General features: G+C 52.7%; 5 protein-coding genes across 6 annotated transcripts; 3 read left to right on the forward strand and 2 right to left on the reverse strand.

The window, feature by feature from the left end:
- Nucleotides 1-40249: 40249 nt before the first annotated feature.
- HES4 (hes family bHLH transcription factor 4) lies at nt 40250-41943 on the reverse strand. 2 transcript variants are annotated; one of them, XM_068414712.1, is made up of 4 exons: nt 41770-41943; nt 41511-41606; nt 41329-41416; nt 40250-41210 (listed from the first exon to the last, which is right to left on the reverse strand). In XM_068414712.1, exons 1-4 carry the CDS (start codon nt 41878-41880, stop codon nt 40615-40617), a joined length of 891 nt encoding a protein of 296 aa, XP_068270813.1. In that variant the 5' UTR covers nt 41881-41943; the 3' UTR covers nt 40250-40614. The 2 variants fall into 2 exon arrangements, with proteins under 2 accessions (XP_068270813.1, XP_068270812.1); XM_068414711.1 differs by having other exon boundaries at nt 41689-41943.
- Nucleotides 41944-89323: 47380 nt separating this feature from the next.
- Nucleotides 89324-194854, forward strand: AGRN (agrin). Its single transcript, XM_068414456.1, is given in 40 exon segments — nt 89324-89347; nt 89349-89506; nt 89508-89600; nt 89602-89794; nt 97183-97444; nt 132976-132996; nt 142784-142831; nt 157050-157265; nt 158233-158457; nt 159655-159879; nt 160783-160989; nt 165842-166063; nt 166970-167164; nt 168352-168552; nt 169572-169717; nt 169880-169985; nt 170290-170403; nt 172049-172213; nt 173147-173290; nt 173414-173538; nt 173629-173734; nt 174248-174631; nt 174782-174916; nt 175753-175880; nt 177204-177318; nt 177617-177736; nt 178900-179256; nt 180673-180865; nt 181103-181318; nt 181732-181961; nt 182160-182294; nt 182460-182556; nt 182765-182929; nt 183237-183348; nt 185623-185739; nt 185997-186186; nt 187062-187149; nt 190936-191160; nt 192257-192360; nt 192531-194854. Coding segments are annotated over 40 exon segments (6465 nt in total). The 3' UTR covers nt 192689-194854.
- A 4366-nt stretch (nt 194855-199220) lies between these two features.
- LOC137671381 (tyrosine-protein phosphatase non-receptor type 11-like) lies at nt 199221-236795 on the forward strand. Its single transcript, XM_068414889.1, has 16 exons — nt 199221-199312; nt 220886-221008; nt 225841-226035; nt 228604-228796; nt 228905-229024; nt 229106-229219; nt 229648-229744; nt 230334-230413; nt 231086-231241; nt 232164-232295; nt 232504-232658; nt 233006-233073; nt 233661-233812; nt 234012-234112; nt 234897-235016; nt 235411-236795. The coding sequence occupies exons 1-15, from the start codon at nt 199299-199301 to the stop codon at nt 234979-234981; spliced, it is 1785 nt and encodes a 594-aa protein (XP_068270990.1). The 5' UTR covers nt 199221-199298; the 3' UTR covers nt 234982-235016; nt 235411-236795.
- A 2178-nt stretch (nt 236796-238973) lies between these two features.
- Nucleotides 238974-240218, reverse strand: RNF223 (ring finger protein 223). The gene is made up of 2 exons (XM_068415096.1): nt 240167-240218; nt 238974-239824 (listed from the first exon to the last, which is right to left on the reverse strand). Exons 1-2 carry the CDS (start codon nt 240216-240218, stop codon nt 238974-238976), a joined length of 903 nt encoding a protein of 300 aa, XP_068271197.1.
- A 24132-nt stretch (nt 240219-264350) lies between these two features.
- Nucleotides 264351-275858, forward strand: C17H1orf159 (chromosome 17 C1orf159 homolog). The gene is made up of 9 exons (XM_068415097.1): nt 264351-264420; nt 266169-266259; nt 267538-267613; nt 269568-269672; nt 270537-270602; nt 271607-271741; nt 273871-273932; nt 274233-274263; nt 275737-275858. The coding sequence occupies exons 2-9, from the start codon at nt 266188-266190 to the stop codon at nt 275832-275834; spliced, it is 645 nt and encodes a 214-aa protein (XP_068271198.1). The 5' UTR covers nt 264351-264420; nt 266169-266187; the 3' UTR covers nt 275835-275858.
- The last annotated feature ends 4147 nt before the right edge of the window (nt 275859-280005 follow it).

The raw sequence follows: 280005 nt of genomic DNA on the forward strand, positions 1-280005 counted from the left end.
CAGGCAACAGTTTTGCTGAGGGATATTTCTTTCCAGTGGATGTACAAACCGGTGTAACCTTGCCACCTTGGCACTAAGGTGAGGACAAGAAGTCCCAAGCCAGGGGTAAACAGTGTGTCTGGCTTACAGGACACTGAATACAAATGTTTTCTGGATGGCAGGGTGAGGTTAGAGCCTCTACGGTTAGTTTAGTGTGGGGGTTTTAAATAAACTTCACCCTCCAGATTACAGCCTATCGGTAACTGCCAAGTGTGGGTTCACTTTGGGTAATGCAGTTTTCCTGTCCGTCCTGAAGTCCCCTGCTTGCCAGATGCACCTCATGGCAAGTGGGGTGAGGGATTGTCCGAGCGGTAGCATGGTGGCCCTGAAAGCTTTGCCTGTCTTGCCAGCCTTGGGAGAGAGCCTGTTTGAGGTATCGATTCCATAATATAGGTCAGCTTTAGTCATTATGCAGAGGGATCAATCACATCAACCAGGCTCTGTGCAACCTTAATCAGCGTGACAAAATCAGAGGTGAGGGGGAGTTGGAGATTGGTTTTGCCCTAGATTTTTTTTCCCCTTCATCTCCAGCTCTGCTCCCGTCAGTTGGCAAAACAGGATATAAGCTGAAGAAGCAAAATGCTTTGGGTTTCTTAATGCTACAGCACTGGATGGGCAGGAACGGTCCGATGATTCCTCCACAGCCTCTGAAACAAATCCCAGTTACTGCATGAGGAGACTTAGATTCTTTAAAGAGATTGTTCAGATTCTCTTCTTTGTGCTGCTTGAGGATGGGAATGCCACCTCTTTGTCCTCCGAAGGATCAGGGGGTTGGGAGGGCACTGTAAAAACTGGGCTTGGGTCCTCAAGATGGGTGTTTCCTCATGCATCCTTCTTTGGCAGACACAGAGGGATTTTTTTCAAGCTGCTGTTCCTGGAAGCAGCTTGCGCTGTAGGGTCTTTCCCTCTTTCTCTGTTGCACCACCAGCAGCACATATCCTGTAGGGCCCCTGTGAGTGAGCTCGGAGCCAGGCAGACACGAGCTAGCTCCAAACCACAAGCTCTGTGGCCTCAGGGAGCACCGCGCCAAGCAAAAGACCATGCAGATGTGCTCTCGGAGGGACATGTGCTGCTCTCATGTAGTTCACACTCTGCCCAGAGTGCTCCTGGAGCAAACAATAGCTCTTAAAGTCACACAAGGAGCAACTGAATCCCCCTTTCCAGCTCCCCTTCACGCTTTTCTGTAATCTGCTCCAGCTCTGCCAGGCTGACGGGTGAAAAGCAGAAAAAACATCTGCTTCTGCACATAGACCAGGATGGATACACGTAATTTCCAGGCTTCTTGAGGAGAAAGGTCCCGTTTCCACGTAGCCCCTGTGCAGCAGAGACCTGGTGGGAGACAGCACGTTTCCTTTGCATGGGGCTTATCATTCCCATTGCCTTTCTGCCCCTCCCTGTCTGGCTGGCAGGCTACCTGGACTGCAAGCAGAGATGGTATCACACCAGGGACTGATAAGGGCAGTGGGGATGTGGCAATCAATGCTCAGAGCCTCCCCTTTAATCGGAGCTGGTAGGACTGCCCGTTGGCAAACAGATTGACGCGTTTCGCAGGCTTCCCCCGCGCCCTGTCTGCGTTGCTTTCTGTGCTGAAATACCCTGTTTGAGCCCTTCATCTCCTTCAAAAAGCTCCGAGCAGGTGACTCACGCCATGTACCTTGACTTCTCTTTCTGCACTGCCAACACCAATGCTCTCCTTTTTTTTTTTTTTTATGACTGGAATTTGTCCCCTTTGCTTTGACCCTGACACAGACAAACACCACCCCCGTGACCCTGGCTTGCCAGTGGTTTTATGGGAGGTCCTCTTCTCTGCGTGCTTGGTACGTGGATAAGGAGCACAGTGGCGGGGGAGTCCACCCGTGTGATTTCAAGGAGCTGGCTGTCTCCGAGGAGCAGTCATGCAACAGAGCAGCTCACCCCATTCTCGCCCTCCTGGGCCGGGGCTTGGCCAAAGGCTCTTGCTGATGCCTGGTTGGTTGCACGTAGGAGATGGGCAGAGAGATGAGGTCGATTTCCCAGCAGACACGTGTCTTTCTGCTGGAGAAGAGAGATTTGAGGGGCTGTTCATGGGCTCTGTGATGGACAGTCCCAGCAGAGGAGCCAAAGGCAGAGAGGGACAGAGAGCCTGAGACCCCACTCTCATCCCTGGAGGTGGCCTCTGTCACAGCAGGGCTTCAGCTGGAAAAGCTTCTCCTCTGCCTTGGTTACTTGTTCTGCATACGAAGGGACAGCTTGGGTATGTAGCACTGTCAACCCAACACAACTCCCCATTTTATGCAGGTCTTTTTCTTTTTCTTACAGTCTTCACAGTACTACTGGAAATAAATACCTCCTCCTAGTTTAGACCTGCAGCCTGGCAAACAGCAGGTAGCCTGTAGGAAGCTCTGCTAATGCCATTACTGTAAGGCTTGTTTCACTGTATTTATTTAATGTGACTTAACTGAGGGGTACCAGAAGACAGAAGGGCAAAACGTGGCTGGGACGGGCAAATAACTATTTTTGAGGCATCTCACCTTCAGCATCAACTTGGTGATGGCCATGGTCGTCATGGGGCACATTTACTAACTCTGAGAAATCAGTTTGATATTAATTGAAAGACCACATGGACAGCTAAACACCGCTGCAGTGGAAGCCTGTCTCAGATTTATGGTCCCTCTTACATTAGCTAGTTAAAAAAGTAGTACAAACATTTAAACACCAGTGGCAGTAAAGATAAAAATGTAAGCTCGATTAGATAAAGAATAAAGATACGTGTTTTATATTTACACCTGGACCATAACCTTTGTTTGCTTCAACTTAAGGCTACTCAAGTGCACGAGTATTAAGCAGAGATTTCCTGGAGGCCCAAACACCTCCTAGTGCAAACGAACTTTTGGGGTGTGGGTACACAATCACTTTGAGAACAATCTGAGAGCTTGGGACAGGAGGAGACGGGCAGAAAGGTGGGTGGGAGAGCCAGAGGCGTTAGAGCAAGCGAGGAATTCAACCAAGCTGTGGGGACAGTGACCTCCAGCAGAGAGGCAGCTTGGGGACGGGGACACTTTTAGCAGGTGCAGCTCGCACCAGCGCAGGGACAGCAGCGATCTGGTGTCACCGCTCCCCATGGGCCCGGGAGGGTGATAAGACACCCAGGACCTCCCACGGGGAAGGTGTGGGGTGTCACGCGCCGGGAGCCGTGGCAAGGCGGGTGCAAAGAGCACTTCCCCTCAGCTCCACATCACAGCCCGCCGGGTGCGAAGCCGAGGTCGTGCCAGGCTCCTCGCCCACGTAGCAATCGCCTCCTGCGTGCGCTGACGTGCCATGAACAGTGTCCTCCCCGCTGTCATCACCACAGCTACCGGAGCAACCGGCCAAGCCCAGCTCGGCCCCACGGGGTGGCAGGGCTGGGGACCCTCCTGGCTGCCCAGACCAGGCATGGTAGGAGGGACAGGCCCTTGCACCCGCTTTCACAACGGGTGCTGTTGCCGCTTGCGCTGCACAAGTCCTATGTTTTTTGGCTCTGTCCTCTGTTGACATCGAGGTTAAATTAGTGCAGCTCCAGGGACTCGGTGGCACTGCCTGCCTCTAAGACACGTGTCAAGGGCACAGAGAAGCAGGCCTTGGGGACATGGTGGCACATGCCTCCCTTCTTTTTTTTCCTCGCGCACGTCAGCCGAGCAGATTCCATTTTAATGTCACGCCTGTGCGGTGGTGGTGCATTCCTTCGAGCGTTGCCATGTGAGGCCAGGATGGCGTTTGGCTGCGGTTAAAGTGCTTTATCAGTTTCTGAAGTCACTTGGTAAATAGCTGCAGCCAAGAAGCCGGAGACGGGGAGAGGGGGGGAGAAGGGAGAAAAATAAAAGCAGGAAGAAAAAAGGGCTTTTGTTAATTTTAATAGGGTGTGTTATGTTCCTCCTTCATCTCCCAGATATGCCACACTCGGCGATGACAACCCTGCTTTATGGAGACCTCAGTCTCCCCTAGTCCCCCCCCTCCAGCCTAGTTAAAAATCCCACACCGCATAGCAGAGAATAACTTGCATTGCGCTTCTGGCAGGCGAGGGTGAAGCGCCGCTCTGTTTTCATCACGGAAAAGCCTCCGGGCGCATATTTTTGTAATTAGGCTTTTCTGCTCAGCAGTTTTTGCAGCTGTGATGACACTTGGGTGTCGCCCCCCGGTTTCTCACGCTCTCCCTGCCAAGGCGCGCAGGGGCTGGGCCGCGGCCAGCGCCGAGGTCGGGCGGCCAGCCGGCCCCCGCAGCCGCCTGCACGCGCTGGGGAGAAGGCGCTTTTTTGCTCTGCAACTGGTGGAAACGGGCCACGGTTCCTCCTCAAGGTCACTGCTAACGCCTTCGCTCGGGCTGGCGGCAGGGAACAGCAGCGGGGCGGCAAGCTGGGGGCTTCGGGGCTGGGGGCTTCGCTCCCCCTTCTGCCTGGGGGTATGCTACCATGTCTCACTTTCCTTCCAGCAAAGAAGAGGTTTCCTCTTCCCCTTCCACTGACTTCCCCCCAAGCGCCTGGCTTTTAAGCAGGCTTTTCTTAGCCCGGGGAGCCCCTGGGGAAGCCTTCCCTCCCTGCCTGCCTGAGGATGAGGAAGGAGGAGGAGACGGGAGGGCCTGGAGCGGTTCCTGCACTTGGGGGGATGTGAGGCTCCTTCCTCCCCGCCAGCCCCGGCTCCGTGAGCTGGACGCTGCAGGCTCCACACTGTCCGTCTGTCTGTCCGTCCACCCGCACTCCCTCTCCCCTTCAGCTGCCGGCCCGGAAACCTCGCTCCAGCTGTAGCTTATTAAAGCCAGAATGTCTCTGCGGGACCGGGAAGGATCATTAATAACAACTAACTACACTGCCTTGCGTGCCAGCCCAGGCCTGAAGCAGCAGCTCCCACACAAGAGGCAAGACACGCGTCCCCCCCAGCAGCATCGCTTTATGGCTGTGCACCCCCCTCCCCAGCCCGCTGCTCGCTGCCGTGCCCCCTTCCCATCACGGGCAAGGCGGGTGGACGTGCTCCTTCCCCCCAGAGCCCCGAGCATGACGGGGATTCCTTCGCTGGGATCTCACGCTCGTTAAGTGCGTGCGGCTTTAGTGAGAGATGAAATCTGGTAGGAGCCTGACCCCTCACCGCTCGCCCTCCCCCAGGGTAAGGGCTGACCCGAGCGATGCTCTGCAATGGGTCTGGAGCAGCAAAGCCTCTGACCACGTGCATTTTCTGTCCTAAGAATTGCTTCAGCCCCAAAGCTTGGGCTCTGCACTCAGATAGAATCACAGAATCATTTTGGTTGGAAAGGACCTTATCGAGTCCAACCATTAACCTGACACTACCAAGTCCACCACTAAACCACGTCCCTCAGCACCACATCTATTCGTGTTGACCTACGAAGTGATCACAAGCAAACAAATTTGTTTCTGGCCTCAGTTTCTCCTCTGCCTTGCTTATTTAATAGTGTCTTCTTTGGAGGAGGGATCGTTTCTCTCTACTTGCAGAAGCTCTGATGTTTCTCGTGTTCCTAGCCTCTACCATAAAGCATTCAGTGAATTTGTGCTTTTTTCCTCTTCTTGAGTACATCAGAACTAGATCCTCAGTTGTGTGACTGCAGCTGCTGGCCCAGAGCCAGTTCTCACGTGCCTGGGTGGATGTCATCGCGCTGAGGCCCCTTAGCTCTGCGTTTCAGCATCCATCGCCACAATTGCCTGTGCTTCGGTGAGCTGCTGGGCTTCCCCCTTTCAAAGAACCTGTATTATAAAGAGCAACGTGGCAAGTCTACCCTGTATGAATACCATATGCTTCTAAGGCATACTAGTCCCAGGCAACCAGCGATAGGACAAGAGGACACAGCCTCAAGCTTTGCCAGGGGAGGTTCAGGTTGGACATTAGGAAGCATTTCTTCTCAGAAAGGGTCATTAGACATACAGATTTTCATTTTACATGGGACTTTCCTCCTCGTGCTGCTTGCAGAATGGTAGATTGAGCAGCCAGACAGACCAAACAAAACCCCTTAAAAGCATAGCATTTAAAAAGCAGATCATCTTTTGACACTAGGCTATTTGTTGTAACAATGAAGGCTCTAGACGTGCTCTTTTTTTTATTTCTGCTGAGATCACTTGAGTCCAGGAGCTGCAACCTGGAGTAAAACCACTTCATGCTGGAAAATGCTCTGCTGAAAAAAGACAGCAGCATGCTTTCCCTGAAAACTCAGTCTCCTGATAATCAGGAAGAGGAAAGAAGCCAGAAGCTTTGAAAGAGCTTACTAAAGTGCTCTCGTTTATTCTTACTACTAAGTCTTGCATGCCAGCTTTCTTGTAAAACTCTTCTGTAAAAAATATCTAGAAGAAAATTAGATTTATTAAAGAAAAAATCAAAACCCCCTCTTTCATACCAATGCACGAATCAGCTTGTTCAGAACCAAAGCAATAAGATATGTTTCTGGCCTTGGTTTTATTAAGTGACAGGGTGGCTTTATTCAGAGCAGAACAAACCAGCAGTTTCTGCTCAGGAGCCACATAACCTACCCCCTGGGTTGAATTCACACGTGAGACGTTGCTGGGTCTAGAGCTTGCGCTGTCCTTTGGCATGAGGGATTTCCCCCTCGGAGCTGCATCTCCACGTGTTTTGGCATATTGCTCAACTGCATATTCTCCTCCTTCTCACATTATACCAGCAGCTGAGGCCAGCTCCATCGTTGTTCCACCAGCCCCAGAGAACTCACAGCTGAAGTTAATTTGCCCCCTCTACTATATTAGTCAACTGGCTCCAGCTGTAGCTGTTTGCTGCTCTGTCCCTGCGAGCAGAGGCTCTGTAGGCTGTGGTGGCCAGCCATGGGAACCAGCCCCACGTGAAGCACCACCAGCCATGGTTCCTGTACAATCCGTTTGGCATCTGGCTCAAGAAGTTCACCCCTGATGCACTTAGAGGTAAGCTTAAACCCAGGGGCTGGAGAGGGAGGAGCTGAGGGTTTCGTTTGGGTTGAAGGATGGTTGGTTAGGTCTGTGGTGAGTCTCTGTGCTGTTGTTCCTACACTGTACCCCCAGGAGGTCTGGGTACATTGCCGGGGAGTTGTTGCAGTGTGGTCGGTGGCTGAGTACCGTGAGCAGCTGTTCCAGCTGTGGCACTGCACAAGTTCACCTCTGGTGCACATGCTGTGTGTGTCAGTATGGCTCTTGCAATATTGTAAGTGGAGAAACTGAGGCAGGGAGTGGTGCTGGCACTTGCTGAGCCTGGAGCAGGCTGGGAGGACAGCACGGTGTGAGGAGGTCACCTGGGGCAAGGCAGAGCCCTGTTCCTGCAGCCCTTCCACCAGTCTGCTCATGTGGACCACAGTCAAACGCTGCTGTTCATGTTGCAGATTGTGGCTCCCAGACATGTTTTGGTGTCATCCTCCAAAACACCTTCTCTCTTCTGCACCCTTGTCCCTCAGGGTCCCAGCTGGGCACCACAGGGACAGGTTATGACTGTGCAGAGCCCCCCTGACTCTGCCACACTCTGCTGCTTGGGTTTTGGGCAGTTATGCTATGTCTGGGTGCCTCAGCTCCTCGTCTGTCCTATGGCCCTGCTGTGAGGGGAATATAGTGCCTGAAAACCTTGCGTACACTGAAATATCAGGATTGGGCAAAATAAGTGGTTTGCTTAGAGAAGGGAAGAGATGGGGATGGGGACAGTGCCCAGGTGGCAGAAGCAGACTCGTTTTGACCATGGTGCTCAAGGTGACCAGTGGTTTTGGCACAGCTTGTGCACATCAGGCTTTTGCAAGATCCCTGTATCGCTTCTGCAGGTCTCAGGCAGGGAAGGTCCCCTCTGACCACTTTGATATCTGCCGTTGGGGATCTGCTTCCAAACCCCTGGCGCAGCGAGGGGGCGTCAGGGACAGGGGATGAGGACGGGTGCTGTGGCTCAGTCCGCATCTTGTGGTTCATCTTAGGCTGAACGCTGCTTACGTCGGTTTGTGCAAATTCATGAACACCAACAGCCCCAAAGCTCTACAAAATGAACCTACTGCTCGAACTGGCGGCTCCCAACCCTGGCACAGTTGTGTAAAATTAAGTTCCAAATAAATTACGGAGGGAGAGGATGGGGGATCAAGGAAGAGAAGATTTTGGGAAAGCCTGTGTAATTGGCCTAGGCCTTTTGACCCTGTCTATTATAGAGGATCTAAGGCTCCTTCATTACCCGGCTCCACGTGCATTGTAAGTGTCAGCTCTCTCCATGAGCAAGGTTTTAGAGGCATTTAGAATCAGACAAGTGTAGAAAATCCTCCGAGCTGTCCCAGATAAAGTCCCAGGAGGATTCAGGTCTCCAGGCCACTCTTCATTTTGGCGCACAAACCTGCCTTTAGCCACTGACCCTTCAATAAAGCTTAGTCAGAGTTCATCGGAGGCGAAGGAAAATCACACAGCCTGCTTGCTGCTGCGGGAGGTGGGGGCAAGGGGTGCCAGCTCCAGGAGACACTGGGAATTGTCCTCTTACAAAAGGAATATTTAGCTGATGCCGTTTCTGTGAAATTCCTTTCTATTTTTTTTTTTGGTCAGAGCGCAGCTTTTTGGGGGAGGGTGGTGCAGACAGCAGAGGTTCTTACGCATCCCGCAGGCAAGAAGCTGCAGGAGGGGTGAGGAGAGCGTGGAGCAGGGTCTGGATCCTTCCTGGATAAATTGGCTGTGGAGTTTACAGCATGTGGTGGAGTCCAGGCCTTCCTCCACCAGCGGGGAACCATTTTATTACAGAACTCAGACCCCAGACAGAAATCCTTGCTGCTAAGCCCCTCCAAATCGTTTGCTTTGAATGGTGGTGGACCCCTGTGAGGAAGGGGAGGTGGTGTCCCTCCCGAGGCCCTCTGAGGCTCTTCGGGATGTCTTGAAAAACACTCACATGTTTTGCTCATGGGTCTGTCGATGGGAAAAAATCTGTGGAAGGAACCTGTACAAGGCGTGTACCTTCTCCTATTTTGAACCACGCCACGCTCATGTATTAATGGGAACGATGGGTGTTTGGAGATAACGTGATTAGAAAAGAGCAGTGTCACAGGATTCGCTATGGAACCAGAAAGAGCATGAATTTTTTTTTTTTTCTGAGCCCAGATCTTAAAATATTCGCAGGGTACGTTAATTTTCTCTGTGCAGTGCAGCTGAGTCCTTGGGACAGTTTGTTGTGATAAGCAGGTATGACAGGTGATAACACAGGTTGCACTCAGAGTTGTTAGCTGATGGTTTAACAATGGTGCGTCATTTCTGCCTAAATGGCAGACGGGGACATACTTGTGTTTTCCAGAGTGATCCACAGCCGTGAGCAGGTGAGAGCTGGTGTTTGTGAGCCATGTTCAGTTTCCTTCAGACTTCTCTTGCGCTTGCTGAATATTTCCAAGTGATTTTTACAACTGGCTGATGCCGTTTTTAAAAATAGCCTTTTCATGCCTTTAATATTGCCTACTTTTGAGGCAGCGTGTGACACAGACCTGTCTGTTCCCAGCTCAGAGTGTTTCTCCAAATTTCTAATAAATCAGCAATCCTGCTGTAGCTGACACAGTTTTAGCTCATTGCCAAACGGGGATGAATTATGATATATCCACATTTAGAAAGAACTTTGAGATCTTCCAGTTACAAATAGCTCCCAGAGAAGGAAAAAGATTCAGTGAGCCTGACAGGCACTATTTATGAAGGTTACAGAAAAGTACTATAGGCTGGTCTGGACCATTTTTATGATGACATATGTTTCTGGGGTATCTCTGCTTCGTTCTTGCCAGCAATGGTTTGGGTGGTTCCTTCCTTTGGTTTCTTTTTATTTTCTTCTGCCTTTGCACTTTGTCTTCACTAACTATTGCATTTTATTACTCATGGTTAAATTCTCTGCTTTGAACTGTGAACAAGATGACCAGAAAGTATCTTTGGATATTGTGTATTGGAAAGCGTCTGTTGCAAATACGGTTGTGGGAAATCCCGTGCTCGATTCATTTAAAACTAGTGTGAAAACAGCACAGGAGCAACTTCAGTCAAGGCTGAGCCCCTGTGCTTTGCAGCGATCTCACAGGGATTCCTCTGCCGTTCTGTGTGATGGCCCTCGAGGCACTTGAAGAATGACACTGGTGTCCCCAGACATTCGGAAAATCACGAGTCAGCCATATGTACATGACGAGTGGGCAATGAAATTTAAAGTCGTGAGACTTAGAAGAAAGAAATGTGGGGTTCGATTGTCCTTGCAGTTTCTTAGCCTCTGGTGTTTCCTCAAATTGCATTTTCAAGCTTTCCTCTGTCACCAAATGGGATGTATTTTGATCACTTATTAAATGAAAACTGAGATTCTCACACAGTTGTAGGACTGCAGAAGCTGTGTCTTTACACAAAATAGAGTATGAACTGCAGTAAAATGTGAATTTCTCTACTGTGAGAGCTCAGGATTTTCAACAAATGAGCAGTAATGACTGATGTAGATGTGTTGGAGGTATAGTAGCAAACAGGCTGAATATGTCCTAGGAAATTTCAAACCGATTCTCAGCAAGGGTCATTAGCCATTGGAAGGGGCTGCCAGGGAGGTGGTGGAGTCACCATCTCTGGAGGTGTTTAAGAAAAGCCTGGACATGGCACTTAGTGCCCTGGTCTAGTTGCCATGGTGGTGTCAGGGCAATGGTTGGACTCGATGATCCCAGAGGGCTCTTCCAACCTGATTGATTCTGTGATTTCTTTAAAAACTCAGTGTATGCTTGAAGCTGTACCTGCTGCAAAGTCAAGGCAGTCTTTGCCAGAGCCTGCTAGAAGCCATGGAGTGATCTTTTCATGCAGGATTTGAGACTCAATGTCTGTGCGGTTGTCAGAAAGAAGGAAAGGAGATGGTCAGGGCACCTGCAAGTAGAGAGACTGGTCTTGGGCTGTGTTCAGATGAAGGTTTTTCTGAGGTGTATGGCCACCAAGTAAATACAGGTGCTCAGGAATTCTCTTCGTGCTCCCAAAGTCAATTCTGAACAGAGAGCTTTGGCACGATACAGCGAAAGGAGTCTCCATGGCTGATGCTGTGCGGGGAGCGGGGTGCCCTCCTCGCCCCATCTGCTCCCACGAGGGATTCTCAGGGTCCCTGCCTGCATTGCTGCTGCACACAGGGGAGAGCAGAGGGAGAAGGGAGGGGAAGCAGCCGCATGTGTTTCTTCTGCAGCTCAGTTTCAAGGAAAATTTGCCCTTTCACAGTTGCTTAAGCGAAATGTCAGCGAATGCCAAATGCCCGGAGCCACATATGCTCTACACAAGAGAGGGTCCATAAATCAGGGAGCAGTTAGTGGGAAAAAATCAGGTTCCAAGGAGGAAAGCAGTGGGATACGATTTTTTTTTCCCTTAAAGCTAGGGCAGCAGCGTTTCAGTTTATTATGCGGCCCAGCAGTGAAGGAATTCATCACATTGTCACTCCCCTTGTCTTTTTTTTATCCGAGAAGAGAGTGAGAGTATGTGTGTGTGTATACGTGTGCGAGGTGGGGGAGGAACAAAGCGGCCGTGCAATCAACTTTGTATAAAATTGGCGCCGTGTCCCGCTCACAATGCGGGACAAAGGCTGGGGGGCTGGTGGCTCAGCTGGGAGTCAAGGCAGCACAGCTGTGACCAATGCCAACACAGTTCCCGTCAATATGGAGTGACCCTGGCTCTTTTTGCAACCTGCTTCCAGGCTCATCTCCAATAATTCTCACAAAAGACGGGAACAAACAAAACCTTTGTCAGCACTTCCAAGACTTTCCCTCGAAAAATCTTAAATATTTCATTAGTCTATTCTTGTCACTTTTTCTCTTTTTACCTGATCTGGGCTTAAAGAAAAAGCAAATGTGGACACTAAAACTCTGGGTCAACAAATGATTAAAGGAAAAGCTTAAAGGGTGGGTTTAGTAGTGGGGGAAGCTACTCGTGCTGCTGTCCAGTGTGGAACACTACAAAGGCAAGAAAGAAAGAAAAAAACTCTCAAGCTTTTAGTTAGCAATTGAGGCGGGAACAGTATTTTTTTAAACCTGTTTACTTAGGCCTGGCCTGAAAACTCTGCCTGTCTTTGACAGACCCCAAAGGAGCTATGGCAATACATGTGCCAGTCCCTGCTTTCCCTCGGAGGAAAGCACCGTGCTGCTCCTTTGTGACCCGAGTAAGCTTGAGCCCAGTTGGGTCACGGGGAAAAAAAATAAAAAAAATTAAACAAAAAAAAAAATCAAAGCGTTATCCCTCATCTGGGAAGGAAACTTTGGGAAACTGGCGTTTGGCTTGTCACCATCACTGTGTCCACTTCAACCTTACTGGGTTGCTCACTCACACCAGCCTGGAGCCAGGGAAACTCTGCATCCGAAAACAACCCTGCATGGAGACACTTAGGCCAACGGGCCCTAACTCCTTCTGAGCGAGACTTGGCCAAAGGATGTAAACGCTTCAGAAAGAAGAGGTGGAGAAGGGAAAGAAAGAAGTGAGATCCTGCCTCTCCGAACCTTGCCCACGTCTGTGAAACGACCCTGCTCCTGGGTTGTGCGTGCTCTGATTTGCTCCGCAGGCTCTCCCAGGCATCCCTGGGCTAACAAAAGGATCTGGTTACAAATATTAAACACTTCTTAATAACTCTGCCATGCCATGAAACAGAGTCCATTCTGGTTTGCTAAATGACTCTGAAAGGACTTTTTTCCTCCCCTGCTTCCCCTCTCTTGCCTGGTTTTAAATAGGCCCCGAGTGGTAGGAGCCGGCACAATGGCATCACTCTGGCTTTGTTTCAGCCTTGATTTAGCCACCCTTTTAAGGACCCTACTGAATAATTCAGTGTTATCATTCAGGATGATGCTGGATTATTACAAGGGTTCCTTCCCTCCCTTCCCCCCTCCTCCTTTTTCCCCCCCATAACCTTTAAATTCTTTTCACACGTGAATGGGTTCAAAGGAAGTCGTGTAAGGAAAACACACAACGAGGAGGTTGCTGCTCTCCCCCTCTGCTGTCAGTTTGATAAATATAATGTGTCACCAATTAAAAACTCATTGCCATTCTCCTGCTGCAGCCAGTGCCTCGTTAAGGTCCTCCTCCCGGGGTGGCTCCCAGGATCCGCTGCTATCATTGTTGATAACAGAGGGCCTGTTTTTTTCCCATCCTGGGCCATTTCAGTGCTACACATTGGCATGTAAATAAGTTATTCACTCGACATCACTTTCTGATAGAAAAATGACCATGAAACTCTTTGATTTTGGGTTTGCTCTTGTCACAAGCGCACAAAGAAATCAAGAGTTTCAGTTTTGTGTCTGTGGCTTGTGGAGGGCTTTTTTTTTTCTTCCTTTTTTTTTTGGCTTTTCTCTTTTGCAACTGCCTCTTTTCAGCATTTGTATGGAAATTGTCCCATCACACAATTTAATGCGGGCATAGTTTGACCTGGTAGGTGTCCCGACTTCAATATAGCAGATTGTTGTTTATTTTTGCCCTCCCCAGGAACATTAAAAAACAATCTGGGTCATCCATAAAAAGTTGTTTTCTTTTTTCTTTTCTTCTTTGTGCTATTAATGCCTTTGAAGAAGAGAGGTGTGGCTGGCACCAGAGACCCCCTGACTCCTTCCCATCAGGGATACATGGAAGGGACCTGACTGGGACAGTCCCACAGCTCTGCTTTGCTGCAGGGTGCAGCAAGGGGGAGTAAATTCCAGGGCAGGCCAGTGGTTATGGAGGGCAACCTCTCCACAACCTCCTCTCTCTGCATTTCTGTTGACTGAAATCTTTGCTCTTTTCCCACTGGAAAAGCTCTAGTCTGTGTGGTTCTCACCACAGTGCCACCAACTGCCTTTTTATTTGCATATTTTTTGGCAAAAAGCTATTTTTGTCATCATTGTAAAACTGTCCAGGACACTGGTAAAAGGAGGAAGGTCTGGGTCCTTGGCTGCTCTGTGCCTAGGTTTCAGGATGAACACTGGGACCGGCTTTGGGGAATCCAGTTGGACTGAAATGTGGGCATCCACTCAGCTCTGCCGTGGTCAGAGTTCCTCATTTCATCACCTTGAGAGCTTCAGTACTTTGCTCTCGGGTCACAGTAACCTGGCATGGAACATTTCCAGGCAGGGAACACCATGACTAAGCTTTGGGGCTTCCTTTTTTGCGTCTTTTTTTTTTTTTTGAACTTCAACAGAGCCTTTGGAGAGAGATTGGAGAAGTTTTCGTTTTGGGGAGCTGGGACACCCGTTTTAGTAATAAGGACGATTCTGTGTAGCGTTTGAAGTGGAAATGCATGCAGATTTGAAGCGTGTATGCTCCCAGCAACGTTCTGGAAAGCCTTGATTGTTAGAACAATTTAATAAAGCGATGAGTTTCTCCACCCACCCCACCCCCTGCATGCCTGTCCTCTCTCCAGGGCTCAGCCTCCCTGAAATCTCTGCTGTGAATTTCCCCTCTCATCTGCCATGCACTACCTTCAAGATGGGGAGTTCCCTGGAGCTGAAAGACAAAAGGATTTGCAATCAAAGCCTTGGAATAGGAAAAAGAAAAGAAGAAAAAAAAGCCTTCAAAAAGTTTTTCCATGTATATCCGTGCTGTCTGGGCAGCTTGGAAGTAGAGAGGGGAGAACTGTGCATTCTTCTGCCCCATTTACAGTGAGGTTATGTGGACACAGCCATGGGGGCACGGTTGTCTCCCATGACCCTGGATCCCCCAGCCAGTGGATCTACTAAGGCACGTGAGTGCTGGCTGCCAAAGTCTCTCATCTCCTTTTGTGTCCCCGTGATGGAAAGAGGATGATAGAGTTTAATCGTGTGGGACACGGACTTGCCTTTATATCCACTGTTGTGCCTGCTTGGCTTTCAAGCGAACATGCTCTGTGCTTTGGTGTAAACAAAGTAAGGATCAAGCTCTGTGGGTGAAGTAGAAGGGAGGTGAACAAGGTGTGCGTTAGAGGTGGAACTCTTACTCTATATGCCCACTCTCATTCTCCTTCTTAAACCTAAATGCATTTTGAGAGAGTTGAGAAGCAAAAAAATATCCCACAGCAAAAGTCTGCAACTAAAGTCAACTATTGAAAAGTCCTAAAAGCGAGAGGGGTAATAACCATAGCCTTGTTGGGGAAATGAGAGAGAAGATGTGGTGTAAGAAAAGCGATGTAGAAATGAGTGGAAGAGAGCAGGACAATCTTGTTTCGATCTCACAGCTCTGCAGTGCTGTGGTAAATCTGTCCCCAGCAGCTGGCTGGAACAGCAAAGCTTGGGGCATTCACGAAAATGACTGCAGAGTGTCTTAAAAAAGTGCAGCCCTCATGGCATCTGTGAAAGGCCTTTATGAGGTTTGTCTCCTTGCGAGAAAGGAAGCGTTGATTGCTGACACAGCTGAACAGCCACCTCTGTAAGCAGCGTGATGACTTCTGCCTTTCTCCTTTCTGATATTATTTACCTCATTCCCAGTTTGAAGTCCCCAAAGCCAGGATGAAACCCCCGCGTTTCTCCCCACCCCACCTCCACCCTCGTTATTCTTTAACTTTCTAAGGCGACTGTCCTCTCTGTTTACCCGGCTGCAGTGCCAAAGGCGAGGGCACCCGGAGACTGTTTATCTGCTGTCAGTCTATAACGCAGCATCCCTCGCCCCCGGGGTCACCCGAGGGGTTGACACCTTAACCCAGGGGCCTGGATTCCGCACTGCCCTCCTTAGAGATGCACCAGGCTGTCAGTAACGAGGCCACAGGTTTATTCAACTGAGATCTCCCAATCTCAAAAGATAATCTGGGAATAATTGGGACTTAAGGAACTTGTGGGAATCTGATTTTTTTTTTTTTTTTTTTTGCGGCGCTGCCATTCATGAAACAGATGGACATCTTATTTCTCTCTAATTTGATGGGCTTTCTGGACAAAATGGCAGAGGTTGCACTTTGCTACAATAATAACCTGCCACTCAGACTTTGTAAGGGGTTTGTGTAGATTTCTTCTTAATTAGACCGTGTCTTGCTATCAGCGAGGAGATGGGTGTGTGTGTGTGCGGAGCGAGGATATTCTGAGCAGCTTCTCTGCATGGTGGAGCCTAGAAAAGAGTGGAGAAAAATCCGGGGGCTTTCATGTTTGTGTTAAGTTTTGGTTTTTTTTTTTTTTTTTAGTCTCATTTGAAAAATAAAGATTGGGATGTGAGCTCATTGTCTAGATGATAATGTATTCATGGATTTGCTCCTTCTCGCCCTTCGACTAAACAACAGTGCAGGGCAGCTTTCCATGGGCTGGGAGGCAAGTTGGAACGCTTTGCAGACCATTGGGATTACTCTCCGGTTTGCAAAACCCACTTTTCACTTGCAAAAAACTTCCCAATCCTGCCGTTTAACCCCTGACCTTCTCTTCTGCTTCCCTTTCCCTCCTCTCCCCCACCAAAGTGGATCCTCTGGTCAAAGCACAGGATCCGAGTCTCCTCTCAAGTCAGCAGTATGATTTTCTTGCTATCTGCTATGCAAGTAAAAAGTAACTGGGTACTTTTTAATTACTCAGATTATACAACTACCAAAAATAGGTATATTTGATGTTATTTTTGTTTACCTCATTTCTGGGCCTTTAGAGACTGTGTTTTTAGCTTTTCCCTGTGGCCAGAGGAACTAGAAATTTCCTTGCTGAAATCTGAGTTAATGGTGCAATTGCTTGACTTGAGACTAGGATGTGGAAGGATGCCCAGTGCCGTGAGATGGTACCACTGCAAACTGTAGCCTATTCTGCATCCAAGGAAATGAAGCAACTCCATGCTCTGAGGTGGGGTGAGCGTAACATTAGCTTGACAACTCCATTAGCGTTTCCCTCCCCTTGTGTTCACCACTCAGAAACAGAACATAACGTTGGCAGGATGCACAAGTCCCCAAGGCAGGAGGAGCCAGGAGAGGTGACAGGGAAGTCTAATCATGCGCTCTGTCAATAACACCGTGGCATCTTCATCCATTTTACCCTTTATTCAGCTTTCTGCGTGCTTTGTCAGCTGTCATAACCAGGCTGCCCGCAACAGGTCCTGCTCCTGGCAAGGCTCACTCTGTACTTCCTTCATCCATAGCAAGGACGAAGAGCTTTCTGAAGACCTGAAAAGTGCATGTCCCCTGTGTTTTGTGCTGCTTTTTCAGACAACTGGTTGGCTAAAGCTGCCTTCACTAGACATCGTCATCCCCTGCTCCGAGGGAGCTGTTCCAGCAGGATCTATAGAATAGCAGGCACCAGACTTTTACCCAGGGCTCATCTTTCACCTTATTAATCGACAATTTTTCCAATCAAGAACCGTGTGGATGCAAGCTGTCCACCCCCAACAGGAATTTTAACTCGATGACAGTAACCAGTATTGGGTTAATGTCCCTTTCCCCTCCTTTGTGCATCTGTGCAGCAGACGAGAGTTCTGGCCAGCATTTGTGTCCTGCTTTCGTGACTGGATGGCCCATGTGCTTTTTGCCACATGAGTTCCTTTCCTTAGCAGAGGATGACAGAGTAAATCTAGTAATGATCAGTTGAGTCACCATGTCTCCACAGGACTTAGCTTTATCTTCTACTGTCTGCCTCAAGAGTCCAATTAATTCTTCCCAGAGCTGCTTCTGGCTGGGAGCTTTGCCTGGGATGGTATTCCTGGGAGGTTTTTTGGAGGATGTTTTAAGAGGTTTGGGCTATGTTTTGTAGAGTAAAGGGTCTGCCACTCCTCCATCCTATCTAGCAACTCTTGGTTATCCTGGGCTGTCACTGAGACTCTGTAGTTCTTGGTGTTGGGGCAGTGTGTAAGAAAGCACTGAGCACTTCGTGCCTCCCTTGTCTGCTGCCTGCTAGCAGCCTGGTGCACCAAGGGGCCTTTAGCAGCCCCTCTGTGCCTGTTGGCTGCAGGGCCACACCAGCAGGCTCTGAGCCTCTACACCACTTAGAATCATAGGATCATAGAACAGTCCGGGTTGGAAGGGACCTCAAAGATCATCCACTTCCAACCCCCCTGCCAAGAGCAGGGACACCTTCCACCAGACCAGGGTGCTCCAAGCCCCATCCAACCTGGCCTTGAACACTGCCAGGGAGGAGGCAGTCACAGCTTCTCTGGGCAACCTGGGAAAGGGTCTCACCACCCTCACAGAAAAGAATTTTTTCCTGATATCTCATCTAAATCTCCCCTCTTTCAGGTTAAAACTGTTCCCCCTCATCCTGTCACTCCATGCCCTTGTAAAAAGCCCCTCTCCAGCTTTCCTGTAGCCCCTTCAGGTACTGGAAGGTGCTAGAAGGTCTCCCCGGAGCCTTCTCTTCTCCAGGCTGAACAGCCCCAACTTCATAGCAGAGGTGCTCCAGCCAGTTGATTCACCCCCTTCGGTGCTCGCTTCCCCTAAAACCTACCTAAAGAAACGAACCCTCCTCCTCCTCCATCGCGATCATTAAGTTTTCTCTACGCTTCCCATCAGCTTGGGCTCGAGATGTTTTCTCTCTGACTCTTAGCCCTTTGCAAAACCTCCGGGGCAACTGTGTTTGAACAAACGGCAGCACTCCCTCCGTGCGCAAGTTTAAAGCGAGGTCAGAGCCGTCGTACCACCTTCTGCAAACACAGCCCTGACAGGCCTAAATGGTGCCTAAGCGGGGCAGAAAGGTTGCCAGCAGGCTCCTCCAGCGTTACAGGCCTTTCCACAAGCGGGTACCAACGCGGAAGATCTCGGCGTGATTTATTCCTTCCCAGAGATGAGGTGGCACGAAGGATTTCAAGAAAGCCTATCTAATAGAGTGCTTGGAAATTATAAATCAGTGGGGCTTTGTGAAGGTTATTACTTTAAACAAAGGAGGGGTTGAATGGACCCAATTAAATGGCACCTGAATTGATAAACAAACTGGTTATTGTCGGGGGCTATTCTGCGGCTCTGGGGGTCCCCCCTCGCTCGGAGGCTGGGGATGAATGTGGAGCAAGGCCTGGGGAGAAATTTACATGTGATTGGAGTTTAATGGGCCGCGACAGGCCTCCCATCCGATCGCCATGGAAACCGGCCCTTTCTCAAGATTTTAAACAGTCTGAAATGTCCTTTTATTGTCTGCTTCGAATGTGTCATGTGAGCCCGACGGGGTGGGCGCTTGTATGTATCAATTTGTTTCTGTCCCTGGGCACGGCATTGCGAAGGCCATGAATATATGTGGGGGGGACGGCGGGGACAAAGGGCCCGGCCGAGGGGGCTCCATGGAGACCCCGCCGCCCCGCGCGTTGGAATGGTGACATATGGTTGGGCCTGACCCCGGGCAGCCCCGCAACAGGCGACCGCGCTGCCCCGCTCTGCCGTGCCGGCCGTCCCCCCTCCAGCGCTGGCTATTCATCCCTTGGCCAAGTCAACTCGCCCAGCCCGCTCCCCAGCTTGTTTGGGGTTGTTTTTTTTTTAAATCTTGGTCGTTGATCACTAGAGTCTGGCAAAAGGAAGAATGAGAGAGAGAAGAGGGATAAAGGCAGGAAGAAAAGGCCTCTCCATGTCCCAGAGATGTTTGCTTTCCACTTGATTGGAAGCTGAATGAAGGTGAACGTTGGAGCGGGGCGAGAAGTGTTCTCTGGTATTTGAACGGTTAAGCTGGATCAGGCTGAGGCCTGGCCCTGGATCGTATCTGTTACAGCAGTCAGCATTAAACGTGTCTGCAAAAAACAGGGATATTCACCCCCACGCCCAAATTCGAATTTTTCCATGTGACTTGCGTGTCAAACCGGATAGTTTTGCATTGTTTTACCTCCCTGACAAAAACGTCAACTGTGTAACTCTGAAACCTGTTTTCTTGTAAACACCCCACCCGTGGGCTCCGCTCAGCCCTTGGCTGCGACGGGCTGTGAATTGGTATTTGCGTGTGGACACGTAATCCAGTCTCCTGTTGCGTTCTTCCTCCAGGAGCATTCGTCTGAGGGAGAGCCACGGGTATGGATAATTTATAAATGAATCCAAAAGTCATCAGAAATAGGCTGCCACGCTAATGTCATGCAGGCACTAAGCAGAGAACTGGAAGGGAACCGGGTGAGCAGGCATGCCGCTGTCAAAAACACACGGGGACTGGGCCATGAAGAAACAGGAGCTGGCAAAGCTGGGGAGGAAATACTTCTTTCAAAAGAACGAATCTACTGAAGAAAACCTTCCACAAGCAGGGAAAAACGAAAAATCTCTTCAACTGTTCACTGCAATTTATTTGCCAATCTCTACGTAATGCTCACGGTATAACGTGGTTACCGGTTGTTTCTTAAGAAGGGATTTTTTTCCAAACATGACTATGAGACAGGATGCTGCCTGTGATATTAAAAGATCAGTCAGTTCTTCATTGCTTTCCACCCCTAGTCATCTTCTGCTTTCAAAGCCATCCTGTGTTCTGCTGTGGACATGAAACTGGTGTTAAAGGGGGACTGGAGATAAGCTGCATTCCCCTCTTTCATCTCTGGGCTGTGAGTTTGTCTACAGCTGCATGACGAGAGGAAGTTATTTCCTGGCAGTCCGGTAGTCTGCGTGCATCAAGTCCATCAGATCTGAGCGAGTAAGAAATCTAGTGTCCCCTGTACCTCTTGTCTCAGAAGGTTACAGCAGTCAGAGCATAAACTGAGAGGGAATTCCTGAAAGTCAGGACTGACACTTTGGGCAGGGCGCTGTGATATATCTATACCAGAGGCTGCTCCTCAGGAGACCAGGAGATTGGCTCTAATGTCTGCTTGAGCAGGAGCTGGGCTATAGGACACCTCCTACCTTCTAGACCCCAGAGCAGGTCTTTCCTGCTGCATTTCAGGCACTTGCAAATCAGTTTATTTTACACGTTCTTGGTGTTATCCCCTCCCACCATTTTGCTTTCCCTACCAGAGGGTATGAGCAGAGCAAACCAGCTAAGAGCTGCTGAACCGAGCCAGTTAACAACTCGTAGCAATGCATTTAGCTGATGAACAGAGCTTAGCTCATCCACAGTGACTCCGTAAATTGCTCTACCCTATTCCTTGCAGGTGTCTCTGCATGTCTAAGTTGCAGGTAAATGGCTTTGCATCAGGGTAACCATATGGTTTTAAAACTTGATTGTGCCAGTTTAATTTCAATCTCCTTAGTTCTGGGGGATGGGGAAGAGGGCTTCTTTGGTCTCACTTTTCATTAATGTATTCCAGAGTTGAGCTTAGCTTGAGATTTAATGCCTTAATTTGAAAGCTACCAGCTTCTCTTGGGGAAAACTAGTGCTTATCCTTGGAAGACCTTACTGAAAAGTCTTTATTCATGATATCTATGAGCCCATTTTGATTTGGCTTGATTTTTTTAAATCCCTTTTTAAAGGAGTCTGATCCTGCTCTTAAGCTTGGATCCATGGAGGTTAGGCAAGCAGCAATACATCCACCCATGACAGCAAAGCACCCTCTCTTTTGCATGTAACAGGCTTACCATTTGCTTAGGAGTGATTTCTCCTGCCAGGTTTATTGTCATTCCTTGCATTTGAAAGAAAATTGCTCTTATTTAGCTGGTGGCATCTGCGCAGGAGAGTAACATAAAGCAAAAGGGAAGGTTAAAATCTTGCAACAGGCATTCACCTGCAAGATGAAACTGTAGCATGATGGATTTATTTTCAGATCATAACCCATAAGTCCAGTGAGTTTCATTTTTAAACAGGATCTGGGTAATCTACCATGTCACCAGCCCTCTGCAGAATGATTTAATTGTTGGCTAAAGAGAAAAGGAAGGTTGTAAGGTGAGACTGAAAGAGAGGAAGTGACGCCAATACAACATCACATCCTGACATTTAGCACGCTCTGCCGCTTCAAAGTTCAGGAATGAATCCTTCTCTCTTGATAGCTAATTGCCCAAGCTCCTTCCAACATCCCTCCTGCTAATCAAGAATAGTGCGTGCTGTAAATGTAGAGGGAGGTAACGGCTGGCATGCAGCACGTGGGAACTGCATGGTTTAGTCTTTCTTTAGTCTCTGGAACTGCTGCCTGAAAGTGCAGATGCAACAGCACTCTTTAAGGGATGGATGAGGGGAGGTTTCCTGATGAAAAAGGGGATGGAAATTTGTACAGTGAGGACACTGTCATAAGAAACTTCTTCCTCAGTGCAGTCTGATTTACAAAGCCTGTGCAGAAGGTTTATTTTTTCCCTTTGCAGGCTGGGTAAATGCTCAGTAGTGTGGAGCTAGTAACCAAAGCAATAGGAATAAAACAAAAATTGCTGGTTTATGGCATCCATTTGGTTTTTAATGGATTAATGTTCTCTGTGTTTCTCACAGGCTTTAACATTTGTGCCCGTTGTAAACTGCATTTTTCTCTCTTCTGCTCTTGTTTGCTCTCCAAATGGCTGCCCTCACCCTCCCACACTGGGTCGCGGTTCCTTCAGAAAGTCATTTAACAAAGCTGCTGCCTTGTGGACTCTGTGTCTTGACAATGTCAGTAAAGTTCAGACACTGCGAACAGGCCTGGGACAGAGCGGGATGGGAGGGTGTGTTCACCCAGGCCTGGACAGACAGAGGTTGACACTGATGCTGCTGAGGGTTATAGCTGAGGGATCAAGACTTATTTATTTTAAAGTCTGTAAGCAGCACAACAGCCCCGGTGGGCCCCAGGCTGCTGAACACATCTCCCCTTGTAGTGAAGAAAGTCATTTTGCAAAGAGATGACAATGCGGCCACACAGATGCTTGTTCCCTCTGTGAGGTCCACATGGGCTGGGCTCAGTTTAACACTGAAAATGCACATAGGGCTGCTAGCTCTTAAAGACAGCATTGGCTGCCTTTCTCTTAGTTAGCCACTGTATTCCTCACCTGGGACAGAAATGAGTCCAGATGCAGCTCGGTACTCGTGGTGGTCGGTTGCTGACGAGTCAGCTTTCTTCCCAGTGGGTGAGGATGCAAAGTCCCTTGTCCCTAATGTGTGCTGTACCCACACTGGTCAGGATGGCACTCTGGTGGGCACGCTGCCAATGCACTTGATGTCTAGCAAAAGGGCTTTGGCCCAGATACCACTACAGAAGCTGTGAAAATTGCTCAGGATGTGCACCCATACAGCAATTTGGGGCTGGGGGCAAGCCCAGAGCATTGAAGAAGCATGTCCATGCTGCCTGTCTGTGTTACTGCACCTGGAAGGCTATTTGTTCGGGCAGAGTTCAGCCCTAACACAGCTCTGTGCTGAGATAGCCCCAATCTCTTAGCATGGCTCTGCATTTCATTGCTGCTTCCTTTCTGAAGTGCCCTTGAGAATGCCAGACCAGCCCCAATCTTCCTGCCATGTAAGGTCAAAAGCTTTGTTAAAAGCGAATTAGCCAAGCTGTTAAACCCTAATAGCTCCAGGATTGCTCCTCACAGCAAAGAGTAACTCCAATTACCTGCTGGGGGAGGAGAGTCTGTTGTTGGTGCTTCTTTGTGGGGTTTGTGGCTGGGATGTTGCTGGGGACTCTCCAGCAAGCCTTGGTGCGCTTTTACTGACCATCGCCTTCTCGTAGAGCTGCGGGGGGCAGCTCTTGCAGGGGCCACTCGCAGAAGTGACGTGGGATGTCGATGGCTCTCCTCTTGCACTGCTGTGATGAGCAGCTCTCCTCTGATGATCAGGGTACCTCTTATGTTGCTGGCTCTTCCAAAAAGGAGGTCCCAGCAGGACTTGGGGACCTGCCTGAAATGCAGGCTGGGTCTATCCCACCTGCCCTGGAAGGCTGATCCTGTCGTGTTGGCCAGCCCAGTGTGGCAGCCCTCTGGACAAGGCAGGGTGTTGCTTGGCAGCATGGTCCCAGTTGCAGTGTAGTATTGCAATTTCTCTCCCCTTCTGGAGCCTCAGGCAGCACATGCAGCAGCCTGGGGGAGCACAGATCAGGCCAGCTTGCTGCGGCTGATACCTGGGACCCCGCTCTGGGCAAGAAGCCATGTGCAAATACGTGAGATGGAGGCAGATGCACCGACCCCTGCTAGCTAGAACATATGTCAGATGGTGGAGAGTGTTTCCAGATCTCAGCTGGGTGACTGGGTTCATTGCGAAGGAGTGGGCTAATAAAAGTTGGATTCAAACTTTTACAGCCAACAGTGATGGTAACTGTGCTGGCAAAGAGCTTAAAGTGCAAGCCAGGAAGTGGCCTCAGCCCCAAAGGATGGACATACCGAAAGAGAAGAAAGGGCTATTCAGAGAGCGTCAGGATTCCTCTAAAGCAAACAGGGTGCACCTTCCCTCTCCAGCCCTGTTTTATAGCTTGGTACTTCTGGTGGAAAGTGTTGCAAGTGAGAAAACATCTGGGGAAAAAAGCTAGGTATGCAGCCCTCCGTTCACGTGCAGCACCGTGCTGAAGCCTGGGGCAGGTCCGTGGGTGGTTGGCAGACTTTATTTCTCAGGTTCACTTCATTGCTCTCCCGGTACCAATGAGCACCCCAAAGAGAAGTGTCCAAGGGGCTTAGCCAGGATCCACAACAGCCTGGCCAGGTCTCTCAAATCAGACGATGTGGTTCTCATCACATACCAGTTTCACATTGGAGGAATTACACTGACCTCAGCAAACCTGCACCTGATTTACACTGGACTGCTGATTTTCACTGCTGTGTCACGTCAAGCCATTTCTTCCTGTCACCCAGTAAAGGGGCCTATGTGCCTAAATGCTTTGGAGAGCTGCAGCTAACCGGTGCTTGCGCCAACAAGGAGTGGCAGGAAAAACTCTTTTGCTGAGTCTAAGTCCTGAGCTTTATCCACAGGAGCATCCTCCTTGAAGCCTCAGCACAAAACACCAGTTCTATTTAGCAAATGTTTGGCAAATTCCCGTCGCTAGCACACCCTTCTAGTTTGAATGAGCATGAACAGGCCTTCAGGAATCAAATACAGTGCTGCCCAGTGAGTTTTTGCTAAGTTTAAAGCCATCAGCGAGACACAAAAGTTCTTTTGTTTCCTCAAAGGATGGAAAAGCGAAGGGTTATTTTTACCCCTCTAGGAAAGGACCCTAGCGGCATGTATATTGGAGGTCCCAGCTATTCTCATTTGTCATGAGATGGGAGATGAAGCAGGAAAATGGGGCAGACACACACCCCATGTGCTGACATGTTGCCTTTAGGAAGAGCTGGGCTGCCCTGGGAATCAAAGCTAAACCAGAAATCCCAGGCGTTTCCCAGCTCCCCACTGCATGGCTGCTCCCATTCAGAGAAGAATCCCTTCTCTTTAAAGAGAGGGCTTCAAGTGTGTCTAATTTAGTCTCCAAGGTGGGCACAGGAAATTGTGGATGAAGCAAGGCAAGCTGTTGTCTGTGAAATTCATTTGCAGTCCTCCATAGAGTCTGCTAGACACGCTGCTCTAGTCTTTGTCCAAACCACCAATTTGAGGGATTAAATACCTATTGATTCTATGGAAAAGACTTTAATATTTGTCTTTGGTTCTAAGAGCAGTACAAATGATTTCTTTCCTCATGAAAATCAGCTCAGTGCTGTTACCAATAATGGGTTTTGTCTCTGAATCTGGGCTCTCTCTGTGAGCTCGTTTAATTTAGGAATATCTACGTTGCAAGCACTTGAAATGATTCTTCCTCGTGCTTTCTTTCTCAGATGCAGACTTCTATTTCCATATCCATGTAAAAGCTTTATAGTCCAAATATTTTTTAATGTATCCTGCAGGACAGCTCCTAGAGCAAGTGCTCTCTCCAGTAAAAATGTTTTCAGGATTAGGCTATGAGACTGCTATGTGGATGTACGCTACAGGAAAAAACAAACCCATGCTTGTAAACCGACAGACTTCCTACCCTCTTCTGAGCAAACAGCAGTTGTGACCCAAATTTGCCCTCTTTCCTAGAAAAATCCTTGTTAGCTTTATATATTTTAAACAGTGTAAATATTCGCTTGCTTTCTCTGGGGCTTGAGTGTTCCAAGAGACTTTCCCAGCAAGGTCCCAGAGCATCCTGCTTTTGAATTTCCATTGCTCTGAAGCAGCAGAATAAACTCTTTTATACACCTGAGCTGAATCTTTTAGGTCTCATGTGTTTGACATCACGATGAGTTGGCAGAAGAGCTCTGCCTCTCTCTGCAGCCACTAGAATGTCACAAGGTGTTACTGTGCCACAGAGAAATAAAAGTGAGAAGGAATCACTGCTTAGAAAGGGCGAAATATCTGTTTTTCAAAGGAAAATCTTTCTGCAGAATGCCTGCAAATCAATCTCTGCGAGTTCTGTGACTTGTCTTTCTCCAGCGCCTGCCTGAAATACAATAAAAATGACATCAAAGGCAGAGAGAAGGGCCGTGTCTCCTTCTACCATATAATCTTGGTGTTTGGCTGCTGCGCGGGTGCTTGGCAGCATGTGAACAGGGTAATCACCTCTGTCACTCCTGTTGTTGGGTCCTTGCATGCGTCACACTCAGACACACTTCACCTGTCCCTCTGGTCACTCGCTCGGCACTGGGAGCCATTAGCAGTGGGGGTGTTTTGGGGCAGCTTTGGGGTTTCTCTGCTGTTATGAAGCAGAAGAAGGTGACTCTGTGGCAGAGCTTGGTGGCTGGGCTGGTGGAGGTAAATAAAAGCCGGTACCAATCTTTAGGACATTTCTTCTCAGCAAGGGTCATTAGCCATTGGCATGGGCTGCCCAGGGAGGTGGTGGAGTCACCATCTCTGGAGGTGTTGAAGAAAAGCCTGGACATGGCACTTAGTGCCATGGTCTAGTTGCCATGGTGGTGTCAGGGCAATGGTTGGACTCGATGAGCCCAGAGGGCTCTTCCAACCTCATTGATTCTGTGATTCTGTGTAGGGTGCATGTGGACAGCAAGAGCCTGCTGTCTGAGGAGTGAGGTCAGCATGCCAATGCCAAAGCGTGGCACTGTGGGCTTCAGTGAGCTGGGGGTCAGCTCCCAGCTCAGAGTCAGGGTATTGCACTTGTACAGCACCAAGAACAAATGCAGTAAGAGCTCTGAGCTGGAAAACACAGATGTGCTCTAATGGCTGTCGCTTTCATTTTGAGGCTTAGCCTGTGTTTATACGGAATACATAGGTTTGAAAAATGTAAATTTCTAATAAAACAGGGGAGATGGAGCTAGCTTTGAGTTAATACCTTCAGTATTCTACAAGTCCCATCCTTCCTGCTCTGTTTTCTCTTCCCAACACCACCCTATCAGCTGCCCTGTTCACGAATTGAAGCTCAAGGTACAAACCTGGAGCGTGCAGGCATCAGAGCTGCCCTCTGAGCAGGGGCTCAGCCCCCAGGCTGCTCCTTGCTTGGCCACAACACAACCCTACAGAGCAGGAGCTCCTTGGAGACATCCCTGATGGGGAGAAACCAGTGTGGAGGTGGAGGAGCCTGCTCCAGCATCAGGGAGCTTGCTACCAGGAGTGCAGAGGGGAGCCACACACATGGCGAGGTGGAAGGAGTTGCTTTTAATGATGGTTTTATTTCAGTAATCATTGAGCAAATAATGCAGCCACGCCTGAGTAGGGACTGGATGGGCGAGATGAGCAGGTCCCTTGTGCTGGAGTGCTAGCACCAATGAGTCAGCAGGTCAGGGAGATCAGGATTTGGGCACCTCACCTCCGCGATCAGTTCAAGGGAGCTGCTCAGGCAGGGGCTGTTTGGAGTGACTCGGAAGCATGACGGACCTGGTACCCCACTGGGACACCTCTGAGTTCCCCCTTGCCCCCATATTTCTGTGCAGTGCCACTGTGTCTTTTGGATACTAGCTGCACTCTGCATCAGTGGTGGCTGCATTTTACCGGTGGTCCCTCTGTGTACTTTGTGAAGCTCTCTGGGTCATTCCTCTCCAATCTTCAGTGTAATGCAGGGTGAATGGAATGGGCCTTGACTGTTGTAAACCAGCAAATCTACAGTGAGATCCATGAAACTGGTTGATACCAGCCAAGTCTGTGACCCTTGTGGTATGTTGCTTTGTCTGGGGACAGCTGAGGGCTACTGGAGACACTTTTGTGCAGCTCATAAGCAAAAAAGCCCTTTCTCTCTTCAGCTTTGCTCTTCACCGTGGTTCCTTTCCACTGCTCCGGAGGGGACCTTCATGTAGAGAGCTAAATCATTCCTTTCTCCCTGGGAAACAAATCCCTCAGCAGATCAAATTCCCTCTTTTCATCTCTGTGGGCCAGACAACCAAGCGAGGCTTGTGCACCCAAGCTGCTGCAGGGATAACTGTGGGATGTAGTGCTTTTCTGGCACTTACTTTGGTACTTAGATGTGAGCAGAGGTCTCCAGAAAATCTGGCCTCATGTATATATTTAGGTTTTCCGTGCTTTCCTCATTAATCATGAAGTCCATTCCAGCTACGCCAGGATCACAGCCTGGCCCTGTGAAATCTCGTGAGGCTGGGCAGTGATATCCCAGGGAGGAGAGGGGATGGGGAGCTGGGAGGCTGAGCACATGGCAGCTCAGTGCCTTGCTCCGCTCTCTGCTTGACTGTGTGGGCATGTAGCTGTCACTGCACTCCCTTGCAAGTCTTTGGCACCAGTGAAGTCCACAGCATTCACTGGGCATGTCCTCTTTGATATAAAGAGAATGACTTCTCTAAAGCAGCATCTCTCACCAATTGAAAAAAACATCCTTTCAGTTCTGTCACCCTTCGAACGAGCCCTGTAGCTGCTTTGGATGGCTAAGACCAAGCAGGGAGGAAAATAAACAAGCAAACAGAGTGACAAGGGAAAAATAAAGCCCTGGAAGGAAAGAAAAAAAGCAGCATGTCTAGAAGACAACTCAAGGGCAGCCAGTGATGGGCAGGAGAAATCCTGCCACTTCTAGTCATATCAGGGGAGAGGAAAGTCATGCAGACACTGTGTTACCATCCTTAAAGTACTCAGGTTAGGGAGAATTAGGACAGCTGTGTTTGTAATGCGTGTGAGCACGGGCTAAGAGCTGCTGAGGGCTCTGGCTTCTCCTGGCTTTGGGCAGCAGGCGAGGCGAAGGGCGGTGTGGCGGCTGCGTGGTTCACCTCTGTGCCACAGCAATGCAGCTCTGGGGTGGAGGGTTTGTGTTACCAGCCTGAAGGATGAGTGGGAAGCACGTTTGTGAGGCCGCTGCCTGGATCCAGAGTGGTCTGGTCACCCTTTGTTGGGAGTGTGGCAGGTGCATGGCTTGGAAGGGTCATTAGACACTGGAAGGGGCTGCCCAGGGAGGTGGTGGAGTCACCATCTCTGGAGGGGTTTAAGAAAAGACTGGACATGGCACTTAGTGCCCTGGTCTAGTTGCCATGGTGGTGTCAGGGCAATGGTTGGACTCGATGATCCCAGAGGGCTCTTCCAACCTCATTGATTCTGTGATCCTGTGGTTCTGTGAAAGCTTTCCCTATCACTGTACTCTGTCAGTGCTTGAACACCCCTCCTCGAGGTGAGATCCCCGCCTGAGTGAAGACCCCTGTGATTGCAACAGTGTGCTTAGGAAAATCACTCATTTCTGTGCGAATTAGGGGTCAATTCCTTCTTTTAGGAGCGTCAAAAAGAATAAAACCCATCGTGATTCACTCCTGGGGTGGTGAAAGTGAGCTGGGAAAGACAGGAGCAACAACTTAATCCCCTTAGCTAATACGTGCTCAGGCAAAGAGCCCTGTCCCCAGGCTGGGACGGTGAGCAGAGGTGCTGGGCTCTGTCACACAGCCTGGCAGTGGTGGCTGGTACACGTGCAAGGCATGGCTGGAGGAGAAGGAGACCGTGTGAGCAGGGAGAGTTGCAGGAGATGTGGGGATGTCAGCGATTTACCTGGTCGCTCAAACCATGGCTGCTCCGTACGCAGAGCAGCTCGCAGCCCAGCAGCACTTGGTCCCACATGGACACCGGGGCAGGAGCAGCCCTTTCCCTGAAGGGCTTCTGGATGAAGAGAAAGGATTAGCAGGATGTCACCTGGCAGGGCACAGGAGGGCACTTCAGGGGTGGGCAAGGAAGGAAGAAACGGGGATGCAGAGAGGGAGAGATTCACAGGACTCTGTATGGGAAGCTGAAGCATCCAGCCAGTAACTGCTGTGTGAGCCCCAGATCTGACCTGGGGGGAAAAGCCTCTGCTATCACATGCAAACAATTTTAGCTTGAGAAACATGGTTTTATTGCCTGCCGAGTGCTTTTCCAAATGGGACCTGGAGCTTTCACACACTTCTCTGCCTCTTCTGCATTCTCTTATTCCTCAGAGGCAGAAGGATTTTTGTCTTCATCCAGCGTTAAAAAAAAACAACCATAAAACCAGCTGCCTTAAGAAATAAAGCCCCTTTCCTAGTCTATGCTAATAATTTACTATTATTCCAGGTTTTATTACAAGCTCTTTCAAGGGCTGCCCAGAGCCCCATCCGTAAATAGCACATAACTCAGGCCATGAGGATTTCCTCCCCGGTGGGACTTTTAATGTCGAAACCAGAGGTGTCAAACAAGCAGCTCAAAGACCCGTAGTGGCCCTGGAGAGTTCTACATCTGGACTATATCTCAGTGCTTAACACATTAGCTTTTGCCCCAAGCGGCTCCGGATTTCCCTCGTCAGTTTGCACTGAACCTGAGTTAGATTTGATTTAAGAGGCTAGAAGCATTCAAAGGAAAAGAAAAGGTACCTGCTTAAACGTTCAAAGTGCTGCCCTGAAGGCTGAGAGCGGGCAGACCAGGGGGAGAAGCTGCAGCCCCTGTGTCCTGGCACGGGAAAGGGAGCACGAGTGGTTCCGTGTCCTTTTTCTGCACGGGAGATGGAGTGTGGCCTCAGAGGGGGAATTTAGGAGACTTGAATTCTCTTCCTGCCTCTTCCATTACCTTCGTGGGTGGCACTAAGTTGTTTCCTTTTCTGCTTTCTCTCTTGCTCGGTCTCTGCCTGTTCTGATGGCTGGGACTGTCCCCTTCGTCTGTTCATGTGCTGCCTGGCACGGTGAGGCTCTGATCTCAGCTGGGCCATTAGGGTACAACAGCATAAACAAGTGAAACACTTGCTTAGAGAGATGGAGCCTGTGCTGCATCCCTCCTCCTCCTGCTGCAGAGATGCCTGTTGCCAATAATAACAGCTATGTTAACGTTTAGGGACTAATTCCTTTCTGTGGCTTGGTTAGAACACTCTTGAGCTTGCTGATTCCAGTCCCAAACTGGGCAACTGGTCTGGAGCGTCAATGAAAAGGGTGTTGGGGGTAGATGATGTGGGTCTGACAGCCCCACACAGCTCAGGACCCAGCTCAACTTGGATACTCAGCCCTGGGATTTGTCCCATGCTGAGTCGTTTGGAAGGCAAAGATAGGGCTTAGGGGAGAAAAAAGACACTCCATTTCTGTGTGTTTTTTCCTGTCCTAACTCTTCTTGATGCATCAATCCTGATCCCATCTGTACAGAATCTCATGAGACCATGACAGTGGGACTGTACGGCGTCGGTTCAGAGATGGGGATTTGGTTGTAGCAGCCCGAATTCCTGCAGCCCTTGCAGAAAGAGGCTCAGGTGCTCAGCACCAGCCAGGATCTGGCTCACCCTTGGGGAGAGCATTCCCTGGTTGCCCCGCAGCACGGCCCCGACAGGATTTACCCACCACAGAGGGGCTGGGGAGGGCGCCCAGCCATCCCATACACCCCGAGGACGCCCCGTGCCTTTTCCTCTCCTCCATTTGAGGTTTGTTTTAGCAGAGAAGCAGATGTGCTGGGGAAGCCAGCCCAGCCAGCCCGCCCCGTGCTCCTTCCCCCAGCACCCGCTGCGTTGCCACAGCGCTTCTGCCCTGGCTGCCTCCACGTGGGGGCCGGTGGGTCCTGCTGAACCCCCCGTCGAGAGGCAGAAAGAGCACATGGCTGCTAGCTCCAGCTCTTCAGGCTCTCAGCAACTCCCTGCTGCCTTTCCTCTCTGGACGCCCACTCCTTTCCCCCTCGCCCCCCTTCCCCGTTTCTCCCCGTCCGCCTGCAGCAGGTTGATAGGCGAAACCTGCTGCTCCCGTGTAAGTGTTGTAATGACATTAACAATCTGCCACCGGCAAGTTTCCAGCGCGAGGCGAGCAGCCTCCGCTCCGAGCGCGCAGCCTTGGCAGGCTGACACTTTCCCATGCCTTCTGCCCTCTGTCAGCGGGGAGGTGGGCCACTCCCAGCCTGACAGCTCCGACAGGATACCTTCACAATGACTGAAATAATAGACCTAGCGATGGGAAAATGAGGCCAAGAGAACCCAAGGGTGAATTACAAGATGAATAACTTCCCTGAAGCCACGTCCCAGAGCATGCCTTGGCCTGCTGTTGATTCACCAGCTGACTTCCCCTCCTTCGCCTTGCTCCACCGCCCTCCGCTCCTCTCCCGAGAGACAGACCTGTCTGGATTCCGTCACTCGCCTAAAATAACCGAGAGGGTTCAGAGAGGAGAGGAAAGGCAGCGGAGAGGACAGGCGTAGGAAAGCGTAGAGCAAGCCCTGCAAAGCGTCAGCCCTGCGTGCGCTCTCTGAGTGGGAACCAGGTGAGGACGAGCGGTTGGGCTCCTGCCAGCAAAAACTGCAGCCGTTGCTTTAGGTGGCTGTCCCTGCCCATCCTCACTGGCCTTATGCTCCCTGCTTTAACCCAAAGCTTCAGATGGAGTTCCTGAGCTTCAGATGGAGTTCCCAAGCTGCCTTTGCTCAGGTACCAGCTCTGGTGCTAGAAGGAAGCAGTAGCACCTCTTGCTCTAGAGAATTATGTGCTCTCCAAATTGGGAACCATACAGCTGGCCCCAGACAGTGAAGTCAGACCCACTGGCAGAGATACAGGTGCAAAGCAGCAGGGCAAAGAGGGAAGTAGTACACCACATGCAAAAGTAAGCATGACAGCAGGCAGCAGAAGGGTCCCCTGCCCTCCGCGGTGGAGAGAGATGGCTAATTCAGTTTTCGAGGAAGCAGCCAGTCCTGGGGCTAAGCAGGGAGATCAGGAGACAGCTCATTATCGGGTGAGTGACACGAGGAGCCCTGCGTATTGCAGCAGTGTGCAGTGTCAGCACAGGGCTGTCTGACGATGACACTGGGCTGGTGCTAGACTGCCTACCACCTGCAGCACTTGGCCTTTCCATCAGGAGCCTATTAGCAACTGCGATGAAACAGCCCTAAGAGGAAGCAATGAGCTTAGTGTTCCCCAACAGGTAATCAAAGCGCTATGGCAAGGTGCTCTGCCCACGATACCTTAAAACTTGCTTGCTTTTTGCCCTGGGTTTTAAAATGCACAGGGGCTACGTCCAGTTGGAGATGAGTCCCCGTTCCTATTCACATTCCATATTCTGCAATTCATATACACGTCAATCAAAACTGTTGTTAGCCATGGCTGTCACGTCAAGTCCACGTCTGACAACGCGAGTGATTGACAGCCAAGTTTGTTATCTGTGAATGTGTCATCCCATCCAGCACCCGGTGCTGGAGTGCTGCCTGACAGGTCATCAGTGGGAGACTTCCATCATCCATATATTATGAGATGGTTCGAACAAATCGTTTTTCAGCTAGTCTCAGGCGCACGCGTTCTTCTGCATCCCTGCTAGGCTGAGATATAGGGTTTGACAGCGGAAGGGAGCGGAGGCTGATGGACGTTGGTCAGACAGATCCTGGAGGGTCAGCAAATAAAAACAGGCTATATCCATTCCTGTCCTAACTCTTCTGAAGGAATTTGAGGCAGCAGGTTCACGAAGAAACAGAGTATGGGAAGGAAATCACTGCAGAGGAGCAGATGTCTGAAGGCCTTTCATTAGAAAGCCCCAAGATACGGTGGCTTAGCAAATTTTTACATAGACTGGGAGAGCTCGAAAAGACCACTCTCATTTGGCTTCTTGCTTTCTTATTTTCCATAAGAACCAGCCCAAATCCTCTTTTGCAAAGAACTGTGGAAAAAGGAAATGATAAATAAAGAGTGACCAATGCTTGTCAGCCAAAAGAAAATCAGGATGAGTTCGAAATGAAAGTTTGGGTTACCACTTAATTGATTTCATGTACTAGTTCACTGGCCATAGAAATCAGTGGAATGGAAAGACTCCAGCCAATCTTGATAAACTTTGAGCCAGGCCTTCAGTGTAATAGGATCCCAAAGACGTGCACGTTGCAGGACCCGATAAACACTGAGATGTATTATTATGACAGATCTTAGACAAAAAGATTGTTTCCAAAACAATACTTTTCATAACTTTTTTCTTCCCAAGGACCTTTGAAAGTCTCTCTCTTCAGATTTGGACTTGCCAGCAAGTGACATTACCTTGCCTCACATTAACAGATGTTGCCAGCTATTTTAACAGCAGCAAGCGAATGGCAATGGGGAAGAAGAAAAAGCTTCTAAAGGGTGTTACTGTGTCTCTCGTTAGTGGGGTGACCTTGTGCTTCCAGAATCACATGTGTGCAAGAGGCACAGCCAGCTCCAGTTCTCCTCTAGCCAGGGGCCAGGGCACTTCAAGACTTGTAAACGCACTGAAGGACAGTCCGCTTTGGCAGGAGGGGAAAGGCATGGAGGTCTGTAGCGCAGGTCACATTGGGAGGTGAAACAATCACCAGCCAGGACCGTTTCTAGCAGCTTGCTCTTCCCAATCAAGTTGAGTTGCTCCAAGGCAGTTGAATTTACCCTCCGCGCAGCCAGGTCACTGCTCTTTGATCCCAACTAAAAATAACCAGGCAGTAGATGTGTCTTAGTCTATTTGAATCTTCAGTAGCAGTTTCGTGTCATCTCGTAGCTTTGTGTACAGTTCTGTGCCGTTGTCTTTCCAAAGTTGTTACGCAAAGAAAGCAATGAAGCTTTTGATGGTCAGCAGCGATGGAAAGATAATTCCCATTTGGACTTTGAGTACAAAAAGCTATTCCCAAAGCAAAATATGCTAAAAAATTACTTGCTGGCTATGGCTATTCTTCACATCCTCTCTAATTTCTTTGGGTGTCGGTGTGTTGCAGAGCAGGGTCCCATTCCTTGACTGGAGGGTTAAGTTGATGTTAACACAGCACATGCAGGTAACAGCAGCAATAAGATGTCACTGTCTTTGCTATTAGCATCTGGATTTGTTCCACCTTCTCACTCCTTCATCTCTTGCCCCAGGACCGAGGATGCAGAAGGACTGGAAGATACAAGTGAGGACCCTACAGAACTCAAGCAGCTCAGCGCTCAGAGCAGCCTTCCTCGCATCATTGGTGAGGTAACAAATAACAGCACACAGCATGCGGGGGAAGAAGGTTGCAGGGGAAATGGAAGGGGAATAGCAGGGATGCAAAATGCCTCTATTCTGATGAGATCTGGGTGGGTCACTCTGGCTTACGCTGTTGCTCTTGAGAAAAATACTGTGATACATATAGAACGTCCCAGTGGGTCAGGACTTTATGGAGAAGGTGGAACTTTGGTATACTTTTTGTCCTCCTCTTATAGAAGGGGAGATGTTCTAAAGTCAATATATCAACCACAAGATCAGCATCTGACCCACTCTCTTCCAAACTGATGCTGCTTTGTCTTCCCAGAGAAAATCTGTGCTCTAGCGATTGCCCCTTTGGGAGCAGAGCACTTCGTACCTGTTCTATCTTCTCCAGATTTGGGGGGAGAACAAAATCTCTAGACATGTAAACAGCCTTAATGAGAAAACTACAAACCACGACCTGCTTGCTTTCAGAAACAGAGTTAAACACAGCTTCTAAATGCTGCTAATTGATTTGGGATGTCTGGGGAGAGCTTTTGCCTTCGCACCATCCCACCCGTGCTGCCCAGCAGTTCCTCACCCGCTCCTGTCCCTCCGTACGGCGTGGGGAATGGGGAGCAGGGCCTCTGCACTCAGGATTTGTCAGCTGCTTTAGCACCCAAACGCTGACAAAAAAACACAGGCTGCTTGGAGACCCTGATTTAGGCCTTTGTTGAGCCTACATGGATTCTCAGCAAGGGTCATTAGCCATTGGAAGGGGCTGCCCAGGGAGGTGGTGGAGTCACCATCTCTGGAGGGGTTTAAGAAAAGACTGGACATGGCACTTAGTGCCATGGTCTAGTTGCCATGGTGGTGTCAGGGCAATGGTTGGACTCGATGATCCCAGAGGGCTCTTCCAACCTCATTGATTCTGTGGTTCTGTGATTCTGTGTGATTCAGTGCCTAGATGCACTTATATTGCACTTCTAATCCTGCCACGGGAATTATAAACATCTTGCTCTACAGCAAAATGAAGATACTGGCCCCACGTTGTCTGATAGAATAAAGAAATAAGAACAATTACATTATTTGCAATCAATGCATTCAGATGTAAGAAACATCCTTCTGCTTACAGGGACTGAAGTAGGAAGGGAAGAGGGTGCAGAAGCGTACAAGCTAATTGGATATGCTAACTTTGGGCTGATCGGTTATACAATGGACAAGGTTTCAGTGCTTTTAGTGCGTGTGGGATCCAGCTTGTGAGCTGTTCCGTAGCCACGCAGGAGTGATTTATCTCTGCGTAATATGATGGGCTCTTGAATTGCAATGAAAAACCCTTTCTTTAACAATAGTTCGGGGTAACCTTATAATAACCTCCTCCACGTTCCCCAGAGAAATGCTTCAGTCAGATAAAGGAATTTGTTATCCTCACAGAAACATCTGCCCCCTTCCTCCGACAGGACAGGCTTAGAGTGACAGTTACCCTTTCCGCACCGTCCTGTGTCGCTTTTTAAAACAACAGCAATATCAAGCTCGGATGGGGTTGTTTTTTTTTTTTTCTACCAGCTTTGGTTGCGGAAAGATCACCTGAGCTGGATTTGTAGCGTTGGGTTTTATTTCATAATGATGGATGTGCTGGTTAAATGTAATGGAAGAGGCGAGATAGCAGAGCAGAAACTGGGCGCCAAGTGCCTTGCTTTGAAAGAGCCTGCATTCCAGCCTGCCTGAGAGGGGCTGCACGGAGAGATCTGATTAAGCGTCTCAGTGTTGTGACCCTGACCTCAAAGAACACGCCGATTCTCTGGAGGAACTTCATTTCAATTAATCAACTTAACAGCCTGAGTAAATCTGGCTGCATCCATTGAGCTGGAGGAACGGCTCCCTCTCCTCGGAGGGTCCCGGGGATGCACGGTGCAGAAGGACGACTTGGTGTGTACCGGCCTGCCTGCCTTGGCTGCCCGGGGTCGAGGGGCTCGGGGACGCCCTTGTCTCCCTCTCCCTGGCCGGCAGCAGCCCGGCTGTGGAATAACGGGGAGACAACCCCGGAGCCCCCCCGCCCCTTCGTCATGCAGCCCTTGGTCACCTTCCAGCAGGGCTGTTGCCGGCTGCATCCCTCCCTGCATCCCACCCTGCATCCCTCCCTGCATCCCACCCTGCATCCCACCCTGCATCCCACCCTGCATCCCTCCCTGTACCCCTCCCTGCATCCCTCCCTGCATCCCTCCCTGTACCCCTCCTTGCATCCCTCCCTGCATCACTCCCTCCCTCCGGGCAGGGAAGGGGGAAGAGCTGAGCAGCAGCAGCAGCAGAGATGTTGCCGTGGTCGGAGGAGGCGGAGGGTGAGGAAGCAGCTGTTTGAGGCAGGCAGCGGCGCGCAGGCAGGAGGACAACCCCGGAAAAATTCCTCTCTGGGAAACTCAGAGAAGAATGCAAAGGCACCAGGGCAGGAGGTGGGAAGGAAAAAATACTTCAGCTAAAGCCTCAGGTGCTTTTCCCAGGTGGTTCTTTGCCAGCTGGTGAGCTGGGCCAGCCCAGGAGGTGAAAGGGACTTTGCTTCTTGCCTGGGGCCTTGCAGGAGACTCTCTTTCCTCGCACGGAACAGTGCTTCCCAGGGGATGCCTGTTGGGGCCACAGTGCTCTGGAGACAGAGCTGAACTGCTGCTCAACATTTCAGGGAGTTTTGCAGCTGGAACTAACCCCCCTACTCCAGTTAGCCTTCTGCCGGCGCTGGGAACGGCGAGTTAGCAGCTATCCCTGTACCTTTTCCCTCGGAACAAGGCAGAGCTGGTGCAGATAAGTTCAGATGAAGGCAGCTCACGGGCTGGCTGGGTTTCACTGCTGTCCTCCTCCCACCTCGCCTTGCCCCACCACACCCCGGTCACGCCATCGCACCCGTGGCCGCCCGGCTGCCTGCGCTCTGCCGAACCATTATCGCTTTGGCGCTGCGTCCATCCCTTTGGACTTTGACCTTTCAGCAGCCGCATACTTGGCTCTTTTACCGCACCTTTAAAGGGATAAGGCCAAATTTAAGCACTATCTGGAAAAGCAGCTGCGTAGAAAGGCTTGAAGGAGCACGGAAGCCGCCCAGTTGTAGAGGAACAGCCTGGCAGAGCCAGAGGAGCGGTTGCAGAAGGGCAGGGTCTGGGTACAACCCAAGGGCAGACACCTTTGTGATTGAACCTAAGAGACTGAACCCAAGTTGTACGTCTTGTGAAGTGGTCTGGAGTTACCGGCAACAACATCGCTTGGAAGGATTTTGAGCTTCTGGTATGCAAGGTAGTTGGTGCCATGCACCTCATGGCCAGCTTCTGTACCACCGGCCATAGGCACGGAGACATCTATGACTTGCCCGAGGCCAAAAGGAGAACAGGTGGCAAAAAAGTAGGGTGTAAAAGTAGGGTGCTGACCTGGGGCTCTTCAGGGTTTACACGGAGGTTGAAATGACAGCGGTACCCTCACGTGCCTGCATTCAGGGTCTCACTGAAGAGGCAGAGCCGTGAATGACTGCTGCTCTCACGCTGGGAGATGAGTGTCGCAGAGGAACATCGCGGCGTGTGTCACGTTTGTGCTGCTGCGATTGTTCAAACCCACTGAAAAAAGTTTTATCTGTGCCTGAACTCAGCGGTGTTGAGGCAGTCTCGCTTTTGGCCTGGGTACCTCACCAGTAAAAGAAATTTGCTGAATCTAGGGGCGATCTGGAGGGGACTGGGCAGTGAGGGACAGGTCCAGAGACACGATGCTGCCCCAGGGAGGTATACAGTTACACGCAGGCGACAGGCAGGCTTTCATCTGCTCTTCCAAGCCTTCTTCAGACAGAAGAGGAGGGGTAGTAACTGGCTGTGGGGGATGGCAGAGCATTGCTGTAACATGATTTTATGTCTGTGATTGCATAACGAAACCTCCTGGGAACCTCCTGATTCAAATGGATACCTAGTTCTGGTCGTGCGATGGAGGGCTTTCAGCACTGATCGATTGCCCACGCTTTGGTGCAGAGGAATCGCTGGCGTGGATCAGTACCAGGCTCCAGGCAGCCTGCACTCCTGTGTCTAACCTTGGCCGAAATCTCACAGAGGTGTGAGAAAGCCTTTAGAAGTGGATAATCTTCTTTATATGCCCCCCCAACACACCCCATACACAATGCCATGTTCTCACAGAAGCTGCAACCTGATTGCTAACAGGACTAGACCTTGGAAGATGAAATTGAATTTCCATTCTAAAAATAAAAAAATCCCTGCGCCTGTTGTATTAATTGGATGCTCTGCAAACGTCAAGTCATTCCCTGAACTGTGAAATGCTGCTGGTCCCACTACAACCCCACCTAGCCCCACTGCCTCTCAGGGAGGGGGTGGTCAGGAGAATCAGCTTTGCTGACCCGGGATCCCACGGACTTGAGGATGGAGGAAGCCCAGCCAAGACGGACTGTGCCTCTGGACGTGGCTTTGGCACGCACACATGTCATCTGTTGGCTTTTCTCAAAGATTACACGCTAGCCCCACCTCATAAATTTGGAGCAAAGCACACAGAGCTTTCCCTTCCATACTCTGCATTCACTCTTAATGGTCTTTCTCCACCACGGCCTTATTAATTGGTGACAATTGGAAGTGGTTAATTCTGTGTGTGTGAGGCTGCAATTGCTTCCACTTGGCCAGGATTCAAGTACTGGGGGTGAGTCAGAATGGGTGGCAAAACTGTCTTTTCCTCAGTTCCCTTGCTTACTGGAGGGAAAAAGGAAAAAAAAAGCCACAACCCCGAGTTATTCTCTTTCATGAGGTAGGCATTGTGAGGGCAGGCAATTGAATTTACAACAGCATTGAGTATCAGAGTCTATCTGGCCCTGTCAATGAGAGTGGCAAGAAAAAAAAAAAGACACACATTAACCCTCCGCTCCCAGTTCCCAGGCGTTTCAATAGGGCTCCCAACTTCCCAAAGAGCCCGCTGCATACTCGATGAGACCCTTTATACCTTCTAATTACCCTCCTCACAATAGGGACAGACTCTCTTGCCTCTTTTGTAGGCGAGATAGTAACTTTTGCGCCCACCACCACCCCCCCTACACAATCCCTCAGGCAAGGTGGGAAGGAGTTATTTCAGGGGTTCTCTGAGCAGGTAGGAAGCAGCATGGATTTCCTCAGGTTCCAGGAGCAGATTTTTAGGAATCTTTCTTCTGGGTAGGAATATGAGGCTTGCAAAGCACTCGGGAGACATTTAACACTGCTGGCTCCCCCTCAATTCCATCACCTTCCCCCCTCCCCAAATACTTTTCACAGGAATCCCTCCCAACAGCCTTATTTAAGGCCATAAACTTCATTCCTACTTTTTTGAGGGGGTTGCATACACAGGATGAGCTTGTCCCTGCCCACTCTCACCAAAGAAAATGAAAGGAAGGGGATAAAAAAAAAAAAATCTATTTCAAAGAATTTATTTATTTAAACACCTGCATTTTTTTTTTCTTTTTCAGAAGTCTTCAACACAGGCACGCACGCACACACAAAACAACTTTGGCATTATACTTTTGAATATTTGTTACAAAACTATTTCTCATTTATTTTTTTAAAAAAAGTATCTCAAATAAAGGCATTTTAAAGGAGTAAAAATACAAGTCGAGATCCCAACCTCTGAAAGTAATAAATAGCACGTTCATGGTGAGGTCCTTTTTTCCTTTCTGTTTAAATCTGCTTAAAAAAAAACCCCAAACATAACAGGGCTCCATATAACGGAGCCAACAGAAGAGTTTTTTTTTTTGGGGTGGAGGAATCGTTTTAGGCAAGTCACCAAGGCCTCCACACCGATTCACTGCGCTCTGCGATGGGGCTTCCCGCCTGGGACGCTGGAACAATGCTGCCCCCAAATGATGTCAACCCCTGCACCGGGGATGCTGACGGGGTGGCGGCCGCGTTCCCCGAGCCGCTGCCCGCGGACACCGGGACGTTGGCGTTAGCATAGAGGGGAATAACTGGTCCAGAGCTGGGAGGGAAGGCTGGGTTGGGGATGAGAAAAGCAAACTGGCCGTCGGTAGCAGGGACGAGCTGGAAGCCCCCGTAGACCTTGGGGGACAGGGCTTCAGCGGGGTTCAGTTTGCAGGGCACAGGCACGGCTCCGGCTGCTGCGGGGGGCAGCTGGACGTGCAGAGGCTGCTGCGCCAGATGTGCGGGCTGGCTGGACGGCGGCGGTGGTGGTGGCGGCGGCGGTGGGTAGTTCATGGCCACGATCTGGCCCAGGCAAGCCGAGAGGTGACTGAGCAGCCGGGTACGCACGTCGGTGTTCACCCCTTCGCAGGTGGACAGGAACCGCGTCACCTCGTTCATGCACTCGTTGAATCCAGCCCGGTACTTGCCGAGGACGGTGGGGTCGGCGCTGAGGGCAGCTGGAAGGGCAGAGGGGTGGCAGGTGAGCGTCAGGTCAGGAGCCCGGTCCCCTGTCCCTTGTCCCCAAGCCCCGATGTGGAGCACACATCCCCCCCGGCGCAGGCAGGTTGCTCTTACCCGTCATCTGTGCCCGCTGCAGGTTTCGCAGGTGCTTGACGGTCATCTCCAGGATGTCCGCCTTCTCCAGCTTGGAGTGCCGGGAGCTCTGTGGGACGAGAGCGGCGCCGTCAGGGTTGCCCGCGGCCCCTGCACCCCGCAGCCCCGGCCGGGCCCCCCCTGCACCCCGCAGCCCCACTTACGTCCTTCTTCAGCGCATCCAGGATGAGGGTCTTCAGCTGCCCCAGGCTCTCATTGATCCGCGCCCGGCGCCGCTTCTCCATGATGGGCTTGGACGACTGCGGGGAGACCGGAACCGGTGAGCCCCTACCCGGCGCTGTCCCTCCCCTCCCGGTCCCCACCCCAGCCCCCGACACCGACCTCAGCACGGCCGCGGGCTCGCCGCCATCCAGCTCCGCCGCCACCACCGTTGTTGCTCCCCGATCGACACCCTCCATTTACCTTCCGGTGCTCGCTGGCGCTCCGCGGTTTGTCCGGCGTGTGGCTGGCGCTGGCCGGTGCCCCCGCGATGGGCGAGGCGGTGGGTTTCTCCATGCCCGTGTCGGCGGGCATGGCGGTGACGGCGGCGGTAGTGGCGGGCGGGCGGACCGGCGCGTGCGGCGGCGGGCGCGGGGCGCGTGCGGCGGCGGCGGCGCGCGGGGCCGGCAGTGCGTGCGGCCGGCGCCCCCCCCGCCTTTATACCCGCCGGCGCCTCCTCATTCGTGTGAAACCGCCGCCGCGGACGTTCCCACACTCCCCGGAGCCAATCAGCGCCCGACCCGCACCCGGCCGCCGCGCCGCCCGCGCTCCTATTGGCCGCCGCCCCGCCGCCTGTCAGTCACGCGCGCGCCGGACCGCGGCCGCCGGCTGCGCGGCCACGTGGGGGCGGCGGTGGGAGCGGGCGGGGCTGCTGCGGGCACCGGCGCTCCCCACGGCGCCGCGCCCCGACCGAGGCCCCGGGGCGGCGGCGCGCACAGCGAGCGCAGCCCGGTGCTCCCGGGCGAGGCCGCCCGGCCTTCCCCCCCTCCCTCTCTCCCTCCTGCTTGTGACACCGGCGCCCCGCGGCGGCGGCGGCGGGGGGCCGAGCCCCCGGGGGCTGCGGGTGCGCCCGGGGAGGCGGAGGCGGTGGCGGCGGCTGGCGCGGCACGCGAGGCCGCGGCCGGCGGGCGGCCAATGGGCGGGGGGGGGCTGCCGGCGGCGCTCGCCGCCCATTGGCTGGCGGCCGCCCCCGCTTGTCAATCAGGCGGCGGGCGGCGGCCGGTGGCGGCGCTCGTGCCTCCGCCCCCGGGACGCGGCGCCCCCCCCCCCCCCCCCCCCCCCGCCGGAGCACGTGCCGGAGCGCTCCCGGCTCCGCGCGCCATGGGAAAACTCCGCCCCGCCCCGCCCGGGGCCACCGGCCGGGCACGGGGAGCCCCGGCGCCGCTCGCCCATTCCGGCGGGGGCTGTGACCGCATTCCCCGGCTCGGGAACCCCCCCCGGGACCCCGCTCCGCGTGGGAGCCGCTGGGCAGGGAGCGCGGGGGGGGAGAACCGGGGGTTGGGCAGCCCCCCGGCGTGGGGAGCCGAAAGCAAAGGGCGGGGGGCATGTGATGGGACGAGGGGAACGGTTTTAAGCTGAAAAAGGGGAGATTTCGGTTAGATACGAGGAAGAAATTCTTCCCTGTGAGGGTGGTGAGACCCTGGCCCAGGTTGCCCAGAGCAGCTGTGGCTGCCCCCTCCCTGGCAGTGTTCAAGGCCAGGCTGGATGGGGCTTGGAGCAACCTGGTCTGGTGGAAGGTGTCCCTGCCTGTGGCAGGGGGTTGGGACTGGATGGGCTTTGAGGTCCCTCCCAACCCAAACCAGTCTGTGATTCTGTGAAAGCCTTGAGACACCCCCCTTCTGTCACCCCCCCCGAGGAAGAGTTTCCCTGCCCGAGCCCAGTGGATGCGCTGGCCGGGCCCAGCAGCTGCATCCCCCCACTGCGGGATGGGGGTCTTGGGGGTTAGTGTCACCCGCCGAGGTCCCCACCGTGCCCCTGCAAGGGGCAAGTCAGCCTCTCACCCCGCTCCTCTGCTGTTTCTCATTAAGGGAGATTAAAACAGCGTTCTGCTCCCCTAATTAGAGCGTGATGCCAGGCACGTGATGTCGTGAGATGCAAAATCTCCCTCCTTTTCATGGGCCATCCCCCGCAGACCCCGGAAGGGGCTCCCTTCGCTTGCCTCCCCCCAGACCTGTATGGTGTGTCTGAAATGCCGGTGGGCAGGGGCAGGGTGTGGGGCTCCGGGACACCCCAGCCCTTCTGGGACTGGGCAAAACGGCTGGGGACATCTGGGCTGACACCCCGCAGCTGGGAACCCAGCCCTGGGTGGCTGCGTGGGTGACCGTGCCCGAGGCCGGGGTGCTCTCTGTGCCCTGCGTCGGTCAGTTCTGCTCCCACGGCCAAATAACTTCCTTTAATGTGGGAGCGTGATCGTTCAGCAGCCTTCGAGCTCTCGGCTAATTTCAAAACCTGCCCATTTAAAGACCTTTTTACAGGATGCAGCATATGTATTAAAGCTCTGTGCTGCAAGCTTAAATCTTTTAATAATCATAAATTGGGTATTAGCTTTCCAGAGACCAACATCTGAAATGCAGAATATCTTGACTTGAAAGGCACGATGCCTTTTTTTTCCTTCTCTTACCAATTCTGAAGCGAGGATAAAGAGCACCAGCTCTTCCAAAGAGCCTTTCTCTGCTCTGAAAGCACAAGTGCAGCGAGTTTGGTGGCCTCAGCCTGGCCTGGGGAGGAGGGCCAGCAGAGCTGGCCGGGCTAAGAGGGATGCTGGAGGGACACAGAAGGCCAAAAGGAAGGAAGGAATTAAAAAAAAATAAAGAAAAACTCTCAGAAATACTCTCATTCTCATTGCTGCATCAGGTTCTGGTGCAATTTTAGGTGGTTTGCCACACGCAGGCTGCAAAATGCACGCAGGCAAGACGTACTGTATGGAACAGCATCATCCTCCTGCAGACATCAAAGGGTCCAGGGGAATACATTTATTCCAGGAGCCTTTTCCTCTGCCGCGCTAACACACACGTGACCACAGAACAGCAATTCGTGGCTGAATTGTGATTTTTGGTTTGTGGGAGGTGGGTGGTTTTTCTGGATGAGAGCTGCTTACCCAAATGCCCACAAAGTCTAGCCTATTCCTTTGCAAACAGTGCGCCGAGGTGCACGTTGTCTTACTGAGGAATAATAAAATGTTTGCTTTATAAGTCTCATTGGAAAGGTTCAGGGAGCTGTTTCCTTATGAGACCAATAAAATGCAGAACAACAGCCCTTTGTGCAATCTCCCTTACTCGTGTAAGAATACTGTGAGGAAATAAGTAATAACAAAAATAGCGCCCCTCCTTTGACAGTTAATTCAGAATGCATTAATTACATAATTACAGTGAAAAAAATAGCATTAAACAAGCAAGTTTTTCGACAGAATCTACATCAAATGATGCAATTCCCAGGCTGGGAGCAGTGATTATTGCCTGTGCTCCTCTCCACAGAGAATTCTTCTCCATGTGACAAGTTGGGAGGATTTTTGTCATTCTAAAGCTCTGACATAACGCAGAGCCTTTCTCCTCAAATTTCAAACGTGTTCAGGTTTCAAAGCTCAGTGAAATCTGGGGAACGACTCTCAGTTCCTTAAGTAACTTCAGATTAAGCCAGAAGTCTGTCTTACCCCAGGACAGGTATTTTGGATTTTCTCCATCACGGGTTATGTGCATCTTGTTTACGTCCCATTTTATCACCGCAATTCACTAGCGAGGTCTGTAGGAGATGCCAAAGAAACAAAAAAAGCACGACGGGTGAATTCCAGTGCAACTAGAATTGCATTTATTCACTTGCATTTGATACTGCTCTCGTGCAATTATTCACTTGCAGTTAGTACTGCTCTGGCTTGGTATAATTTGGGTTTTACAGTTCGTGTTACCTGCAACCTGTCCTGAGTATGCACTGGGGAAGTCCTTGGTGTCTGGGCAAGGACAAGTGGAGACGGCCACGAGCAGTTTGTCCTCTGTTCTCTCTCCTCTAACCAAACACCAAGCTGTTAAACTGTCTCTGGATGGAGACCTGGGATTTTCCTTCTTAAGGCTTACGTGAAAAGTCCCCGTGATTCCTCTCTGGGCATGGCCTATATATTTAATCTTGATCCCTTAAAAAACCATCATGTTCATACATGTTGTGTTTAAAAAAAAAAAACAAAACAGCTTAAAGGCTCTTTCTGGCAACGTGAGACGGGTTATTAATCCTAATATTGGTGTTTGATTAGATGAGAGAGAACAGAAGAGGACAAACTGCTCGTGGCCGTCTCCGCTTGTCCTCGCCCAGCCTGGGTACACGCTGGATCTCCATCTCTCTTTGATCACTAAACCCAATTTTATTACAGCCAAGCTTCTAAAATTTAGAAGCACAACTCAAAAGCTTGCAGCTGGGCTGAAAAGGCTCATCAAAGGCATGGGGTCCCAGGGGGCTGAATGCAGGTTTTGTCTCCTTCCCCTGCGTGCCCGTGCCGTGTCCCCCAGCGCTGTTTGCCCGGGGATTGGGCTGTAATCCCTGCGGGATTTCCCTCTGCTTGATCCCGTGCAGCGATCCCCCGCCACACAGCGCTTCGGGGAGCGTGTCAAAGGCAACGCTGAAGGAGAAATTAAGACATTAAGGCCTGGCAGATTGTGAGGAAGTTCTTTAGCGGGCTGTAATGTGTAACAAATTACAGTACAGCCTTCTGCCCCGAGCATCCTTTTCAAACCTCTTTTGTCCCTCTGGAGCTTACCGCTCTAATCAGCTGAAATTAATTACCAGGCTTGCACGACTCAAACAAGCCCAGGGCCAGAAAGGGGTTTGGGGAAGCACGAAGTGATGCTTCCACCCACCTCCCTCCGACCCCATGTCCCGTTTCTGCTGCTCTCCGCTCCTCTGTTCCTCTTTGATACCTCTTAGAGCCGCGTCCGAGCAGCTTCGGACAGGGAAGAAACCACAGGCTCAGGCTCCGGCGCAGCCGCCTGCTCCTTATCCACAGGCACCTTCGCAGAGGCGAGGGCTTCGGAGCCGAGGAAGGGTCTTGCAAGGCAAAGGCTCTTCCTTAACTGCGTCTTGGGGCGTGCAAAAAGTTTCCCCCATCCCTCTGTGTGCTTGGTTTCACGCTCTCTGATTTTTCTCTTCCAGAGCCACGCACGGCACGTTCCTCGCGTCCGCCGCAATCAGAATAAACCAAAGGCATCCTCTCGCTCCGAGGAGACGTCGGGGGTTCTTTCAGCTGAACCCAAAGATATTTCTAAGAAAATTACTGTCTGCGCTAACAAACTATTACTCATTGTGCCCGCTGCTATTAAGGACATCCTTTTCAGGGCTGCGAAACTGGGAACGCGGCGATGGGAACGCGGCAGGGATTTTGCAACGTTAGAAATGGAGATTTTCCTGGCGCTCTTTTACCACGAAGCAAATGGGGTTTAATTTCTTTTCTCACCTCCCTTCCTCCTTCCCCGCCTTTGGAAATTTTAGCAAAAGAAAATTGCAACCGCGTACACACACAAAAAAAAACCCTTTTCTGAAGGCATTGCCCTGGTTTTGTCTCTCAGCGCTGAGAGCTGCGGCGACAGAATAGACCAGCTGATTGAGACAGATGTTCTCTTCTTTAGCGAGTGCCAACGCTTTGCCCAGACACATATTTGCTGACTTACCCTTAACTGGAAAACATCTTGAAAAGGCGGCGGAGATAAAAAGGAAGGGAACGAAGCCGTGTTGTGTCCAGATTTAACACAGCCCAGTGCTCCATTCTCTAAAGCCAGTCCTGGTTGAAGAGGTCCCTTTCACTGGGTCCTGTTCATTTGTTGACGGATAATAGGGGCTGAGTTGCGGCAATCCGTGTGCAGAAAGCAGAAAATAGAGTCAATTACATCTGTATTAGGTGGCCTTGGGGAGAAAATCTCCTTACATGCCTTCCACTGATACTGTTCTTAATTATATTGGCTAAGGAGCTGCCCGCGTTAAATCCAAGCACGACTCGAGCTGCACTAAGTATAGAGCCTAAAATACCTCCTGAGAAGGTAAAGGCGGTGATGTAACCTTCCGGCAGGACTTTAAATTAGGCTTTTTAGTTTGCCCACAATAAACATCCCAAAATGAGATGGCGCGACGATGCCGTCACCCCCTTTCTCTGCCCCTTTCCTCCAAGGAGGGGATGAAGCTCGCGCTGGCCCCGGCGCTGAATGCAGGATGCGGCATCGCGCTGGCGGAGCAGAGACCTGAAAACCTGCCCTTTTGCTGGTTCTTTCCTCCTCTGGGGAGAAACGAGTGGCTGAATGCTGACGGGACGGGGTCTGCATTGCTTCCCTCTGCTCTCGGTGGGGCCGCCCAGCCAAAGCAGCCCCCCGGCCCGAGGAAGAGGAGGGTTGCTGCAGCCCTCCCCAGTGCCAGGCAGGCTGGGCAGAGCGGGGGGCTGCGGGGCAGGAGGCAGGGCTGGGGGGATGGCACAGCCTCAACCTCTCCTTCAAGACCTTCAACCTCTCCTTCAAGACCTTCAGCCTCTCCTTCAAGACCTTCAGCCTCTCCTGGGCTGTCGGTGGTCCCGTTGGGCTGCTCCTCCGCTCCTTGGCCGGGTGCTGCCATCTCCTTGAGCTTGGAAGAGCACAAGCATTGACTGGAGGGTGGGGGGAATGATGCACCGACACTTCCTAAGGGACCTGGGGGCACAAAGGAGACAGAGCAGGGCCTTTTTTCCTCAAGGTTTTATGTAGAGTAGGTAAACTCCGTAGGCCTACGCCATCCAAACAACCAGGACAAGTATCTGCAGTATTTCACAGCTCCTTTCATTTTGCTTTCCCTTAATCTTATTAAGTGTCTGTTCCCATACCTGGGGGGAAAAAAAAAAAAGCCATCAATTATATTTGCTTTGCCTTTGAAAAGATTTGTCATTTTGCCATCTGTAGGCAAGCATGCTCTGCAACAATGGGTTTTGTTTGACTTCTCTAGTAAAAAGGTCCCGAGGTTTTTTTCTTGGCCCCGTCCACAGCTTGCTTTCCCCCCGCCTCATTCTTTTCAGTGGGCTTGTTGATGAGCTTGGCCTAATCAGATTAACTCAACCCAGACACAGCAGTGGCAGTTTATTCTCTTTTAAAAGGACTCCACGGTTTCCTACAAACTTTTTTGTAAACTCTTCATCTCCGGCTAAACTCTTTTGTAAGCTGTATCCAATGGACTCTTTGAGAGACCCACACTCCCCGTCAATGAAGACCTGTTAGAATGGGTCACTAATCCAGAAGAGTGGGGAAATGCCTTTAAAGCCGTGCGCTGAGGCATCGGGAGCCCGGACCAGCACCCGCAGGAACAGAGAATTGAGTTCCCAAATAGCTGGAACATTTAATTTGATTCCTAAAATAAATATTTTGAACAAGTCCATCTTGTTTACAACGCTAATGAAATAAGTTTTCCTCTGAAGTTCTCCGGGTGCAAGGACACACTTTGGTGTCTGTCCTTTCCCCAGCCCCCCCTTCCCCTCGCACAAACCCACGAGGAGCTCAGAAGAAGGCAGAAAACAAAGCAATAAACAGCTTCTTGACCGGTTTTTGCAGTTCTGGGTGTTCACGCTGCTTTTCCTTGGGCAGGCACCAGGGAAAGATGCGTTTGGGACCTTAACGCACCGCGATGCCCCACGGGGATGGGAGGCTCCTCGCGTGCTGCTGCTGCGTACCGGACATCTCCCCTCGCTCTGGGGTTTTGATTCCATCCCACTGAAACCAAGGGGCAAATGTTCCTCTGTTGTCAGGGGGAGCGAGAGGAGGATGGAGAGATCGGGGTGCGTGTTAGTGCCCAGCTGTGCAGGCGTGCAGCCCCGAGCCCCCGAGCTGGGCGGGGGGATGCTGCTCCCTGCTCCCCCAGCACTCCTGCTCCGGAGCTCAGGAGATGTGATGGATCTGCTGGACAGAATTTAACGGTTCCTGATGCACCATGGCTGGGAAAAAGAATGTCAGTGATCGTTCTTTTACTTTTAGCTGGAGATGAATGTGGCTACAGAGGCTGGGATTAACACATGTGGCAGAAAGCAGCTTTTTCCCTCGGGGAGGCAGGTTCCCGGGGACTGTCTGCATGGGAGCCAGCTCCAGAGCCCCCGTCAGCAGATCACCGACCTCAGCTCAGCTCACAGCGACCACGGCTGCGTGCCCCAAGTCCCCTGCCACTAACTAGATGATCTTGGAAGTCCCTTCCAACCCAAACCATTCTATGATTCTATGATACTCCGAAGCCTTGTTCTTACCCCCAAGTTTTAACAACAGGAAACCTTTTGTTTAAAAAAGGGAAAGAAAGGGAAGTGGGGACCCTTCTGGCTTGGGAGAGTCAGGTTTGGCGCCTACCTTATTATGCGCTAATTGGGATTTTAACAAGGATTGTCCCGTCACGTGCAGGTGGCCTGTGACAACGTGCCTGTGACTGAAGAGCAAGTCCTGACATCAGGAGAGTCCGGGAGCTCGCTGGGAGCCAGCTCTTCCTGTCTGATCTTCTGCGTGCCCGTCTGGCGCTCCGTGAATAATTAATAAATTAATGATACGCCTCGCTGCTGTGCATTAAATACGATGGCAGCTCGGAGCTGAGACCTGCTGCCGTGCGAGAACCGGCCGGAGTGCTCCGGACAGGGGTGTTTCATGTGGAAGGGTGCGGGGAGCCCTGCCGAGTATTGCAGCATCCTTCGTCTGCGAGAGAGATTAAACCCTATAAACGTGATGTGGCTGCGTAGGTGGGGCTGGACTGTGTTCAAACCACGCTCCTTGGCCACGGAGATGTTTGCAGAGCCGGGGAGCTGGGCTGCGTGGTGTGGCCATGGGCTTCTGTCCTGTCCTGGGCGATGCTGCCCTGGAGCGGTCCCCCTGCGACGGGCTTTCCTGGGTCTGTAATCACCCTTCAGGGCAATGACCAATCTGACAGCAGCCAAATTTGGGCCAGAGGGCTTCAAACAGGGGCTTGGTCAGGCTTTTCCTTTTGGTTTGCTGAAACTGCTCAGTCAGGAGTTACCGCATTCCCTCGCAGCGTTTTTTTCAGGTCATATTCAGGAAAATATAAAGAGCTAAAAGAGCTGATACTAGAAAATTATTGCATGCCAGAAAGAAGAGGACTTGGTTAAGGCTGCAGAATCAGGCACGCAGCGCTTTGGGAATGGTACTTCAGCCCCATCTCAGCACCTTCGTGCCTGATGGTGTCTTTACCACCGTGGTCTCTGCAGGAGCCCCAGCCCATCGCGTGCACCAGCCGATGTTTGCTGGAAGGTAAATGCTACAGGGGCACAGGAGGAGGAGAAGGCAGATCTCCTCCAGGCAGTTTCATCCCCTCTGAGTTTGCTGCAGGCATCTCCTTTCCCACAGACACCTCGCATGGAAAATTTCAGCGTAGGCACCTGAGGTCTGGCCGAGTTACAAGCAACAAAACCCGAGGTCTTGCTTCAAGCAATCCCTGAGCCTCTGGCTGTAGGACCTTGTCAGCAGCGTGCAGCCTTTGCCCAGGGTGGTGTGAAATCCTCCGTCCTCTCCTCAACGTGCCAGGCATATAAACACGACATTCCCCCCGCCCGGGTCCTGCTGCATCGCAGGGGGAGAAGGTTTAATGAAAAATTTAAAGGCCGGCGTCTTAAAATAAATTCCAATCCTGGCTGAAATTTCACAGCGGCTGCTAAATGTCTCTCGCTCTAGGACTTGGTGTGCAGGAAGCGAAACAATTGCTCCCTTCCAAGAGGAAAAAAATGGGCCTTGTTCCCTCGCTGGGCTGGTGAGCCACGAAGCCAGCTCCACCGGAGGGGTGGGAGGTGATGGATGTAATTAAAAGCCCCGAGGGAGAGAGGGAAGAACAATAAATGGAGGCAGCTTATCTTGCGGCTGAAAGCTGATCTTCATGGACATGTAACATATGGTATTTTCAATAATGGATAAACAGTTTAAAGGGGACCTGCAAATGTTGTCTTTTAATGAGCTAGCAGCAGGGTTGTGCGCTGAATACCCTCAGCTCACCTTTTATCTTGCTCTCGGGTCCCCCCCAGTTGTGGCCAGCCGGGCTCCCGCTGGGCTCTGCAGCCCCAACATGTCACAGCTGCCACGGACCCGGCCCCGTGGGGTCGAGGGGCTGAATATAATTACCCATGCTGGACTTTGGCCAGGACAGCAGGGCTAGTTCCCTTACTCTTGCAAAAACTGCTGTGGGATCTTTAATTACCACCGCAGGTCAAGACCCTTGGTTTTACCAGCACATTTCATCTCTCAGACAGCGTTGCTGGCCCAGGGGCCCCTGCAGCCCCGGAGCATCAAATTGGGGCTGTTTTACAGGTGCTGCCTCTTGAAAAATATATGGAAGCATCAAATGAGTGTTGTCTCACGAGCAGGTTTGGGGTTTGCTGCTTCAGGCATGTGGTTTGCAGGTCCCCAGAGGAGAGAGGCTGGAGGGGAATGGTCTGGGGCAGCCTCCGAAGCAGCCGTGCCACCCTGGCTGCTGTGCCCCACTCTCTGTGACTGGGGCCAAAGATCTGGGGGTACTTTCTGGTCCCAGAAAACAAGTTGCTTATGGAGATCAGTCTCCAGAACCTGGTGCCTGCCTTCACCATGGGACCTCGGGAAATGCTGAGCAGCGGGAGCCTGTATTTCCCATATAAGCCATGGCCAGGTAAAAATGGGAAGACTTGAAGAGGCAAGTTGAGATCTGGGCTCCACCTGTGCCTTGTGGGTTGAAGTAGAGCTCAGGGAACATGGAGATGATTGCGAGAGGCATGGTCAGCCCTGCAAGTGCTTTTCCATTGATGGGATTTAATTTAAACTCTGGGTTCATTTATTTGCTCTCCCTGGGAAATAGTCAGTGGAAGCGATGCCTGTGGTGCTTAGGGACGTGGTTTAGTGGTGGACTTGGTAGTGTCAGGTTAATGGTTGGACTGGATGATCTTAAAGGTCCTTTCCAACCAAAACGATTCTGTGGTTCCATGAAAGCCGTGCTGAGTGGTGCATGTGTAGGAGGGAGTTAGGAAAGCTTCTCCCTACACATCTTTCCTTTTCCCCCCAGTGCCACACGGTCTAACAGCGTGCTTCCAGAGGGTTAAACCGAATCCACCTCTGAGGCTAAGCTTTCAGCTGGCACAAATCTGTGCAGATCTTCAGAGCTCTGGTGCTTTACATCAGCTTGGCCTACGGGCAGCCATGCTCTCTTTTCATGCTGTAATCTCCACACATGTTTATGCTTGGAATTATCTTCATCCTTGGACATCCTCTGATGCCCACCAGCAGCCCTCTCTCATCCGCATCGGCCTGAGGTCCATGGTTGTGTTAGCTTCTGCTGGACCAGCGTTGAGCGTGCCCTGTGTCACACGCTCCTTGGGAAAGCTGAAGTGCGCCGGAGCCCATCACACATTAACAGGGGCATGGAGATAAGGCCAGAGAGCTCGCTCCTCGTCACCTGAGAGGAACACAAGATCTGCTTTTAAGAGGTGTCCGTCAGTCAGGCAAGGTTCAGGGCTTTTGTTTAATACCTTTCCATGAGTCAGCTTTCCTTAGCTGCTGAGAGCAAATGTGGGAGAGAAACTGAGCTGGAGTAACCCTGGTGCTGAGCAGACCATGGGGCAGGACATGCTCCTGCAGTCCAGGCTTTGCTGAACACAGAGCTGGGCTCCTTCTGCAGTGCCCAAACCCCCTATTTCCATCTGCTGGCACGTTTCCTTGCCTGGGTTCAGACCCTTCCCATCTTTCAGGCTAAGCCCTGGGAGTCTGGGGCAATTTTAGTTAACTGAAAATATACATGTGTTTTGGAAGCCATCTCCTTTTGTACCAGCTCATTAGGGGAAATAAATGGCCCCTGACCATCTGTCATCTTTGTGCAGGTACCTGGCAGAGAGGGGTGGGAAAAGGCGCGGAGGATCCTTAATCCGCTCAGGCTTCAGCAAAGTGAACGGTGCTTCCCACAATCTAATTACAGCAGTCCTGCTGAAAAGTGACAGACCTAGTGAGTGGAAATAGATGAATGTAATTAAAATCCCAGGGAGAGAGCGATGGAGACGGAGACACACAGAAGAGCAGTGGAGGGAGGAAGAGTGGTGGAGGGCGAGGAACCAAATAACAGGCGACTGGTCTTCAGGATAGGGACCATATGCTGATTTCATTAATGAAGAAAAAGGGTGGAAATGTATTACTGATACATTCTTGTCTTTTCCTCTCTTCTGCTTGCCTTGTTAAAAAAATTCATGGATTTAAAGCCTGAAGGACAAGTGTAACCATCCAGTAAACCCAGCCCCGGTGGGCTTTGCATCCAGATGGGAGGTTTTGCCCTCCGAAGCTTCATGCCACTGCCTGTGGATTAAAGAAACTTTCATCCTCTGAGCATCCCTGGTTTAAGAGGCTACTGATATTGGGTGATGAGCTGCAAGAAGTCTGCAGGAGATACCTCCCAAATTCCTCCCGTGGCATGTGGAGAAGCTGGGGTCAGGCACGGCTTCATAGGCGTGAGAGCAAAGTCCTTGGGAACCCAGGGCAGGAATTTCTCAGCAGAAAGCAGCTTTGTTGGCATTGGCCCCACATGAAGCAGAAACCCAGCCACTTTCAGGAGGACTCTGGACCTTCTCACACTGTCCCACGTCTCTCCTCTCCCTTCGGCACCCACAGGAGCAGCAAGCCCAGCTCTCCACAGCTCTTCCCCTTGCTCTTGGTGCAATTGGTACCCCACATCCCTACCCCTGCTCTCTTGTAGCAAGAGTTGGCCATCTTGTCATCCTTGGGAAGCCAGAAGTCACCTTTGCCTACCTTGCAGCAGGCTGGCTCCAGCCCTTGCCACCGTAACCCTGCAGGGATGGAGCTGGTGGTGACTCGGCTGCAAAAGCCGAGCTGAGATTTAAAAAGCTGCCTCAGATTGGAGACAGAAACCTCAGAGAACTCATTTACTGGGGTCCTTTTAAAGCTCTCAGGGCTGTCACACAAACCCACACCCGAGTGCTCCTGGGAAGCCTGGTGTGTCCTTAGCAGGGACAGGCAGTTGAGCTGCTGGTGCTGGGCTCTTGCGTGCTCCTGCTTTAAAGCAGCTCTCTGGAGCACTGCAATTGTATTGATCAGGAATGGTTGTTTTTCTTCTTCTTTCCTCTTTAAAACGCCTTTTTTTCTTCCTGCCATCTCTTTGGTGTCTTTTAATCACCTTTCCCCTCCTCCACATCCCCCTGAATAGGTGGGCGAGGTTTATTTATGGGCTTTGCTATGGACGAGGCTGGGTGTTGAACAGCCTCTTTCTTGGGTAAGTCTTCAGGGGAATGATGCAATAACAGGGGCCGGGGCTGCTTTCCTGGGAGAGGCTGAAAAGCCCCGTTATTGCTCCGTGCAGCCCTTGTGTCAGCCCGTGGCCCCACAGCAGCCCCCGGCCTGGAGCTGGGGTAGTTGCCCAGGATGCTCTGAGGAGGAGGAGGTGGATGAAGTGGCCGTCACGGAGCACCCTGCTCCCACCACGGGAGCACCTGGTCTGCCTCCCAGTCACCCCCCAGTTTGATTTCAGAGCTGAGGGAGGGACTGGACTCCACATGGGGAGGGAGGGAAAGGAGAAGGGGTTTGGGTCCCCATCATCTTGAGAAAATCTTCAGCTCCCTTTGGCACAGACCGAGGCTGGCTTGGCACGGGTCAGGCCTGGGATTAGCAGCTCCCCGTCCTCAGCGCAAGCGTTTTGTCCCTCTGTTAGGATCAGCATCTCTCCGGAGAGAGGCACTCTGTCCCCATCCCCCTTGCTTGGGATGGATGGGAAATTTGAGGAATGTTCAGATTTTACTCATTAGCCCAACCTCCCGCTGGCCAGGGTTTAAAACAACCTGCAGGGGCTTCCCTTGATCGGTGATGTATGAGTGGCAGCGATGGGGCAGGCCAGACATTGAGCCTGGCTGGAGTCGGCCTGCCTCACATTTCATTGCTAACTTGTCTTCTGCGACTGGACATAATTTAGTCTAATTGTCTTCATGTGGGTTTCTTTCATCATGGCCACAATCCGGTTTAGCCAGCGGCTAACGAGGACATTTCCATGGGTGTCGGTCTAGTCCATCTCTGCTGCGTCCCGGGCTCCCAGGGCAGGGCTGGCAGCAGCTCTCTGAAGGGGACAGGGATAATTTTCACAAAGGCCGGGCTGAGCACCCCAGAAATCAGGGAGGGGAGAGGGATGATGTTTGTCTCTGCAGTAAATGCTGGTATAGGTCCCACCACTGATCCTGCTCCATTGCTCCCGTGCTGCTCTCAAGGAGTAAGGAGGGAAAAACGGCTCTACCTTCTGCCTAGCTGGGAGTAATTGCGAACACGCAGATCCTAAGCCCTGGCCAGAAGGATGAGAAACTGCCCTTAACGTCCTTCCTTGCTGCTGCCAGAGACAGGGAGCCACAGAAATAGGTAAGCCACGATCAGAGGTGCTTCCTTGGAGCCCTTTGCTCCCAGCCAGCACAGGGTGGCCTCGCCAAGCCCTCCCTTTGCCCTCCGGCAATGGCACGCAGGTCAGGGCAATCCTGGGAACCTCCGGCGGCCAGGCTGAACCTTAAACCCCAGCAATTATCAGACCTCTCGGAGTGTTGTTTTGTAAAGACAGGGCTCCCCAGAAGCCAAGAGGCTGCCGGGTGCATGCCCCGTAGATGCAAGGTTGAGCCGTGGCCAGGCAGGTCTGCACTGGCGAGCACGTCCCCGCGTGCTGCCAGCGAGGGCACGGATGCTCCCGGAGCGACCCAGCACGTCCTGAACCACACGCGTCCTTCTGCTGCCCGTGAAGTGCCCGGAGCCAGCAGAAGGTGCTTCCCTTCCATCCCAGGGGTGGAAACAGACGGGGAAAATGGGCCATGTGCTTGGGTGTCCGGGCTGCAGCTCGGGAGCGGCTCGGCTTCGGGAGGGCTCGGTGCCTGGGGAGGGCTCGGTGCTTCGGGAGGGCTCGGTGCTTGGGGAGGGCTCGGTGCTTGGGGAGGGCTCGGTGCTTGGGGAGGGCTCGCACAGCCACCCAGCCAGAATTATCTTGCCCTTTCGTGCGAGATGTTTGGGTTTGGGGTTTTGTTGTTGTTGTTGGGGGGGGGCTGTCGCTTCGGTTTTCTTGGAAGCGTGTCCCTCGATTTTTGACGGGAAGAAGCTGGCGTTTCATGAAAGCCTCTCCCTCATTATTTAATGTTAAAGCACTTCAATTAGTTTCATTTGATTTACTTTGATGCTTTTGTTCCCCGAGGTTTCCAGCACGCAGGGCTGCTCCACCTCTCCGTGGCTGCCCCGCTTTGATCTCGGCAGCGCTGCTAAGGGCCTCCTGCCACTCCCTGGGCACTGGGGACACCGGCATCCCCGGCACTGCACAACCCGGGCCCGGCGCTGGCACCGCCGGGGCTGCGGCTCTGGCTGCTCTGCTTCCCCCCCACCAGCCCTGTCGTCACCCCCATCTGTTCCAAAACCAATATTGACTCGGGAGTGGGCAAGCCCCCCTGCCAGGCTGTTTTAATCAAAGCTTTCCCCAGCAAATGAAGTTTTTACAAGAAGGTCTCCAGGTGCTCGGGGTAGGGGAGGAGGACACAATGGCCGGCCCGGCGGGGGCTGGCTGCTATGGCAAAGAGGGGGAGCCGGAGGGGCCGGGAGCCCTGCGTGAACTCCTGGGGTTAGGCCAGATCTACAGGAGCCAGACAGAGGTTTGAACACAGAGCCAAAACATTTAACATTTGCAAACCAATTAAGAAGGGGAGAGAGGGGCAGGGAGGGGAGGTTGAGGCATTTCAGCGCAGGAGCTTGTTCTCATGGGAATGCTACAGCAAAGCCCTCTGTGTGACAGATGCCCTCAGCCAGGGTCCCCCAGCCTCACCACAAACCTTCCCCTGCCCGTTCCCACTCACCACAGCTTTCAAAAGCTGCTCTTTCCCTGGTTCCTCCTTCTTGCCGAGGGTGAGCAGCAAGGTTTGGGTCTCTAGAGACTTGCCATAATGGATTACAGAAGAAGCGTTACTACAACGTTGGGAGCGACCATGAACTCAGGGGCCAGAGCAGAGGAAAGAGTGGGCAAATATGGGAAGAACATCATGCTGGTGACTGCTCTCTTGTCCGAGGTCTTGGTAACGGTTGTACCTGTGTCCAGGTACAGTAAGGAAGTAAATTGGGTGGGCAACATGAATGCCAGTGAGGGACATGTTGCCATACTGACTCGGAAGAAGGAATGGTTAAGGAAGACCACTTGGGTGATGTCCAGCCTGGGGTACCTGTGCCAGGTGCCACAGGCACGTGGCAGTGGCAAGTTCAGGACTTGCTCCTGACATTTGGCCTTCAGGTGCCATTTCCACTCCATGCTTTAGGAGAACACGGGGACATCCGTCCTCCTCCCAGCAACCAGCTGGCTTGTTTGGGGACGGCACATCTCAGCCCTACACCCATGGATGGTACCACGGCATAACAAATCCATGGCCATCTGCATCATCCCCTTTGCATGCCCCGGAGCGAGCTGCAGTGCAGGATGCAGAGGTGAACAGGTCAGGTGAGGCATACTCCAGAGCAGCAGAGAGAGTGTATCAATGCCCTGGCCAGCATATTTCACTTTCCTGATGGGACCAGCTATTGCCTGGACTTACTGATATTTGCCAGTTTCTGAAACAAATTCTCTGGAGAATCTAAACCAAATGATATCTCAGGACCGAGGGAAACCAGCAGCTTTCCAGCCACAACCTTTGTCCCCCTCATGAGACTGAGCCGGGTATTGGCTCCAGTGCTGCTGGGGGGCTGCTCCTCCCTCACCTGGAGCAGGAGGCAGCGGTCCTGCTCCCATCCCACCAGGGATGTGCCTCCATCCCCGCCAGCCTGGGGGACACGTTATTATTTCCCCGTTGATAGGGTTCAGTGGGACTGAAAGAGCTACACGCCCTCGGGTAATTTGTAGTTTGTCGATGCTGAGCTGACATTTAACTGAACCCAGGGCAGCAGCAGGCAGCGAGGAGGGAGGAATCGCTCCGCTATTGTAGTACCCGAGACGCTCAGAGCTTGGCTAATAGGGGACATTCTTTCCTCCCAGGACTTCCTCCACGACTTTAATGCATTCAGGATCAGCCTTGGTTATTTGGCCTCGTTAATGGCTGCGTTTGGGTGACTGTCTTCCCCATTTCCCTAGCATGAATATTATCCCTATTTTGTTCTGCATTGTTCATAACCGGAGGGGGACAATTAATCAGAGCAGAAAGGGCTTCATTCAGCTGGAATTCCTTCCACGGCTGCACCACCGAGAACAAATTAGCAGTTCACACGTTGCAATTGGCCTTTTCTGTGGACACAGGGTTGGGGCTGCAGTCCCCTCCGAGGGGTGCGAGGCATGGGGGTATCCCCAGGGGCTGGCTGAGCTGCTGGAAGGTGTTTCTGCCTCCCTGGAGAGCACTGAGGGAAGGTCAGGGCTTTGGGGAGACCCAGAGAAGCTGTGGCTGCCCCCTCCCTGGCAGTGTCCAAGGCCAGGTTGGATGGAGCTTGGAGCAACCTGGTCTGGTGGAAGGTGTCCCTGCCCATGGCAGGGGGTTGGAACTGGATGGGCTTTGAGGTCCCTCCCAACCCAAACCAGTCTGTGAATCCATGATTCTATGATTCTACTCGTGCCTACAGCACGCTCAGTTCCCCGCTCCGTGACCCTCCTGTCTCTGTGGCTGTTACCGATGAGGCCCCCGAGGTGCCTCAGCAGAGCAGCAAATGACCTGCTCGTCAGGGTGTGAGTTAATGTGTGGGAGATGAGCTTGGCCCTGCAGGCTCTACGGGCTGCAGGCCTGCGTTTGAACCCTGCAATCACGTCTTTGCAACGCCCCACGCCCCTGATCTCCCAGGCTACACATACAGCTCACACACACACAGTCCCCAAGGTGCCCAGGGACAGCAGGCGCCTGGTCAACGTGCCCTGCCCGTTGCAATGGCTCAGCTGATGGGGCGGAGGGGTGCGGTGGTCACAAAAAGGTTAATTTCCCGAGAGGACAATGAACGCGGGATGCTCAGACAAGCCGGGCTGGCTCTGTCCTTGTGCTACAGATCTGTTCCAGCAGGTATGGAACTAGAAAGAAGTGATTCAGCTGCTGACCTGCAAGGCAGCCCCGTGGGGCTGGACCGGTTTTGTTGGGGAGGAGGACGTGTTCCTGCCTGTGAGCTTCCAGCGCTGAGCTCGCGGAGGTGAGGGTTGGAAGAGGCAAACCCTGGCTGACCCAGCTGGGAAGGGAATGGGCTCTGCAGAGAGCTGTGTCCTTTCTGGGGAGACCAAGCAGATCCCCTGGCTGAGCCCAGGGGTGGTCTTCAAGGGGTTTGGCTCGTGGCTTCCACAGCTCAAAGGCCTCTTTGGGAGGCAGAACTCATTTTCCCAGATAGGTTCGATGAGGGGTGAGAGCTGCCGACTGCCAGCACGTCCTCAAGCCCCCTTTAGCCATCCTGTTGTGGTGCAGCCCTACAACCCCTGCGCTCACCATCTCATGGGACCGGACAGAAAAGGCAAGAAGCAGCACGATAATTGCCTCTCGATAAGGACTCTCTTCAGGATTACACTTTGAGGTAGTCCTGCCACACACGGCGAGAATGATGAAGACGTGCCAGCCACCCTACCCAGAGTGCGGGGGCACGCAGGCAGTGTGGCTGTGCCCCTCCTGCCAGGACCCTTCTCCCCACCAGAAATGCATTAAGAAGGAATCGAGTTTGGCTAGCAGTCATTCCTCCGATCGACGGGATGAAATTTGATAAGGGAACAGCAGGAATGTGCTCAGCACATGCAAAAAAAAAAAACCATCTTCGCATCTTGCTCTGTGGGAAACAGGACAGGAGGGGTGGGGCTGGGAATACCAGCCTTTCTGAAAGGTTTTTCTTGCTGATGTCTGCCCAGGGCACCCCAGGGGAGTGTTCAAGCCCCAGGAGCCACAGGGCCAGCACGGAAGGGCACCAGAGGCTGCTGGTTTCAGCAGGGAAGTCCAGGGGGAGGCATTGCCCCTGTAAGCAGGTGTAGAAGAACCAATTTCCCAGCAAACCTGCTCCTGACTGTGAGTCGGCCGTTGCTCTCCAAATGGGAGCACTTTCAGATCACTTGGCTTGTCCCAGAGCAGTGCCTGAGAGGGGAATCCCACCGGAGGGGGTCTGCGCTGTCATCGGATCGAGGATTTCTGCATGTGTCTCTCACCACTGACCACGCAGACCCTCCCTGGAGGCAGGTAAAGGGCAGCCAGCAGCAGGACAGACGTCCAGCCCTCTCCCCAGAGAGCAGCACAGAATAACAGAATCAATGAGGTTGGAAGAGACCTCTGGGATCATCGAGTCCAACCATTGCCCTGACACCACCATGGCAACTAGACCATGGCACTAAGTGCCACGTCCAGGCTTTTCTTAAACACCTCCAGAGATGGTGACTCCACCACCTCCCTGGGCAGCCCCTTCCAATGTCTAATGACCCTTTCTGAGAAGAAATGCTTCCTAATGTCCAACCTGAACCTCCCCTGGCGAAGCACCATGTAGAAAGAACATGCAGGAAGAGCTGAGCCGCTCCAGAGTGCTGAGAACGTGTCATGGAGCTGCTCTGCCTTCACTTGGTGACGAACATCACGCAGGGACACACGCAGCATCCCTGAACGAACGGGGACAGGGAGGTGGCAGCTTGATCCCCCAGCGCCCGCGCTGCGGCTTGAAACACAGGCTCGTGTCAGCATCGATTTTGAAATGTCTCTGTCAGGCAGGCACGCTCCCCGCGGGCGCGTGGTGGTGGCGGCACGCAGCGCACCACGGCTGCCATAAATAAAATTTACTCCTTTGGTGAAAACGGGGGGGGAACAATCTCCGCCGGAACGCGCCGCGGGAAGCGTGCCCTCCTCCCCGTGACTCACTGCAGCTCCCTGAAGGATCGAGATCTGGAAAGCGCCCAAGACGGCAATCAACCGAATCGGGTCTCCTCGGCGATAACGCCGCATTATCAGGCTCCATCCAGCTGCTGAGTCAGCCCGACCCACCCTCCCAGCCTGGCAGGCGACCAGCGGCGGGGCTGCTGCCGGCGTGATAAGGGATTGGGGCCCTTCGGTGCCAGCGTCACCGAAATTGGGAATAAAAACCCTTAACACCGGGGAAATACAGCGGGTAGCGTAACTGTAGGATGGAGTATGGCCACCGGAGACCACCCAAGCCCCCTTCCCCAATTCAGCACGCGTGCGCAGAGACATTACATAACGTATTAGCATATGCATAAGGTTTCTCGGAATAGGCAGGCTTTTCTCAGGAGTTGTATGAATATTCATTTTTCTATAATGTATATAACGAGTGTGCTCTCATCTCTCAGTGGACATGCTGGGTGGAGCGATCCCCCATGTCCCTCGGCTGAATAAAGTAATGCCTGATGGCTAAACCCAGCCTTAAGGGGGTTTATTCCCAATTAACAGAAAATGGGGGTGCTGGGGAGAGCTCAGCACGATGGTAAGGCAGGGGGGTGCTCTGAAAAAGCTGCGGGGTGCCTCATTCCTTTGCAATATTTAGTGTCTCCATCTAGCATTGCTGTACTCTTTCTATCATGATGTATTATCAGTGACGTGCTGCTGTGTTCCCGTGTCCTAGAGTTTCAAAATTTCTGTTTGACTGTAATTTAGGGAGTGCGACCAACAGCGGTTTGGAACTAAAACAGGTCCGGAAAAGGCAGATTTTTTTTGTAGAGCACAAACTTAGCCCTGCAGCTCCGTCTACTTCCTACTCAGCTTTCAAACCTCCACAGGTTCTTCCCCACCAAGCTTCGCTTTGAGTCTCACTTTTAAATCTGTCACATTTCACTTGGGCTTAACAATGAAATGAGAGACAGACCTGAGCAAGCAAAGCCCGGACCAGAACGTTCAGTATCTTTTGCAGCTGGATCCATTAACTCGGGACCAGAGAGTGGAAATTCCCAGCACGTTCAGTGTACATGAGCCACACGCTTCAAAATAATAATAATAATAAAAAAAAAAAGAGTCCCTGCTAAAGAAGCCAGTGGGAAAAGCACACAGGATGGTGAGTGGAGCCGGGGACTTAGTGCGGCTCATTCCAGGGGATCCCAGCCAGCACCTGCACATCATTCATCTTCTTTTATTGCCCTTTCTCAGCTTCTTGCTGTATTTTAATGCAAAGCCTGATACCCCCTTTGGAAAGAGACATTCTCCAGGCCTTCCCACGCGCTTGGGAACGCCGCTGGCCCTGTGTTCTGGCCGGATAAATGGGCAGAACAAGAATTTGGGACCAGGGGTGGGACGGAAGTATTTTCATCACCAGAAGCCTTGCATCCCTCGGACTGGCCCGAGCAAAGCCTGGGCCACCAGGTCGTGACCTGGACCAGCCTTTCTGGAAATGCACGTTTGCATCTGTGGTTGCATCCAGCCCCGGAGCAGCACTAGAGTCTAGGTCTAAAATTCAGTTTCCTCGCACTTCCAGGAGGTTTTCATCCTTCCAGGCTCCATCCTGAGCTGAAGGGATGCAGCTCGTGCTGTGACAGCCTGCCCCAAAGTCTCTTTTCCCACTGCCCGGTGCCATGCTGGGATCCAGTGTCCGGCACCATGGGCAGGTAGTGCTGCAAAAGCCCTGCGGCATTGCCCCGCGTTGTGGAGGGGTGGAAGGATGGGGGTAAGACGGCTGGGGCAGGGCAGACGGGCGGTCGGCATGGTCGGTGCTGAGCCTGGCCCCCGTTCCTCGCCCCCGTTCCTCACCCCCGTTCCTCGCCCCCGTTCCTCGCCCCGGCGCTGCTCGTGCCTGCCCGTGCAGCAGCAGGTGCAGCGTGACATGTTGGCTCTGGGGCTAATCCCTTGTCCCTATTTTCCTCTCAGCATGGGAAAGCAAATCGCTACTTTTAATCCCATTTTCCAGCTCCTGCTCCGGGGGGGGGCCAAGCCCAGGTGAGAATGCACCAGCCTCCCGGCTCTGTTTATTTTGTCCCCTGACCCGATGAAGGGGATATTCCCACGTACAGGACAGTAAGAATAGCTGGGCCTGCGGAGAGCTGCGTGGTCAGCATCCCTCACATCCATGGCTTGGACTTTTTCTCACTGGCACGGACCTCTGGGTGCTAAACCAGACCCTTTGCATTGCCTCAGGCTTCCCTGCATTGCTGCACCCCTCCCCGGCCCCGAACCACCGCAGAGCAGGGACCCCAAACCCACGGCCAGGACAGGGAGGGCAGAGAAGGACAGCGGGGCTCCGGCTGCTGCTGGCTTTGCCCCAGATCTGGCATCACCCTGGGCCCCTGTCCCAGATAACCACCGGTGACCCCAGAGCATCTCCCTCCCTTCCCGTCCCCGGGGCATCCGACTGGCTTTCTCCCACCCGCAGGACCCCCTGGGCAGTGGGGACGGCACGCCTGCCTCCGGGGTGGCACGGGTTAAAGAGCAGCCAGGATTTTCCCACTGTGCACGGGGCCCCGAAGAGCCCCACATGGTTTTGCCGGAGGCTGAAACGTGACTGGAGCCGGGTTGTGGTTAAGTGGGTGGGATGAGAGTTTCACGACCTGGTTCCAGCAGAGGCGTGGGCAGCATCACTCGAATGATTAATGCCGGGGGGAGGCAGAGAGAGCCCGAGCGGTGCTGATAAGGGAGGGCTGACGGAGATGAACTGCAATAACAGAAAGGACCCGCTTGTCAGTCACCACAAGAAATCCCCCCCCCAGGAGATGATAAATTCTTCATGCCACCTGCTTCCACCTCTGTCGACTCAAACCACGGGGCACCTGGGAGGCCAGTGCTCGCGCCATGCGAGATTTCCAGTGTTATTTATTGGAGCTCGTAATTCAGATGAGAAAATGGAAAATATCATGTGCTTCTCATCCCAGCTGCCTCCCAGGCTGCCCAGCCTGCTTGCTGCTTTCTGCTCCCTCCCTCCCAGCTCCTGGCAGCTGAGAGGTGAAGCGCACAAGAATCCAGATGATGGCTAAAGCTTTTGCTTCCCGGGGCTCTGGAGAGCTGGGTCCTTGCAAATTCACTCTGCAGCTGCCAGCAAGAGGGTGGAGGGCAGGCGTGGGGAAGGGGAAGTGTGAGGTGAGAAGAGGAACAGAGCTGCTTCAGAGAGAGCAGCTGTGAGATCCTCGGCATTCGGTGCTGGCACTTGTCATCCTGCTGGCTGCATTGGGACCTGTGTTGGCGTCCTGGTTTCGTGGGGATAAAATTATAGAATCACTTTTCTGTTCCATGTTGTTTCAGTGTGTGCCCAACTGTGAGCTGGTGATCAAGGCCATCAGCAGTGAAAGCCAGGGCAGCTGCCCCAGGCTGGCCCACAGGTGTATTCTGTAACATTAACATCAGGTTCACTATAAATGGAAACCTGGGGGGGATTTGGGGCTTTTTGCTCTGCTGTCCTCAGTGGTTGTGATCCCTGGCTGGACTTGCCACCAGTCTATGGGCTGAGTATAACTTTGTGTCTTTTGTGTTAGTATTGATATTGGGTTTCTTATTTAATTCTGTCTAAATTTCAACCCACAAGTCTCCCTCCTTTTCCTAATTCCCTTTCTCAGCTGGGGAGGGGTCATGGGTGATGGAACAACTGGTTATTGTTTACCTGTGGGTCCAGGCTAAATGGAGACTGTTCATCCACCCTTACAGGATCTGGCAGCAGAATTAAGTGGCATATTAGCAATAAGTGCTCCTGCCCTTCTTATTACTGTTTATGGCTAGATAGCATCAGCTGCTGCCAGCCATAAAGCGCTTCTAGCCTAAACAGCCGAGGGACCTCAGTGCAACCAGAGGATCAGCAGAGCAGCTCCGGTTCCCCCTGGGGCTTTACGGGCAGCGGAGCATCGTGTGGGCAGCCCGGTCCTCTGCGTTCGGAGTGTGACGAGGATATAAGCGGCTCTGAGGATCACACACGTGGCAGAGCTGCACCAGCTCAGCCGCAGAGTTCATGTCCTGGGGCGCTGCCTCTGCACGCATGGGCTGTGCCCACCCCGCCTCCGCTCGGCTCCCGGGGGGGCTCCGGCACCGAGTCCCGGTGTGCGCTGCCCTCTCGTGGCACCGCGCTGCTTCCCGACGGGGACCCCCGGGGGACGGGAGAGCATCCCGGGGATGCAGCCCGGGGCTGCGGAAGGCGCTGCCCCCCCGGCTACTGGGGATGGAGAGGGACCGGGAGTAAGCCCGGGGGAAGCGAGAGCATCCCGGCAGCGGCGAGCGAGCATCGGCTGGGGATGAAACCGGGCAGCGCGGCGCCGGGACCCCCTTGCCGGGGCAGAAGCGCTGCTCCGGGGCCATCGCCCCGGGGTGGGCACGGTTGGGGGGGTGCCGTCCCCTCCCGAGCCGCCCCTGCGGGTCCCGCTCCGACGGCGCGGCCGGGCTGCGAGTGCCCCCGCGCGGTACCGGGGCCCGGGGTCGGGGCGAGTGTTGCAATCGCGGGGATAAAAACGAGGAGAGACGGAGGTGACCGGTTGTCCTGGTCCCCAGCGCCGTTGGGCTCCGCATCTCCCAGGCAAGGAGAGACCCTGGGCAGGGTGGTGGCTGCCGGCCCCGGCGCTGCTGGTGTGGGACTGGGAGCTCGGGGGATCTGTGCTATACACCCTGCTTTTAAGCTGATAAGTTTTTAATATGTGGGCTAGAAATTTCTTGCTTTGTTCTGCTGGGGTAGGGGGGCTGCTGGAAAAATGCCCCTTAAAAGCATTCAGCGGGCCCTTAGAAGGGGGGGCACCAGGTTTTGCCCAAATTAGAAAAAAAAAATAAAAAAATGCTGGTTTTTGCTCTGTTGTCCTGTTCCAGCACTCTCCAACTTCACACTGGAACAGGGGAGAGGAAGGAGGAAGAACCCTGTACCAGAGATATGGCTTTTGCCATCTCTGTGAAAATCCAACCTAATTTGAGCAATGCTAAAGCTTTATATATGTGTATATGTAATCTCATGCCACGGCTGCATTTTGCAGGATTTTAGTAATGAAAAAGCCTGCAAGTTGAAGAAACTTGCCCAGATCTGGGACGGGTAAACCCAGGACGCTCACTTCCAACTAGCAGGGTAAGGGCAAAGCCTGAAAGGCTGAGCCGCTGCCCCTGGGGCTGGGGAAGGGGCTGCTCTCCTTCCCGTGGCACCAGGCTGTTAGCGTGCCAGGGCTGCCATGTGCTGGTTAACAGGCCAGCATGGCCAGTGGCCCTGGCAGTGGTACAGTCCGGGAGGGTAATGGGTATTGGATTGCTCCCTTAGGTCTGTTCTTGAACCTAATCCTCATTAGACTGAAACCCATTTCAATTAAGACAGGCTGGGCTACTCCTTTGTCTTTCTTTTAATTGGACCGTTCCTGCTGCTAAATGGGCAGCTTAAGCATCCCAAAGACCCTGAGAAAAGCCCGGCATGTCCCCTAATGGGGTTTGAAAGTGCAGAAATAACAGCATAATCAGTCTCTTCCTCTTTGTGTCAGCCCTTGGTTCACACCGCCTGCCCCCCTCCCCTTCACACCCTTTCACTGAGTGGCTGCTGACAGATGGGAACAGGACGGCCACCTCAATGGGGTTTGTCGGGGGCTTTCATGGGCCCTGTTGCCATTCTCTGTCCTCCTTCTTCGTCTACTCTTGGCCTTTGTGCCAAGACTGGGAACAAGCTGGGAAAGCTGAGCCCGTCCTGTAAATACCTGCCTCGGCTGGATCAGCTTAGGGCTGAAAGGACAAGATGGGGAACGCTTGGCACAGCTCTTTATCCTTTCCTCTGGTCTCCTTACTTTCCTTCTCCATCCTCTCTTGTTCCTTTTTTTTTTAGTGTTTATATATCCTGTTTTTCTCTCTTGTGCTCTTCATATCTATTTTTCCTGCACCTTTTTCCTCCCGTGGCTTTCCATTGCCTCCCTCCACCCTGTTCTCCTTTGGTGGCCTTCAGTCAGCTTTTGGCTCGCCCAGACCCTTCATCCCAGGCCTTTGTGCGCCGCTGGGAGCTTGCAGAGGACGTGTGACCTGCTTCCAGAGGAGCTGGGATTGAGGTAACTGCTGGGCAAGCAGCCCCTGCGTCTGCCTGCACTGGCACTCCTCGTGCTTTTCTACCCCAGCGTGCGTGTGTGTGGAGCAAGCGGCCGGAGAAGCTCACGCTTCTGTGCATACAGCTGGTTTCTCACTGGGCAAACTGGTCCAAATGTGGGGTCTGATGGGCTTGGCCAAGCCCAGGCTCAATGCTCCCCCCAGTTTAAAATCCAGGAGCTCTGCTTAAGCACCTGGGCAGGCACTGATCCACAGAGGCTGGGGCATTATGCTCGCTGCCATGCAGGCTCGCTGGGAGGGGAATCCTTCATCTCCAGTAGCTGGGACCGCTGGGGGCTTTCCCTTGTGCTGGCAGCAGAAGAGAAGCTCAACACTGGATTAACAGGCGAAGAGATCTGATGAGTGACTTGCTCTGTCCATCAGTGTTAATAGTTAAGAGGGTGTCCTAACCAGTCTCTGCCACTGGTGACTGCTGGGGAGGTGGGTTAAGGGTCCTGGACATGGCCCAAGACCTCCTGGGATGAAAAGGGCTTTGATCCCGTGTGTCAATAAGTAAAAATGGCTGAAGAGACACTTCTCTTACCCCGGAGATCCATGGGCACGCAGCTGCCAGTGGGGCATTTAGAGGCTTATCTCGTGGCTGGAGAACCAGCTTGGTGCTGGGGACATCCTGGAGCACCTCTTGAGCTCCATGCATGGGGAGGTGCCCTGTCCAGGGAGGCTCTTCACAGGTTTTTGGACTGTACTCAACACTTGGCCGGCTCCTGCCCTTACTCCTCTCCGCTGACCCCCCAGACCCCAGGTTATGTGTGCTGAGCTGTAAGACAAGAGCCGGTGGGAGGCACCGGGTGGATGTCAACCCGCTTAACGCAGACAGGTCACCTCCGGATTAACTTGCATAAATCCTGACTTCGTTAAAGCTGCAATCCCCTTTTGCACAGAGAGCTTTGGCGGGGGGAGATGGGGTGAACGTGTGCTAGTCGGGCTGTCCGTCTGCCCCTGGGGTAGCTCTGTGTTATGTTGGTCCTGAGGCAGCGAGGACAAGGTAAACCTCACTGGAGTGTCTGCAAAGAAAGAGTGAAGTTAACATCAGGACAAGAGGACACAGCCTCAAGCTTGGCCAGGGGAGGTTCAGGTTGGACATTAGGAAGCATTTCTTCTCAGCAAGGGTCATTAGCCATTGGAAGAAAAGTGAAATATAGAGAAAGCTGGCGTAGGTTTTTAGCTTGTTTTGGGAAGATCTCTGCCCTTCTTAATGAAACTTTCCCCAGGAGTTGGATTTTTGAGTAGGTCTCCTCCACCATCTCTCTCTGTGTGTCTCCTTGCGTGTCCCCTCCCATCACAGCTGACACTCCTCAAGCTGTCTGTGCTCTGCTGGGCTGTTTCTGCCCACGATGGGGCATTACATTGGTTTCGGAGCTGACTGGAAGCAGCTGTGATGGCAACGTGTGGTTCGTGCCTTCCTCCCCGCTGCTGAAACCTGCCCTGTATGTCCAACACAAAGCTCGTGTGAGCTCATCGCGTGCTCAGGTGTGCACTAACAGAGCACTCGGGCATGAATAATTGGTCGGTCATGCAGGTAGCAACCAGGAGCCCATGCAAGAACTGATGGGGCACTCATGCATGATGTACTTGGGCACCCAGGCGTGATGCTGCTGGGTGCTCATGCATAAATTAATTGGGTGCTCAGGTGTGATGCAAATGTGCACTCATACGTGTTCTAATTGGGAGCTCAAGTGTGAACCAACAGCTCACATGTGAACTTATTGGGTGCTCATGTGTGATGTAATTGAGCAATCGAATGTAAATTAATTGGATGTTCTTGCATGCAAATAATCAGGTGCTGTGTGTGCACTAATTGGGCCCTCATGCATAAATTAGCTGGGTGGTCATGCATGAACATGTTGGGCTGTCATGCATGTGCAAAAATGGGTGCTCATGCATGAAGGGATTGGGTGTTCTCTACAGAAACAAGTGTGGGTGAGGGATAAATCAGACAAGTCTCTGCTGCGCTCTTCTAATGTGTATAATTTGACCTCTGTGCATGCACATACCCATAAATTTGAAGCCACCGTGGCCACACCAAGATGTCCTGCTATTGTTCTACCAACATGATCTGCACTAAAGCTACGCCCAGCTCTTGGTGTGGGCTGCTGGGTGCTGATACACTGCACAGGCAGTTCAAACCTCTGGCACTTGGGGGGATGCAGAGGAAAAAAAAAAAAAACAAACAGTAAATTAGATTTAATTAATGTATAATTAATGTGCTTTCTGTGTTTTCCGTGCAGGGCCCTGGCTTTGACTCCATGACAGGCACTTGGTTGCTGCTGCGGTTACTCAAGCTGGCTAATGCAGAGCTCGGGGAGGGCTGCACAGGAGGGCGGCAGTCTGTCCGTTTGTGAGCCTTTCAATATTTTCCAGAATTCTTCTTCATTTTCTACGTCCTTCACATGTGATGTCACCTACCTCTAGTCCTTGGGCTCCTGGAAGCCTGACCTGTCTTTTCCCGTACATCCAGAGACATGGAGAGACACTTTGCATGGGTGCAGTGAGGCCATGAAAGGTAAGGGAGCTTGCAGGAGTCCTGCCTCCGATTCCCACAGCACTGACCTGCTCTCGCAGTGGCTGTGTGCTTCCCGTTGGCTAGTCTTCCCAAAAGCAGCACAGATCAATCAATCAATGAGGTTGGAAGAGCCCTCTGGAATCATCGAGTCCAACCATTGCCCTGACACCACCATGGCAACTAGACCATGGCACTAAGTGCCATGTCCAGTCTTTTCTTAAACTCCTCCAGAGATGGTGACTCCACCACCTCCCTGGGCAGCCCCTTCCAATGGCTAATGACCCTTGCTGAGAAGAAATGCTTCCTAATGACCAACCTGAACCTCCCCTGGCGAAGCTTGAGGCTGTGTCCTCTTGTCCTATCGCTGGTTGCCTGGGAGAAGAGGCCGACTCCCACTGCGCTACAACCTCCCTTCAGGTAGTTGTAGACGTGATCTGATCTATGGGTATTTTAGTGACTTCCCAGCGCAGTCGTATCACCCAGCACTGGAAATACCCCAGGACTTCCCTGTGCCACTTACAGACAGAAGCAAGAGCCACGTTTATCTGTCTGTAACACTCTCAGTGTGTGTCGGTCCCTCCTGGCTCCTTACAGGCATGAACTCGACCTCCCTTTCCTCCCCACTCCAAGCAAGTCATACGTACCGAGGGGTTTCTTTTCTTTTCCATATGGTTTCAAGCCCACCTTGGCCCGGAGCCACCGGGAGAGCGGCTGGCAGACAGCTGGGAACAGAGGGGCAACAGCAGCCGCCCCTACTGTAACTGGCAAAGGGCCGCAGCAGGATGGGAGAGGGATGCAGCGCCGGGAGCTGTCTCCCTGGAAACCGCAGCGTAGGAGACATAATGAGGAGCGTCCCTCCCCTCCAACCGCTCTTTAATTCCTTCTTCATCTTTCTTCAGAGCCGGGGGAGTGAAGAGCAGAGCGGTGGGGCAGGGTGTCCCCCTCAGCCCAGCCTATTGTGAGTTTATGACACCTACCCTTAGAAAAGCACATTTTTAACCCAGCTGCCGCTGTAACTTATTGCGATGTCTTGTTACAGCCTGGGAGAGGAGGGGGAGGGATGAGAAAGGAGGTCATGCAAAGGGTGCTGTGTGTCCCAGCAGGGACCCTCAAAAAAAATCAGAGGGGGGAAAAGACATGGGCTCCCATCTCTTCCTCATTTGGCTCTTCCCACAAGCGTGGTGTGGAAATGATGCCTAAAAGCGTGTGTGGAGGTGGATTCAAATGCAGGCGACTGATGGGGAGGAGGGATAACAGCCCCATGGAGCCAAGGTCCCCATGTCATCGCTGCTGCTGTGGCCTGGGACCTGGGTGAGAGCCTGGGGGGGGAGCTGGCTGCCCCCAAGGTGCCAACCACACCGTTCTGCACCACAGGTTCTCGTGGTGGGTGGGATGGAGGAAAAGCTGCCTTTTAAATGCTGCTCCAGAGCTCTTAGAAGTTGAAGCAAAGGCTCCTGCTGCCTCCTTGTGTGCGTTAAAGCTTTGACCTCCTGCCCAGGCAGACGGATGGGATGGCGGCACAACCAGGCTGGTGGTGCCCTCGGGTCCCTTTGCTGTCCCTTGGGTTGCTCCCAGATGCTGCAGAAAAGGGAACCAGCCGCTGCCTCTGGCAGCCCCATGCCTCCTGCAAGACCTCCTGCCCCTCCAAAAATGGAGAAGAAAGACTGAAGCAAAGCAAAACCCCCCTGCAAAATGAGCACCCCTCTGCTGTCCTCTGGCCAGGGGCACCCACCTCCTCTGGGATGGGGCACAAAGGGAGATCAAGGGCAGTGCTGACCTCCGAGCCTGGGGAACGACCTCCCTTAAGCCCAGACACAAAATCGTTTTGGTTGGAAAAGAACTTTAAAATCATCGAGTCCAACCCTTAACCCAGCACTGCCAAGGCCACCACTAACCCATGTCCCTCAGCACCACATCTACATGGCTTTTAAATCCCTGCTCCTCTCCTTTGTGGCCCCAGGGCAAATGAACCTTGGAGGTGCCTGCAGAGAGCATCAGCCCCTCGTTCAGCCTTTTTTCCAGCAATGGAGCTGCCCCTGCAGCACAGTGCTCCCCTGCCCAGCCCCATCCCTTGCCACCTCCCTTTTTGTCCTTCTTTTTTTGTTATTTGAGAAATGAATTTTTTTAAAAAATGGAATCAGTTTTCCCTTTGGGGGGGATTAGAGCCCTCGGCATTCAAGCTTCCAGCGCAGGAAACAGTGGCTTTTCTTCTGATGCAACTTGGAAAGACACGGCTCTCTGTTCTCCCTGAAAGCCCCTCGCACTGAATGACCCGCGGGCCCTGAATGAAGTGCCTCTCAATTAAAAGTTTCCCATTGATGCCGCCTGAATGAGACCTTGCTGCGGAATTCACCCTGCCTCAATGGCCCGGGCCTTCATCAAATATTAAGGGGCCAATAGATTTCCCACAATATTTGTACACCTTCCTTTGTGGGGATTTTTCCCTCCATTGAACCAGAAACCGTTAACACATCCGCTCCCAACGTGCCCCCTTCTGCTGCTCATTAGGAGCTGTGGCTGCTGCGTGCCACCCCCAGGACGGGCTCCGGGAGGGCCACCTGCTTGTGTTCATCCTCTGAAATCCCATGGAGAGAAATGGGAACGGGCAGTGATCCCAACCATCCCTTGCCTGGAACCCTGCGCAAAATACCTGGCTGGAGAGGGGGCTTTGGTGGCACCAGCCCCTGGCTCTCTGCTGGTGGTCCCAGGGACACCGGAGGGGAAAGGAGAGCCTCCCCCTTGCCAGCACAAAGGGAAAGTCCGGGGCTCCCCTTCTGCCCCGGGGACAAAAGCTCTGGGACACTTTAAGGGGGCCTCGGTGACAGCTCTGATTGTTGCAGCCCTGTGGCAGCAAGGCTGCCCCCACCCCTATTAATGATGTTAATTAGAAACCACGCAGGGCAGCCTCTTGGGGGATGGGGGTGAGGAGAGAGGGGTGGGCTCTGCATAATTTATTCTTACTTAAACTCATTAAGGGGAAAAGAGAGAGAAATGAGTGTGGGAATGCAGCGTGTGGGAGGAGAGCTGCTGCTCCGTCCCTTTCCAGCACCTCTTTCTGCCACAGGACTCACCAGAGCTAAGTATCATCCCCGCTGCCTCCCAAGGGGGGGAAAGAGGCACGGAGGAGGGTGGCTGAGGTCGTACAGCAGGTCTGAGAGCTGAACCCAGGGTGTTTGCATCTCCTCACACCTCCTCCTTCTGCCGTTTTCCCCCGTTAATCCGGCGAGTGGGATTGAGCCCCACTGAGCCCAGCACCAGGCAGGGCAGGGCTGGGCCATGCCCCTCCATCACCAGCAGCACTGGCGAAGTTCTGTTGCTTCAGAAAGTCCTCGCAGAAGATGTTGCTCTGCTGTTATCAGCAAATTATATGAGACAGATGTTGGGAGGTGCCTGTCCTTGCAGCCCCCTGGGATGCTGCCCACGTGCAAACCCTGGGGAGAGCCTCCACGTACTTCTGGTGCCAGGAGAAGGCTGCCCTTGCCCTGCCTTCGTGCCTCGCAGCCTCAGACTGGTAGCGATGGGAATAACCCCTTGTTTTTTGCACCTCCCAGGCTAAGCCAGAGAGAGCCCCTGCCCCGCCGCGCCTGCAAGCTGAGGAAGGGACACAAGGCATGTGGCCACACGTTATCCTTGAAGCAAATCTAGGGAAAGGACTTGTGGTGCCCTGGGGTCACCTGTCAGCACCCTCAAACTGCTCTCGTTAGCTCTCCCCTGAGCCTCACTGTTGGATTGCTGCTGCTGAGGAGTGTTACGGAGCTTTTTCACAGCCAACAGGATGATAACAATCATGTGTGGCTGCCCAGAGGGACAGGACCCTCATGACTCCCAGCAAATGCAGATGTCTGGCTTAAGTCAGGGTTAGAGTAAAGCAGAATGAGGAAACGGAATAATGATTATTTTTATTGTTGTTTTCCTTCTGCTCCTCAGCCCTGCCTGCCCCCAAGAGCTCCTTCCAAAGAAGACACCAGGAGACATAATGCCCAGGCTCAGCACTTGCCAGCTCGAGCATGAAGGGGTTGTGGAAATGAAAGAGCTTTTTACAAGGGCTCCGTGGGAACGTGACCTGAAGGAATCCGTGACTGCCTGAAGCAGAGGGACAGGGGACGCAGGCTGTGCCCTGGCAAGCTACGGCGTAACCAGGTATGTGTCAGAGGGGTGGCCGCAGCCACGGGAGCTGGGATGGCTCCACGGGAACGATGTTAATGCCAGCTGGTGTCTGGGTACCACCAAGGTGTCAGGCCCATGAGGTCTCCGGGAGGGAGGGATGGAGGATCTTGCGTGGATGGGGTGTTCAGGAGCATCTCTTTGCACTGCCCCTGCCTGCCCTAGACAGGAGGGGCGGCTGGTGTGCAGGCAGCTTGGGGCCAGCATGCAGGGCTGTGCTCACGCCTGGGGACGTGGAGGGGTCTGGCTTTCCTGGGGGTGAGGGGGAAGGAAGGTGAGGATAACATCACTGTTCCTTGAATCTGCCTTCTGGGCTGTGGTGGGGGCTGTGAAAACCATATCCCCTTATCCTCTGGAGCAGAAAACATTGCCATTCCTTCCCTCCGCTGACCTGGAAATTGTTAACATGTTCCTGCGGCCCGTGGGTCAGCAGCAGCATCGCCTGGGTCGCCACGCTGCTTTGTGCGGGGGGGAATTAGCCACCTGCTCCCCGGCCCTAATCCTGCACCCAGGGCAAGGGCGGCTCTGCCTCGCCGGGCTCTCGCACCCCGCTCCAAAAGGGTCAGTTAACCTGGGAACTGCCTTGCTCCAAGATCAAGGGGATGGGGGCTGCCTTGGGGAGGGGGGTGAGGGAGAAAGAGCAGAACAGTAACATGGAGATGGAACCAGACTGTGAGCCCTCGAGCAGCTTTCCAGCCCTTACTTGGGGCGACAGCCCTTCCCTAATGAACGAGCAGAGGGGTGGGTGCTCTCAGGGCTGCTCTCAGGAGCCCTCAAAACTTTAGCAGGACTCCAGGGGCCCTTTTCCTGGGACAATCCCAACATGAGATATGGCCAAGGCACAGCTTCTGGAAGCAGGAGGACTGTCTCCTGAGTTCTGAGCTTTGGACCCAGAGTTTTGGTTTGGCTTTAGGCAGAAAGATGGGACAACGTTCAGACTCACAGATTTCTGCCTAGGGGATTTCAGCGAAGGTGGATGGTGGGATCCCTTCAGTGGGCCCAAATCCTTCAGCTGTAACAAAGGGAATGCCTGCAGACTGGCTACAGGTTCCAGCAAGGACCTCTCTTATTTCTCAGGAAGTCAACCAGTGGCACTGGCAATGCTCTCCATGTTTGGGCTGCCCTCTGCTCCCCGGGGAGCTCTGGAGCCATCCGTGTGGGGACCACGTGCAGTTCCCCGTGCAATGTGCTCTGCATGTCTCAAGCACATGGAAGGAATCGCTCCAAAGCCAAGGGACCAAAAAAAATAGAAGGGTGAATATGAATGCCTGTGTTGAAAAAGCTTTAATCAGACCTCATACTTCCACACTTTGATGTGTTGCTCAGCCTAACCCTGGGCTCTTTGATGCAGATGGGCTGAAGCTTTGAGGGATCAGGCTGGCAGTTCCTCAGAAAGGCTTTATGGAATGGATATCCCGACCCCCACTGGGGGTGGGAGTTGTGAAGAAGGATGTCAGAGACACTTGGGTATCCCCATCCCAGTGCTCTGTGGCACCCTCAGCTGGAGATCTGCAGGTGAGACAGACTGGCCATGAGCTGTTGTGAGAAATCACTGTGTTTTGCAGGCTCTTAGAAGCACCTGCTCATTCCTCCTCTGCCACTGCACAGGCCAGCGAGAATGGCCACCAGCCAGCAAGAGCAGCCACCAGGATACAGGGACAGCCAAGATCAGAGAATACACGACAACATCTGTGTGCGAGGGGCCGCCACAGCTGCCGCTGCGCCCGTGAAAGCGCCCCGTGGCTCCATCTGGTTTGGGGACAATCCCAGCTCTCATGGAAACACATGGCTGACATCTGGGGAAAGAGGAAACGACGGCGAGGGTTGCCCCAGCGACGGCGTGTCCCTCCGTCTGGTCCCCCGCCGGGAGAGCCATGGGATCGGCAGCTCGGGGAATTCAAAGTACAAGACCGAGGCGACTGATTGATGGGTCGGGTTCAGTGGGGAGGGATATGATTAATAAGTGTTATGGCCCCATTGTTCCTGCTGTGCGGCTGTCAGGGCTGGTTAGCGCTGATGGACGCTTTGATGACTCTATGCCCATGAGCGAGCCACCAACTTGATGAATCTCAGCCAGCAGAAGACTATTTGCCATGAACCCCTTCTGCCTCCCCCAGACAATAGCGGGGCCAGCCGGCATTGTGCGGGGTGTGGGATCCGGGCTGGGTACTGAGGTCTGATCTTTCTCCAGTTCTGCAGCGCCTGCCTCTTTCCATCACATCACCCCCCTTACGGGACCACGGTCCCTCATCCTAGTTGGCAGCTGCCTGTGCCAGGGGAGGAGAGGAGGGTAAGAAATTGCAGCGCTTGCTTAGAAATGCAAACGCAGGGGCTTTCAGGCTGGAATGTCACCATGGTCTGGAACTGACAGCAAAGTGCTTCTTTGTGCCAAACATTTGTGTTTTGCAACCCAAAGTGTTTTCTTTAGGCGCTGTGCACCCCGGCGAGGGGCAGGCACATGCTATGACGATGTCTCGTGAGCTGTGCTTTAATGAGCTCTGCTGTTGGCTCGCTCTGGATGTGCAGAACCGTCATGGACTGGCCCTGTGCCTCGACCACCCTCCAGCACTCGGGCTGCTCAGAGGTGCTGGGCACTCTTTGGGACAGAAGAACGCCGGGGGCATATTGGGTCTCCCCACTGGTGGCTGCTGCAACCTGGACCATCCTTGCCAAAGACGCCCTGCGACAAGATGCCCCAGCAGGAACCTCCTTCCCAGAGCGCTGTCCTGCTGCTCTGGACAAAATGATTTCTGAACACAGAGATCAGCCCCATCCTCCTTCTGCTCCCACCTGGACAAAGCAAGCCCTCTCCTCCCAAAAGCAACAAGCAGGTCTGGGAGCGCAGAGGAGGGGATGCTCAGCCAGAGCTGATCCATCACGCTCTGTCCAGTACGGCTCATTGACTCCCCCAGTTTGTCTCCTGCTGCCCGGCTGTCCTTGCTGATGGGTTAATAAGAGGGTGAGCGAACGCCGGAGTTTCATGCAACAAAGTTTGTTTTAGAGCTGCTTTTGCTCAGGTTGAGGGGGAAGAAGTGTAAATCCCAGCTGTGCAAATCCCGGCGGGCCGCTCCTGCCCTCTGCCGGCCCTGCCCGGTGCCTCCCAGTGCCTCCCAGTTCTTCCCGGTGCTGCCCATCGCGGGCAGCCAGGACCCTGCGTTTGTTTGTATTTTAAAAAGCCCCGGTTTGGCTTAGCCCTGATCCTGCTCCGGGACACGGGGTGCTCTGCGGGAGAGTGGGCGGGCACCAGCGGGGCGATGGTAAAGAGCGGTGTGTGCCGGGGGAGTGGAGGGGGTTCACGGCGAGCTCCGGGCGTGGGAAAGCCTCATCTGCCCTCCCGAGAGTGCCCCTGCCCAGCTCTGTTCCTCCTGCTGCCCCTCAGCCCGGGGGATGCTCAGCCCGGGGGATGCTCAGCCCTGGGGGATGCTCAGCCCTGGGGGATGCTCAGCCCCCGGGGGATGCTCAGCCCTGGGGGATGCTCAGCCCCGGGGGGATGCTCAGCCCGGGGGGATGCTCAGCCCCCGGGGGGATGCTCAGCCCCCGGGGGATGCTCAGCCCGGGGGGATGCACAGCCCGGGGGGATGCACAGCCCGGGGGATGCTCAGCCCGGGCCGGGCACCGCAGCGTGCCCAGGTTGTCCTGCAGGACCTCTGTCCCATCCGTCCGTGCCAGGGCAGGGTGCCAGTGCCAGCCCGGAGGGTCTCCGGGCACCGATCCCGCAGCGTGCAGGGGTGCGGGCTGCGGCGGGGGGGGCAGCGCCGGGGGCCCCCGGTGCACCGCGGGGGGGGCAGCGCCGGGGGCCCCCGGTGCACCGCAGCTTTCAGCCACGAGAGGCCACCTTCCTCTAGCGTTTGCTGCAGCGAGGAGCCTTCCCCAGGCAGGGACCCGCCGGGAAGAAGGACGTGAGCTCGCTTGGGCAAAGGAGCAAGGGGCAGCCAGCCCGTCCTAGCCTTGGGGTTGGATGTCTCCGAGGTAGGTGGTGGCTGCCCAGGGAGGTGGTGGAGTCACCATCTCTGGAGGGGTTTAAGAAAAGCCTGGACATGGCACTTAGTGCCCTGGTCTAGTTGCCATGGTGGTGTCAGGGCAATGGTTGGACTCGATGAGCCCAGAGGGCTCTTCCAACCTCATTGATTCTGTGATCTCTGCACTGCCCAGGCAGCAGGTGGTCACGCTGCCCACTGTGCCCTGCAGGGACAAACCCACAGGAGGGCAGCTCCACCATCTCACCACTTCAAGCCCATAAACAACATGCCTTTGTGCTTAGGGGGTGCCGGAGGGTGAAGAAGGGCTTTCAGCAGAGGACCACAAGTTTGAGTGGGAACACTTCAAAGCCTCGGGGCCACCCATGGCCATCGGCTGGCTGGGTTAGCTCTTGGCAAGGAGACAGGCTGGTTAATTGGAAAGACGAATGGCCCAGGGCCCCGTGAGCTTCAGCTCACTCACAAAGGGATACTCGGCCCTGTCTCTCTCTTCCAGCCACGCAGCTGGATGGCAGCCCAGAAAGGCTCACCCTAGCGCAGGGCACTCGAGCTGGAAAAGCCACCTCCTGTCTGCGGGAAGGGAGCAGGACTGGGTGCTACGTGAGGGGCTGCGCCCTTCTCTCCCGGCAGCCGGAGCCAGAGGATCAAGGCAGCGTGACACCAGCATCCCTCTCATGTCTGGGTCTGCCCAAAGCAAGACCGGGGCAGAGTCGCTAAGCTGCTTCTGTGCACCCAGTCTCTCCTGTCCCTCAGAACCGCTGGAGAAAGATCTGAGCCGCTTGTGCTTGCCGTGGGCTTCGCTCTCAGGGAACAGCCTGAGATTCTCTTAGATGCCTGTCGCTGTTGGGTGCTGCTCTGTGGTGACCCGTCATGGGTCGTCGAGTTGGGAAATCCTGCTGGGGAGCAGAAGGAGGTTGGGTTGGTGCTCGTGCTGTGGTAGACAGCAACACTCCTGTCCTCCCAGCTCCTCCCTTCTCCTGAGATTCCCCCTGTGCCGGCATGTTAATCACTTAGGACCTGATTTCCTCGTTCCTGTCGCTGAGGCTGCACTGCAATAGCCAGTCCATAACTCAATCAGTGAGTAATACCCAAGTACTGCATCTATTATTGTTCCCCACTTGGTAAAGGTTTATGGCATTTCATTTCACAGGAGCTTTCCTGCTGCCAAAGCCTCAAGCCAGCCTTTTACTTTAGCTATATTAATTCTCCTGGGTCAGCCCTGCTTATGCTGTGGTTTTAATTGAACATTCTTTTCCTGTCTCACTTTTGCAAATTCAGCCTTGATTTTCTTCCAGGCGTTGGCTGATGCAGGGACAGCAATTGTGAGAGGGACCCACCTTCGGCGGAACCAGCTGATGGAGAGGGATGAAGGGGAAGGTCCTGATGAAAACAAGTGGCAGAGAAGTGAGGGGGACTTGACTTGGAGAGAGCTTTGTCTCCTCTGAGAAAAACCCAGCTCAGGAGGAAAGATGGGCTTGGCTTCACACTGGTTCTGACTGGAGCGGTGCTCTGGCTTGAGGTGAGGCAGGTCTTGTAACAGCAGGACACGAGAGCGATGTGAGAGGGTTTCTGAGGCCCGAGACTCGTGAGCCTGTTTCTGCTAGCACCAGCAAGCCTGATTTGGCCACGCTTGCTGTAATAAGAGTAAGTACAATTAATAACCGTGCCTTGCCAGGGAGAAGGGGATGGGTTGTGCCAGCCTTTCTCAGGCTGAGGCCAGCCCTGCTATTGCTTCTCTTGCAGCTATCAGCATCTCCTGCTTGCTGTAGGGTTATCCAGGGCACTAACGCTTTCCAAAATGGATTTGACCAACTGAATTATAAAGCCAAAACAGAGTAAGTTGCTTGCGACAAATTCTGCTTGACTTGACTATAAGCAAGCCCTGGGCAAATCTCTGGTCCCGGGCCTGAACTTTGATTTGAACTACTAAACCAAGAGCAACGAGACCGATTAGCTTCCCTTACCTCCCACCCACCGAAGCCTCTGGACTTAATACTTCTGGCTCTGGTCCATCTCTGCCCCGTTTTGGCAAGTTTTAATTTAGTTTTACCTTACTGACCATGCAGTGAGATGGGCTCAGCCCCAGTTCTGACAGCTCTGCAATACAGTATTTTATTCCTAATGCTCTTTACAGCTGTGGGAGGGGGCGAGAAGAGCGGGGAGCCCTTCTCTTAGTGGGGGCAGAGCTCCGGCGGCTGCAGCCAGCTCGTCCAGCCCCAGACACAGAGCAGGTCTGTTTACCAGGGCCTCCTTCCTGCCCAAATCTCCACCCTTGCCATTTCCCAGCAGGGCTCAGACATCCCTGGCAGAGGCTGCGGGGTCAGGGGTGCCCCCGGCACCCAGCTGCCTGCCAGGCTGGCTTGCAGCGAGGGAGCTCCCCGGGCTGTGAATGCCCACACTGTCCAGGCTGGCAGCCGACAGCATGGGCGCATTGATACAGCCAGGACGTGAGGAGCTGCTCGGTTTTAAGATCCTAGCACAGAGCTGTTCACCCTTGTAAACGGCCTGGCTCCTCAGCCAGGATTATGTGTCTGAACAAGCCCTCAGCTCGGCAGCAGCTGTTTTCCAGCTATTGCCTAACAAAGAAAACTTTTATGACTGCAGGAAAAGGACTTGGTTTTTCTGTACCAGCCATCTGATCTGAGAGCAGCGTGGCTTAGGGGCTGAGCTGCTCCTTGTGCTGGTGGTCACTCACACCCGGGACCTGCCAGCTCTGCACCACCCCGCACTGGAGGGGCTGAGAGCACCCGCGGAGCGGGGACCCGCACGCGTGGACGCGCGATGCCATCACGTGCGTTTGCCTCCCTGCCTGTCTTACCTGGCTGCAAACATTGCCAGGTTTTCACACTGACTTGGACACGGCACCGACCTGCCACGTGCTGCTTCTGCTGTTACAGAGCTGAAAGCAGAGCCTGCCTGGGGCTGCACAGTTTGGTTTGTCGTGGTGGGGGTCATTTCTTTCCCCTTGCACAGACTTCATCCCTTCCTCTCTCTTTCTGTTTTTTTTTAAAGAAACCAATTTCCCAAATGAAGTGCGATGGGGAGCAGACAGTCTGCGAGCGCCTGACTCAGATGAGCCTAATGGATGAGGCGGCGATTCGCGGCAGCACTCTGTTTAATTGAAAGGCTCTGCCTCTTGCTGCCAAAGGGAGTCAGAATGTGGTTCCCCTGACAGGTCCTGAGTAGCTGACGCGATATATGGTGGCTCAGTCCCCAACCCTGCTGTGTTGGGCTCCTTGGCTCGCCTCCTGCTCCCTGCAGCAAGCCGAGTCGCCGTGGCACGAAGGCGATACCTTGCTCGGAGCCTTTTACTGCAGCTGCCCCATGGCTCCGTGTCCACTAGACAGCCCCCTCTCCCTGCTGTGCTCCAGGACACCGGCCATGCCCTCCTCACCTCAGACCGGATTAGCGAAGGAGGTCGGAGGGGAAGGCATCTTCCTTAGTGCAGTCTACAACTACCTGAAGGGAGGTTGTAGTGAAGAGGGAGTCGGCCTCTTCTCCCGGGCAACCAGCACTAGGACAAGAGGACACAGCCTCAAGCTTCACCAGGGGAGGTTCAGGTTGGACACTAGGAAGCATTTCTTCTCAGCAAGGGTCGTTAGCCATTGGAAGGGGCTGCCCAGGGAGGTGGTGGAGTCACCATCTCTGGAGGGGTTTAAGAAAAGCCTGGACATGGCACTTAGTGCCATGGTCTAGTTACCATGGTGGTGTCAGGGCAATGGTTGGACTTGATGATCCCAGAGGGCTCTTCCAACCTGATTGATTCTGTGGTTGATTCCTGGTTGATGCTGTGCCCTGGATTTCCTTTATCATTCTGGGCCAGTCCCTTAGCGTTGCCAGTGCTTCCTAGACCAACCAGAGTGCGTACGACCACGCAGAAGCTGCTTCACGGAGCAGTTGTGAAGAGAAAGGTGTTAAAGGGGGTTCAGCTCTCAAATACCGCAGTGTTTAGGAGCAGCAGTTGCTTTGGCCAGGCTGGAAGGCAGGGGTCTGCCAAAGCCCAGCAGCAAGGTGTGCAGGGGGGCTGGGGAGAGGCAGGCTCTCTGTGCCCAGCTATCACTCCTGCTCCAGCGTGGGACATCGCACCATGCTGACTCTCCCCTTTTCCTTGGGCGTGTGCAGCTAATTTTTCTCTCCCACTCTTGTAACTTTTGATGACACCAGGCCTTTTATTTGGATTCAGCTCTTTGCAGTGCAGACAGCTTCAGGGAAAGGAGAGTTCTGGGGGCTGGGCAGGGGCACTTGGAGAGCAGGCTGCCTTCTTCCATCCTCTTTGGCCATGCTCCTGGGTACGGCAGGACCCTCAGCTGGGAATGGCTCTGGCAAATGCAGCCCAGGTGCAGCTGGGCTTTGCCTGAGCACTCAAAGCCTGGGCTGCAACATCACTGGGGAGGGGTTTCTACCAACAGCCTGCTCATCCCCTGGCCAGGAGGCAGGCAGTATCTCCTGTGCCCTCTCCATGCATGACCTGAATTAAGGAGGTGTTAAGCTGGGCACGGCTTCCCACAGCACAGAGCCTGCCCCAGCATGCTCAGCACATGACCTGCAGACACAAATATTTGATGGAGAAGGATGTCAAGTGGTGTTTGGAGTCTTGCTTGGTTTGAAAGCCTAGTGCAACACGTGGCCCTTTGCCTGCAGCACTGCGAGGGGCTGCTTGGCAGCTCTGCCTTCGGTGCCCCCCTGCCTGCCCACAGCAGCTTGATGGGCCACCAAAGCACACACAAAGCTGCAGCCTCTCCTCGACCCTCGCTGGGACAGGGTCCTCCACATTGTCTCCCATTTACACTGGGGAAAGGTAAGATAAAGAAGGGCAGTGCCTTGCCCAGGGGCTGGGTGGCCCTGCTCTGTCCCAGCAGCATCGCAGGCAGCAAGGGGTTAACTCAGGCTGCTCCGGGTGTGAGCAGAATGATGAATGCAGAGGAGAGCATTTTTTGGGGGGAGATTCAACGCCAGGCAGCATCACCCGGTGCTGGCTTCTCTCAGCTTGGCACTGAGGGGATGAAATAATTCCTGGTCATTCTATGTGTCTGCAATAAGAAATTGATTTTCAGATAGAAGAAGAAATCTTTTAAAAGCTGATAGTTTCAATGTTTTTTTAGTTTTTTCGCCCTATTCTTTTTTTTTTTTTTCTCTTTGCCCACGCTAATGGCAACAGCAACAGCTGCATTAACTGTTTTGGATAAAATTCAACACAAAAGCCTCTATCTCCCTGAGAGTCTGGTCCAATAAATCCTGCCTTTAACTATGAAATGGGTTTAGGGGAGTGTGAAAACACAAGCCTGTGGGCATTCCAGCCTGGAGAGCCTCGCTGGGCACCACGCAGACCTTTTGTCAGAGGAGCCCAGCGGAGAGGAGCCGGGCAGAGGCTTTGCAGGGGTTGCCAAGGGCCCTCTAAGCGAGTGCTAAAACCTTGGCTCCTGGCTCCTCAGAAAAGGGGGAGAAAGGAAAAAAACCGATCCCTGCATGCTCTGAATCTTAATCTCTTCTCTTTCAGCTCACACAGGGGATGGGACTGGTAGGAAGTGGGACAGCCCTGGCTGCGGGAGCTCCGGGGTTCTTGTTATTTTAAAGAGCTTGTTGCAGAGGGAAAATGGGATATTTCTCTTGGACAGGATTCTGTGAAAGAACAGGGCTGGGTTCTCAGCACTGTGTGTTTCTTGCAGTCATCATGTGTGTTTCTTGCAATAAAGCTTGGGCCAAAGTTGACAGGGAGAGAGGGCTGATCTCAAAGGTAGGAGCATCCTTCGAGTTGCCCTGGGGAAGGGTGGCCGTCTGGGGGAAGCCAGGCCTTACTGGCTTGGTCTTTAAACTGGGGAAGACTCTTTGTGTTTCACTCAGGATATTCTTCAGCTCCTGCCAACGCTGCCCCACGCACCGCCCTGGTGCCACGGGACCGCCTGTGTCCACGAGCCCATGGCAGGGGTGGGCACTGCCCCTCCATCGCCACCTCAGCGTTGAGGGGATGAAATTTTTTTACTTTATGGTAATGAAAAAAAAAAATGCTTTGGTTGCACTTTCTCTGCAGCTAATCCAATTTGTCCCCTTACTGCTTTCAAATGCCTTTTAAAGATTCCTAGCGATGTATTATAGAAATCCATTTGCTGAGATGCAGCAAAGAGGGGCTTTTTTATTTTACAGTTATTAGCGGGTGACAAGGTAAGTAACTCGGAGAAGATTGATCACCCAGCTAAGCATTTTTACTTTCTCAATTAATCCTGGCATGATTGTAATAAATCCAGGAGTGGGAGTAATTAGATGTGAACGGACCACACTTCCTTTTGCTGCTGCGTGTCAGGGGTAATGGATAAAGACATCTTTCTCTTGGAAGTGGCCTAGGGAGACGTCCAGTTAGATGGGATTTCTGGAAAGAAAGATAGATGTCAGGGGCCAGCGTTCACTTTTTCCTCAATGGAGAACAGATTTATGCTATCAATCCACATTAAGAAGACTTCATGGCTACATAGAAATCCAGCAAGGGTAATTCAATTAGCCCCATGCACTTTTTTAAGATGGGGGTTGATAATGGACCATCATTTGCCCTGAAGTTCACGCCGAATTTTCTTTCTGCTTCTTTTTTCTTTTTTTTTTTTAATTAAAAGAGTCATTGTGGTTCACTGGATGCTTTTGCCTCCAAGCTGAGAGGTTGCTAGGTTAAGTCCTAAACCACGCTGGAGGTTCACGGCCACTGAAAACACAGTGAGATGACACCTGCGTGTGTGTGCCCTGTGCTGATACCCTCTCGCAGTGCGTTATTGGGTTTTTATACTGTGTGAACACGTGCAAATCTCACCACACTTCCCTGTTTGAAAGTTGCAGGTTTAGGATCATGCTGTTGAGAAAAACTTGGATCCCAGAAGCTCCTAAACCTCGGGGAAAAACTGACAAGCCCTGAAGATGAGCTCTGAATTTTTAACTCATCGCTAAGGCTGCCATCCTGGATTGGGGAGGAAGATCGACTTCTTGACTTCATCTCTTGACTCTTATCTAGAGCATGTGACATTGCTGTTTGTTCCTTGTTTTCCCCCCCGTAACTAAGGGGAAAGGACTGTGCAGGTCGCTGCCATGCACCCACGCTGCAGCCAGTGCTGGCCACTGACCCGCGTGGCTGGTGGCCCCCGCTCCGCACAGGGACAGCACCTCTCTGTGACTCCCCCTGTGATGCTGCAGTGCCCATCATGGCAAAAAAAGCCTGCTGGGTGCTACTGCAGCATGAAGTCCCTCTCACAGAATCAATGAGGTTGGAAGAGCCCTCTGGGCTCATCGAGTCCAACCATTGCCCTGACACCACCATGTCAACTAGACCATGCCACGAAGTGCCATGTCCAGTCTTTTCTTAAACCCTTCAGAGATGGTGACTCCACCCCCTCCCTGGGCAGCCCGTCCCAATGTCTCGTGCGGGTCCTCAGACAGCGACCTGCTCCCCGGCCCTCAGCCCTGCTCCCGCCGAGGTCTCATTAATAGATTTACTTATTTGAAAATCATTATACAGGCAGACAGCCTCATAGATGTAGGATCCCAGGGGCAACTTGTTAGCAGCTGCTCCGTAGCTACATCAAGAGGTTTTTCTGACAGTACACAAAAGCCGTTTGACAACGTCAGAAACCAACGAGAGCGATTAACTTAAAAGAGAAAAGGGGAAAAAAAACCCCACATTAAAATATGTCTTGGAGCTTATCGGAGACGGAGATCCTCAGAGCAGAAAAACCAGTGGGGTGGAGAGGCAACCAGTGAAGAAATGAGGGGCCAGCCCTTGTTCCCAGAAAGAGAAGTGCTTCGGGGTCAGACGGCGGAGAGATGCTGGCATGAAACTGCTGAGTGCAGCAGGAGTGTCTGCACAGTCATCCTGAGGAGGCAATAAGTCGCAATAAATGAGAGACCGTCACCAAAGTTACTCAGCCCAGCCTAAAAGCAGCTCGTTCGCCTGTGCTGTGAGTTGTTAAAATTGGAAAAAAAATCTTCAAAGGAAGTGAAAAAAAATTACAGTCCTGTTGGAAATGTGACAGCTGCTGCTGCTGGAGGGAAGAGCCCTGACCCAGGTGAAGCCTTACCCGGGCAGTTACCTTCGGACGTGTGAGGAACGCTGCGGGCATCGCTGATGCTTGCTGAGGGCTGGGAGATAAACGGGTGTCTGGAGGTCAGCGTTGCTCAGGTGTCCGGTACTAGCGATGGTCTCACAACATCAGAGGGGTTCATGAAACCACTGGCTGCTGTAACCACCTAATTGAGAGTATCACAGTGCTCTTCTTTCCTCTCCCTCAAAATTTTAGGCCCCCCACAGAATCAATGAGGTTGGAAGAGCCCTCTGGGATCATCAAGTCCAACCATGGCCCTGACACCACCATGTCAACTAGACCATGGCACTAAGTGCCATGTCCAGGCTTTTCTTAAACACCTCCAGAGATGGTGACTCCACCACCTCCCTGGGCAGCCCCTTCCAATGGCTAATGACCCTTGCTGAGAAGAAATGCTTCCTAATGTCCAACCTGAACCTCCCCTGGTGAAGCTTGAGGCTGTGTCCTCTTGTCCTAGCGATGGTTGCCTGGGAGAAGAGGCTGACTCCCACTGCGCTACAACCTCCCTTCAAGTAGTTGGAGACTGCACTAAGGTCACCTCTGAGCCTCCTCTTCTCCAGGCTAAACACCCCCAGCTCCCTCCTGCAAGCCAGTCTTAGAAATGCCACCCAAACGCATGTGGAGGTGCCCGAAAGCAAACGGGGTGTAAGTCCTTGTCAGTCTTCCAAGATCTCTTGATTTTTCACAGACTGACGGAGCGACTTCACTTGTAAGCTCGGTCCAAGGGCCGTTTTTGCGAGCCCCAGGTTTACAATAGCTGTCTTGTAAAGAGCCCGCACAAAGCCCCGTGATGGATGGCGTTCTGTCAGTTACACAGTTTATTTATTTTGTGCACTGATTTGCCAAATAGTTTGTTTCAGTTTTCCCACAGTACTACGAGTTCCTTGGCCGGTTTCTCCTCTTGTCAGGGGGAGGTTTCAGCAGGGCGGTGGTGGAGCAGAGCGATACCATGTGGGAACGTGTGGCTCTGTGCACCTTGTCCCTAAGCGTCCCTTGGGGTGACCACGTTCCTTTGCTAACCTTTGGGTGCTGTGCTGTGAAAAAGCCACTGCCTTCTCCTGATGAACTCTATTAGACCTCCACGTGGAGGCGTGGGGGGCTCCTGTGGCACCTCCACTAGAAAACCTACAAGGCTGAGTAAATCCACTCAAAGGACTGACCGTACAGGGGTAAATACATCAGAAAAGCCGGTGAAATCCATTTTTCACCGCTTCACAGCTTTGAAAGCAGATGGCGGGGTGGGGCTAGATGGAGAGAACTAACAAACAGAAAATAGTACAAACACAGAGTAAATCATTCTTCCCCCCTCCTCTTTGCAAAGTGTGAGAGCAGAGAGCTACCACCTGGGTTTTCCCACCTTGAACAGAGGTTGTTTCTGTGATTTGCAGCTGAGCAGCACTCGAGGAATACAATAAAAATTAATAATTAAAAATAGCAAAAAATAATCTGCCAGGCACTGAAATATTTTTAGCTGATTGCTCGAGTTTATAATAGCAGCAGCGTAATAATGGAGAACTTTGTGTTAAACCTCCGCTGTGTAACAGTGACGACTGCGGAGCCTGGACCCCGCGTCGCTCTTGGCTTGTGATGGAGTCTTCCCACCCCAGCTGAACGCTCTCCCTTGCCCCTAATCCAGAAACTATACGTTTTGGTGAAGTTTTTCAGTTGGCACAGGCAGAAAATCTGACATTGGGTGTCCTGCTTTGGGTCCCTTTGCCCTGTGGCACCTTCTTGTCGCAAAGGAAGAGCACAGGGACCCATTCCTCCCTGGGGTTTCTACGGGAGTGCTGCAGCAGGGTTGGAAAAGTTAAGCCCTGCCAGGTTTCCTGCTGCCCTGAGTATGTCGTGGGCCACTTTCTTCTGAAAAATCACCTCTCTGAAGTGATTAAACACTGCATGCTTGTGAACAGGCAGCCTTCCTTTGGTGCTGAACTGGGAGCTGAGTTTTATGGGACAGAAATAGAAGCTTTGAGCAGAAAGGGGACCTGGGAGAGGGCGCGGGGTTTACAAAGAACAGCCCCAGTGTTAAGACCAAAGTCACCGTGGAAATGCCAAGTGCACGGTTTAAGGCAGAATATGCACAGTGTGCCTTCCCTGTAAAACCCACAGCCGTTGTGGTATCTCCAGACAGATTTATGTGATCCCTCGTATGTCATCCTTTTTGGAGTAGAAGGTAGGCTCGGACAGCATTTTGAACACTCAGTAAGATTAATTTATTCCTGCCTTGTAGTTCATTTCTGTTTATGTTTCAGGGGAGAGAAAAAAGGGATTAGCACATAACAATTGCAGGCTCAAGCAGCACTGCTCAAAAACACAGAGGACAGGCAGGATGGATGGTCATCTGCAGAGCCTTGAAACGCAGGGCAAGACGTTGTAATGAAACATGCTCATCAGAGAATGACATGGGCACGTCATGTCCTTTACTGGCATTGGCGTGGCATTGGCGTGGTTAAACTTCACGGGGTGACTGGTAATTCACTGGCAAGGCCCTGGGTCACCAACAGGACTCGTTTAGGGCCATCAAGTAAAACAGCCTTGTAAAACGCCTCCGGGGGATGGCTAATTTATGGAGGGGAGAAACAATATCCCTCCCCTGGTGCCACTTAACTTTTCATTTTATATTTGCAGTAATTGCACATGACATCTGGAAAAATTGCTGTCCAGTCCCTGGAGAAAGCTGGGGCAGGAGGTCGCAGCGCTCCAGGGGTGGACACGGGCCATTCCAGGGGAGGGTGGCTTTGCTGTGGGACGAGGTGTGGGAAGCCCTGGGGGCCATCTCCCCCTGGTCACTAAGCAGGGATGGACCCTGTGTGGGGGACACTGTCCCACGCCGGAGCACCTGTGGGAGCTCTGTGAAGCCTGCCCGTGCCTCAGTTTCCCCAGAGGGAAACCAGGAGCATCCCTGGCTGCAGGCCCCCCCCCGGCAATGCCAAGGGTGAGCTGGGGGTGTCAGGGAGGGACGTGGGATAGCGCAGAGCCCCGACCCCCTCCCGCAGCTGCACCGCGGCCCCGGGGCTGCGCTCAGGGCGGAGCAGGGGGGCTCTCCCCGGCCCCCCCCCCCCCCAGCCTTGAGCATCCCTGGGGGTAGGGGATGCAGGGCGGGGGACCCCAGGACAGAGCCGGAGACCCCGGGACAGGGCAGGGGGGGGGTGTCAGGCTGCCGGGGGGGGGTGTCAGGCTGCGGCTCAGCTGCGGTCCCTACACCTTTAAAAGTCTCCTCACGTTGGCTCGCTGATTACCCATTAACCCGCTGCGAGCTGCCTTTCCTGGGGGTGGCGTTCTGGGCAGCGCTGCAATAAGAGCCGGCAGCAGGGCTGACTGCCTCCTCTCTCTTCCCCTCGCCCCCCCTTCCTACTCTTTCCTTATCAGCAATTCAGATTGCATGCAAATCTACGGGCTTTCTTACAGCGGGCAAGGCAGAGGAGCGAGCGCTTCTCCCCGGCCGCGGCTTCGGGGGAGAGATATCTCCTCCTCCTCCTCCTCCTCCTGGGATTTTCTTCCTTCTCCCCTCCCCTGCTCTCCCCTCCCCGCCTCCCTCCCTCTCTTTCTTTCCTCCTTTTCACCTCCCCGAACAAAAGTAGCCCTTTTCTCCGCGCCAGCCCTGCCTGCAAGCGGGCTCGCTTTGTCTGCCCGCTCCCTCGGGGTGCCCGGGCCGGTGGGGGCTATGGGGGGGCGAGCCGTGGGTGCCCGGGTCTTACTGGTGCTACTGGGGCTGGCACTGGCTGGTGGAGGGGGGGCGACGTGCCCCGAACGGGAGCTGGAGAGGAGGGAGGAGGAGGCCAACGTGGTGCTCACGGGCACGGTGGAGGAGATCATGAACGTGGACCCCGTGCACCACACCTACTCCTGCAAGGTAAGGGGCGAGGGGGGGGGACTCGGGGCCCCGACGAGGCGCCGGAGCGCATGTGGTTTTTATTGTATGCGCTGGAGCTTTGGGGTGTAATTAGGTATTTTTAGCCTGCGGAGTGTGGCTCCGCGCTGGAGCTCCCGCAGCTGGGGCGAGGGGAATCTCTCCAGGTTGCTTTTTATGGGCATTTCCCTCCTTGTGGTGATGCGGAGCTGACTCCCAACTTTCTGCTCGGGCAGGGTTTAGGCTGCCGGGAAGGTGTTGGGAGCCGCTTTGCTGGCTCTACCCGTAGCTCCCTGTTTACTTTAGCAGCATTTTAAGTTCCCCTAGCCCAAGCTATTGTTTAACTACGAATCTGGCCTCTGGCTATGGTTTTTTTTTTTCCCCTCTCTCCCCCCTAAGCTGAGAGACGGTGAAGTACTGAGCAACCTGAAATACCATCCGCCTGGTTGTCAGAAAACGTGCTGTATGGCTTAACCCTTGCCGGGGCAGGCATCTTCCTTGTGAGGACATGCTGCTACGTTGCCTTTTCCTCTTCTCCCCGTCCCCTCCTCTGCCCATCCTTAAAAAATACTGCGGTTCCTGCTGTGGTTAGTGCTAAGCAGGGCCTGGGGTGATGTGCAGCAGCGCGTTGGTGGGACAGGTCTACCGGTGCGGAGGAAGGTTAACTTTACACCGTGGTGTTGCCCTCTGTTCTGGAGCATCTCTCAGCTCAGTAAAGTAGTTGAAAGCTTCTCTCCGTCCAGCTGGTGCCCGCTGCTTCACGCTTGCCTCCACTGCTGCATGGCACAATCTGTACCCTGCTCTTGTAAATTAGATCACAGACCCTCCAGGCTAGCGCAGAGACCGTATGTTTGCAAAGTGTCTGGCACATCCTGGGTGCTACGGAGAAAACTAATGAGCTGCTGCGAGCAGCCGGTGTCCTGCGGCAGCTTGGGGCACATATGGCTGAATGGATGTGGGCCACCTGATGCTGGGGCAAGGGTGGTCCAGTGAGGCTAGTGACGAGGCAGAAATGCTCATCTAAGAAACGGGTCTCTTTCACTGCAGACATGCAGCAAGGTGTCTGGCTAGCGTAAAATCCAGGCTTCATCTTGCTGCATCAGACAAGACTCTGGGCCAGGAAAAATGTCTTTCCTGTGATGGCAAACCTGCTTGCTCAGCAGCTCTGCCTTGGAAAGGGTGCAATGAAGTCCGAGTAAGAGCAGCGATGGAGCGACATGTGGGGAGGAACCTGGTCTGCAAGTGGTGGCTTTATTTGAGACACAGTTTGCATTGCTCAGCTTGGGAAGAGGGTCTCTTGCCCACCTTTCCCTGAGCCATCCCAAGCGATGCTGAGGAGCAGGGTTGTGCTTTTTCCTCTGGAGTTAACGGTGGGATTTTGCTTCTGCCGATTACTAGTGTCATAACAGCAGCTGAAGGCCAGAACCTGCACCCAAGGTACCTTTCCAGTCCTGGAGTCCTGTAAAAGAAAGTGAAAGGAGAAAAACCTTCTCTCCTACCCTGCAAGTGCCCGTCCCATCTCATTGTGGCAGTGCTGCTGGCTCTCCTGGTTACGCTGTGACACTTAGTAATTTTCATAGAGCTGTGGTTCTTCAGTCCCTTTATCTACACGTCAGTCCTTTCTCTGTAATTTTTAGTGGTCTGTTCATAGTGTGTTTGCAGGAAAAAAGCTTTGAAATGGGGTGTCTTCAGGACCTGAAAGCAGATAAGCCTCTCCTAACCGTGACTTAGCAGGGCACAATGCTCGTGGCTTGTAGATGTGCAGCTTTGCAGCAGCTGTTGGCCCGTTTCACTCAAAGATCTCTCAAAGTATCAAAACTGCTGTGGATTCTGCTGATGCTGGGTTGCAGGGTCAGACATACTTGCATTTTGGTTTGGTTTGCTTTTTACCAAGCACCTAGATCCCAAAAGGGTGGTTTTGGCATTGAACCTGACCTCTGTCTGCTGCCACCCGTGCAGCGACCCCGGTGCCCCAGAGAGCAGGAGCGAGCCAAGGTGCAGAAGGGATCTCGCTGGTGAGAAAACACACGTCCACTTCCTCACTGTCATCCTCCCATAACCGTTTCTTAGGCCCTGGGGTTACCTCCAAATACCACAGTTATCTCTTGTCAGGTTCCTCCTTATCTGCAGAGGAAAGGCAAGGGCCAAGTGTGTGGTAGGAGTTCCCTGGAGCCCACACCCAAAATAGCGAGTGCTCTTGGTGCTGGGTGGTCTGCTGTGAGTATCTGCGAGTGCTGCGTTAGTGTCTCGTTCTTCCTAGTTGAACTCTCAACCCTCCCAGCTGAAGCCTTTGATAGATGAAGATAAGCACATTACAACTCAGAAGAAATGTGAAGTTAATGTTAGGTAAACACCCTTAAATCGCTACCAGCCGTTCAGTTGCTACTAGAGGAGGGGAATAATAAAGAACAAGCTGACAGAACTCCTGAAACTGACTCTGAAAAAGGATTATGTGCGGCTTCACCGAGGGGTTTGATGTGGGAACCGGGGCGCTGGGCTTGCTCCTGGCTGCAGCCCTGGTCTTGCCCTTCTTCCCCAGCTTCCAGTGCTGCTCTTCATCCTATTTACAGCCTGTGGTGTGGCATTGTCCCTTCCTGCTTTTGAGCCCTCTGATGTGCCTTATTCTGGTCTGACCTGGTATTTGTGAAGGGAGCTCCTATTTATAGGACACATACAGGTTCTATATGTGCTATAGGAAGTGTTGAAAAGGATGTGGATCCTGTTCCAAACAATAGAGCCTGTGCTTTGGGGGGTACCAGCGGCTGTTCTCCAGCCAGGGCTGGATGTGGAAGGTGCTGGGCGAGGTGGGTTTGGTGCTCTGCTGGCTCCTAGGGAAAGGGCAGCTGGCTTCTGCCAGGGAAAGGCACAGAGAGTGACAAGCCAGGGGAAAGGGACGACGTGCGGGCAGGAGGGAAGGGTTTGGCAGAGCCGAGCGTGAAGCGGCAAGCAGAGCTGATGCTGGCCAGTCCCCTTCATCTTTAAGAACTGGTGAAATCCAGTGGTGACCTTTTTTACTTCTGCCCAGAGTGACAGCTCTCTTCCTGAGGAGACTGTGCTCTAACTTCTCATGCTTCTTTACAAGACCAAGGCTGGCGTTTCTCAAAGCATCCTTCTGGCAGGAATTCACCAGCACAGTGTATGCCTGCACTGGTGGTCCCATTCCCTACTGTGGGATGGACCCCCATGGCATATTGGAAACCCCTTTAACTTTCTGGTCTTGTGCTGCACTTAAAATAAACCCTTGCAAGGATCTGCTTAAATAAAGTCTTCACTGTTCTTACTCTGCCTCCCTGTAGCTGACAGGAGTCTTGTAAAACAGTCTTAATCCAGTGTTTTATGTGTTCGCTGGCAAAAGAGTGAGTCTGGTACAGGGAAGGAACCTCTTGGAACTAGGTTCTAGCTTAATTTTTTTCTCTCCCTCCCTTTTCTTCCCCAGTCCTTGATGTAGCCGGTGAGTCACCAGTGACAAAGTCTTAATTGTGTGTGATGATGAATGAGATGCCCTACAGGTAATTGCTTGGTCTTTGGTGCCTTCACATCCATTCATTATAGAGGATAAGGGTGGGGAGAAAGCTGGTGGACTCTGATGTTGCTTGTGAATGCTGTGGCCTGGCTCTGAGGTGTATGACTAGACCAGCCATGCTAATTAACTCCAATTACCATCTGCTTCAGAAGAGGGGGTAGGCTTCAGCCTTTCTTCCCCCATACACCCAGTTGTGAAGATGCTCGACTGCCACCTTCCAGCGCAAGCCTCGGGCTGTGCTCTCCGCCTGCCTGGCATATTTTTTTTTTTCCTTTTGTCTCCTTTGTGTTCCTGGGTTTTTGCCCTGGTTGCCTGCGCACCTCACCTCCTCACCTCACCTCCTCGCAGCGAGCGCCTGCCCTGCGGGCTGCTGCCGAGGGAAGAGGAGGTGGGGCTGGAGGAAGGTGTCTTGACTTGACTTGTGGGGAGAAGCACAACCACAGGGAGTTGTGCTGGAGAAACAGCTGGTCCGGGGTGAGGAGGCTTGAGGAAAGCTGTGCAAGCTGTGCTCCTTCACACCCTGCCTCCTCAGCTCACACAGAATCACAGAATCAGCCAGGTTGGAAGAGCCCTCTGGGATCATTGAGTCCAACCATTGCCCTGACACCACCATGGCAACTAGACCAGGGCACTAAGTGCCATGTCCAGGCTTTTCTTAAACACCTTCAGAGATGGTGACTCCACCACCTCCCTGGGCAGCCCCTTCCAATGGCTAATGACCCTTGCTGAGAAGAAATGCTTCCTAATGGCTCACCTGCAGTGCTGGTCACGGCTGCCCTTCCTCGCCATCCGAAGCTCCCTCGGTTTGCTGGTTGGCTGCCGTCTCTCCCAAGATCTCACCCTGACGTGGCTGCGTACAGCTGAGCTGAAGTAGGGTGCACAAGCAGCTTTGAAGGCATTGCTTCCTCAGCCCTTCTTCCCCTGCTCAGCAGCTTGAACTCGGACTGCGTGGGGAGGGATGGTGGCCTGGGTATGAGTTATTGCTTGTCCTCTGGGTGCTGGGGCATCGCGCAGCGCTGGCCCAAGGGGAGCTGACTCCCTTTGTTTGTCTTCCAGCATGAGTGTGAGAGCACGTGGGTACAACGTCTCTAGCTAACCTCTGCGTCTGGGGGCATTTGCAGCTTCCAAAGAGGAGCTGTCACGGCGGTGTTTATACCTGGGGTGGCTTTTGATCTCGGGTATGCAGGAGAACAGGGCTCGCCTCGGTAATATACAGTGGCTGCTGTTTGGATCACAGAACCTGCTGGGCTGGGTGGGAGCTGGGACCCAAGTCCAGAGTCAGGCAGGCAAATATTACACCGTCAGGAGAAGCTGTGGGGAGTAGGAGGATCTGAGAATAAAATACACTCCTAAGCTTTGCTCTTAACCTTCAGTTGCACCTGTAGAGTACAGCAACACTAAACTCATTCCCTTTTTCTGCTTGACAGGTGAATTTTGTGCTGAGGAGGGTCTCACCTCAGCCTGCTCGCCCCTGTGGTGGTGGGAACGGCCCTGTTCCCTTGCCCCAGCACCTGTAGCTGCCTGCTCCTAGTCATGGCAGGGACAGTGCGTGGGAGTTCAGCTCAAGATCATTGTGGACCTTGAAGCCTCTTGATCAGGACTGAGACAGTGCTGAGCTCACACCCCTGAAATTCTGGAGTTAGGGCTTCAAAAAATTACAAGACTGATTAAAAGTCATGACACTTGCATTCCCCCTAGCCCCCCAACATATTTTTACCCTCTTATTTGAACTTTGCAGTGCCAGATCATTCTGTGTGTCTTCTATAGTCACTGAGTAATGGGATGGAGGTATTTGGCAAAAAGTAAGAGTCTCTCTGGATGGATGGTCTCAAAGAAGCCCATAGGAAAGCCCAATGCCCTCGAAGGGCTGTGCAGGGCAGCGGCCAGTGAGCTGCAGTTGCAGATAACTATAAAAATGGCTCATTCTAGAGTAGGATACTGTCTGCTCTGTGCTTTCCTCAGCTGTAACAAGTCACCCCGCCACAACGCCTGTGTCAAGCGTGGAAGCTGTAGTGTGAACGGTGTCTGTGCCTTGCATCCCCTAAGGAATTGCACTCTTCATAGAATCACAGAATGGGTTGGAAGGGACCTTAAAGCCCATCTAGTTCCAACCCCCTGCCACGACCAGGGGCACCTTCCACCAGACCAGGTTGCTCCCAGCCCCATCCAACCTGGCCTTGAACACTGCCAGGGAGGGGGCAGCCACAGCTTCTCTGGGCAACCTGGGCCAGGGTCTCACCACCCTCACAGCGAAGCATTTCTTCCTAATATCTCATCTAAATCTCCCCTCTTTCAGTTTAAAACCGTTCCCCCTCGTCCTGTCACTGCTTGCTACTCTTACTACGTGCATGCCTGTTTCGGAGAGGGGATCGAGAGCCCCCTTATCTCTGAGCCACCACCTCCCTGCCCGCTTTGGTGCTCGGCACGGCGTGCTGAAGTGCTCTTGGGGCTGTGAGGAAGGCGGGTGACTGGGCAGGAGGGGGGGTGCTGGCAGGGAGCATGATAAAGCAGCTCTGAGCACGCCTGGCCGGGGATGCCTGCGGTCACAGCAATACCCATGCACGACAGCAGCCGCCCTTGCTCCGAGCTCAGACCTCAGGCAGCTCCCTGATGAGCTGTTCCCTTTACATGCAACTCGGCTCTGGGTCCTGTTTCCCCTGCAACAGGATTGCAGCAGCAGCACGAGGATTTCTAACCTCTCAGGAGCGGATGGGGACGTGTCTCTGGTGTCCCACGTGCACTAAAGATTAATTGTAGGGTGTAAAGATTAATTTTCAATTCTTCCCTCCTATGCGGGTGTTTCTTTTGGGCAGTTTGCTGCGGGGACCGTGTCCCTGCAGAGGCTGGCTCGCAGTTGTGGGCAGATCTGGCCTTTTTTGGGCAGGGGGATGAGCCAGCAGTGAGGTCCAGGCAGGCTGCTCGGGAACCGCTGGCAGTGGAAAGGGGCAGAGCGGGACTAACTCTTGTGGCCAGGACTTATTTTACTTAGAATCACAGAATCATTTTGGTTGGAAAAGACCTTTTAAGATCATCAAGTCCAACCATTAACCCAGCGCTGCCTGAAGTTTGGATGAGTAAAGGGAGATGGGCTCCTACTGCCAAACCCTCCATGTATTTCAGCAAACCCAGGCTGCTAAGGCAGAGGTTTTCTTTAGTCATTTGTAGGAACACAAGTTTCCTTTGACATTTCTACGTGGGGTGTTATCTCCTCTGCCTTTTGTCTTCGCAACGTACCAGAGCCAGAAAGTTCCCTCCTTCCATTCACCCAACCCTCCTGCCCCTGGTTTAAGGCTTCTGTGCCACTGTTGAGAGCCTCCCCCGTGGATGGACAACACTCTCTTTAGCCGTGCAACCTTCTTTAATGTTCCCTTTTTTAAATTCAGAAGTGTTTTCTCCTTCTCCTTGGCTTTGGCTGGCCCCAGAGCCTGCTCCCAAGGGAGGAGAGGCGGGAAGGGAAGGCAAACCCTGGGTCTGGGTGCCAAAGGCGATGTGTCCCAGCACAAAGAGGGGATGCACACAAGGGGACGGGGGTCTCTGTCCCTTGCTGGAGAGCCTGTGTGGCTGAGGGGTCACTGTCCCCCCATGCTCCCCACAAGGCTGTGTGGGGAAGGGGCCAGGAGTGCCGGGTAGCCAGGTTGGAGAGTTGGGTGCAGCTTTGGCAGAAAGAGCAGTACGTGCTTTAGTCTTTGCCCACGCATTTTGTGCTTTTAGAGGGATGGCTGATGAAATTAGCTCTGCTGGGAGGCTTTGCCAGCCTGAACCGCTCCCGTGCATCTTGTGACAGCGTGATAAAAATTAACCGGGCCAGAAGGTGCCGGTTGTCTGGCTGTGAAATAATCTCCTGTGCTCTTTCTCCCTCTCGTTCAAGGTGAGAGTCTGGCGTTATCTGAAAGGCAAAGACATCGTCACTCACGAGATCCTCTTGGATGGTGGGAACAAGGTGGTTATCGGTGGCTTCGGGGACCCGCTAATCTGCGACAACCAAGTCTCGACTGGGGACACGCGGATTTTCTTCGTCAACCCTGCCCCGCAGTACATGTGGCCGGCGCACCGCAACGAGCTGATGCTCAACTCCAGCCTCATGCGGATAACGCTGCGCAACCTGGAGGAGGTGGAGCACTGCGTGGAAGGTGAGGCTGGAGCCGGGGAGCTCTGGGCACGCGGACGCGGCACCGGACGAGCCCTGGCCAGTTCTGGGCCCCTCACTTCAAGAAAGATGTTGAGGTGTTGGAGCAAGTCCAGAGGAGGGCGACCAAGCTGGGGAAGGGTCTGTAGGATCTGACCTACGAGGAACAGCTGAGGGAGCTGGGGGTGTTTAGCCTGGAGAAGAGGAGGCTCAGAGGTGACCTTAGTGCAGTCTACAACTACCTGAAGGGAGGTCGTAGCCGAGTGGGAGTCGGCCTCTTCTCCCAGGCAACCATCGCTAGGACAAGAGGACACAGCCTCAAACTTCACCAGGGGAGGTTCAGGTTGGACATTAGGAAGCATTTCTTCTCAGCAAGGGTCATTAGACACTGGAAGGGGCTGCCCAGGGAGGTGGTGGAGTCACCATCTCTGGAGGGGTTTAAGAAAAGCCTGGACATGGCACTTAGTGCCCTGGTCTGGTTGCCATGGTGGTGTCAGGGCAATGGTTGGACTCGATGATCCCAAAGGCCTCTTCCAACCTCATTGATTCTGTGATTCTGGCTCTGTTGGCCACCTTGTGCTCTCAGCTTGTAAATGATTGATTGGCAAATGATCCCACTGGGGACTAGACGGATCAATCCTGCCTGTTTTGCCTGTGTCTGGGATAGAGTCACACTGCTCTGTGGACTCGCTTGTCACGGCGACCGTGCCTGGCATTGACCTTGTTGGCAAAAGCAGTGGTTGCAACCAAGGTACAGCCAAGCAAAGTTATTTTATGTTATTTTTGCTCCAGATTTGAGGCAGGTACACAGTCCCCTCTGTAATGAGTCTCATGTGGTTGGGAGCATCCCCATTGCAAGTCCTGTCCTAACATGAGTGTGTGGCAGGCACTTACCAGGGAATTTAGACTCCTCACACCTGAGTTAGATCTTCCTGTAGATTTAGAGCTAATGAGTTAATGGATTAATCCTGTGGTGAAGGCCTGTCCTTCATGGTAGTCACTCCTGCTTTCCTCTGTCTCAGAGCTTCCTCAGTCAGCCTTGCAGACTCCTGTAGGGATCCGAGAAGGCAGCCGAGTTCTGCTGGGGGACCAAGCCTGTTTCTCCAAGGTGTAACTAATTCGGAACTAAGCCGAGCAGCTAAGGGATTTTGGGGGGTATGAGTTGTGCTTCTGTATTGTCGTGGTGAAGCCCTGTATCCCTTGCACGTTAATCTCTCTGGAGCCTGTGTGTCTGCACCCAAAAGGGCTCAGGTGGGGCAGGTTGTAATGTTGTGTCGTGCTCATCGAGTATGTGTGCACAGGGACCCCGGGCTGACGTGTAGCTGTCCGTGGGACAGCGTGAGGAGTGCTGGCGTGCCCACGCCAAGGAGGGTGGCTGAGTTACTAGTGCTGCCGTGGGTACAACGACGTAGCTGTTGGGAATAGCTGAGAGGGAGACGGTCCACATGTGCTCTTTAATAGGGTCTTAGACCTCCAAGTGTGGAGATGTGCCTCTATGGAGAGATCTGGAGAGAACTGATCCTTCTTCTACTCGTTGCCCAATCACCTTGAAAACCTACTCCTGTAATAACCCATTCGCTGGCTTCTCCCTTCCCCCTTTGTGCTTGCCCTGTGTTCCAGCAAGAGCTCCGAGCTCACGGGGGGAACGCGGTGCCCCAAAAGCCCTTTGCTGGGGTCTGAGCACGTCCTGAGAGCAGATGAGCAAACAAGGGAAGGAATGCAGGAATCCCGCGCAGACAACAAATAAACACGCGGCTTGGCTCCCTCCTCCCCTCGGATGTGCAGAGGAGAGGCCGTAACCCCTTTTTCCAGCTGTGAATGCTGACAGGGGTAAACGACCGAACTTTGGGTCTGGGAGAGAGCTGGTTCAGCAAAGTGGCTCACAAGAGGCACCCGTCTCGAGTGGCTCTTGTAAGAGGGAGGGACACTGGAGGGTTTCTGCCTCTGTGTGTGTATTCTGTCTTGCACTTGAAAGGTATCAGTCCTGCTCCTTCCTTGCACTTAGGAGGGAGGGAGGAGAAAGCAGCATGTGTGGCTGTTTCTGTTAAACCTGAGCAAACATTTGGAAGAATTCTGCCTTCCCCTGGTTTGCTGTGTCCTTTGGCGTGCTCGCTTTGCACGCCCTGGCTGTGAGCTGGGGTGGCTGAGCTAGGCGGTTCCCCTTTGTGGTGAAGGATGTTGTCCCTAGTTTTCCTCCTAATGGTATAGACTCAATGTGGGATTTATCACTGGGACCCATTCCTGCTTTTGGAAGATTGAAAACTGTGCTGCGTTGGTGATGGAGGGGAGAGGTGTGAAGTGCTGGTGTGCACCGGGCTATAAGGGGATGTGTGTGTCTATACCCATGCCCTCTGATGCAGAACCACGGGAAAGATTTGCTTGATGTTGCTTCCATGCTGTTGTGCAAGGGAGGTGAAGGTGCCAAAGCTGGGCATGTCGAAACTCTCTTTACTGTGTGCTTAAATTGCAGGTCCATACAGCTCTAGGTGGGTTTATCTTCCCTCCCTGCTGTGTCAACCTTTCTTGCTTCCTTTAGCTCGTTAGGCTGCTCTTCCCAATGGCATGCAGAGGTAGGGTCAGCCTGGCTGGTGTGGGGAGAACAGGGATGGGAGCGGGCTGGGAACAGCCTTGATAAACCCACCTTTCTCGTGATATCCAGTGGACTTGCTTTTCTGCTTCCCACATCTTGGAAGCCCGGTCGTTGCGTGAGTATCCTACATGCTGAGTGCTAGCACGTTTGCTGTAGAGAGCGTGCAACAAATCGACCCCCCAAAACCTTGGTTTCCCTCGAGCCCTACCCAAAGCTCAGACCTCCCGAGGTCTGTCAAAGTCCCTTTCAGCTGGCCCGGCGCATCTCCCCCGCTGCCTTCTGCGAGGTGAGCCATGAGAACCTGCTCCTGCCACCCTGGGAACCATTTCTGAGCTCCGAGTCTGAGAATTTAGCTCCAGGACTTTGTTTCCCATCAGTTCCCCACAGAAGGGTTCAAAGCAAAGCTGCCCAGAATGCTGCACTTTTGAGTTTAAAAACAAATCTTAGAGTGCTTTTGCAGAAAGAATTGGAAGAATGGTGGCAGCTGAGTGGAAAAACATGAATGTTTTGAGTGTCTTCATCCCCTGTCGCTCCAGCTTGGAAAAATCCTAGACATCAAAATCCTTCCTGTCTAAGAGGGGAGTTCAAACCAGGGCATCTCTGTGAAACAGCTCAGGTTAGAGCAGAAACAGCGTGCTCTGATTATACTTAATTGTAGGAGAAATGCTTTGACCAGCTGGAGTCGAAATGCAAGACTCAGCTAAGCTCTGCAAACCGGCTCAGCACTGAGCGTGCCTGGAGGGAAGCTGTTTGGTGCTGAACAGCAGAGGAGCAGCTCTGGGGCTTGGGACGGGGGCTTGGAGAGGGTCCTGGGGTGAAGGAGGGTGTTTGCTCGGGTGCCTCTGTGGGGGAAAGCCTGGAAAGGGAGCTGGCCCCAAGCAGCACCAGGAGTGGATTTCCTCTTGTTCCTCAGGACATCTGGATGGGGCTTCTCAGGGAAAGGATGAGCCTGATGAGCTGCAGCCTCACTGTGTTTGTGCCTTGGGCGCTGGTACTGCGTGTGTCGGAGCTTCCCAAGGCACAGCACCAGCGTGCTTCCCTCTCCGTGCTCTCCCCTGACAGCCCCACCGAGCATGTTCTTCTGGAGTTCAGCAGCTGACTAATCCCGGAGAGATCTTTCCCCTGCGTGTGCCTCATGTTTCACTTTGATCCCAACTGCACTTGAAGGAAATCAAGATTTTTTTTGTGTGTGGTGTGGGAGGGGCCGTGCGCTGGCTCCGTGCTGAGCCGTCTGGGTGGAAGGAAGTTCCGATTAAACCTTTGGTAGAGCCTTGGTTAATGAGAACCCAGAGCTCCTTGTAGATAGCGCCTTGCTTGTGGCGTGGTTCGCATTAACGCCAGTGCAGTTGCCCCAGCTGAGACGGCTTTGTTAGCCTGGGAGAGGTGTGTGGATGTTGAACCTCCTGGGAAAAGCCACGTACGTTGGCTTTACGAGTGCAGTGGGTAGTGAAACCTGGTAGCGTTGGGTACTGGTACTCCTCAAGCTTCACCAGGGGAGGTTCAGGTTGGACATTAGGAAGCATTTCTTCTCAGCAAGGGTCATTAGACATTGGAAGGGGCTGCCCAGGGAGGTGGTGGAGTCACCATCTCTGGTGGTGCTTAAGACAAGACTGGACATGGCACTTAGTGCCATGGTCTAGTTGCCATGGTGGTGTCAGGGCAACGGTTGGACTCGATGATCCCAGAGGGCTCTTCCAACCTGATTGATTCTGTGATTCTGTGAAAGTCAGGAGGTGAAGCCTGCCCATCCTTGGGGCCTTGTGCCTTGTCTGGGAGTGACCATCTGTGGGCCCTGGGCACTGCGGGCTGCAGCCAAGGCGTGGGGTGAGTCCTCGGTGCACGCCAGCCTGCAGGGATCGACCTGCGGTGCCTGGAGGGGTGTGGGAACGGCCAGGGCTGAGGCGACTTAGGTTTAGATTGGATATCAGGGAAAATTTCTTCACAGAAAGGGTTATTAAGCACTGGAACAGGCTGCCCAGGGCAGTGGTGGAGTCGCCATCCCTGGAGGGATTTAAAAGCCGTGTAGATGTGGTGCTGAGGGACATGGGTTAGTGGTGGGCTTGGCAGTGATGGGTTAACGGTTGGTCTCGATGATCTTAAAGGTCCTTTCCAACCAAAACAATTCTCTGGTTCTGTGACTCTTCTGTCCCAGCTCAGCTCTCGAGGGTGAGCTCCCATCCAACGGCAGCCCCAAGCTTCCTCCGCTTTGCTCCACCCTGGGAAGGTTTCTGGTTGGCTTGGGAGCGGGACTGCTTTAAAGCATCTCCCTTTAAGTTACACCATCCAGTCCGTTTTGTCTTCTGCCTGTTCACTTTTATTCTGTCCTCTCTTTCTTTTTTTGGTCTCTGCCTCCATAGAACTGAGACGTTTTGTTCTTGTAAACCAGCCCATGCAAAATTTTCTTTTCAGGCTCCTCGCAGAGGCTGTAAGGCACGCACAGTAGGCTCCTCTCGGCAAGGAAATCGCTGGCACGGGTTTGTGTTAGGTGACTGGGGCTGTGGTCGCTTCCCATGCTCTGATCTCTCTGCAGCCCTTCTCCACCCTTGCAACTATTTCTTTTTAATCCATCCCTGGCATTTCATTGCGCTTCGGAACAGGCGAGGGAGGGGGTTGGAAGAGGGTTGGTGTGTGGGTTTCTTCTTAAATAAGGTTTTTTTCTTTCTTTCTTCTTCCCTCCTCTTCTTGGCTCTGTTTTGAATTGAAGATAATGAGAACAGCATCAACACCTCCGTCTCGGGAGGGTGAGTTAGCCAGCAGCTGCAAACTGTAGTAAAGTGAGAGGAGAGAATTCATCAGCAGACAGTCCTGGGGGTCCCTTCCCACCTCCCTGCCCGCGGGCTGGGGCAGCATGGGCACCGCAGGCAGCTCAGCTGGCTACTGGGGCTGCAGCAGATTTTCTCTCGGGACTGGTATGGGGAGAGCATGGACCTATTTATGGTGCTTCAGGGGTGGATGGAGCTGGGTACCGTGGCTGATGCGGCAGCAGCCAGCCTGCCCCGTCCGCGGCGCTGGACCAGCGTTTGCAGAAGATGCTCTGGCCCCCAGCACGGGGGGCCCTGGGCACAGGCCAAGCTTAAGGGTCTGTTTCCTCCCTCCCTTGCGTGGTAGTAATGCAAAACATCCCGCGGCTTTATGGCAGTAGCTAAGAGAGTCGGTTTGTTTAGCGAGTTCCTATGGAATTTTAATCTGGTGTGGGAGGCTACTGGTCTGGGAAGGCTCCTTTGGCCCCACTTCCCACTCTGGCACATCCTGCTGCGTTTCTCTGCGGGATCGGCTCGGGCTTCTTGGTCGGTGGCACAGACGGCGTATCTCTTGGCTGTGCGGTTATGACAAGTGCTGGGCCCTGGCCATGTGCTCTTGGTTCTGCTTTTCCTTTGTTTGCTCTGCTAACAGCTTGGAGGGGGACTGTGGTTTGCTGCTGCGGGCTCTGGCAGGCTGTGCCTCCTTCTGCTGAGCTGCTGGGTGCTGATCGGTGATGGGCTGGGGCTGGCATGTCACCTCCTGGCTGGTGGGAACACACAGCAGCATTCTCCCTGTTTCATCCTTTTTGTACGTTCCTGGGCTGCATCCCCAGCAGCGTGGCCAGCAGCGAGGGAGGGGATTCCACCCCTCTGCTCTGCTCTCATGAGACCCCCCCTGCAGTGCTGCATCCAGCTCTGGGGCCCCCAACAGAAGGACATGGAGCTGTTGGAGCGAGTCCAGAGGAGGCCACGGAGATGCTCAGAGGGCTGGAGCACCTCTGCTATGGAGACAGGCTGAGAGAGTTGGGACTGTTCAGCCTGGAGAAGAGAAGGCTCTGGGGAGACCTTCTAGCACCTTCCAGTACCTGAAGGGGCTACAGGAAAGCTGGAGAGGGACTTTTTATAAGGGCATTGAGTGACAGGACAACGGGGAATGGTTTTAAACTGGAAGAGGGGAGATTTAGATGAGATATTAGGAAGAAATTCTTTGCTGTGAGGGTGGTGAGACCCTGGCCCAGGTTGCCCAGAGCAGCTGTGGCTGCCCCCTCCCTGGCAGTGTCCAAGGCCAGGTTGGATGGGGCTTGGAGCAGCCTGGTGTGGTGGAAGGTGTCCCTGCCCATGGCAGGGGGGTTGGAACTGGATGGGCTTTAAGGTCCCTCCCAACCCAAACCATTCTATGATTCTGTGATGATTCTATGAGAAGAGAAGGAAAGGGACACGGGAGTGGGATGCTGTTATGAGTTCCCATGGGTGACCAGTCTGGAACACTTCCCTGTCCCGCTCAGTCCCTCTCAGTGCTTCCCGCTGCAGGATGCTCGCACAGCATCAGCCTGCTCAGGGGACTCGGCGAGAGCTGTGTCGCGGTGCTCCCAGGGAGGGGGTTGCTGTGGGGAGCTCCTCCGTGGGCACGCGAAGCCTTTGGTGGTGGTGCCGGGGGCACAGGGGAGGAAACCCCGCTGCGGGGGCAGCAGGGAGTGGATGCGAGTGGGGTGACACTTCCTCCTGGCAGGCACCGCTGTTTCTGTTGGCGAGGCTGGCTCTGAATCCCTTCCTCTGAGCACCCCCAAAACCGAATGCCTGCAGATTTGGAACTCTGGCATCTCCTTCCTCCTCTTTGCATCCTCTGGCTTTGCAGAACTGTGTTTCTGACTTCTGGATGAGAGGTGGGAGCCTGTACCCTGCTGCGGTAGTCGTGGGCTGGGGGTCAGCTCTGCTGCGGGGCCGGGCTGTGCTGCGTGAGCCTCTACCCCCTGACCATTGCTTTTGGTCACGGTGTCACCAGACCAAAAATCTGTAACTTCAACAAAAGGTGTTGCTGTGCTCCAGCTGCTCCTGTCCCAGCCTCCCCTGCCCCTCGTGTCCCTGTCTGCATCAGACGTGGGAGGGAGCAGTCAGCCCTGCCGCGCTCTGGGTGCTGGAGGTGTAAATTAAATGTACCGGCATGGCTGCTCGCAGAATGCAGCCAGACAGACACACCTATGAATTTAGAGTGTTTTAATGCCGTAACCAACATGCAGCCGCCCAGGACGGAGTGGCTCTGCCTCCTTGGCAGGCGCAGAGCTCAGTTCTCTGTTTGTCTGCTGCAAATCGCCGGCTCCTGCTGCTCGAGGTGGGCAAAGCCATGCCAGCACCTGCCTGGGCTTGCTCTGTCCTAATCCTTACCCGGGAGTGGGACTTGGGTCTGTTTATCTTATTCCACACTCTGCAGAGATCCCGCATTCCTTCGGGATGACTTCCAGGAGCTGGGGAGCTCTTTGATGTGCAGCCCCATGCCCCAGGACTGGATGGATGGCCCCCTCTCCCCGATGGGCTGTGGGTTGGAGGAGAAGGGTGCTCTGCAAGCTGCTCCCTCCTTCCAAAAGCCATTCTAGCAGTGCCTTTTTATTTTTTCTGTGAAAAACTGCTTCTCTTCCCGCATTTTCATCTTGCTGGAATCATCTGCTTTGACTAGCAAAGGAAATGGGACTCTAGTGCTTTCAATAATTCATACCCAATTTGGCTAATTTCAGCCTGGCTGCAGCGCAGACTACAAAGTGAATAAGAATGTGTGAGGTTTCGAGCCATTTTTTTCTTATTCGCTTCTAATTTTTACTCCCTTGGCTCTTCCTGTGTCCAGCAGCCACGTCAGTCGCTGTTAATCTTACTAAAAGACGGCAAGCTGAATGGCGTTGCAGCTGAGGCTTTGAGCTGACCGATACCTCTGTGTCAGCTCTTGTGCCTTGCCCAGATCCCAGCCCCCTTAATTCCCTAATTCCCCTCGTCTCCTTAGGTCCGTGTTGTAGCTTCACCTGAAAGCTGCTGTCTCTAGTGCCAGGCAGCAGAGATCGTGTGGATCATGCAGGAGCCGGCTGGTAAAAGGTCTTTTGCGACAAAAACTGCTGTAACAGCATCTGTTACCTCTGTCTTGAAGCAGCTGGCAGAGCAGGAGCCGTGGCTGGTGGTGACATCTTGCGTGGGTCCTTCTTGGAGTAACCAGGCAGTGGTTTTTCTCCTCAAGCTGAGGCCATGTGGATTTAGTTGGATTTCTTGGATTTAGTGCATTTCTGCCCTGAAAAAGGACTGGCACTGCTGCTCACTGCTTATAGACCAGAGGTCCTCTTTCACAGTTGGGCCTTGCGCTTGCCGTTGTTGGGCCTTGCGCTTGCCGTTGTTGGGCCTTGCGCTTGCCGTTGTTGGGCCTTGCGCTTGCCGTTGTTGGGCCTTGCGCTTGCCGTTGTTGGGCCTTGCAGCCCCACTCTGCACCTTGCTCATTCTCATATCTCCTCTTGGGCTGCCTTTTCCAGAGAAGCACCAAAGCAGGTTAAAATGGCTCTGCTGCCCCTCTCCAGATTCAGGAGGCAAACCTTAACATCTTCCACGACCAACTGCCTCTTCCTATCCTATTTTTTTTTTCCCTGCATAGTAGTGGATGTTGGAAGAGAGCTGCACACTCCCTGAGGATGTTGTGTCATCCTGATGGGCTCTAAGTGCATCTTCTGTCTAATATTAGACCTCTGTGCTCGCTCTGCCTTGCAGGGATGCTGATTAGCTTAAGTGAACCGGAGGGCTGGCTGATGCCTCAGCATCTGTGGTGTGTGGGTGATACAAGTGGGACAGAAAAAGGCCGAGGGAGCTTTTGCTGGTCTCTGCCCTTCTAAGTGCGTGGTGCCGAGGTGATCTGCAAAACGTGCTCTTGGATGTTATACCTTGGCTTGATCTTTTCTCTCTGTGTAAAACCCCAGTGTCGCTGCAGGTCTGGAGGAGTGAGCGACTAGAAGAGGCTTTGAAATTGGACTTGCTCAGCTCTTTAGCATGGCTAGAGGTAGTCCCTGTCTTCCTTCTGGCATAAACACCGCCAATGCAGTTTATCCCTTCCTCTGAAGCACGGCTGCAGGCTGGAAGGACACGTGCTGCAGAGCCCAGAGGCCAGGAGGGATGCTCACAGCTCATTTGCAACCACTTGCCCCCGTTGTGTGCGTGTGGTGTTGAACTAAATCTCCCATCTGAGGCTAAATTCATGTTTTGAAAACTGGTCTTTAAACTTCTCCCCAGCCTCTTGTGCCGCGGCAGTGTTTGTTGCAGGTGAAGGATTGTAGCCAAAGCCCTGAGCCTGGCTGGGTTCGTATTAACTCCTACTGGAACAGAAACTGCCAGATGCTCAGCTTTGGGAACCAAAGGGTTGAGTAAGTTGTGGCCTTCCAGCACTTGCAGTACTTCTGAACCCCCAAACTGCAGAAGAGAAGTCACTGGAGGGCAGGGGAGAGAAAAATCAACCAGTACATCGCTTGCCAACTCTTAATTCAGCTGCCAAATTGTGATTGTCTTGGCTCTGAAGCTGTTCTCCTTGGCCAAGAAGCACCGTATCTCACTCTGTTTCTGGGAAAAAAAACAATGCTCTGGGGCCTTAAGTCAGTTCAGGCCTTCAAGTACTTCTGTAAAATCAAGGAAGTGCAAAGGAAGCGTCGGCCCCAAAGGAGTGGTGATGGGGAGAAGGGGTGATGGGGGTATAAAAGGGATCTGAACAAATCCTCTGGCTGCATAAGGTGAGCTGAATCCTGGCTTCCCACCTCGACACGACAGCCCCAAACAAACATCCCTGGTTTGTGTGGCCTGGGAAGCAGCCGGCAGCGATGGGCATGGACCAGAAAATGGAATTGGCCACTTGTGAGGTGTGTTTCTAGCTCTGTGTATTCTCTGTTAGTGTGGTGAGACTCCTGGTTCAAGTGGGAGGCAGAAAATCATTTGACCTTGGGAAGAAAAGAGTGAAAAAGAGGTTAGAGCTTGTTCTGGGGGCTGTGCCTGGGTACCTGGGGCTCCCTTTGTCAGTACCATGGGCTGGCTCCTCCATTGCCTTTTCCATGGTGCTGAGACCCCGCTCCCAGTGCCTGCAGTGGGCTCTGCCCGGGGGTCCGTAACTGCTCCCTGAGGGTCAGGCAAGGCGGGGGCTCGCCCTGGCCTCATCCCTTGGGCTGTTTCCCACAGGTACCAGCGGAACCTGAGCAAGAAACCTCCGTGGAGGGAGCACAGTGCCTGTGTGTGCATCTCGCACCCCTGAGAGCAGGGGCGGGCGATGGGCAAGGGTGGTTTTGGGGTTTTGGACCCTTTCCGAGGGTTTCTGTGTCCTGGATGCATTTCCCTGTCCCTCCACGCAGCCAGCCCTGGGCAGAGGTGCTTCCCTGGGCTTGGCTGGGTGCTGTCTGCCAGCAGTACCAGCCCTCCATCTTGCACCTTTGGGCTGATAAATCTCAATCCGCTCTGGCGCTGGCGGGCAGCGGCTGGGCGGGCAGCCAGGAGCCGCATTCCAGGCATAGCTCAGGCAGGTAGGCTGGCAGGAGCAGCCCGGGGTCTGTGTGGAGAGGGCTGGGAGGAGCAGCCTGGAAGGGCTGGTGTGGGGAGCAAGGTGGTGGGGATGCTTGGGGATCCTCTCTTCTCTGGGTTTGTGACACTAAGCAGTGCTGCCTGCGTTCTCTTGGTGGCTGCACTGATTTTTTAGGTGCTAGAACAGCAATTGCTGGGGTAAAGCCAGCGCCTGGCGTGATGCAACAGAGCAGAAAGGTCCTTACTTGGAATTCAGGACCCATCCTGTCGCCCCTGGGTGGCTGTGTTGGAAACGGGCACCCAGGAGGAGAGGAGCTGCCCCTGCCCAGCTGTGCTGCAGGATGCTGCAGACCAGTTACAGACTGGGGCAAGCATCTGGGGAGTCTGCTCTTCCCTGTGTGCCTTCCCAGTGGGAATGTCTCCTTCACTGTCATATTTCATATAACTGGGATCCTCTTCAGAGGTATTTTTATCGTGCTGGCCGAGGAGTGTTTTCCCTCCCTTCCTGTGCAGGATTGTCCTGTGGCTCCGTCTCCCCTGCAGTGGTATTTTGCCAGAGGACTCCTTCAGGCTGAATCCTTTTTCTGCCACTTCTCATTCTGTTGGTACCTGAAAACTTTACTAATGAACAGATCTCTCAAGGCTGTGGGGTCAAAATTGAGTTCTCTTCCTCAGTGAATCCAAGCAAATCCTTTTGGCTGGACTGTGGGAGACGTTTGTGTGGCTTGGGATTGGCGAGAGCTTGGCCTGGGCTAGGCTGTAGCTTCGTTTGGGATGGTTTTGTGCTCTTGGCGAGGCAGCCTTTGAGAAAACAGGTTCTTCGTCCATTTTATTTGTCCATCTCCTGCTTACAGACGGTTTCTCTCTCAGCTTTCCTCATTACTCTGGGCTGGCTGTTTATGTAGCGATAAAATCCCTGAGCAAATTGTTCTAACTGATGCTGTTTATCTAAGAGATAAACTAGGATCAGTGGAAGCTCCTGGCAGTTGCATGAGGAAACTCTGTCATGAGGAGCCATCTGAACCCTGCCTAGGTGAGCGTTCCTGCTGCTTTCAGTGCTGTCCCCGTCCCCTGACTAAGCTCAGGGGGCACAGAGACTCTGACTTGCAGAAATCCCCTATTTCTTGCTGCCTTCATCTCGTGGTCCAAACACTGGCGCAGCAGAGGCACGTTGATGGATGCAGGGCTTTGGGGGAGAGGAGTTTTAAGGGGTCATGAAAGCCTGGGGGCTGCCTTCTTAGTGCCCTGGTCTAGTTGACATGGTGGTGTCAGGGCAATGGTTGGACTCTGATCCCAGAGGGCTCTTCCAACCTGACTGATGATTCTGTGATTCCTCAGCAGTGCCAAGTGAGCCATAAAACAAAGCTCGGGTGGTTCTTACGGAGCATCAGCGGGAATCTCGGAGGGTGTATGACTGAATGGGTTGGATAAAAGGTGGGTTTAGGTAGGGGGAAGGCAGGTATGTCTCCTGCCTCTGGGCACGCTTTGTGTGACCTGCTGCTCCCATTCTGGGCGCCTGGAGCTGGAGCCGCTGCTGTCTCTGTGCCCGGGGCGGCTGGCATTTCCTCCGATAAGTAGCCAGGTCACTTGTGGCTTTGTTTAATCGATGTGCTGAGGAGTGAGCTCTGCTGTGCAGGGAGCATTTCCCACCCTCTCCCTGCCCCCACGAGCCGCTGCATTCCTGGGCAGTGAGGTTGCCTGCAAACAATGGCACCGAGATGCTCGTCCCTATACGGCGATGGTGACGTAACCCTGGCAAGGGACAGACCCCTTCTCCATGGGTTGCCCTTTGTCTCTGGCAGCTCTCTGGGCTGTGTTTCCCTCCCCTTTGGTTATGTCTCCATCTTGGGTGCCAAATTTCTGGATCCCCACAAGCTTGGGAGGGGGGAGGGAAGTGTCTGGTCACTCAGGATGGTTTCTTGGGGATGCCAAGTGCACAGTGCCCTGTGCCTGCTGCTGCGGGGGCTTCCAGCCCTGCCTTGGAAGAGTAACGTCCCCCTCTCCTAGACACCACGCATCTCTCCAGCCTCTGTGCACCGCTGTGGGCATGTCTGAGCGGGACTGGGCAGCCCAGAGCTCTGCCCATGCAGGCAGCGGGTTGGCTTGGGGCATGCTTTCACGTAGAAAGGACGGTGTAAAGGGGCGTGATGCAGATCAGGGTACAGGAGGTGCATTTTCTCCTGTTAAAGCCTGGAGGAACTAGGCAGCAGGCTCCGAGGGAGGCCACTGTTACACAAAGACAAGTTAAACTAAGGAATTTGTGGCTGATGGGTGGTGTAAGAGACAGAAATATTAAGGGGCTGAAGAAGGATTAGGCAAAATCATGATGGGTGGGTCAATGAGTTATTTGGCAATTGTGTAGGTTAAGCCAGTTCTGGCTGAGGAAGTCCCTGAAGAGCTGAATGATTGCCAGATCGGCACGGGGTATCGCCACGCTGGCTCAGCCCTTGGCTCCGGTGCTCTTCCATTAAACATCTGCTACCAGCAGCCGTCAGCAGGACACCAACCAGAGGGATCGCTGGCCCTGCCACCGCGGCCTCTGGTCTCTCCTCTGGCACTATCACTGTAAGGCTTGGAAGAGGGAGGTGAGCTGGGAGCAGCGTCTGTCCCCAGGCACAGCGAGGGGGATGCAAAGCCAGGCTCTCATACGGGAGCTGCCAAGGCTCTGGTGACCCACCCTGGTGCTGTAACCCCCGTCCCCCCCATGGTTCTTCCTGGGGGTCCCGCTGTGTCCCAGCCCCAAGGAGCTGGGGGGGCTGTGTGCTGCCGGTGTGTGCACGCTCCGTTTGCAGGGCAGACGCGTGGCTTCCTCGGCACAAGGCTGGGCAGGTCCTGCTGCTGCAAAAACTTGCCCTAAGCAGCTGCCTCTGTTTCTGCAGCCGCCTCCTGGGCTGCCTCCCCTTCGGCTGTGCCCGTTGCTGGCCCAGCCTCTGCAGGTTTCAGGGCGAGCAGTTGCATGGCCATGGTGGCCCTGGCTAGAGCTCTGCCTGCAGCCGTACCTCTCCCTGCTCTGCTCCACGCCACAGGTCAGGAGGAGGGAAGGGGGATGCAGCGGCACCCTGGTGAGTCCCATCTGAGCACGTGTCCTGGCTTGTGGTCACAGTGCCCCGGACAAGGGTGGCAATGCTGGCAGAACATCCCTGCTCCATTCCTGCTTCTGGGGGAACTGGGGTGAGAGGAGGAGATGGGGTTGAATCTCTTCTTCCTCCCTCTGTGGTGCACAGAAGGACAAATCTCTGTCACACCGACTTGCTGGGGTGAGCTGGAAGGCTCAGAGCGCTCCGCACCCCAGCTGGAAGGATTTGGCTGGAGGACCCTTGAAAGCGTACCAAGATACAGCTCTTTCTCCAGACTTTTTCCCCCCTTTCCCTGCTCAAGGCTGCTCTATCCTCATTTGTGCGCTGTGTTTGCGTAACCTGTTCTGGCATGTGCCCTGGTCAGGTGGATTATGTGGGGCAGAGCTCTGCCAGCCTGGAATGCCAGCTATGCATCCCCTGCGCGCCCCTGAACCGAGGCAGCGCCCACTTGTAACGTGCCGGGAGCTTTCCTGTAGCACTGGTGCCTCTCGGAGAGAAACTGGGTGATGCCAGAGCTTGTGTAAGGACGTGAGAGGGGGATGCTGGGGAGGCAGGATGCTGGGGTGGTGGAAGGTGCCCAGCGGCACGGCGGTGCTAGAGCTGGTGGTCAGGCTGCTGGAGAGCTGCTGGCACCCCGTGGGCTTCTTGTGGGCTTCACTTGGGTGCTGCGAGGCTGGGAGCTCTTCCTCTCCCTCCGTGGGAGGCTGTGGGGTGGGGAGCTGGAGTTGCAGAGTGCTGGTGGAGCTCCAGCAAGGAAAGGCATGGCTGGGGAAACTGGGGCCAGTCCCAGCTGGGGGAAGAGTTGGGCTCTGCCTTCCCAAAGAGGCCACTGCTGGCTTAGCAGCTCGTGCCTGGAGTAGGAGCGTGATGTCCTGCGTGCACATGCTTCCCGCAGAGCTCCCCTTCCCTCCCTCACCGGTTGTTGTTCCCGTAAAAAAGGGTTTTAATCTCTTTCTGCAGAGAACTGCTGGTTATTTTCCACTGACACCCAGGCGGGACTGCGCCAGGCACAGCGTTGCACTGTTCTCTGCAGGAAGCTGAGGGTGAAACTTCTAATCCGGTAGAAAAAAAAAAGCAATTTTTCCATTTGAGGCAATGCTGAACCAGTCTGCAGATCCGTGTGCTTTCAGTGCCTGCCCCAGAGCAGCGGGTTTCTGGCTCCTGCGTGGTACCAGGGGTGTAGTGGGCAGGAGGGAGCTAATTCCCGTGGTGCTCTCTTAGTTATTCTTAGAGGGCTGGGCAAATCCTACAATATTATCAGGGTTCCTGCAGTCCTGGTGCCAGGGTTTGTCAGTAACCCCGAGGGACTGAGGCATATATTTAGCTCTCGGAACAAGCCCTGTTTTGCTTGGTGGAATGGTATGGATGGAGATGCTTTCCTTGGAGGACAGCCTTAGAGGATGCTGAAGGAGTACCCTGTGCCCCCAGGGACACTTCTCATGAAATGCAGAATTCTGCTCTCCTTGGCCAGGTCTCCTGCTTGTTGGCTGGGGTCGTGCTCCGCTGCTTGGACCAAATCTTTTGGGCTAGGTGGTTCAAGCGCTCACCTTTGCCTCTGGACTGTGCCGTCGCTCAAGGCAGAAGAATTGCAAGGTCCAAACCAGCTGGCTCTCTTAGGCTGAACTCAGGTGGCCACTTGTTCCCAGACTTCTCCAGGGGCCCCTGTGGCACACAAAAGCTGAACTTTGGAGGTCCAGTCAGCAGTGGTTATTCATGGGTGCTCAGCATGGCATGTGAGCGGAGAGCTGGGATGAGAGGGGTGCCAATGGTGGAGGTCCTGCTGCTTCTAGTAGTGGAGGCTTTTGTCTCCTCATAACGCTCGTGAGAGCGGTTGCCTTATACTGAATAGGTGCCCCCTGGTACGTCTTGTGTGGCCAGATGTAATACCAGGGGACGTGGTGCTCTCTGGTTGCGGCTTAGCTAGTAGAGGTGGCACTGCCAGGCTGCCTATGGGGCTTGTCACTCATTATTTATTCCTTTCTTCCCTCCCTGCTGCCTTAAGCTGGGCTTTGCGGCAGCAAAGCCCCATGTGCTGGGTTCATCTGGGTCACTGTTGAGCTCTGAGGCTCTTTTCAGGGGGAAGAGGAAGCAAGGAGGGGCTGGCTGTGGGTCTGCTGGAGCTGGGAAGAAAAGCAGCTTTGTGAGGCTGCCCCGTCAGCCCCGAAAATGCCTGGCTGGAGCGTGGTGGTGATGCGAGCACCTTCCTCTCTTCGCGGTGCTGCCTGGGAGGGTGTTGTGGTATGGGCTGCTGGAAGATGGAGCCAAACTTGTTAAGCTTCTCAATGCTCTGGCTGTGGAGAGCATTAAATGTGGGGAAATAGCTACAGAAATGTTATGGAAACTTGCTTTCTGGGATGGCCTGTGGGAGTCAGCCTCTTCTCCCAGGCAACTAGCGCTAGGACAAGAGGACACAGCCTCAAGCTTCACCAGGGGGGGTTCAGGTTGGACATTAGGAAGCATTTCTTCTCAGCAAGGGTCATTAGACATTGGCACGGGCTGCCTAGGGAGGTGGTGGAATCACCATCTGTGGAGGGGTTTAAGCAAAGACTGGACATGGCACTTAGTGCCCTGGTCTAGTTGCCATGGTGGTGTCAGGGCAATGGTTGGACTCAATGAGCCCAGAGGGCTCTTCCAACCTGATTGATTCTGTGAATGCATGGTAGCAACCTGCATAGAGCCTTACCTGTCCACCCTGATACGGAGAACAGCCCACTCCCTTTTCTGCTGAGGTGCCTACGTACTTGAAAGCAGTTGCTCACCTCTCCGCTCCGATGCCATCCCTCTAGACCGAGCAGCCACGGCTCTTCTGGTCTGTCCTCATCTGTCGTTGATTCTGGTTTCCAGGACCACAATCCACGTTAGCAGGGGACAGGTACCTTTTTCCAATTGCGGTTTTCAACCTGCTTCCTCATATCTGATGCCTGCTGTGCTGACCACAGGAGTGATGAGCTGGATAACCTCCAGCTGCGGGTACCTGGGAAAGGCTCTTGCTGTCTGGGCAGGCTGAGATAAGGCTGGGGGGAAGCTGCCTTGCCCAGAACCAGGGAGCAGCTCCATCGGGATGGCTTTTCCCGGAGCCCTGCTGCAGGTCGTGGGCAGTCTGTACCACCCAGTCTGTGCTGGTGTGGTGTCTGTGAAAGGCAGTGTGTGCTGGGAGTGGAAAACAGCTGCCGTTTGGTTATCCCATGGACCACATGCAGCCTGCCTTCATGGAAATTAAATTCTTTCCCACTTTATCTACCGGATATATCCTGTTGCGAAGTTTGTTTGGTGTTTTTATCTCCTGTAGTCCATCTTTGTTTTGGGGCCGCTCAGTGGAACATCAAAGACTGTATTTTCCCACCCACTCACTTGGGGAAGTACGCAGGCGGCCGAGCCCAGGGGCAGGGCTGCTTTAGGGCAGAGCAAGAGCTTCATCAGAGCAAGTCAAGGGTCATTAGCCATTGGAAGGGGCTGCCCAGGGAGGTGGTGGAGTCCCCATCTCTGGAGGGGTTTAAGAAAAGCCTGGACATGGCACTTAGTGCCCTGGTCTAGTTGCCATGGTGGTGTCAGGGCAACGGTTGGACTTGATGATCCCAGAGGGCTCTTCCAACCTCATTGATTCTGTGAAGTGCACACTCTGCTTCTGCACCCGCTGAGGGATCCTGAGCCAGCCTTGAAGGTACTGACAGAGAGTCCTGGGCGAGCCTTCAAACCTGGGAACGGGAGAGAGAAACTTCTGCCTCCAGAAGTGGCCATAGTAAAGAGAAAAGAGCATGTCTGAGTTTAGACCCCATATCAAAGGGATCTGATGTTTCACTGGTTTGTGGAAGCTGAGCCTTTGGACGTCCCTGAGAAATTCTTGGCCCCCAGATCAGATCGTATGTCCTGATGTCGGAGTGCACGCAGACCCTGGTGGGGCAGAGCGGTGAGAGCTGCCGGTGCCTGGGCACCCCTCGGGATCTGGGGCTGCTGTCATCTGCCTACGACTGGAGCAGGTTCCTCGGGCCTGGGGCCACAGGGGCTGGCACTGCCCAGCCTGGCAAGGGCCACTCGCCAGCGGTTGTGTGGTGCCAGGCTGGAGAGCCCGTGCGTGGCAGAATCCCGCGTCTCCTGGCTGCTGAGGATGACGAGGGATGGATGGTGAGACCTGAGAGGGTCTTACAGACCCAGGGTGGGCCATCAGCTGGCCTCGCCGCAGCAGCAGCTCTCCCATCGCTGGAGAGAAGCCGGAGCTCTGTTGGGACGGGGCTGCTCGGAGGCAGGAGGCTCTGGGGCGGCGGATGGCAGCTGGCAGTGCAGGCAGGCGGGCTTGGATCCCTGCCTCTGCCCGCCTCGCCTGCGGGGAGACATTCTTGCGTCTGCTCTCCAAGCCCTGCGCTGGTGGAGGTTCACCTGCCGCCTGCTCAGTCTTTTTCCCGGGCAGGGACGAGCCGTGGCAGCCCAGGCTCGGGGCACGCAGCTGCCCTCCCTCAGCTTGCCCGTGCCAGGCTTCCCCTCTGCTGCCCAGTCTCACACCGCGGGAGTTTTCTTTGCAGATGAACTTTGATTTTTCTCTCCCCAAGTATGTTGAATTCTCATCCCTTGGGAAAAGAATTGCTTCCTCATCCTTCCCTGCAGGGTCCTGGTCTCGCCGGGGCTTTGGCAGCTCCCCGGTTTGCAGGGCAGTTCCCAGGCCAGCTCATGCTCCAGGCTTTGCTCGCTACCAAGCTGCAGGAGGGCTTTCTGAGCTGGCTGGGTGGGATGAAGGGTGTAGGCATACATCTGGAGTTGGCCGGTTGTTTTAAAGGTGCCATTCCTTTTGCTGGTGTCATTGCAAAGGCACGCTTGAAGAGCCGGTGTGCTGCAGGGTGCCTGCCCTGCCTTCTCCAGGACACCACCCTTTAGCTCAGCAAAGGGCAGAGAAGCAGTGGTTTGTGGAGCCTGTCTGCTTTCAGCGGAGTTTCATAGAAGCGTGGGCAAATTGGTTTGGACAGAACATGACCCTTCCATTTGCGGGTGGAAGTGAAGCTGATGGTAGATAGAAATAGCTCGGAGATTTGTTAGCGGATGAAACTTTGGTTGCCTGGGAGCATCTCTGCTTTGGCTTCGAGCTAGGGGAGCATATCTGCCGAGTTCCTCCTCAGCTCTGCCTTCATCCCAAGCTTCCTACTGACACCAGCTGATCTACTTCACGCTCCTCTGGCTCATGAGAACCTTTGCCTGCTGAGCTCAGAGCTGCTGGCTGGGACCCAGTTCCCAGGCACTGAAGCAGGAGGGAGTTTGAAGAAACCCAGGCTGGAATTGTTTTTCTAGACTGATAATGTCTCCCAGACAGCTCTCAGTTAGACTCGTAGCCAGCTGCACTTGCGCTTTCTTTGCCCAAGGGAGTCTCTTCTAGGCTCTGCTCAGCCCAACTCCCTCGAGGCTGCGAGCGATGCTTTCGGCAGTGTCCCGTCGTGCAGCTCTGCTCGTGGCATCTGGATTTAAATGCCGTGGAGCCAGAAGGGAGTGGGACGGGACTGGTGGGAGAGGCTGGCTGTGACTTGAGGGTGCGTGGATGGTGCTGGATGGCCTTACAGAAGCTGGGAGCATCCTCTGCTCAGGGGTACGGTTCTGGGAAGAGCCTTGCCAGTGGGAGTGTAGGGTGTGCAGCGTTGCCTTCTGTGTTAAGCGTAGCTGCTCTGAACTCATCTTAACTTGACATCTTCAAGAAAGATGTTGAGGTGTTGGAGCAAGTCCAGAGGAGGGCAACCAAGCTGGTGAAGGGTCTGGAGGGTCTGACCTACGAGGAACAGCTGAGGGAGCTGGGGGTGTTTAGACTGGAGAAGAGGAGGCTCAGAGGTGACCTTAGTGCAGTCTACAACTACCTGAAGGGAGGTTGTAGCGCAGTGGGAGTCGGCCTCTTCTCCCAGGCAACCAGCGACAGGACAAGAGGACACAGCCTCAAGCTTTGCCAGGGGAGGTTCAGGTTGGACATTAGGAAGCATTTCTTCTCAGCAAGGGTCATTAGCCATTGGAAGGGGCTGCCCAGGGAGGTGGTGGAGTCACCATCTCTGGAGGTCTTTAAGAAAAGCCTGGACATGGCACTTAGTGCCCTGGTCTAGTTGCCATGGTGGTGTCAGGGCAATGGTTGGACTCGATGAGCCCACAGGGCTCTTCCAACCTGATTGATTCTGTGAAGGAGGAGTGTGTCACAAGTGCTGCCTTCTTCCCCACGGTGAGGATGTGGGGATGTTGGAAGTCCCAGCCGAAGCGTGGGAACCCTTTGGTGAAGTGCTGCCCTTGGAGATAGTTTCCTGTGCAGGACAGTGTCCATCTGCCCGAGGATGGAGGGAAGGAGCAGCATGGGCTGGAGCCCCTGCCCTGTGATCCCGGCCAGCCCCTAGGGACCCTCTGGCCATCGCATCTGTCACGACAAGAGGAAATACTGCTCCGGGGCTTCTGTTTCTCTAGCAGAGTCTGGTGGCTGGCTGGCCTCAGAGGTCTGCGCCCTGACCCTGCGCACGCGGATCTGCACGGGCTCGGCTGCGGAGGACGGGCACTTCCCGCACCGCCGCGGGTTTGGCTGGGCAGAGGGCTCCTGGGGGTCTGGATCTGGCCACCTCTGGCCTGGTGAGGCAGTGGCTCCTGTCACAGGGGAGGAGGGAGGGCACCAAGGGGTATTGGGCTGATGGGGCTTGTATGCAGGAGACCCCGCTTGCCTCTCCAGGTGCAGGAAGGGGAGGTTTGGGAACTCCCTGCTGGGACCATGCACTGGGGAGGAGGAAGGATGCTGGGGATGTGCATGACGTTAGTGGGACCTGCACTGGTCCTGCCTGGACAGGAGGGGTGCATGGCTCGCCCTCGCTGCAGGAGGGACCCTGCGTAGGGGCCTTGGATACGGCCCGGTGTGGTCTGAGCTTTGTGCAGGGAATTCCGGCTTGTCAGAGGGAGTTCCTCTTCCTCCTCCCGGCCTCCAGAAAGCCAACCGTGTCCTGGGCTGCATCCCCAGCAGTGTGGCCAGCGGGTCGAGGGAGGGGATTCTGCCCCTCTGCTCTGCTCTCCTGAGACCCCCCCTGCAGTGCTGCGTCCAGCTCTGGGGCCCCCAACATAATAAGGATATGGAGCTGTTGGAGTGAGTCCAGAGGAGGCCACGAAGATGCTCAGAGGGCTGGAGCCCCTCTGCTATGGAGACAGGCTGAGAGACCTGGGGCTGTTCAGCCTGGAGAAGAGAAGGCTTTGGGGAGACCTTCTAGCACCTTCCAGTGCCTGAAGGGGCTACAGGAAAGCTGGAGAGGGGCTTTTTACGAGGGCATGGAGTGACAGGATGAGGGGGAACAGTTTTAAACTGAAAGAGGGGAAATTAGATGAGATATTAGGAAGAAATTCTTTGCTGTGAGGGTGGTGAGAGCCTGGCCCAGATTGCCCAGAGCAGCTGTGGCTGCCCCCTCCCTGGCAGTGTTCAAGGCCAGGTTGGATGGGGCTTGGAGCAACCTGGTCTGGTGGAAGGTGTCCCTGCCCATGGCAGGGGGTTGGAACTGGATGGGCTTTAAGGTCCCTCCCAACCCAAACCAGTCTGTGATTCTGTGATTCTATCAACAGCCCCAAAGCAGTTGGGGACCCGCGCTGCCGTGTCCCGTAAGCGCTGCCCTCGCTGCCACGCTCCTCCGCAGCGACAGCCGGTCCTCTGGCAGCTTGGCAGCGTGTGTACGGGGATAGAGTTGAAAGGAGCTGGCACTTGAAGCCTGCCTCAGATTAAAGGCTTTCCCTTCATGGTAAATCTTGCATGTCTTACATCTTAACGTGTTACATTCTTTGCCCGGGAGCAGGGCTGGAAACTGGCCGCTGTGACGCTGACCCGTTACAGGAATCACGCCCGCGTACGGCGTGGGAGATCAGGGTGTCGTGCTGGATGCTGTTCCCGAGTCGGGTGGGAACCGATTGGCTTCGCTACGTGGGAGTCTTGGTCACTAGGACGGGCCAAGTCGGAGCTGCGTGGTGAGGCTGTGGGGTCTGCATGGCACTTAATGCCCGTAGGGGACAGATAATTGATTCTGCTGGTTCATTTCAACCGTGTCTCAACTTGCATGTGCGTTTCAGGGGTCTGGTGGTCGCTTCCAACGGATCGTAGCGCTCCCCTTGCAGTGCAGACAGATGGTCTGACTACGCTGCGGGGGTGTCGAAATGCAGGAATCATTGTTTACAGGCAGAAAACTGCCCACGTGGGAATCTACACCCAAAATTTGTTGGAATTGATTCGGAATGAACACTTCAAGAAAGATGTTGAGGTTTTGGAGCGAGTCCAGAGGAGGGCGACCAAGCTGGTGAAGGGTCTGGAGGGTCTGACCTACGAGGAATGGCTGAGGGAGCTGGGGGTGTTTAGCCTGGAGAAGAGGAGGCTCAGAGGTGACCTTAGTGCAGTCTACAACTACCTGAAGGGAGGTTGTAGCGGGGTGGGAGTTGGCCTCTTCTCCCAGGCAACTAGTGATAGGACAAGAGGACACAGCCTCAAGCTTTGCCAGGGGAGGTTCAGGTTGGACATTAGGAAGCATTTCTTCTCAGGAAGGGTCATTAGACATTGGAAGGGGCTGCCCAGGGAGGTGGTGGAGTCACCATCTCTGGAGGTGTTTAAGAAAAGACTGGACATGGCACTTAGTGCCATGGTCTCATTGACAGGGTGGTGTCAGGGCAATGGTTGGACTCGATGATCCCAGAGGGCTCTCCCAACCTGATTGATTCTGGGATTCTGTGATAAAGGATGTGTGCAGCGGGCTCCCTCCCACAGATAAGGGGCTGTCAGAGCAGCTTGGTTGGACTCAACGATCGTAGAGGTCCTTTCCAACCAAAACGATTCTGTAATTCTATGAAAGACGGGAGAATTGTCACCTGGTGTCATGGGACAAGCAGCGTGACCCAGCCAGGCTGGTGGGCACTGTCCTTTGGCTCCCAGGGAAGCAAATGCTTTGAGGGTGAGGTGCTCTATGGTCGCAGCTCGCTCCTTCTGGCTCGCTGCCCAAAGGCACGATGGAGCGTGGACCCCCATGGCACACGGGATGGCAGGTGAGGAGCAGCGAGGTGGCTGCGGGAGCAGGGTCTCCCCTGCCCTGCCTTGGCAGAGAGGAGCGGGGCACATTCCTCTGCCCTGACTTCAAAGGTTGTTGCTGCATATACAGAGCGCAGCAGCCTTGGCAACCCGTGTTGGCAGCAGCTGTTTGCTGCTGTTCCCCGCCTCGGCCGGGCTCTCGCTGCCCTTTTGGCCTTCCTGCTTTGGGAGAGGTGCCCGCTCCCTCGCTCCGGGAGCCAGGGTGTGTGCTGGGGGTATGTGACTCTGCTTTCCCCTCGCCTGCTGCTCCCAAACCCCTGCCCGGCGGTTTACATCGGTGTCCTTTCTACCCGCTCTCCGAGTCTGTACTGTCCAACACGCTGATCATAAGGAAATTTCAGAGCACCTCTAACCTGTGAGGAACGGCTGAGGGATCTGGGGTTGTTTAGCCTGGAGAAGAGGAGGCTCAGAGGTGACCTTAGTGCAGTCTACAACTACCTGAAGGGAGGTTGTAGCGGGGTGGGAGTCGGCCTCTTCTCCCAGGCAACCAGCAACAGGACAAGAGGGCACAGCCTCAAGCTTCACCAGAGGAGGTTCAGGTTGGACATTAGGAAGCATTTCTTCTCAGCAAGGGTCATTAGCCATTGGAAGGGGCTGCCCAGGGAGGTGGTGGAGTCACCATCTCTGGAGGTGTTTAAGAAAAGCCTGGACATGGCACTTAGTGCCATGGTCTAGTTGCCATGGTGGTGTCAGGGCCATGGTTGGACTCGATGATCCCAGAGGGCTCTTCCAACCTGATTGATTCTGTGATTCTGTGGGAGGGTGAGTGCGAGGGCTGGGTTGTCCTGAGTGCTGGTGGAGGTGTCGGGGCTTTTCCAGCCCTGGCTACTTGCCCAGCTTTTTCTGAGCCATCCAGGTGACTTCAGCTGTGTAACCCTGTCCCTGCGCTGGGAGCATTGCTGCAGCCCAATTAGGAGATTAAAACCTGCCATTAGGAAATGAGAGCGAAGCAGCGTGGGCCAGCAGTAGGTTCTTGCTTTCAGCTCCTCCAGCTGATTGTGCTTCGTTGGCTCCCTCACATCTCCTGAGCTTTGCTTGCCTGGTCCCGGCCCTCAGAGGGGACAGCAGAATGACTCTTGTGATAGTTGTGGGCAATACCATACCCTTGGCAATACCCCTCCATCTTGGCAGGGCTCCTCACAGACACCGCTCGGGTGTTTCTTTGGCAGATGGATCCTTTTCCCTTGAGGTGTGTGACCCGTTTCACTGGAGCTGGGGTGGGTGAGGGATGATGCTTTGCAGGTCTGCTAAGCAGTCCCTACTTGGGGGGGCTGCAGGCCTCTGGGGGGGAGTGAGAGTGGGGTGGGGAACCTCTCGTGCAGGGGGGTGAGGAATCAGAGCCAGCAGAACCAGCCTGGAGGAGTTTACCCTGCTCTGACCAACTGTTTTTGCTCTGTTTCTTTTTTTTTTTGCATGTGCTGTCCTCTCCCACGTGGATCCTGGATTATTCATTACTAGGTAAGAACAGCATTTATCTCCTTTCTTGGCCTGGAAGCGGGGCAGGGGAGGCTGGGATGCGTTTGGTCCTGATACACAAGGACGCCTTGTGTGATGGGAAGCGACGGCTTCAAGGGAGCAGCGGACGTGTGCGTGGGAGGCTGATGGCTGGGATCAGCCTGTTCCTGGGCAGCAGAGCACCCGGGGAGAGGGGGGAGAAGGAGCTTGTCCCGTTTGCCCACTGCCACGAAAGAAACTGCCTCGGCCCCTTTCTTGTGGTTAGAGGAGTGTGAATAAAACTTCCAGTTTGAAGCAATGGGATGGGCTGTGTCTGAGCATCAGCTGGTTGACTTGACTAGGTGTCAGCGGCCGGGAGGGATCATGAGGATGGAGATAAGGATGCCTGGAAGGCTTTAAAGTGGGGGCTGGCTTTCTCCTGCATCTCTAGAGTTGGTAGTGATGCTTCCCACCCTAGGCAAGGTGACAGGGCTGGCTTCTCTTCATGCCCCCACATTCCCACAGCAGACATCCTTTGTGGATGGATTGAACCTTTCTTCTCTGTTCAGTTTTAGATCTTCTATTAAAAAAAAACATAAAAATCTTGGTCTTCTCAGCTTCCTGCTGGGATGAGACCCCAGCTTGTCTTCCCGGCCCTCCTGCAGGCAGAAAGGATGCAGAGCCCTTGAGTCCTGCAGAAGAGCGTGTTGGGGCAGGCTCTTTGCTTTGTACCACCAGCGGTACGGTGGCTGAGAGAAGCAGGAGGGAGGCTCTTCTTAATGAGGTTTATTTTGTTTTTCCCGTGTTTTACCCCTAAGGCTCCAGAGTGGGCACCTACAAGCCTTTCACTGAACCTCACTGGCTGCTGCCTCTCTAATCCTGCGTTCCCTGGCTGGGGGCTCCTGGGCCATGCTGTCTCCCAGCCTGTTTCCTTCTGTGCTAATGATCCCTATTTAACAGCCCTGTTTGCTCGCAGCATTTTGCAGCTAGAGACTCTTCTGCATCTGTCTCTTCGATTTTGCTGCACCCTTAAGTACATAATAGACCTGAAAAGGAGTATAAATCTCTCATGGTTTGCCACTCCTGGTCCAGGAGATCTCATGGTAGTGGGAGATGTCATGCTGGGTGCTCTCTCCCTCGCTGAGAAGCGAACACTCAGTGCTAGTATTGCTGCTGGGAGGTTTTTTTTAAGCATATGTCTGTTCTGAAGTGCCTGCTTGTTCCTTTAGCAAGAGGAGAAAAGGGTCAGCTCATGCTTAAAAGGAAAGTGTGAGGTTAATGGTCAGTGCAAGTACAACATTCTCGCTCCCTGAGATAACTTCCCTTCTGGAAACAAAACCCACATGGGTTTGGCTTTGGTAAATCGATAGGATTTATAGAGGTTGGTGGAAATCTTCAGGGTCAGTCAGTCAAGTGGGGTAAACTGGAAGAGCTTCACCGAAGGTTATAACACTTAGTGCCTCCAGTCTGGTGCTGTGGTGGATCAGGAATTAAATCGCAGCCTCCGGAGCCCAGCAGTGCCTGGGAAGGGCCAGAAATGCCCAGCAGGGTTTGACAGCCTTGACATCGCTTTAAGAGCACCGACACCAGCTCCAGCCTTTAATTTTTTTTCTGCCCTCTGCTGTTTCCCCTGTGTGTGTTAGCTTATCTGATGGCCTAACCAAGCATTGCAGGTGCTGTGGGGAGGCACATTTTGGCCTTTTAAAGACAACTTGGAGTCTTGCAACTTAAAAATAGGTATTTCTAAAAACATTGCCATTTGTCTTGGGTTTCCTGGGCGAGGGTTGCTCTCTTCATGAGAAACTTAATTGCACGTGGCAGTTCGCTGCTGGGAAGGAGGTGGGTGCCTGCTGCCCTCTGCTAGAAGCAGAAACGGCCTCAAGTTGCACCAGGGGAGGTTTAGATTAGATATTAGGAAAAATTTCTTCACCAAAAAGGTTGTCAAGCACTGGAACAGGCTGCCCAGGGCAGTGGTGGAGTCACCATCCCTGGAGGGGTTTAAAAGATGAGTAAATGTGGTGCTCAGGGACATGGGTTAGTGGTGGCCTTGGCAGTGCTGAGTTAATGGTTGGACTCAATCAATCGATCAGTCAGGTTGGAAGAACCCTCTGGGCTTATCGAGTCCAACCATTGCCCTGACACCACCATGGCAACTAGACCAGGGCACTAAGTGCCATGTCCAGGCTTTTCTTAAACCCCTCCAGAGATGGTGACTCCACCACCTCCCTGGGCAGCCCCTTCCAATGGCTAATGACCCTTGCTGAGAAGAAATGCTTCCTAATGTCCAACCTGACCCTCCCCTGGCGAAGCTTGAGGCTGTGTCCTCTTGTCCTATCGCTAGATGACTTGATGATCTTAAAGGTCCTTTCCAACCAAAATGATTCTGTGATTCCAAGCAGGGTGGCTTGTGCTGGAGGGTTTATCTGGATCCCTTGTGCTGGGAGATGCAAGAGCTCAGTCATCTCTGAAGGGCCATGCCCACCCGAGGAGATGCAATGTAGCTGGGGAGGGAGGACAGCACCTGGCTGGTGTGAGGAGGGGGTGAAGGGGGCTGGCTCAGCGCAGGAGCCCGGCATCGTGCCGTGCTCCTGCCATGGGCTGCTGGGACAGGGCGGGCGGTGGGGAAACGGTGGGGCTTCGACGGGTTGGAGGTGGTGGGGTAAGCGCAGGATTTGTGCTAGAATCGGGTGGGAGTGGGTTTAGTAGGCTGGTGACGGGGAACAGCGAAGGATGTTATTTCAGGGTCTCCATTAAACAATTAAGAGGGAATTTTCTTTAGCCAGAGAGAAGGGAGTTAAATGCTGTGAAGGGAGGCAGCTGCTTCTGCCGTCTGCCCTACATGGGTCTCTGGCAATGACAATTCTCCAAAGGGAAAGCGAATGAATTTTAATGAAATCTTGAAAGACTTTAAATTTTCATGTTAACTTCAATTATTCAGGACAGTCGAAAAACAACTTTAAAGCTTCATAAAAAGAAAGGAAAAATAAGAGGCCAGTTTGAATTTTTTCTTTTTTTGTTTTTAAGATTAGTCGATTTGCATTTTGTTCCACTGCAGTGAAACACGGGCAGTTTAAAGCCACTGGTGTTGGTTATTGCATCTGACGGCAGTGCCAGGGAGGAGGGGACCCTCTGCCTCTGCGGGGAATTCAGGGGGAGCAAAGGGCATCCCTTGTTCTCGCAGACATCCAGTGCTGCGGAGAAGGAAACCCCCTGGGTCTGTGCTCAGGCTTGGCAGCGGCGAGTGTGAACAAATGGCTGGGAAAACCCAGGGCTGCCTCCTGAGCCCTCCCTCAGGCCCTGCTGAAGTGACTCTATGGTTTTATGATGAAACGCAGCTCGCTCTTGGTGGGGACTGTGTCCGTGACCCTGCTTCGGGTGGCCCCGCTGTTCGGAGCGTCCTCGGTTCCCGCGGGTTTCACAGCCTGACGCGCTGCGGTCTGGGCTCTCGGGGGGGGGGGGATGCTGTGCATCTGCCTATGCCCAGGGGCCTTGCTTGCTGCTGGCCTTGAACAAGATGCCTGCTTCCATCTTGGTCCTGTGGGGTTTTTCTCACTCTCCTCTCACTGGGCCCCGCACTTCAAGAAAGATGTTGAGGTGTTGGAGCGAGTCCAGAGGAGGGCGACCAAGCTGGTGAAGGGTCTGGAGGGTCTGACCTATGAGGAACAACTGAGGGAGCTGGGGGTGTTTAGCCTGGAGAAGAGGAGGCTCAGAGGTGACCTTAGTGCAGTCTACAACTACCTGAAGGGAGGCTGTAGCGGAGTGGGAGTCAGCCTCTTCTCCCAGGCAACCAGCGATAGGACAAGAGGACACAGCCTCACGCTTCGCCAGGGGAGGGTCAGGTTGGACATTAGGAAGCATTTCTTCTCAGGAAGGGTCATTAGCCATTGGAAGGGGCTGCCCAGGGACGTGGTGGAGTCACCATCTCTGGAGGGGTTTAAGAAAAGCCTGGACATGGCACTTAGTGCCCTGGTCTAGTTGCCATGGTGGTGTCAGGGCAATGGTTGGACTCGATGATCCCAGAGGGCTCTTCCAACCTCATTGATTCTGTGATTCTGTGAGCCTGGGGCATCTGTCTGCGTGTCTGTGTGGGATCCCCGGCCGGCTGATGCCTCGCCTCCCTGTGAGGGTGCCCCGCTGGTGCAGAGGGGCTCCGCGGCACAAACACAGCTTTTATTCCCCGCTGCTGAGAGCTGCCAGGCCTGGCTCCCTTCCCAGAAAGCAGCGCTGGTTTAGAACATAAGCAGCTATTGTCTCAGCCCTGGAGACCGGGATCTGAGCTCTGCTGGTGTTGGGAGGGGAGAGGGGATACAGCATGCTGGAGGGGCTGGGGAAAGGAGCCCAAGGAATACGGGAGATTTGCAGGCTCTCAATTATGTTCCTCTTGCCAAAAATAATGCGGGTGCCTGCTCCTTATTTGACACTCGAATCGCTCTTCCACCCCATCCCTGGGGGCAGCTCTTACAGTTAGTTTATGTCTAGCAAAGACTGGGTCCTTTGTCTTGGCGTGGGTTGGAGAAGGAAATGGAGGGGAACAGTGGTCCTACAGTAAGGGTCTCCTCCTGGGAGTGTACCCCGGCTGGATCTGGGGTCCCTTATGGTACCCTGGTTGTAGGGACTGGCGCTTGGGACAGGGGAATCGCTTAGGACATGGTCTCACCCATCGCTCTGTCGAGGTGACAAAGCCGCTGGTGAGCATCGTGTGGTGGGCAGCAGGTAACACCCCCTCTCATTCAGCTCTGTGTCCTCATACCTCGTCCCCCTCGCCGAGGGATGCGTCGGGTGATGCTGGTGTGGGCTCGGAGCATGGTGCTACTTCCCAGGGTTTTCTGTCCTGGGATAATAAACCACAGATCCCTTGCAGTGGGGGAATTGTGCAGCACAGAGAAGATAATGGCTCTTGATGCCACAGGGCCTCAGAGGGGCCAAGGGCTGAGCAGAGTGGGTCTGGGGTCTCGTCCAGCCCCTCAGGTGGCTCGTGGCTCTCCTGCCTTGTTTTGGGTCTCCCTGTTCCAGGGGACACGAGCAGCTCTGCTGTGCTGTGCAGGGACCTGATGGACCTGTTCTGATTTGTGCCTTTGGCTTGGACTGGTCCTGGGCTCAGCCCTGTAATCCAAGGAGCATCACTCCACAGGGAAAATTACAAGCGAGGATGGTGGCATGAGGGAAGCCTGGAGCCACTGCCAGGTCCTCTAATCAGCCTTGAGTTGTGGGGAAGGAGATGAGTTCCTGGAGTGTCTTGTGCCTGTTTTCCCCCTCGTGAAAGCCAGGAGGGTGAAAGGGAGCTAATCCTGAGGCTGTTTCACGAATCATTTGGCCGTGATGAGCCGTGCTGAAGAAAGAGGGTTTGAGATGCTGAGTTTTTTCAGCTTAATCTGCTGGAGCGGTGATCCTCTGCTGCTCGATGCCTCCAGCCAGCCTGGTCTGAATAAACTTTCCCTGGCTTCAATAAAAATGTTAGTGCACTAGAGACTCTGCCCTGTAGGGTTTTTTTTCCTCCTTCCCCACCAGCGCATCCCGGTACCCAACCCCACGGCAGCTTCTTAAAAGTGTGTTTGGTGGTGGCACAGAGGGGAAACCTCAAATCCTTGCAAAGCAATTACTGCTAATGAGACACTTCCTACACATCTGGTTTCAATTCTGGCTCTGTTTTGGGGACTGTTCTTCAGAGCTTGGGAAGGGAGGAAGGTGGGGAAAATCCCTGCCTCCTCTTCTTCCCTTCAGCAGCACCCTGCTCCCAAGGTGGCTGTTGGGCTGCTCGTTAGCTCCCATCAAACCTAAACAATTAACGCACAAAACTGCACCTCTCCGGGGAGGTTTCAGCAATTATTGGATGCTGATCGCATGCCGATTGATTGATATGTTTTTGAGAGCGAGTGTAATGTGTTTAATTAGTGTGTAATTTACAAGAGCGGGGACGACTGGATGCTGCAAACTCTAAGAAAATTTCTGAATTAAGTGCCAACTGCAAAGAAAATGGAGAAATTTTCTGGTTTAGTGTGCAATTGCTTGGGGTTCATGTCTTTGTGTGGGGATTTAGTGTTAAATTGATGGATACCCGGCTCTTCTGGCTGTCTCCAGCCTCTCGTCTCGGTCGTTGGATGCAGAAGGTGCAGTAGAGCTGCCTGCTCCCGCGGGCTCTGGCTGATGCTGGCTCCCAGACCTTGGTTCCCTGTCCCCGAGCTCTTCCAGGGATCCCACGCTGGCCTTATCGTGGATTAGGTAAGCCTGAGCCGCAGGGCTTCAGCTCCGGTTTCTGACCCTTCACATGAGGTCTTTGTTTGAATGCGGGTCTGTGTGGATCCCAGGCCCCTCGGGCTGCTGGTTTTGGCAGCCAAGTGCCTTGTTATCTCGGTACGGAGGGTGGCCTCGGAGCAGGATGCAGAGGAGCAGGAGGGAGGGACATGGAGAGAGGGATGGCAGGAAGCGCGTGTTGCTTTTGTGCGCGCAGCAGCGGGAAGGTGGCGTGGGAACCCTTGGCTTGTTTCTGGATGTGTTCAATATCCACCCCCCGTGCCCTTCACTGGTGCGCAGGGGGTTCCTGCTTCGAAGGAAGACTTGCAAAGGAACCCCCCTGCCCTGCATAGAGCCCTGGGGTTGAGCCCTTGTTTGGTCGGTGGTTGTCTTTCTGCAAGGCCAACCTACAGGGTCTCCTCTTCAGGTTGGGGTCTCCACGTGGGTTTTCCCAAAGGACATCTTGCCTTGGTGAGCTCTTCTGACCCAAGTTATGCCAGGGGAGGTTCAGGCTGGGTCTTAGGAAGAATTTCTTCACTGAAAAAGTCATTAGGCATTGGAACAGGCTGCCCAGGGAGGTGGTGGAGTCACCATCCCTGGAGGTGTTCAAAAAACGTCTAGATGTGGCGCTTCAGGACATGGTTTAGAGGGCATGGTGGCATTGGGTCGATGGTTGGACCTGATGATTTTTTTAGGCCTTTTCCAACCTTAACAATTCTATGATTCTATAAGCGGCAGGGAAATGGTGTGGGCTGTGTCTTGGTGGGGGTGTCTCATGTTAGGCAGGAGATAGTTCTGACCTTGCAACAGCTGTGTTGGGTGACTTGTCCAAGTCACACGTGGTTTCCCCGAAGTACCACTCTTTTCATGACATAATAGCTCAGCCCCTGGCAGGAGTAAGTCAAAAAGCATGTGCTGGGTGCTCCAGAGGGAGGTCTGCTTTGTTCCAGCTGTGGCTGCACAGCTGGCCTGCATTCCCCAGGCATGGCATGAGCACCAGCATCCCGCTCTGCAGAGCTTCTCTGCAAAGCTCGGATGTGTTCCCCTGCTCCGAGTGTCTTTCTGTCCAGGAAAACTTTCCGCAGTCAAGTGCCTGACCTTGGAACAGAGCCTCCTGCTCTCCTATCTTTGTTTTATTTAATATATAGTAAAATAAACTTATTTTCCCCTTCTTGATGCTAACAGCTGCTTCATCGAGCCACAGCACGACGAAGGGAAAAAATCAAAGCACAGTGGCATTTGCTGGAGTTGAAAGGCGGGTCAGGCTCTGGGGTTACTCATCTCAATTGCACTTTTGTTCTAAAAACGAGAGGGGGAACGCGTGCACCCCGCCGGACTGGCGTGATCTCCTGAGCCTTGGGAGGAAGGAGCAGGGGCTGTGTGGGTCAGGGTGCGTGGGAAGGTGCTGGGCTGTCCGGACCCCATCCGGTGGGGCAGGCGCTGGAGCAGCGCTGCGTGGGTGGGTTGATGGGTGGCTCTTGGGCTGCCTTGGGAGAGCTCCGTGAGTCACACACGACTTCTGGCTCCACAGGGTCAAGTGTTGGGTCTTGCTGTGCCAGCGCCAGCCCCAGTGGGTGCGTCTCGACTCCCTTAACCCTTCTGGGATTCTGTTCCTCACCCGTAAACTAGAGCGAGCAGCAGTCACGGGGGACACTGCCCCTTTTCTCCACCCAGCCCTCGTCCCTGTTGGGGGGTGCCTGGGCAGCAGGTGGGATTTTGGACTTGGAACAGCACTCGTGTCTCTCATCCTGGTGCTGCAAAGCTGCAGTTCCCATTTCCCGAGGGCTGCAGTGCTGAAGCTGGCAGCTCTGCGGGGTCTTGGCCAGGCAACTTCATCTTCTCTTTGTCGCCGTCTTGCTCCTTCTGGTTTTCCCCTGGCTCTGAAAAGCAGCTGCTGTTACAGTCCCAGTGAACATCGGTTTTGGGATCTGCATATGAAAGCTTCAGTCACTATGAGGGGCAGGCAGTGACACTTCATTACCCAGCACAAAGCCCCAGCTGGACCTGGGGGTCTCCACACCCCAGTTGCTCCTACCTGTGGGGCCACAGGGGTACCTTAAAGACAAGGTGTTGCTTTAGGGGTGCCAGGCTTGTGCACGTGGGAAGTGAGTTTTCTGTTTCCAGCTTGACCTCTGTTCTTCGTGTGCTATATTCCTCTGCCACAGTTTCCCACTCAGTGGCCTCGGGCATCTCACTCGTCCTGTGTGTGTGAAGCGATGTGGTCTGGACCTCCTCACAGGGATGCGGCAGAGTGATGTGGCGCCATGCCGGCGGGGAGGGGTCCCTGGGGTGCCAGGGCTGTGCTGGTGAAGCGGTGGGGTGAGAAGTGCTGTGTGCGTGGCCAGTGATGGGTGAGCCAGTGATGGGTGAGCCAGTGATGGGTGAGCCAGTGATGGGTGAGCCAGCGCTGTCCTTTCCCTGGGCAGGGAGCAGCGACCGAGTGGGATCCCTGAAGCATGGTAGGCAGCCAGCTTTGCAGAAACCCCAACCAAGCGTGCCTTGTCGCTGGGGCTTCTGTATCTGAACGCCCCAGGAAAAGCCCCTGACCCCTCCCTGCACAAAATCAAGTCTATCCTGTCCCAAACGTGTTGCTGCTGCTCTTGTGCTCTTCAGAGGTGAGAAGGGGCTCTCCTGTGGCTCCCCAGGAGGAGCAGGGTAAGAGGAGGTGGGTCCCACTTGCTCTGGCAATCCCAGACCATGCTGTCCAGGGGCCCAGAAGAGCCATTTCTTCTGCCACGTGACAAAAGGATGCAACAGAGATAGCACAATCCACGTAATTTTAATTTAGAGGCATCAGAGCGGAGGGAGGGAGTGCTACAGTCCTGCAGCCAGATATTTTTATCGGCACCAGAGCTGGCCATGGGGTCTTGGCTTTCATTTCTGTTTTTTCTTCCTCTTTTTATAAATTAAAAAATCCCAAAATAACTGTGCTGCTCTGGGATATTTTTAAGCTGTTTTTCCCCTCTTCCTTTCTTCCCTGCATCTCCCAACAGCTCACAGCGGCGAGGGCTCCCGGTTGCCAATGGAGAAGGGCTGCACGTCACTTCCTTGGCATGGGGCCGTCTCCAGCCCTCAATGCTCACTTTGTTTTTCCCCTCGCAGTCTCAGGGAGCTGTCAGGACTCTTCACAGTGTCACATTACCCACGTCCCACAGCCCATTGTGGGAGCTGCCGCTAACGTGGCATGCGGAGCACGGGGGAGGTCTCGGCACCCCTCAGCCCCAGTACCGGGGCAGCGGGTGAGGTTCTTCCAGCTGCATCCTTGCCTTCCTCCTCCTCAGTTTTCTCTGCGATGCGGACCAGCACATCCTGGGAAGTCACCCACCTCCCTCCCCAGCATCCCACCCATCTGGCCATGCTTCCCTGGGGCTCCGTGGCTGTCCTGTCTCAGCAGGCTTTGAGAGTCCGCCCTGAAAAAAGCACACAAGAAGCACCCTGTGCTCCAAACTCCACCCTGCTTTTAACTGTCTAGTAGCTGGTGTGTGGTCCTGTGACCACGAAGCAGTCTGGGTGGAACAGAAAAGAGGGGTTAAGAGTTGCATTTCACACTGGGAGATACCCATGTCCTGGCGGGACACAGACCTGGCTGTGAGGACAGCTCCTATTTCCATAGGCACGTAGAACGAATGCTATAATGGTTACAGGACTTCTATGCTGCCATAGGTTACTCGCAGATAAATTAGCTGTGCTCAATAACAACTATTAAAATGCTCAGCTGTTTAACTGTTAACCTTCTCTTTCATCCTGTGTGTGGGGGAACCTTGTTTCATCTTGTGCTCTGGTTTCCTAGACTTCAAAAGTAGCTCCAGCCCAGGTGATGCACTTGGAAGGGAGGTTGTAGTGAAGTGGGAGTCGGCCTCTTCTCCCAGGCAGCTAGCGACAGGACAAGAGGACACAGCCTCAAGCTTCGCCAGGGGAGGGTCAGGTTGGACATTAGGAAGCATTTCTTCTCAGCAAGGGTCATTAGCCATTGGAAGGGGCTGCCCAGGGAGGTGGTGGAGTCACCATCTCTGGAGGGGTTTAAGAAGAGACTGGACATGGCACTTAGTGCCATGGTCTCGTTGCCATGGTGGTGTCAGGGCATTGGTTGGACTCGATGATCCCAGAGGGCTCTTCCAACCTGATTGATTCTGTGATAGGAGGGCTCAAGCTGCGATGGAAAGGGATGTGCCCCTTTGGGTAGAGTGGGAAGCAGCTGATCTTTGGTAGCCTGTATGGGGAAGCTGGCCTGGCTGGGGACAGCTCCGGGGTTTGCTCCTGAACGTTTCCAGGTTGTGAGTTTGGTTTCAGAAAAATCCTCTATTGACAGGGCAACCCACAAAGCTGAACAGTTAACACACGTTGGCTTCAGAGCCTTTGGCTGCACTTGTTGCATTCTCCACGACCTCCTTTCACCATCCTTGTAAGGAGAGAGCGCAGGCTTCTCCGTGGATCAGATCTGCAGTGTCTAGTCCAGAACGCTTGTGTTGTGTGGTCAGTGCTCAGATATTACTGTTGGAGTTGTTGTTGTTGTCCTTTGCACATATTTAGTGTCCTGGTTCGGGGGCTCCGTTTCACCCTTGTCTTGCTGTGCGTGATTTAGGCTGTCGCCGTGTGCGACATCACCAGTGACATCAGGATCCTGCTGTTTTCTGGCTATCTGCAGATTTGGGAGCCCGTTGTGCCTTGAAAACATGTTTAAATCAAAGGGCTTCAAAGGCCAGCAACCTGGGCATGATCTTCTGGGGTATCTGGGAGCTGGTGCTGCCTGGGAAGGGCTGGAAGAGGTGGATGGAAGGTGGTGTCGATGGTGGAGCACTGGAGGAGGGGGCTTGGGGAGGGTAGAAAGCTTTGGGTTAGCTGTCTGTTTCCTTGTTTCTAACTTTTTGTTCTCTCCTTTTTCTCCTTCCCTGCTTTCTAAAGAACATAGGAAGCTTCTTGCTGGTAAGTGGTGGTGTGTCATGCAAAAAAAAACCAAACCATTTTTTTCCATCCACCATCAGACTCGCTGGCTAGTCCGTGTCATCCTTCCATCCCCACAGAACGTGCTGGAGCAATAGAAACCTTCTGGAGGGGGGTACGGGCGCACCCATCCCCGCAGCCTCTTGGCTGCGGAGCGTGCACTCCCCTCAAAGGGAGCTATTGCTTTTAGATCACAGTTTGAGGAACTGCTTTGCCCCTCTGCCTCCACATTGCCCAGCCTGACCTTGTTGCCTGGGCTCAATTGGGTCTCTCCTGCCCTTGCACAAAGCTGCTGTGGCACCAAGCCCAGGGAGCGCTGCGGGCACGAAACTGTGATCTAAGGACACCTCTCACCTAGTGCTTGTCTTATACCCGACTCCATCCTCAGCCTCTCACCTTCAGCTTCCTGGGGAGGGGGGGAGAGCACTGTCCCAGCTCATACCGGAGGGAAAATGGACAAGTTTGCCTGTTGACCAGGCCTGGGATGTAATTACTGAGGGCAGAGGCTGCGTGTGCCCCCCGGCTGGGCTGAGCTGTGAAGCTCCAGGTATGGGGCAAACACACCGCAGACAATCCTGGTCGTTAAAACACACCACGTGTGTGCCCTGGTTAAGAGCAGTCCTGGGCGGGCAAGGGGGCACCTGGCTGCAGGCTGACTGGGTGCCCGCTCCCCCCCGATCCTGGTGCTGGGAGTCCCGGCATCCCCGGAGCATCGTGGCCAACTCCTTTGTGTGGTGGCTGGTGGACACAGACCTGGGTGTGGAGGTACCAAAAGGCTTCTCTGCACCAGCTTTGACTTTGGGGCTGCTCCTCTGCCCACACTGCACTCACCTGCTGACCCACACGGGTAGCTGGATAGGCTTTGGGGTGGGATGGGGCTGTGGCACCTCAGCTCGGCTGGGGCTGGGCATCGCCGTGTCAGACCCCACTGAACCAGGGAAAAGGGAGTTATGCCAGGACTGGACCAGCTCTGGCCGGTGAGCTGGTTAAAGCTGTTGCTGCTGTATTTCCTCCCTGTTTTGTGCCCCTCGTTATGTATAATATATAGACCGTATTGTGCAGATTGGGAGGGGTAGGCTAAGGGTTCGCTTGGCAATGTGCCCTTGCTGCAAAGGCACTGGAGAGGGAACAGAGGGACATAAAAGTTTTATTGAAAGCCGCCTACTCCTGGCCTGGACCCCAGGAGGAGCGAGGAGAGAAGCTATCCAAGCCGACAGCATCCCCTGCCGGCTCCCGCTTCTGGGATGCAGCCACCGAGCCGAGAGCGTGCGGCTCTTCTGGGACCCCCCCGGCAGGATGCTCCTCGCTGCTCCCAACACCAGCACACAGGTTTTGCTTCCAGCTGCGTGTGGTTCACAGCGTGATACAGGGTGCCGCCTGCTTTTGTCCTCACATGCACCAGAAAAAGGGTCTGGGTTCCCCTCGCTGTGTCCCCCTCTGCAGTGCCCGCGAGTGATCTCCGTGCAGGACCGTAGCTGGGCAGAGGAGAGGGTGTCCCTTCCCTTCCTCTCCTTCCCGTAGGCTCTGGCGGCTCTCCCTGCCTTCCCCATCCCACCGGAGCAGCTGCCCTCCTCCCTGAGGGCATGTGTTTTTGCTGGCTGTGTTTTCTCCTTCCTAGCGATGTGCTTGAGCTCTTTTTCACCTTACCGTGTCGCTCCTGCACTGGGTTTGTCTGAGCGCCGCGGCTGCGGAGCTGGGTGATGGGCTGCGTGTCCTCCCCTGCTGCTGCTGGGGGGAGGATGCTGGTAAGTCTGGCTCTGCGGTCCCAGGAGGCTCCTGTGGTTTGTCTGCTTTACGGGAAGCGGTTAACAAAGCTCTGCTGCACCAGATGGCTTGGACCAGGGCCTGGGGCTGATGCTTTTGTCTGCGGTGGGTGCCTGACACAGCCATCACCTCGGAGCCGCTCTGCAGGAACCCCGGGGCGGGCGCTGGTGCTGACCAGGGTCAGGTTGGACATTAGGAAGCATTTCTTCTCAGCAAGGGTCATTAGCTATTGGAAGGGGCTGCCCAGGGAGGTGGTGGAGTCACCATCTCTGGAGGGGTTTAAGACAAGACTGGACATGACACTTAGTGCCCTGGTCTAGTTGCCATGGTGGTGTCAGGGCAATGGTTGGACTCGATGATCCCAGAGGGCTCTTCCAACCTCATTGATTCTGTGATTCTGAGGTGTCCAGCTGAACCGGGGGTACCCACTGCTCCCCTGCGGAGCCCGGGCTGCGAGGAGGAGGAGGAGGTGGCGGAGAGCTGCCAGGCTGCCCTGGGACATGGTTTTCAGCTTCTAGAGCAGCTCTGGCTGAAGGCTGGTAATCTCTTCTCTGAATATTGCTCCCAGCGCTCCTTCTGCCTGCAGCACCCCGTACAGCCAGCACGGCAAAGGGATGCTGCTGCTCTCGGGGTGTCTCATCTTCACTGCTCAGCTCCTGGAGCACTGGGCTGGCTGGGTGGGAGTTGAGGTGTTGTAGTGAGGTACCTCCGCTTTCGTACTCTGCATGCCTGGTTCTCACTGGTGTGATGTGTTTTCTCGCTGGTTGGGCTCTGCTGATGCAGTTTGAGGACTCTGAGTGCTGTATGGGGTTACTGGCGGTACCCTGACTCCAGCCAACGCTGCTCTTTCAGGCAGACCCAGTATGAGGGATGCCCCCAGCCCTGCTGCCGAGGGATGTCAGTCATTGTCAGGTGACGGCTGCTTTCTTGGTGGGAAGGTATCCAGAGTGCCAGGGATACAAGCTAATTTTAGCGGGCTGGGTGTTTGCTCCAGAAATGTGCTGTAAGTTTGTTTCATCATTTGTTTTCTCCTGTTTTTTTTTCCTGTTTGCACCCCCGCCGTGTTATCACATCCTCGAGGAGCTCTGCAGCACCAGCTGATCCTCACACCCCCTTGCACATGAGCAAGTTTGCATCAGCTCGCAAAGCAACTGGTGTGTGTCTGGAAGAGGGGTGGCAGAAGTGACATCCTTCAGCTCAGCTGGTTCAGTCGGAGAGGCTGAAGGGTGGGATGATCCCTCTCAGCCCCTCCAGTAGCCAGGCAGGGCTCTTGCTCCGGTGCAGGGAGTTGATGCTTGGGCATCCCTAAACACATCTGGAAGCCAGCTGTGTGGTCCAGCAGCGCACGGTGGGAGGGGGCTGTTTCAGGACAAGGTCATTAAGTGGGGAAACCCCGCAATTCAGAGGAGGCTGTTTATTAGGAATGGTGTGAATTAACACCCCGTTCCCCTCCCAGCACACACACGCCAGTTTAGCCTCGAGGCTGGCCACCCCGGCCCCATCTCCCACACCCCCGTCTCCCATTGATAGGGTTTAAAAGCTCTTTATTTCCAAGCGCTGCTCAGCAGGAGTCAAGCTGGGTCCTGCCAAGTGTTAAATGAAATAATTAAAATCCCCACTTTCTCCCCCTCGTGCTCCTGTTCTCTGTAATGCTGGTAATTAGCCTGTAAAACTGCAGGAGGGGATGGGGAAGGGAGAATGTGCAAACGCCTTCTGCAGGCTCCCTCCTCCTCCTCTTCCCCCTCCCCGGAGGAAGCACACAATGGCTCTCTAGGCGTTGGGTGCTGTCAGATAAATCCCAATTAGCTCCCTGCCAAACAGGATTAGCAAGAAGGGAGCCAGGTGGGGAACCAGCCTGGCAGCAGCAGGAGCTGGGGGCTTCTGCGGGGTCTCTAGCTGGGTGAGGAGGGAGAGATTGACAGCTGTCAGTCAGATCCCAAAGGAGCACTGATTTTCTGTTATCTGGCGTGTGGTAGGGAGAAACGGGGAGGTGATGGTGAAGGAAATTAATCTCCTGCGGGTGTTATCTCTTCCCAAGCAACTGGTGGCTCGAGGGTGCGGGGTCCCCATTGGAAGGGGCTGCCCAGGGAGGTGGTGGAGTCACCATCTCTGGAGGGGTTTAAGAAAAGACTGGACACGGCACTTAGTGCCATGGTCTAGTTGCCATGGTGGTGTCAGGGCAATGGTTGGACTCGATGATCCCAGAGATCTCTTCCAACCTGACTGATTCTGTGATTCTGTCCCCCAAGATGCCCGTGAGCCCCCCTGCTCCGAGGGGAGAGTGGAGATGCAGGGGAGCGTGCGTGGGTCGTGCTGATGGGGAGCCCTGCGATGGAGCACGTGTCTCCTGCCACCTCCCTCCATCAGAAGCAAGAGGGTGAAGGTACCATCCTGCCCCGCTCAGCGCAGCCACCTGCACCCAGCCCCTCCTGCCCGCCTGCTGCATTTTGGCAGCGGCCGTGACATCCTCGCTGTGAAAGCCCCGAAATAAACCCATTAATGGCACCAGGCTTTAAACTGGCTGGTGACCGCACGGGAGCCTTAATGCGTTGAACGCTTTCATTTAGGGAACTGGCCGGGGCGGGGAATATGGATGAGCTCAAAGATAATGTTCTGTTGCCTGTAGCAGAGGAATAGCAGCTGTGTCTGAGGGTACTAAATCGCTGTCCCGCATCCCTCCCTCTTCTTTCCTGGCAGAAGGCAGCCTAGGGGGAAGGAAAGGGAGAAGTGGCATCAGCAAGGCATGTGGTGGTGCTCAGGGTGGGGTTGATGAGTGGTGCATGGACCACTATGGACCATCTGTGCAGGGCTGGGATGTCCCAGTGAGGACTGAGCCAGGTACCGGGGAGGCCGAGCTGTCCCTGTCTTGGCTGCGTTTGGCTCGCACTCGGCCACCTCTTTCCCCTTTGGACTGGCCTGGAGCTGGTGGTGTGCGTTCAGTGCTGCTGGGCTCGCTGGCCAGCTCTTCCGAGCCGAGATAACGGAGCCAAAGGGGGTTTTTATGTGCTCTTTTGCCTTGTCAGGTCTTGCTGTGTTTGCCTGCCTGCTCCTTCCTGTCGGAAGGGGAAGGGGAAGGGTGCACGGTGGGCACAGTCTGGGAAGAACAGGAGGGCTGTGCGCTGGCTGATTTGCATGTGTAAATATGCACACAGGAGGATGGAAATGTCTTTGCTTCCCTTTGGGGGATTTTTTGCTTTCTTTCTTTAAAGCCAAGCCCTTGGCCTTAGCCAGCATGTGCTGGGACTGCCAGGGGAGCATTGCTCTGAATTCCTGCCCGGGGAGGGGGGTGTGGAGCAGGCCAGGAGGGGAGAGGGATGCTGCTGGGCCAGCGTCAGCATGGCAGTGCCCTGGTGAGGGCATCAAGTGGGGGTTTGGCGTCGGTGTCCCAGGGCAGAGCTGCAGGATGCAGGACCAGGCCAAGCTGGCCACACAGTGACCAAGCGAAGGAGAGAGAAGGAGAGTCCTGGGAGGCAGCCCCGTGGCCTCTGCCGCTGGCTGAGGAGCCCTTTCCCACCTGGCTCATCACCACCCTCCCTGGCAGAGGGCTTTGCTTGTGAGATGGGCTCCTAGCAGGGGTCTGCTCAGGAGAGATGGCTCGGCAGAGTGTTTCCCGCTGAGCCCTCATAGCACTTGGGCTCCCAGGGGCTCTTCGCAGCCCCTGTGTGTGCCGGGAGGAGGGTGGCTCCCGGGGTGCACTGCTCGGACGTGACACCAGCAGGCACCCTGCTCGTGTGGGCTCCGCTCCTGGCAGCGTGGTTAGGATGCAGCCCGTGCCTCGCAGCAAGCTGGGATCATGTTCTGCGAGTCTCCGGGGAGGGGAGGGAGCGATGCAGGTTTAAAGAGGAGCAATGTCTGGGACGTGACTTGGATTTCTTTCCTCCCTTCTCCATTTTTTTTCTTCCCTGTGCTGCTCTTGGCAAGTTGCACCTGCGGTGCTGGGACACCCAGGATGCTCCAGCCCACGTCTCATGGCTTTGTGAGGTGGCTGTAGGGCAGCTTGTGCCGATCCCACGAGGAGACCCTGCGACCTGCTGGGTGCCTGAGATGCCCTGTTAAAGGACCACCCAGTCTCCTCTGCATCCTCACCCCACCGGAGGGGAGAGTGGGTGGATTCAGCTGTAGTGTTTGTGTCCCTCGGGCTCCTGGGGAATTACCAAGGTGAGGGAGGGAGCGGCTGGGAGGGCTGTGTGCTGCCAGCAAGGGTTATTCTCTCTTCTCGAGTTGTTGTTGTTGCCTTTTGGAGGGGTGGGTGGTGGGAACATGAGGGCACACCAGCTGTAGCTGCCTCCTGAGGAGCCACGGCACCCGGCCAGCCCGGGGGGAGAAGCTGTGCTTCCCTTCCCGGCTCGTTGCGGAGACAGGAGGAACTTAAAGCAACTTCTCTGCAGTGAGCTTCCCAGTTTGACCGCAGTGGGGTTACCCGCTGTCACATAGCCCCAGTGCTTGTCTCACCCTACGAGCATGGGATGGGTGCTTGAGGGCTCCTTCCTTGCCTTGCACAGGGTACAGACAGCCCCTCTGAAGTGTCTGGGGGACAGGGGAGGCTGCAAGAGTCCTCCTGTCCTGTGGCTGGGACGATAAACCTGCCTCTGGAACTGCAGGGCTGTGTGTAGTCAGCCCAGACTTGTGTTCAGGTGGCTCTGTAACGGGAGAGCCTTCCTCAGGGTTTGTTCGGAGCTGCTTTCTTCCTCCATGATGAGGAAGAGCTCAGCCTGTTTGCTAAGGACCGTGCATCCGTGTCCCAGCACCTCTTCCCTCCCCTCCGTGCTCTCCTCGCCCCCGTCCCTCTGGCACGTTGGCAGTGCCAGCACGGACCCAGAGCACGCAGCGGGTTCCAGCTCTGTGGCCGCAGCCTGGTCCTGCTCCCTGGGTGTTTGAATAAATGTCCTAGAAGGTGGTAACGAGATAAATGTCCTATAAAATAGTAACTAGGGGCTGCTGCTGTCCCTGGGGGTCTGGGACCCCTGAGCGGGCAGGGGCGATGCTGGGGAAGGCGGGGAAGGGAAGGGGAGGGTGATGGGCTTCCACCCACCCTCCCCTTCCTCCCAGCTCCCTGCCTGGGCTCGCCCCCGGGACCCGGCGGGCCCCGTGGGGCGGGCGGTGGAGGCTGCGGAGGAGCCCGGGGGCTCGTCCCCCCCACCCCGCCTGCGCACAGGTCCCGGGGGGAGCGGGGGCTGCGCGACCCCGCCGCCTCCTCCTCCTCCTCTTCCTCCTCCTCCTCCCCTTTGTCTCCGCCGCGCCCGCTCGCCTTCCCCTCCCCTTTGTTGGCCGCCGGAGCGCTCGGGAGGGGCGAGCTCGCTTCCCCCTCCGCTTGCCGGGGGTCGACCCGCGGGGGGCGGGCGCGGAGCCCCGAGGGCGGCGGAGGAGCGGGGGGGGCCGGGGGGACACGGGAGGGCGTGGGGCGGGCGGGGACACGGGAGGGCGTGGGGCGGGCGCTCGGGGCCGCGTCCCTCCCCGCTGCCTTGTCTGGGGCTGCGCGGCGGAGCCGGGGCGCCGGGATTCGGGCTCCCGTCGGGGGCTGCGCGACCACCCACCGCCGCCGCCCCCCGCCGCTGTGCCGCCTCCCCATGCCGGGCTCCGCCGGGAGCTGGGACCCCTCCGCGAAGGACTGGCATGTCACAGCGGCGTGAGGAGGGGACCTGGCCTGTCCCGGCCGCCGCCACGGCGGTGCCGGTGCCCACCCCGGGCAGCGCTGCTCTGCGCTGGCGAGGGCTGCGGGGCGGCAGCCCCCCGAGGGGGACGAGCCGGGCTGCGGCCCCTTCTTGCTCAACGGAGGGTTGGGGAGGTGCCGGAGAGCCGGCGGGCGGCTCGGCTGAGGAGGGACGGCGGCGGAGGAGAGCTGGAGGCTGCGCTGGAGCGAAGCGGGGCCGGGCAGGGATGGACGGGCGGCGGCCGTGAAAGGGGCACCCCGGGCTGCTGCGGTGCCTGGCTCGGGGACCTGTCCCGGCAGGGCAGGGGACGGTGAGCGCGGGGGTGTCAGCCCCGGAGGAGACACAGAGGAAGCTCGGCAATCCTGGAACAAGGCTGGTGCAGAGCCTGAGAGAGTCAAGAGGCGGTGAGACCTCCCTCCCCATCCCCGCCGAGAGGATACAGACGTCGCCGAGGCTGCGAGCCTGAGAGGGGTCCCATGCGGGCACCCCTGGTGCCATCTCCATCCCAGCCCTGCTCGCGGCAGCCAGCGCGGGTTGGTGCTGCGGCAGCACCCACCGTTCCCACGCCGGTGGCAGCTTGTCCCCATCCTGGTGGGCTTGGCCACAGAACTTGAGCTCCCAGCGCTTTTGCCTGGTTTGCTGTCTGCGGGCGGGCGTGGATTGGCACCGCGCGGGCTGGAAGAGGGATTGCTGAGCGCAGGACTGTGCGTGTCCCTCTGGAGTGGGCTCGGACCTGACACCTAGGCTGTGCCTCGGAGATGGCAGATGTGGGGACAAACTCTTGCTCCTCAAGGTGCCCCCAGCCTGCCCTGCCCTCCTGGGAGCCGAGGATGGGAACCCCTGGAAAAATATAGGTCTTGCATCTGCTGAAGACGACCAGGGAGAGGGGAAGAGCGATCTGTGTGAGCCTCGTGGCTACTCTGCCTTGGATGGGTCGGCAGTGGGTTGAGCTTTGGCCCGCAGCGTGACGGCTGAGCATGACGGCTTGCCAGTACCCCATGGCGCCGGGGGCCCTGGAGCGGGACCGGCTGTACCAGCACAAGGTGTCCTTGGTGGTGCGATATTTCATGATCCCGTGCAACATCTGCCTCATCCTCCTGGCCACCTCCACGCTGGGATTTGCTGTGCTGCTCTTCCTCAACAACTGTAGGTGTCCCGGGGTGCGTAGGAGGAGCCGGGGAGGGAGGGGCAGGGGTAGGGTCAGCAGCATGTGGGGACAGTCATCAGCTGGGCTTCATCCTGCACCCAGGCACCCGTCGCTTGCCTGCTGCTGTCGGGGGTGAAGCCGGGCAGGCGACAGCCTGCTCCACATCTCTGCCCCGCTTTTCCATGAGATGATGTTGGGCCAGAACTGTGAAGGTGGGTGGGCAGGGGCCAGCCCCAGCTCCCCACCGTGCACGGTGCGCTCATGCTCTCAGCTGCACCAGCACCTTCTGTGTCCCATGTCCCATTCCCCCCTGAAATACTGAGTGTGGGCGATGCTCCTGGGGGAGGATGCGGTCAGTCCGTTTGCAAGGTGGGGATCTCAGCAGGGGCAGGGCTGTGTGGGAGGTGAGGGGTGAAAGATGGGCTCCTGTGAGTCCTGCCCTGGCCAGGGGCTTCTGCTGCTCCCTTGTTACAAGCAAGCTGCTGAGCCCTTGGGGTGCTGTCGCTGCATGCGATGGGTGGGAGATGTGTCTCTTAGGCTGCTCCTGCGCTCTCTTGCTCTGAAGATTTGGCAGAGGGTTGGGGCAAGAGAGAGGAGCTTTCCCTGAGGTTGGGTTGTTGATGTGGTCCCTGGTGTGGCTGAGTAGATGGCATGCTCGGGTGTGGGTACATCCACCTATTGCCAGCTGCTCTGGGCACTGTGCTCTGTTGCCTCATCCGTGCACGGGTGCTCACCCTCCCAAAGCCTGGCTTTCTCTGGGCGCAGCCTGTGGAGGAGGACTCTGTCGTGCAGCGGTGTCTTTGGCCTCCTTGATGCTGGAAAATGCCAAACACCTGCTGTGAGAAAAACCTTTAGAGGGCAGGCAAATCCTCCAGCCTAGCTTTGGGATGCGCTGCTGCCCTTGGGGTGTGCGTGGCTAGAAAAAAAAAGCTGTGTAAAACTGTGAAACACAGGAATGCATTTAAAAAACACTGGTGGGAGCAGGGCCCAAGCCAGAGGTGCCCCGTGCATACAAGCTGGGGCTCCTGCCTCCTGTTCCTGCTGCGGGACCGGGTGGTCCCTGGGGGTCTGTGCAGGGTGTGTGTGCTGAAGGGATGAACCGCTGGCCCAAAAGCTGCTGGGGGGCCGTGGCCAGAGGGCTGGGGGACGAGGGGAGAGCCTGCAAGAGCGACCTGCTGACAGCCCTGTGTTTTTTGTTTCTTTGCAGACAAGCCCAATAGCTATTTCACTCAGACGCCGCCGACGCCGCGAGATGGTGAGTACGCCGTCGCTCGCTGGGTTCCTGCGCTCGGGATGCGCTCGAGAGCGAACGGCTCGAGCCTCGCGTGCTTTCCCCGCAGCTGCCGGCAGAGCAGCACCTCCTGACCCAGTGATCTATTTTGCAGCTGACTGGCTGCTTTCCGTGCCTGGAGCAGCACTGCATCTCGCCTGCGCCCCGGGGGGAGGGCAGAGCGACCGTCCCTTGTCCCTGGTTGCTCCCTGGGAGGCACAGCAGCCCTTTCTTGCCTTGAATCCCTTGAATCCTGTGTCCAGTTCTGGGCCCCGCACCTCAAGAAAGATGTTGAGGTGTTGGAGCGAGTCCAGAGGAGGGCGACCAAGCTGGGGAAGGGTCTGGAGGGTCTGACCTCCGAGGAACGGCTGAGGGAGCTGGGGGTGTTTAGCCTGGAGAAGAGGAGGCTCAGAGGTGACCTTAGTGCAGTCTACAACTACCTGAAGGGAGGTTGTAGCGCAGTGGGAGTCGGCCTCTTCTCCCAGGCAACTAGCGATAGTTAGTTAGTGGCGCTCCTGTCCTAGGCTGGCACAAGAGGACAAGAGGACACAGCCTCAAGCTTCGCCAGGGGAAGCTCAGGTTGGACATTAGGAAGCATTTCTTCTCAGCAAGGGTCATTAGCCATTGGAAGGGACTGCCCAGGGAGGTGGTGGAGTCACCATCTCTGGAGGTGTTTAAGACAAGACTGGACATGGCACTTGGTGCCATGGTCTAGTTGCCATGGTGGTGTCAGGGCAATGGCTGGACTCGATGATCCCAGAGAGCTCTTCCAACCTCATTGATTCTGTGTGATTCGATGTATATTCTGGGGGACTGTAAGGCAGCCCTCCTTCCTTTCCTGTCCTTGCTTGGGTTGCACAGGTTTCTGCCTCTGGGCTCTCCTCACAATTCTCTCCCCACCTCCCCACGTTGGCCTTGCCAGTCGTGAGGCAGTGTGGGGTTTTCCTTGTCCTCTTCCAGGGTTATGGTCCTTCCCTGGCCGAGCAGGTGGGACAGCACCTGGGTTTCCTATGGACCTGTGGCACTCACCCATGGATTGCCTCTCACCTCTGGACCTGGTGCCCGGTGAGCAGTGTCCTCACCAGCACCTCACACTTTTTCTCCAGGCTTACTAAAGCCTTCTGGTTTCACAGGCCTGTAGGAACTTGGGTGTTTGAGGCTGTGCTGTTATCAGTCAGTGGCTTTAAAAGCTGTTGGATGCAGGCAGGCAAGCACATGCTCAGATAATGTCATCACAGGAGCTTTGTTTTCTCTGAAAATCAGGCTTAAAATGCGCTGCTTTCTGCTGGCAGGCTGTTCAGTCACCTTCCCCAGGCTCCCGTGTTTCACGTGCAGAGATAAGAACCCAGCAGAAAACAGCAGCCAATTAATAACATGTTTGTTTCTTTCTTTCTTCCCTTCTCTGATGGGGGTGGGGAAAGAGGCGGGGGAGAAACGGATGCGAGATAAAATGTGATTAATCTATAATTGGACTGGAGAAGGCACCTAAAGCAAAAATAAAAACGAACGTAGGTGTAACTCCTAGCTTAGGGCTCCAAAATATTTGCAGCCCAGCCCCTCCAGATGACATACTCCAAAAGAGCTCTGGTCCCCACAGGAGATGGAAAACTACCACCCTTGGTGGGCTGCCAAAGGAGGCACCTCCTTTTGCGAGCGTGATACGGTGCCGATGCCTCGCGGTGTCTTTGGGGAGCGTTTCTGGGCAGCGGGGAGCACGGGGCAGAGGGTCCTCCCCAGGGTGAAGGGGCTGGTCCCTGCTGCTTCGGCTGCACCAGAGGGACTGGCAGCGTTCATCGCCTGCGCTGGCTTGGAGACGCGGCTCTTGTCCTGCACGTGGTCCAGTGGCTCGGATGGGGCCATGTGTGTTCTTGTAAACTGCTGGGGTTTGGCTGAGGTTTACTGGGTGAGGGCAATGGCAATGGCCCTCCTGTCCTATGCTGGCACAAGAGGACAAGAGGACACAGGGTCAAGCTTCGCCAGGGGAGGGTCAGGTTGGACATTAGGAAGCATTTCTTCTCAGCAAGGGTCATTAGCCATTGGAAGGGGCTGCCCAGGGAGGTGGTGGAGTCACCATCTCTGGAGGTGTTTAAGAAAAGCCTGGACATGGCACTTAGTGCCCTGGTCTAGTTGCCATGGTGGTGTCAGGGCAATGGTTGGACTCGATGAGCCCAGAGGGCTCTTCCAACCTCATTGATTCAGTGATTCTGTTAACTCACCGCTTTCTCCCAAATCTCCCGCGCTGCTGGTGCTCCCACGTCTGGGCAGGGGGTTGTTGGGCTCTATGGAGTCTCAAGGCCTGGCTCACTTCAACGCAGCACTCCGTGAAGGGCTCTTGCCTTTTTTTCCCAGCTGAGAAACTGGCCCGTGGCATCCGAGCTGGCTAATTCCTCTCCTCTCTCGGCAGCGGTAGGCAGGAGCTGGGGAGTGTCTGCGTGGGGAGCCGGAGAGGGGGTGGATGCTGGCTCAGCTGTGGCCCCCTGGGGCAGGGGTGCTCGGAGGGGGGCTGGCAGGTGCGGTGCGGGGGGCAGGCAGGGTGGGCTGTGCCTTCCCGCGGCCCCTGGGGTGAAATGAATGGTGGGGGAGACTTGGGAGGGTCCCTCCTCCCCTCTCCTTGTTCTCGCAGCATCTGTGCCGAGAGGTTTGATTTCGGTTTGTTTGCAGCATCCCTCGGTGGGGTCATTCGCAGGAGCCAAGCTTGGGGTTGGTGTTTGCTTTTGCGGGGGGCCCCAGCAGCTTTCGGGGTCACGCTCAGGGCTGTGTCCTAATCTCAGAGCTGCATCTTGCTTCTGCCTGTCTCGAGCGAGCATCCCTTAGGCACGGGGGTAGGCACGAGAGCTTGCCAGGGTGGTGGGAGCCAGCCCTTCTGCTGGTGTCCGTGCAGCTTTGCAGATGTGGGTCCCATCTCTGCTGGGTTTGGAAACATCTGAGAAGGCTGAGAGGGCTGGACACCCATTTCCTTTTGGCAAGCGTGGATAGAACGGTGCTGGCCCAACCCGCCGCGCCAGGCCAAGGGAGCAGCGCTAAGCGCTTATTTATGGATGCATAAAAGCAGCAGTGATGCGTGAGATGAGGACATCTGAGAAATTAAATATTGGAAAAATGCTTTCGTGTGCCTGGCAGCCCCGTAAATACAGGGTTTGCAGAACTGGTCCAGGCGTGGGGTGAGGCAGAGAAGATGCTGGTGCAGGTGGCTGTTCAAGTCTGCGTGAGAAGTCAGTTAGTGGGTTAGTCCTGCAGGTTGGACATTAGGAAGCATTTCTTCTCAGCAAGGGTCATTAACCATTGGAAGGGGCTGCCCAGGGAGGTGGTGGAGTCACCATCTCTGGAGGTGTTTAAGAAAAGCCTGGACATGGCACTTAGTGCCCTGGTCTAGTTGCCATGGTGGTGTCAGGGCAATGGTTGGACTCGATGAGCCCAGAGGGCTCTTCCAACCTGAGTGATTCTGTGATTGTGTGTGGTGTGGGGAGAGGCTTCACCCGGCTGCGCGGGGCTGCGGTGCTCGTCCTGGCTGTGCCTGAGCAGCAGCCACGTATCGCAGCTCCTGGTCTTGCTCCTCCTGTTTGATACTTCATCAGGAAAAGATGCTCCTTCCTTTTATTTGATCGTTTTTAATTAACACCCCATAATCCTGATGAACAGCTTCCTCTGCCCAGTAACCTATTGGTATGGAAATAGGTCCCCCCCTATTGGGGGAGATAATTGCCTTGGGCTAGAGGTCATGTAAGGTCTCACCTCCCCTTGTCTCCTCTGCTGCCCACGGCCCTGGGGTTACACCTCACGGTGAGACGGCTGGGGCTGGCTCGCGCCTCGGGAGATGCATGTGCTGTCTGTACCTTCCCGCTGAGCCCTTCCTTCTCCAGTCCCTCTCGAATACTGGGAGCCAGCCCTGGGCTTCTAGTTTCTCCAAGGCAGCTCTGCGCCTGCTCAGGGGACAGGGGAGGGGACACTCGGCTGCCCTGGGGAGAGAGCCATGAAAATACGGCTTAAAATAAACCGCCAGCTCTTCAGTTTTGTTCCCGTTGTGCGTGGCGGTGCTGGAACACCCCGCTGCCTTTGGCTGCTAATCCCAGCCTGTGCCTCTTTGTGACACGAGCCAACATAAGACTTGGATGCTGCAAAATGAATTCACAGCTCAGGCTTCGCGGCGGGGCTGAGCCTGGTTAGTACAAGAGGAAGGTGTTGCAGACCTGGCTTTTTTTTGTCTGCCCACAGATGCACTTTGCAGCCCTTGGTCTTTCCTGACCACCCCACACTCTTCGCACCCGTGCTTTTCCCGGCCCAAACCCTCTCCTGCACGTGTGGTTTGAATTGTGGGAGCGGGGAAAGCGATGTGCTCCAGCAATAATCACAGAATCACAGAATCAATCAGGTTGGAAGAGCCCTCTGGGCTGGTCACACACCATGGAACAGGAGAAAACCACTCGGCTCTGCTCAAGGTGGAATTTTTGTGCCAGGCTCCTCAGCAGCTGCTCCCTTTTAATTACACAGTGCCTACTCCTTCGCTAAGGCTCCGTTGCAACCTCCTGCACTGCCGGCACAGCGCTTGCACCCACTCCTCGGGCATGGGGGTGTCGTGGGGTGCTCTCCTGTTAGCCCCAGATCCTGGGCAGTTCATGCCCCCGGGGTGAAGCTGGCCATCCCTAGCTGGCCAGGGGGTCCTGCACTGAAGTCGCCCTGGTTAAGGCTTTGGCTTCCCCTTCCTTTTTTCTTTCTTGTATTCATACCCTACAGCAGCGAGGCCACAGCTCGGGAGCCAGGACTGGGGTCTGCTTGTGGAGCTTCACCCCAATGCACTCACCCCACCACCCAGTTGAGCTTTCTTGCCCGCTGCCGCAGCGGGAGCGATGGCTTCGCTGCCTGGGGTTTGCATCCCGAGCTCCGTGTGCTTCAGCCGAGCCCGCTCAGGCTGCTGCAGCGCTGCTCTGGAGAGAGGAGAGATGCTAAACAGAGCTCTTCAAAAGCTGAGCAGTAGATAAGGCAGCAGCAGTTATTAGACACCACTTTTGATCTCTCGAGAGTGTTTTCTTCTCCATTTACAGTGAGGTTTGAGCTTTCTCTTGGGGATCAATTTATGCACTTTCATGTTACGTGGCTTAAGTGTGAGAAGAGGAGCCGATGGGAGAACGGCTAAGGTGTTCCTGGTTTTCCCTGTATCAGGTCCTTGCTAAGGGTACAGGTTGCCAAGCTTGCCTGACATCTCCCAAGACTATCCTTGGGGCGTTATGACAAAGAAACAGCATTTCTCTTGCTTTGCCTTCTCTCCCCCTTGGCCATGTCATGCTGGAGTTGGTGCGTGACACCTTTCAGAGAGAGCTGGTGCATCGCTACCAGCTCCCGAGTCAACCCACTGCAAATACTCCTGGTGCCATCTGTGCCTCCTGGCCAAGGGAACGTTGTATTTGTAGGAACGTGCCCCGAGGTCCCGGTGACGTGAGGAGTGTCCCTGTGGCTTGGGGATGCAGTCGCTACGTTTAATACGTTGTATGAAGTGCAGAGGGGGAGCGAAAGGCAGCAGGAGGCACGAAGCTGGCTGAGACCCCAGGGTGTGAGCAAGCTGCTTGCAAAGAGCATGAGCAGACCTTGCAGCGTGCCTGGTGGCCTGGGAAAGGTCGGCAAAGGGCAGCGTGCTGGCTGTGCCAGCCGTGCAGCTGAGCGCTGGCTGCGGACCCGCCGTGGCTGAGCTGTCTTTGCCTCCAGGCGTGCAGAGGCTGCTGCAGCCCTCCCTGAGCTCTCTAATCTCCCTGATTTGTAAACACTCTGTTTTGCAGAGCGGGGCCTCAGCAGGCAGGTGGGAGCAGGTTAAAACCAAGTATTTTTTTTTTTCCTTGCCCTTGCATGCCTCCTTCGCGTGGGCTATGTATGGGCTGCCATCCCATGTGGGTGCGCTGGGCTTTGGGTGGTGCGTGGCGGCGTGGCTCCTCGGGGCAGGGTCCTGCTCTGTGGGGAGGCTGGAGGGACCTGTGTGTGCTGGAGCCTGCTGCCGAGGCAGCCTGCCCGCTCGCAGCCTTCGGAGCGCGTTTCCAAACTGCTCCTCTCAGGTGGAGGCTGATGAATTCTCCCAGTGATGAGGAGCCGTGACAGCCTGCTCGGAGCCGCTCTCGCAGGGGGCTCGTGACAGATTAACGAGGGAGTCTTTTAAGATGATGTTTGATTTGCAAGAGTGACTTTGATGTCTTAGACCCAAGAATACGATGCTTTAAACTCCTCCCTGCTCCACCCTGCACTGCCTGTGCCTTGCTCACTCCCATCTCTCTGCCTCCAGCACGTCATTTTGCTTTTAGATCATCCAACTGATCAACTTTTTTCCTGGCTGCCCGCCCCTCCTGACCCCTTCGAGCAGGGCAGGCGGCTCCTTCTCCCTCACCGAGCAAGCCCTGGCTGATGCGATTAATATTGATGGCGGGGAGGGTGGGCGCGGGAAGAGGAGTCGATGTGCATGGGCGAGAGGCTCGGCTGGAGCACCAGCCTCGCCGATTCCATGGCAACGGGCACCTCGTGCTCATGCAGAATTAATGCCGGCCTTGCTGTCCTGAGACACGCACAGCTCCGTCCCCAGGGGCCTCACGTTTCCCTCTGCCCTTTTGGCACAATCATAGAATCACAGACTGGTTTGGGTTGGAAGGGACTAGAGACCATCTAGTTCCAACCCCCCTGCCACAGGCAGGGACACCTTCCACCAGACCAGGTTGCTCCAAGCCCCATCCAACCTGGCCTTGAACACTGCCAGGGAGGGGGCAGCCACAGCTTCTCTGGGCAGCCTGGGCCAGGGTCTCACCATCCTCACAGTAAGGAATTTCTTCCTAATATCTAACCTAAATCTGCCCTCTTTCAGTTTAAAACCATTCCCCCTCGTCCCATCACTCCATGCCCTTGTAAAAAGTCCCTCTCCAGCTTTCCTGTAGCCCCTTCAGGTGCAGGAACAAAAGCAGCTCAGCCCTGCTCCTTGCTGCCTTCCCCTGCCTGTTGCACCAGCAATGTCCTTACATATTGGATGGCAGCAGGGCAGGCTTGCTTCGGCTGTCGTGGTGGGGCCTTGCACCCTCTCCAGAAGGAAGGATCACCCTTGGCCCCCGGTGTCCTTGCTTGCCGCACACGCCAGTCCTCCAGAGGAGCTCTCCATGGTGGCTCCACGGGCGCTGTCCAGCGCTTCTCAGGGCTTCTCTCCTGCTCCCTGATGGTGGCTTCCCCTCTCTAACACATGTATTCAACAGTGACTGCTCTGAGGCAGGATTTGGGATGGGGCAAGTCACTAGCGTGGTCCACTTGTGACCTTCCCATCCTTGGGGACCAAGTGGGGGCCAGCAGTAGGTGGGACGCAGGTGTGCACGTCAGCTCAGTGCCCATCAGCGTGCGTTAGGGATTGAAAAGGGGTATTCAAGCATCACAGCTTTTTCCCTCCTGCTGCCCAGCCTGGCTAGTTGAGGGCTGCTCTCCACTCTGTATTCCCCAGTCCAGGCTGCTTTTGATGGCTTTACCAGGGGAGCACCCACCGCTTTCCAGAGAGGGCAAGTTTTTAATCCAATAGCATTAGATTAAAGGGCAGCCACCTTGCACATTTGGCACGGACATCCTCGTTCTTCGATTTCAGGCTCTTCCTATTGTCCTGGTTTCGTGGGGATAAAATTATAGAATTGCTTTTCTGTTACATTTTGTTTCAGTGTGTGGCCAGCTGTGGGATGGTGATCAAGGCCATTAGCAGTGAAAGCCAGGGCAGCTGCCCCACAGGTGTGTTCTATAGCATTAACATCAGGGTCACTATAAATGGGGAGGCTTGTGGGGCTCTGCTTTCCTCTCCCTTCACTCCTCCTCTCTTCTCAACGGCTGGGATCCCTGGAGGAACTTGCCACCAGTTTATGGGCTGAGTATAACTTTGTGTCTTTTTGTGTTAGTATTGATATGGGTTTTCTTATTTTGTTATATCTGTTTAAATTTCAACCCACGAGTCTCCCTCCTTTTCCCAATTCCCTTTCTCAGCTGGGGAGGGCTCTTGGGTGATAGAACAACTGGTTTTTGTTTAGCCCTGAGGGGAAGTGTCTTTCTCTCTCTGTCTCCTGCCCGCAGCCCTTGCTGCAGGGATCCGTGGCTGTGCAGAGCATGGCAGCGTGGCTATCGTTAGCCTTTTCTCTCTCCTACCCCTTTCCTGTCACTGGAGACACTTCAAGCCATGGAAGCAGGTACATCCCACCCTCCTATCTCCCACCCCGGAGCTGCAATCAAGTTTCTGGCTGTGCTTTTCTGATTGCTTTTCTCAGCCCAGCTTGGAGAAGGGACGGTCTCCCCTGGGATCTGGAGCAGGTCCAGGCTCTGCCTTCAGCAGGCAGGGCTGGCTGGGGAGGGGGCAGCTGCCAGCACCCGCCTGTGCATTTTCCTGGTGTCCCCCCTCCTCTGTGGGTGTTCAGGGCCCTCCTCTTCCTCCTCCTCCCGTGGCAGGATTCCCCCTGCCGAGGAGAAAGCTTCTGGGGAAGGAACCCTGTGCCTGCCCGAGCCCCTCTCAGGGACTTCTCTGGGTGGCCTGGCCCCATGGCCGGGCGCTGCCGGGGAGCACGGGGCAGGCAGGAGCTGCAGAGCGCGTGGCAGGGTGCAATAAGCAATCAGCAAGTGCTCTAGTAGCATTTTTTTCTTTTCTGTACAGTGGAAAAGAGCAATTTTGACGTTACAGTTCTGATTATTGTTATTAAGCTGGAGTAACATTTTAATGTGAATGCTTGGGGCTTATTAGAGCTCTTCAACTCAAGATCTCAAAGCACTTGATGAAGCCAGCTTGTTATTAATCCCTAGTAGTTATATTGAGCTATTTACCTACTGACGTTGGGGGTTTGGTGATTATTGTTATCTGCATTTTTTTGTAAATGGGAGAACCAAGGTGTAGATCTGGATGGGGAGTTGAAGCTGGAAGCTGCTCTCCACCCTCCCTGCCTGCAGCTGGCCGCAATCTCCCTCCTGCCCACCCTCACTGCTCTGGTTTAGGAGGCTTGGGAGAAGGCTGGGGTGGGCTCAGAAGCTCACCCAAGAGCTCTGCCTGGAGCACTTGGTGCAAACAGAGGCATGGCCAGGACTGGTAGCTGGGAGAGAGGTGGAGGTCGAGGCTGGGAGGGCAGCATGCAACTGGAAGCCTTGGCTGGTGTGGTTTTTGGGATGCAGGGAACTGAAGGAGGGCACAGTGCAAGCCTGTGTGTGTGTGGGGAGCGAGGGGGGTGCTGAGGCACAGGGCGAGCCCTTGGCATACGTGTATTGCCACTTGGCACAATAGTCTTGCCAGCTCCAGCCTGGGAGTGCTCCAGAATGGGCCAGTACACGTGTGTGTGCTGTGCAGCATCTTCATTTTGCCCAGTCCCTCGGACCCAGCTCAAGCAGGACCTTTACTTCAGCGCAGTCTCCTCCCGAGCTGCCTCCAGCCTCACACCATCTCCTGCATCCCTCTGCGGAGCGGAGCTGTGTGCGAGGAGCCTCGGGGGCTCCTAGCCCTTCCCACAGTGGCTCTGGCCCTCCCTCTTGGCCACGGTGGAGCCCTCCCATTCTCAGCTCTCCTTCCAGCCGTTTGGGGCATCTGCAGGCACTGTTGGACGCGAGGAGGTGGAGCTGGTGCCATCTGCCCTGGCAGCTCCTCGCGGAGCACCAGCCACCTGCGCCCGCGCTGCCTGCTCGGGGAAACGCTGAGCTGCACCTTGGCAGGGGCTTCCCGGGTAATGAAGCGTCCTGCTCCCTCCCTGGTGCTCGTTAGGGGCTGCCTGAGGAAGTGTCATGGATGGGGTGGGAGCCTTGGCTCTGAACTGGGGTTGTTACACCTGGTGCGACGGGCAGTTGTTCTTTCTGCAGGAGTGGCTCGGTTCTGATGAATGCAACCCCGACTCTTCCTCTTCCCACCCAGCTGCCAGCATAGACAGGCTCCCAGAGGCTCCTCTCAGCTTGTCACCTCTCTCCTTTCCCCTTTTCTTCTCTGTGGTTTCTCGATGCAGGCATCCCACCCTGGCCTCCTGTGCGTTGATCCAGAGGATCACTGGGCAGGCTGGGAAGGGTGTTTCCATAGGTGGCTTCTGTCGTTTGGGAGGAGAGACCAGTGCCCTTCGATGTGCCCATCACCTACCCCAATTAGCCAGAGGCCAGGAAACCGTTGTTAGCATCCCTTGGTGCTCTTCACCCCGACCCAGGTGATTGCTGCAGGATGCAAGGGAGAGCCTCAGAGCATATCTGAGCTGGAGCGAGGCTCTGAACCCAGCCAGGTCTTCCCCTTAGCCTTGATATGTCAGGTCAATGGTTGGACTCGATGATCCCAGAGGTCTCTTCCAACCTGATTGATTCTGTGATATCTTCTAAAAGCCTTTCTTGCTTTTGCAGGCTCAGCCTGGGGAGAGGAGCCTGCTCTGCCCGCCCATGGAGTCATGCTGACTCAGTTGTGGTGGGGACGCACGGTACCATGAATTATTCCTAACAACACCTTTTGCTTTTCCCTTCCTCTCCAGCAAGTGCACTTTTTTATTGTTGTTGTTGTTGTTATTGTTATTTATTATTCTGTTTCTGCTCCAGTGCTGCTAAGAGACACGGAGAGGCTTGGCTGGTATTCAGCGTGCTTACAATAAACCCGAGCCCTCCCTTTTGTTCTGTACAGCCTGCTCGAGTGTTGTATAGATACCTCACTTGAGCTGTTTCTCTCCCTCATCCTCGGTGACTCAGGAGGTTTGGGAAAGGTCAGCTCCGAGCTGTAGCTTTTTTTCTGCTCCAGACAAGTGCTGCTCTCGTTGTTTGCCAAACGCCTCCTCCCCGCAGCGCTGGGATGCTTTAACCAGTGCCGCGCTTCGCTTTACATCCCGTCCGACCTCGCTGCGTAGCCTCGCCGGGTACTTTGGGGATGGGTTTGGAGCACAGTCTTGAACGAGTGCTGACACATCCCACCTCCCCTCTGCAGCACTGACCAGCCGGTCGAGGGAAGTGATCGTCCCTCTGTACTCAGCACTGGTGAGGCCGCACCTTGAATCCTGTGTCCAGTTCTGGGCCCCGCACTTCAAGAAAGATGTTGAGGTGTTGGAGCGAGTCCAGAGGAGGGCGACCAAGCTGGGGAAGGGTCTGGAGGGTCTGACCTCCGAGAAACAGCTGAGGGAGCTGGGGGTGTTTAGCCTGGAGAAGAGGAGGCTCCGAGGTGACCTTAGTGCAGTCTACAACTACCTGAAGGGAGGTTGTAGCGCAGTGGGAGTCGGCCTCTTCTCCCAGGCAACTCGCGATAGGACAAGAGGAAACAGCCTCAAGTTGTGCCAGGGGAGTTTTGGTTTGGATACTAGGAACAATTTCTTCAACCAAAGCGTTGTCAAGCACTGGAACAGGCTGCCCAGGGCAGTGGTGGAGTCACCATCCCTGGAGTGATTTAAAAGCTGTGTGGATGTGGTGCTGAGGGACATGGGTTAGTGGTGGACTGGGTAGTGTCAAGTTAGTGGTTGGACTTGATGATCTTAAAGGCCCTTTCCAACCAAAACAATTCTGTCTTAGCAGACATAATAAACCTGTTTCACCTCCTGGGTCTGGCAGGGGGATTAAGACGTTTTGGTTTATTCTTGTTGGGTTCTGAGCTTGCATCATCCAGCTGCATCACAGCATTGGGTTGGGTGAGTTTTCAAAATCATCTGTTGTGAACAAACAGGCTTCTTCACCAGTAGCAGTGAAAGAAACTTAACCAGCCAATTTGCTTGTCACAATTTGTTTCTTGTTTGAAGCATTTTTCTTTCTTGCTTTGTCTGCTTCTCGGCCTGATCACTGAAAAGCTGGGTTCTTGTCTGGAGGAAGGACTGAGCATGATGTTTGGGGGTTGCACCCTTGCTCTGTGTCCTGCCCAGGCATCCATGGGGCAGCTGGGCCATCTGGTTGAGTTGGGACAAGCTCTGAGGCACCGCGGTGTGCGAGCTTCTCTCTCCAGGACGGAGCTCGTTGGCAGGGAGTGGGAAGTGTCTGTCAAACACCGGTGCTGCAAAAGCTGTTCCTCAACAGGAGGTAAATAAATACCCTTTATATAATCTCTTTAGCTCACACATTGGCCTATTATGTCCCCAATGTATTTATGAAATATGATTCTGGGGGCAAGGGTAGACTGAAACTTCCATTCTGGTGTCAGGGCAATGGTTGGACTTGATGATCCCAGAGGTCTCTTCCAACCTGATTGATTCTGTGATTCTGATAAATTATCAGTTTTGTTTATGTGGCTTTACCCAATTAATTTTATAATACTTTGTGGCTTTTTTGTCATTTACCATTGCTTTTATCACTTCAGATTAAGAGCTTCTTAAATATATGCAGGCAAAACAATTACAGGGAGGATCACTTACGAGGTGACAAGCCCCAGTTTGGCTCCAAATCTAAATGAACAATTGTAAAAGTTTCTTTGAAGAAGGGTCGAAACCATGAGCGATGCAACCCTCTAATCTCGGAGCTCAGCAGGCTCATCTGCATTTAAAAAAATAATAAGGCAGAGGAAGAGCAGCAATGGGAAGAGCAGGAGAGACTATCCAGAGCGCTTCATAAAAATGATGGATTGCTTTTAGATATTGGGCAGGAGAGGAAGAGAGTTCTTTTTTATTTGATGCTATTAGTCTCTTAGCGGTGTGTTGTTGCCGTGCGTATGAGCTCGAAATCGCGAGGCAGTCAAAGGCAAGCGCCCGGGAATTGAAGTGTAAATGAGCCGCTGCGGAGCATTTTATTTTGCCTTTTATGATTTCTCTTTTCTCTCGTTATGTAGGTCAGTCTCTGTTTCTAACGTGTGCCGCGTGCGTGGGAGAGCGCGGGGCGGCAAGGGGTGGGCAGGAGGCTCTGGATCTCGCTGTCTCACCTCCAGACCGCTGACTCTAGAGACACTTGTCCTCTCCCTTCCTCCCTTCACCCGAAGAATTACGTTCCCTGCCACATTAGCAATGCAGATGCTGAACTGGTCTGTGCTGGCTGCTCTGATTAGCGGGTGTGATAGAGAGGTTCGTGCGTCTCCTTCGGAGAGACACCAGCCATGTGACTTGGCTGCTTTGCATAAATGGCAACAAATGGCCCCTCACTTCAAGAAAGATGTTGAGGTGTTGGAGCGAGTCCAGAGGAGGGCGACCAAGCTGGTGAAGGGTCTGGAGGGTCTGACCTCCGAGGAATGGCTGAGGGAGCTGGGGGTGTTTAGCCTGGAGAAGAGGAGGCTCAGAGGTGACCTTAGTGCAGTCTACAACTACCTGAAGGGAGGTTGTAGTGAAGTGGGAGTCGGCCTCTTCTCCCAGGCAACCAGCGATGGGACAAGAGGACACAGCCTCACGCTTCGCCAGGGGAGGTTCAGGTTGGACATTAGGAAGAATTTCTTCTCAGCAAGGGTCATTAGCCATTGGAAGGGGCTGCCCAGGGAGGTGGTGGAGTCACCATCCCTGGAGGTGTTTAAGAAAAGACTGGACATGGCACTTAGTGCCCTGGTCTAGTTGCCATGGTGGTGTCAGGGCAATGGTTGGACTCGATGATCCCAGAGGGCTCTTCCAACATGATTGATTCTGTGATCCTGTGAATAAAGCAGTGTGTGCGTGTGGGACGGTCTGTCCCACGCTGGGACAGGTGAGGATGTTTTCTTCTTCGTTCCTTGACTTTCCCTTCCCTTGCTGGTTAGCAGAAAACACGTTGGGTTGTGGAGGACTCACAATATGGTGCCCGAGGGCCGAGGGGTGCTGCCTTGCAAGGACAGTCTCCCTTCAGAGGAAGCTTTCTCTGGGTCATAGGCTTTACCGACCCCGCTGTCTGCTCTGCCCATCCCCGTGGCCTCTGTGCTGTCTGCTCCTCATGGTACTGGTGTGATGGAGCTGGTGCTGAGGTTAACAGTGCCTGGGTTCTGGGCGCAGGCAGGAGACGGGCTCAGGGCACAGCAGACCCGTGTTCTCAGGCACATGCCTTGGGGTGGGTGGCTCTGACAAGGTTGTCCTAGCCCCTGCTGCACCTCAAATGCTCCCTTGGTGTCCCTGGAGAAGGGCCCAACCGAACCGCCTGGTTCCTGGCAGCGTGCCGAGAGGATGGCATCCTCGCCCTATGCTGGGGAGGGATCTTGCTGTGCCTCGAGCATCCTCCTGCCTCGCCTGGATGGTGTGAGCAGCTCTGTGGAGGGAGAGGGGAGGCACGGGGGGAGGTGCCTGGCCCCGGTGCTGCTCTGCACCCTCCTGCTGGCAGAGGAGCAGCCATGGCTCACCTGGCTCCCCGTGTCTGTGCCCCGCAGCGTGCCGAGGGATGCTGTGCGGGTTCGGGGCGGTGTGCGAGAGGAGCCCCGCCGACCCCTCCCAGGCCTCCTGCGTCTGCAAGAAGACTGCTTGTCCCGTCGTGGTGGCTCCCGTCTGCGGCTCCGATTATTCCACCTACAGCAACGAGTGCGAGCTGGAGAAGGCCCAGTGCAACCAGCAGCGGCGGATCAAAGTCATCAGCAAGGGGCCATGCGGTGAGTGCCGGAGCTCTCCTGCTTCCAGGAGGTGACATGGGAGACTCGTCCCAAGCTCATGTTGTCACTGCAGTGCTGGTGATGTCCTGGGGGATGGGGACAGGGACACTTGGAGAATCACCAGCTCTGCCGTGGTGATGGGCAGAGTTTTAGCAGCAGGTAAATGGATGGGCAAAGACCAGGGAGGAACAGCCCTCTGTCTGGGGCAGCTCTGCCTGCTGCGCTGTCACATCTGCCATGGGTAGAAGGTGGAGGGACCAGGCTGGGTGGGCTGATGAAAGCCCTTTTCCCAGCCTGGCATTCACCAGCTGCGAGCAAGGAGCTGTGCAAATGAGGAGACCCCCAGTCTGCTCATCTCCGAGTAAATTAACTTGACCTTTCTCTCCTGCAGCGCTCTGGCTTGCGATAAATCTGCATGCAGCACTCCTGCTGGGGCTCGTGTCAGAGGGGAGAGAGTGCCGAGTGGGTTATTTAAAATAATAATCATTTAGGAAGTGGCAAATAAAAAAAAAAGGGGCAAAAAAAAAAAAGCTGGCAAATAAATTTTGGCCCTTCCCCGTCAGTGAGGAAATTGCTCCTTGTGTTCTTCCTCTAATTATGGTTTGCAGGAGGTGCCTTAAGGACCCTTGTTTTGCTCATTTGCTGGAGCAGGAGGCTCTCGGAGAGCACGTGCAGGGAAGGGGGCTCATGGGGAGGTTTAGAAAGGGGAGGCTCTGCCTGGAGCTGGGGTGTGAGCTCCCTTGCTCACACACCGTGGGGCTGATCCTACGGCTTCCCAGTCCTCCTGCCTCCGCGGGCGTCGGGGTGGGTGAGCCGATGGTCCATCGGCATCGTGGACGTTTCTGGACGCTCAGAGGGACTGGGGCTGTCTGGGTAGATACCATCGTGTGTCGGGTTTATTTCTCCCGGGAGAGGGTGGCCGCTGTGCTCACGCCTGCACCGTGTTCCCCCCGGCTCTCTCCCGCAGGCTCCAGGGACCCCTGCGCGGAGGTGACCTGCAGCTTCGGCAGCACGTGCGTCCGCTCCGCCGACGGCCAGTCGGCCAAGTGCGCCTGCCCCTCGTCCTGCGGCGGCGTGCCCGAGCGCGCGGTGTGCGGCAGCGACGGCAGGGACTATCGCAGCGAGTGCGACCTCAACAAGCACGCCTGCGACAAGCAGGAGAACGTCTTCAAGAAGTTCGATGGCGCCTGTGGTGAGTCCTCTGTTCGCCTCCCCGGGGGTTTTGCTTTAAAAACGTTTCCTCTTGCATCAGGAGTAGTGGGATATGGCGAGGGTTGGGGGGGAAAAACCTGCCCGCACACCCGCTGCTAGCAGCTCAAAAACGCGGGTGGGCAGAAGAAGGTTGGTCTGTGGGTGATGGCTTCAGAAGCTCAGACCAAGCCAGTGCTTCCCCCGCTGCGTTTGGCTGTGGGTGTTTCTGCTCAGGACCTTGTTACTTACAAATACCTTTGGGGCGGGTGTCAAGGGGATGGGCCAGACTCTGCTCAGTGGTGCCCAGTGACAGGACAAGGGGCAACAGGCACAAACTGAAACATGGGAAGTTCCATCTCAATATGAGGAAAAACTTCTTTAAGGATTCCAGAGCCCTGGGACAGGCTGCCCAGGGAGGGTGGGGTCTTCTTCTCTGGAGATGTTCAAACCCACCTGGATGCGACCCTGTGCAACGCGCTCTGGGTGACCCTGCTTGGGCAGGGGGTTGGACTGGGTGATCTCCAGAGGTGCCTTCCCACCCCAACCAGGCTGGGATTCTGTGACCCACTGACCTAGAGAGCAGCAGCAACATCTGTGCCGCCTCCTTTCTCTCCTGCCGTTTCCCCGGCCGCCGCTTTGGCGAGGAGCCTGCTGCCAGCCCGTGTCCCAGCGCTCCTTCTAATTAAAGGAGCCTGACAGGTGCAGATCCCGAAGCACAAACACAGTCCTTGCCACTCCGAGGATGGCTTCCTCTATGGCTAATGATGGCTGTGGATACTTGTAATTAAAAGCAACTGTAGTCATTAGGAAAACCATGAGCTCAGCCAGGACACGTGCCAGAGCAGTGTTTGTCCCCGGGTGAAGGAGTGTGTTTGGGCAGGCTGCAAACCTGACAGAGCTTTAATTGCACCTTCACCTCTCGGTCCCAAGTAGGGCGAGATGGGTGCAAGTGGGAGGTGTGAAAGAGGTGATGTTACGCTGGGTGCTCCTGGTTTTTAGGGCAGAGAGGTGGCTTTGAGCCTCCAAATCCTCCAAAAATCAGGTCCTGCTGATTTTGGCTGGGCATCAGCAGAAACTCAGGCAGTGTGGGTTGAGCTGCAGGGCTAGAGAACCTGGAAACACTTGAAGGCAGGCCAGGAGGCACCTCTCTGGGGACAGCGTCAGGGTGCCTGACCGCCTGCTCCATCTCTGCGCTCAGACCCGTGTAAAGGCGTCCTCAACGACATGAACCGCGTGTGCCGGGTGAACCCCCGCACCCGCAAGGCAGACATGCTCCTGCGCCCCGAGAACTGTCCCCCGAAGAGGGAGCTTGTGTGCGGCGACGACGGGGTGACTTACGACAACGAGTGCGTGATGGGGCGCTCGGGGGCCATCCGGGGCCTGGAGATCCAGAAGGTGCGTTCAGGGCAGTGCCAGCAGCAGGGTAAGTACCTCTCTGCCTTCTGGGGTGCGGGTTCCTGACCTTTCCCCCTGCTCCAGGCCGTGCTCTTGGTGATCAGAGCATCCCCGCTGTCCCTGGGGCGGGTGCGAGCTGTGCTGTCCTCTTGTTACCGGAAAATAGTCCCCAAGAAAACTCTCTAACCCAAATGATAGTTTAGAAGCTGACATTGATTTATTGCAGCGCTGGGTGCATGGGGGATCTCTCCTCCTGGCACGCACACCCAGGGACAAAAACACACTCGTTATATACGTTATAGAAAAATGAATATTCATACAATTCTGAGTAAAGCCCACCTATTCCAAGAAACTTATGCATATGCTAATACATTACGTAATTGTCTTTGCACACACGTGCTAAATTGGGGAAGGGGTCTGGGGTGGGCTCTGGTGGTCATAATCCCCCCATAGTGATGCTGTCCACTGTACAAGCCCGCTTCTGCGCAAGCATGGTCGAGGCCTTTCTATTGACACATGCAGGTGGCTCCAAGGAGAAGATATTCTGATTCTTACAGGATTTATTTCTACTCCTGGCACCAGAGCTGTGAATCAAGTCAGTTAAGACACTACAAAGATGTTGTTCACAGTCTTGCTTATCTCTGGCCCTTCTTTGTAATTAGCGAGGAATTTAACAGAGACCTTGGATTCTCTAAGACTAAGTGCAAGCAAGAATCAGCGATGACTATAACTCTAAGTGTTATCAGTCCCAGAAGCAGACCCTGTCTTCAAAACATGCCGTTAGCTTCAGAACGTGCTGTTATTTTTAGCTGAAAGGGAAACTGCTGAAAGAAAAGTTGATTCTGTCTAAAGGTTACACAGAGTAGGCCTTTTCGGGCCTGTTTTGAGGCCTACTTGTACTAAACCATCCGGTATCCCTCTCTCCTCGCAGACAAATGCAAGGACGAGTGCAAGTTCAACGCCGTCTGCCTGAACCGCCGCGGCACCGCGCGCTGCTCCTGCGACCGCATCGCCTGCGACGGCACCTACCGACCCGTGTGCGCCCGCGACAGCCGCACCTATGGCAACGACTGCGAGCGCCAGAAGGCCGAGTGCCACCAGAAGGCTGCCATCCCAGTAAAGCACAGCGGACCCTGTGGTAAGCACTGGTGCCGCCGGGCTGGTCGCCCACAGGGACACTGGTACCCCCCACACCTCTCACTTCCCAGCTCCAGCAGCCACTCTAAGCCCAGCCTGCCTCAGTCCCTTCCGTGCAGGCAGCTTGTGTTGATGCTGGAAAGCTGCAGGTAAGCGGTCGCTGGCTGCCCACCCTCTGACTCTTCAGTCTTGCCGTCGACAAGCCCTGAATATCCATTCCTCCCCGTTCTTTTTCCTTCCAGCAGTCAGCAGTCCTCGTGTGTGTGTGTGTGCGTGTGTTCCTTGGTCTTGTCTCTGTCTGACGTCCTCAGTAACACCAGGAAGAATCATTTGTGTTTAAACGGTACCGAAGTGTCTGTGATGTCCTGCTGGTTTCTCTCATTCACCGCTGTGGCCGTTCCCCACCACGCAGCCCACACTGTTCATCCCTCCTCCCAGGGTAGTGCCAGCCCCCACGCTCCTTCCACGCTTCCCCCCCTCCATGCCTGCCTCCTTCTCTCAGCTCCAGGTACTCTCCGTAAGGAAACTCCTCCCAGCGCACCCGCTCTCCGGAGGTCTCGCCGTGTCTTTGTCTCGTCTCTGGGAGAAGCTTTTGACCTTTCCAATGGATGCTTTTGCAGGCGTATGTGATAGGATGGGCCTTGGAGGCCCAAGGATGTTGGGAACGTCCAATTTTAAAATCTATGCACAGAAAATGAAGGAGGTTAAACATGGATTGGTTTCTATGAGTTGGAAGGACTGTTCATTTCAGCTCAAATTGGTTTTTACTAGATCCAGAACAGTGTCCTATTATTTTAAGCTGATGTTTTATAAGGTTTCAGCTGTACTAAACCTTCTGAAGTACTTGGAAATTGAGCCCCTTGTTGTGGGTCTCTTTTTGTTGGCTTTGTGCTCCTGCGGCAGGTTTTTAATGCTGCCAGGCCCAGCTGCTTGAAAACTGTTTGTCAGGCTCCCAAAATCACACTCAGTGTAATCACAACTGTCATTTTTAATTGTCCGTTTCACTGTGTTTCTGGTGGTTGAATGATCAGGAGTCATTCCCCCAAGTTCTCCCTACGGGGAGGGCAACAGGAGCACTTTTCAGTCCTCTGTCCCTGTGACAGCCCCAGGCAACCCTGGAGCAAACCACCACAAGGTGTGGGCAAGGCTTTGGCCTCCCCATCAGCTTAGGAAAGCATCTTCTCACTGAGCTCAGCGCTGCCCTTTGGACAGAAAGCACGTCCTCCTCTGTGTCACCAGGCTGGACTCAGTGTGAGATGGGAAACAGATTTAGAAAAGGGGACGGGGTGGTGGTGTCGCTTGCTAGCCTGTGTGTCAAGACAGGTCTTCTCAGAGTCAGAATCACTCAGGTTGGAAGAGCCCTCTGGGATCATCAAGTCCAACCATTGCCCTGACACCACCATGGCAACTAGACCAGGGCACTAAGTGCCATGTCCAGCCTTTTCTTAAACACCTCCAGAGATGGTGACTCCACCACCTCCCTGGGCAGCCCCTTCCAATGGCTAATGACCCTTGCTGAGAAGAAATGCTTCCTAATGTCCAACCTGAACCTCCCCTGGTGAAGCTTGAGGCTGTGTCCTCTTGTCCTATCGCTGGTTGCCTGGGAGAAGAGGCCGACTCCCACTGTGCTACAACCTCCCTTCAGGTAGTTGTAGACTGCACTAAGGTCACCTCTGAGTCTCTTCTTCTCCAGGCTAAACACCCCCAGCTCCCTCAGCCATTCCTCATAGGTCAGACCCTCCAGACCCTTCACCAGCTTGGTCACTCTCCTCTCGCTGTCCACCCTTCCCAGCACGAGCACTGCTGGTGCTCCCTGGCTGGCTGCCTGGCCGAGGCTCCTTGGGATGCCGGGTGCAGGCTGCCAGCGCGGGCTGGGACAGGGCTCATGGGACACTCGGCAATGAGCAAGACCAGGGGCTGAGGGAGCTCTGGGCTCTGTCTGCATCCAGCACCGAGGGCGGGGAGCGTGGCGAGTCCATCGACACCTCTGTGCTGTGGGTATACAGGAGAGGGTAGATTTAGATGAGATATTAGGAAGAAATTCCTTACTGTGAGGGTGGTGAGACCCTGGCCCAGAGAAGCTGTGGCTGCCCCCTCCCTGGCAGTGTTCAAGGCCAGGTTGGATGGGGCTGGGAGCAGCCTGGTCTGGTGGAAGGTGTCCCTGCCTGTGGCAGGGGGGTGGAACTAGATGGGCTTTAAGGTCCTTCCAACCCAAACCAGTCTGTGATTCTGTGACGATTCTATGTACGGAGCTGGGGAAGGAGAGGAAAAGAAAGGCCCTTGGTATGGTCACGGTGTTTTAATCTCTTGCACGTACCTGCCTAATGAACTCTGAGCTCTGCTGCTGCCTTTTCCAGCAGCAAGGCGAAGGAGGCAAAGCCAAACAAAACCGTCCAGGCCTTGTGTTTAATCCTTCTCTACTTTTATACCGTGATGGGGCGGTTGAGAAGGAAGGGATGGGATGAGACCGATGTGGACAGGAGGTGGAGGGAAGGTGTCTGTAGTTGCATCTGTCTTCTCCTCCCTGCCTCTCTCTGCTCTCTCCTCCACTGCTCTCTTTCTCCCTCTGCTCTCTCTTTCCTTTTTCGTCTGTGTCTTGTGTTTTACAGTGTTGCCTGTTTGGAGGAAGGAATTGTGTCCTCGCAGCACCCTTCTGCTCCCTACCCGGACATCTCTGCTAGGAGGTCGGCTTTCTCCCCTTCTCCGTAGCCAGTGACAGTCCTGGCCTCTTCTCACTGCTCCCCTCCTCTCTAGTTTTGCTTGAGAGCCCCTGGGATGGAGAGATTGCCCTCGTTTTGCTCCCATCCCTCGCCCCAAACACTTTCTGCTGGAGTGGAAATGCCTTGCAGTGCAGTGGGGTCTTGTCTGATGCTTGCTGCGGCTTGACCCTTCGAGGCAAATGAGAGTGGGAGCAGAGGTGGGTGCTGTGAGCCCCCCAGCCCTTAGCAAGCCCCTCTGCGGCTGATACAGCAGGCTGGACTGCTCCTGGTTGATCTCACCTTTCCTTTTGCCCGCGACTAACCCCCCCCTCTCTTCCCCACCTCCCCTTTCCCAGAGACTTTTGCCTGCCTGGGACTGTGATGCTTGTCCCTTTGCACTCCATAGTGTGTGTCGTGCTTGTTTGTGCAAGGGCAGGGGCTCTGCAGGGATGGCAGCTCCCTCCCCAGTGGCCAGCAAAGCGCCGCGTGCCTTTTGAAGCACCGGGGAGCTGTCTGTGCTCAGATGTGGTTCTTCTCTAAGAATACTCCCCTGTATCCCTGCGGAGCTGGTGCTGTGTCGTGGACACGGATTGATGGGGCGTGATGGGTTACAAAGCAGCTTCAGAGCCTCTTCCCTCACCCCCAGGCAAGGCTTGCAGGAGAGCTCAGTGTCCCCAGGGCTCGGTTAGGTTCCTGCACCGCTCAGCAGCGGGTAGGGGATCATGCCCTTGAGTCAGTCAGGGTGCAGAATGAGCATTTTTGCTCTGTGCCTCAGTTTCCCTGCCTGCAAGGTGGAGAAGGGCCAAGAATCAAAGCAGAACAGCTAAGCACAGCTCTGCAGATCCACCACCTTGGTCCTAGCAGGGGAGGATGGACCTGTTGCCCCTGCCCACCCTGTGCCACACCAGCAGGCTCTGGAGGACCTTGTCTTCCCCACCGCCCTTGGCTCTGGGCTTATCTCGCTGTCCGGCACTGTGTCTGCCTGGTGCATCCATCTCACCTTGGCCTCATTGTCTGTTCCCCATGTCTGTTTTGTCACGTGTCCTTGTCAGTGTTCAGCACGGGTTAAATCTGTGTCCTTTCCTTGCCCCAGGTCCTCAGGGCTTTTCTCTTGAGTCACAAGAAGGGCTCGATGGGCAGTGCTGGGTCTGTCCCCAGTCCTGGCTTGGCTTCTGGCTGCTGGGGGGATGCTGGGCTGGAAACCTGGGGGAACCACAGGGCTTTCCCTGCCGGCCATTGCAGAGCTGCACCAGGGAGCTGGACGCAGCCTTTTCTCCTTGCTGGCACCATCAGGGTTGGCTGCTCACCTCCTCACTGCTGGGCATCTTGCAGGGATGGTGCCACCTGCTTGACTGACGCTGTTTAAGCAGCTCCAGTGAGTGAGCAGAGGGGACTGCTGCCTCTCTGTAAGACATGCTGTGGAGCATTACCCGTCTGTCCCCAGGGAGCCTCAGGGCTCTGCTCCTAGAGCCTCAGTGAAGGGAACTATCCCTGCGTGAGCTTTTTGGCTACTGCGGGTTCGGCAGCCGGTGCCAGGTACTGTGTGATGGGGTAGTGAGTGTCCTGGAGGCACCAAGACCCACGCTGAGGAGGGCTTTCTGCTGCCTCCTTGCTCTCTGCCACAGAGCTGGGCATTCAGTTCTCACTTCACAGGTGGGCCTGTGGCACCACGTGTGCTCGGGAAGAGAAGTGCTGGCTCCTCTCCTGGCATCGAGGGGCCTCAGCCTGTGCTGCCCTCCCTCAGCACATGGTGCTTGTTCTTGATGCTGGCTGGGAGCTGCTGGGGAGCCCCAGACATGGGGGTTTGGTGCAGAAACCCATGGGGCTGATCCAACCTCTGGCCAACCCCTTGGGGCAGAACGTAGCTGGGATGGGGATGGGGTGGAGGAGACGAGGCAGGAGGTCATGTTCATGGCGTGCAGGGAGAAGATCTTGTGCCTGCTTCCCATCCCTAACCTCTGCCAAGCATGGGGAGGGTGCTGAGCCGGGCATGTCGGGGTGGCATGGAGGGTGCAGGGGCTGGGCTGGTGCCAAGGCCAAGAGCTCTGTGCGTTCGCCATGGCTTGGGGGGATGCTGGCATGCCTTGCTGTGCCCGGGGGAGCTGGGCAAGCGGCACGCTGACACCCTGCCTTTCTCTCCTGTCCCCTCTGCAGACCTGGGCACACCCAGCCCCTGCCTGAGCGTGGAGTGCACCTTCGGGGCCACGTGCGTGGTGAAGAACCAGGAGGCCGTGTGCGAGTGCCAGCAGGTGTGCCAGGGCCGCTACGACCCCGTGTGCGGCAGCGACAACCGCACCTACGGCAACCCCTGCGAGCTCGACTCCATGGCCTGCGTCCTCAAGAGGGAGATCAAAGTGAAGCACAAGGGGCCCTGCGGTAAGAGCCGATCTCGGGGGGGTTCCTCCTCCTGCTGCTGCTGGCCACAGCCGGGTTCGCTTGCTGGGAGCGGGCAGTGGCTTGGAATCATAGAACCACAGACTGGTTTGGGTTGGGAGGGACCTTAAAGCCCATCCCGTTCCAACCCACGCGCCCGAGTGCCCTGTAGGAAGGAGCTGCCCTGTCTGCACCCAGCCTGCCCTGAGCAGCCCCTCTCCCGAGCCCAGGCGTGCCTGCAAGCTTTGTGCTGTAGACAGCAACCTCCGGGCCAACAGCCTGCACAAACAGAGCAGGGGGTTGTTGCATCTTCCCTCCCCCATGCAGAGGCAGCAGCTGCTGCGCGAAAGAAAAAATAAGAAAATTCATCTTGGAGCCAAATTCTTCATGAATTGAATGGCGGGGAGGGAAGAGGGGGTGTTTGAAGGAGAAAATGAGGCCGTGAATCACTAAACACCCGGAGTCAGCAGAGAGGAGATGTGCTGGCTGGAGCCCTGCCGCCTCTCCCCTGGGAGACTGGCCGCTCGCTGCCGGGGATGCCACGCTCCTCCTCCTCCTCCTCCCAGGGCCGGGGCTGATTTATCGCTCCTCTTAATCGCGCTCAGCCCCGCGCTCTCTCCCTCCCCCTATTTAGCTGTAACGGCGTACGGCTCCGGGGACATTTCATCACACTTCCTCCTGGCCCTGACAGCTTTTACAAGTAGTTATTGCCTTTCTGCCTCCGAGCCTGACCCCCCTCCTCCTGCAGCCCATCACCTCGGCTCCTTCCCTGGGGCTCCTGGTCCCAGTGAGGCGGCCGGTGTCCGCGGGTGCTCGCCCTGGGGTTTTATTTCTGCTCTGGCCCTTTGTTAGCCAGCGATGCCAGCCTGACCTGCTGTCTGTAACCTCCCGGTTGTGTTCTTTGCGCAGACCGTTGCGGGAAGTGCCGGTTTGGGGCCATCTGCGAGGCGGAGACGGGCCGGTGCGTGTGCCCCACGGAGTGCGTGCCCTCCTCCCAGCCCGTGTGCGGCACGGACGGCAACACGTATGGCAGCGAGTGCGAGCTCCACGTCCGGGCGTGCACGCAGCAGACCAACATCTTGGTGGCCGCCCAGGGAGACTGCAGTGAGTCTGGCAAGGTCCCCTCCTGCTCTCGGCTCGCTCCGGCGAGCGGATGCTGAGCCCTACTCGCTGCCCAGGCCCCGCAGAGCTGCCTGGCTGTGGCCGTCCAAGGCTCACGGCCCCTGGGTTTGCCAGCCCTGGGAGGCACCTGAGAAACCCCAGGGTTGGGATGTGCAGAGGGTGTCCCTGACGCTCCTCCTGGTGCCCTTATTAGTTGTTTTGGGGACTTCCCAGGAGCATCTCAACTCCAGAGTACCAGGGCTTGTGCAGGGACACCCAGCAGCCTGGCCCAGGGCTGCAGCTCCTGGCTGGTCACTTGGAGATGCTCCTGAGGCTTTTCGCCTCGTCTGGCGTGGTCTTCCCTTTGGGCTTCACAAGAATTGGGCATCCTGAGTCTCTCAAGCAGCTTCTCCCTTCTAGCCGTAGCTATACATCATAGGTGGTATCTGCCCTGTTTGTTACTTGTCAGAGCCAAGCAAAGAAATTGGGCTGATGTCCACTGAGGCCAGCAAAGAAATTGGGCTGAAAACACGTTAATAGCAATCACCAGAACTGAAAGCATCGAGGGTCTGTTTGATCACAGTTCATCTCAGTTGCTTTCCCTTCCCTCCATCCCCTGGGGTTAATTCCTCTTTGCTCATGTGTTTCCTCCCCACTCCCCAGCACAGGGAACTGTCTGTGCTAATTAATTAATGAATTAATGAATTAAAAGCCCTGCCTGGGTTCTTCATTAGGATGAATGCTACCACAGGAAAAGCAATGCTTTGAGCCTCATAAAACCTGCCCTGCTGGGTCTGTGTCCCAAGGCTGGCCTGTGCATGGAGATCCTCTCTAAACTGGGGAGAGAAGAGGCACTGAGTGTGACAGATGACTCTCAGTGCTCCATGGGCATGGTGAGGCTGAAGTCACCATGAGAGCAAATGGGATTTCTTACTGGTGTCTTAGAAGAAGCTGCTGGACACAACACCCATGGGTGCTGATGGGGATCAGAAATGCTCAGGGCTGGCACCTGCCCGTTGCAGAGTCTTTGTGTGGTTTAAATAAGCAGTAACAAACCACTCTGGGGAAGGAGGGCTTCTCTTCTTGCCTCTGGGGGCACGGCGTTAGTGGTCCCCAGCTCTGTGATGCTGGGAAGTTGGCTCTGAAGGTCCCCAGGAGGTCTCACGCTGGCTCTCCCTCTCGCCCCGCAGAGTCGTGCGGCAGCACGGTGTGCTCCTTCGGCAGCCGGTGCGCGGGCGGGCAGTGCGTGTGCCCGCGCTGCGAGCGGCAGCCCTTCGCCCCGGTGTGCGGCAGCGACGGCCTCACCTACGGCAGCCTGTGCGAGCTGCGGGTGGCCTCCTGCCAGCAGAAGAGGAGCATCGAGGTGGCCAGGATGGGGCCGTGCGAGGATGGTAGGTTGACACCGTTCCTATGGCTGCGCGGGCACGAAACGGGGGGGAAAGGGTGAGGAAGGAGCAAGGCTGCACGCCCACGGGCTCTCCCCCTCGCTGCTCCCCCCGTCAAGCTTGGGTGTAGTGCCCTGTGCCACCCCCGGTGTCCCCAGCACAGCCCTCTCCATCCCTCCTGGCCACCCAGCACCCCTGCCGCCTCCCTTTCCCCTCCGTCTTTCTGTCACCAGCAGTGATGAGGGGTGGTGCCACCTGATCAAGGCGGTTGTCACTGCTTTAATGTCACACTTCAGCGGGTCTCGGCCAGGGGAAACGGAGCCTGGCTCCTGCTTTGCTTCTCTCTGCCCCAGGGACTGCCCAAGGGCCTGGCCAGTGGCCGCTGTTGGCTCGGTCCTGAGCACCAGCGAAGGTCGTGGGCTTGGCCAGGCTACGAACTAAGAACCTGCTGAGTGTTCCCAGTTTAGGGGGAAAGCTGTGGGTTAACGTTGGCTGAATCCCAGTACAGGAGGCACATAAACCTCGCTGCTCTGATGGCCTGACGAGCTGAGACTCGCTGGCTCATTGCACATGTAGTCTAGCTGGAAAGGACTTCAGTGCTATGGCAGAGCTTAGGGAGAGGGGAAGACATAACACGGTGTTTGATCACAGCCCTCCTCGGGGAATTTCAGGCTGATGTCCCTCTGGGAAAAGATCTTAAATAATTCTCTGTGTAATGCCAAATCCCAGTCTTTGATCACTCCATAAAAAGGGCCAGGTTTTCCTGCCCTCCCTTCCCCTTTGAAATCAGCAATGTCTCTCTGTAGCTGCTGAAGCTCTGAGCATCTTCTGGAGAGGCAGCCGGGCTAGGGACAGGGTTTAGCTGTTGTTAAGGATATCTGCCTAACTGAGCTTCAGCCTAAGCCCAGCTGTGGGCTGCTTCCCCCATCTGGGGCACAGCCTCGTGTAGGGAGAAGGGCTTTGGCCCCGGCCCCTCTGCGTCCCCCTCGCTCTGCCCTCTCTCACCGTGTCCTCCTTCGCTCCAGAGTGCGGCTCGGGGGGCTCGGGCTCCGGCGACGGTAGTGAGTGTGAGCAGGACCGGTGCCGGCAGTACGGGGGCTGGTGGGACGAGGACGCGGAGGATGACCGCTGTGTGTGTGACTTCACCTGCCTGGCAGTGCCACGCAGCCCGGTAAGCATGCCAAGCAGCTCTGGGCATCTTTGCTCCCCTCCTCTCCTCTCCCTAGTAGCCTTCCCGCATGCTTCCTGGGCAGGAGAGGGCATCCCATGGAGAGGGATCCTGCCTCCCTGTGCCAGGGACTGCCCTGAGCTGCTTCCCTCCCTGTCCTGGCAGGTGTGTGGCTCTGATGGCGTGACCTACGCCAACGAGTGTGAGCTGAAGAAGACACGGTGTGAAAAACGCCAGGATCTCTATGTCACCAGCCAAGGAGCCTGCCGCGGTGAGTCCCCCCGGGCTGACCCAGGCTGTGTGCGCTGGTCCCCAGCCTGGTGCCCTTTCCCTGGGGCTGAGCAAGGAAGTGCCCACTGAGGGCACAGCAGTGTTGGCTTGCTGATCCCTGCTGCATCATTCCTGTTCCGTGCCCTGTGCTTGCCCTGGCCCAGGGTAGGACCTCACCTCGTCCCTGCTCCCAGCATCTCTGCAGGGACCGTGTGGTTTAGCAGAAATGCTGCTAAATTGGCAATTCTGCCCCACAGCAACCTGTGTGCCGAAGGTAACCTCTACCCCTCTACCTTCCTCCGCAGCCCTTGCCACAACCCCACCACCTCTCCTGGTTGTGCACTGCAGCCAGACCATCTATGGATGCTGCCCAGACAACATGACCTTGGCGCTCGGAGTGGGTGCAGCTGGATGCCCAAGTGAGTGGATATTGTGTTCCCACCCGGGGGGACGTGGAGGACCTTCAGGGATGGCTGGAAGGCAGGAGAGATCGGGTGGAGGGGGCACTTGGGGTCCCATCCCAGGGGAAGCGAAGGGAGGTGGGCCCTCCCCATTCCTTAGCTAACTGGTGACCTCCCAGGCTCAAAAAGCCTCTGTTTATCCCCAGCTCCAGGCTCGCAGCAGGCACACGTGGAGATGTGCACGCACGCTTCACCTTCTGTATCTACTAGTGATGCTCTTGTCCTTCCAAAAGCCCTGAGTCACCTTCCAGGTCTAAATTCCTCTGAAATGCAGGAAGACGGGAAGGTGGCGGAGAACTTGTCTGGTGCTGAGCCCATGCTGGATGCCCCAGAAGGTGCCTCTAGGGCCAGCCCAAGCCCTCTGTGCCTTTAGCCCATTGCACAGGGCTTTTTACCAGCCCGAGTGACAAAAATACTGCTTGTATCACAGAATCACTCAGGTTGGAAGAGCCCTCTGGGATCATCGAGTCCAACCATTGCCCTGACACCACCATGGCAACTAGACCATGGCACTAAGTGCCATGTCAGTCTTTTCTTAAACCCCTCCAGAGATGGTGACCCCACCACCTCCCTGGGCAGCCCCTTCCAGTGTCTAATGACCCTTGCAGAGAAGAAATGCTTCCTAATGTCCAACCTGAACCTCCCCTGGCCAAGCTTGAGGCTGTGTCCTCTTGTCCTATCGCTAGTTGCCTGGGAGAAGAGACCGACTCCCACTGCGCTACAACCTCCCTTCAGGTAGTTGTAGACTGCACTAAGGCCACCTCTGAGCCTCCTCTTCTCCAGGCTAAATTGTGCTGCAGGCTGAGGTGGAACAGAGCTAGGGTTCACCCAGGGACCTTCTGCAGGGCACCCCAGGACTGGTGGGTGACTGCGCTGTGCAGGAAGCTGAGCTGACAAATGATTCATTAATATTTATTAAATGATTATTGGAGTCAGCACTTTAGCAGAAGGCACATTTGGAGAGGCATTAGTGAACTCTCAACAGCTGAGGCTGTGTGTTAGGGAAAGCCACTACCCCGCAGGGACACGATTCAGGCCGTGCCTGGGCCTGGCTCACGCCAGCCTGGTGAGGGTGTGGTGGTGGTTAATGTGCTGTAGTGTTTAAAAAGCATTTAGCCAGTGCTGCTTGCTCTGGACGTGCCATTTCCCTGCCCTGGGCAGGCTGGGGGGGTTTATGCACCCTACTCCCTGCTCCTGCTGTCTCCCTTTCTCTGCAGCTCTGCCCCTTATCCCCTTCCTGCTACTCCCTGGGGATAAAGGCAGCGTCTCTCTGTCTATCTTTGGATCATTTCCCTCCATCAAGTTCCTAATTAATGAATTAATAATAAACTTCTAATAGCTTCCTCTCCCTTTGATGTTAATGAGAGAGGAGATCTTGATGACAGCCAAGCGAGCGGGTTAATCCCTGAAGGTTTCGTTCCGCCTTGTAGCTGGGGCAGAGGAGGAGGGTGGGGAGCAGCTGGTGAAACCTCCTGCCCAGCGTGGGACCACGTCCGTGCCCTGGCTGAGCAGCTCGGTGGCTCAGCAGTCGGTCCCCCCACCCCGCCATCCCCCCTGCCTCCTCAGGGCTCAGCCTCACGCTCTGTCTCCCTCTGACCCGCAGGCACCTGCCAGTGCAACCCCTACGGCTCCTACGGGGGGGCCTGCGACCCCGCCACGGGGCAGTGCTCCTGCAAGCCCGGCGTGGGGGGGCTGAAGTGCGACCGCTGCGAGCCCGGCTTCTGGAACTTCCGCGGCATCGTCACCGACAGCAAGAGCGGCTGCACGCGTGAGTGCTGCGCTGGGACCCGCGGCCCGCGCCGCTCGGGGCTGGCACAGCTCCCTGCCCTGCTCTGTGGGGCTCGGGGCACAGCAGGGCACTGTGCTAGTGAGAATAGGGAGCCCTGATGCTGGTCATGGAATCGCAGACTGGTTTGAGTTGGGAGGGACCTCAAAGCCCATCCAGTTCCAACCCCCTGCCACGGGCAGGGACACCTTCCACCAGACCAGGTTGCTCCAAGCCCCATCCAACCTGGCCTTGAACACTGCCAGGGAGGGGGCAGCCACAGCTTCTCTGGGCAACCTGGGCCAGGGTCTCACCACCCTCACAGCAAAGAATTTCTTCCTAATATCTCATCTCAATCATCTCCCCTCTTTCAGTTTAAAACCTTTCCCCCTTGTCCTGTCACTCCATGCCCTTGTAAAAAGTCTCTCTCCAGCTTTCCTGTAGCCCCTTCAGGTACTGAAAGGTGCTAGAAGGTCTCCCAGTGATCCTACTGTAAGTCACCTCCAGCAGCTCCTTTTGCAGGGCTTGATGACTTGCTCTGTGCCTGAAGTGTGGCACAGGTGCCCTTTCTCCCCCGTGGTGCAGCTTGGCTGGGACCTTGTGTCTCCTTCCATGGTCCTGCTCCCCAAGCACATGCTCTGCAGGGCTGCTTGAACCCACCATGAACAAGCCCTGGTGTCCCTACATGTGCCTGGGGGGGTGGCTGTGGGATCACAAGCCATAGGACCATGGTCAGAGGGTAGCAGGTAGAAGCAGGTTCCTGCAGCCAGTTTTGGGTCAGTAAGGACGGGGTAGCAGTCAGCATTATGGTCCTCCCCCAGACCCTTCTCCTCGCTCTTCTCTTGCATTGCTGGGGGACCTGAGTGAGTCTGCTGTTGGCTCCACAAATCCACCAGCAAAACAGTGTCTTTTTTTTTTTTCCCCCTTCTTGCTCAGCCTGTAACTGCGACCCGGTGGGCTCCGTGCGCGATGACTGTGAGCAGATGACCGGGCTGTGCTCCTGCAAGACTGGCATCACTGGCATGAAATGCAACCAGTGCCCCAACGGCAGCAAGCTGGGCATGACAGGCTGTGAGAAAGGTGAGCCCCTGGGAGAGCCAAGACCTGCTGGGAGGAGAGAGAGAGGGAGTTGGATCCAGCATGGCCTGTATGACCGGTACGTGCTTTGTTGGTCATCTCTTCCCTCTTCTCTCCCTACCCCAGACCCCTCAGCCCCAAAATCCTGTGAGGAAATGAGCTGCGAGTTTGGAGCCTCGTGCGTGGAAGTCAGCGGCTTTGCCCACTGCGAGTGCCCGTCCCCTCTCTGCTCAGAGGCCAACATGACCAAGGTTTGCGGGAGCAGTGGCCACAGGGGGCTGAGTGGCCCAGGGCTTGGAGGAGGACAGAAGTGCAGCTCATGTTACCCCTCTGCCTCCCAGGTGTGTGGCTCTGATGGTGTCACTTATGGGGACCAGTGCCAGCTGAAGACCATCGCCTGCCGGCAGGGACAGGCCATCACTGTGAAGCACGTGGGGCAGTGCCACGGTGAGTGTCTGCGGCTCTCGGCGCTGGGGCAGAGACGCTGGACCTGGGTCTGGCTGCCTCCCTCCCTCTGCGGCTCCTCGCTGTGCTGTGACTCACAGAATCACAGACTCACTCAGGTTGGAAGAGCCCTCTGGGATCATCAAGTCCGACCATTGCCCTGACACCACCATGGCAACTAGACCATGGCACTAAGTGCCATGTCCAGGCTTTTCTTAAACCCCTCCAGAGATGGTGACTCCACCACCTCCCTGGGCAGCCCCTTCCAATGGCTAATGACCCTTGCTGAGAAGAAATGCTTCCTAATGTCCAACCTGAACCTCCCCTGGCGAAGTTTGAGGCTGTGTCCTCTTGTCCTATCGCTGGTTGCCTGGGAGAAGAGGCCGACTCCTCACGGCACAGCAGATGCGCTGCCCAGGGCAGGTGCCTGAGGGTTTGCAATGTGCTTCCCGGTGTCACAGCCAGCCTTCCCCAGACCTACCCTCCTTACCTACCCTGTCTCACTGCTCCTTTCAGAGTCCATCACTCACACAAGCCACACCTCGCCACCCACGCCGCTGCCCACGCTGCCCTTGGACAAGTTAATCCTTCCTCCACCGCTGCAGCTCACCACCCGGGCTCCAGAACCCACCGAGCTGGCTACCAGCTCCCTGCTGTTGGAAGCCAGGCCTACTGAGAGAGGTCACCCTACAACGAGGCGCATCACGACTGCCAGACCAGCCACTACGCCCTGGATGACCCACGGGGTGTATAAAACCACCGTCCGCCCTCTCTCCACCGCGCCGGTGGTCCTGGCCACCCCCCAGCCTGCCTACGCTGAATCGGGCAGTGCAGAAGGCAGTGGAGACCAAGAGGTGGGCATCAGTGGAGACCAGGAATCCAGTGGGGCAGGGTCTGCCGGTGAGTGTGCGCTCCTTCGGCTCGGCGGGTGGGTTGTGGGCTAAACCATCCCCTTGTCTCTCACGATGAAGCTGTGTCTCAGCCTCAACCCCTGACACGGAGGTGAGGTCGTACCTCTGGCTGGTGAATGCTCCTCTTCATGCCCCGCAGGGGAGGAGGAGGTGGAGGACAGCCAGGTAACTTCCACCCCAGCCATCGAGAGGGCGACGTGCTACAACACCCCGCTGGGATGCTGCTCTGACGGCAAGACTGCAGCTGCTGATGCCGAAGGCAGCAACTGTCCGGGTGAGTTTGTCCCCAGGGCTGCGCGCCGTGGGGTCCCTTTTGGTGGTCAGAGGCAGACTGAGCTCTTGCAGGGTGCAGGAGGGGGAGAGGTGCCACCGAGAGCAGCATGGTGCAGAGCCACTTGTGCTCGGTCACAGCACATACGCCCTTGTTACCTTAAAAATTGTTGCTCTGGGGCCGTCTCCAGATGTTTCCTCACTGAGGTCCTCCCTAACTGTCCCTGCTCTGTGGGGTTTCCAGCAGGACATCCCCTTTCGCTCTGGACACCACAGTCCCCTTTTAACCCACGAAGGGCCAGCTGGGGACCTCCCGTACGGTCACCCACAGCAGGGATCTCTCTCTAGCTGCCTCCCCTAGAAGGGAACCTTAGGTTCCTGGGGTGGTTTCACAGCCTGTTAGCGAGCAGGGTCTCCTCTTCCCTCTCCCAGCACAGGTCTTCTCCTTGCCCAGAGGCCACGTTTCGCCCTCCTCTGGTTGCATGCAGTCTCTGATCCTGCCCTATTGACTCTGTGCTGCTCTGCCTAACGTCTTTCTCTTGTTACTCAGCCGGTGCAGGGGGGCTGCTCTCCGGGCCGGAGCTCAGAGGAAACCGTATGGTAAAAGCTGCCATCTCCAGCCTGGTCTTTGCCATCTGCTCCAGCACCCTCTGATACTAATCCTCCATGGCGCTCTCCCAGACCCATCCAGACTAACCCCAGCACTGGCACTACCCGCACACTGCCATCACCCTTTCCCCCCCAGGGACTCCAACACTCCTTGCGGCTCTCAGCCACGTGCCTGTCCCCTGCCCACGAGCCAACTAAAGGCATTTGTCTTGTTTACCCTCCCTCCCGTAGCTACCAAAGTCTTCCAAGGAGTCCTCATCTTGGAGGAGGTGGAAGGCCAGGAGCTGTTCTACACACCCGAGATGGCTGACCCCAAGTCAGAGCTCTTCGGGGAGACGGCCAGGAGCATCGAGAGTGCGGTGAGTCCTTTGCACTTGATCTAGGGTCTGGCGGGGGCTTTTCTGGCCTCGCCAAGAGAAGAGAGGACCCTGCTTGCCTCTTGTCTCCCACCTTGGAGGAGAACCCTGCTACATTGTTGGCTCTTGCGTGGCTGTGGGTACGCTGAGGAAGCGCTGGGTGGGGTAGCAGCGTTATCCTGTAGCCCGCAGTGTGGCACAGCAAACACAAAGCATCTTTGCAAGGGGATTAACGTATTTGGAGCTGGTTCCAAGCTGCGCTCAGAAGTTGGCAAGCCCTCAGTACGGTCGTAGAAGCAGATGTGTGCCTGGTGTACGGACCATATGGTTCAGGCAGTTCTGTATCACAATAGTGATATTTCCCAATACAACAGTGGCTTCCATCGAGGATGCAAATGTACACAAAAGCTTCATTCACTGGTTCATCCATTCCCACCCCGAGAATGGAAGACACTCTGCTGGTTTCTGCTTTCCCAGGGCTGGGGGAGATGAAGGCATGGCACGGGCCCTCTGTCCCAGAGGACATCTGTGGCTGGGCTGAGAGTTCCTGGGCTGCAGAGACCTGTTGTCCTTCTGCAACCTACCTGCACGTGCCCACGGATGTGATGTGCTCCTTTACCCCTCTGAGATCACTGTGCCCTAATTTATAGCGGGGGAGACTATACCATGGGACCACTATTCAGTTAATTACGTTCTTCTGTCTTTGCCTGGAAGCCGAGGGAAGGAAGCGGTGGCCTCTGGCTGTGGTGGCTGCTGGTCCAGCACGAGGCTGGGGCAGATAGCTGGTAGGGCTGTTAAACCCCCTGTAAGCCTTGCACTGTCACTGTCTCCTTCATGGGACTTCAGACAAAGCCTGCAGTGTCTGAGAGCCAAGTCTTAAAAGGCAGGCGGGTACTTAACGATGCAGAATGGGATTTGCCAAAGTGCCTCAGCAGGTTTACACAGCTTTAGAAGAGATCAGTAAGACTTAGATGCCACACAATAGCAAATCCCTATATGAACTGCAAGGTGTCTCTGGTCTGGCTCTGTTCTGCTCTCCTCCACGGGTACGACGGGGATAGCTCACCTTCCCCACACTGCCTGGATCCCCTTCTTGCCTTTGACTGCAGGCCATAAAGGATAGGGACTGTGTGAAACTATCACCCTACACAAAGGAGCCTTGTTGCATGTGCCTGTGGGATATCTTGCAGAGGTTTGGATGCAAACCCCTGTGGGTCGAAACCAAGGAGACTCGCTGGGACTCGAGATCTTTTACTGAAAGGACCTATGCCCTAGGATCTCCCCGTTAATCTGTTCATCTTTCCTCCTTCACCTCCCACCAACCAGCTGGATGAGCTTTTCCGCAATTCTGATGTCAAGAAGGATTTCAAGAGCATCCGTGTGCGAGACCTGGGGCAGAGCAGCGCTGTCCGGGTCATCGTGGAGTCCCACTTCGACCCAGGTAAGAGCCTTCCCGGTGCTGATTCCTGCCTGAGGAGCTGCCCCAAGAAACACGCATGCACCAAGGAACATGGAAGAACCTTATTAAAAATTGCTGGGGATGTGTCTTCTGTCCAACAAAGTCACCAGATGCTGTGAGAAAAGCTGGGAGGAGGTGTACCCTGAGCTGGTGCCTGGAAGGCTGGAAGCATTTCCCTAGGGACAGGAATGCATCGTGGGGAGGTCATGAGAGGGAAGCTGCTAGGTGGGCCTGCACCTTCACTCTTGCCTTTCTCCTTTCTCCTCCTGGCTACGATCAGCCACTTCCTACACGGCAGCTGACGTCCAAGGGGCACTGCTGAAGCAGATCAAAGCTTCCAAGAAGAAGACCATCCTGGTGAAGAAGCCTCAGCAGGAGCACGTCAAATTCATGGACTTTGGTGAGCCCCTCTTTCTGCGGTCAGTGCCCCTCTCTTGGTTTAGGCATTCGAACGGGCAGGCTGGCTCTTTGGGTCTTTCCTCTGTAGCAGGAACCCGTCAAATGCTTCCCTAGACGGTGCCCTGCAGAGCCAGGGCTCAGAGGATTAGTCACACGATCACAGACTCCCAGCTTGGTTGGGGTTGGAAGGCACCTCTGCAGATCCAGTCCAACCCCCTGCCCAAGCAGGGTCACCCAGAGCACGTTGCACAGGGTCATGTCCAGGCAGGTTTGAATATCTCCAGAGAAGGAGACTCCCCACCCTCCCTGGGCAGCCTGTTCCAGGGCTCTGGCACCCTCAAAATAAAGATGATTTTCCTCATATTGAGATGGAACTTCCCACGTTTCAGTTTGTGCCTGTTGCATCGTGCCAGGGTCCCTGTGGAACACTCTCATCTTGGGTACACTGTTGTGGTGGCAGTGAGGTAGCTGTGGGTCTTTAATAAAATAGTCAGTTCTCCAGCTTTCAGTCCTTTTCTCATTTCTTTTGTTGTTCTTTTTGCCGATAAGGGTGAGAAGCAAAAAAACATGGGTGTGAGAATTCCAAGTCTCAGAATCACAGAATCAATGAGGTTGGAAGAGACCTCTGGGCTCATCAAGTCCAACCATTGCCCTGACACCACCATGGCAACTAGACCAGGGCACTAAGTGCCATGTCCAGGCTTTTCTTAAACACCTCCAGAGATGGTGACTCCACCACCTCCCTGGGCAGCCCCTTCCAATGGCTAATGACCCTTGCTGAGAAGAAATGCTTCCTAATGTCCAACCTGAACCTCCCCTGGCGAAGCTTGAGGCTGTGTCCTCTTGTCCTATCGCTGGTTGCCTGGGAGAAGAGGCCGACTCCCACTCCACTACAACCTCCCTTCAGGTAGTTGTAGACTGCACTAAGGTCACCTCTGAGCCTCCTCTTCTCCAGGCTAAACACCCCCAGCTCCCTCAGCCGTTCCTTGTAGGTCATGCCCTCATTATGCTCCTGAGCACCTCAGAGCAGTTCCCAAGGCAATCTGCCCTTTTTTGAAGTACTAACTTTTACTTTTGACAAAACTTTTAGGGCAGATCAGAAACCTTAAACCCACTGAAACCTTTCCAGGCACCAGCCTCCACCAGCATTTTGCTGTGTTTCAGACTGGATCCCCAGGCTCTTCACCACCACTGTGACCACAACCACGGCCACCACCATGGCACCTGCCACCACCCGCAGGTACACCACAGCCGCCGCTGCCACCACCGCCCACATCCTGCGCCCGGACGCCGCGGGCCGACCCAGCGCCAAGACGGCAGGAGCCATGAGCACCAGGAGACCCACCTCCACCCTCCCCGCCAGTGCCCGGCGGAAGCCCACGCGCCAGCCCCCTGCCACGAGGAAGCCCTTGCGGCCCTGCGACTCGCACCCCTGCCTGCACGGTGGCACCTGCGAGGACGACGGGAAGGAGTTCACCTGCAGCTGCCCGGCGGGCAAAGGGGGAGCTGTCTGCGAGAAACGTACGTGCCTCTGAGCTCTGTCCGTCCGTACTCACAGAATCACTGGTTTGGGTTGGGAGGGACCTTAAAGATCATCCAGTTCCAACCCCCTGCCACGGGCAGGGACACCTTCCACCAGACCATGTTGCTCCAAGCCCCATCCAAGCTGGCCTTGAACACTGCCAGGGAGGGGGCAGCCACAGCTTCTCTGGGCAACCTGGGCCAGGGTCTCACCACCCTCACAGAAAAGAATTTCTTCCTAATAGCTCATCTAAATCTAATGTAGCCGCTTCAGGTGCTGGAAGGTGCTAGAAGGTCTCCCTGGAGCCTTCTCTTCTCCAGGCTGAACAGTCCCAACTCTCTCAGCCTGTCTCCAGAGCAGAGGGGCTCCAGCCCTCTGAGCATCTTCGTGGCCTCCTCTGGACTCGCTCCAACAGCTCCGTGTCCTTCTTCTGTTGGGGCCCCAGAGCTGGATGCAGCACTGCAGGGGGGGTCTCACGAGAGCGGAGCAGAGGGGCAGAATCCCCTCCCTCACCCTGCTGGCCACGCTGCTGGGGATGCAGCCCAGGACACGGTTGGCTTTGGGCAGCTGGTGACTGCTGGTTAGTGTAACAGGGACAGGCTCTACCTGTCCTCTCCCATGCTTCACCAGAGCTGCTGTCTCTCCCCGTGAGCTCCCGCTGGCAGTTTGGTGTCACGCCGGGGGCTTGGGGTGGCTGTGGGTGCTCATTCCTGAAGAGCTCTGTCCCTAAAGCTCAAAGCTGCTGCTGGATGTGGGTGACGAGCCCTGTTCATTTTAATTAGGGCTTGGCCTTCCAGAGCCCGTGGAAAATCTCAGCTGCAATAAATAAAACCTGGGGTGAGGAATGTAAATCCATCATGTGGGCTTCTGGGAGGACAGATAAAAATTATCTAAGGAGCAGGGAAGTTGAGTTATGAGGAACTGTGTGTGCAGCAGAGCTCAGCTGAGGGCACAGGGGATGTGATAGCTGGGCTGGGAAAGGACCAGCAGCACTGGGCCTTACTGGGAGGAGCTGATGGGGACACCGCTGAGGCTGAGTACTGGGAGAGATCTCTAAAGCCTGGGAGCAATCTGGGGGGGGCATGCCATTGCGAGAGGAGTTGGTTGCTACCAGTATGAGTGTCTGGGAGGTGATGATGGGAGAATTGCACAGGAGTGTGGGCCCAGAGGAGAGAGTGAGCTTCTTCCTGCTGTTTCACAAGAGAATCACAGAATCAATGAGGTTGGAAGAGCCCTCTGAGATCATCTGAGTCCAACCATTGCCCTGACACCACCATGGCAACTAGACCATGGCACTAAGTGCCATGTCCAGGCTTTTCTTAAACACCTCCAGTTCATGGGCTCATGCTCTCTGTCCTGTCCCTCCTCTGCTTCATCCCTTCTTCCTTCCTCTCTCCCCCCTCTGGCTCTTGCAGCTATCAGGTACTTCATCCCCAGCTTTGGAGGCAAGTCCTACCTGGCCTTCAAGATGATGAAGGCGTACCACACCGTGCGCATCGCCATGGAGTTCAGGGCCGTGGAGCTCAGTGGGCTGCTGCTCTACAACGGGCAGAACCGCGGCAAAGACTTCATTTCCCTGGCGCTGGTCGGTGGCTTCGTGGAGCTCAGGTGGGTGCCCTTCCCCTCGACGCTGGGTGTTGGGGAGGAGGTGGAGCAACCGCTCTTGCCATGAGTGGTCCTTGTGGTTGGTCCCCGAGCAGGGGGTGGCTCCGTGCTCCAGAGGTGGGGAGGGACTGGGTCTCCCGCGTGCTCCCAGCTTCGCCCTGGCCTGCAGCAGCCCCCTTGCCGTGGTGCAGATGTCACCTTTCTGGCACAGACACAGGCCTCCCCCCTTTCCTGCTCCAGGTTTAACACTGGCTCCGGCACTGGAGTCGTCACCAGCAAGGTCCGCGTCGAGCCTGGCAAGTGGCACCAGTTGGTGGTGAACCGCAACCGGCGCAGCGGCGTGCTGGCCGTGGATGGGGAGCCCCACGTCAGCGGGGAGAGCCCCACGGGCACCGACGGGCTCAACCTCGACACCGACCTCTTCATCGGGGGAGCGCCCGAGGACCAAATGGCTGCGTGAGTGAGGGGGCCGGCCCGTGCCGTGGGTGTCACAGTATCCATCGCCGCGGATGGAGCATCCTTGTCCCCATAGCAGGCTCCAGGCGGTGGCTGGGGGAGCGTTGTGGAGGTTCTCTGGGCTTGGGGAGCTTCTTCATCACACAGAATCACAGACTCAATCAGGTTGGAAGAGCCCTCTGGGATCATCGAGTCCAACCATTGCCCTGACACCACCATGGCAACTAGACCAGGGCACTAAGTGCCATGTCCAGGCTTTTCTTAAACCCCTCCAGAGATGGTGACTCCACCACCTCCCTGGGCAGCCTGTTCTGATAGCTAATGAGCACAGCCTGACCCAGACACTTGGAGGACCTCTGTATTTTTGTCCCCGGGGACAAAACCCCCACCCACTTTGTCCCCTGTCCCCTCAGGGTGGCAGATCGTACCGCGGCTACGACCGGCCTGAAGGGCTGCATCCGCCTCCTGGACGTGAACAACCAGATGTACGACCTGCGGGAGAAAGGCAGCGACGTGCTGTACGGCAGCGGGGTGGGCGAGTGCGGCAATGACCCCTGCCACCCCAACCCCTGCCACCACGGTGGCATCTGCCACGTCAAGGAGGCGGAGATGTTCCACTGCGAGTGTCTCCACACCTACACCGGTACGGGGAGGGGGCTGCAGACAGAGCGTTGCTGGGGGTCCTGGTCCCACTGGTTGGCCCTGGGGGATCCCAGAGCCTCTGGGGGGATGTGGTGTGGAGGGCCAGCAGTGGGTTAGAGGGAGAAGCGTAGGGTGAAGCTGCATCCAGTGAAGTCAACAAATTTAGACTGAGGTGACAGGGCTGCCTTTTCCGCTGCAGGCCCGACGTGTGCCGACGAGAGGAACCCCTGCGACCCTTCGCCCTGCCACGTCTCTGCCACCTGCCTGGTGCTGCCAGAGGGAGGTGCCATGTGCACCTGTCCCATGGGCCGGGAAGGAGACTTCTGCGAGCTAGGTGGGACGGGAGCTGGCAGAGGAGCGGGGCTGGGGAAGGGGGTGGCACCGCAGGCGCTGATTTCCCCAGCCGGGGCGGCCAGGAAGCCTCGCCTGCTGCGGCACTGGGGCACTGGCTGAAGCTGCTCTGCCTCCTCTTCCTCACCATTCCCTCGTTTGTGCCCAGTGACAGAGCAGGACCACACCATGCCCTTCCTCCCGGAGTTCAATGGCTTCTCCTACCTGGAGCTGAACGGGCTGCAGACCTTCGTTCCTGACCTGCAGTAAGTGCCAGGGAAGGGGAGAGGGGCGGCATCCTGAGCACGGCCGATGTGTCCCTTACCCGGCAAGGGTGCCTTCCAGGGGGTCATCTCTGCCATACCTGTGGTCCCAGGCAGGCAGAGGACTTCCAAGGGCTCAGCACGCAGGGGCAGAGGAAGAGAGCGCGTGGGCAGCTGGATCGGAGGGTATCTGTAACCCTTCTCTCCTCAGGGACAAAATGTCTATGGAAGTTGTGTTCCTGGCCAAGAACCCCAACGGCATGATCTTCTACAACGGGCAGAAGACAGATGGCAAAGGGGACTTTGTCTCCCTGGCCTTACACGATGGCTACCTGGAGTACCGATACGACCTGGGCAAAGGGGCGGCTGTGCTGAGGTAGGGTGGGCTGCGGGCTGGCGGGCTGCTCATCACCGTGGTGGTGACAACAGAGGCAGGAGAGGGACAGTGGTGGCTTTCAGTGTCCAGCACTGGATTTGAGCTTCCCTAAGGAAGCTGGGAGGGGAGCAGGCTTCATACTGGCCTCGGCTGTTTGCAGTAATGGCTCGTGGGTGGCTGTCCCCCAGAGCTAGGCCTGCCCCCAGCTTGTGCCCACACTGGTCAGGGGAGGTTTCCAGCGCTGTGTCTGCAGGTGGTCACGGCAGAGCTCTCATTCATGTGCCTTCTCCTTCCTCCTCATCACCAGGAGCAAAGAGCCGGTTCCCCTCAACACCTGGATAAGCGTCTTGTTGGAGAGGAACGGGCGCAAAGGGGTCATGAGGATCAACAACGGCGAGAGGGTGATGGGAGAGTCGCCGGTGAGTTGATGGGTGTCATGGTTTAACCCCAGCTGGCAACTAAGCACCACACAGCTGCTGGGTCACTGCTCCCCCCAGCAGGATGGGGGAAGAGAATTGGAAGGGTAAAAGTGAGAAAACTCGTGGGTTGAGATAAGAACAGTTGGTCCCCCCAGCCAACCTCCCCCCTAGTCTTATTGCTGAGCGTGGTGCCATATGGTCTGGACTGTCCCTTGGGAGTCAGCTGGCCTGGCTGTGTCTGCTCTCAGCTTTTCCTGCCCCCCCAGCCTGTTCGCTGGCGGGGGGGTGTGGGGAGCCTTGGCTCCGTGTAAGCACTGCTCAGCGATAACTAAACCATTCCTGAGTTATCAACGCTGTTCCCAGCACAAATCCAAAACACAGGCACAAATTATCTGCGTTGAAGAAAATTAACTCACAGTGGGCCAGGGGAGAGCTCTGGGCTTCCAGCCCTGCTCCTCTCATGTGTGAGATGAGCTGTGAGGTTCTCGGGGGCTGTCAGTCCTGGTGGTGCACGGCCTCAAGGGTGAAGGAGAATGGGCCAGACCTGGGGAAAAGGCTGCTGCAGGGCAGAGCTTGCCTGCCCCTCCTAGCTGCTCTGGTGCTGGGAGACAGCAGCTGCACCCCTCTCCCAGCTCCTCGTTCCTTCATGTCCACCGGCACCCGCAGAGCTGCCGCCCCTTTGCCAGCCACACGTGTACCCTGGTTCCTGGGGCTCGGCTTTGGGGATGTGTTTGAGCCCCCCATGCACACCCCCCTTTTTTTGCAGGTCCTCAACTGTCCCCGTATCAGGGCAGACACACAAGGCACTCCCTGCCCTCGTCAGCTCCCTGTCCCCTCCCCTGCCTACCCCGGGCACTGGTTGCAGCCCTGCTCTTGCAGCCCTGCATGTGACGATGTTACCCACTGATCTCCCTTTTCTCTCTTTCTCTCTCTCCCGTTGATTTTCATTTGTATTTTTCCCTCCCCTGCTGTCTGGATCCCAGAAATCCCGTAAGGTACAGATAAGTATGACCCACCGCACCTCCATCTCATCTGCCATTGGCACGTTGTTCTTTATTTTTCGTTTGTTTTCCATTCAGATCTCAGTGTTTCACCCACTCCCCTTCCCACCTGACCAAGCAGCTTTAGGATCTCTGTAGACTAGAGACACTCGTTTCCTCCTCCCTCATTAATTCCCCACCAGTTGTTTCATGTTTCGGATGCATTTCAATTAATCTGGTCATGTTCCTCGTGTTAACCCCACAAAGCATTAGCTAGCGATTCACACCCCTGCATCCACACCTCGGGGTCCAGCCCGGGTGGAACTTCTTTACTCCTCCTATGAGGAGGAACCTCTTTGCTGTGAGGGTGCCAGAGCCCTGGCACAGGCTGCCCAGGGAGGGGGGGAGTCTCCTTCTCTGGAGACTTTCAAGACCCATCTGGATGCGTTCCTGTGGCCCTGCTCTGGCAGGGGGGGTTGGACTCGATGATCTCCAGAGGTCCCTTCCAACCCCTGACATTCTATGGTTCTATGAACCCAAGCTGAGTCCCTCTGGTACAAGTTCGGGTTTAACCATTAGCCCTGAAGCGACGTTTGTTCACTTGGTTTTGGGGGTGACACAAAGCCAGAGGCCTCCACGCCTGAGGGCATTAGAACAGCATCTCCCCAAATTAAATCAAGAGGAAAATCTTTTCCTTGTGTGCCAGGTGAGCCCGTGCAGCTTGGCCTGTGGAGGTTCACTGGGGGCCCCTTTCTCCTTCACACAGCCTGGGCTGGTGCCCGATGCCCAGAGCTCATCCTGTGTTCAGCAGTGGCTCAGCCCGGCAGTGCCGTGGCTGGTGGCCAGCGGCAGGTCCTGGTGGCTGGGCAGGGAGGCAGAGGATGGCAGGGCATGTGGGGCAGCTGGGCTGGGGCAGGGGGGCCAGGAGCAGCACAGGGAGGGGAGGAGAAGGTGGGGAGCTGGTCCCAAGCGGGATGCTGAGCCCAGCCTACCTCTCCCTGCCCACCTCCTCCCTGCCTGCCCTCGGGCAGGGCTCTCCTGCTCCGGCCCCCCAGAGATGGCTAGCAGGGCACGGCCTGTGCCTCGAGGGAGGGCGGCAGGCAGTGGGGAGCCCGGGGGACAGGTGGGTGTTGCTTTCTCTCCCCCAGCCCAGCTCCTGGCTGTGCCTGCTCTGCCCACAGCCTCCCTTAGTCCTCGCGGAGCTGGGCCAAGTGCCCAGCTCACAGCTTAGGGATAGCCTGACGCCTTCTCCCTCTCACCTTCTCCATCTCACCTTCTCCCCTCTCCTCTCCAGGTGCCTCACACCTTCCTGAACCTGAAGGAGCCATTTTATGTGGGGGGAGCCCCTGATTTCAGCAAGCTCGCTCGAGCAGCTGCCATCTCCACCAGCTTTGATGGAGCTGTGCAGAGGGTAAGGCCGTACCGGGCAGCCCGGGGCGGGTGATGCGCCATCGACATCACCGGAGAGGAGCGGGGATGAGCCTGGGACAAGGCTGCCCTGGCACGTGGGTCCATGTGCACGGGGGACCTGCCCAGTTGAGAAGTGGCAGTGGTGGGTGGCAGTGGTGGGGGGCTGCATTCCCATCTCCCCCTTGCCCCCAAGGGTGCTGGCTCTGTCCCCCCCCAGCACAGCTGACTCTTGCTCTTCCCCTTGCTCGCACTTGCCAGATCTCGGTCAAGGGGGTGCCCGTGCTGAGGGAGCAGAACATCCGCAGTGCCATCGAGATCTCGCCCTTCCGAGGCCACCCCTGCACCCAGAAACCCAACCCGTGCCAGAACGGCGGCACGTGCAGCCCCCGGCTGGAGAGCTACGAGTGTGCCTGCCAGAGGGGCTTCTCCGGGGCTCACTGCGAGAAAGGTGAGAGTGCCAGGGCAGGCTGGGCACAGACCCTCACCCGCTGCCAGGAGCAGCAATGAAACTGCTTCCATGATGAACTGGTGGCAGCAGGACAGCGCGGCGCTTGGGCCAAGCCTCAGGTCCTGTCCTTGCTGTGGCTGCTGGGAGGGATCCAGGGGAAACAAGCCGTGGCATTTGCAGGCTGGCACTGTTGTGCAGCTGGGATGTTGGGGCAGTGCCGTATGGCAAACGCTGCTGCCCCAGGGTAGAGCAGCCAGCCCTGTCACCGTTCTGACCCTGTCTTATGTCGCTCTGCTCACTTGAGGCAGCCTGGGGCAGGGAAACGTGGTTTGGTGCCATCGCAGGTTCAGCTGGAGGGCCTGAGCAATGCCTAGCTGTCTCCAGATCAGGGTTTCTTCCCTGCTACAGAATCACAGAATCAATGGGGTTGGAAGAGCCCTCTGGGATCATCGAGTCCAACCATTGCCCTGACACCACCATGGCAACTAGACCATGGCACTAAGTGCCATGTCCAGGCTTTTCTTAAACACCTCCAGAGATGGTGACTCCACCACCTCCCTGGGCAGCCCCTTCCAATGGCTAATGACCCTTGCTGAGAAGAAATGCTTCCTAATGTCCAACCTGAACCTCCCCTGGTGCAGCTTGAGGCTGTGTCCTCTTGTCCAACCTCCTGAGATTAGCACTTGGGTTGTCACTGAGCCCAGGCTCCTGCCCAGCTTAGAGTGCCGCAGCGCTGACCTGCCCCAAGGGACAGCAGGTTTGTGCATGCCTTCATCCTGTGGTGAATGCTCAGTGTAAAGGGGGGTTTTCCTTGCCTCCAAGGATGGACAGGCCATGCTACGTTGCCTGACAGCTCCTCTTTTTCCCTCCTCCAGTGATCATTGAGAAGGCTGCTGGAGATGCAGAGGCCATTGCTTTTGATGGTAGGACATACATGGAGTACCACAATGCCGTGACAAAGAGGTAACTTGGCTGCTGAGCTGAACCAAGGTCCAAACGAGGAGTTAGGGCTGTCAGCAGGAGGAAGAGCCAGGGGCGACGAAGTCCAAGTGCAGTGCTCAAAGAAGGGGAAACCAACCTGGGGTCGTGAGCGCTCCTTCCAGCCCTTACCTCTAAAGCTGCCTCGATGCCAGAGGGCTGTCCCCACCATGGCAGTGCCTGGCCAGCTTCAGCTCTGCGGGCTCACGTTCCTCAGTGTCTGGGCCACATTCTGGGTTAGCACAGGCTGGTTTGGGAGTGGGATGAAGGTGGTTAATGTGCCCTGTGCCCTGTGCCCTGCTCCTGGCTGGGGGCACCCTTCTCCAGCGCCTGCTCGACCCTGACCCCATGGGCTAGGGGTACGTCTTTGGACCCTGTGGTCTCTGTGGCCGTCCTGGTCCCTGGGTCTTCTCCCTCTCCAGAAGCAGAGCCCAGTACACAGCCGCTGACTGAGGTCCTCTTCTGGGCTGGGTATGTCTCCTCCAGGAGACCCTCGGGCCACTGCTGTCTGGCTCAGGACCCTCCCTCAGCACTGTGCTCCTGCAACCCCTGTGACCGATTCCCAGTGACAGGGTGTGGGATTAGGCTCTGTCTCACCCCCCCAGCCTCCCCGCTGCCCTAACGCTCTGCCTGGGGAGGGCGTCTGCCTTGAGCTGTTGTCTGTCAGTCTCTGTCTGTCCGTGTCTCTTCTCAACGTCCTCGTTTCTTTGTTTTCAAGCCACCTGACCAATGAGATCCCCGCGTAAGTACGGTCCTCCCCGCTGCCCACCTCCTCCCTGCAGCCATCCGCCCTCCACCACGTCCTCCCATCGCCACCCTGACCACCAGCCCGCGGGGCAGGGGTGGGAGGAGGAGGAACCTGGGGCTCTGCCATGGGCAGGCGTTCCCGTTTCAGGGTGAGGGGCTGGCGGCTGTGCAGGGGTCCCAACACAGCCAGGACGTGGTGTTGAGCCGTAGCGAGGAGGCCAGGCTGGCACTAGGAGAGGGTCCCCCAGTGAGGGCTGCGTGGCTTGGGCAACCCCTCACAACGGGGGCAGAGGAAGGGCTCAGGCATGCGGATGGGGACAAGGGTTTCTTTCAAGTGGAAGAGAAGCTCTGGTTCATGCAGCTATATTCCCTGCTGGGGGGGAGAGTTTGAGTGATAGCTGCCTGTCACATCCCCATTTCACCTCATTTCTGGGGTCAGGCAGGGGCTGGGGGGGCTGAGTTGCGTGCATGCGTGCATGTCAGCACCCGGGGAGCCGCAGAGCCCGTCGCCTGCACGTTCACAACCCTTCGGGAGGTGCTCTAGTGTCTTGGAAAGGGCTTTTCAGGAGCCAAGCATCCTCCCAAGCTAGGCAGTGCCCGACAGCACCAAGAGGCATGTAGCAGCCTGCACAGCAGCTCTGCCACGTGGCCGAGTGCCCAGCTGTCCCTCTGCGCAGACACGAGCCATGTCCCTGCAGACGAGCAGAAAGCTGCCACCTTCCCGTCCTGCCTCTCCCAGTGCTCTGCAGAGGGAAGGTCGCCATCCCCAGCCTCCTCCCAGCCTATTTTGGCCGTGCGTGCCCCATCCTGCCAGGGAGCTTAGCGCTTCTCCCCGGCTCGCTCTGCTGGGACTTGGCAGGGCTGAAGGACCCAGTGGGCTGCCCATAAAAAGTAGTTTCTTCTGCCTCCAGGCAGACACCGGGGTGTGCCTTGGGCAGGACTGACACTCCGATCACTTCTCCGGGCTCTGCTGGCCAGGACATGCCCGTACTTTTTATATTTTTCTGAACGTACATTTATATATATATACATCTAGCTGGAGCTGATTGTAATGCCGTGCCCGTAGCCCCTCGCGGGCGGTGCCAGCAGCACAGCTGTACTCTGGGTTTCCCCTGCCCCATGCCCCCTGTGCTGCCCGAGCACCCCAGGGCTGGCTCAGATGCCTCACAGGTCGGTTCAGCCATCACCTGCTGCAGCATCCCAAGGAACCAGCCCGGGACCTGCCCTCAGGTCTGCCCAGGAAAGCATCCTCACACAGAGCCGTGGACCAAAAGCTGCTCTGTCCTGTCCTGGGTAGCGTGGGGATTAGCAGGAGCACTCATAGTCCTGACCCACTGCAGAGTCCCTGCACGGCCGGGACAGGGCTGGATTCACTCGTTGGCATTATTATGCTCACCCTGTGTAAGCAACAACTTGCAGACGTGTCTCACAGAATCAATCACTCAGGTTGGAAGAGCCCTCTGGGATCATCGAGTCCAACCATTGCCCTGACACCTCCATGGCAACTAGACCAGGGCACTAAGTGCCATGTCCAGTCTTTTCTTAAACCCCTCCAGAGATGGTGACTCCACCACATCCCTGGGCAGCCCCTTCCAATGTCTGATGACCCTTGCTGAGAAGAAATGCTTCCTAATGTCTAGCCTGAACCTAAGCCAGCCTGTCTCGCTGGCTTGAGGAAGCTCAGCCCCAAGGACAGCGGCTGGGGCTCCCTGCTCACGCTGGGTGGTTTTCTCAGCTTGGGCATGGTGTAGGGTGAAGGGCTGTTCCCTGGCTGGGAGCGGGGTGGGAGGGAAGGGTCTCCTCTGCTGCCCTGCGCTTATCGCATGCTCCCCTTTCTTCCTGCACCTTAGTCCCGACGCGCTGGACTACCCCGCGGAGCCCAGGTGAGTCTGTGCCAGGCTTCCAGCTCTCGTGTCTCGTGCTCTGCTGTCGCTGCCTCAGCATGTCTCTGTCTCTGTGTGTGTTCTGTGTGTCCACACCTTCGGCTTTTTATTTATAAGGTGTACAGCTCTGCGGGGGATGAGAGTAAACGTGAAGGAAGCCCTGTCCTTCCAGCGTAGGATCAGCAGCTCCAGCTCTGGCCCTCGCTCCCGGGGCACCTAGGCAGCAAACAGAAGGGGGAGGCTGGGTCACCTGGACAGCACAGCCCTCGTCCAGCCCTTTGGACATAGTGTCCCCTGGGAATAAAAAGCTGTCTGTGTTGCCCATATTGTCTGGTCTCTGTGCACACGTGTCAGCGGTGTGTCTCAGAGCATCCCGGGAGAGGGGATGGCAGCTCCATGTGGCAGCCTGTCCTGTGGGCAAGGGCCTTTTGCCTGTTCCAGAAGGGCCTGAGCAAAGATGGGGACGCCAGTGTGGGGGAAATCCTGTCCTTCCTTCGTTCCTCCCTTGGGAAAATATACTGTGTCTAGGAGAAAGAAGGCTTTGCTGGATCGGGGCCAGCCCGGTGCTGTTCACCAGCCCACATAACAGACCCCTTCCTTCAGCACCTGCAGACGATGAGGCAAAACCAAGACTCGTGTCACAGCTTGCAGGGGTTGATGTGTCTGAACTTGAGCTCCATGGAGGGCAAAAGCAAGGGGCAGGAGCCCCAGGCTGTGTCTTTGGAGGTTCAAGCTGGATGTTGGGGAAAACACTTCATCCCCAGGAGAACTGGGTCAGCAAGGGAGATGGAAGAGCTCCAGTGCTGGTGTTCCCAAGCTCAGCTGGGCAGAGCCAGTGGTCCTGCTCTGAGTGGGAGCTGGGTCAGAGACCTCCAGAGGGACATTTCCGTGGTCTTGTGGCCTTGTTCAGAGCCTTCCATTCCTTCTGAGCAGGCCTGGGGTTTTGCAAAGGCAGGTGGGGACTGAGACCCCATGCAGAGCCTGATGCCAAAGGCTGGTTGAAGGTTATCCTCAGCAGGTGAGCTGGTTGGCTGGGAACAGAGAAGGCTGCTCCAAGGAGCTGACTGGCTGCCTGTTGCTTTTGTAGCCATGTTTTTAACTCTCTTCTGTCTTCCCCCACTGCTCCCGTCCCCCCGTGCAGCGAGAAGGCCTTGCAATCAAACCACTTTGAACTAAGCATCAAAACAGAAGCCACTCAGGGGCTGATCCTGTGGAGCGGGAAGGGGCTGGAGCGATCAGACTACATCGCCCTCGCCATAGTGGATGGCTTCGTGCAAATGACCTACGACCTCGGCTCCAAACCCGTCGTCCTACGATCCACGGTCCCAGTCAACACCAACCAGTGGATCCACATCAAAGCATCCAGGTGCGAAGGGTAGCAAGGAGGGGAGATCGCTCTGGGGTGGGCGAGCTGTCAAGTAGGGAACCTGAGTCACGGCTGTGGCTCCGTGCCCTGTGATCCCCGAGGGTCACTGCTCTTCTTGGATAATAATAGAGGAGAGGCATGTGGGCAGTGCCGCGCTGGAGGGGTGCGTGTTGTGGCTCGCCTGGAAATGTCAGAGGGGCAGGCTCGAGGAGGTACGGCGGGGTCGTGCCTTTTATTTTAGCTGGCCGAGGGTTTGACATTCTGTGCGCGCTGAGCCCGAGCCATCCCTTTTATTTTAGTTGGTGGTGGGAGCGGGGAGCGGGTCACGCGGCTGGCGTGCCAGAGAGTTCTGCTGATGGGTCTGGAGGAAGCTGTGGCCGCTGGCAGGGCTGGCAGCGGGGCTGCGAGATGCTCGGGGCATGCCGGAGGGGAGGCATTACACCAAGGACCGCTCCGTGGCCTGAGGGAGGGCTCTGCTGCCCGCTCCTCTGCGGGTGGAGAATCACACAGAATCCCAGAATCAATGAGGTTGGAAGAGCCCTCTGGGATCATCGAGTCCAACCATTGCCCTGACACCACCCTGTCAACTAGACCAGGGCACTAAGGGCCATGTCCAGGCTTTTCTTAAACCTCTCCAGAGATGGTGACTCCACCACATCCCTGGGCAGCCCCTTCCAATGGCTAATGACCCTTGCTGAGAAGAAATGCTTCCTAATGTCCAACCTGAGCCTCCCCTGGTGAAGCGTGAGGCTGTGTCCTCTTGTCCTATCGCTGGTTGCCCGGGAGAAGAGGCCGACTCCCACTGCGCTACAACCTCCCTTCAGGTAGTTGTAGACTGCACTAAGGTCACCTCTGAGCCTCCTCTTCTCCAGGCTAAACACCCCCAGCTCCCTCAGCCGTTCCTCGTAGGTCAGACCCTCCAGACCCTTCACCAGCTTGGTCGCCCTCTTCTGGGCTTGCTCCAACACCTCAACATCTTGAGAAGGGCTGATGGTGCCCAGTGTGTGGGTTTAGTGTGAAGCAGAGGGCAGCTCTGGGTTTTTCCTCCAAGGTTGCTCATCATCTTCTGTTTCTTCTTCCCTCCCTCGGGGAGCAGGGTACAGAGAGAAGGTTCCCTTCAAGTCGGCAACGAAGCCCCCATTGCTGGTTCTTCTCCGCTCGGTGCAACCCAGCTAGACACAGACGGGGCCCTGTGGCTGGGTGAGTCGGTGTGGGAAGGGTGGGAAGGGTGACCCTACCCTTGCTGAGGGCTCAGAGCTGGAGCTGGCACCTCGGTGCTCCATCACTCGTTTCAGTGGGACACCTTTGCCTCCCAGGTGGCACCACGTCCTTTGTCCTCCCACCCCGACCCTCTGCGCTGTCTCTTGCAGGGGGGATGGAGAAGCTGAGCGTGGCTCCCAAGCTGCCCAAGGCCTACAGCACCGGCTTCATCGGCTGCATAAGGGACGTGATTGTCGACCGCCAAGAACTGCACCTGGTGGAGGACGCTTTAAACAACCCCACGATATTACACTGCTCAGCCAAATAGACCCCCAGGGACCCTTCCTTCTCCTTCCCTCCCTCCTGCCTATTGCTGTAATTATTTTCTATTTTTGTAAACTTATTGCTTTTTATATTTTTGGGGGGGAGGGGGGAAAGGGAGGGGAGGAAACACCTTTTCTTTTGGGTTATTTGTTCGGTTGCAGTCTATCCAGGTCAGTCAGACTCTAATCAAACAGCAGCAACAAAGAACAAACCTTGAACCAAGTCTCCGAGAAGTGACAGAAGAACTTCCCCGTTGCACCTGCATTGTAAATCGTATTCATACTTGAAGCTTCTTTTTGGGTTATTTTTTTTTTTTCCCCCTCCTTACTTGTGTTCTTGGGCTGGTGTTGACGCCGGCGGGGGAAAGGATGCTGGTGCCTTTGGGGACTCACCGCCCTCCACGGTGCTGCCTGAGCTGGGAAGGGGCCACCAGAGAGAAGTGGGAATTGCCACCGTGCTCGGGCGCCTGGCTCTGCCAAGCCTTCTCCTGGCCTTGTGTTCACCCTCTCTCCCTCCTCCCCACCTTCCTCTCACTATAATTTATGTGTGTAAGAATCTCAAGTGCTTTTCTCCTTCATGCTCTGTTAAAATCAGGGATGCCATGCACTGGAAGAGAGACCAAGGTCTGCTCTGAGCAGGCAGAAAAGCATTGCTCTTTGGTTGTCTTATGACTGTTTGCTGGACTGAGAGGTGCTGTGGGGGAAACGGTGATTTCTCTGTTGGCTCTCCTCCTCCTCCTCCTCCTCTTGGACATGTGCAGAAGCAGCTGTGAAACCTCATTTCCACGCTTTGTGTTTATCCAGACATGTCCTAACCACCTGCTTGCCCTGGCTGCTCTTCCCAAGAGCTGCTGTGTACCGAGCCTTGCCCTCCCGTGCACGAGGAGAACTTGCAGCATGTCTTCAAGAGCTGGAAGTGCTCTCCCTCTTCCAGCGCTGTGAGGGCATGGGGACTGGGTCCCTTTTCACTTTAAAAAAACCCTGTTGGATGTGTCCTTCCATGACCCATGTCCGTTTTCCAACCTGTGGGCATGACTTGCCCTCTGTCTACCATGAGGATGATTGCAGCTGGCCAGCATGTGAACCTCTGTGGAGCTGGTCTTAGAGCCTCTCCCATGAAGAGTAATTGGAGTGTTTTACCTTTGACTTCAAGTTTTTGCAATGCCCAAGGCAATGCAGGGTCTTCCACGCCGTGATCAAAGCTTCTCTGGATGCTGCCAGCTGGGAATGGGGCGCGAGTCAGCTGTTGAGGCAGCAGTGCTGGGGAGGAGGGAGTTTTTTTAAGCGTTTTCTTCCTCCGTGCAAAGCTTGAAAGCAAATACTGTGGTGCCAGTTACAAAGCCAGTGTGTGTGTGTGTCTGAGTGAATGTAGGTGTGTTCATGAGTGTCCATCAGCCATCACCCACCCGCGTGCAAACCCTGCATCTCCTCAGGAGAGCAAAGGGGTTGCAGTCATGAAATAACTCACCCCCTCCCTCCTGGTTCCTTCTCGGTGAGAAGGATTTACTGATGCTGTGGAGCATCTATGTCCCTTTCTACCACTGGGACACAACCGTGGTGTCCCTTTCCCACCCTGAGGTGGCAGCTGGCATTGCTCTGGGTACAACCTTTATGGAGCGTACAGAATGAATCTGAAGGATCCCACCAGGTATCAAGCGTTAATTAATTTCCAGAGTGCCATCACTTTGCATTTTTACCCTAAATTTCTAGCACACCTTGCAGTGTCCTTTCACTAAAAATGTTTCTTGGCACTAAATTTTGAGCGATGAAAAGTCAAATTGCTTTTCTCAGGGTGAGCTCTGAACGCAGATGGAACAAAGGGGAAGAACAAGGTGTAAAACCACTTGGATTTTGTTTTTTTCTTCTTTTTTTTTTTATTAAAGAAATCTATGCCTAATCTATTGACATTCCTCTAAAAATCCAGTGGTTAAATATTTCACGGGGGGCTGTGCCCTCTGTGGGATGGAGCCTCCGGGGCGGGTGGGTGTGTGGCTGTGTGTGTGTGTGGCGATACCACATTTTAAGTGGCTTCTGTATATAAATTTGTGGTTCCTGGTGGGGGGGTTACTGTGACCGTGTCGTGAAAGGGGTGGACTGCTGTGTTTTGATCCCGAGGCGTAGCGTGGGGCTAACTAGGGCTGCAGGATGGGGTGGGATGGGAGGGAAGCGCGAGCCCCTCGACCCGTGTTTTGGAGAACGTTGAGTTCTAGTTGGGCGATGCGTTGGCTGAGGGCTGGATGTGCCCACTCCAGAGGGGCAGGGGCATGCGCAGAGGAAGCTGCTAATTTTCTAGAATGCCACTGAAATGAAGCCAGGGTCACTGCAAAAAAAAAAAAAAACTAACTAAACAAAAACTCTGTCTGCTTTTGCTGGGGCTTGGAAATGCCTTAAAACAGGACCTTGTGTCCTCGTTGTCAAGCATCTTGAACCAAGGTCAGATTCAGCAGTGCTCCCTAGGGGCTGTGCACTTAACTTCGGCTTTATTTTTTAATAGCATTTATAACATGTATGTACAAAAAAAAAAAGACATTGAGGTTTGGGTTTGGTTTTTTTTTGCTTTTTTTTTAAAAAAAGATGTCCATGTGGCTTCATTTATAGGGTAAATTAATGACCATTGTGAACTGCTGTATGAATTCTGAAGGGCAATGCACAGTAGAGGAGCAGCATGATATAACCATTACTAACTTGTGTCTTTCGTCAATCACCATGAAATAAAGTTTGGAAACTATTAAATATGTTTTTAAGGGGCCTGTTGCTTTTTTTTATTCTTCTTTGTACTGTGTGCTGGTGTGTGTCCATCTCCTGGGTGGACGCTGTGTGAAGTCAAACCAGGATCTCCCTCTCTATGTCCCTTAGAACCAGAGTGGCTCATGCAGGTACCTGTTGTATCTTTATGAATGCCAACCTCAACCCTACCCACCCAACGTTTGCAGGAGGAGGACTTCTGTGTGTCTTTACTTCCCGTCCTCTGTGGCCAGCTGATCACACGCTGAATGGTTTTGCCTATTCAAGTATCCACCAGCTTTTCCTTCTTTGCCATGCATGCTTTTATCACCTCTTCTTAGGTAGCATTTTCTAAAGAGGCTTTGTATCCCATTGACATCACACCATGTCAACGAGTGATGCTTCTGTGGCCTGCTTCTCACTGATGGCAGCAGTTTCCCCTGGGTTTTACCCTCTGTGAGCTGAGGAACCATGGAAAATCAGCCACAAGCATGCAAGCAGGATGTGGTTTGAGAGGTACCAGCGTCTAATTTCCTGCTATAATCAGGTTTTCCTAATGGGGCATTTCCACCTGGCCAGAGCCCTCACCCTCAGAGCTCTGCAGCTTCATCCTCCTGCAGGAAAAGAAGGTGGGAGGTGGAGAATTTTGTTCAATCAAGAGCTCGTGTTCATCCAAGTGGTGTGAAGTGAGGAAAGAACTCACAGGAATGGTTTCCTGCCATTTGGGAGGCAGCTAATTTAGCAAACGGAGTCGTGTTGACATCCAGCAGCGATGCACACTCGATTGGTGTCTGCACCAGCTCAGTAGGAACCGGCTTTTCAATGGACAACGAGACGCCGAAGACTCACAATGGGAAACAATGAGGCCAGTGTTTGAGCAGCCACAGGGGTTGCACAACTCATAACCGGGGCCACGTTTTGCTCAAGATCAGCCTCCTGGTGCAGCGTCTTCTTGACAATGACCTTATTATGCCACAACAGGCGTGGACTTGCAGAGGCAGTACCTCTGCCACGGGCGTTTTGCCAGCTCGCTGCAAAGCCAGAGGAGAAAAAGCTATCGTTGTCTTGGCCAGAAGGAAAAGCTGAGCTCCAGCAGATGGATGGGGTTTTGTTTTTACTACAGGCTGGAAAAAACCCATTGTGAGGGGAAAGAGGAAGGAAAGAAGGACAGGAGCGGCACTGGGGGCACGCTTGGGCAGGCAGCGAGCATGACTCAGGGGAATGGCCTGGCCACGCTTTCTGGTAGCCCTTGCCCTGGAGCACACCATGTGCCCATCAAGCCTGGCTGCCCCATCTGCGCTCACGGGGAGCGAAGGCACCATTGCCAGGGTCTAGTTGCCATGGTGGTGTCAGGGCAATGGTTGGACTCGATGAGCCCAGAGGGCTCTTCCAACCTGAGTGATTCTGGGATTCTGTGCACGCAGGGGTGCTGGGCTGCCTGAGCTGCCATCTCTCAGGTGGATGGGACACGAGAGTCCTGGCCCCATGTGGACCTGAGGGAATGGGACTAGTTCAGTCTGGAATCCCAGTCGCTTCCTCTGCGTTCCCACCACCAGCTGCTGGAGAGCGATGTGATGTGGCTGCGTCCTGGTACCCAGCCAGCCCTTTGCAGCCTGCAAATGAGAGATCAAGCGTGTGAATCTGTGCTTGTATCAATGAACAGGAGGAAATAAGTGACTTTGAGTAGCACCAGGCGCTCCTCTGGATGACTGATGCAGCTGAAATGGGATCTTTATGGCTGTCCTCACTGCAGGCATTAAAGGCACCTGGGAGCGTTGTTCCCAGAACTTAACATCCTCAGAGACACCCTTCTTCTCCCCGCAGAGAGTCTGGTGTCTTAACCCGGAGATCAGCCTGGACACAAAGCCTCCTGATGAGCTTTCTCCTGAGTCTCCTGTCCCGTGTGACTGCTTCTCCCCTCCAGCAGTGGCCACATTTTGGTGCCACAGCAACCCTGTTCTCACTGGGGACCTTCTGCCCTGTCCACTGGGAATTCTGTGTGTCCCAGTTTCATAGTGTACAAACCAGTACCTTACAAGAAGGGGGGAGATGTGTTCCAGGGGTTTCCTTTTGATCCATTTTTAGCCAAGAAGCTGAGCAGCAATCCCTCCGTGACCATCTGCATTGCCCTGAGAAAGGGTCTTGTTCCCCCCGGCTGTGTGAGACAGACACGCACAGAAGTCATCACAATGAAGTCTCAGTGCTATGAAAGAAGGTCCCAGTAACGAGGAGCCTCGACGGCCGGGGAAATGAGGAAGGAGAGGACAGGGGTCATTGTTATCAGGGTTGCTATTTGGCCTCTGTGGTCCTCGTTGCCCCGTGAGCAATCCAGTGGCATGCAGGGAAGCTATGCAACCCGCCAGTCCTCCTCGCTGAGAAATGAGCTGGCTCCTGCTGCCAGCTCTCTGGGTATTCCCCGAATAGACATGGAATTCGCTGAGTCTTATTATAGTTATAAAACTGCTATTTTTGCCACTACGGGTAGACTGGGGGGGGCTCGCTGGCTGTATCCTGGCTTTTCCTCTCTCTTGGACAGCTGGCCTTGTTTTCTCACCCAGCATTCATGAAAGGTGCCAGATTCAGGGCATTTCTTTGGGTTAATTTCTGTCTTTTATATGAAGCAACATATATGTGACGTGAGTTTGTTAAAGACCTCTGAATTTACATTCCAGATGGCAAAATGTGCTCTATTTGTATAAAGCCTATAGCAAACCTACAGCACACGTGACCCCAGCGTACCCCAGTGAAGATTTGGGTGTCACCATCCCTGTCTCACCATAGACGTTGGGATGAGAGCGGGGAACCCCACTCTGGGGACATTGTGCCCTCCTGACTCCAAAGCGGCCCCTGAGCTGGGGGTGTTCAGGGGTAACAGCAAACGTGGCTGAGCCTTGCCAGGCTCAGCTGCTCCGTGTCTGGTGGCTTGCTTTGTTCTCTTGGTAGCGTGACTCAAGCCTTTGTGAACTCAACATCAAAAATCTAAACTTTCAATGGTGTTTGGATACTGAGTGCTGTCTGAAACTGCTGCTGGTGTGAAATCATAGGATCACAGACTGGTTTGGGTTGGGAGGGACCTCAAAGCCCATCCAGTTCCAACCCCCTGCCATGGGCAGGGACACCTTCCACTAGACCAGGTTGTTCCCAGCCCCATCCAGCCTGGCCTTGAACACTGCCAGGGAGGGGGCAGCCACAGCTTCTCTGGGCAACCTGGGCCAGGGTCTCACCACCCTCACAGCAAAGAATTTCTTCCTGATATCTAACCTAAATCTCCCCTTTTTCAGTTTAAAACCGTTCCCCCTCATCCCATCACTCCATGCCCTTGTAAAAAGCCCCTCTCCAGCTTTCCTGTAGCCCCTTCAGGCACTGGAAGGTGCTGGAAGGTCTCCCCGGAGCCTTCTCTTCTCCAGGCTGAACAGCCCATGAAATCCCGCACACTGTCGGGACTCGGCTCCTGCGGCGCTGCCTGCCGAGGGGCGCGGGTGCTCCACGCACACAGCCCGGTTTCCAGCCCGGGGGGTGACGGAGCGGCAGCACCGGAGGGGAACGGCTCCGGGGCGGAGGAAGCGGGGCCCGGCGCTGTGTCACGCGTCTGGCCCGGGACCCGGCAGCGCGGGGCTCCCTGCGAGCTGCTGCGGGGAGGGGGACACGGCCAGCGGTGCCGTCCTGCCCCGCCGGCTGCGGGAGCCGGGCCGGGGGCGGCGGGGGCCGGTGGGAGCGGACCGGGGGCGGCGGGGCGCGGCCTCCGCGGCGGGCGGGGCGGAGGGCGGGGATTCCCCCGCGTCACAGGGAGGGGTTTCCCCGCCGGCCCGTGGCCCAGCCGCCCCGGCGGGGCGCGGCGGTGCGGGCAGTCGGTGCGGGGCCGGGGCCGCTGCGCGGTGTCTCCGCGGAGCCATGACCTCCCGCAGGTAAGGGCCTGAGCGACGACCCGACCCGACCCGACCCGTGGCGAGCGGTTCCCTGCGGCGGTGGCCACTGCCGGAGCACCCGCGGCTACCGGACGCCTCGGAGCTGGCCGAGCAACGGGGCCGGAACGGCTGCGCTGGCCCGCCCGGGTGCCCGTCGGTCGGTGTAGCGTGGGTCGGTGTAGTGGCTCGGGGCTCGGCGGCTGTGCTGGAGCTGCAGCCTGCGAGCCCTGCCCGGAGCCCCCTGCCCGTGTCCAGAGCCCCCCGCCAGCCCTGCCCCTGCCCCGCAGGCTCTTTCGGGTCGCCCTGTGCCCCCTTTGCCGCAGGGAGCTCCGTGCCTGCGGGAGAAGCCCGCTACCCTAAAGCATCGTGTCTTAGCAGGCTCTGTAACCTACGTTAGAGATGCTGAAGAGGGGATGCCCAAGCTTTAAAACTTGCTTGAAATAACCTTCGTGGGCTGTGAGCTGAAAAAAAAAAAGATACTTGGGTGCAGCTGGTGTGTTGGTGGTGCCTCCCCCAGCTTCTTCCAAAGAAGCTGTTTCAAAGCTTCAGTCTTTTTCTCAGTGGCAGCAGGAGCCTGTGTGACTTGGGGACGTTGTCCCTTCTCGGTTCCTCCTTCTCTGCTATGGCTTCAAGAGGGTAAATTGCCGTCCAGTGGCCAGTCCCTTTCCGTGCTTGTTTGCCAGCCAGCTCCGAGCCGGGCCACCCGCCCAGCTCCCCGTGCTGCAGCGCAGAGGGGTTGCTTTGGGGGTTCTTCCTTCTTGTCTCTCCTTTCACGGAGACAGCCTTGAGGTGACCTGAAAAAGTGTTTGTTGGTGTTAGAAGTCAAGTGTGTTTTGAAGAACCCTGGGGAGGGTGGTGGCTGGGGAGCAGCCGTACAGCTGACGGTCACTTCAGGCTGAGAACTGGGATCGGTTACAGGACAGGGAGTGCTTGTTTGGTGTTGGTACAGGACCGAACACGGGCAGGTCATGAGCAGGGTTTCTGACAACCATCTCCTGAACATGTAGTAACTCCAGATTCTCCTCACTTACATTCCTGCAATGCCAGGATTCAGGTACTTGGTTTATGGGTTTTTGGATCTCTTTTTGCCATCCCGAACTGTCTCCCTTGTACAAGTGCTGAGCCGTGTTTTGTGAGTGCCTGGTTCAAAGCGTGCAGAAGTAGTTTAGGAAGAGGCAGTGTTCATCTGGGCGGTGCCACGGTGAGTTACGAAACATGCCTGCTGATGGGTGATGGAGTATAAAGCAGAGGGCTGGGACGTGGGGCCCCTGGATTTCATTCTCGGCTCTGGTAGTGCTCTCTGTGCCCCCAGGCAGGTCAGTATTTCTCCACACTGCCTGTACCTTGCTCGGTCCACCCTGTCGGGCAGTTACCTGAGGCAACAGACTGCTGGAGACAGCAAAATGGTTGTAACGCTGCTGCCAGCTCAGCCCTTGTAGGAGTCCTGAGAAACCTGGCTGGCTAGTAGTACTGCTGCTGAGAGGGCTCAGAGCTGCGTGGGTTGGCTGTTGTGGTGGGGGTTGATTGCTCCCAGCATCTGTTGCCCCCATCCTTTCCACCTGTGCTCTGCAGTGCTGGATTTATTGCTCCTGGTTCTGCAACGCTGCTCAGGTCCTTTTTCCCTGCGCTGTGGCAAGGCTGGCTTGGCCCCAGCCTTTCTTCTCTTGCTGACACGTAGGGTGCCTGACAGATCTGTATGGCATCTTTCTCTTCTGCCTGAACCCTGGCTGATGCTTTTCTTCCTCTGGCTCAAACCATGGCCTGGTTCTGCCCAGGTGGATCTACTGAGATCCTGAACTGTGCTGGAGGAGTGTTGAGAGGCTCAAGCAGTCCCTCAGGAGGGATGGTCACTGCAAAGCCCAACTGAAGTACTAAATAGTGGATCCTTTGGGTACTGTCAGCATCGCACCCGTATCCTTTACGCAGGTCATTCAGGCTTGCATGGGGACCCCTGGAATTAGGGGTGCTTTGGCATTAATAGGCTTAGGGGCTGACTTACAAAGGCTGGTGGCATGGAGCTGCTGAAAGAGGGTCCTGTGAAGCAGGGGGATCTGGGAGGAAGTGATTTCTCAGCAGCTCCGTCCCAGCTGAGGTGCTGGTTCCTCTCTTCGGGGGCCACCTCTGTGGCTGCGTGTTGGCTTTGCGTCAGCGGGCTGCAGCGGGGCTGTCGACAGTTGAAAATCCTGGGAGCTGGTGTGGGTACAAGTGTGGTTGTGGGCTGTCACTCAGGTTTGGAGCATACGTGACCTGCCGTGGCTGTCCCCCTGCCACAGCACTGTCCCGTGGCTGCACGGTAGGATGCTCTGGTGGATGCAGTCGAGGTTTCGAGAGGAACTGCTGGGACTGAAGGATGCTGCGTTCCTTTCTGCCCTGGCACAGGGGCAAGGTAATACGGATGTCTGAATCGGGGGGATGGCTTCGGGAGCAGATGTGGTGGCAGGCAGCTTACAGCAGCGTAAGGGTGAAACTGCCCCTGGAAGGGGACGCTGAGGCTGAAGGGACGAGGTTTCCAGTTTTTGGGGCAATGAACGAGCAGGCTGATGGTGTCGGGGGGATCGGTACCCTGGTGAAATGGCACCATTGCTGTAGCAGACTTGACAAAGAGCTGCCGAGTGGTATCCAGAGCTGAGGACATTTGTTTGACAACTTTTTCCCTGCATTCAGATGAACCTTTTTAAAATCTAGTTTACTGCTGTAGCTGAATTACTTTTATCCGCAATGATTTTATGCCACATTGTGGGTGGTTCCCTTTGAAGTCTTGGATTGCTTGTAATTACTATCTTGAGCAGGGCTGCTGCAGCCCCCGGGTGGGAAGCAAGGGCTGCTCCGGCATGGCTGATAAATCAGGATTGGCCAAGTCCTGCATGTGCTTTCTCCAGGGTGGTTTACCCTGCTTGTGCAGGCCGTGTTCTGCACATCTGAGGCAGCAGTGCATCCAGATGAATCCTGCAGCCTCGCTCACTGTCCAACCTTGAGCATCTGCTGCAGTGCCAGGAAATGTAACGCCCATCCCCTGCCCAGCTGAGCAGCCTGTGGTCCCAGCTCTCCCCTCACCTGTGAGAAAACACACTCTTCCTGCGCCGAACCCAAATGTAAATATTAACCTTGAGTCCTTGCGATAGCTGCTTACTTTGGCAACTGAGGTGGCGGTGGGGATGTGGTTATTTCTGGTCCAGGAAGCAAAACCAGGTCAGTGTTTTGGCATCTGGGATATTCATCAACAACAGACCACGGGCAGGCGGTGGCTGGACCCAGGATGAGTGCGGAGCTCGCTGGTGGGAGCGTGCTGATGCTGCACCTGAATCCCAGCTCAGATTTTCCCTGGTTTTCTCTCTCTGGCCAGGCTGTATGACGATGTCTTTGGACACGGGTCTGTTAGCAGCAGCACGGGAGAATTGAAACTCAGAGGCTTTTGTGCAAATGTGTGCTCAGGCTGCGTGTACACCCGCTGCTTGGACGGGTGAGGGATGGGAAATGCTCTGTCAGTGGAAGGAGCCGACGTGCTTTTTCACCAGGCTTTACTGTGGTAAATGAGGACGAGAACACTGGCAGCAACTTAAATTACACCTCAATTACAAGCCCCCAGCCCACCATTCATTTCCAGATAGTGCAAATTCCTTACAGCAGGTCATGAAATGCATAAATACACTCTTCTCTCCCCTTTTCCAGGGAGAATGGCTAATGGCCTCGCTCAGAGAGAGCAAACTAGCCTTGCCCAGGAGAGGATGTTGGATCAGGCCCTCGGTGATTTTCCAGCATCCTCTGGTTTCCCCCAAGGCAGAGTGAGCTGCTCTCGTTATGGTCCCAAGACAAACGAAGCGCGCTTGGCCCTGGCACGCGTTTCTCGGATGCAGCCACATCTCTTTTGCGGGCTGCCAAGGAGAATTCCTGCTGTCTGCAGGGTAAGGCAAGGCACACCGGAGAGGAAACCGCTCTTCCAGCCCCTGCTGCCAAAGCTCTATTGAGGGCGAGTTTCCTCTGTGGCGGGGTGGTACCGGAGCTGCAAGGTTTAAATAAATCTGGTTTCTAGGAGATGGTTCTTCTCAGGAACCTCGGAGGCACCTGGATGAATGAATCGGAGCTTTGTGCTCCAGCGAAGCAGCTCTGCCAGGGGAGCGGCGGTAGCCAGCGTGCCCGTGGCTCTGCGTCCGGGAGAGGGGAGCAGAGCCCGGTGTCTCCAGCACCGCCACAGAAACCCTGGCTTGTGTCAGCCCCAGATGCTTCTTGGTGTGCAAAAAGGTGGGCATCAGTGGTGGGGTCACCATCTCTGGAGGTGTTTAAGCAAAGACTGGACGTGGCACTTAGTGCCATGGTCTAGTTGACAGGGTGGTGTCAGGGCAACGGTTGGACTCGATGATTCCAGAGGGCTCTTCCAACCTGGTTGATTCTGTGATTCTGTTCCCAGCTGGGTCACTGATCTAGTACCCATCTCCATAGTGTCTTTGTGGTGTTCACCCTCCCACCCTCGCAGTGTAGATGCCCTTTGATTCCCAAACGCCTCGCTAAAAACTTATTTCCCCAATGCTGACGTTTGGATTTCCATCCCTGCCCTGAGGGATGAACAGAGCTAAAACCTATTTCCAAGCTAAAAACAGGCCCGTGCCCTCTGGGAGGTGTGGAGGGGAGAAGTACTCCTAAGGCTGCAGTTCTTGAAGCATTGATGAATCCTTTTTCTGCAGGAGGAGGGAGTTTAGTCTGTTGTGTTTTCGCTGCCTTGACCAAAAGCAGTGGCTCGGGCAGGGCTGCACTTGCTGCCTTCTGAGCTGAGTGGTGGGGAGGGATGGAAAGCGGCTCCTGCAGCCCAGTGGCGTGTTCCAGGAAATGTGCGTAGGATGGGCCCTAATCAGGTTATGGGGCTGGTCTGTTTGCAGGCTTCCTGCGTGGGTCTGAAGGGAAGAAGGAAATTCTTTGCATTAAAGCAAGCTGGAAATCAGGAACCGTGTGCTTCCTGTCTATGTGGGGTTTTTCTGCAAATAGCTCGTGCTGCTGCTGCTTGTATCAGTGGTGCTCTCCAAAGGCCTGGCTGAGGGACGTGCTCGGAGGAGATGTATGCTTCAGCATCTCCTCCTGGGCTTTCTGAGCTGCTGCTCCTCCTGTAGCAGATGTTGTGGCTGTCACAGGTGTCCCAGGCAGGTCTCGTGTGGAAAGGATGTTGCTGAGATTCAGCTGCAGTAAAAGCATCTGTCAGGTGGTCTGGGAGTGACTGTGAGTATCAGGCTTTCAGGGCTCAGGAGGACTGGGGGGCTCTGCCTTGCAGCCCCCCTTGGCTCTGTGTTGGAGGAGATTTTCTGTGTCAAGTCACAGACATTTCCACAGGGACAAGGGAAATAGATGAGCCTCATCCTCTGCCACATCTGTGAAATGCCCCCGTGGCTATTAATGATGGGATGGGAGACAGATGAGTTCTCCTCTGCTCCCATCACCGGGGCAGGGAGCAGGCACCCTGATAAGTGCCTCGAGGAGGAGGTCGCCTGGTCCAGCCGTGGCCGCTGGCAGGAGCGTGCGTGCCCAGGGCGAATCACAGCAGCGTTCCCCCCAGCCCCTTCCCGAGGGCTTTGGGCTGGGGAAGCCTCTCACAGCAAGGAGTGATTAAGTTTATCTTGCTTGTTGCAGCTTCTTGGTGTCGAAAGGAGCGCTGAGGGAGGAGAGGGTGAGCTGAGTTTTCTAGTCGGGCTGGTGTTTGCTGCAACCATCGCGATTACGTTATCAGGTGGAGAGCCTGTCTCGTAGCAAGTATCTCCTCGAGGTTTCCCGTGCACAAAGCTGGTGGGGGTGGTTCCCAGCCTGTGCTGGCTGTGGCTGGTATCCCTCGATCTTCCCAAGCGCAGAGGTGGGACTGCTGGCTGACCTGGGAGAAAGGCAGGGAGAGCAGGGAAAGGCAGGTGCCCAATGCAGGCAGTCCCTGTGCCCACCTCCACGGCCCCTCTCGGGCAGAGATGGGGCTGCTGTGCAGGTGTCCAGCATCTTCAGCAGTGGCCTTCACTGCCGTGCTGAGGCAGGCTGAGTTCTCACTGTCCTCCTCCAGTCCAGGCAATCTTCGTGCCTTGGCATCGCCTTGTATGTTATCTGGGGGAGAAGATATCTGTGCTGTTGATGCACAAGGGCCTTTCGTGCAGCCCCATCCTTTCCTTTTTCCTATCCAGCTGAGCAAGAACCTGCCTGTGACCTGAGGATAAGGGCTGGAAATTCCTCCCGTTCCCAATGTACAGTCGTTAGATTTATCTGGACGGTGCCATGACTCTGTTTAACTCTCTGCTGATCTCCTGTGGGCTGCAAACTGCAGTTCACGTCTGCGGTGCCTCAGTGGATGCGGCTTCCCCCCTCCCCTCCTCTCCAAAATGACATATTTTGAAAGTTCCCTTTTTGGTCAGACTGAGGGTACCCGTTAGCTTTCAAGGGAACTGTCTGGCCCCGGCTATTTTAACCCAGATGAGGGAGAGAGGAGCTGGTTGAGGGCAGCCTGCGCAGCACCAAGGGGACGATTCCCTCTCCCTCCCGTTGCCCCGTGCTCACTCCGAGGTATCTTTGGTCCCCCTGCCCACCCCGCGTGGAAAATCCCATGTCCTCCTCCCTCGCCTGCTGGGGTGCAGCAGGGCTGAGCAGCGTGGGCTCGCTGTCTGGCTTGGCACGGAGGTGGGTTTGAGGAGATTATCGCAGTCTACAACTACCTGAAGGGAGGTTGTAGCGCAGTGGGAGTTGGCTTCTTCTCCCAGGCAACCAGCTATAGGACAAGAGGACACAGCCTCAAGCGTCACCAGGGGAGGTTCAGGTTGGACATTAGGAAGCATTTCTTCTCAGCAAGGGTCATTAGCCATTGGAAGGGGCTGCCCAGGGAGGTGGGGGAGTCACCATCTCTGGAGGGGTTTAAGAAAAGCCTGGACATGGCACTTAGTGCCCTGGTCTAGTTGCCATGGTGGTGTCAGGGCAATGGTTGGACTCGATGATCCCAGAGGGCTCTTCCAAGCTCATTGATTCTGGGATTCAGGTGCTGCGGGTGCCAAGAGGGTGTAAAAAGGCAGCGGTTGGGTTGACAAAACAATGGTAAAAGACCTGCCTTAAAAATACGAATAGGACACAGGCAAGAGGTTGGATCGTGCACCTTCCCCTCCTGCTCCAAGGAGCTTTTGAAGTATTTATAAAAACAGAGTGATTCCAGTTGGAGAAACTGAGGGCAGAGCTGCTCACATCTGCGAGATGCTCCATCCCAGGGAACCCTGAGGTTGCTCACAGCTGGTACTTTGCTCGCTCCCCCAGCCCTGGTTTGCTGCCCCTCGTCGTTCCCCTCCGCAGCAGAGGGAAACGGACAGCTTGAACACTTGGGAGTTGGGGTAACTGTGAATATATGACATAGGCAGGGGAGAGCCCATCCCTCGGGACATGTTGTTTGGCCTTGGGGATTTCAAGAGGGTGGGAAGGTGACAAAGATTTAATTTCAAAACAACAATTAAAAAAATCCCCCTTCACACCCTCGAGCAGCATCCCTGCCATGTAAGGTAGTTGCCAGGGCTATATTTGTCCTTGGTTTGGTTTTTTTTTGGGGTAGTCTGTTTGTTTGTTTGTTTGTTCCTCCCACCCTCCTGAAATATTTCCGTCACTCTCCTCTCTAAGAAGTGTAACAAGCCCTGCCACTGATTAAATTCTAAATATAGCCGTGGTATTTTTTTTTCTCTCCAATTCTTCATGATGTATCTAGGTAAAAAATAGTCTTGGCGACTCTTCAAAGGGGATACGGGCCTGTTATGGGCTATATTTTTGTCTTGTCACCCTGCCCGGGTCCAAAATAAACCTCCTCATTTTTAATTAGCTCGTCAGGTTATATAATGCTGAAAGCCGAGGCTTTCTGGGCTCACAGGAACGCACGTGACACCGCGGGCTCCGGCAGATCGCGGCAGGCAGAGGTGGTGCGGCGGGGTAGGGGAAGCCAAGATGCTGTAGCATAAGGCCACCCCTCCGGTCCCTCTCATCCTGGGCTCAGCTCTGGCTTCCTTATTGCCTTCTGTATTTATTTATTTCGCTGTGGTGCTTGGAGAGGAACCTGCTGAATGAGGAAGGGGCTGGTTAACCGTGGGCTCCTTGGGCTGTCTGTGGCGCCTTGGGAGCTGGTTTTGGTTTTCCTCTGCTCCTGGGAGAATGGGTCAGGGCTTTTAGAATCACAGAATTGTTTTGGTTGGAAAGGACCTTTCAGATCATCGAGTCCAACCATCAACCCAGCACTGCCAAGCCCACCACTAACCCATGTCCCTCAGCACCACATCTACACGGCTTTTAAATCCCTCCAGGGATGGTGACTCCACCACTGCCCTGGGCAGCCTGTTCGAGTGCTTGACAACCCTTTCAGTGAAGAAATTTTCCCTGATATTCAATCTAAACCTCCCCTGGCACAACTTGAGGCCGTTTCCTCCCGTCCTTTTTCTGCCCATCCTAACAATAACTCGTTTTACTCCTGGCTGAGCAGAGCACGCTTGGTTTCCCATAGCCCAGGTCTGAATGCTTAAGCATTTTCCTACTCCCGTCATCCAACATGGAAGGTGGGAGCCCAATGATCCCCTCTGATGCTGTCAGGTGCTGGACTGCACAGCACCTCTGGCCCTACCACTGCTGCTTTACTTGCTCCCAAAGCGCTTCCCTGGAGCGCCTGTCCGAGGGCTCCCGCTGGAGAAAGCGGCCAGCCTTGTGGTCTGCACACGGGAGCCTGGCTGACTGCTCAGGTTCTCATACTCACAATGACCCTGGTCATCCAACGTGGGGGTGATGCCCTCACTGGGGCATTCAGCAGCCTTCTGCTCTTTCAAAGTGCTTCCCTGCCCTTACCAAGGTGGCTCACCCCAAGCACCTCTCAGCCTCTCTGGACAGATAGCCCAGAAGATGAGCAGGCCACGTGAGGGAGCAGCCCGTGTTTGCTCTGCAGAGCTTTCAAAGCTTTCTAACCACCAGATGGAGCAAAGGAACTTCACACGACCATGGCTGAGGCTTTGGCCAGGGGCTGCCATGGGGCACCGAGGTGTAACCGCTGCCCTGTGGGCAGCTGCTGGGCCCATGCCTTGCCAGGCTGTCCATTGACTCCCTTCTCTCGAGGCTTTCCCTAGGCAGCAGGGCTCGGGGTTGCCCTGGGGGGCTGTCTTGGCAAGATGGCAGGTAAGTGCGGCTGCACGCGCCTTGCGAGCCAGTTCCTCGCCCTTTGGTTGTTACCTGCTGCACAGGCTGCAGCACCCACTCCCTGGCACATCTTTAGTCAGGGCTTATTCCAACCTGTGGAACGTTGTGGAGCCCGTTGCCTCTCTGAGCTGAACCAACCCACCAGCTGCTGTCAGCTGTGTCTCAGACCGGAGTTTCAGTCCCGCTCTGGGGAGCGGGGGTGTCAGTATTCGTTGCTGCTGTAGCTTTAAAGCAATGGGAACTTTCGGTGGTGTCATCTTGATGGTCAAAGCTAAGAGGAACTGATGTACTTTGAGAAGTGCAATTTAGTGAGGAGGGCATAGTTTCAAAGTGGTTGACTGGGGTGAAATCGGCAGGTTTTGGAGTCCCTCCTGACCTCTGGAAGAAGAGGGATGCGATGCACCTCTGTGATTTGAACGGGCTTCTCCAAACCGTAAACCTCTGGTTTGGTGTTTAGCAGAGCTGGGCATAAGCCACAGAATTAAGGGTCTTCAGACTAGTGCAAGCGAAAATGGGCTGGAATTTCCCATGGCTGGTGTTTAGCTGAGTGCCTCGAAGCAGCCAGCTGCTGATCTCGGGATGGATAGTAGTGCAGGCTGTTTGCATGTGGTCACTCTCATGTGACGAGCCATCCTACAAACGATCAGCTGGGGCACTCTTCCCACCTCTGGTCGCTCGTACTTCACGCGCTGGTGCCTGGGCAGTGACTCTGATGTGAAGGCAGACACCCATGTCTTCTCTTCTCTATGGCTCATATGAATATTTATCCCAGAAGAAGGCTCTTACAGTGCTGGCATGAGAAAGTAACGATGACCCATTCTGTCTCTGAACAGATGTCTGATGGCAGTTAACCCAGAAAATGCTGAAGCTCTGCCTCTAGTCTGGATCTTCTCCATTAGCAGGAATCACGCCCCTGAGTTGCTCTTCTTCTCCCTCTGGGGTTGTCAGCTTTTCCTTCCGACTTGGAAGCGAGCATCCTTCTCGAGCCCAAGAGCTGCTCTTCCTCCTTTAGCAGGACGAGAAGCCCCGCTCTTGCTCTACGAGCCACTTGGGTGGGGACAAACCCTAAACGCGACCCCAGCTCTGTGCTCTTGGCTTCCCGCTCCCCATCGTCAGGGCCCTGTGGGGTCAGTCCCCAGCCCAGCATTTCCGCGCTCGCTGCGGCGAGACAGGGCTTCCAGAGTGCTCGGCTTTGCTCTGCGGTCGAGACTGCTGCTGGTCTCTAATCTCCTCTGTGCCTCAGCTGCTCTGGTGGCACATTAAAGGCTGGCCGCAGAGCAGCCATAATTGCGCTAAGTGTCTGTGGGATAATGGACTAAATACTCAGGATTGCAGAGGCAGCCGCATTCCCAGCTCTTTAATACCTTGATTGATGTGTGTTTAGTTGTTTGCCAGCCCGCAGGAGGACAGCCCTCTGAGCTCGCGTTTCTCCTGCTGTATGAAGCTGGTGACGCAAGGACGTTAAAGAACTGGGCAGGAGCGAGTGATTTGACCAATCGTGAGGTTGCAGGGCTGTAACGATCCCAAGTTTGCGAGAACTGGGTGTTGTGGTCTTCCTCCCTAGCTTGCCGAGCCAAGAGAGGGAGATCAGTGGTGGCTTTAGGCTCCGTTTGGAAGAGTGGAGTTGCCCTCAGTCGCCGCAACCTTTGGCCTCTTCTCCCAGGCAGCTAGCGATAGGACAAGAGGACATGGCCTCAAGCTTTGCCAGGGGAGGTTCAGGTTGGACATTAGGAAGCATTTCTTTTCAGCAAGGGTCATCAGACATTGGAAGGGGCTGCCCAGGGAGGTGGTGGAGTCACCATCTCTGGAGGTGTTTAAGAAAAGCCTGGACATGGCACTTAGTGCCCTGGTCTAGTTGCCATGGTGGTGTCAGGGCAATGGTTGGACTCGATGATCCCAGAGGGCTCTTCCAACCTGATTGATTCTGTGATTCTTGCAGGACTGACAACAGAAGTCCTTTCTGCCCAGGGGTGGCCTGCGGAAAGGTCTGTGTGCCTGAAAGCTTGTCTGCATTCTCCAGTTATGTCATCTGATCTAATAAAAGGTGTTATCTCTCCCTATAAACCTTGCTATCTCTCTGTGTTAAACTTGGACATGTTGAGATGCTTGGCCGTCTAACTTTAGGCACCTGTGCTGAGTGGCTGAGATGAGTATCCCCGCCTAGTCAGGGCACAGAATCGGGTTCTGCTCTGCATCACCCTTAGGAAATGACTATTTCTCTTCATGCCTGAATAAGGAAACTGGACTCTAACTTGGGTGCCCTACAGCTGTGTGGTCTACACGCTCCTGTCAGCTGTCCAGAAGAAGCCATCTCAGGCTGTGTAGAAAGGCATCTGCCTGAGGTACGGTTGTCTTTGGGGCCCAGCAGCACGTGCTGTTGAACGTGGAGAGCAGGGCAGCATGTTTCCCGAGAGCTCCCAGAGCAGAGGGAGAAGGTGCACGAGTGATGGGTTCTGAACCCCGCTTTGGAGGGCAGAGGAACCAAGTTGGAGCCAAACGAAGGGGCTGCCTTTTGAGCTGAAATTAAGAAACCCAAAAAGCAAGCAGGGATGCAAAGATGTTCCAGGGCATCTGAGTGTCTTGAGGGTTCCTCCCGCAGGAGCGTGGTGGTCCTGTACCCAGCAGGAGCAGAGCCGGGGTCCATGAGCTGGTGCTCTCCCCTCCCAGCCGCCCTGAAGGCGATGGCTGCTGTTCCAGCAGTCGCTCAGCGCTGAAGGCCTGGAGCAGAAATCTCTCTTGCCGCTTTGCGTGGAGGAGGATTTCCTAAGAAGTGCTGTTCAGACACAGGAGCTCCACGGGGCGTAACTTTGCCCATTAGCCATTCTTTCTTTCTCTTTCGTTAGCTTTGGCTGCCCATAAACTGACAGATGCCGTCACGGACCATGTGCGTGTGGTGGTTGCCCTCCCCAGTTCCCTCTGAACACTGAATTCGCAGCTGCCGGCTTCGTACCGATAAGAGAACGAGATGACTTCCTTTTCTGCTCTCCACCCCCACTCCCTTCCAGAATAAGCTGGGCTGTTTTTTGGTAAATAACGAGCTGTCACTTCTTCGCTTGAAGCTTTCCAGGCTCCACCACCTTGGCCAACCCTCCTGAAGGATGCTGGAGGCTGGAACGTTCCTATCGGGCAGCAAACTGCCTTCCACATCCTAGAGCAAGCTCTCCCCACCTCCCATATCCTACGAATCTTACTGCCTTTTGAGCTGTCCTGTGGTTTCTGTGGACTAACGACTCTCTCTGCGTACTCTGCCGGGTCAGGAGCCTTGACCAGTTATGGTGAGGTAGGATCTCTGTTCTCTGTGTGTCTAGCTTCTATTTTTAACAAAGCTGGTATTTCTGAGTGGGAACAAAGCAAAGGGAAGAAGTCGTGGAGATCATCTGGGTCGTTTAGATTGCACAGAAAGGTTCCACTTGTGCTATGGGAGGATGTGAGCTAATAACAGTTGGAGAGCACCTACAGAGGTGTGGACGCTATTAGGGTGGGAGTAGTGATTAACAGTGCTTGTTAGCCACAGACTAGCAACTTCTCTGCAGAAGGGCAAGATTCTCCAGTGGAAACTACCCTTCAGAGGCCTCTGCAGCACAGGGGTGATGGTAACTTTCTCCTTGTGCTGGCTTCAGCGCTGGGAAACGGTGTGTTAGCAGTTTCGTTTATATAATTAATATGATTACTGTTAATATGATTACTGCAGAGGCTTTTGGTGCTGACTGCAGCCTTGGGAGAGGTTAACCCTGCTGCGAGCAGTGTGTCGTTTTGTGATGTTACTAGATTTTTATCTTGCGTTACCTCGTTAGCAATGCTACGTTAATAGTTACTCGCTTATCTCTTCGTTTGCCGTGTCTCTGGCTGAGCACGCTTTCGCCTGCTGATAACTAGCTTGCCTGTGTTGGAGCACTGTAATTTCAGTGTAATTTCAAGCTGCTGGACACCTCTAAATTTTGTAGATACTTATAAACTCCATGAAATGGTCAGCAAGGGTCATTAGCCATTGGAAGGGACTGCCCAGGGAGGTGGTGGAGTCACCATCTCTGGAGGGGTTTAAGAAAAGACTGGACATGGCACTTAGTGCCCTGGTCTAGTTGCCATGGTGGTGTCAGGGCAATGGTTGGACTCGATGATCCCAGAGGTCTCTTCCAACCTGATTGATTCTGTGAAATGACAACGTTTAGTCAGAAGGGCAGTTTGCAAAGCAGTGAAGGTTATATGGGGCATGAACTGTAGGAGTTGTATGAGAAAGGGTCTGCTGGAGTAGGGACGGGAACGTGGGAGGAGCCCTTTGCCAGGCTGGGAAGCACAGTGCATGTGTGGAGAAGCAATCCTGTCTGCTGGGAACGCAGGGAACGGGTCCAGGGCAGGAACTGGGCTGCATCTGCAGCCGTGTCTGAGGTTGTTAAACGCAACGGGATCGTTGTGCAAGCGGCCGTGGCTCTTTGCCACGGGGTGTAATGTGGAGCATGCCTTGGGTTTTCCTTCCGTCCTTCCTTCCTTCCATGGGCGTGCGGAGAGCGTGGGCTGGTCTGCAGCACTCTGCAGGGATTCGGATGATGAAAGTTGCTACAGCCTGTTGGTAGTTTACACCCCCTTGTATCTCGGGAGCATCCTGAGGCTTTTGTACTAACCTCATTTCAATGCTGTTCTCTCATGTGTTGCACAAGTGACGGGTTTCTCTGTTTCTGGTCTCTTCTTTGGGTGCGTTCTGCTTCACTGGATCACAGCAAAGCAGCTGAACGAATGTTCTGCTCCAGGAGGAAGCCTGTCAGTCACACAGCAGCTGGGCTGGTTTCGGTGCTGGCTGGTGACACGTATTTTTAATGCCCCAACTGTCTGGCAGGTGGGCCTGCAATTTAATTTTAACTTGCTTTATGAGAACAAAAACATCTGTAATGTACAGGCCAGTAAACCTCCATGAATGGAGGGAGTTCAGAAGAGATTTCTCCTACTATTTTGAGAGGAGTAGGTAAGGCCTTCTCTGGCTGAGGTTCAAGTGTAGCTCAGTGGTCCTAACAGTTCAATACCCTTTGAGTAGAAAAGGCTGGTTCAGATATAAGTTTGATTCGGAGAATTAATTCAGAAAATTTGAAAACTGCAGCTGAAAACAATAACCTCACACACCTTTGGGGCTGATGCGTTCCAAACAGCTTGAGGGCCTTAGCTGCACCTTTTTTAATTAAGAGAACATGGGTGTAAATCCTCTGGGCAACTTGGAAGAGCCCCAGCTGCCAGTTGGTGTCGAAATGCACGTTGGCCCGATACGACTGGGTCTGTTTCTCCCGTTCTGTGGAAATTGAGAATTGTCAGGCAAAAATTGTGCCTTTTTCCTAGCAGATTCACTGTTGTGCTGTGCTTCTTGTCCTCTGCCTCCGTGCAACGTCTGATAAATTAACACGGTGCGTATCCTGTAAGGGATTTTTACGCTTGCTTTGAAAACAAACTCAGCGAGAGCCTCTGCTCTTGGGGTATTAGACCCTAAACTCACAGCAAGATCAGTGGGCATTGCACTTGTAGCAGCTGGGTACTGGGCAGGAGTAGGTTTTACTCCTGAAAGCACCCACTGGACATGAGATTGCTCCTAGATGTTCACGGGCAGCGTGGAGGTTGGGATAGCTGTGGGTTTGTGTGTGTAGTTCATTTCCTGAGCAGCCAAACCAACTTCTGAGGTGGCCACGTGTTAAAATGAAATGTACAACGAGTGGAAATACTGTGTCTAATTTCAGTGCTCAAGAACGGGAGACTTCATTGGCAGATTCACAGGTAGAGGTTAACATGCTGGGTCTGCTGGATCCCAAGGTGCTGAAATGCTTTGCTTTAGTTTGGTTGTGAATTTTGCACAGGCCTTTTGGGGAAGGAAAAATGGTTTAATGCCACACTGCAGTGTGGTGGTAGGGCAGTCCATTCTGAGGTAGAATAAGGGCTTGTTTTCTCCTACTCTTGAGTAAAACCTCTGTGGGATACTCCCCACGCTGCTTTCAGATATCTGGCTTCAGGGGCAACTGGAGAGACCGTGCTACTCAGGCCAAGAGGAAAAGTTGATGAGATGCTACATCCCCCACCTCCAAACACAAACCATGGTGGTGCAGAAGTGAGGGCTGAAAACCCACATCTCGCAGAGCACGCTCAGACTTCACTTTCTGCAGAAAAAGCTGCCTGGTGGTGTTGGTGGCCCATGCTAGGAGGGCTCCGCTGTGCCCAGAGAAACTGAGCACAGGGGAGACCTTCTCACGAGGTGTGCTCTTCTCTTGGCTGTTGCCTAGAACTGGCTGAGTCTACAGTAGGATCTTTGAGATTTGACAGGAGCTGGTCTGTAACTGGCTGATTTTCTTCATCTGTTGTGGCTCATGTGCCAATGTTTCTACAGTTGTCTTCCTGATGTGACTCTGTCCTCAGAGTGCTCTGACACAGGTCTGTTGGTAACACATGTAAATTGGTGAGGATAGGCTCTTGTGGGATAGATAACCATGTGATGGTCTGAAGAAGGAACTCTTCCATCCAAGCAAGAGCCTGCAATATCTTATTTTGGAAGTGAAAATGTAAGTTTTCACTTGTGGTGGGAGGTCAGGCTCTCTAACAACTCCTCCTTCCTTCCTGCCTTCAGTTCTTAGTTTGAAGCATCTCTTCCTGTGGCTAGAGAGGACCAGCTGGAGCTGTTAGGATGTTGTTGCAGGAGGCCTTTTCAGCAAGGGGAGAGCTTGAGCAATACGTGTGCTCGAGTTTTTACACGCTGTTGCTCTAAGCACTAGAGCTGCTAGACCAAGTGTTTGCATAATGTTGGACCACGAGTGATGGTAGACCGTCAAAATGGCACAGGTGTAATCTCCCTCATTTCTTGTGCACATGCACAAGCCCCTCGTCTACTGCAGCCTCCCGGGGGGCTGGAGGAGCTGGCCACGGTGGGGTGAAACAACGGGTGCAGCAGGCAGGTGCCAGGCTCTTTCACATCCTTTATGTGCACCCATGAGAGCGTGCAACGCAACTCCGCTTCGCGCTGCAGTTGAAGGCCAGGTCACACACTCACGCTCCGGTGCCTTACTGTTTGCTCTTGTCCTGTGGAGCACGCTGTCCTTTTTGCCTGCAGATGATGTATTTTTGTGTCCTGGATCTTCATGTCCATGGCTTCCTTTCCTTGTCACTGTAGGTTCTTTATCTAGGGAGTGCAAGATGTGTTGGTGAAAGAGGTTTTCCATATCAGCAGTGTGGGATGGGCTGTGAGGAAGTCCCTATGATAGGCAGAGCCTTCAAATGCTCTGGCTTAACGTGTGTTGAGGGGGATCAGGCTCTCTGCAGCCACTTCAGCTTGGATATGGCCTAGGCTAACCCTGGCTGCTGGAAGGATCACCGAGATGGGCAGCTGTGAAAGTCGGCCTCTTCTCCCAGGCCACTAGCGATAGGACAAGAGGACACAGCCTCAGGCTTCACCAAGAGAGGTTCAGGTTGGACATTAGGAAGCATTTCTTCTCAGCAAGGGTCATTAGCCATTGGAAGGGGCTGCCCAGGGAGGTGGTGGAGTCACCATCTCTGGAGGTGTTTAAGAAAAGCCTGGACATGGCACTTAGTGCCATGGTCTAGTTGCCATGGTGGTGTCAGGGCAGTGGTTGGACTCGATGATCCCTGAGGTCTCTTCCAACCTGATTGATTCTGATTCTGATTCTGATTGAAATCAGCATCTCCCATGAGCTGTCCTTCCTGCTGATCTTCCTCTGTCTTCCCTGAAGCCAGGGTGAGCCGTGTCTCTAAAACAAGAGCTGAAAGATCCAGACAGAAATGCCATTGACACAGGCGAGTGCCTAAATGAGCGTCAGAAATGGGGCAGCTTGTGTGCCAAAGACCTTTGCTGAGCTGTCAGCAGGAGACCATCCTAGCTTTCCCGTGAGCAGCTGAACGTGGATGCAGAAGAGATGTGCTGAGGGGCTTCTGTCTGTGAAGTTCACCCAGGCTTCCTTAACACAGAGAGTGAAATTCATGTGCAGTGCACTGTGAATAGTATTCTCCACACAGGGCAGGTCTGCATTTGCAGTTTCTTCATTCTCTTCTGGCTTTTCTTCTGGAAATAGCTAATTTTGAGCTGATGACCTGACGAATAGTCTTGGGTTTCCACAGGTAACAGGTGACCATGTGATTGCATTTGAGATCTTGTTGCAGGGACCACCCTTCGGGAGCTTTCTGCAGTATCTGTGACCGTGGGGCTTTGCTCCTGGTCGTGACTTGTGGAGTTTGCAAAGCAGGGAGTCTGGGACCACGGAGAGGTGCCACGTCCTCTGGGTGAGGCGTTTGCCTGCGCATCCATCCCAGGCAGAGGAACCAACGCACAACCTTAACCAGCTGCTATTTATGCGACAGGAGTTTTTCATGGTATTTGTCCTTGGAGTGATTTCTCGCTGTTCTGATGTCAGCCAGATTTAACGAGCTATCTAGTTTCTTAGGCAAAATGATTGCTTTAGTCACCTAACCAGCTTTGAAACCCTTTGCTAAGAGACTGTGACAGATCGTGGGTGTGTTGCTGCTTTTAGGAGGTGGGGGAGATAGAGTGGGTAGCTCAGAAGGTGAATGAATGGGACAGGGGGTGAGGAGAGGAAGATATGCCGATGGCAAGCATGGACTGGAATAATTTAGATAAAGGGAGTGAATCATAGGGAGTAGCTGAGCGCAGAATCTTGCATGTGTCAGGGAGATAGGACAGATGTGAATTTATATTAATTAACAATTAATGCCAGCTGAGGCTCCAGAGCCAGTAAATGGAAACTGTCTGCACCAGCTCCCTGCCAGGAGGGTGTTGCCTGCTCCTGTTTTTGTGAAGCCTGCAGGCAAGAGCTCCTGGAGTGCTTTCACCGCCGTCTCTGGGGTTTGTATGTGTGCTCTCCTCTTCCTCTTTCAGCAAAAGCCACCTCCTCCCCCAGGACGGCAGCTGTGGGTCTGTCCAGCCCCTTTCCTCCACGTCTCCAGGGTCAGGATTGAAATGGGAATTAAACGACAAAGTCATAAAACTGATCTCACCCACGTAGTCAGAGGCCACTGCTAATCTCCAGCTAAAACCGGTTTCCTTGACTGAAACCACTCTGCCCAGCGCGCTGTCTTGCAAGCGACATTTATGGAAAAGCTTTTCTGAAGAGCTGCATGTGAAACCACATCTGACTGTAGTATTTGAGTTTCAAACCAGAACGTGGGTGGCGAATTACAACCCCTCTTTGAAAGTGACGTGGAGGAGCGTTAGGTACGCGGCTCCGCTTTGCCTTTCGTGAAGGTCATCATCTAACGGGCAGAGATGTAGGCTGAGGTTTCCATCGCTGCAGCCAAGGCTGTTTCACACCCACCCTGCGCAAGCATCAGCAGCACATCCTGCAGAGGGGTGCTGGCCTGGGGGTGGGCTCGTGAAGGACCAGCCCAGAGACTGCTGAATGAAAGGGAATCATAGAATTGTTAAGGTTGGAAAAGACCTAAAAGATCATCAGGTCCAACCATCGACCCAATGCCACCATGCCCGCTAAACCATGTCCTGAAGCACCACATCTAGATGTTTTTTGAACACCTCCAGAGATGGTGACTCCACCACCTCCCTGGGCAGCCTGTTCCAATGCCTAATGACTCTTTCAGTGAAGAATTTCAGTGAAGAGTTGCCCTTGCCTTGATGCTGAGCTCTGACATGCCAGCTGGCTTGAAAAACTGCCGAGAAGGCAGCGGGTGCTGGGAACGTGGCTCTCCAGAGACGTGGAGGGAGGGCTTCCCTGGGGACTGGGGCTTGGGATCTAAACTGCTGAGGGGGGTGTGAGCAGTTCCAACATCCCAGTTTCAGCAGCGTGGCAAGGCACAAAGCTGAGCAGGGCTGGTTGTCCCTCTCGGCAGGGCTGGTCATCCCTCATGGCAGTGTTGGTAGCTGTTGAAAACAGCACCAGGGGCTTCACTGGGGCTTGCCAGGACCAGGACTCCGGGTTTCATCTGTCTGCTTTGCTGGGAGGTGGTGGAGTCACCATCTCTGGAGGAGTTTAAGAAAAGACTGGACATGGCACTTAGTGCCATGGTCTAGTTGACACAGTGGTGTCAGGGCAATGGTTGGACTTGATGACCCCAGAGTTCTCTTCCAACCTGGTTGATTCTGTGTGCTGTCGCACTGACCGGGGTATTCACAGAAGCAGTGTGTGGGTACGTGCCTACGAGAGCTCTCATCCCACTGTTTCACCAGAGATGTTTCCTTAGGTTTTTCCATGGTCTGGCTAGCGACGTTGTGCTGGGTTTATTGCCATGAGGCATCCAGAGGAAGCGTCTGTGTGGCCTTTGTGCTGTCCCTGAGCTCCATTAAGCTCCATTAGAGGCGTTCGCTCCTGTGTCAGCAGCAGTTCTGCAGCACGGTTAAGTGCTGGCCCTGCAGACGGTGGGTTTCTGAACGGGTGTCACTTGTGATGTCAGGGACACAAGGCTTGGAAACGCTGGGATTCCTGTTTACCATCTGTTTCCATGGCCCTTCCCTAACAGACCTCTCCTCCTCCAGAATTCAAGGACCTTTAATCAAAACTGTTTGGCTTGTGGTGGGAGGGAGGAAATCCCAACTTGTGGAGGAGATGGTGACATTTCATGACCTTTTCTATGTGTATCTCGGAGACAAACACACTCTAATGAGTGTGCGTGTGCTTATGTTTGTAGGTTTAGTCTTTGGGTGTATTTCCTAACGCAGGCACTCACGAGATGCTGGGTTCTGGGTGTGCAGCCTATTCATTTGCAGTTGGTGCTGCCCAAAACACTCCATAAGCTGGCTCTGGTATCGTACAGCGTTGGTTGTGGCTCATCTTCTCCTCTTTGCTCATGAAAAATATTACTGCAGTCCCTTGCAGAAATGTCTGCTGGAGCATGATCTAAAACTGAGCAATACTTTCGGAACGGAGTGACTCTCGGTTTGGGGTGCTCTTGGTGTGACTTGTGGGATTACTCAAAAGAGCCTGGCATTTAGAAAGTGGATTTTTTCAGTGGCTTCTGAAAAATTGAGCCATAAAACTGATGCTGCATGGGAAGTCGTTGGTCTAGTACACATACTCAGTACACGTTAAAGCCTGGGGAAACACCAGTTCTTGCGATTCCATCAAGAAAACTTGATCAAGACTGATAGCATCAGAAATGAGGTCAGTAGGCGGCTTGATGACACTTAAAATACGAAGAGTACATTAAAGTAGCACACAATGTGATGAAACATTTTTCCCCTTAGGGTGAGCTGTCTCTCTTTCCCTTTTCTACCATGTCCTGTCACACATGTACATGTCTCCTTCTCTACTGGTCCCGTGCAGAGACCTTTGCTTTGGATGCAGCGGATGTGCAGTTGGGGTCATTTTCCTCTGTGCTCTTGGGAAAGGTGGCTGCAGCACCATGGCTTGAGCTGCGACTAATTAGGGTTAAAGAGCAGCTGCTTCACCTTAAGTTGAAGAGTGAAAGCTGCCTTAGCTGGGGTTGGAGCAGACTTGTTATCTTCTGTGGACTGGGCAAAGAGGGAGGTTCTGGAACATGCTGTTGTATTTGTGCTGATGCTGAAGAAATCTTCTCATAGCATGAGGGCTCATCGCTGCTGCAGTTGCAGACCAGAGCGTGCCTTTCCTTCCTGGACAGAGTGTCAGAGGAAAGCCTTTCTTCTCTCCAGCTCTGAGCATCCACTCTTTATAACGGACTTTAAATCTGGGCAGAACGGGCTGCCCAGGGAGGTGGTGGAGTCACCATCTCTGGAGGTGTTTAAGAAAAGACTGGACATGGCACTTAGTGCCATGGTCTAGTTGCCATGGTGGTGTCAAGGCAATGGTTGGACTCGATGATCCCAGAGGTCTCTTCCAACCTGATTGATTCTGTCAATGGGAAAGACCAAAGGCCTGAGGCTGGTGTTCTTGCTGAGGAGAACAAGAGGTTTAGTGCCCTTTATACTGGAACTTTATCTGGTGTTTTCTGTTGTGAATCATGCCAGGAAGCCCTTAAAGAAATGCCTTAAGTGCCTTTGGGGATGCAGGTCTTTCCTTGGCGCCAGTTCATTTGCCAGCAGCGTGACAGCTCAGAGGTCTGACCCTGGTAGGTGCTGGGTGGGAAGCACTGGTCAGGACCAGACCCGAAGCCAGAAAAGTCAAAACTATTTTCTCAGCCAGTGGTTTCCTCCAGAGAGGGAATCTCCTGTCTGTGCCACGGAGAGCGTGCAGGGCTCTTGCCTTTGCCTGAGCTGAGGGAGAGGAGGACAGAGGCCTTTGGGAAAGAGACCTCTCCTGATGGATGTCTGAGAAGACCTTGTCCACAGCAACGTCTGCATGGAGGGCTTTTCTGAGTGAAAGCTGTTACTGCAATGTGGTGGGGAGGAAGGCGGGTGTGCTGCTGGATAGGGCTGGGGCTCTGTGCTTGCCTCGTGGGTGGGAAGCCCTGTAAGTTCGGGCTAATTATCATTTCACATGTCACATTTGCATTTTGCAGGTGGTTTCATCCCAACATCAGCGGAATTGAGGCCGAGAAGCTGCTCCTGACCAGGGGTGTCCATGGCAGCTTTCTGGCTCGACCCAGTAAGAGCAACCCAGGAGATTTCACCCTCTCTGTCAGGTAAGCAGACGGCAGCAGGGGTCTGCAGGAGGGGGCTGTTCCCATTAATGGGTGTGCAAGGGGAGAGGTGCTGCACCGAGGTCACCTCTCTGTGGTACCACTTGAAGTTAAAGGGTCACTGAAGTCTCCTTATCGCTGCAGAGGTTGTGCTAAAATACACACGCTACCTCCCTTGGTTTGTTCATCCCTGTGGGTTGCACATGGCCCTGTCCTGCCTGGGTTGGCTCTGTGCTTGGGGCGTGTGTTGCCAGAGGAGGGAAGATAATGAGCCCACTTGCGTTTCTGGGGAGCATGTTCAGTCCCAGCAGGGATGAATCATCTCCCTCCCATTTCAAAGGAACTTAGTGGAGCTGCCTTGGGGAGAGACTTGTTTTCTGTGGCTTTAAGGGATCCCAGGAGCACCTCCGTAAGAGTGAGCTTGCTGAGCACCCCCACAGGGGCTGTGTTTCCAGACAGTATCATGTGCATCACCTTTGAAGTGCTCTTGTGTTCTTTGGGACCAAGGCAATCACAGAATGGAAAGCTGCAGTTTTGCTGATGGTCTTTGTGAATGTGGCTCCTTACAACACGGTGGAGCAGATGCACTAGGTAGAACTCTCTGAAGGTGAGCTAAAGGGAAGAGGCCAAGAGTAACACTGACCCAAGGAGTCCCTGATTCAAGGCATGAACCTCCCGTGAGTGCCATCCAGCTGGTGCCTTGCAGGGAAACAGCTCAGCAAAGGTTTCTCCAGGCACTTGTAACACAGACCTCTTTTTTTTTTTTTTGTGGTGGCTTCTGTTTAATTTAAACAACCCTCATTTTGTTTAGGAAACTCCGGTGAGTTTATAAACCCTTTGACCAACACTATGTTTAGAGAAACTCTGTGCAAACGACAGCACGGACAGAGGGTTTGCACCTGGCAGGGCACTGACATCGAACGGGACACGGGCAGCACCAGTGTGGTGTGAGCCTCCATCCCTCCCTGTGCCCCTCTCCCCCCACGACCGGGTGGGTCAGAGCCACGTGTCGATGCTGACTGGCTCTGGCAAGACTTTACCCTCTCTTATTGCCATAACCACTCCAATGAAACCCTTCTTGGCTTTATTTCTTCCCACCCTTGCAAGTGTCACTGGGCTTGAACCTGCACTCCTCGCTGCCAAGTGCCGTTGTTTCTTAGCTCAGCAAGAGGGAGGGTTTGCAGCTGCCTTATTTTTTAATGTTTCCTTTTGAGTTGGGGAAGAGGGCTCTTCCAACCTGATTGATTCTGTGATTCTGAGTTTTATGTGCTGTGAAAGCTGAAAAGTCGTGTGGCTGCCTTCCCCCCAGGTTTTTCCCCTTTCCCTGTTACATTACACACACACAGAGATGGAACGACATGTTATTATTCTCACCTAGAATTGCGTCCTGACAGAGCATATTTTTTCTACATCTCTGAACTGGACAGGTCTATATAAAGGTTTTCAAAGGAAACAATACAGATATCTTTGAAAAAATACCTAAAATAGAGGTGCCAGTAGGAGAGAAAGTACCTTTAGGAAAACAATCAAAAACCTCTTCCTCCTTCTTTCAACCCCGCTTCAGCTTCTTCAAGGGTTTTTGAAAGCCAGCGAGGGGAAATGCAGCTCCTTTTAATTACAGAGAGGATGTGGGCTGAAAAGAAAGTCAGTTTTGGCTGACCAGACCACACAGCAAGTGACCGTGTGCTGGTGTGTATCCAGATATGTGTCCCTGAAGAGAGGCTAGGAAATAATATTGCAGAAGTTATGAGAAGGTTTCCATGATACTCCGTGGCTGCTTTCCCTTTCTTTCTTCCTTTACCTCTGTGCACTCTTTCAGCCTGTACCATTACAGCAATGAGTCTTCCCAGGGCTTTGGTTTTTTTCAGCTCTTAAGAGAAAGGGGCAAGCCACAGGGAGAGGACATGAAACAGTTAATGAATGGATGATGGTCTTAAAATAATAGAAAATCTCTGGAGGTGTTTAAGAAAAGCCTGAACATGGTACTTAGTGCCATGGTCTAGTTGACATGGTGCTGTCAGGGCAATGGTTGGACTCGGTGATCCCAGAGGGCTCTTCCAACCTGATTGATTCTGGGATTCTGTGAGGGCTTGCAGCTTCTCAGAGGGCTCATACAGGCGTGCTGGGAAGCTCTAGGCTTTCTCTGACGCAATCAGGAAAAGCACATGACCAAAAAAGACTTTTGGGGATGCAACAGGCGAATGTATTTCTGACATTTAAAGCGGCTCTTCTGCCTTCAGTGATAAAAAAGGGTCTGTTTGGGTTTTTTGTGAGCCCTGTTATGGACTGTGCTCTGTTGCGAGGAAGAGCAGACTGCGTCTACACTGGTGGTCGCTGCAGGATGGACGCAGCTTCCCAAATTGGAATATTTTTGGATCAAGAAAGCCTCCTGGGTATCTAGCTAAGGAGTTGTGCTAATAGTGTAAAGAAGCTTAGCTTGGCGTGGAGGCAACTCTCACTTGTCTGACTCTGAAGCTGCCAAAAAAGCTGGGATCTGCCGTTGAACAGTGCTGTGTCCCTGTGTGAGCTGTGTGTTAGTCAGGAGTAGCCATGCCCTCCGGCACGGGGCAGCTGAGTGCTTTGGGCACCTCCTTTGTGCTTTATTTCACCAGCCAGCACATCGAGGGCTCAGTTCAATGGATGCTGTGCAGTCCAGTTCTGCTGCCCGCTTTGGAGCTGCAGAGGTGACGCAAGCTTTAAGAGAAAAAAATGGGAAGGAAATGGCGATGGATCAATGCCCTTTGTGTTCAGCATGACCTTGAGGGCTCATGAGATGAAGGACCCCGATTATCTCTCTGCTTTTCATCCCTGAAGTGCTCAAAGGCCTTGGGGGTGGGGGGGGTGGGTCCGTGAACTGAGCCTTTGTAGGTCTGTGATGGGGGTGGGATGCAGGGATGGAGCTGTGGAAAGAAGGGAGCCTTGGAGCCTCAGACCAAGTGGCAAAAACACAGTTTGGTTTGCTGCCTTCTGAGCTGCACAGAGGCTCTGGAGTCCAGCTGCTGAACCACTTCACATGCCAGCCCCTCTCGGAGCAGAGCCATTGTCACTGGAGCGCTGCGGGGAGCGCACTTTCACAGCCAGCCTTCGCTTCCATCTAGCGAGTTCTGCTCATACCCCAGATTGCCAGACTCTGAGGTCTCTGCCCACAGGCCAGCTGGAGTTGGCGTGGCAGGCGAGGTCAGAACTGAACTTACCAGATGTACCAGAAGAGTTAACCGTGTCTCTCTAACTACCCAGGAGGGCCGCTCATCGGTTTCCATGTTACAGATGGTTAGGTTCTGTCTCCAAGACCTTGTTGTTGAGGTGTAGAGTGACTGTTCAGCATCCAAATGCAAATTTCTGCACCTCAGGCCAGTTTTTTAGTCTTCTGCTGGTTTTGTTCTGCTGTTAATGTGGGATGATGGTAATACTGTGGATGCTGTCTCTTGGTTGTTGGCACTGACTGGAAATCACCTCAGTGCCAGACAAAGCATCCAAGAAGGGCTGTGTGAGCACAGACTGGAACTGCTGTGTCTCCATTGACAGAGTCCTCTTTAGCAACTGGGCTGGAGTCGGTGTGAATACGGCCATCTGTCAGGGCAGTGTTTTAGGGAGAACCGCATGACATGTGGTGACTGTGGCTTGAACGTGGCTATGATACCAGGAAAGATTTCTTCACCCAAAGGGTTGTCAAGCAGTGGAACAGGCTGCCCAGGGCAGTGATGGAGTCACCATCCCTGGGGGGATTTAAAAGCTGTGTAGATGTGGTGCTGAGGGACATGGGTTAGTGGTGGGCTTGGCAGTGCTGGGTTCACAGTTGGACTCGATGATCTTAAAGGTCCTTTCCAACCAAAATGATTCTGTGGTTCTATGAGTGTTGCTGTCTAATCATAAGTCATGCAGTACCAGCACTGAGAGCCCCCGAGCCCCTGCCATGCTCCAGCTCTTCCTTCCATTTAACCTCGTGCACAGACCACAGCAGCTTTTCCAATTCCCCGCTCCATGAAATGGCTTTTCTGTCTGACCCAGCGCGCTGCTTGTACCACCTTGAGCCTCCTGCATCCCACTGTCACGGTTGCTTTGGCAACAAATCGAGAGAGGCTGGGAGCAGCTCAGCACGGTAAAGAACGAGACATTTGCCCAGATTTATGAATCTGTCTCTGACCCAGCTCGTCCATCAAGCAACAGGCTTCCAGCCGTGTCTCCCCGGCTCACGGGGCTGCTGCTAAGTGCGTTTAAAATGCAATTAACCTGCCTCTCGGAGGTTAGTGTGGCCTTCTGAGGAAGGAGGCTGGGCTTTGCCTGTTTGAGGGGGCTCTTGGAACAGGCTGATAAAGGCACCCAGCCATGTTCCCTTGGAATTGGAGAGGGGAAAGCATTAACCCTTTCAGTACAGATTATAGGGTTTGCAAATATCAGGCAATATATTGGTTTGGGTGGTGTTATCCTGTTTTGTTGTTTTTTTTTAACTAATTAGATGATAGTGAGTACCCCTGTGCATAAAAAACTCTTCCCTGTAAACCAGAGTGAGGTCAGAGCCTCATCCAGCTGAGAGGGTAAGGAGTGTTAGAAGTGGAAGGGATGGCAGAGGAGGAACTATTCGCCTCCTCTGTGTGATGTTGGCTGGGAGCTTGTGAGGTACAGAGTCAGCTCTTGGCTGAGTAACCTTGGCCAAGGAGCATCCATCCCTTCCCCTGCTGTAGAACGTGGCCAGCATGAACGGCACCGGAGTCAACGGAGAGTGTGTGGTGTAGGTTGAAGAGGTGGGTGGTGTTCAGGAGGCGTCTGGGCTCTGAAGGCCAGCGCTGGGTTTCCATTCTCTCCTCCTTACAGTCTTGTTTGCCTTCCTTCCTCAGAAGAAACGACGAGGTGACACACATTAAGATCCAGAACACAGGGGATTACTATGACCTGTACGGAGGCGAGAAGTTCGCCACCCTCGCAGAGCTGGTGCAGTACTACACCGAGCAGCAAGGGCTGCTGCGGGAGAAGAACAGCAATGTCATCGAGCTGAAGTACCCTCTCAACTGCCAGGACCCCACCTCGGAGAGGTAAGCCGTGCTCTCTAACAGCCTTTCCTGGTGGTGGTGATGCTGTCTTCCCCGATGGCTCAGACTGGACAGCTGGACCTGGCCTGGGTTTGGAAAGGAGCCCGAAACAGAGCGTGTTTGGGTGTGATTTAACTTGTGTGACCCAAAAGCTGCATCTCTGGGATATGGTTCCCCAGCTGCTTACCGTGCAGACGTGACCAGGAGCTGGCTAGGTGACATTAGCAAGGCCCAGAGGCTGATACTTGCTCAGTGTCTAATAAATCTATTAGCGTGTGCTAATAAACTTTCTTTAGCTTTTAGGTGACTGGGAACATAGAATTGTAGAACCATAGAATAGTTTGCCTTGGAAGGGACCTTTAAAGGTCATCTAATCCACCTCCCCTTGCAATGAGCAGGGGCATCTTCAACTAGAGCAGCCTGCTCAGAGCCCCGTCCAACGTGAGCAGTATGAGTCCATCTGCAGAGGGTCCTGCAGGTTGATCCTCGGAAGCACCCAGCTTTGCTTTTAAAAGAAACAAAACACCTGCAAGTGACTTGCCTGCCTGCAGAACGCTGGGTAGAAATGCCCTGTAAGAAGCCTCCCCCATCCCATCGCATCCCAGTCTGTAGCCACTGTTCATCCCAGCAGCAGCACGCCCTTGGCTTGCAGGGCTGGCCATGGCTGGCTCGCTGTGAGGAGCAGCTTGCCTTGGGCTACTTCAGGATGTTGCCACCAGCCAGTTAGTGACCTTCTTTCCTCCCCTTCATCTGTGATGCTGCAGTGACCCCTTTTTTTCCTTTTCCTCCCCCTCAGTTTCCCCAGTGTCATATGCAGCAGCTGACATGGTGGGTTGGGAAGGGGGATGCCAAAGCAGGTCCCTAATCACTCGTAACTTCAGCAGCCGGGGTAAGGCGAAGCTGTGACTAGTCTCAGTTCCTGAAACAGAGCAGAGGCGTTTTCCTCCACGCCATCATGGGAGCCGGCTGGGCCGAGGCGCTGGGAAGTCCCTCCAGCTCACATGCTCCCTCGCTGCCAGGGAGGTTTCTTTGCTGGTCCCAGATCGCAGCGTGAAAGGCAGCCGGGCAGGCGCTCCCGTTAGCAGAAAGCTCTGGAAAAGTGGAAACCCCCTTCAGCTGGGTTTCCCCCTCTCCTCCCGCCAAGGAAAGTCTGGCTTGGCAAGGAAGCTCTAAAGATTTCTGCTCCAGATCACTCATCTGGTGGCATCAGGGAGAAGGGAGGGAAAAGGGTCCACGTTCCTCTAAAGAGATGAAATGACGACGGTGTCAGAATATAGCGGGATGCGTCAGGATGCCTTTGCAGCGTGCTGAGTCGGGACTCGGGCTCAGCATCACGGACTGCTCTCCTATAAACTTTGTCCTCTGGTTTGCTGAGTTGTTGAGACGTGACGTGATGCCATTGCATGGCCCCTGGAAGGTTATTTTGAGCCTCTCTGGATTCCTGGAGGCTTGGCTGGCAGGCCAGGAGCCAGCGTCTTCAACGTGGGACCTGTGGCATCTGCCCAGAGCCACTGCTGAGTGGTGATGGAGCGTGTGGGGATTGAGGGCTCCGAGGCAAAGAGAAACTCTGCTCCACTCCGAGCTGCTATTTGTGTCCCTGGAAGGCTGTAGCTCCAGGCGCTTCTGTTCTGGTGACCTGGGAGGGGAGCAGCAGTAACTACAGCCATGAGGATCCTTCTGAAAATCCTTCCCAAACTGTGTCAAAGCGTCTTGTTCCTGGTCAGTGTTGTCCATGCTCGTGTCTGAAACCGTCTGGCTACAGCCCACTGACTCCAAGTGTTCTTTTTATTCCATATTAATAAAATAAAGGAAAACGTAGCCACCTTCAAGTAAGAACCCCCAGAATCGTGTTCCTTATAGCTCTGTCAGAGCCCTCTCCCTAGATGGCAGTGCTCGTCGTGTGTCACGTGGCAGTTTCATATAATGATGCCGTTTCACGTGTGGCTGGAGGATTGAGCAAAGTCCTGACACTTCCAGCCTCAGGCGAAGGTATTGATGTGACATTGCAAAATGTTGGAGGAAAGTCGCTGGGGACTGTTTCTAAAATAACTCGAGCCGGTGTCATGCCAGTCAGATTGGGAGCCTAGAAATAGGTTTCCCACGAACGCCATCCCCAGCAGTGAGTGTAGCTCCTGTCTAAAGGCGATGAGCTGGTGTTGTCTAGCCTGGAGAAGAAGAGGCTCAGACGTGACCTTATTGCAGTCTACAACTACCTGAAGGGAGGTTGTAGCGCAGTGGGAGTCGGCCTCTTCTCCCAGGCAACCAGCGATAGGACAAGAGGACACAGCCTCAAGCTTGGCCAGGGGAGGTTCAGGTTGGACATTAGGAAGCATTTCTTCTCAGCAACGGTCATTAGCCATTGGAAGGGGCTGCCCAGGGAGGTGGTGGAGTCACCATCTCTGGAGGTGTTTAAGAAAAGCCTGGACATGGCACTTAGTGCCATGGTCTAGTTGCCATGGTGGTGTCAGGGCAATGGTTGGACTCGATGATTCCAGAGGGCTCTTCCAACCTGATTGATTGATTGATTCTGGGATTTCTGAGCTGACCTTGCTCTCCATTGCTGCTCCCTAGGTGGTACCACGGGCACCTCACTGGCAAGGAAGCAGAGAAGCTTTTGACAGAGAAGGGGAAACCAGGCAGCTTTCTGGTGCGGGAGAGCCAGAGCAAACCAGGGGACTTTGTGTTGTCGGTGCTAACAAATGAGGATAAGATGGAGACTGGGGATCGGAAACCACACGTGACCCATGTGATGATCCACTACCAGGTGGGAAACGTGCTGTCCCTGCTCACGCTGCGACGGGCGCTGGGTGGGTGACCCAGCTGGGAGCTCTGCGTTCGAGTCTCGCTGTGGTTCTGTCATTCTGTCCTGCAGCCAGATGGGAAGTATGACGTGGGGGGAGGAGAGAGGTTTGACACGCTCACAGACCTGGTGGAGCACTATAAGAAAAACCCCATGGTGGAGAAATCTGGAGCTGTGGTTCACCTGAAGCAGGTAATAGTTTTTTCCAGAGGGAAGTTCTTTGTCTTTCTGTTACTGAAAGTGACTTCTGTTCTGTCTTCATCTGCCTTCCAGCCATTCAACGCCACGCGCATCAACGCAGCCAACATTGAGAACAGAGTGAAGGAGCTGAACAAAATGGCAGATCACAGTGAGAAGGCCAAGCAAGGGTTCTGGGAAGAGTTTGAGGTACAGGATGCTCCTGTGCTCTGTCCCACTTGTGCCTGTGGGTGAAGCATATCACATTTGCATGGGACTGTCGTGGTTTTCCAGCACTGAGGACCTCTTCTCAACACTGTTGCTCCTTTCCCTGTTTTCCCTGTTCAACTGAATTACTTCCTGGTCCCTTTTTTCATTGCTTTTTTCTCATGTCTGAGGCATTTTCTCCTTCCTCATCCTAGAACTTCATACCTTTTGCTCCCTGCAGGGATTTGTGCCTTCTCCCCCATTAACTCTCTCATCAAGCTGTTTCTTGGCTCCCTTTCCCTTCCTGCCAGCACTCCCTCTGCTCTCCTCAGCATTAGGAAACCAAGCAGCTTGTCAGATGAGCCCTTCCTTTGCCTCTGACTCTCCTTATCTGCCCACAACAGCTTGTTCTTGCGTACTCTGCTCCACAGATGCTGCAGCAGCAAGAGTGCAAGCTCCTGTACCCCAGGAAGGAGGGACAGCGACCAGAGAACAAGGCTAAGAATCGCTACAAGAACATCCTTCCCTGTAAGCAGACACTTGAATACTGGTTTGGTTTTATCTCACCACAATTTCTGCAGCCTTCTCTGGGGTTAGCTAACCCTGAAGAGCTTTCTGACCATAGCTGAGCACTGTCCTAGTGGAGTGGTCCAGTTAGTTCATGGCCTTCTCCATCCCCTTTCTGACCTGGTCCTTCCCTTTTGCATGGGAAACAGCTGGTAAATGGGAAACAACTGCTCTGCTCTCTGTGCTGTGAGTCCAGGTATGCTTCAGGTCTCAGGTGTAGTTCAAAAGTCACATGGAGCCAGAGCTAGAGTCTCCAAAGGGAATGCTGGAATGAGTCCAGGTCAGCCTGCAACACTCCACATCACTAATATCCATCCAAGTTACTAGGTTGGCCACGTAGCTGTGGGACAGGTAGTGTGGACTACTGCTGTCGTTAGGAGAGCATTTCACACCCTCTTTTGCAGTAGTTACCCATCTAACTTCATAGTAAGAGCCTTGTGGGAACCCTTGCTGGGAGCCCCTGTGACTGCCCTGCAGCAAAGCCCATCTGTGCTGGCTCCTGTGTGCGTGGCTCACTCCTGTGTTCACTCTGGACTCTCTTCTCCTTCAGTTGATACCACGCGAGTGGCACTCCGAGATGTAGACGAGAGCGTGCCTGGGTCAGACTACATCAATGCCAACTATATCAAGGTACTTGGGAAAGGGAGGACACCGTGTGGGGGCTGTCTTCAGCCCAGTGCTGTGTCTCTGGTGGGCAAGTGCAGTAATAGTGTAAGTCTTGAGGGATTGGCCTGTCAGGACCATATCTTTTGCTGGGTCCAGGCCAAACACTGGATTTTTCTACTGTATCCCAAGGGATCTCATCATTCTGCCATGTCCTGATTGCCTCTATCTAAGAGTTTATCTGAATCCCTCCTTTCCTTACTTGTTCAGGAGGTCCTTGGGGACTGACTCAGGCTCTCTGTCATTGACCATTATCTCTGAGGTCAAATTATAATTGTCATCTGTAAGCTAAGAGCTGCTTGAAGCTGTATTTCCAGCAATGCTGCTCTGGCACTTCAGCACCAGCCTTTGAGAAGCCTTCAAGGTGGCTTCATTCCAGCCATGCCCACCTGCAGCTTCTGCAGCTGCCTGCTGGCAAGAGTCTGTTGAGCAGTAACGTGTGTTACAGCAGCATAAAGGTGCCTGGAGGTGGGCAGACCGTTTTGCTGGTGACTGTTGAAGCTCGTGATGAGAGTGGTTCATGTCCACAGGTCTGACAAATAGAGGAAAATGGGCTGGCTCAGACACCCTGCATGGCAAGGTGTGCTGACTTTGCTGAGCATCACTGGCTTTTTTCCCCCCTTCTCCTTTACTCGCCAGAGCATCCCTGAAGATGGAAGGAACTCAGAGGACTGCAAGATCTATATAGCCACCCAGGGCTGCCTGCAGACAACAGTGAATGACTTCTGGGCCATGGTGTATCAAGAGAACAGCCACGTCATTGTCATGACAACCAAGGAGGTGGAGCGGGGCAGGGTGAGCACTTGCAGGGCACTGTCCCCAAGCCCAAATGTTACCTGCTTCTTGTGCCAGCCTCTTTGGTTGGATACAAGAACTAGTTCTAAAGCTAGGCCTTCAAAACTGAGAGGCTGATGCAGCAACTGCTATGTGCAGTTATTAGGGGCTTGTATTAAAATGTGAAGCAGAATCAATAATGAATTAATCCTGAGCAGTCAACCTAATTGTATTATCCTGCACGGGCAATTGCAGGTCCTTGTCCCTACTGACAGGGATCCAAGTGACAAACTCTCATTTCAGAGTGGACTCTATTGCAGATCTGTGGTGGTTTCCACACAGGAGTGGCTTGGACAGGACTGGGGTGCTTGAGAGATTTTCCATAGATTCAGAGAGCCTGACTTTGCTCTGACAAAGCATGGCCCCTAGGAAGCTGTTTACTGGAGCAGCCTTCCCTAGTGAAGAGAGGAGCTAGTTGTGATGGGCAGTTTTGCCTGGGGCTGAGGGGGAGGCTGTGCTTGCAGGGATGAGATAAAGATAGCTCTCCTCGCAAGCCTCCTTTGGTCTTGGCAAAGCCACTATAGCAAAGAGGGGGTGGGCTGGAGGACGGGAGGGGTACAGGCAGAGTGTGCAGCCCCTTGGGATGGAGGTTTGGCTCAGGAGTTAGGCAATGACCAGACCAACAGCAAAGCAATGCCTGCCTGAGGCTGGGGCTAGCTGAGGAGGGAGATTCCCCTAGGGACCACGTCCTCACGCAGGAGTGGCCCTTTCCAGTACGTCCCCAGTTCAAAGGAGATGCTCTGTGTGTATGGCTCTCCTCTGAACCCCTACGCTGGGGCTGCACGCCCTCTGAATGCAGCAGCATCCCTGAGCAAGGCGTTCAGGGGTTCACCCTCCAGCTCCCCCATCTCGACTAACGAGCAGCTCTCTGACATTGCTGCAGAACAAATGCTTCCGTTACTGGCCGGACAAGAGCTGCACCAAGGAGTACGGGGGCATCTGTGTGCGAAACGTGAGCGAGCGCGAGGCCCAGGGCTACTACCTTCGGGAGCTGGAGATCCTGCGGTCGGACAGGGTGAGTCCTCTGCTGCTGTCTGCCCACCGTGCTGGGGCTGGAAGCCCCGCAGAGGGAGCTGGGGCTTCTCTCTTTGTTTTTTTGACTTGATGGTCCCACTGCTTAAGTTCTGGGCTACTTTGCCCCAGCTTTGGTCAAAAGAAAGGAAGGCGAAGCCTCCTAGTAGGTGGGGTTTTCTGACGAGGTGGTGGGTCTCTGCTCCCCGCAGGATGAGCGCCCGAGGCTGGTGAAGCACTATCAGTATTTTAGCTGGCCAGACCACGGGGTGCCCAATGAACCAGGAGGGGTTCTGAGCTTTCTGGACCAAGTGAATCGGGCACAGCGAAGCATTCCAGACACGGGGCCGATCATAGTGCACTGCAGGTACGAGCCCGTGGGCTGTCGGCAGGGCACTGCGGTGGGGATGGATAACAAAAATGTGTCTCTCTCTCTTCTTTTTCATTACACCTGCAGCTGGGTCATTGCTTGAGCTAATGGTGGGCGATTGGGATATAAGTATACACATGGGAAAATACAGCCCTCCTCCAGGAGCTGGTAGCTCTGATGCAACCTGCTAGACTCGGAGGTCAGGGTTAGGCTGGGCTTATCTTATAGCAGCCATTCCACATCTGCCCAGGATGGAGCAGGCGTGCAGATGAGTGTGGGAGCTGAGCTGACTAACTCTGGGGAAATGTTTCCTCTTGCAGTCGTTTTTCCTTTTCTCTTTCCAGTGCTGGAATAGGACGCACAGGCACCATCATAGTGATAGATATCCTGGTGGACATTATTCACAGGCAAGGTATGTCTCGCTGTCTGTCTCGTGGCTTTCACCGTTTGCCTTGCTCTGACCAGTTATGGGATAACCCTACTCTTGTGCAAGCAGTGGGTACATGGTCTCCAAGCAGTGGGTTTGATCTCCAAGCAGTGGGTACATGGTCTCCAAGCAGTGGGTTTGATCTCCAAGCAGTGGGCCCAGGCTCAGCCACAATGCAGGGTGAGAAGGGCTTTTCTGCTGTGCTCCGTTCACCGTTTCTCTGTGGGCCAAGCAGTGGAGCTCTGTCACAGTGCAGTGTGAACCCTCTCCATGGGCAGCCCTCTAGTAAAGGAGATGCTCTCAGCAACACAGCACCAGAGAGTTGTCTTGTTGGCATCAATGGGGCCAGGATTTCAAGGTCTCCTGGAAAACCCTCTTTTATTGAGGGAGGGCGGGCAGGAAACAAGTTCAGTGAGGGTGTAACTCCAGTCACCTTTTTAGAAATAAGTCCCCCGAACTCTTCTGTGTAGAAGGGTTCAGCAAGATACTGGAAGCTTTCAAAGTTGTCTTAAGAAAATAATTTTTCAACCTAATTCCCACTCCCTGAGCCTCACCTTCTCGCTCTCGCGCAGGTCTGGACTGCGATATTGACATCCCCAAGACCATCCAGATGGTCCGCAGGCAGCGTTCGGGCATGGTGCAGACAGAGGCGCAGTACAAGTTTGTTTACATGGCTGTTCAGCAGTACATCGAGGCTGAGCAGAAGAGGCTGGAAGAAGAACAGGTGAGTCCCGTTCACCTTGGCTGGAAAAGCAAGGGCAGAACTTGGCCCACCCCGAACACCACTCCCACCATCTCCCTGGGACTCAAATACTGCCCTGAACACATGGAAATACACCCACTGCTCCCCCACTGGGATCTGGTAAGGCTTTCTTCTCTATCTGCTTTGAGTGGGGTTTTATTGTCTTTGCTTTCTCTTTCAGAGGAATAAAAGGAAAGAGCGAGACTACTTGAATATCGGCTACTCCCCTATGGACAAGGGCAGAGCCAAAGGGCAGCCCCCCTCGCCCCGGGCGCAGTCGGTGTAAGTTGAGTGTCTCTGCCAGGGCTAAGAACTTCTGCAGCAGTAGAGAACAGCTGGAGCAACGGCCCCAGTGTTTATCCTTTGCCAGCCTGCTTCTCCCATCCCTGAAACCTGCCCAGCTGCTGGCTATCCTGTGGGAATGGCTAAAAATAAAGAGGTGATCCCACCACGCTGTCAGCAGCGGTGGTAGCAGCCCACCTTGCTTGTGTGCTGCACTTCTGCAGCTGCTTTGGAAAGGAGAGGGATAATAAATCACAGAGAATCAAAGAATCACAGACTGGTTTGGGTTGGGAGGGACCTTAAAACCCATCCAGTTCCAACCCCCTGCCACGGGCAGGGACACCTTCCACTACACCAGGTTGCTCCCAGCCCCATCCAACCTGGCCTTGGACACTGCCAGGGAGGGGGCAGCCACAGCTGCTCTGGGCAACCTGGGCCAGGGTCTCACCACCCTAGATTTTGGAAAAAACAGAGAAATTGGGTATGTAGAAAACATGAGAGTAGGAAATACCAGGAACTGCATCTGCTGATCCTGCAGAGACTTTGCATCCCTGAAAAGGTGACGTGTGGAGGCAGGTTCAGGGCTCCATCCCCAAGCTGTGTGTGAACCTGAGGGGTGGCCCAGCCAGAGGGAGAGCAAACAGGGACTGAGGACAGCGGGTAACCTGAGGGAGGGGAAAAGGGAGCTTGGCTGGGCCATTACCCACTTCCCACTGGCCACCTGCCTCTGGGAAAAGATCCAGCGCGGTGAGGCTGTTAATGACACGGCTTTGTTTCTTGACAGGGCTGATGATGAGTCAGCTTCCGTCTACGAGAACCTCAACATCAAAAGCCCAAAGGTTTCAGGGATGAGTAACTCAGGGCGATAAAGCAGCCGGAGGTGAGCTGTACGGAGGCTGTACAGGTAGGAATGCTTCCCCTGGTTAACTGCGGGGGTCACCGCAGCCTGTTGACGTTGCGTGTGTCCCGGCTCCTCTTCAGCTGCGCTGACGCGGGGCTCTGGGGCTCTGCCTGCAGCGGGGAAGGCAGCTACGCTTTGGGGAGGTGTGGTGGAGCCTGGAGATGTGGCTGGGGCAATGGGAGAACGGGGGGGCAGCGAGATCTTAACAGGGAAATGCATTTCTAACGGTACCAGTGAGGGGGGATCTGCGTTTCGGGAAGCTCTCGGACTCCGAGAACGAGACTGTGTATGCAAACAAGTGGGAGAGACTTCACACGCTGGGAGCATCTCTGTAACCTTATCAGTTCTCCCAGTTATAAACCACGCCACCCTTCTTCCTTCTCGTTTTGCAACGCAGGATTTACAGTGTTTACGTCCACCCTTCCCAAGTTCTACAGTCGCGGACAGGTTGTTTTTGCCCGTCTTGCCTTCCCCAAGCACCTTGGATTCAGCGAGGAAGAAGCTGACCGTAAAAGCACGCAGAGTCTGCGCCCAAGAACGTGCCTTGACCTAACTTATTCACGAGAAGGATCTTCTCCCCTGTATCAGTAGGCTGATATTTATGTGGAAGTGCCTCTGGACATTCATTAGGGCATCAAGGCTCAGTTTTAATTTTTTTTTTTTTTTAATTTAAGACTCATTTTTTACACACAAATTGTTAAAAGGAACGGAAATGACTATTTGCTTAGTTGCTTTCCCAGGGTTGCCCAGTTAGGGCGTTAGTAAAATGTTAGTACACTTTGATCAGGTCAATCATTTCTAAGCTAGAAGTGTTTTTAGTCTAAATCCTGGAGTGACCTTGCTGCCTGTGAGGGTGAGAAATAGAGAGCACTGCCTGGCCCCAGGTATTTGCACCTCTCTTGATTCTTCTTCTCACGCTTCCTTTGGGCTGTACCAGTTCTAGATTTCTATGCAACCCCGCTGAAGCACGCCGAGCAATCCCTGCTGCCGTGGGACAGCAGACGTGTGTGTGTGTGCCTGAGTCTGCGAGCTGCTCTGCACGTGGGCTCTGCAGCAGAGCTGGGAGACAGAGGTTGAGCATCTCCATCTTCAGCTGTGTGGGTCTGGATGTTGAGCTGAGTGAAATCCCACCCAGCTGATGGGTGCTGAGGAGGAGGAAAGCAGCTTTGTGCACTGGGCTTTTAGCCCCCCTCAGCGAGTGGCAGCCCAGGGTGCTAATCTGAGGTGGACTTTTTGAGCTGGGCCCCTCTAAGCTTGATGCAGCTCTGCCCTTACCTTGCTGCATGACCTCTTTTTTTTCTCCCCCTGCAACTATATGACAAGGCAAGCGTGTTGTCTGCTGAGTAGGGGTGTTGTAGGAGTGTTTGTGACTTGACCAGTGCCATGAAGATGAGTGTGTCACTGAGTGGAGTATTCCAGGTGATAAGTGTTGGCTTGTGACTGCCAGTGCTTCCTGCTGTTCCAAAGAGCCCCATCCTGCAGGATCCATCCTACGCTCTGTGGGGAGCCTTGGGTCCCAGTGCCAGTGCCTGACCCTCCAGCGCCCACCTGGGGCTGATGCTGGAGTCCTCCTCGGTCTCTGGGACGGGATGGACCTGCTGCGTGGTCGGGGTGTTAGTGCCTGGAGTGCCGGCTCCAAGTGTTGAGCAGAAGGGGTTGAACAAAAGCACAATGATGTACCTTGGCTGTGTTTCCTGGCTGATCTTTCTGGTCCCTCGTCGCAGGGACAGGAGAACTGTTTATTTTTATTGCACTTTTAATAAATGTTGAATATTCTCAAGGCATTTTTTTTTCCCTTTCTTTTTAAGTAGTTTGCTTTTTGGGAAAGTGACTGGCAGTTGGTGTGGAGAGTGGAGCATCCTGAATGTCCCCCATCACCAAATGCTGCTGTTCAGGGCTGTTTTCACTTGCTTTGACTCTTTTGCCTATGCACGAGTGAGAGGTTCAGCTGCGTGTTAGCTAAACCTTCACCCTTTGTTTGGTACATGGTGAGAAGGGGAAGTGCAAAGGGACAGTCCCCACAAGGATGCTGTGACAGACTACTGGGAGCAGTTGGAACTGTGAGGACCTCTCTGTGGCCCGTTTGCCACCATCATAATAGACCTTATGAGGCTGAAGATGTTATTTCCCTCTCCCCTGCCCTTAGGTCCCATCAGTGGGAGCTGGATGGTAACAAAGATGTAATGACAAAGCACTTCATCTCTGCTAGTGTCTGTTTGCTGGGCTTAGTCCCAGATGCACCTCGGGTAACATCGAAGTGCCTTCTCTGCCTTAAGTCTTGGTGGGTCGCTTTTTCCAAGAACACACTTAAGTTGGTGCTGTGAAATACCCTTTCAGTGGCAAGCACGGGGGGAAGGACAGAAGGATGCCCGTGGGAATCCCTGTGAAGCCCAATGACTTTGGCAGCAGTTGTTTCAGAGCCTGGAGCAGCTTCTGCAGGCGTGAGGCTGGCAGAGATAATGCCAGCCCGCAGCTGAACAACAAAGGTGTTGCAGATACAGCACACGCAGCAGCTTTCCGCCAAAGTTTTGCATAGCAACAGACTTGAGTTACTTCTGCCCATTGCTTCAGCCTTTTCTATTTCAAATTAGAATTTCTGGGAGACTGGAAGTGTCTTTCATCCAGCTGGGAAGCAGCAAAAGATGAGCTGTCTTTGCAGCTTCTCATTCTTCAGGTCAAATCAGGTAAACACAGAGGGAGGTCACACCTGGGACAAGACCACCTGGATGGTGGTAAGTGGGAATTCACAGGACAAAGCTGTCCACGTGTGCAGGATTGTGCAGCCCTGGGACAGCTGATGCACGGGCCAGAGTAGGGACACGCTGCCTGCTGTGTAGCTGCCGTGATCTGGGAACGCAGCTGGGCTCGGGACTGCCACGCGAGCACCTCCAACCCCAAGTAAGAAGGGAAATGTGGAGTAATGGCTACAAATCGACACCTTGCGTTGTATAAAACATCCTTTAATATATACATGTATGGTACTTGCATACAATACTGTCTTACATCCACGTGGTTGAATAGAAAACATTTAATTGTAAGCTGCCTTCATCACGAAGGCTTTTGTTAATCACTGTCAGAAGATTCACTGCATTAAATAAAAATATAGTGTAAGCAACTGGCCTGTGTCTTAATACTGACACACTTTAAGATTAGGAGGGTAAAGCTGTCAAAAGATGGAACTTCTGTCGCTTTGGCAACAGTGTGAGTGAAGTTCGCTGATGGAGTAACTGGAGGGGCAGGGTTGTACTGCGGTGTCTTTAACAGAGCTCACCCCCTGTGTTCAGATTCATTTTCCAGGTAGGGATGAGTGATTTCTAAACATCTTCTTAGGAAAACCGAGTAGAATGGCTCCTCTGTTCTGTTCCAAAGCTCCTCGGGAGGGTAACACGGCTCGGGTGGGTAGCAGTGACGGAGCCGTGTTTTGTCAGCAGGAGGCAGCAGTTACACCTCCAATAACACAAGGGAGATGTCTCAAGCGTGTGCAACAGGGTTAATTTTCATCTGTTTATCTGGCTTTGACATGTCTTTACCCTCCCAATCCCAGCTCCTCTTAGGAATAATCATGTAGATCCTTCAGTTTGCAAAAATAGCCCTTTATTCCCTAAGGGAGTCAGAGGAGCTACACCCGCTGTCACCTGGGGTCCAGCCAAGGCAGCACACGGCCGTGTGCCACTGGGGGCAAGCAGCCCTAGAGCCCTGTCTGCTGCTCCCAAGGCTCTGGTTTCCACGGAGAGTTTAGCAGCAGGATGCTGAGGCAGCTCCTGGGAGCGTTCCTGGGCTGGAGGCAGCGTGGCAGGCGAGGGTGTGGGCAGAGCTGCTGGAGGTGGGTGCGTGTGTTCAAGCGCAGGCGCAGACCGAGGGTGGGGAGTGGGCCACGGGGTCTGCCAGCAAACCAAGGGACGTCCCTGCCTCCCCGACGTGCCACGGGGATGGAGACAGGAGCAAGGGGCTGCCTCGCTGCTACGGGAAAGGGAGTTGTGTCACGGGTGGTGCTGCCGTGGTGTGTTTGGAGGGAAGGTACTCCGGCCTGCTCACTGGAACAGTCCTTGTGAAGCAGCGGAGGTTCCCTGTCTTCAGGGCGCACTGGACCGGCCACAGGATGATGCAGAAGAGGATGATGATCAACGCAGAGAGGAGGACTATGCGTTTCCAGTCATCGCACATGTCACAGCGGGACAGCCTCCCAGCTAACCCCGCTGGGGGGGCCTCTGGGCTTTCTGGCTTGCTCATGGCGACGTCAATGGAGATACACGAGTCTGGATTCTCGGGGTCATCAGACGACTGACGGCAGCACAGCTTGGTCCCTTCCATCCAGAGCACCTTCTCCTGCTGGAGTTCAGGGGGCAGGGTGGCCAGGAGCTCCTTGCTGGTCTGGAGCGCTGGGGCACCTTCCAGAGGGATGCTGGTCAGCTGCCGGCAGAAGGGGCAGGGGAGCTGGTCCTCTGGTTGGTTTGGGGGCAGCCCTGTGCTCAGGCGGGCCACGCACTCCAGGCAGAAAACGTGGGAGCACTGGAGCAGCTTGGGCGTCTTGAAGGTGTTGTCATAGGTGTTGAAGCAAATGGAACACTCGACAGGGGAGGCTGGCTTTGGAGACGTTGGGTTCGGAGAGCCTGGCTTGTCAGTGGTCGGGGACCTCGCCTTCCTCTTGCCATCTCCTGGGGAGGTGACAACAATGGGGCTGATAGGGATGGGGATTTCACTTGGAGAGGCAGGAACTGGGCTGGTGGGAGATTCTGGCGTGTTGGAGTGCCACAGTTGCGTGAAACACGACATGACGGAGCCCCGGGAAATAAATAGAGCCCTGGGAGACTCTAGAAGAGAAGAAAACCACAGCCTTCATTTTAAACAATGTGAAGACACCCATCACCAGACCTATGATGAACCCCTTAAAAGGAACAAAGAGCAAGTCCATGGCTTCCACTGCGTCCTGAGCCTGGAATAGATCCCTGCGAGAGGTGAGAATGACACAGGTAGCCTGTTCGAAGCTGCGTACCAAAGGTGATGTTAAACATCCTGCAAAGAAGGAAGCAACCAGCAGAGATCCGCCATCCAGCCAAAGCCTTTTCACCAGAACCACCATGGCATTGTAGATGGGTGCAGTCTTTCCCCTTACATGCCTCCCTCTGGGCAGAAAAAGCACAACAACAACCTACCCTGGGTGGTGCTCCCCGACACCTGAGCAGGGAGGAGAGCAGAAGACTCCATGAGGTCAAGTAGGGACCTCGCTATGGCAGTCTATTAGGCTGGGAGGCACTCAGATATTATGGTGGCAGCATGAGCAAGGCCTAAGAGACAGATAACACTATTCAGTTGTGGAGGTAGCAGCAAGGGGGGTGAATCTCTTCTCTTTGGTGTGCTCAGACAGAGCTTTGTGCCTTGAACCACGGTTCTCCAGGCAAGTGAGGCACCACCCAACGATGCTGCCTGGTTTTGTCTGTCCACGGTGGGGTCTGAACCCCTCATGTCACCCAAGGGAGGTGAGGAAACACTTTTATCTTGGAAAGTTTGTTCCATCCTTGGCCCCAAGCAGCGCAAGGAGCATCTCTGTCTTGTCACCATGACACAGCAAGAAAAGCAATGCTGGAGGAAATGGCCTCCGTGCCCGAGCAGGGGGAATTCTCCGCTGTTTCCTTGTTGCTCTGGTTTACCTGGGGAAGTGCAGTGTTTCCCTGTCCCCAGCCCCAGAGGAGTGCCAGCACGGCCAAGCCTTGCTGTGTTGAAGGGCTGATGGGCCACTTCTAGCAGATTGGTTTACAACTTACTCCAGCCTTTTCACCAGCTGAATTATTACCTTTAACTCCAGTTATCCTAAGCTAAACATCCAGCTTCGCCTACATCCCATATTCACCTCTATGACTTTCCAGCCATTGAGCACTTTTACCCGAGAGCAAGTGTTTAGCTGGAGGAAATTCCCAGCGATGGCCCTGGTGCTGTGTGCCTGGGGAGCATTTTTTTAGGCTGTGTCACTGAACTAGCTCGGCTTGATTCTTTGTGTTGGGAGATTTACCGATGACAAGCCAGAAATGTTCCGATTGCTGCTGTTAATTATAGGTGTGCAGTCAATCCAGCAGTGGCTCACCAGCACGGGAGAGAGACTCCACGTCTCAGCATTAAAAGGCTAATTTAAGGGATCAGGAAGACTTGGGTATTCCTCACGTTGCACCAAAAAAAGTCTCTATTATTCAAGAACGAAGTATTCTCCCTTCTCAGCTAGCATTGTCAGAGCTGAAACCAACTTTAAGAACCTTCCTTCTTTTTCTTCTCTTATTCTAAATGAAGACATTTTTGTGAAGCCTCAAGTTAAATTTTCAGTCACAATCTGTGCTTTTCAGCAAGCTGTAATGTTTTTTTTAGTGTGTTTTTTCTTCTGGCTACAGCTCACCATGCCTGTTTTAGCACAAGCTGGCAGATGTTGATGAATTACAAATCCACACACCGAGATTAGGGAAGCCCCTGGTTTGTTTTTTACCCCACTCCCCTACGCCCAGTGCTTTACAGTTGCTCAGCTTGGAGCGTTTGTCAGAAGTTATGAGCAGCAAAACCGGTGGCAGAAGGTAACCTCGGAAAGGGAGAGCCTTTGCTTATGCAAACAGTAATTTCATAACCTCCGTGAAAAAGCTGTTCTGTTGGGTTTTTTACGAGGCTGTAATATGACAGCGATAGCAACAGCGGTATCTCGATAGTAAACTTGAGGAAGTTTGCCCACAACAGTTGCTTTTAAACGAAGCTACGAGCTTTTGCCCACATTTTCCCTTCACTAAAGATCGTGACACTATAGATGCTTGTTAATTTTAATAAATTTAAAGTCTACTTATTTTTATCAACATCTTGGTGTTACATGGCACCTTCAGACATGACGCAAGTAGTTAAACTGGGAAGATACGAAGCGTGGGGCACAGAGCTGAGGCAGGGGAAGGACAGGTCAGCCCCTGCCTGCTGCTTGTGTCTGTTGGTGTGTTGAGCTGATGCTCAGAAAGTTAAATTGGGTTTGGGCAGCTGCTAACACAGGGACTGGGATTTCTCCTGCGCACTACTGCTGCCTGAGAGACAGTCCTTAGAGCTGGAGTCCCAATGAAGACATGCAGTGTGGATTCTTGACAGAATTATTTGGGGGGTTTGTTTGGTTTGCTGCTGGTTTTTTTGTTTTTACACTACACCATCACATGATTTTTTTTTAAATACAAGACAATGTCTTTAATTGTTCCGAGCTCCACGGTCACACTGCATTTCCTCAGACCCTGCAGCTGTTTACGTTGCTTTCACAGCTATTTACCTGGGCTTTCCAGAAACTGTGGGAACGCCAGTAAATAACTAAACTATTTAAACTCAGATTTAAAACTAAGTCGTTAAGTACTTTTTTACTTCCCAACAAGTTCTAGCAAACTTCTTTCCACACCATAAAACCAGACAAAAGAGAACACGCAGTTAAGATAGTGGCCAACACTATTCCTTAATGGTATCTTTAACTCAGAGCCACTGAATACATGGCAAGTTAAGAGGTGTACAGCAGATTAAAGTCCATAAATACCTGTTTAGAAGGAGAAAAGCATGTTCTGGGCTCTTGATTTCTACCCCTGAAGAGTCTTCTCTCCAGAGGACAGTCTTAGGCTCAGGGTCTTTTGTATCTATAAGCCGCCTTCTGGTATTGGAGCTCCCCCGTAGCTTCCTGAGTTGTTCCCAAGCACGGTAGGTCTGGCAGGACAAGTAACCTCTAACAGCTGCCTGTGTACGAGTGGCCCAGCCGCTGTAATTCAAGTATCTTTTATACCTTCCTGTCTAGAGGTGACTTACCTGCTCCACCTGCCCTTCCCCATCACCACTGAATCACTCCGCTGGCTGCGAGCTGGTTTCTGTGACAAACAGGGCAGGCTGGAATGCTCCTGATAAGGGGCTGCCCTGGGGAAGCCGTGAGAGAAACCTTCGATCCTTCAGCTTCTCTGGACTGGGGAAAGGCCACCTGCTTTCTGGTAAATTCTCACAGTTCTTTGACTAGCTTTAAGGTTTTTTAATGGCTCTTCATAATCTGGTTTGTGCAGATATACTGGGCACGTTTTCACAGGGCAGCAAATCTGAAGGAAAATTTCAGGATCCCTAAAAATGGCAGTTATTTTGTTGTTTTTCATGAAGGACAAATCATTTGAAAGTGCCTTAGACTAACAGCAGAAACAGGGTTCTGACAGTCAAATTTCTTGTGACTAATTGAGAAGAAAACTGTTGCAATAGAAAAGTCCAGTATAAGTTTGAACGCCTGAAAGCTGTTTATAAATTAATTGAACCACTCGATACAATCATATGTCTGCTTAAGTCTCCTGTGGAATTGTTCAAAATAATGCTGTATGGATTGTGACAGAGAAGGAATTTCCTTCTTTGCAGCTTTTGGTAGTAATTGACATAGAGAAATATTATCTGACCTGCGAATCTTTTGTGGTTCAAAGGACATCAGTCCATGATCCAGAAAAAAAGAACCAATAAATTTACAATCACGTGCAGATACGGAAACAACTGTGTGTGTGTGGGGGGGAAGTAACAGACAAACATTCAAAATTGAGTCTAGTTCTCATTTGATGCAAATACTGCTTTTCTTTGTTCAGTTTCTCAGAAAAACAACACAAGATGGTCTGTGGATTATTTCGGGAGGGTATCAGGAAATCCCTTCATAAAAAACAGTTGAGAAAATTCTGAGAGTGTATGGAACTGTATTCATCTCTTGGGACAGAGATGTGTCTGAATCCCACAGGCTTGTGGCACTCAGATACAACTCGCTTTGGCTTCCACTTTCCTCTGCTTCAGGTCCCACTGTTCAGTTCTAGTGAGCTGAAATCCAGAGGAGGCCTTTAGGAGAAGCATGTTGAAATTACCAACGTTTTAAATCAGTTTTAGGATTAAAACCAAGGTGACCTGATCCTTCCACAGCTAGAAGGATCTGGACTAGAGCATTGCTCCTACAGTGGATTCACGATGAGCTCCGCGGGTGACTCCAGAAGACAAACACCTCAATGGAGAACGTGGGCTCAGACTAAACTTGCCCAGATCTGCACCTCAATGGCACAGCTCCCTCAGCGCAGGGCACATACCCTGTAGGAATAACAAGCCGTGCCCTAGGCTGAGCACGCAGCACCAGCACGGTGCTCTCCTCCATCTATTTATGTTGCTGTTCAGCCATGAGGGAGGCTGGGAGCGAACGCTCGCCGCGGCTGACAAAGCAGGATGCTTGATGGATGGATGCGAATCAGATTTTTAAAAGTCTTGCTCACTTAGTCACTTGCATAAGTAAACTGGGCTCAAAATTAATGACGTTTCGGTAACATACCAGGGTATGTTATGTTCGGTAAGACACCGAGGAACAGAAGTCCTTGTTGTGGGTCTAGCTGAGACCCTCTCCTGGGGTAGTCAGTGGAGCTTCACTCTCTAATCACACTCTAAAGACAGACACAAGTGCATTTTAAGCCCTTTATCCACTGACAAGACAATTGCTGACGTGCAGTGTGAGCAGCCTACTGCCCTTTCAGCGTTTCTGACGCTGGTTTCCCATCAGCCTCAACGTGGAATGGGTTGAGTCCAACCCAGGAGCTGAGAGCCTGGGGCAAACTGGGCCACCCCACGCATGCCCGCACACTCCTCCCTCTGCAGGGATACACAAGGCACGGAGCGTGCCGGGACCCAGCGCGGTACCGGGATGACGCTCAGGGCTTGGCTCCCACAAGTGAGTGGGAGGCTGTCTGGCTGTTATTTTTATCTTCTGTTTGGAGGAATAGACTGAGCATGTCAGGAGCTGCAGCTGGTCTTGGGTGGATCCCAGAGGACTTGGAGCAATCACGTCCTGTCATGTTTGCACTTAAAGAAGCAGTGGTACGAAGTAGAAACAGTTACTTTATTAATACTTCCTTGAATTAATACTTTCCTTGAACTTGCATTACACGTGCACACCTCAGGTGCTTCTCAAAGGTGTTCTCTGTGTAGAGGTATGCAAACAGCAGCCTAAAAATACTTGTTCTACGTTGATTTTTGCTAAACCATGCAGGGATGAAGATGATGTGACTGGAACACTGGGATGAGATGTAGGAGATACCTATCTCTGGTCTAAGCACTGTGACCTTGAGCAAAACACTTAATTTCCATGGACTTCTGTGGCTTGTTTCCTAAATAAAGAAATAAATAGATAATTAGATAAATGAAATAAAATTAAGAAAAGGAATTATAAGCCCTTCTTTTTGGTCATGGTTTTTGTCTGGATTGTGTATTTAGATGGGAACCTGCGTGGGATGGGTGTTGCCTGGTACATAGGGCTGGTCCCAGTAGCTCCAGCCAGAGACCTAATGCAGGATCCCACCTGCAGCAAATAACTGTGATTGAAACAACAGAAGCTTTTAATTGTCACACCCTACCCCCCATCACCTCTTCTTATTTTACCAGCATCAGTAGCCATTGCCATCTCATCCAGGACTATGGGCGAAGTGATGACACCTTCGAAAGGGTATGTATTTATTTCATTTGAGGGGGATTTAGGAAGGTTTGTAATGAAAAAGATTATTTCTACCAGCAACTACCAGCTGGTTGAGGCCATGACCATTTGAAAACTTGCAAGCCAGGCTCCTTGGTGTGAAGAGAAGCAAGTATACTGTGGAGTAATAAAAGCAGGCTGCTGATTAGAGCTTTAGGCTTTTTCCTTGGCTTGTCTCTACCTCTACCACTGCCCAAATATCTCTTTTCATTCTCTCTGTAGTTCATCTTAGTGGATAAACTAAAGCTACCGAATAAAGATGGGTGGGAAAAAAAAAAAACAACAAAATCAAAACCCACCAAGCAATGAGCAACAAGCTTCCTCTGATCTCTCTCTCCCTTCATCCAAAACTAGGTAGTTTCTCACTATTATATACCACTTAGCACATGTGGGGGTGCTACCTTTTTGTTCATGTTTTGGATATTGTTTACAGCTCTGATTTGCTGGGCTACATCCTAAGGGCCACATATAAAGCCTGGAAGGGCTTTAGAAGGGCTTTTGTGCTGGGAGAAACCCAAGGGAGCAGTTGCTACAGCAGCACAAAAGTGTCAAGAGCCAAACTGCTTTGGACTCAGCCTTTGCAGGACAAAACTCTAAGGTATATAGTGTTATTCCTGCCCACAAAAGACATGTGTACCAGGTTCATGGACCAGCACCTTGCTTTCAAGGGAAAGAAGAAGGATATGGCTTAGGATGTGGCTTTGGGGGTTGGACTAGGTGATCTCCAGAGGTCACTTCAAACCCTTAACCATTCTGTGACAGATGTGCTGGTTTTAACCAGGTGAGAACAAGCCTGTCTAAACCAAACACCCTTATGCAACGTGGAATAGAAGTCTCTGCAGGGTTAAATGCTTCCAGCAGGAGGTTACTACTTAGACTATGTTTTCTATTAGCTTATGTATTCATGTGCCTGAAAGCCAGTGAAAATATACACGCACACACACCCTCCCCACACACACCCCTCAGCTTCTGTGACTGTTGGCGTGGGTCCAGCTCAGTAGCTGAGCTCTCCGCCTTATTATCATCTGTTAATCAGATGCAGAAGAAGTGGTGAGACCCGGTACTGACTGAATTTTCCTGGCAAACAATTCTTTGGCCTCGAGCTAGCATCGCTTTTTGATCCTCCAGTGTTCCTCAGAGTCAGAAGGCCTGATGCTCTATGCAATTAATGCTCCAGGGTGGTAAACAGCACCATTAGGTGATGTTTCCCATGCTAACTCATGGGGCTCTTATTTCTCTGCCTTCACGTGCAGCTAGCTGCCTAACTAGGTGTGTGCTGTAAAGTCTTATCATTGCTGCAGTAGTTTGCACCTACGGCTAGACTGGGCTGTTTAAATTCCAAAGTATATGTTATGTACGGTCAGGAAAGAGCCTCGGTGAGTCATCAGATAAGCTAGACGGGAGCTCACCGTGGGACACTTTTAATATAATTATATTTTATCCTTCTCTAACTGTTTCTATCAGGCAATCTCGAGACACCTCACAGACACGGTGAGCTGAGCCTTCCAATAACTATGTTTATCGAGGATGTTATCTCATTTTACAGCTGGGGAAGTTTCGCGGCGTGCGGGAAGCCCAGACAACACTGAGAAATGCTGCTGTGACCTCTGGCAAGCAGCGATGCCTGGAAAAGCTGTGCCCCTTAGCGTGGCAGGGTGAGTTGCCAGAGCAGAGGGAGAAGACTTTAAACAGGTGGTGGAATGGGAAACACCATCAGAGTTGTGCAAAGGGTTATTAGACATTGGAAGGGGCTGCCCAGGGAGGTGGTGGAGTCACCATCTCTGGAGGGGTTTAAAAAAAGACTGGACATGGCCCTTAGTGCCACGGTCTAGTTGACATGATGGTGTCAGGGCATTGGTTGGACTTGATGATCCCAGAGGGCTCTTCCAACCTGGTTGATTCTGGGATTCTGTAGAGAAAAACTCCTATTAGAGCCAGACTGTGGCCCTCGGGTGACTCCTGTCCTCCGAGTGGTGCCCGTCTTTCCCGACTGGGCCAAGCCCAAGTTCTGGAACCATGTCCCTCCGTAGTTTAATCTCATTCAAACACTGGATCCACCTGGCACCTCACTTTGCACTGTTCTTCATTTCCTGTAGTCACCAGGAAAGCACCATGATTAGATAATCATTACAAGGTGCAGATGCAACACAGCAATTTTCCTGATACTCTGTAACTCATGTGACTATTACTCCTCAGCAGCTTGAGGCTGTATGATTCAGCCACTCGCGGCTAGGTTCTCAAATAGCAAGAATAGCATCCATTCCCTGGACATAAGGTCAGGTCTTTTTTTTTTTCCTAGCGCATTATTTCTGAAGGAGTGACTTGGGCCATTGGCTAAACTGTGGTCTACAAATCATGGGTGATCCATGATACCATGCCTAGGAGACTGTTGGCTTTCCAAATGTCTATGCTGCTTCTATAGTGGCTTGCAAGGAAAGTCTGATATCAACAACCATAAATAGTGGCTCACAGGAAGAGTAAATCACACCAGAATTAAGGTCCTTGGAAGTATTCAGTGAGTGTGGCAGTTCTTTCAGTTTAGATGATACCCACAATGTGGCCTGTAAAAGGAGTGAGCCTAGTTGAAGGGTCGTTAGATGTTCCCAAGAACGGCAGCACCAGCTCCTTTTGATGCTGTAAGTGGCTCAGTGCAGCTGGCATTGAGATGTAGTGCATGTCAAGTGCATGGGAACCAAAGTAATTACTGTCCTGAAACACAAAAGAGATGCTCTTCCCATGGACCAGTAAGGTAGCTGTAGCTGCTGCCAGCCCTCGAATAAGTTATCTGGAGGCAGCTGCAGTCGTAGCACGTTGCTGATGAGGGAGACTATCAGCAGGATGAGAGGAGATGGCAATAGAAGCAAGACGAAGGGCAACGTTACCAAGCTCTCACCAACACATTGTTAATTGCTCCTATGATTGTCCCGCAGAGGTCATGTTCCGGCAGTGTTACTCACTTCCCGGCCCGGTGTGGTGACATGATAAACTTGGGAAATGGCCTGTGATGTCAGAGCTGAGGAGGGAGTGATTGCAGGGACACCTTGCTTCTGCTCTCCAGTGAGTTTTCCTTATGTAACCAGCCCCCTGCTCTCTGCTGGCTAAACCCCCCTTCCACCCGTCAACTGCGCTCAGCTCCACTTGCATCTCTACAGCATCTACATGGTGGAATAGATGCCTCACCCCACAGTGGGAGTTGTTTGCACTTATCAGAGCACCTCCAGCCAGGAAGGGGGTGTTGAGATGCTAATGCAGCTGACCAGGGACATTTTCTGGTACACCAGACCTGAATTCCAGTGTGTGGCTCCCTATAAAAAGGATCTGATGGTGGTGGTGATGAGGGACAGGCTTCTCTGTGGTGTCTGTGGTAAGTGCTCACACCCTGAGCGCTCTCTGCTGATACTGATCTTTTCAGGTTACAAATAGCACATTCCAAGTTGATCCCTTTTGCTTTCTCCACCCTGCAGAAATCCACCAACTTGAGAAGGATCAGGTGATTGACACACCTTCCCAGCAATCTCCAAGGACAAGCGTGACGCTAAGCTCTCTATTTCTGTGTCATGTTCTCCCCACCTCCAAGGATGAACCAGCAGTCTTCCTTCTCTGATCCCCACGGGTGTAACCCCACAGTCCCTTTGTATGACCTGGGAAATCAGTAGAGACACTTTTCCATAAAGCTCAGCAAAGCAAGTGGAATGTTGGACATGGTACCCTCCAGCTGGGGGAAGGACACCATCACACCTTACTCTCCGTGGCACTGTATTTCTCCTGCACTGAGCAAGCACAGGACTCCACCTACTGTCTCCTTCCCTTTCCCATCCCAGAAGTTAATTATCCCTGAGCCATATCATAGTCTTAAAACTTTGCAGTAGAGAAATGCTTCTTATGTGTTTTTTTTTTCTTTCATTCTCTAAAGACCCAGAGAGAAATTGTTCCTTCTTTGCCCTCTACCCACCCAACATAGAAATGATGTGATGAGTAAATTTAGGACATGCCATCGTAGCTGTCCTTTTAAACTACTAACATATACAGCTAATCATTCAACTGCTTAAGGGAGTATAGGATAATATCCCAGATGTGAGACTGGCTAAAAGTACAGTAAGAAAAGTATCTTAGTGAGTTGTCCCTGCTGAAGAGAGCAATTTATACTTCAATCCTAAAGAATGTGGTGGGACAAGAATACAAAACATATCCTCGTATGAATTTGTAAATACGTTAGTAGATGCAGAGATGTAAACTGAGTTCCAGCAAGATAAGGCAAAGGGAAAAGCAGGCAGTGTTGGCACAAGGGTAAAACGTCCTTCTAGTGCATCGCATAATTTATCACCGTTACCCTTATATGGGGATACAAAAAGAACATGAGGATGTTCTTTGTGCCTTCATAAAAGTTTAATTTATATCTTCATTCCTGAGTCTGGTTCTGTCCCCAAATGCTTTCTGACATATGGATCTGAGCTGGAGAGACACTCTCATGCTCGGCGTTCCAGCAAGAAACATCATTTCAGTTAATGGTTCAAAGGGAAAAAGCGATCATGAGTGATGTCCTTTTAATACATTTCTACTATTTTCTGTATATATATATTTATTATGCTATTTTAGCGAAGTAGGACACTAGAGCCCTTTGCAGCTCTTGCCTCAGGCTCCAAGACACTCGGTGCTCACTCTAGGGACTGGCAGAGTCACAAAAGTCAGTGTTTTGTAAGTGTGTGACTAGAGACAGCAAACCTGGGCGATAACTCACCGGATCCTCAGCGGATCCAAGCACGTTTTACACTGCTCTGGAGCTCCACAGCGTTCTCACAATCACGGAGGATCCAGGGCTCAGAGGAATAAGCAGACTGGCACTGCGCAGCCCTGGTGTCCCCGGGGCACTGCATGTACACACGCACGCACACAGTTGCACAGATAAATGCTGCTCTCCTTCTTACATCACCCTGCCACGGGCTTTGTACGCCACATGCTCTGAATTATACGCCCCGTATCCTTTGCTCAGCACTTGGCACAGCACAGAGCACTGGCACCTTTCGGTGCTAGCACAACAATATTCCAGTGTAATTACTGGACAGGAACTCTGGCCAGACATGGGCTGTCTGCCCCAGCACAGCAGAAGCAGGAACTTGGAAGAGGGTTGTGGGATTTGGCCCTCTACAAATAATGGAAAGGCAGAATCCCTTATGCACGCGATAAAACACAGAGGAACTTTACAGTATTCACAGTGCAGACCAATTTCCATCTGTTAATATAAATACTAACTCTAGTTTACATATAAAACACAAATGTTTGTGGTGGTTTTTTTTTTTACACTCACTTCCTCCAAGCCTAATCCTATGCTAAACAACAACTACTGACAGTGAGGGAGGTCAGTGGAAAAGAAGGATGCTCAGCAGCTTCTGGGAACAGACCTTGGGCTCTCAGACAAATTCAGCATCGTGCCCTGCCACTCATTCTGAGTAAAAAACTACACTCAAGAATGAAATCTTTTAAAGTTGAAATATAATTGCTGCATATTCTCCATAGAGATCCTCCATCTGGTTAGCAGGATGAAAGATTAAGTTCTAGATTGTGGATCTGAGGTAGCAAAGCCCCAGAGACTCTGAATTCAGCTTTCAAGGATGTCATATGGATGTACATGCTTCGAGATACTACATGGACTGCATGCCTTAGAGATTCCTCCTACCGCTACTCCATCTCTGTGAAATACATCAGTGAGGATATTTAAGCTCTCTTGCTTAGCTGTGGACCTTTTGTGAAAGGGAAATATCAGAACAGATATGCTGATTGAGCTTATGCCCCCACGAGGAGTTTGTGCTGCAGGCTTCCCACCCCTCTGTCTGGACCTTCCCCCAGGTATAGAATTGCCCAGGCAACATCCCCCTGGAAGGTCAACCCCTGGATTTAGTTAGTCCACAAGTAAATAGTTCTCAGTGATCAGAACACAAAGCGAGAGAAGAGCTCCTCTGGAAGGACTTTGATGTATTTTTAATGTACCTAATGCAGCCAGTGAGAGTTTTAGCAATGGGTATGATATTAACAGCTAAACTAATTTTTCCTAAGTGCAATCTTAAATGTTTGTACAATCAACATGGAATAAATAATTAAATTTCTCTAATCCTTCTTGCCATTCCTGCTAATGATCAATATTTATGACAGAAAATGAATTTTTTGAAGAGCATCAAGCTTCCCTGGGTCTCCTGAGTGCCTTTCTTTTCCACATCTTGTGCTTCCTGGCCTGTGAACAGCCTAAGTTAGGCTTAACACAGTTTCCACTAGGGAAATAAATATTGGCTATGAGGCAGGTGGCAGGAGGGGACAGGTCTCTGTGTTATTAACTTCATTGCACTCTCTTTACAGAAGGAAAGTTAAATACTGACAGGTCTGGCATCTCTGAAGGGAGCTGGGAATCTTGGGGCTTCAGTTTCTCAAACATAAGGAATATTTGTCTTCCCATTTCTTCCTTTTTTGCTATTTTCTACAATCGAGAATTCTACAATAAAATATATTGTAACAATTTTTTTGCTGTATACTTTTTATTTTGTGCATCATTCATATTTATTTTAAATGGTCTTGAGATAGTTCAAATGACATACAGCTGCTTACAATACCTACTCCTTTCATGTTTCAAATGTCGTTGCAATCACGATGCTGCGTTGATGGGAGAATTATAGTCCTGGAAACAGACTGCGATGTCATAAAAATAAGATCTCATTGCCTGATCAGTGGGATAGATGGTGCTGCACCACTTACAAACTGAGTCACTTTAGAAAAGATAGATGGAGCGTTTACAGAAGACGCAGGTCATCTCCATGGTTTTTCTTTAAACTATGGAACATCCTGCTTAGTCTTATTATTAGTAACAGAGTGAGAGTGCAGTAGTTTTTATTTTTGTAACTGTGGTGCTCACAGGTGCTGAGCTGTAGGACCCACAGAAAGCCTTGTCTTGGCCCTGGAGCATTTACAGTGAAAGAGAAAGGAAAAGCTGCTCAAAAGCTCAAACACGACAGGCTCCAAGATTCTTTTGTTTAGGAAATCCCTTTTTGTATGGGGCACTTCAATTCAGAGATTTTGATCCCACGCTCACCTCCCCAAAGCACCCACCCCCAAAGAACTAAAATACAACTCCCTTCATTCTGCTTTTTTGTTTATAACAAGATGTGGCCAGTTGCAAGAGAGCTCTTTAAACCTACCCTGTCACCTGTGTGCTGAGGCAGTTTGAACAGCTACTGCCCTTACAATGTCATTCTGAGCGTGGTAGCCTCCAGCAAGCAGGAGATCACAGGTGCCACATTCTAGTATTGTACAGTACAGATTTTACAGCCATGAGTGGGTGTCTGGAAAATTGCTGGTTCCTCTGCTTACTTCCCGTGTCTGCAAGGATGCATGTTACACGTTGGCTTTCCAGCCCGGAATAAACATGCAACACCTCCTCTCTCCCATGCCCCCAGGTGACGGGGAAGGAATACCATGGTAGGGAAGGAATACCATGGTAGGGAAGGAAGAGCAGGCTGCTTTAGGGCTCTGGGTTCCCAGTGCTCATGAGGGCTGTGTTGGTGCACCGTGTAGGATGGGAACAAGCAGCTGGCAGAGCTCCACAAGGCACCAGTGCCCACCAGACCCCCAGGGAGCCTCGGTGGAGCTACGGCCTTGGGCAGAGAAGAGCTGGTCAGAGCCATGATTAGAACATACCTTCCCCATCACTCATCCCATCCTCAGTTCTTGAGACAAAATGCTAAAAATTACGCTGTGGTGAGCATTAGGGATCATTTTCTGAAGGGTTAAACACATGTTTTCATAAACTGGCAGAGGAATTCCTTATTTTTTTTATTGCTGATTTGCCATTTTCTTGTTTATGCTTTTCCCTGGGTCTAGTTATTTATTTTTCCTTGTAGAATCTTTTATCAACATTCAGATATTCACAGAACATCTTTTTTGTTTATTTATTTTACTTATTTATTTGTATTTACTGTGAACAAAGTGGTATTTAAACACTGTTGCATGTGGAATTGACATGTTGCTTCTGGACCCAGGAAACAGAAGGTATGGAATGAGAGGTTTAATAGCTGTTAAATAAAAGAGAAGAGGGGGGGGAAAGAGAGAAATCATTATCTCTTTTGCTTAATATAAGGCAAGCCCAGGGTTAAAACCATTCCAGATCAGAGATCTGATTAGCAAGCTCCTACAGGTGTGCCTGTTGAGTAGGTGTTAATTTGGGAAGACTGGAGTATAAATAGGAAAGCTCAAGGCTAGAGAGGATTTTTTTCTTCTTTCTTTTGTATCTTTTTCTTTTGTGAACTGAAGATAGGATAGAGCTAATCAAGTGCCAGAAGATTAGCTTGAAGAAAGTGAGTTGTAATTATAATTTTTATGTCCCTTAATGTCTTACCTGCCAAGCTCTGAACTGCAGGGTGGAAGCTGGTGGTGGATTCTGTTTTATGGAAGCTATGTCACTCAGCAGTGTTACAGAAGACAGCACAAGGCTGTCATGACTGACTCTTCAAAGAGAATTTCCTTTCTAGGGTGTGTATTGGGTAGCTAAACCTAGTGAACAGCCTATTTTCTATAACCCCTCTTGTCATAAGCTGAACTAATTTAAATCAAAAGATAAGTTTTAAAGCTGGCAATGGATTTCTCCTGTTATTCAAGACAACAGCTTAAAGATGAATTTGTGGGAGAGTCTGGGAATGCAAAAGCGAGGTTTTGTAGGAAGAGATAATAGCTTTTTCTAGACAAATTCTGTTCAGCTTTCAGCTGTGAGAATAGCTGAAAGAAAATTGCCCTGAGCTTTAATGGAGAGATCCAGAGATATGGATCTGAGGCTGGGTGTCACATGCTGCTGTTCTCAAAAACTGTGGGAATTTCTTACTTTCATAAAAGCAATAAAAAACGATGCCCGACTCCTTCCTCTTTCTGCAGCTACATGCATGCCTTTTGAAGCATGTTGTGAATTTCCTGGATGTGAGAAAAATATTTACAAAGCATCAACAGCTCACTGAGGAACGGAAAAGGTAAGCCCCTGGGGACAGCTTAATAAATGGCAGAAACCTCATACTCCTGCCAGGAGGAGAGCCATCAAATTACCCACTTTCGGCGGCTGTGACAGAAGCCTCCTGGCAGGAAATCCTGTTGCGCAAATCTATTTCCTTGTTGCTTCCTGTGCTGTAATTTTTTTCAGAAACAATCCATCTCCCGAGTGCTGTGAAGGACTGAGGGAACTGCGTTTTTGTTGTGTCTTGATTTATTCTTTGCTTGGCTTTTCTCTCGGGTCCTTTTGAGAAATCCTAAAGCCAGGCTTGTTCTCTCCAAGATGCTCAAGCGCTCTTTCTGCTCGCTCTGGAAAATTTGTAAGTATTGAATTGTGAGCTGATTTTTCTGCGAACAGAGCACAGATGTGGAAGAGGTGTTGATAAAGGAGGAATACGTTGAATTGTCACGATGCAAAAGGCAGTGAGAAAAATGCAGGAGCTCACATCAGTCCAGATGAAGTTGTTCTTCAGGGGAGCAGAGCAGATTTCCCTCCCAGCTCATGAAGTTGTGCCACTGATAATTGCTCAGATGTGCCTGGGATGCCCGAGACTCCTTTCTTTGGTGCAAAAGGAAAGTGGAGTTGCTCCTGTATATGTGACCATACACTTCATATATTGAAAGGACTCTGATATTGCCTGGTTTTACATATAGGCACACATACATACATATATGTAAAGATATATATGAAAATCAATATATATGTATACTTTATAGATATAAAAAAATAAGTTGCTATCTATGGAATCTACTAAGTGCAGTGTTCCTCTAATGGACTAGTAAAAAAGAGGCCCTTAGAGCTGCAGAGATACTTTTCTGGTGGAATCTCTCTTGCATGTCTAGCCTTCAAAATCCAGTTAGGCCTTTAGGAACGACCGTGAAACAAGAGTAATCTCCCCAGCTTTCTACAGCTTCTGCTCCAAAGGCTCATTCGTAATCTTGCGTTGATAATGGCTAGTGAAATTGTAAACCTAAGTCTTCCATCTTAAGACCAAAGTTTATCTTTTAAAAGAGTACTACTCTGTAAAGGAATTCTCCAGCAAATTAGCCAGTCATGAAGAAAAAAAAAAACAGCAAACCCCAAAAACTCCACGGGCTACAGAAATTATGACCCTATATTTTTAAAATGCAGTAGCAATTCTTCTGATTGCTCAAGAATATTACACTCTTGCTCCTGCTCTCAACTTAGTAAGACCCCCTGCAGTTCGTTTTGCCCAGATACTGCTCGTTCATTCACAAACACATTCCAGTTAATTTGGTAGCACATGATGCATGCCAGCACGTAGCACGTTCAGGGACACCTATGCAATACACTGATCTCTTCAGACTGCTGAGATACACTTTCACTGACATCGATTTTTGTGCTTATCAAGCCAAATGAAATCCTACCAAAGCAGAATGCAATTTACTTTTTAATAAAACTTATATGGAAGTCAATATATCACTGAAATTCTCTTTCCACTGGGATAGTAATTAAAGCTATATATTACTGGAAGCATTAAAACTTTAATACACTTTCATGTATGCTTATATAGCTTAATCTTTGTGCTCACAGCAAGAGCCTCAAGAGTGATTCCCCACCGCCCTTTTCTCCCTGCCTCCCCTTCTCCCTGCATGAAAGGTATAGATAATGTTTGCAAAGCCATGGAAATTGAACAAGATTTAAACCTTATTAGCTGTAATTCATATAATTATCATATTTGATAAATTTACCTTCAACTAAACATGCAGAAATAAATCTTTCATTAAGGATGATGAATATTTATGTTTTTCCACCTCCTACCTTTGCGTGCTTTACAAATATTTGCATAGGAAGATACTGTTTCATTTTATAACAAAGAACAGACAGCTAAGGAAAGCAAAAACCCACGCCGATAATATCACTTTGCAGAGTACAACTTCTAGTACTAGAAAAGTTTGGCCAACAGACATCATAAATTGCCATGAATCTGTTCCATGTCCACACAGAAATAGTTCAAGTGGAAACTAGATTCTCCTCATGCTACAAATCAGCAGACAGGTGTGTGTGGGGGGGGAATTTGTTTAAATACAGTGGAATCTACAGAATTTTCAATCAGTATTACATTTCTCTATAGAAATTGCTTAGTTCTATAGACTATTTCTGTACCTGGATAATTTTTGTCAATACTTTTTTCCAGGCAAACATTATCTTTAATATTTAGGGTGGGACGATCTGCTGTGGAGGTTATGGTCCTTTGGTTACACGTAGGTGTTTAGACTGATTAAACTACATATGTATGATTAAATTTCTAAGCAGAAATTATAGTTCCTTACCAAAGAAAATACAGAAGTGCTTACCTAGCGTGTATTGACCTTCAGCTATTAGGGTTTTTTATGCATTTAAAAGCTGCATTTACAGTTGTCATTTATACAGTGTCAAAATTTCCAAATTGTGTATTGGCATTTATCGGCTCAAAAAGCAGAGAGGATCATTGAATCACAACATGGGAGAAAGCTTTTTATAAAATTACTATAAATCCATGCTAACATCTAAGGTTCTATCATAAATCTCGACAAAGCTAACGAATAACCTTTTGTTTCAGGAATGAACGGCCCAAGTCATGATGTAATGTCATTCAGGTTCCTCCCAGCCTGGTTCTTGTCGCCAAGGTCACGCACTGGGCAGTGCTTTACAGCACCATAGCTGTGCTCAGAACGGGGGACAAAGTCCACGATAGCAGTCGCAAAGGCATCTGGGCGAGACAGATGCATGGTTTAGGTATAGGGCAAAGGCAAGATACAGGTGATGAGCAATTCCCAGCATGTCTAATTTGCAGATGAAGCCTAAAAGGTTTTTAATTTGCATGCCACAACTCTGTTGTCAACCTGCAGCTGTTGCCTAGTGGCAAAACATCTGATGCAGATGAGTAGTTGACTTAGAAATGCCAAATTTAAATATATATGCGGTCCAACGTGGTAGGATAGCTCTAGAACTGGGGAGGCTGCTTGTCCTCATATACATGCAAAATAGCAACAGATTAAAAGGGGAAAAAAAACAAACCACACAAAAAAAACAAGTCATAATAATGTCAGCCCCTTGCAGAACAAACTTGCTGTGCCTATGGTACCTAATGTGTGGTCTGCAGATATCTGAGAATGTGTGGACTACTTCTAAGGCATTTACATATCAATATTTAGCTAAGAAAAACAAAGGTATTTTCTCCTGTGCAGGAATTCTTCATCAAGGACTGTCCACCTCCATTAGAGAAAAAAATAGAAAATCAGAAACTGTTGAAAAGCATTTCAAAAAGCAGAAGTTTTCAAGTTTCTAGTCTTGTTATTTTACAATAAGAGTAGAGTAATTACACAGGCAAAGCCATTTAGCTATCTGATAAATGGAACACTTACAATAACTCCTGGCTTTCCACTGGTATCAATAAAACCACAAGCACAGCAGTAGATTGCCCGTGAGTGTGGCAATACTTTTTACAGTAAACGTAGTTATAGAGCATTGTTTTCCGTATTTTGAACAGAAAGAAGGTTTACCATCAACAAGGACAATATTGTATGCTTCTGATCTTATTGTTTTTTGTTATTTTTTTAACAGGAACAATTTCAGTTTCGATGCAATATTCTTATTAATACTTGACCAAATTTTCTTGAACTGCTTTTTGTTCTCGTGCTTTCATCTTCTGCTCTTTCCAGCTGTATTTCTCAGGATAAAACTTGAATTTCAGCTGGTATATCTTAAACACAGGCTCACAAAATATTTTAAATGGAAAGGTACTTCTAAGTTTGCACTGTGAAATTAACAGGCAGGAAGGTAATATAGGGTGGTTCTAGCTTGGGGAAAAGAAGGGCTTGAATTCTTCTGTCATAAATTATAGCAATCTTGGGCATAAGAATAATTTCTTGTTGTTTTTGAATGCCTTTTGTTCATTATCAGACTACACGTAGCCTGTGAATTGCTTATCTCATACCCTACTGTAATGCACACAGCTATGATGCTCATCTCTTGTTTTCTTTTGAACTCTGGAAATATCTCCTGTATGCATCAAGTCTGTGACTGCTTTTCATTTGTCTTCTACTTTTAAACTTTCAGGACAGCAGTTTTGATTTCATTTTCCTTTCTAGAGCACTGCCTTAAGGGAAAAAAATGTTTAAAGAAAACTTGTAAATAAAATACAGCTGGTAAGTCAAGTGATGTGCATGTATTAAAAATCCCAGCTTAACAATAATAGTAGAGAAAGTTACTTTGATAGTACTATATTAGTTTTAAACTGTCCATGAAAATTGGACTGGAATTGCCCCCTCCCTGCCTTTCCCTCCCTCCAAAAAGTTAGCAAATGAAAAGAAGTTATATTGGGAGCAGAAAATCTTAAGCAAAGGGCTTCTGCTTGATAGGAGCATCACACGTGGCAGTAGATATGTTTTAGTTCAAATGGCTGATGTTTGAAATGTCCTTTGGCTTGACTGAAAGGTGTTTCTCAAGATCTTTAATTCCCATAAATCGTACAATGAGAAGTCAGGAAATTCTCTGTGCATTTCTCAATTAACAGTTAAGTAATCTTGGAATGACAACTGTTAAACTGCCTCAGTCTATCCAATTACACCGGTAATACAGTTCTTCTGAAGGGTTGTGATGTGTGTCAGGAATATATCAAGATGTTTCCCCAGTTAACAGAAATATTGCCAGTGGATTAGCAGACCATAAAATGATGTCATTGCTAACAGTCATTCTCTTGACAAGGCAACTAATGTTTTTACTTCTGTTATGTAGGTCATATCTGCTCAAGAGCAATAACTTTCTGCTTGGCTGCCTAGCTGTGTGTCACCCAGGTACTCTTCCAAGAAAAGTGCAGGATGGGCAGATGTGTTTGTGGAAGGGAGTATCATTTACCGCCTGGTACGCATTGTTTGAGTCCTGTTACAAATTTTACAAATAACTTGCATATTCTTTTTAAAAACAGAAAGCTGTTGACCTTTTCCTTAATATTAATGCAAACCTACCGGTAGACTTGTATCATTGAAAGCTGATTTGAAAGAGAAAAGGCTTAAGCCTTCCTATTCCTGCTTTGATCAAAAGCAGATCTTTGAAACTATCAATATGAAATCAGCAGTGCTTGCTCAGTGAAGAGAAACCCTGGATATTTGAGATGATGTTGTTTAGAGACACTGTCAGGGCAAGAAGCCTAATAGAATTCCAGAGTAGAAGATTAAAGATCATCACTAATTTGGGGCAGTTTGAATAGGAGTGAGTACATATAAGAACTGACATATAAGTGTACCTTTAGCAACTTCGCAGAGCATCTTTCTGTAACAGCAGCTGTTGCACAGAACAGAAATCCCTCTGAAGAAAATCATTGCCTGAATAACTGCGCGCTGTGTTTTCTGCTTTGTTTCTGAGCTGCTACGTAACATGCAAAGTGAGAGTGTTTTTGCTTTGTCTTTTAGGGGAAATCTTGGAAACTGCCTGAACCCATTGTTAAAAGCCACAAATCAGGAAGTCGAAATGACAGAACGCTTTAGTGGCAGTTGTGTGCAGAACGAGACAAGTCAGGAAGCTGAGTACAGAAATCCAATTAATATAACCACTGCAAAAGCAAGGCTGGACTTAAACTTGCAGGATGCTGAGGTACCTCCTAAACGTAGCAGAAACAGTGCAGTTTCCTCTCAGCCATACAAACTTCTGGAGATGCCTGATACACTGAAAATACCCTATGGAGAAAATGGATAATATGATCTAAAAAAGTATTTTGTTTTCTTTTCTCACAGCCTGACAATAGAGTTGATGATAGACTAGATCTTTCTGTTAAGTAACATGCAATAATAGTTGTTGTGTTTATTTTGAAGCAATTTGCAATTCTCTGTGTACTAAAGGAATTTTAATTTTGACACCTTTTCTGCCAAGAACTCAAAACAATATGCAACAGTTAAAACCACTGCAGAGTTATGTCTGCCAACATCACTTTGAAGAGATGTCTGGACATGTTGTGTGAGGAAACCTTAATAAACGGAGCTGCATGGAATAATTCAATACAGTAAGAATTATTTTAACAGCACTATTGAGCTATAGTAGACACATTTGGAAAAGATTTTATTAATAGTATATCTGGTTGTAGTTAATTGTTGTAGTAGCTTGCACTTTCACACAATGAAACGTTCCCTAACCTCCCACTTTTTCCCCACCCTCAGACTGGAAAGGTCACTGCAAAAAGCCATTTGAACTGTACGTCCTGTTCATTTACTCACTCTTTTGTTCTGGTAAAATATGTGCTCGTGAGCAGCAACCTAGTTTTGATGGGCTGCACTTTAGTTTTAGTGCTGCAGCGGCAATAACTATGGGACCAGTCAGAAAGATATTTAGTGTATTTATTTGTTTTGCCAGCATCTACAATTCTTTTCCAGCAATTTTACTTCACAGCAGTGCTGTGCTCTGAATTATGGGGAAAAAAAAAAACCCACACCAAAAAAACTAGCTATGCCTGTCCATGTGCAGAACTTTTTTCTGCCTCATAAATTAAGATGTTTGTTGACCCTAAATTCAGAACTCACAATTTCTACCTTTCCTTCCTCCATCTATAAACTTAAAAGCAGCATATCTTGTCCTGCACAGGCATGTGGTAGAGAACGATACTGAGTTTTATAGCGTAACTATGGTTATGGAGAAATGTAATAAGTTTGGGTGTCAACTACTAAACTATTCATAGGATTTAAATCATAGCCTCTTACATGCTTTGAATCTGTTAGGCAAGAAGAATTCCAATCACACTGTCACATGTATTCAGCCATTTTGTGAAATGCTGATAGAAGGCTGGGGTGGGAAGGGACCACAAAAAGCTTACGAAGCTGTAGAACAAATTTCAAGTGACACATTGATAAAGTAATGCAAACCACAATACACAGATAAGAAAAGAAGGTGAGAAATGTTTTTCCTGGCTATGAAGTCATTGTTAGTTTTATAGCTAGTGAACAGAATAAAAGGCAGAAGGCTTAATCTTTGAAGGGATAAAGATGAATTTCATATTGAGATCAAGTAGTGCTTTTAAGTCAAAATACTTCATCACAGTATAATTTTATGGGTGTTTTTGCATCCAGTAACTCACTGACTCCAAAGGTATTTGAGAGTCTTTTTAACTGTCCTGCTAATATGTGAAGTATGCATCTCTGAAAGTTCTGTGTAACCACAAATGAAACCAACGCTAACAGTTCGCTTGCAGTTTCAGCACTTTAGCTACTCTGTATATTTATCAGAAGCTGAATTCTGTGTGTGGTTGGGTGCTACACACAGAGCAGAAAGCAAGTCTGTCCACCCACTTTCCCCATTTTCACCTCTCTTTTAGAAGTGTACTGAATTATACCGTATATCCAGAGTTTGTGGGAGAAACTCTAGGACTGCTGTATCAAAAGTTCAGTGAAAGCTTTTTGCTGCTGACTTCCTCAGTCTTGGGAATAAGTATTGCCCTTAAATCTTTCTCTGAGATTCTAGGTTCTGATCTGAAACATTGCACCGACTTTGGAGGAAAAAAAAAAATATCACAGTAAATTGCAGTTCTTCTGAGGTATCCAGATGAGGAAATTTGTAAAGAGCAGTCTTTAGTTTTCATCTGCACAGTTATATAAATATTCAGTAAAACTGAACATGAACTTTCTTCGTAAATATTTTTATTCTTTATTAAACTCAACTAGGTAGTTTCTTCCTTACTGGAAAAAATATTTCCATATGTAGTCCAGGAGAGAGCAACTTTCAAAGAATTTAAATATTTTAAAATCTTTTAATAATAATTAAAAAAAAACATTCTCTAGAGTGGATATCTTTACCCAAATGACATTTGGCATTGTCTACAATCTTTGTATTTTAAACTTGTTACAAAATGTAGTGCCATCTCAGACTTGGAACGAGTTTTAATGCGCCTCTTCAGGAGGTAGGTAACTTTAGTGAAGGTGCAGATTTCAGATCAGAAATGCAGCTTCTCTCTTGCCACCTGTTTCGAGTCTCAGTTTTGCCGAAAGATCCTGCCCTTTCCGCCGCATTTCGTCAGTGGTTGTTAGGAGGGCTGAGGTGCGATGGTACCAGTCTGCTGAGGTGAGCAGCTCTGCGGCGGGGCCGTCCTGTTGGCCTTTCCCCAGGCTTCCCCCTTGCCCTGAAACCCTGGTGCTTGTCAGGAGGCCGCTCTCAGGCCACATCAAAGGATAACGTGTAAAGGCTTGGGAGGAGTTCAGCCGTGCCGTGGCCTCCTTTTGTCCTCTATCCTGACACTTCTTTAATGAAATATTTAATCCTTTCATCATTATACACCCAACTGGGCAGAACAGTCGAGGGAGGGGTTCACAGGCCTCCGCTCTCCCTCCCGGGGCGTCCGCGTCGCCAAGCAACGCCCAACATGGCGGCGCCCGCGCGGGGCACGCCGGGAACCGCAGTGCCGGGGCGCGCTGCCCCCGGCCTGGCCTCGTCCGCCAGACTGCCTTTCCCAGGGGGCCCCGCGCGCGGAGGGGCTGCGGGAGGGGGGTTACCTGCGGGGAGGAGGGCGCAGGTAGGGCGCGGCGCGGGGGCTGCTGGGACTTGTAGTTCCGAGCGCGCGGCCCCGCTCGGGGAAGGTGCTTGAAGGAACTACAGCTCCCAGGGCGCCGCGGGACGGAGCGGGCAGGGCGCCGCCTGAGGGCGGGGGGTACGAAAGGGAACCTGCTGCCGGCGCTGCCGGCCCTCGCTTCCTCAGGTAAGGAGGCGGCGGGGCAGGGCGGCCAGGCCCCGCGGGCGGCGGGAGAGAAGGAGGGTGGCGAGCGCGCCGGGCGGGCGGTGAGCCCCCGGGCGTTGCCCCATTGTTCGGGGCGCGGGAGGCGCCGCCGGGCAGGTGAGGTGAAGCGAGGCGGGGAGGGGAAGGCGCCGCTGCAGCCTTCGGCGCGGCTGCGGGCGGCAGCGGGCCCCGCCGGGCGCGGAGCGGGCTGCCGGGCGCGGCCCAGGGCCCCCACCCCCGACCCTCTCGCCGGGGCCGGGGGGGATGTGAGGGAGCAGCGGTAGGGGGTTTCCATGGGGGGTAAAACTGGGGAAGAGTCGCCCCGTTCCTCCTCCTTGCCCGGCTGTTCCAAGGCTGCTTGGTTCCCGATGGGTTTCATCATGAAGTGTTCTCGAGACGCGCTTGGAAACGAATCATCTTTTTCTTACGGTCTAATAAAACCTTTAATACTTTTTTCCTAATAAACTAACTCAGTTTACTACAGTCGTCGTCAATCTGAGACTTCTTTGGGGTTGTGGGTACTTGGTGTTTTTTTGGTTTTGTTTTTTTTTTCTGGATAAACTTCAAGCAAATATCTACCTCTATCACACAGATTTTTGTTGCACTGTTTAGGGGAAAAAACCCCACCTAAACAAGTCATGCATGTGTTCAGTTTCCAAAGCACATTTCCCTTAGTGTATAGCTATACCATTGGCAACCAAATTGCATCAGGATTCATTTCTGCTCTGTTTTTAATGACTGTTTGTAACAGCAGAATGTGTTCCTGCCAATTTATGTTGACTGAACAACAGTTAAATGTTGGTGTTAACTAGTGTTTGCTCTAGGCACGTTCCAAGTATGTAACTGCTTTTGAAGCAAAGCTTAGCTTAAAGTAGAGATCCTCATTGTCTTGAGCAGGAGGTGTGTATTTTAAACAGTTGGTTGCTGCCCTATTACATAATCATTTCGATGTCAGGGTAGGGGTAGTAGTTCCTTTGTGGGTGCATGTTAAGAAAGCTGGAAAAACAAGTCCGCCTCCAGCTTTAATTTCTAAAATACTGTTCTAAGCACAACCCGTATCTGTTCTTCTGCCGTGCAGGTTTATTGTGAAACAGTTGCAGCGTCAGTGAGAAATTAGCAGTTAACCACATACCACAAGCGCTCGGTGTTAGCTGAGGAAGATGCAGTGTTCGGTTTCGTACCTCTGAAGGAGCTGGTAAGTGAGAGTTTAGGCCTTTACAAGTCTGTTTGTGAGATTGCGTTTTGACTCTTCTGTTTTATCATGTCTAATTTAAGGTCACATCAGAACTAAGAAGCCTCTGGCAGAGGAATGAGTGTGATGTGGTTTCAAACTCTGATCTACTGAGTGGATTATAAAACCACCTGAAATTTAGGCAATGTTTCTTTTTTACTGCCATCCTTTTTTATGCACCTGAAAAAAATTACCTTGCTCAAGCAATGCTCCAGCAACACTTTAAGCAAGAAAGATACTGATAATACAACAGAAATAATAGATACATAGCTATATGTGTGGAAAATGTAGACATAAAGATGAATTAAAGAACACTTGCTTCCAGCAGTGGGAGGAAGAAGTGTTCTAGTGCTTAGTGTTCATGAATTATGTTCTTTTTTAAAAGCGACAAGAGGAAGAATTCACTTAGTGAGTCTTGATGTGTTTCACTTATGTGTATAGTGGCACTTGAGATCCAAGTTGACAGTGATTTGAGATTTATTTCAAATGTGGAACTCTGGTGTGAAATACTTGTTTTAATTAAAATGTCTGTGTTCTCAAAACTGTGTTGGCATCTCAAGCATAAATACTGTATAGTTTGGCTGCCAGTTTGTGCATGACATTATCTTTTTTTTTCCATAATCCAAAGAGAAATCTCAAATTGTTTTGCTGTGGGTGTCTGATCCTGATCAAATTCGTGTGCTTAATTTAAAAGCTAAAACTTCAGCTTTTGCAGTAATTTAAAACTCATCCACTGGATTTTTATTTAACAAAAATAGTAACAAATTTCAGTTTGTGAAATGAGTCACTAAAGGAGTTTTCCCTTCCAGTTGAAGGCTTTCTTTTGGACAGTTTCCTCTTACTAATCTCTGGTTAGAGGGCCTTGTCTGTCCCTATGCTTTATTTATAATATGATGTTTTCCTAAAGCTACCAGGCTGCAGGTTCTGAGAACTGGATGTGGCTTCCAACATTATATTGACTAGAGAATAGGCAGATGTTATAATACTGACATAGAGAGTGTCTAAATAATGCGGATCAAGCACGATGTAGCAGCTTTTAGTTTATCCAAATAATTTAATGTAAGAAATGTGGACTTTCTTTAGGTTATGTGTGGAGTTATATGGCAAAAGTGGAGGGGAAAAAAAGCAAGGCTTGTGGCAGACTGTCCACAATATTCTGTTTCACCTGAGAAGGTCTGCTCTCAGGCAATTGAGTAATACTACCTATTAACAGACAGACTTCATTAATGCTTCGTGCTGCCATGGGAGAAATTAATTACAGTATTGCCTTCTCAAAGAGGCGTATGCTCTCTGTGCTGATACAAATCCATCACAGTTCAATGCTGCAGCCAGAGGAGCCTGAAACTGTGGGGAGGCTTATCAGTGGTGGTGCCAGGCGGTAACCGTTCTATAGCAATCGCATTGATTTTTATATCCTGGGTGTGGAATAGTCTCTGCATGGCCCAGTTTGGAGCAGACTGATAAGGCTCCTTGTTTCTTAGCAACCACAGTCTGCCATAGCCAGAAACCTGCCCCTCTGCAGCTGGAGGGAAAAGTCTGAATGTCTCGAATGTGTATCTTGAACCAAGGTAAGGCATCCCCCTGGCATATTTAATTTAAAGACCTTTGCATTCAAATAAAAGGAACGTGTTGACAAAAGTTTCTTAACAAAAGGGAAGTATAACTTCTGTCATTAATACAACATTCTAATTTATTTCCCTGTTCTTATGTAGACCTGTGTCTTTCCTGGGCATGGAGGTGCCATATGTCCTTCTCTTAACTAGACTCGTAGCAGAAGTCGCCAGCAAGTCTACTGAAAGTTCGGTAGGTGCTTCATGTCTTTTGTCATGCTAGGCGTTATAAAAACAGAAGTATCAGATTATTTTCCTCTCACATTGCAGTTTGTAGACGGCTTTCTAAACCCAAAAGTTAACTTTTCAAATGACTGAGAAGCTCTGAAGGAAACACTGCTTCAAGTCACACAAAAAGGTCAGAGTATAAAAGTCTGCTTGCAGAAGGGTTCAACCAACAAAACTTCTTAAGAAACTGGTCTTAAGCATGTTATCTATAGAACTTCTGGTCCTCTGCTGTAGCCTGCTTCCCCGTGATGCACTAACAGTGTGAAGTCAGCCTACTAATTTCAGTTTTGACAGTCCCAAACATTCCTCCTGATAGCTTTGATCTTTGTCACCCCTGGATTTGATGGGTCTTACTGATTAGCAGAATAATATTGGCTGTTACATGTTAAGTATATTTAAGTTACTTCTATGGCTGAATATAGATCAGGTCTTGTTACTTTTGACCAAGAATACTTCATCCCTTCTTGAGACTGGTTTGACTTGCTATATTCTTTAGGGGAATGTACCTGGAAAACTTTAAAAGGTGTGGGAGTTTTGTGGCTTATTTTTCTTGCCCAGATTCAGAGAGTGAATATGCCCAAGTCTATATGGGATGTTACTAACATCTATCAAAAGAACCACACAGTTTCTAACAACTATTTATCTCTAAGCTTATGTCACAGCTTGTTATAATTTGTAAATAATTTTGAAACTGGCTTTTATATAAACAAGCAAAAAATAAAAATAGGCTACATGCCTTCAGGATATGTGAAGTTATTCTTTCATATTAAATGTTGAAGGAAGAAGTTTTGTAGTTCTGCTGGATGGCTCTGTCAAATGTAGATGTTATCATCACTCGCAATATGGGCATTCAGTGAAACCTGTTTTTTGCCAGTCATTTTGCCAATAATACTTCTGAGCAAATCTGTTAGGGCATTTGTGTGGTGCTGTAGGAAGCATAACTCCCCCTCTGAACTGTGCTTCACTGAAGAATTTAGCAAGTGCATTTCTAAAGCAGTTTTTTGAGGCTTTGTCCAATGTCAACACTTCTCAAAGTGTTAGTTCGGGTAGCAGCTGCCAGGTCAAAATCAGCTTGACGGTGCATCATGTTTTCTCCTTGTGAGATTGCTTAATGCAGAAAGAAAAAGTTACAGCAAGTTTTAACTGCAGTTGCTGCTTATTCCTCTACGTTCTCTGTAGATTTTTTTTGTTGAAACATTTTATTAAACTTAAGAACTGTGTGAAATGTAATTTCTTTTCTTAGGTTTCAGAAACAGAATGCTGTGTGGATACGTTAGATTCAAACAGTTCCTGTCCAGTAACCAACCAATGCAGTCCAGGTATAGTGTGTCATTGTTTAATAAAATTCCAGATCGTTTTTGACAGTTAACACCAAAATACAGTGCCTGATTAACTGGGAGTGAAAGCAAAAGAATTAGTGCATGTACATATTGAAGTCTTTCTTCCTCTGTATACCCAAGTTAATGCTGCTTATGGCTCACAAATGTTGTTCTTGCATGGTAAGGAGAATAGACAACTACTAATAAGGTTATTCTTTATCTTTTTTATTTAGTGTGCAGTTAGATTATGTAAGAGATATTGTAAATGCTTAAAAGCCTTAAAAGCCCATATCATGAGCATGAAAAACAAAAGTGCTGTAATGTGTATCTAAGGGAGCACTAAGAATAATTTTAATATTGTCTTGTTAGCACAGAATGCCTCATTCTTCCTTGTGCTATATGTATAATTTGTTTTCTTCTAAATGGAGTTTAAAACTTCTTTAGTCACTCTCCAGCAGTAGCAAAGGATGGTCTTTTTTTTAATGCCAGTTTATTTAAAATCGGAGAGTAAAAGCAGGAAAATGGCTTCAGAGCCCACAGTAACAGGAAAATTAGTGACTTAAAAATTGGGGTCCACTGCTGGGTTCAGTGATTTCCTTGTGACAGTTGCTAAAGCATTTTAAGCCCATCTACTGCTTCGTTAGCTTCATTTAATGCATTCATTTCTGCTTCTAAATGATCTTAGATACGGTATAAACAATTGTCTCCAAGTTATGGGATTGTGTTCTCTTAAATCTTACTGTAACCTGATAATCTACCAATATGTTTGGTCTCAGAGTGCTTTGATGCTTCCTTCCTATTACTATAGAAAGTCTTTGCCTCTATATTGGGTCTGTTTCTGTTTAGATTAAATGTCAGATGTAATTTATTACTGTGGGCATCAAAAGTGCTGCTTCTCTCTAAGGAAAATGTAGCAGCAGAGCTGTTTTCAAATCAGCACCTTACTAATGTTTTGCTTTATGGGATAATTGATACCAGTTTGGCTCAAGGCTCTATAGAACTGGATTTTAGCCAGCACAGTAAGGTTTTTTTTCCTTTAAGTGTAGACTGTAATATGATCTAATAGGAATATCCTTCTAATCTTCATGTCTCAAGTCTAAGCCTCAAGTGAAACCACCACAGCTTTATTGTATTAAATGAAGTTGTTATTGAAGATGTGCCCTAAAATTTTTTTTCTTAACAAAGCCGTAGCAGTATGTGCATTTAAACATAAATTGAGAGATTTGAACATTGAAGACACAGGCCAAGATGAAAGTTTAATCGGTTTCCAGCCTGCATGGTAGGGTGACTGATATAAAACACTCGCCATCTGTCACAGAATAGTTTAAACAGGCTTGAATTCTTCTTAAAGTGAAATAAATAGGACAATACATGAGAGGACTAGAGCATGGAAAAAGACTGTATTATGGCAGTATTCGTATTTTTAGCTTGCCATGCTTCAAGTGACTGACTGTAGGGACACCAGCATCTTTTTTCATCCAGGTATGCTCTTTCTGATTCTTAGCATCTTTGTTCCTGCCTACTTCTATTTTCAATGCTGTATATTAAAATGGCATTAAATTTTGTTTCGACAGTGTATGACCTCTGGAAATAAACAGTAAAATTCTGCTTCTTTTTTAGTATTGTTGAGGGTGGTTACAGGTTGTTAGACACTTCCCATTTTTCTCACAACTAAAACATGTGAAGCAGTGAATGGAGCTATGTTGAAATTGCCCCCTGGGCGTTGTTTGCTTGTAATTCCTTCTCCTTTTTGGTGCTTTAAAGGTTATATCTTTTCTGGAATAAACACTTTGAAATGAAACCTCTTGTGTAATATAATAGGAAGCAGGAGATGTTTGTAACCAGTAGACCAAACGGAGGGAATTTCTGTTGCCTCTACCTCTCTCTGAAGACTAGGAAATATCTCCAGTGTCGCTTTTGTTTTCAAACCTCTGTACATCTTATTCTTACGCAGGTTGTTACAGACGGTGGAATGAGGATGGTAGTAGCAGCTGCATTAAATGCAAAAATGAAACCCTCCCTGTTTCATCTGTTTACAATCTGACTGAATGCAGAAATAGTGAGTCATTGACCATCCCTTTATTTTGATGGGTGTTTTTTGGTACTGAGCTCTCTTCTTGCATGTGTGGTCCAGCAAAGACTGTTCAAGAAGGCATCAAATGCTGCAAGTTTGGTTTTTTTTTTCCTCCCTGGTAAAATTTCAACATTTTCCAAAGTCCTAATATAACTTTGAGCTTTTGAGCATGCAACAAAACCCATGGAAGCTTTGAAATTTTACTTTGCAGAAACTGTGCAGAGTGCTATGGAGCCATTCCAGAGCCTAGAGTGGGGGTGGGAAATCAAAAGCTTGTTATGTATTAGAGTACCTAAACTCTGAAGCCAAATGCAACATTGAAAAAAATCATTCTACCCAATGTAAGTTCTTAAAATAAAAAAGTCCTGAATGTCAAAATGACTAAACTTACAGAGTAGGACCTGTGTCAAACATGCAGTGAATGCTGACTTTTGTGGCTGCTTTAATCTCTGCTGTAAGAAAAAGGCACTTGCTGTGGGCGTTTGCTAAGGACTTCTCCAGAGCACAAAATAGCTCAGACAGTACTTTTTCTTCGTAAAAATCTATATTAAGAATGCTAGATTCACTTTGTACATGTGCTTTGTTTGAAAGGTGAGAACCATTCAATTCCTTGTAAATATTCTTAATGATGGAGATAAGAAACTTGATCTAAGTTTCTGGGAAATGCACTAGTGAATTATTTTCTTTTTGGCCAAAAGTGATGTAAAGAATGAATTTTTCATGGGAGAAATCAAGATTCATATACAATTTCAAATAATTGCTGAGAAGTATAATAGCCTTTTATTAAGATTTTCAACAAATCTGTAGTTTTTGTCAGATTTTACTTTAAAAAATTCTTTTTGGTTACAGCTGGTATCAGAGGAATGAATTTCCAAATGAATATAAGCACCGTAACTCCTTTCATACAGAACATAGGTGAGTAAATGGAATTAGCTATTGAGTGCAGGCTTTGTGATTACTCACTGCGTACCAGTCCCTTCTTGACATGGCATTTGAAACAAGTTGTAAAATATGATTTTCTGTAGCATAGGTTTTATTCTCAAGGTAGCAGCCATTTTTACTTTTTCTGGCTTGTTCTCAACAAGAATCTTTTATAAGTCTTAGAGTTGAATTTTGAGGTAACTACACTTTATTGAAGGGTTCTTTTATCTTGTCCTAGTGATCTTGAAGTGATTTTTCTGGTACAGGTTGAGCTGGTTAACTTGAGTTTTGAACTTTATGCTGCAAGAGTTTTGGTTTTTAGGGGTGAGGCAACATGTTACATCTGTTGCCTCTTAGTTACATCTTAGTTAGCCTTTCTATATTGTGTTTTTATCACTGCTGACCAGTCATTTCTGTTAATCTCCTAAGAATACTTGTTCAACCCTGGTAAGAATAATACAAATTGAGAATATTTAGATAGCAGCATTGCATGCTTCAGCAAGAGAGAGGATGCCAAACGAAGTGTTTTAGTGTTACAGGGTGAGTGCTTATCATCAGTTCTCTTAGAAAGGAAAGCTAAACAGCCATGTCACACTTGGGTGCTGTCTTTAGGAGACTTTATTTAAGGAATAAAAGAACAATGTTAATGTTGAGTTCTTCCCAGCACTGGTTTTGAAAGTTACATGAAAGAAACAGAATGATGGATTAAAAATTTGTGGCTGTCTTCAGGAAAGTAGAGACTAAGGCTTTCCTGACGTTTGGCAGGTGGGGCTGGGAAAGTTGTCCATATAACGAAATGAGTATTGAAAGATCTTTGCAAATGTTTCAGTGAGGTCTGTCTGTGTATTTGAAAAAAAAAGCCCCACTCTCTTTTTTTTCTCCTATGAATATCAGGAAGTTGGTCTTTATCTTTTGTTTAACCCTTCTATTAGAAGAGATTTCTAGTGAATAATAGTCTTTTTTTTCCTCTCTCTCTCTTCATATTTTTTTTTGCACAGGGGGCCCAGAAGTGGCAGCTTCTCTCATCTTAGGGACATTTTTCATCAGTTTATTCCTGATTCTGTCTGTTGCTTCTTTCTTCTACCTCAAACGTGCCAATAAACTTCCTAATGTTTTCTACAGAAGAAACAAAGGTAAAGTACCTCTAATTGTCTATTTAATCTCTAAAGTTTTGGCCTTTGCTCAGTTTCTTAATTTAAAACCTTTTAAATTTCTTCATGTCAGTGTTCTAACTTAATGTGGCTACTGCTATCTCTTGTGATCATGCAAAGCAATGCGAACTAATGAAAAATTAGTTTACAGTATCATGTTTTCATGGCAGTGTAGAGGATCTGTTCTCAGTCTAAGTGTCCTTAGGTGCATGTTACACAATCTCTCTCACTAACCCAGCATTTGTTTTTTGTAGCTTTCAAAGATTTGCAAGAGTACAATACTTGACATTAGTTGTCACTGAATATTAGGTATCTCATTCAAAAAAAACCCCAAAAAAACCCAAACAGAAATCAGTCACAGGGCACGCAGGACATTTTTATAGAACTTAATAAAATTGTTTATTTCAGTACACAAAATGCCAGACATTTATAAAACCTTACGAAAAGCAGTTGTTATTTGTTCTTGGTTTAGAGAGAAGGAAACTCTAATACTAAAGGGCAGTGTACTTACCATGGATGTGTCAGCAGCAGGAGAAGGGAATGGAATTTGACGTTCCTCATTATTGTGCTACTTGTTCAGCTGTGTTTGCCCTCTAAATGCAGGATTTACTGGGGCTTGGAAGAGCTACCTACCTGTCTGGTCTTTTTAAAGCAAACACCCCTTAGCTTTTCTTTTTATCATGAAATTTATTCTTTATTTCTGCCATTCTTATTACTGAGAAATGAAGCCATGTAGCTGAAATGCAGTGACCTGACTTCAGGCTGAAGTGATTCCAGAAAAGCTGGGGAGAGAACACGTGGGATGTGCTTAGCCATGGGGCAGGCACCAAGACTTTATGTAGACATCTGGCTCTTTCAGATGTTTCTGTTTCTGTGAAGTTGTTCTGCGTGTCCACATTTTACTGGTCCTCAATTTCTGAGAGGTGGTGAGCAAAATACGTGGAAGGTGATGTCTCCATTTTGCCCAGAGTTTTGCATGAAACAGGCTGATCTACGACTCTGTCTCTCCCCTTCTATACAGTCACTTTGAATGATTCCCATGACAACCCCTAGCACAGCATTTGCTGTGTTAGAGCTCCTTCTGTTGAAAGCAAGCTGTTTACTGATTAGGTCTGCTAAACAAATAGAACTCCTGTTATTTTAATTCATGTCTTACAGGACCAAGCTCAAGCTAAACTGTCACAATAGAAATAAACTTAAAAAGAAAAAGAAGGGGGTGGGTGGAGCAATACAATTCCATTGTTTGGCTAAGATTGTTGTATCTAGTCATAGTAACTTCATAGAACATCACCTTTCCAGTCTCTGTGGTATCATTTCATGTAAAAGTAAGCAACAGTAGCTACTTAAGGTCTAAATTGATCAGTGCCACAAGAACTGCTAGTATCCTAATCACAACTGCCATATGGAAACCTCTAGGTTGCTTTTGCATGTGTCTTCAAGTAAATTTAGTTAGTACAAGATTCTCCTTCAGTTTTTAAGTGGGTCAAGAGCTGTTGTGCTATGGCATTTCTAAGCTGGCAGGACACCAGACCTCTGTTGAGGCTTCAGTGATACTGGTCTGACTTCCACATTTTGTACTGACAGTTCACTCTGGTCCAGCAGGCTAAAGCATTGCTGTCCTCCTTTGAAGGAGGAGCATTAGAAATGTTTCTCTGACTTATTACCATGTTACCTTTCATTCTGTCCAGATGATGATTATCATGTGGCCAATAAAGGCAGCAACCTCTTGTATAGAAGGTTGCATCTTCCACTGCTCAATTGTTTTCTATTTATACTGCCTTTTTCTGGTAGTTGGCCCAAAGTGCCCTTTTTCCTATTGAAGCTTCTTCATATGAAAGAGATACTGCTGTGGCTACCTTCTTTGAAAGCAAAATAAGTCATTCTTGGAGACCTTTGCAACCTTTTATCTCTAATCTTGAAGAGAGTCCTGCAGACAATGTATTCTACTAATGGGATTTCTGAATGTTCTGATCTGCTTTGGTAGTCTTTGTGACAAAACTATTTTTTTTAACAATAGAACTATTCTGTTGCACGCATGTATTTTTAGAAAACTAGCAGTTCTAGCCTTCTAGATTAATGATGGTTAGTCTCTCTCTTTCTCTCTCTTTTAGCTTCTGTTCTCCAGCCTAGTGAAACAGTAAGTAAATTCTGTCCTTGCAATAGGAACAAGCAAGCATAAAACATCAAATAAACAATAACTTAAAGTTTTAACAGTTCATTAAGGAGCTACTTAATCTGGTGTCTGAGAGACTGAAATAAAAATAAAAGATGCTGTGGGATTCTTTGTCTGAACTGGAAAAAAAGGTGAAAGATGAATACTGACTGTATGGATTCTGTTGAGTTACTTTTTCCAAGAAAGACTGTGTACACAGTAAATATTATTGGAACCCTGAAATATTCCTGTATTTTTTTAATGAAAGACTGTGAAGACAAAAGGTGCTCTGTTTGACATGATCATTCTTCTGTTACGCAGGCATCCATGATACCTCCCCCAGCTTCTTCAGGTGAGGAACTGTTCTCTGGGGCATGCTGCTATAAATATTTCACCTGTTGGCTTCCTTTTTTTGCATCTCGTTATGGAAAAGCAGGCAAACTATCTCAAAGTGGATATGCTAAGAACACACAGCAAGTCAAAACAATTACCTGGTATAGAACTGTGGAATCTGTTGAGGGGACAGAAATCCAATGAAATTTGTCTAATAGACCTTTTTGATAAGATTTATTGCTTTAATTAATGTAGGCATACAGTATTGATGGACTACTTTATGTTAAAATAGATCTTTGACAGCTCCTAAAATAGATCTTTGACTTCTCTATCCTAATAGAGAAGTCTTACAAGTAGATGCAATATTTTTTCATAAGTGCTCAAAAATAAATTATTCAGTCTAGGACCTATTTTCAGGATTGGAATCTTCTTGACAGCGCCAGGTTGGCTCATTTTCAGGCTTGCTGATTTGAAGCTCATCAGCTTCTTGAAACAAGTAGCACAGACCATTTGGAATATACAATTTGTGTGTATGTGGTGTGGGGGGGTGCTTACAGGTTGTCTCTTTTTGTCGAGGTGGGTTTTTAATACATGTGAAACCCAGGCAGAGATTTATTTCTTGGGGAAGATTTAATCTAATTAGCTTGTGTCAGTTTTCCTCCCCAATTTTTCATAATTTCAACCTATAAATATTACTGGCAAGTTTGTACTCTAATCTACTGGTTTAGACCAGATCTTGGAAATCCAAGAGCAAAAACTTGCTTTTTGGTGGGCCTCTAAATTTGTGCTACTTCTAGGAAATAGTACATGCTGTTCTTGTATTATTAATGAGCCAGTGAGAGCCTAATAAAGCATGAAATATCTAAATATGACTCCCAAAATACGTATTTAAAAGGGCAATGGATTACACCAAATCAAGACCTTCTTTTAAGTGTATGGCCTTCTAAGCTCAGCAAAATTTCTGGTCTCACTCCTCATGTATGCATAGCCCTTTTTAATCAAGAGGGTGTAATAAAAATTTAATTTTTATTAATGCAGTCTTTAACTTTTAAACGTTTTTTAGATGTGTTCCAAACCTGGCCTGGGTCTGGCTGTTAAACTGACAGCCAGTGCTGCTTGTGAAAAGTCTTAGTTTCCTTACCTTAAATTATACATCTATTTAAAAAGAAAGTACAGTTGTGGAGGGTTTTGTTAGGGCTGAGAATGGAAAGCTACTTGTATTGTAAACACTTCCAAATAATGGAAATGCCAGTTTGTAATGAGCACCTTAATTAGTAGGTCGTTAGAAGCTTGTTTTAAATGTTTATTTGTGGACTTTTGCTGTATCTCTGTTCTACGTAGGGCTTTTTTGTGTTTTGGTTTTGCTTTTTATTTTTAAGGTCCAGAACGACTTTAGTCAGGAATTGTTGGATGGCATGTGGTGTTATGAATTAATGATAAAGGCATGCTTCTACAGCAGGTGCTAACGATGTTTCTGTGCCCACCATTTCAGTTCGGAAGCCCCGATATGTCAGACGAGAACGGTCACTAGTGACGTCTGCATCTGCTGCTATGATCTCTTCTTCCGAAACCAGGGTCAGCAATGTTTAGCCTTCATTCTTGACTGAGGACTTTTGAGTACACAGTGTTGAAGAAACTTTTTCTGAATCCACTGAAGTGCCAGGAAAACATCGCAAGCAGCTGACCTAAATGGAAGCCAAATTACTGTGTCAAAGGGTTTGTGCCAAATGTTGACAGAGAAATGAACTAATGCAGAGATGCTGATGGCAGGCTGCATCCAGTTCGGTGAACTGCTTTGCTGATCTTGATATGCACTATTCCAGCTCTGTGGTTTCGTTTGTCTCCTACAGATGCTGTGTTAAAAATCTTCAAAGAATCTGCCTTTCTTTGGTACACTTTCAGTTTTGGCAAGTTCTTCTTCCTGTGTTGTGACGTGTTCTGTGTTCCCCAGAGCTGAATGTCTCAGTGCTGCAGGCCAACACGAAATACTGGGATTACTCAAGGATGCGGACTTGCCTGAAGGACCCACTTGTAAATGCTAACACTAAGTGCCACTGCTTCATGTTGTAGGACAACATAACAATACTGAAAAGTATCCTTTTGAAGCAAAAAATGATGCCTCCTGGAGCATCCTCTTCAGCCTATGACATAGCTGACCCTGGTTTTTAACTGTGAATACAGACCCACTATTCAGATACTGTTGTTCTTGGTGCTTTTGAAGGCTGTGTTCATTATGGGTCCAATCCCAAGTGTAGGAATTTATTGGGAAGCTTTTCCAATGGCTTCAGCTCAGTCCTTGGACAACAAGCCATTTGCTATGGCTTTGTAACTGATAGGCTGCTATGTCTGTCCTGCAAAGACTGTCTCCACTGGCTTCCTTCCCTTAACACAGGAGGTGAAGGGAAACCAGAACTCCTGCACGGTAGCTGTGCATCCGTTAGACATGTCAGTGAGTATCGAGATGACCTGGAGAGGTCAGGTGAATTTCTGCCAATGCAATAAGGGGTTTCTTTGGTCAAGCCCTTCATTAACATGCCTGACATCTGCAGGCCAGCACCTTCTGACAGAGCTCAACATGTATTTCCTTGTTGAAAGTGCCAGCCTGAATAGCCCCCACTCCTAGATGCTTGTTCTTGCCTGTCTTATGTCGGCTGTGTGGCTGAGTAGTCACTTGATCAGGAAATTAAAGTAGCTGTAAAATAAATTTTTTTGTTAGGTTATCCTTCACCAAATTTTTTCCTGGCATGGCTGACTGTTGCCATGTGAACACATACATCAGCTTAATGGGCACAGTGGTACAGGCAGAACAGTGGGTGACTGGGAAATAAGTGAAAAACCTGAGGTTGCTAAATTGGTTGAAGTGTCACTGTCACCATATGTGAAATTATAACTATGCAGCTTGTGCATTCCCACCTACCTGTGTTGCTGTTGCCTGTTTTGGTTTAGCTGGCACTCCACTATGGGTCTGTGCTCCTAAAATAAATTACTTGGAAGCTCTTCATCAGCATCCACAGGCATGAACATAAACTGGAACAGTCGGTTCTCTTTTTCAGGAAAATGTGAACATAACTGTCTTGAGCTGACATGACACCCATATGGAGAGTCCAAACCTTGTGATCCAGATTCCTTTTTCGCTGTGCTTAAAAGCTTATTCAAATCTAAAAGATGAGAACTGGGATAGGAGGGGATGTATTGATCTTATTGAATAGGCCTGTTTCTATGTAAGTTTCAGTGCTTTTGTATTTACTTTTATCTCTCTCCTTACAAGGTAATGAGATCTCTTGTAGCATCCAAACAAGCTAGGGCAAAGACTGGGTACCAAGAACAAACCATGAAGAGGCCACTGTGCCCCAAAAAAAGCTTCAATTGCAATATGGAGAAACTTAAGATAGTCTTTCTATCACAATGATAAATAAAATTGTTCTACAGGACAAAACTCAAGACAGCAGACAATGCCATTTTGAGACCAACCCTTCAGCTTTCAATATGAAATGTGCTTTTTAGTTCGTATGTTCCAAGTTCAGGAGGTGGCACTTTTGTTTCTGTCATTTTGATGTCTTTTTATCTTTGTGCTGCTGCGATTTTCCACAGATAGAAGTTATGTTTGGAGGTCATAGGTTTTTCCTGAACTTAGTTCTGAATATTTTCCTAACCGCTAAGGAAAAGGAGTAACTATGCAAATAATGCCAAGAAACTTCACCTTTGAAAGCAGGGAGTTCCTGCTTGCAAACCTGTCAATGACAGTGCGTTCTTGTATTGCTTAGTTGCTAATATATTCTTTCTACACATAAATTATTGAAGGATCCTTCATGTCATTGTGCTGTCTGAAGCCTATCTTATGCTCAAGTGCATATTGTAACTTAGTTTAACATCAGGCATCTAATGCTCTAAGTTCTGTGTGGTCAAGTTTTTCTCAACGATAACATCTCTCTTCCCCTTCCCATGCTCTTCCCTGCCCCTCAGCAAACTCTTTCAAATGCAGCACATATTTTTTTACTCTTTTTTTTTTTGTGTTTCGGGAACTGTTCACCTTTTGTTATTGCTGTCTGATGCAGTGGACTCCTGGTCTAAACAGTTTCTCATTCGTTTGCACTGTCAGGTATATAATGTGGTGTTTTGGTTTCCATCTCCCTCCACAATAATACATTCGTATATATATTTTAAAAAATTGGCTTTAATGAACCCTGATATTTAATGTATTTGTATATTTTTAAATTGTGCCAAAATAAACATATTTGAGCTTTTTTTTTTTAATGACTGAGGAGGTCATCATGTGTTTCCTTTTTAAGCACAGAATGAAGGGAGCAGAATTAGCACCCAAAGCAGATCATTGTTTCAGCTTATATGGCACGTTACCTCCACCAGAACTGAAGTTTAAAAAAAAAAAGTCTGCTGAATGACCCTGCCCAGTTCTACAGCAGGATAGCCAGGCTGTTCTGCAGACTGTATCTTCACCCCTTATAACCATATGGCAAAAGCCACCCATAATGGCCTTACCTGTAGTGGCATGGAAGTAACTCTTTAGCAGAGAATGTAGCTTTAGTAAATGACAGACTTTCTACATTAGTGTATGTTTACTTAAGTCTCATTCAAAGACAATAGCAGGAGTAGCAAGAGGAGACTGCTAAACAGTGCCAAATGTACCAGAAGTTGAGGTAATCAGGATAATTTCTTATCAATTGATGGGAAGATTATGGTCTTGGGTTTGGATATCTTCCCCCAGCTGATCTCCAATTAATTTTAAAAAGTATGTTCTTTTTTTCCTTTCCTTCCTCTCCCTGGGAATTTGGTATTCTTGTTGGATTTCTTTCATACAAATGTATCTTGTGTTCTTAACTCCAGTTGCCAAAACAATCTATAACGAGAGCTGAGCCAAAGGAAATAGGAATGCTGAGCCATATGGTCTGAAATAGTAGTAGTTAAATTGGGCAATACTCTTTTTCCCTCACAAAACTAGCTGAAGTAGCCTGATGGATGAGAAAGATGCTGCTTTTAGTGAAGTATGCTGATGAGGAAGGATAAGCCAAATGCTTTAATGCCTACTGTGCATGCACTGTGGAAAGTCTAATGAACTTTGTTGTCAAAGCCAAGGTGACTGTCACATACAAAGAGAAATTGACCCAGAAAATTATCCCGCTGGGAGAGGAAGACTTAAAAGTGGATTTGTCAGTTAAATGGACTCTGACCACCATGCACACCAAAATATAACAGCCTTTGGGAAGAGGAAGCACTAAGTGTCCTTGCTGTTAGTCACCTGGCTGAATCAGTAGGTGAAATTGGCAATAAGTGAACTGGGGAGAGCAGTAAGTGGATGTACGGCAACAGGGAACAATTTGAGACTGTATTTTGCACACCTGAGAGGAGCTGTCTCCCTTATCCATATGACACCATCGGAAGGTGAGTGCATCATAGATGGAAGACTGTGACAATCACTTCTTAAAATTGTAAGTCTAAAACCTTGTGTTTCACTAAAATCTGTTATCCAGTTACAGGCCCTTCAGAAGGCTGGTGTCATATGCATAAAGAATGAAACAGAAATGATATTGCATACAGACACTCAAAAGTATTTTGCTCTGTGAAACTGCATGAAGTTTGCTAGATTAAGTGATAAAGCTTTGTGCAAACAAAATGACTTAGGTTCAACCTACCTTCCCCTAGGTATTAATCAAAGTTCACAGAAACTGTGTCCTGAGGTTGTCTCTTGTGTCTTTCTCTGCAGGTTGGGGTTTTTTTTTTGTCTTCTCTCCCCTGCCTCCATCAT

The sequence above is a fragment of the Nyctibius grandis genome, chromosome 17 (genome assembly GCF_013368605.1).
Source record: "Nyctibius grandis isolate bNycGra1 chromosome 17, bNycGra1.pri, whole genome shotgun sequence".
NCBI classification, from domain to species: Eukaryota; Metazoa; Chordata; class Aves; order Nyctibiiformes; family Nyctibiidae; genus Nyctibius; species Nyctibius grandis.

Coding starts and splice junctions, on each gene's coding strand:
- C17H1orf159 (XM_068415097.1), top strand. CDS start 266,188: ATGGAGGTGCCATATGTCCTTCTCTTAACTAGACTCGTAGCAGAAGTC. Junction 273,933..274,232: donor CTTGCAATAGGAACAAGCAA/GCATAAAACATC, acceptor TCTGTTACGCAG/GCATCCATGATACCTCCCCC. Junction 274,264..275,736: donor ACCTCCCCCAGCTTCTTCAG/GTGAGGAACTGT, acceptor CCACCATTTCAG/TTCGGAAGCCCCGATATGTC.
- LOC137671381 (XM_068414889.1), top strand. Junction 229,745..230,333: donor CTACAAGAACATCCTTCCCT/GTAAGCAGACAC, acceptor CTTCTCCTTCAG/TTGATACCACGCGAGTGGCA. Junction 231,242..232,163: donor AGGAGGTGGAGCGGGGCAGG/GTGAGCACTTGC, acceptor ACATTGCTGCAG/AACAAATGCTTCCGTTACTG.
- HES4 (XM_068414711.1), bottom strand. CDS start 41,880: ATGCCCGCCGACACGGGCATGGAGAAACCCACCGCCTCGCCCATCGCG. Junction 41,417..41,510: donor TGGATGCGCTGAAGAAGGAC/GTAAGTGGGGCT, acceptor CTCGTCCCACAG/AGCTCCCGGCACTCCAAGCT. Junction 41,211..41,328: donor GCAGCGGGCACAGATGACGG/GTAAGAGCAACC, acceptor CTGCCCTTCCAG/CTGCCCTCAGCGCCGACCCC.
- RNF223 (XM_068415096.1), bottom strand. CDS start 240,218: ATGGAGTCTTCTGCTCTCCTCCCTGCTCAGGTGTCGGGGAGCACCACC. Junction 239,825..240,166: donor GTCGGGGAGCACCACCCAGG/GTAGGTTGTTGT, acceptor CTTCTCTTCTAG/AGTCTCCCAGGGCTCTATTT.